General features: G+C 41.8%; 21 protein-coding genes and 1 pseudogene across 33 annotated transcripts; 13 read left to right on the forward strand and 9 right to left on the reverse strand.

The window, feature by feature from the left end:
- The first annotated feature begins 8,012 nt into the window (after positions 1-8,012).
- Positions 8,013-10,036, forward strand: LOC114437641 (carbohydrate sulfotransferase 1). Its single transcript, XM_028408454.1, has 2 exons — positions 8,013-8,178; positions 8,913-10,036. The coding sequence occupies exons 1-2, from the start codon at positions 8,040-8,042 to the stop codon at positions 10,034-10,036; spliced, it is 1,263 nt and encodes a 420-aa protein (XP_028264255.1). The 5' UTR covers positions 8,013-8,039.
- Positions 10,037-29,452: 19,416 nt separating this feature from the next.
- On the forward strand, positions 29,453-31,481 carry etfbkmt (electron transfer flavoprotein subunit beta lysine methyltransferase). Its single transcript, XM_028408382.1, has 3 exons — positions 29,453-29,951; positions 30,033-30,163; positions 30,477-31,481. The coding sequence occupies exons 1-3, from the start codon at positions 29,662-29,664 to the stop codon at positions 30,824-30,826; spliced, it is 771 nt and encodes a 256-aa protein (XP_028264183.1). The 5' UTR covers positions 29,453-29,661; the 3' UTR covers positions 30,827-31,481.
- A 525-nt stretch (positions 31,482-32,006) lies between these two features.
- On the reverse strand, positions 32,007-40,317 carry amn1 (antagonist of mitotic exit network 1 homolog (S. cerevisiae)). The gene is made up of 4 exons (XM_028408477.1): positions 40,145-40,317; positions 33,136-36,905; positions 32,723-32,785; positions 32,007-32,641 (listed from the first exon to the last, which is right to left on the reverse strand). The coding sequence occupies exons 2-4, from the start codon at positions 36,857-36,859 to the stop codon at positions 32,520-32,522; spliced, it is 3,909 nt and encodes a 1,302-aa protein (XP_028264278.1). The 5' UTR covers positions 36,860-36,905; positions 40,145-40,317; the 3' UTR covers positions 32,007-32,519.
- Positions 40,318-44,623: 4,306 nt separating this feature from the next.
- Positions 44,624-55,503, reverse strand: slc41a2a (solute carrier family 41 member 2a). The gene is made up of 12 exons (XM_028408754.1): positions 55,403-55,503; positions 54,839-54,961; positions 53,783-54,168; positions 53,442-53,549; positions 52,811-52,882; positions 52,531-52,675; positions 51,725-51,871; positions 51,369-51,516; positions 45,855-45,934; positions 45,101-45,232; positions 44,882-45,030; positions 44,624-44,806 (listed from the first exon to the last, which is right to left on the reverse strand). Exons 3-12 carry the CDS (start codon positions 54,119-54,121, stop codon positions 44,624-44,626), a joined length of 1,503 nt encoding a protein of 500 aa, XP_028264555.1. The 5' UTR covers positions 54,122-54,168; positions 54,839-54,961; positions 55,403-55,503.
- On the forward strand, positions 55,111-64,676 carry washc4 (WASH complex subunit 4). The gene is made up of 33 exons (XM_028407512.1): positions 55,111-55,252; positions 56,135-56,274; positions 56,375-56,428; positions 56,509-56,574; positions 56,840-56,885; positions 56,979-57,046; positions 57,117-57,199; positions 57,344-57,386; positions 57,923-58,026; positions 58,098-58,218; positions 58,327-58,450; positions 58,526-58,653; positions 58,762-58,922; positions 59,006-59,132; positions 59,252-59,377; positions 59,457-59,564; positions 59,651-59,797; positions 59,895-59,974; positions 60,150-60,255; positions 60,372-60,488; positions 60,586-60,754; positions 60,854-61,008; positions 61,271-61,345; positions 61,422-61,526; positions 61,621-61,755; positions 61,891-61,999; positions 62,079-62,145; positions 62,305-62,391; positions 62,640-62,787; positions 62,866-62,962; positions 63,048-63,244; positions 63,344-63,440; positions 63,797-64,676. The coding sequence occupies exons 1-33, from the start codon at positions 55,192-55,194 to the stop codon at positions 63,859-63,861; spliced, it is 3,516 nt and encodes a 1,171-aa protein (XP_028263313.1). The 5' UTR covers positions 55,111-55,191; the 3' UTR covers positions 63,862-64,676.
- Positions 64,677-65,882: 1,206 nt separating this feature from the next.
- cnot2 (CCR4-NOT transcription complex, subunit 2) lies at positions 65,883-71,276 on the reverse strand. 2 transcript variants are annotated; one of them, XM_028407514.1, is made up of 15 exons: positions 71,200-71,276; positions 70,128-70,256; positions 69,954-70,026; positions 69,710-69,857; positions 69,400-69,582; positions 69,227-69,306; positions 68,630-68,755; positions 68,291-68,415; positions 68,043-68,160; positions 67,560-67,716; positions 67,240-67,301; positions 67,087-67,136; positions 66,890-66,990; positions 66,515-66,659; positions 65,883-66,428 (listed from the first exon to the last, which is right to left on the reverse strand). In XM_028407514.1, exons 2-15 carry the CDS (start codon positions 70,242-70,244, stop codon positions 66,342-66,344), a joined length of 1,572 nt encoding a protein of 523 aa, XP_028263315.1. In that variant the 5' UTR covers positions 70,245-70,256; positions 71,200-71,276; the 3' UTR covers positions 65,883-66,341. The 2 variants fall into 2 exon arrangements, with proteins under 2 accessions (XP_028263315.1, XP_028263316.1); XM_028407515.1 differs by lacking the exon at positions 71,200-71,276 and adding an exon at positions 70,917-71,190.
- A 2,937-nt stretch (positions 71,277-74,213) lies between these two features.
- On the forward strand, positions 74,214-75,581 carry lrrc10 (leucine rich repeat containing 10). Its single transcript, XM_028408462.1, has 2 exons — positions 74,214-74,382; positions 74,548-75,581. Exon 2 carries the CDS (start codon positions 74,669-74,671, stop codon positions 75,491-75,493), a length of 825 nt encoding a protein of 274 aa, XP_028264263.1. The 5' UTR covers positions 74,214-74,382; positions 74,548-74,668; the 3' UTR covers positions 75,494-75,581.
- A 1,209-nt stretch (positions 75,582-76,790) lies between these two features.
- Positions 76,791-79,396, reverse strand: LOC114437232 (seipin-like). The gene has a single exon (XM_028407794.1). The coding sequence runs from the start codon at positions 79,095-79,097 to the stop codon at positions 77,826-77,828; it is 1,272 nt and encodes a 423-aa protein (XP_028263595.1). The 5' UTR covers positions 79,098-79,396; the 3' UTR covers positions 76,791-77,825.
- fnbp4 (formin binding protein 4) lies at positions 79,362-85,826 on the forward strand. Of its 3 annotated transcripts, none has more exons than XM_028407791.1 (17): positions 79,362-79,586; positions 79,978-80,049; positions 80,154-80,284; positions 80,581-80,752; positions 81,013-81,160; positions 81,317-81,413; positions 81,496-81,837; positions 81,950-82,142; positions 82,224-82,342; positions 82,416-82,520; positions 82,748-82,881; positions 83,858-84,027; positions 84,128-84,453; positions 84,554-84,668; positions 84,743-84,951; positions 85,072-85,229; positions 85,324-85,826. In XM_028407791.1, exons 1-17 carry the CDS (start codon positions 79,463-79,465, stop codon positions 85,406-85,408), a joined length of 2,700 nt encoding a protein of 899 aa, XP_028263592.1. In that variant the 5' UTR covers positions 79,362-79,462; the 3' UTR covers positions 85,409-85,826. The 3 variants fall into 3 exon arrangements, with proteins under 3 accessions (XP_028263592.1, XP_028263593.1, XP_028263594.1); XM_028407792.1 differs by having other exon boundaries at positions 82,422-82,520; XM_028407793.1 differs by having other exon boundaries at positions 79,363-79,586; positions 84,761-84,951.
- Positions 85,827-86,758: 932 nt separating this feature from the next.
- On the forward strand, positions 86,759-91,858 carry agbl2 (AGBL carboxypeptidase 2). 2 transcript variants are annotated; one of them, XM_028408260.1, is made up of 19 exons: positions 86,759-87,058; positions 87,315-87,447; positions 87,564-87,737; positions 87,815-87,922; positions 88,132-88,282; positions 88,390-88,645; positions 88,888-89,292; positions 89,401-89,543; positions 89,628-89,787; positions 89,871-89,997; positions 90,087-90,187; positions 90,279-90,391; positions 90,478-90,556; positions 90,669-90,791; positions 90,875-90,955; positions 91,186-91,284; positions 91,467-91,521; positions 91,600-91,743; positions 91,817-91,858. In XM_028408260.1, exons 1-19 carry the CDS (start codon positions 87,023-87,025, stop codon positions 91,849-91,851), a joined length of 2,523 nt encoding a protein of 840 aa, XP_028264061.1. In that variant the 5' UTR covers positions 86,759-87,022; the 3' UTR covers positions 91,852-91,858. The 2 variants fall into 2 exon arrangements, 1 of the variants encoding a protein (XP_028264061.1); XR_003670913.1 differs by lacking the exons at positions 91,600-91,743; positions 91,817-91,858 and having other exon boundaries at positions 90,875-90,963; positions 91,467-91,512.
- A 1,634-nt stretch (positions 91,859-93,492) lies between these two features.
- On the reverse strand, positions 93,493-94,827 carry tmem17 (transmembrane protein 17). The gene is made up of 5 exons (XM_028408411.1): positions 94,642-94,827; positions 94,391-94,494; positions 94,095-94,208; positions 93,863-94,006; positions 93,493-93,723 (listed from the first exon to the last, which is right to left on the reverse strand). The coding sequence occupies exons 1-5, from the start codon at positions 94,754-94,756 to the stop codon at positions 93,646-93,648; spliced, it is 555 nt and encodes a 184-aa protein (XP_028264212.1). The 5' UTR covers positions 94,757-94,827; the 3' UTR covers positions 93,493-93,645.
- A 272-nt stretch (positions 94,828-95,099) lies between these two features.
- Positions 95,100-97,823, forward strand: LOC114437393 (E3 ubiquitin/ISG15 ligase TRIM25-like; annotated as a pseudogene).
- A 630-nt stretch (positions 97,824-98,453) lies between these two features.
- slc15a5 (solute carrier family 15 member 5) lies at positions 98,454-101,080 on the reverse strand. Its single transcript, XM_028408755.1, is given in 10 exon segments — positions 98,454-98,583; positions 98,722-98,830; positions 98,916-99,047; positions 99,150-99,348; positions 99,351-99,382; positions 99,498-99,684; positions 99,769-99,989; positions 100,072-100,241; positions 100,426-100,648; positions 100,729-101,080. Coding segments are annotated over 10 exon segments (1,755 nt in total).
- A 1,230-nt stretch (positions 101,081-102,310) lies between these two features.
- Positions 102,311-104,507, forward strand: ccdc34 (coiled-coil domain containing 34). Its single transcript, XM_028408062.1, has 7 exons — positions 102,311-102,408; positions 102,719-102,991; positions 103,075-103,219; positions 103,322-103,429; positions 103,524-103,682; positions 103,826-103,955; positions 104,082-104,507. Exons 2-7 carry the CDS (start codon positions 102,732-102,734, stop codon positions 104,282-104,284), a joined length of 1,005 nt encoding a protein of 334 aa, XP_028263863.1. The 5' UTR covers positions 102,311-102,408; positions 102,719-102,731; the 3' UTR covers positions 104,285-104,507.
- Positions 104,508-104,932: 425 nt separating this feature from the next.
- rab19 (RAB19, member RAS oncogene family) lies at positions 104,933-107,492 on the forward strand. 4 transcript variants are annotated; one of them, XM_028408063.1, is made up of 5 exons: positions 104,933-104,979; positions 105,423-105,530; positions 106,076-106,264; positions 106,555-106,738; positions 107,073-107,492. In XM_028408063.1, the coding sequence occupies exons 2-5, from the start codon at positions 105,480-105,482 to the stop codon at positions 107,345-107,347; spliced, it is 699 nt and encodes a 232-aa protein (XP_028263864.1). In that variant the 5' UTR covers positions 104,933-104,979; positions 105,423-105,479; the 3' UTR covers positions 107,348-107,492. The 4 variants fall into 4 exon arrangements, with proteins under 4 accessions (XP_028263864.1, XP_028263867.1, XP_028263865.1 ...); XM_028408066.1 differs by having other exon boundaries at positions 106,555-106,722; XM_028408064.1 differs by having other exon boundaries at positions 106,561-106,738.
- A 152-nt stretch (positions 107,493-107,644) lies between these two features.
- Positions 107,645-111,287, reverse strand: hdhd5 (haloacid dehalogenase like hydrolase domain containing 5). The gene is made up of 8 exons (XM_028408061.1): positions 110,944-111,287; positions 110,427-110,642; positions 110,226-110,338; positions 109,801-109,894; positions 109,691-109,724; positions 109,429-109,603; positions 109,159-109,347; positions 107,645-108,869 (listed from the first exon to the last, which is right to left on the reverse strand). The coding sequence occupies exons 1-8, from the start codon at positions 111,055-111,057 to the stop codon at positions 108,452-108,454; spliced, it is 1,353 nt and encodes a 450-aa protein (XP_028263862.1). The 5' UTR covers positions 111,058-111,287; the 3' UTR covers positions 107,645-108,451.
- A 3,221-nt stretch (positions 111,288-114,508) lies between these two features.
- ccdc77 (coiled-coil domain containing 77) lies at positions 114,509-118,387 on the reverse strand. 3 transcript variants are annotated; one of them, XM_028408241.1, is made up of 13 exons: positions 118,303-118,346; positions 117,876-118,060; positions 117,653-117,701; positions 117,305-117,491; positions 117,083-117,225; positions 116,877-116,973; positions 116,409-116,499; positions 116,178-116,266; positions 115,922-116,070; positions 115,479-115,740; positions 115,214-115,339; positions 114,949-115,101; positions 114,509-114,769 (listed from the first exon to the last, which is right to left on the reverse strand). In XM_028408241.1, the coding sequence occupies exons 3-13, from the start codon at positions 117,685-117,687 to the stop codon at positions 114,623-114,625; spliced, it is 1,479 nt and encodes a 492-aa protein (XP_028264042.1). In that variant the 5' UTR covers positions 117,688-117,701; positions 117,876-118,060; positions 118,303-118,346; the 3' UTR covers positions 114,509-114,622. The 3 variants fall into 3 exon arrangements, with proteins under 3 accessions (XP_028264042.1, XP_028264040.1, XP_028264039.1); XM_028408239.1 differs by lacking the exon at positions 117,876-118,060 and having other exon boundaries at positions 118,310-118,387; XM_028408238.1 differs by lacking the exon at positions 117,876-118,060 and having other exon boundaries at positions 118,303-118,380.
- A 419-nt stretch (positions 118,388-118,806) lies between these two features.
- On the forward strand, positions 118,807-133,482 carry LOC114437666 (harmonin-like). The gene is made up of 20 exons (XM_028408494.1): positions 118,807-118,937; positions 120,699-120,766; positions 121,996-122,139; positions 122,239-122,377; positions 122,903-123,011; positions 123,110-123,134; positions 123,214-123,271; positions 123,363-123,551; positions 123,637-123,696; positions 124,105-124,161; positions 124,967-125,109; positions 125,839-125,904; positions 125,979-126,136; positions 126,316-126,347; positions 130,512-130,553; positions 130,944-130,997; positions 131,078-131,177; positions 131,685-131,794; positions 131,997-132,052; positions 132,977-133,482. Exons 1-20 carry the CDS (start codon positions 118,902-118,904, stop codon positions 132,987-132,989), a joined length of 1,659 nt encoding a protein of 552 aa, XP_028264295.1. The 5' UTR covers positions 118,807-118,901; the 3' UTR covers positions 132,990-133,482.
- Positions 126,737-130,498, forward strand: LOC114437667 (pollen-specific leucine-rich repeat extensin-like protein 3). The gene is made up of 5 exons (XM_028408495.1): positions 126,737-127,129; positions 127,283-127,399; positions 127,526-128,221; positions 128,643-128,696; positions 128,804-130,498. Exons 1-5 carry the CDS (start codon positions 126,995-126,997, stop codon positions 128,936-128,938), a joined length of 1,137 nt encoding a protein of 378 aa, XP_028264296.1. The 5' UTR covers positions 126,737-126,994; the 3' UTR covers positions 128,939-130,498.
- A 1,010-nt stretch (positions 133,483-134,492) lies between the features above and the next one.
- On the forward strand, positions 134,493-172,496 carry abcc8 (ATP-binding cassette, sub-family C (CFTR/MRP), member 8). Its single transcript, XM_028408080.1, has 39 exons — positions 134,493-134,636; positions 137,405-137,567; positions 140,379-140,520; positions 141,789-141,910; positions 143,035-143,201; positions 144,841-145,083; positions 147,127-147,315; positions 148,176-148,340; positions 148,439-148,594; positions 151,340-151,474; positions 152,033-152,195; positions 152,724-152,764; positions 153,198-153,343; positions 154,994-155,108; positions 155,333-155,452; positions 156,216-156,288; positions 156,374-156,479; positions 159,565-159,597; positions 160,484-160,522; positions 160,874-160,972; positions 161,662-161,746; positions 162,016-162,096; positions 162,402-162,539; positions 162,731-162,856; positions 162,967-163,063; positions 164,234-164,481; positions 166,082-166,248; positions 166,685-166,912; positions 167,045-167,137; positions 167,391-167,493; positions 167,865-167,978; positions 168,706-168,826; positions 169,182-169,312; positions 169,398-169,476; positions 169,592-169,700; positions 170,118-170,221; positions 171,306-171,439; positions 171,916-171,978; positions 172,202-172,496. The coding sequence occupies exons 1-39, from the start codon at positions 134,616-134,618 to the stop codon at positions 172,337-172,339; spliced, it is 4,797 nt and encodes a 1,598-aa protein (XP_028263881.1). The 5' UTR covers positions 134,493-134,615; the 3' UTR covers positions 172,340-172,496.
- Positions 172,497-172,984: 488 nt separating this feature from the next.
- Positions 172,985-175,783, forward strand: kcnj11 (potassium inwardly rectifying channel subfamily J member 11). Its single transcript, XM_028408075.1, has 2 exons — positions 172,985-173,052; positions 173,120-175,783. Exon 2 carries the CDS (start codon positions 173,516-173,518, stop codon positions 174,674-174,676), a length of 1,161 nt encoding a protein of 386 aa, XP_028263876.1. The 5' UTR covers positions 172,985-173,052; positions 173,120-173,515; the 3' UTR covers positions 174,677-175,783.
- A 484-nt stretch (positions 175,784-176,267) lies between these two features.
- Positions 176,268-224,069, reverse strand: mob2a (MOB kinase activator 2a). Of its 4 annotated transcripts, none has more exons than XM_028408079.1 (5): positions 223,563-224,069; positions 181,601-181,761; positions 179,616-179,709; positions 177,737-177,861; positions 176,268-177,267 (listed from the first exon to the last, which is right to left on the reverse strand). In XM_028408079.1, the coding sequence occupies exons 1-5, from the start codon at positions 223,577-223,579 to the stop codon at positions 176,948-176,950; spliced, it is 717 nt and encodes a 238-aa protein (XP_028263880.1). In that variant the 5' UTR covers positions 223,580-224,069; the 3' UTR covers positions 176,268-176,947. The 4 variants fall into 4 exon arrangements, with proteins under 4 accessions (XP_028263880.1, XP_028263878.1, XP_028263879.1 ...); XM_028408077.1 differs by lacking the exon at positions 223,563-224,069 and adding an exon at positions 205,094-205,314; XM_028408078.1 differs by lacking the exon at positions 223,563-224,069 and adding an exon at positions 202,085-202,406.
- Between the last annotated feature and the right edge of the window lie 8,530 nt (positions 224,070-232,599).

A 232,599-nucleotide genomic window follows, 5' to 3' on the forward strand; every position in this document is an offset into this window, starting at 1 on the left:
AGAGGAACAGCTGTTTGGTGCTCTCAGGTGTAATTAAGAAAAGACTCGGTCACACAGAAAGGCCTCGGGGAGCCAGACAGAGCGCAGAGGATTCAGCATGCCTCAGAGAACAGCAAGATCCCGCAGTAGGCAGCCTTCGGCTTGTTACAGTGAGAGACTTTAAATGGATCAGCCTAATTGCCGAGGCATCTCTCAGACCATCTGTGAGTGTGGGAGGGCGTGTTTGAGCTGCGAGTGCATGCCTCTCTCAGTCTGTGTGTTCAAGTTTAAGCAAACTGCACCATTCGCAGTGATGGAGCAGAACTAAAGTTAGAAAAATAATCAATGAAATCAGCCAGGAAATTGTGTTCAGACAAGTCGCTCGTGTTCACTTGGGCTAGTTCAGCTTCTGCAGAACACACCGAGATGTGTGACTAGACTTCCAATGTGAAGATTATCTAAAGTGTTCTCTCTCTCTGCACACACACACAAACACACAGGTCCATTATTCTCACCGATGCAACAATCAAAACCACAGCTGGCAGATGTTAGCATGATTCCTCTTTGGTTCCCTCCACCCGAACGCCTCTGACACACGCCACCATCCAAGGGCAGCTCTTTCTGCCTGATCAGGAGAGCATGTTCAGTAGAATCAGCACGTCTGCTCTGTGCTCCCTGGTGGTCACCCAGTGGAGCCTGCTGAGACCCGATCTGCTGTAATTTGCCAGGTCCATTACTCCCACAATGTGATGGCTGTGAGCCCTGTGAGTGTGAAACAGTTGGTGGGATAAAGAGAAACAGAGAGAGCAGGGTACTGAGTTTTGCTGCTGTCTATAGCCACATTGTGTGAGAGTGTTCTGTGCATCGTGGTAATGGCACCAATTATGCACCAGAGAGCTCTGCTGATGGGCTGGTTGTACAGTGGAAGTGCTTGCAGAGGGAGGCCTATGGGTCCAAAATGGGATGTTAGAGACAGGAGGGAGATGAGCCACTAGGGGGTTTTCTTCCCTAATAACAGTCTGTTTGCTACCCCGACATGTGGAGGTGTCTGGTTGGATCGCAGCCACACAGGAATTTATGCATGTTATTTTGAGAGGGGCAATTCTTGTGGGACTATAGAGCCAATCAAACTCTCAATAAAACTGTCTTCCTCCTGGAAGTCCCAAAAGCTTTCAGTAGATTTTATTTGAAGTCTATAACCTAGAAACTGATGGGTGTGCGGCTGAGTTGCTGCGATACATACTTTGTGTCGAATTGTAAAACTTTCAGCCATCTGTCTGATGAAACTGTTGGAGAGCAGAAGTTTCGCATACCCTGCAGTAATTGTGTGTTGACAAGCGAAATGTAAGTTTTATGTAAGGAGCAGCGATCAACTGGTTAGACTAGAAGTCTCTTAGTCATTTTATTGGCTCTTCTGGCATGTAGGAAGCTCCAGAGTTAAAAGTGAAAGTCTTGAAAGGCAGCTGGAGAAAACTTTTAATATTACTGACTAGAACTTGCATTCATACAGCAGATTATTACGAGTCTTAGCTCTGAAGCTCTGGTTTGCTTTTTGTTCCTCCTTTCCTTTTGCTCTGCAGGGTCTAACAACAAAAACAGCAAAGCAGACTTGTTCAGTCATGTGCAGATACTGTTAGATTAAAGCTGAAATAAAAAATAGGAGAAGTCACTCGACAGGAAAGTGAAAATGAGACCATCTATATTCAAGAGATCTCTCATTCAAAAACAATCACACAGACGTGTATCGTGAAGGCGAGCCAGCACAGCCACGCCTTTGATGCACAGATGGTGTGTGTAAACTTTTTCATTCCACCTTCTGCTCCTCCTCTCCGCTGTAATCTCTGTCTCCCGTTCTCTCTCTCTCTCTCTCTGTGTATCTTCCTCAACCTCTGTGTCCCACATTCTTCCTTCCTCTCATCATCCTAAAGTGTCACTCTGTGGATTTCTCACTCTGCCAGCAGCAACGCACCTCAGCTTGAATCCCGTCCCACCTAAATTTAAAAAATGAAGCCTTGCAAAATTGGCAAGCAGGGCGGGTGCACCATGGCTGTGTAAATGATAGCTGAAAGCTTCGGTTTATAAAGACAGCCTGCTCCGTCTGTAATTTTAGAGTCTTCATAGAAAACAGGCAGTGAGGGGGTTGTGTATTGGTAAGAGAAATTCGTGTCAGGTGATCCTCGTCACTCTGAATGGCTCAGTGAACAGGAGACAGGAGGGCAGGACACAGCTCTGAGATAACAAGCAATCAAACCAGCTACTGTAAATGTGACTGGAGTCAGAATGTTTCTATTCATAACCTCCCATTAGCAGCAAGAAATTCTACACATGCAATTACTTTTGTAATTTTTAGCTTTTAAAACTCAGTATTGTAGTTCTGGTGTTCAGCACCTGCAGAGCCTGACTCCACCTAACTCCCAGCTTATCCACAAACAGGCAAAAAGGTGGAGTGTGAGTGGGCAGAGGCAGGTGGTTAATATATGGGCCATAAATGTGTTGTGAATGAGTACATTGTCTATAGCGACAGAAAAGAAGATCTGCTGTAGACTTGGGCATTTTAACATGTGGGCTGACTCAATCCTGGTGCCAGCCTCAAGCAGGCCTTTAGAGGGCCCTCAGTTTTTGGCATTTCCATGTTGCCGTAATCGTTCAGTTCTTTTCTTCATGAGGAGCCAGGCTGACTGTTTCACCCTTTCCCATTTATGAAGTTGTCTGTTTTTACTCCAGGAAACAAAAAAAAACATTAAATGAACACTTTATTTCTCCAGTGGAATTGCAATCAGACACAGGCAAACCTCAAAACTGCAGCAGACAGATGCAGCACAAACCTTCATTTGTTAGACTCTAAGTTGACCAGGAAATCCAAATTACTTTAAGTAAATGCTGATGTGTCTCCCAATAGAATAAGTGCATTCACACGGCCCCTTTGTCCTTGTCACATCTTTATGATGAATAAAAATCAGCCTCTGAGCACTCTGGACTAAATTCTCCGAATGTGAAACAAACATGCTGTATGAGGTGAGCTCAACAGCCGAAGAGGTAAATTTTACACTAGACAGCTTCAAAGACAAAGACAGTAAATTTCTCTATGACATCAGAGAATGTCAGCCTGACATCTGGATTTCAGGTGGCACTCAGACACTTCTGCATTTTGGACTCTATAATGTGGTTTTCATAGGAATTGTGCTTCAATCATAGAATTTTGATTAATCTTATGACTGAGCCAAATGAATGAATTGTGAGCCTGCACAGTGTTTTTAAAAGGCAATAACTTGTTGGGAAGTTCTTCGTTGTTGCCAGTGCAATACTGTGGTGAAATAGAGACAGCCTGGTGTGCTGTGTGTTGGTTGTTTGCTGAATTAAATTTAGCTGTCTCTGCTGGCATACTTGTGGGTAAAATGAGATTTCTTTCCAACCTGCTTATTGCACTTACAGCGAGGAAGGCATAAAATAAAGGGACTGTTTTTTTTGTTTCAAATGAGATGGAGTGTACAGAAACACCAGCTTTCCTCCACAGGCAAACTTGGTGAAACATGCACTCCCTTGTGACAAGCTGACTGACAGATAACCTGACTGATGGATCCTGCTTTTTAAAGGCAGCGGAAGGTGTAGAAGCTGCCAAGCCCCAGATGGAGAAAAGTAGTCAGTGAGAGAAGGAGACAAGGTTATCCCTGAAAGTGGAGACATCCTCTTTATGATGAAATCCTTCTGTCATGTTAAAGATCAGATACAGGGGAGAATCATACAGATATGAAGAAAAAAGGAGTGCAGATTGGCGATGCTTTGTTAAGAGGTTTGGAAAAGGGGAAAATGAGAGGTACTGAATCTTTAATATAAGAGTCTGCATGTCTGATTCTGTGCTCTTTGCGTGTGCTGAAGAACAAGTGTGGGCATAGCTAAACGGGGAGGTCCCTGGAGGATTCAGTGTTTCACTTACAAAAAAAATTCAACTTTTTCTCATTGCCTGCTTCAGATCTCACTAAGAAGCTGTGGGGGCGTTCAGCAGCTCAGAGCCGGGGAATCGATGCTGTAGGCAGCCAGAGAGGAGCGGAGGAAGGGCCACTCTTGTATCACTCACAGGAGGTTCTTGGCAGCGGAAAAAAACCTTGTTGTTGTAGATCTGCATAGGTACTCCATGACATGATTTTTTTTTTTATTTTTTGCATTACCACTTGAACTGCTTAAAAGGATTTCAACATGCGGAAAACTTGGAGCAACTAATACAAAGTTTAAGGCTTCTGATGCTTTGTCAGACATCATAGGAGACAAGTGAGGATGGTTGCACAAACACATCATTTCACCAATATCTCTGTGAATCTCAGTGTAGACACAGTTTACACACAGCGGTGCCACAGAGGGAGATAAATCTGAGCCCACAAAGAGAATCCACCCCACCCACCACCCTCCCCCCATTCCCAGAAGTAATGGAGCTGTCACTGGGTAAATCTGACCCCACAGTCACCCCCAGTGGCAATGATACGGTACCCATCCGTCCATACCAGAGGGTCGGGTGCTGAGTGAGGGGGGGGGGGGGGGGCACATCTGATGATAACAGTCTTCCTCACTGAAATGAGGAAAAATAGAGGTCATTGTGTCAGTGTGATCCCACAGGGACAGTGTGTTTGTGTGTGTTCAGAGAGAATACCTGCAGAGAGAGTGAAGGAGAAGTGACACTCCTGTGGGATGCTGAAGTGATGCTCAGGAGGAGCTGATGAAGCCAGCAGCATCCAGTGAAATATGAGAAGTATCTGATCCTCACAGTTACATTTCAGATGCCAAAGGAAGCATTGCCACGTTTTAGTCATCTCTCTCCCTCTCTCTCTCTCTCTCTACTTCTATGTAGGTTAAGATCGCAAGCCTTTCCAAGACGTAATGAAACGTACCCTACGGCATCAAAGCGTAATGCATGGCAAGGCAATCTTGCACCCAATCTAGTGAGTGAGCTCCAGTAGGCTGTGTGGTCTCTGGAGGGGTGAGACATGCTTCCTCCTCGCTCAGCCTCTCTCCGCTCTCCATCCACGGCGCATCTCCCGCTCTGAAGACGCTTCGGCTGTGGACAGCGGCGGCAGCAGCGCTCGATCTCTCTGCCCCACAAATGTACACACGCACTTTTAGAGATGACACGTACAGCAAGACTGGACCGGCCGAAGAATTCCTAACAGACTGAGCACGTTGATGGTAAGGCAACATGCTTTATTTGTTTGTTTTTGTTTTTTGATCTGTTTACGCGCAGCGAGACAGCACGTTGAATGAGAACAAGAGATGAAATACGATTTGCAAACAGCTGCTGAAAGTGTGTCCCAGCTACTCATAGTGACTTTATAGTTTCTAACTGTACTCCGTTTATTTGATATTACTCAGTTGCAATTCTGCTATTTGGTTAAAAACACAGGTTTAATTCTAGCACTGTTTTCAGATGCAAATTAAATGTAGGGCTTTTAACCTATTTTACTGCTTCTTTAGCCTCAATCCACGTGTTTTATTATAGGCAAACTTTATTATAAATTATATATTGTTCATCAGATTACATGACAGCTTTTATCTTCCTTTTCTGCTCTCAGTCATGTGTGTGTGTGTGCTGAAGGAGTCATGTAGAACCAGATTCATCTTTTCTTCTATCACAGGAGCTCCTCTGTAGCCCGGGGTCAGTTGCATCTCCTCTGAGCTCTGCAGTGCTCTGCTCAGCTCTCTGCCTGTGGCTGGATGTGTGTGTGTGTGTGTTTGGTGTTTTTGTGTGTGTATATAAAAAAAAGAAAAAAATATGGATATATAGAACAGAGCGAAAAGGATCAACTGGAGGCTTGAAGCTCCTCCTGGTGTTGCTACTGTTGCTCAGTTCTCTGTGTTTTCCAGGTTTGCCAATAGACAGCCTCACTCCAAGGAGTGGTGAACACACTAAGGTGCCTTAATAGAAAAATCTTTGGCACTGTCACGTCCCTCAATCACTTGCATCCTAAATCCCTCGGTCCCATCCTCATCACTAACTTCTAACCTCATTTGTTCCCTTTATTTTCCACTGAGGCAATTACCTCTCTTGGATCATTCTACTAGCTATCTCAGCAGCAGCAGTAATGCCTGTGCTCACTGAATTTACAACTCAAACCTGCCAGAGGAACCTTGCACCAAACAGTGTAATCTTTGGTTGATCCTGTCCCTGAGGCTTTTATCCCTTGTAAGCACAGTTATTGTATGAAGGATAGAGAAGCTGAGACTATCTGAAGCCTGCAGTCCCCTTCCAGCTGTTGACAGAGTGTCTATTATTCCTGGTGTGAGTCCCTATGTGGGAGAAGTTATAAGCCGGAGAGAAAGGAAGACTTGCAAATCAAATTGCTTTAATCCATCTGTCTTCATTCTCCAGAGGGCAGCAGGGTGTGCAGCGGAGGAGCTCTGTGCCCTGATCATGACTGGAAAAGGAAAACAAAAGCATGATGTGCCTGCTTGGCCAGCTGTGCAGTAGCTATATGTGGTGGAGTGATGGCACGTTTTCTTTGTCATTATATTTTCTGTCTTTCAACGAGCAGAAGCTGCTTTAAAGTTGTTCTGAAAGAGAAAAAAACGTCAGCCTGAGAAACAAAGTTTCTCCCCCTGATGGGTTCATTGTGCAGTTTTAAGCCATATACTCGAACTGAACGGCTCATGATATCAGCTCGATTTCTTTTCCTCTCACCCACAGAGTAAATGTCTTTGGTTTGGTGCTGTTTGTGATTAATGGAACATCAAAAGCTCAGTGTGATACATTCCTGAGGAAATGAATCTGCCAGGGCCACGTAAACATCATTAATGAACAAGAGGCAGACCGGAGAGTGACAGAAAGATGGGGAGGAAGCAAACAGGAAGGGGTTATTTATGTTTGTCAGGGTAATATGATGTATATTTACCTGTGCTTTTGATGATGATTGCCTCTGTGCTGCCACTTTGAGTGATGAAGAGTCAGTTTGCACCCAGGGATATCATGTGATTACCTACCATCAGTTTGGTGCACATACAACGAATGGGAGACTGACCCTTTTTTCTAAATCCATTTGGAAAATCACATCTCCCCTTGCTCTTTCATGCCCAGTGGCAAAGAACACGGAAGTGTACAAAGGAAACTTCAACGCTCATCTTTGTGAAGACAGCTATATTTATCTGGGTATGTAGCTCTCTGTCAGGCTTAGAGGCTTAATTACCTGAAAAGGAGGAAAACAAAAATGACATGCAATTATGCAATAGTGGGCATATAACCCCGGATAGAGGGGCTGTAATAGATAGGAACATTACTGCTACATTTCAAGATCTGACCTTTGAGCTGAGAATCCTAAAGGAAACAAATCCTGAAGCTTTAAACTGTTTATTCAGAGAATTTAAGCTACTTATAGTAGACATGCTTTAAGGTGCTGTGAAGGTGGAATGGTCGCTGGATTTTATAGAACACACTGCATGTGTGTATTTGGTTTGACATTTTGTTGACACTTTAATCAGTTCGTTAGCTTGATAGCTTAGCTTTATGCTTTGAAGATGCAAGTGTTTCTTTTTAGTATTGAGGTCTTTTTGCTCAGGGTTGGACTGAAGACACGCATGCTTAAAAAAAGAACCAGCGTTCTCAGAGGACGAGGAAGAGTGCCAAAACTGTAGTTCCTCGCGTGGCCACTTGAAGTGGCTCTTTAACTGATGTGCCACTCGCTTGCTGTTTGCCCATATTTCTATTAGTTGCAAGTGAACAAGTGTTTAAAATTGACCACACAAATAAGATCAGTCCATCTTTGCAAAAAATTGAATAACCAAATTGTTCCTTTATTCACTGAATTCAGGTCTGAAATTAGACAAAACTGCTGCTGTTGAAGGACAAAGGTGTACATTCTGACCTAGCAGGGAAAATCTTTGATGGGAAAAGTTAATGACATGCCTTTTTTTTCTCAAGTGCCCTTGAGCAAGAGCTGCTCAGAAGGCCATCAGTAGAGACCTGTAGGCGTGGAAGCTGTACATGTATAAAGCTGGAAAAAAAACCTTAAAATTGAAATCTCATTGTCTACCTGTCTCCATGGCTTCAGCGTGAAGGATGTAGAGCCAGAGGTGGGGGCAGGATGGAGTGCTCCTGGAAGACGGTGCTGCTGCTGGTGTGTGCATCTCTGGGGGTCCAGTACACGGCCATCCGAACCCTGAGGGACTCGCTGTCGGGGCCCTGTCAGGGAGCCTATCGCTGCCAGACAAGACACTACAAAGGTACAACCTGACGGCAAACTCAGATTGCCCCACATACTGTAACCTACTAAATCTTGATGTGTGAATAGCAGTTAGCATGTGTTCAGGTATAGGCTCATATATAATGCAAAAAGAGCATAAATAACTTAAAATGCATGCGTATTGTTATAGTATTTGTTTGAACAGCACCTGCAGGCATACACAGATATGCTCTCAACACTTTAATGGTAATATATATTTTAGCATTTTGGAGCTTCATGCAAAGACATTCAGTGAAGAAAGAAACAGGCTGCAGCAAGAAAAAGGAAAGCAGATCATCAGACCAGGGAATTCCCTACAAGTGGAGAGAATCGAGAGATGAAATATGCGTGATTCGCTTTACAATTATCCTCCAATTTATCTCCATTAATCCCCTCTCAGAGCGCAGATGTAGCTTGCCGGCAATGAGCTCCTGTGTACAAAAGTAGCATCCCTTTGCAATCAGCTCCTCATCAGCAGTAATTACATGTTAGCTATTTGCGCTATATTTAGAGAGCCGCCATTTCATAAACCCCTTTGACAACCACTGGCAGACAAACAACTTATTCATGCATGTTTACGTCCTAAATTATTTACACTTTATTGGCTCAATTCAGTAGTTTACTTTCTCCTGAGAAAAAAACGCTGACTTTGGTTGACTGGTAGTACCTTAAAGTTAGTAACTAACATGTAACATGGTTTGTAACCAACTGACCATGTTTTCTGTCTTTTTTCAGACTCCAGGTGGAGAGCCTTGTGTGATGACAGTTGGGTGCCCATAGAGTCACCTCATAAGCACATCTTGCTGTTTGCCACTACACGCAGCGGCTCCTCCTTCACCGGGCAGCTCCTAAACCAGCATCCTGGGATCTTTTACGTGTTTGAACCCCTCTACCACGTCCAGCAGGCCTTCACCAACTCCAGCAGCAGGCTGCGTCGCACCTTGGACCGCCGGGCCCTACTGGGAGCTTACAGGGACCTCCTGCTCAATCTTTACACATGTGACCTTCATTTTATGGAGAATTACATCCGCCCCGAGCCCCAGGAACACATCACAAGCTCTTTCTTCCGCAGGAGCTCCAGCCATGCCCTCTGCTCTCCTCCTGTGTGCTTGGAAGGTGCAGATGCTGCAGCCTCTGATCTCCCAGATGAAACCTGGTGTCCTAAGAAGTGTGGGGCCCTGAACCTTACTTTAGCCTCTATGTCATGTCTGTCTAAAGGACATGTGGCCATAAAGACTGTGCGGGTTCCTGAGGTAGGGGACCTGCGCACTCTGACAGAAGATCCACGCTTAGACCTCAGGATCATCCACCTGGTGAGGGACCCTAGAGCCATCCTCGCCTCACGCATGATGGCGTTTTCCGATCAGTTCCGTGCTTGGAAAATATGGAATGCGACAGGACGGCAGCCTCGATATGTGGACCTGTCGCAGATCACTAGCACCTGTAAGGACATGATGGCCTCTGTGATCACAGGCCTGCAGAGACCAGCATGGCTGCATGGACGCTACCTGCTGGTGCGCTATGAGGATTTGGCATTCAACCCAAAGGATAAAGCCACTGAGATCTACAGGTTTGTGGGGCTGGAGATGGAGGACAGGGTGCAGATGTGGATTGCAAAGAACACCAATAGTAATGTGTCATCTGAGTGGAACTACAGATACTCCACCACCAGAGACTCCAGAGTGACGGCAGAGAGCTGGAGGCTTCGTCTCAGCTTTGACATTGTGAGAACGGTCCAGCATCTGTGTAACGACACTCTGGCTGTGCTTGGTTATAAGCAGGTTCACTCCGCAGCTGAACTGCGAAACCTGTCACATAGTTTAGTAGAACACAGAACATTGCAACCGGTCACATGGTAGATCTTAATGTATGATTAATATAATGTATTTACCGTATTTATTTATTTATTTATTTATTTATTTATTTATTTACTCACTCATTCATTCATTCATTTACTCAGAGTTTCTGGTCAGTTACACACTGATAAAATGAATGTAACTTAACATTTTCTTTCTTTTTAAATTAAACATGCTTAAAGTAATTTAAAGGAAACAATTTGGTCACTTTTACAAGCACAAACTTGTCATCATGGCTAGATAGATTTTGACAGTTCTAAGCTTGCTGCAAGTTTGTGTTACACGTAACACACACAGAATCTTTGGATTATCCTTTGTAACTGAGTCATGATTTTTTACGTGTACTGAAGTGAAGGAAGAAATCTCACATCAAAATAATGTAAATGGACAAACAGCATTGCAGGAATACAGGAAAAGTCCATCCATCCATTTTTGACCGCTTATCCGGGGCCGGGTCGCGGGGGCAGCAGTCTAAGCAGGGACGCCCAGACTTCCCTCTCACCAGACACTTCCTCCAGCTCTTCTGGGGAAATCCTGAGGCGTTCCCAGGCCAGCCGAGAGACATAGTCTCTCCACTGCGTCCTGGGTCTTCCCCGGGGTTTCCTCCCAGTGGGACATGCCCGGAACACCTCTCCAAGGGGGCGTCCAGGAGGCATCCGAGATGCCCGAGCCACCTCAGCTGACTCCTCTCGGGTGACCGAGCTCCTCACCCTATCTCTAAGGGAGTGCCCAGCCACCCTTTAAAGGAAACTGATTTCGGGCGCTGGTCATTATCCAGAGCTCATGACCATAGGTGACAGGAAAAATCAGTTAGGTTATTTATTTAGCCTATATTGTTATTGGGTTTGTTTGTTTATTTTACTTATTATTAAAGATGTTTTTAAAGTGCCATTTTTGAAGTGTGTGTGATGCATAAAGTCTGTACTGTAACATGTGTTGAATGCTCTTCTGGACTTGACTAAATAATATTCAGTTACTCTTTTTCAACATTTCATTGTATCATTTCAGTATTTAGAGTTAAATGTCATAAAATAATGCATCGGAGAAAAATTTTTTTTCAGGTCTAGTCTCTTTCTGTGTCTAATTTGGACAATGATTAAAATGTGACATATGGTAGGTATACGCACTAGCAGCTTTGTTTTCAGGATGTCAGGAATATGAATACATATTTGTTGCTTCTTCACTGCTTAACCCTGTAAATACTGTTGCAATGAAAGTGTGCAAATGCTGTTTGCTGGACTTTTTTTGTCAGTGTAACAATACTGTTTATATTTTTTAGACTTTTTAAAATAAATTATTCATAATGTAAAATCTGCCACACTGCTGAAATCTTCTTGCAACCACATTTGTTTGATGTGTTTTTATTTCTTTAATCCTGAGAGCAAAGTGGATAAGTGGCTGAGTTTTAGAGCTGAAAACTGAGAATTTGTTTTCTTTTTATCTGGTAATCCCTCTGTTTTTGGTTTGTCTTTGAGCCACGTTTTAATCCTGCTGATGTGTTTGTAGTTACAGATATATTTTTGACTCAAGAGAACACATAATGTACATGCTGTGTTTAGGTCTTTGAGCCTAATAAGAATAATACCAGAATCCTTCGGCTTAGTCTGCAGTGAAGCATAGTCAGAGAGAGACAGCTGCAGGTTTCCTGCTATTTGAAATTGGTCTTTGTGTCTAAACAGAAAAAGAAGGCACACAATCTCCAAACACCAGCCCATTTATTTCCATGTAGCACTGTTCTCTTGAGATAAATGCTGGGAGTCGTTTCTGAGGAAGAACTCATTGCATGAATCATAGACAAACCACTGATTGGCTGTGATTTTCCTGCCTTTTAACATCTTCCTATGGAGACTGCAATTATAGCCCACTGGGAGATACATGCTTTAATGCTCATGCTGCTGAAGAATCCACTCAAGAATGAAGGAAAATGCTGTTCAGTGACTGCTTTTAAGTATGAGGTAAAACGGTCCTTTTATTAATGTATTTTTAGACACTTCCATCCTTCCTGTAGCTGTCCTGTAGCTGCTGACACCAGGCATTTCTCAGCACTGCCCAAAGAATTGATCTACAGACCCAACTGAGAAGAAACAGGATTTAAGATGCATAGAGAAAAGAGAGGCTGCTTTTCTTTGAACTTAATCTGCAAGGCTACACAAACTGGCCATAAAGCAAAGCTTTATGACACCCGGGGAGCTGGGCTTCATTGGTTTTTCCATCCCCATCCTGACACACAAAGCTGGAAGTGGCCTGAGTCAGCCGCCAGCTAATTACCCATCTCTACTGCACTCGATACGGACAAGCCTTTACTTTCTGTCTCCTTAAGCGGACAAATTCGGGTCCTATCAATACTGAAAACAAATATGAGGTGTATACCAATAAGGGGGAGCCTCTCCGTTCCAGTGGTTTCAATGTCTGCTATTGACTGATTACAACATGATACTACAGACATCTGTATATTGAGTAGCTACACTGTTACAGTAGCATGACATACAAAACAAATCTGCAGAGGTCAGAGCAAATGCAAGAGCTTACACATTTAGGGAATAAAAAATGCTCCCAAGGTATAAAAAAGGCAGCAGAAGGATTTTTTATTCTGTAAATGGGTTGTGATCACGCAGAGAGAGACCACGCTGACATCTGTCACACCCACAGTGTCTCAGAATTATGCAGGGCAACACTTTGACTGCCCTCCTTCTGCTGTTTTCGGAAGCAGACAAGTTGTTTTCAGATGTTCATTTATTTTTTCCTTCAGTGGGTAAGAGCTGCTCTTACATCAGCCAGGCGACAATGGACTGTGTTATATATGAGACAAAGAGATAGACTTGAAAGTGTTGAGATATTTTTCATTAAGTCTTTTATTGCAGCGTAGTAGAACAAATTGTATAAACTAAAGCTTCTGTGAAGATGGTGGTTTGAGGTGGAAGCAGCCTCAAGTATGCGCTCTCATCTACACAGAAAGAAACAGCAGCAAGAAGACAAATTTTTCCCACAGGGATCAATAAAATATGGTGTCCAATATTGTGTTTAATAACTCAAAATCAACAGACTTGTGGTTTGCGCTAATTACAGCAATAGCAGCAACTGTTGTTCTGAGCTTAATCTACCATTAGAATTTAAGACAGATGAGTTTAACAGTGTCATTGCTCAGATTAAGGAGCTCGGGCACAGTGTGAACCACCATCCAACAATGTTTTGATAAGCACCCTCTTGACCTTCCTGCACCACTCTGGAGTCAGTGTCAGTTCTATCAGCTCTATCTTATAAATCCACCTCTGCTCGGTCCCTGTGCTCGTCTGTAATCAGCAGGCTTAACCATTTGTTGGTCATAATGAGATGAGGGAGCAGAGAAATGTTGTGAGACGTCCTTGGAGTTGCTCCTCCAGCTGCAGGTGTGTCATCCAGTATCATTATCCTATGGTTGATTTTTTTTATGGTCCTTATCTGGGCAAGCAGCCAGAAAGACTGCAAATTATGAGCTCTCTGGCTGTCACACTGACACATGACTGCTTGCAAAATCGACATTATCTTGTGCACGTGTGCATACATAAACACACATGCACCTCTGTGTTCAACACATAATATAGATGCACCAAAGGAGGCACCTAGAAGAGAGGCAGGGAGCAATTTCTGCCCTTGTGCGAGCTCCACAAATTGCTCTCCTTATAGCAAAGCATTGATTTGGGAAAGGTCAGATGCTGGTAAGAGCAGAAAACACAACATATTGACAATCCTGATAAAATTGTGAAAAGTACTGCTGGAGAAACATCACCAGGAAATAGTTTTTCCTATTTTGCATCAGGCCATCCGTACATAGGCAGTTAAGGATGACTTTCCACTGCGAACACTGCAAAGATTTCATTTCTCAGTCTCAAATGCTGAGAGATACTGTGGGCACCACTTTTTACACAAACTAAGCATATGCACTCTATCATATCTGAATGTTTAATATGAAAATCATAAGAAAATAAATACTCGTGGCATTTAGGCTGAGCATCATTTTCTCCACCGACATGACCATAAAGTCCCAGTTAACAGTTTGCATTCTTCACTCATCCTTAAAGGAACCAAATATGTCATTTATGGAGAGATTAAGGAGCATTTAAGACTGAATGAAACCACTTTCAGCCTCAGTATCTTTATTACTGGAGCCACACAGGCCCTGAGCAGACATCCGACTCTGTCATGCCCATCATTCAAATACTGTTATTTTCCCCCATGCACCCACAGCACAGACACACACAAGCATACACAAGCCTTATGTGCCCCTCCTCTTCATTGGTCATACTTACCTCTCTGTCTTTGCTGTTTACTTTAACATTTTTAGACAAAAAGTATCTTTAAGTCTGTGGAATATCTTTTGCTGCATTTTTAAGACTTTTACAGCTGTGTTTTCTGAAGGTCCTGATAAAGGGTTGTCATAGAAAACGTGAAATGGCCAGTTTGCAGAGCTGCATCTTGTGCAGAGCTCCTCATTGTCAGCAGTATCACCCTCCAGTTTAAAAAATCAGTGAATTATCTTTACCATTATTACCTGTCAACAAAATGTAAATTTGATGTTTAAAGATTTCCTATAAAGTAAGACTTAATTGTTGTCCATGAAGGCATGTGATGACTGCTAAACTGCTGATGTTGCAAATTAGGTATATTACAATCTCATTAAACAATTTAACTTTAAAGAAGCATCGAAGACATGCTGCCGTTATTTTCAGCTTTTTTCGTGATGCACAATGAAGCAGCGGGAGGAGCTCTAGCAAGAGACAGCGAACTCATCTAGAGTGAGAAAATGAGAAATAACACAGCATCAAGCATGAGGCAAGTAACAGCAGGCTCTTTCTGAGTGGGTAAATAACTGAATATTCACAGTCTGCCTGTTTGTAATGTAGTCATTCTTTGCTCGGTTCCAATAAGAATTTAAAAGATTCTTTGCAATGAGAAATGAAGTTAAACATAACATAATAAAATGGTCTCAGGTCCCGCATATAAAAATGCTTCTTACATAAAAGTAATGATTTTTAATATATACGCAGAAAACCACAGAAAATGTTTCTCATCACTGTATGCATATGGGGTCGTTTATGCACGTGAACTTCACACATTATCCCAAGCTAACCAAAACTTGACTTAAGCACATAAATGCTACCCAAATCCTACACATTCTATGTTTTTACCACAATAATGCAAATGAAAAAAAAAGTTTCTATAAAGCTGTTTTGAATTTAGAGTGGGAGGATCCGGTCATTCTCATGTTTGGTTTGACCAGAGTCCACCTGAACCCTGATTACTCCACATAAGGTGGGTCACAGCTTCCTAATTTTCCATTTTTGTAGATTTTTTTGTTGTTTTTTCAAACATTTTTTTCAAAAGTAACTTTCTGTGAAATCGCTCTCTTGCCCTGGTTTTTTATGTGCAACATTTATCTGAATGACATGTAACTCAAGCTGTCAAATATCTAATGATTCCTGTTAGAAATCCAGTAATTAGTAAATATATATTTAAAAATAAGATAGCAGAAATCACTGGTCGCTTTTAGCTCCAAGCAAAGCACCAGCTTTTATTCTCCTGGTCTGGGTGCATGAGACTATTGAGTCACTCTCAGCCATGACATCCCACACAAGCCAGAACCTGAGCTTTCCTAGATGATCGTACCCTGAGGAGAGTCTTTTTTTTTTTTTTGGAAACCCAGGTTAGAACCTTTTTGAAGTGACTAACACATGTTTAGATGTGCTCCTCTGCTGCCCTCTCACTCCTCCACTGCTTGGAATATCTTTCTTCCTTTCACTCCCAGCTCCACTTTCAGAGGACAGTAGGTGTGAAATGTCTGTGGGTTTTTTAAATATATATTATTTACTCTTCTCCTTTATGGAGGTCTTTTACACACTGAGGACTATAGAGAGACGTGGGCTGCAGTATCACTCAGGCAGTAGGAGGAAGGTGTGATCACAACGCTGTGGGCTCAGATCTGATCACACGTCATTGGTCTTTGTGTCTTCCCGGCCCACACAGCCATACTTTGCAGCAGGGAAGCAAGTTTAAACACAGACTTTCCTTTTCTTTGTCTGGCTTTTATCTAACATACTTTGAATTGACCCACCATCCCTCTCTGTTTCCCCCCTCAGTTCATACTGTCTAGATAAAGGTATACCAACAGAGTCAGCAGTTCCTCAGTGAATTCCCAACTAGCTTTAATTTTCAGACTCATCCATAATTCACCAACACTGGGCACCTAGCACAGCAGCATCTAGCAGGATTAAAGGCCCAAGAACTGTATCTTTTCCATTCAGTTTAATTTGAATAGATTTCATATTCATTGAAATTCAATGTGTTGAAAAAGGAACCGAAATAGACTGGATGGAGTCGGGGTGACGGGGAGATGGACCCTGACTACAAAAACATCAGTATGAGTGGCTGTGAGCTGAATTGAGGAAACTGAGGGATGTCAAGTTGTCTTTTGCAGATATTGTCTCCCAGAATTCGGTTGCACTTCAGAAGTGAATATTTGTGGTGTGGGGACTTTTACAGACAGATTAAAAAAAGAATACATATAAGATGCAATGGCTCAGTGGGCCGAATTGGACCAAAACCCTGTGCAAGCCTCCTGGATCCTCCTGCTCAGTTGAGGTCTGTATGACAGCAGGGCATTAGGTTAGGTTGTCTTTCTGTCAGTCTATGACATCACAGACTGTGTATGCCATACACTGTTTGATTTAAGTGTCAACTGTAACACACATCACCATCACTGCATGTCTCATGAACATAATAAAAAAAATGGCCCATTAGGTCGATAATACATCCCCCAGATATAAGTTGTTAAACATAAGATCGTATTACCCGCATTGTCTGAACATGGGACTGGTACAGCTGCATGCAACATGGCCGACTTTCAATCAGGTGTCTGAGGTTAGAGTTCCCCCCGACACCATGAGCTGTTTTTTTACCTACTGTTACGTCTTGTTCTCACCTTAGGTTCAGCATTAAAAACAGGGCTTAGGTAAAGATCATCATAAAATGCACTACTTTGTAACATAAACACATTTCACAATAAAATCTGTTCCCTTACTTGGTTGCTATTTTTGGCTAGTCCTCATCCTCATGCTAGAGACATACACACACATTTGTGTTCCCGGTGAGGCTTATTGTGTTTGTGTGTAGAACCAGTCAAGGAAGAGAACCAGGTTGTGTCTTCTTCTCTTGCATGTGAAGTGGATTGCTGACTCCACCTGCTTTCTATCTCTCAAATGGACATATATGCCTTTAAATGACTGCAGGCTCTTCAGGGCTACTGTATGCTGCCCTGCTTGTAAACCTCACTCAGCACTGCTCCTCCTCCCCTCAGTCTTTCTGTCTTACTCTTTCTTTTCCGCCCTTCTTTTGTTTCCAGTCACACAGCCTCAGTCCCATCAGTGCTTCAGGGCTGACATGTCTGCTGATGCTAACAAATGACGAGCGTCCCCACTGACAGCAAGTCCATCTGTCTGTGTCAGAGTAATTGAATTTCATAAATATAATCAGAGGGGTCTGTTATGAAGGGACCTGTAGTCTGGTCTCCTCTGCATCAGGGCTGGGTATTATTCCACACACCACCAACACTGTCTGTAGCCAGATTAACAAGAAGGAGCAAAGGCGCTAAACACAATTAGACGTGCATCTGACAATTAATGAACAGAGCCTGTGTTTCACCATTTCCCCTGGAATCTAATAGGAGGAGGAAGTGGCCACTTGCTTTCTGGCTTGATTGATTGAGTAATGGAAGGGCAATTGATGCTCCGCTACAACAACATCATGGTGATTCTCTGTGGTTTTAAAAGGAATTGTGCTTAGAAACTTTACTGGAGAATTTGACATTATTCAAATGAATTAATGTACTGCAGGCAGCCCGCCACTATTGATCAAACAAAAAGGAAAATCTGAACCCAGAGAAGGCGAATAGACTTGAAACCATAGATCCTCCTCATTATTAGCCAGAGCAGGTCCACGCTGTTCCCACTGACCAGCATGTGCAAATTCAGCATTAACTCTGTGTTCTGCTGAAACAGATGCTTCAAAAGAACCATATGTTCAATAGAATGCATCTAATTAGCTGTTAAATGGGCCCAGCTTTGACCTGAGAAGCTCCCTCAGAGGAGTAGTTAATCCCCGTCGATGCAGTTTGAGGAATTATTGATCCAACGGCCCATCAGGCTTTGCTTCATGAAGATGTTATCGACCAAATCACCCAGAGTCCCTCAACTCAAACTATAAACTTATAAAAAATAGACACTCCACATGTAGATGATTACAACAAAGTGTGACCTGACAGGGCCTTCAGGGGTTCTCGAAGACGGCAAACTAATTAGCAGCAATAAAGATCTCAAAAACTCCTCTGATGTCGGCTCTCTCAGCAGAGATTATCTCGCTCCCTGGCTGAAGAGCAGCAAGCCGAGATCAGGATTCTCCAGATGCCACTGTGAGGGGATTCTTGTGAGAAATCTGTTTGGAATAAATCCATCTGAAGCTATATTTGCTCCATCTGAAGCCAACATGGATTTAATTAATGACCAAAAGTAACAACCAGCTCTCACACAGCAGTAGTTTTATGAGATTTTTATTTTCAGCAGCATTGTTATGCAAAGATCAAAGCAAACTAAATGCAGGACAGATGACCACATGTTACCAGCTCCCTCTGGCTTGCCTTCAGACGGAGGATTCTGCCAAAAAGCTAAACCTGTCTGGAAAAGGCCAGGAGCATCGCCTGGCAGATTCTCTCACCCTCTCATGTTCAAGTCCTGATAGATTTCATTTTCAAAAACAATTGACAGTTTGTCACATCTGTTGTGCTGTGGGACACACAGCCTGGGATGTGAAGGGAGTGCTAACATATGGCAGATTTAATTAATGTGAATGTGTGCCTCCCACAGACAGTTTAGAAGACCCCACAGACCTCCTGTGCTGCTGGGATTCGCAGGCGTTTCCAGTCGCCCTGTTGGATTCATTTGACTGAATTATTTAGCGTGCTCTCTGCCCACCTGAGCCTGAGTTTCACACGCTGCGACACAAAGCTGCCAACTTGGACTAAAGTTGCGAAAAAATGAAAAAAACTGAATTTAGTTTGAAAGTTCCCTGTGTGATATTTATTCCATGACTTGCAGAAAAAACACAACTTGAAATTGGATTTGTCTGCTTGAGATTCAGTCACTGACTTTTGGGTGAGATGCAGAAGCTTATTTCTCAGATCCAACAGATCAATGAGCGTCTTTTGAGGCACTGCTTGTACTCAGTCCTTTTTTTTTCTCTTCTACTAAGGAGAGTGCTCCTTTAATGGATTTGAACGCTAAACTGATGAAGGAGCATTTATTGGCTTATCGGGACAAATCACATTTTTGAGCAGGCTCTGTGAATCAGAGCTCCTGCCTGTAATGGGATAAACAAAATGGCCCCGTCTCAAAAGAGAGAGTGTGTGTGTGTGTGTGTGTGTGTGTGTGTGTGTGTGTGACTCCACAGCTGCTAGTAGAAAAATATATATTTCAAAAGAGATAGTGAGAGATGTTGGCTCCTGCACATGGCTTTGTGAAAATGTGATTAAAATGATTGAGCTCTGTGCCTGCTGGCAACTTAAATCCCTCTCTGGTTGTTAACCCTTTATTTGCACACATCCAATAAATAAACTTTTAGGTTCAGTATTTTACTATTTACAAACAAAAAAAATATATTTGGGATGAATTAGGTAAAACTGAAAAATAATATATGACCAGATTCATAACCTGAGCCAACACATCCAACACTTCAAGCTGTCTGCTTTGTATAAGCCTGAACATACAAAGTACCTGGAAATAGAAATGCTATGAAATATTGAGATTTTATAGAAAAACGTTGATATCATTTTGCCGTCCCCTGTGGTGCTTCACTGTTTTATTCCTGCACTAATTCAGTCCACAAAGAGAGAGCTGACATAGAGCGGATAAAATAAAAAAAACAAACATCATCACTCACCATCTGACAGCATGACAGCTATATTTAACAGCACAATCTAATATGCAACATCTTTGAGCTATAAAAACAGCTCACCCTGAGGAAATGTAAGAAAGCAGCATTGATTGGAGGGCCAACACGGTGCTCTGTCATTATCGACTGACCCGGCTGTCAGCAAGCAACCTGACAATCTATTCACTGTGGAAACACAAAGAACAACAACTAGACAATCCAGCCATCACATGCTGGCGGGGTCAGATAATTTACAGGTAACTTTCTTCAAGTAGGCATAATTCATTCAAACCAATCCTTCAGTTTCATATTTTCAGTCCTGTATGACAAAGGAGGAGAATGAATATGAGCACGGTAGCCAATATATGCCATGTATATGTAGCTTTCTATTACTTTGATAAACACCAAAAACACCCACCAAAAACTGACTGAAAAGAAAGTGAGTGGAGCTCCACGTTTCACTGGCTTGGTGTGAAATCTTATATAAAATATTATCTTTCTCATGAATGGCTGAAACTGTGGAAAATGAACTGGAGCAGATTCTTATAAAGCCTTTTGAAATCAAGCAGGAGGGAAGAGAAGGAGACAGACACAACAAAGCACGCATGCCAAAATAAGAAGGTTTACACTATTACTGTGCTTGTGTAACCTATACAAGGCTAACATGTTAGCAAACAATTTCATATTTACACATCTAGGAGGTAAAGAGACACATCAGAATTTATTGGAATGAGTTTAGGTCCAATATTGGCTGTCCTGTGGGCTTTAGTGTCACAGCTTTTTACTGTTATGACTTCACTGTTGTATTGTTTAGTTGAGTGTTATTTGGTCAATTATGGCCAAGTAATAAATAGCACATTAGTGTGCAACCCACAACCAGAGAGGTTGTGACTTTTTCTGGAGGGGGATTCCTGCTGTTCTCTCAATTAAAGCCATCCAGTTGCTTCAGCCACCCACTGATCCACAGAGAAACCCCATGATTGCAACAGACACTGTACTCACGGCAGGCTGCATGAAGCATGGTCATGTTCCCTCTCCACCTCTAAAGTTTCCAAGCTGCTGACCTTGAATGTGTTCTAGAAAAATCTAACTCAGATGGTCTGCAGCAGACATTTGCAAATGAAGACTCATGAAGTCACCTTTCAGAGTTTTGTTTTGTTGCAACAACAGGCCAAACTGTGATACAGACCAGGCAGTCTGTAGGCGAAACACAACACCCTGCAAAGGCTTCTTATAAGGAGTGACTTTATAAACACTGGCATCTCCAAACGAGAAACTAATTATTTTTAAGGTCTATCACTTGAGAAGATGCCCAGAACAATGATAGACAATCATGAGCTGGGAAGTTAACAATAACAACAATATATCATAAGGTCATCCAAATTTCACCTAAACAACAACAGTCTTAGTCTAATGAAGCAGTTACACAGCAGGTAAAATAAAGTTTATATGTAAGTTTGTGATGAAAACAAAACATACACATACATATGGGTTGAATGGAGTTTTGCCAGTGGACACCAGAGAGACTTCAGGCACAAATTAGGTCCAAGAAACTCTGAAGATGTTTTCCATCTCCTTATTGAGATGTTGCTATGCTACCTAACTGGCTGCTGCTCTTTTCTCAGAGTGGAAAACTCTTCACATTCACAGTTTGCTGGCTGTAACAACATGGCTGATGGGATCTCTGGTTACTCAAGAGCTGAATGCCATTCACGAGCAGGAAGCATTAGTGATGCTTCAATCGTGAGAGCAGCACAGAGGCTCTTTCCAGGATAGAGCCATGTTACAGTTAAAAGACATGTCTGATATGAGCTGTGTATCTCATGTCTGCTGGATTCAACAGGAAGATTATACACAATAGATAAAAGACATTGATTCGTGTGATTATGATGATACATTTTCCAAAATGTTTCCTGCTTGTGTGATCAGTAAAATAGTGCATTGCATCTTCGTGTATGCATTAGAAAAAAAATGAACCCATCAAAACAGGTAGCTCAGACCTTAAAATGAGCTTATAGCTTGTTTAGATTGGGGAACATGGGTAAAGTGAAGTTTGGACTAAACTGTGACCTTAGCATGTCCAGTCTCCAGTGACTGGTTGTAAATGTGGCTGTCCTATTTGGAAGAAGGAAGGAATAATCCAGAATCAAGTAGTTGCGCCTCATTAACTGTATTTTTTTCAAGGGACCATACATTTTGGCACCTGAGCAACACTTGTTTAATTGTAAGAATCAACAGCAGCTGTCATGTCAGGCGACAGAAGCACTTTATGTCAGCTGGTGGCACAATTGGGAAATCCATTTAACAACTCTGGATTTGACTTTTGAGGCTGTTAGGGAAGACCTTCTGGACCCTGATGTTCATCTTCCCAGGTTCTTTGATTAAGAAGAAGTGGACAATATCTGGTCTCAAAATTACTATTTATTCTAACATCGAAGAAGCACAAACAGAAATCTCTGTGGTTGCCCAGCATCAAGGTAGGAGAACAACATGCTCCTCTTACAAACACCTTTTATCCTATCTTGAGATCCACATAGGTACCATAAAATGACACGTCCTCCACTAATCCTGCACCAATGGGGTCAGCTCACCTGCTTTTTAGTTTACTTTATTTAGTAATGGTTAAACCTAAGAGTCAGGAGAAAAACAGGAAGGGTCCCATTCAGGGGGTCCCATTCTGGGGGTCCCATTCTGTTGATAATAAGCTTATGTTGAACATAATTTCCCCCACAGGAATGATCACTTTCCCATAAGAGAGTGACTTTATGACGCACCAGAAAAGCTTCCCCCATGTAAGTTCACTTCAAGTCCTGAAATCTCATAAGCTGTGGGTCAGATCTGGAGGTGACCGGGAAGAGAAACTCACGGGAGGGGCGCGTCATAAAATGGGGTCTAGGAGATGAACACATTCTTTCGGTCAAGATCTCGATTTACAACCTTAGCTTGATATCAACCAGAGCTGTCTCCAAAGTGCAGAAAATAACTAACAGAGGGATTTAATTACAAAGTCTATGAGAAGAAGAAAATTCCACACTTCTCAATACTTCAGTGTACCTGGCTTATTTTGATTTTCTATAAAACTTACTAACACATAAACACTCATAAAAAAACATTACAGTATGTAGTATGTATAAAGTACGGTAATAAACACAAGAATGAAAACTTCATATATCTACTTCACATATCTACTTCTAGATATGTGGACCCACACTACATAATAACACCATACAGAATAAAACCTTTCACCCGACAAGGCCCATGAACTGAGACGCAGCAACAGTCTGTTGTTATTAAACTAAAACATTATTGCAGCTTCAGAGACACTAGGTGGGTTTTGTCACTTTTGGACAGAGTTAAGCTAGCAGTTTTCAAGTTTTTAAGCTAAGCTAAGATAAGTCTACTCATTTAACCCAGCAAAAATACAAATAGCCTATGTCAAAATATCCCTTAGGGCTCAGAAAGCTTCTTATATGTGTGTAGTCGCCTTACAGCACTAAGATTTGTGAAATGAAATGAAATGACTTAAACCTTTTGATGCTCAGGAATTCAGTCGAGTAGAGAGAGAGAGCATCAGTGTGCGTCTGTTTCTGAACCTTGGGCAGATGGTGCTTTCTTAAACCAGCTTACATGCACAGATGGGGGCCACAAACACCATTCAAAGTCAAGGGTAAAAAGATTCACACTGTGTAACATCATATTAGTTTGTGGTGTCACTTTTGAGTCAATTCATGACTGCAACAATGGTATACCCAAGGACTATATATCCTTCACATTTTAAATCCCCACCAACCTTGCTGTGAATATTTTAATTCAAGTTACCGTACTATTATGAAACATCTGTCCTACATATAGCTATATACTCAAACATATAGAGTGTCTAATTAATGCAGAATCTGAACACAAACTAAACGTAACAACACATTTAAACTGCAGTTATTTGTTGGTTAGAATGTCTAAAAACAATGTGTGAGTGATCTGACCTGAACAATGGCACATCTTTAATGTGCACAACTGGGTACAGGAGGTGGCTGTGAACAGTGAGTGCCAATACACACAACAATGATTTGCAATAATCAAGGCTGTGCTCATGGGATGGAAAACATGAATCAGCAAAAAAAAAGCATGAAATCACCAGTTTACAAAAAACATCAAGTCACTGTTAATGGACAGGGTCCTGGTTTATGCAGCAAAAGTATTGATGTATTAGGTGAAATGTCATAACAGGATGAACCACAGTTGCCTTATTGTTGTTATTGTTTTTTTGTTTCAGTTTTTTTTATATCCCACAATAAAAGCAGCTCTGCTTAGTTCAACCACATTGCATTGGTGAGTTCAACCTATTCTCCAACATAGACCCCTTCTAAATTTACACATCCACTCCAGGACTTACTGACATCATTTTCACTACACTACAGTAACACATGAGGTCTTGGTTCATGGTGGGAAAGAGTTAGTGTCCTGTGGATGGACTGGGATACTTTTCTATTTAGACTACCAGCAGTGCCCCCTTAGCATTTGAGAAAACACTCATCCCATTGCCTGCTTACATCACAGATTTGTCTCTCCTGGTAGCTGTTGACTGTGTGTTCTCTGTTCTGTATTTGGAAGTGTTTAAACCCAGTCTCATTACTCAGAAGTCTCTCAGGATCCATCTAAAAATAGTACTAAAGAAAGTCTCACCTGACTTGCTGTGCCTGGTCAACAGAGAAACACGCAGACACGTGATGAAAAGATGTCATTAATTATTCAGAGCTAATGAGCTGGAGATGCAAGAGGTCATGGTCATCATGGATGAGAGACATCTGCACATCCTCCAGTTCTGTAAGAAAGAGCACAAAGAATGGTGCTGGTAGATGTGTTGAATAGGCACTGATGAAGCTTGTTTTCTTAGTTTCAGATGAAAGGTTAAAGGTCAAATACATCCTGTTAACAGTGGATGCTTTATGTTCACAGGATGGTGTGCCTGGTGTGTTCATCTGCTTTGCTGTGAAGCTTCTGCTTCCCAAGACCCTTAAGTCAAACCCTTAGTCACAACATGTGTGCTGCTGCAGAGTTTTAAAATGTGTCACAGAAGATGACAAGAGCGAGGACGCTAACAGAGAGCTGCTCTCAGGTATAAACGATGAATGGTTTTTTGTTACTTCTTTGTTGTTTGCTACCGGATGGTTATGGTTCTTGTTTTCAGTTTGGGCCTAAACTCTAATTGCAGACAAGGAACTGTCCTTGTGTGTTTGTACTTACAATGTCAACACTTAGCTCTCTTAGCTGCTTCACAGAAACCCCTGTGTACTCACACCCCCGCATGCTGTCAGTGAGCTGAGAGTTCTGCTTTAACCTTGAACTACCTGGGAATCCTCCCCACCGTGATCCGTCTATTTTCTCTCTCAGTACAAATAATCTTTTGAGATCAAGCAGAGCACCGAGTGGTGACCCACTCCCCAAAAGCTCTCCTGGGATGTTAAACACGGCCCCCCGCCGGTGATTCAAACTGGTTGACACAGGGAGTATTCGGAGAGATGAGTCTACTGGCAGCAGGTGCTTTCTGTCTTCTGCCCCCACCATCTCTTTTTCTCTAAGTGTTATCAGAGCTACTGCCTCCTCCTGCTTCACATCTTACAGCACAAGCATTTGAGGGGAAATGGCCCATTTTGTTCTGTTTTGATGTGACATTTTTATGAGTGTGCAGCTCTCTGGGGAGCAGCAGCTTCAAGTCTATATTTTGTGCCAAAAACTTTCTAATAGAGGTTTGATAACCCCCCCCTCTCTCTCTCTCTCTGAGTGTAGCTCTTCATCTCCCCTCTTTTCCCTCCCTGTCTCTCTCCTGTCTGACCATCTATGTTTAGTGTCATTTGTCTCCTTTTCCTTGCTGCTACAAATCAAGCACACACATGCAATTCTCTGCTGGGCTCTGCCTCTATCTGACAGCAACTTGCTGCCATCTGGAGATAGGTTTAAAGTCAACCCAAAGCTCTGAACTAGAAACATAAAAAAGGCAAATCTATGAAAGAAAATAATTGATTCAGTTTGTGAGACACCAACTAAATCAAAACCTTTGACAGAAAGAGCGTAGCCAGTACAAGGACGACTAATTAAACAGATAATGGGTTTCATCAGTAACACTTTCTTCTTCCAGCTGGGCCTTTTTTATCTCCTGTTTTTTTTTTTCTGGGACTGTTTGTCTCGCAGTTGAAGACTTGTTTGGAAGCAGCTCAGTTATCAATTAGCACTAGTGTGACCTGATTTAATGAGATTTATGTGCTGTTCATGTAAGTGAGTCTGGTAAATGCATATGCAGCTGCACACTGGCTACAAACACATGAACTGCAGCTACACCTGCATCGATCATGTTGTGCTGTTCCCATGGTTCCCCTCTTTAAAACAGAAAATAATCCCTTCGTTCAAAAAAAGTGTTGACACTTGACACGGTCTTCATTTCCCTCTTTGTACATCTTGACTTTTGAAAATGTGCAGACTAAAACATGCAGCTGAACTGACTGATGGATGTTTAGAAATGTTTACTGCACACTGTGGGCTCACCATATGGCACTCAGCTTATATATTTTCACCTTATAGCAGATGGGACAGCTCATCAGCACATGTACCTCGCTGCAGATGGCCATTAATATGCTCCCAAACTGTCCACACTTTATTCCAACAAAAACATTTTCACATTTTTATTTGTATTTAATGATTTTTGTCAAGACAATTCAAGAAGGAAGCGATCGGCAGACCTCTGAAGTGATTGTTTCTTGTTACAAGAAGATTATTGTCAATAAAATTTTAAGCAAGAGGAAACAATGACTCATCTTCTTGACTCAACTGAGAACAGATTTCATTCTTCTGAGGATATTACTGAGGTAACACTTGCACAAAGCTTTATTCTCCTGAAGTATATTAATTGGGTTATTTGCATATATGGAGAAATGAGTTGTTAGTAATAGAAGAATAGCAAAAAGACACTAGTGTACATTTTTATCATCTCTCTCGACTCTAACATGAAACATATCTTTCAATCAGTGCTGCGGCAACAACTGTGAATACAACCTTTGGCATACTGTTTAATTATTTCACCGAGCCCCAAATCACATTCAGTAATAATTAAAAGGAGGAAAAAATCAATTTAGTGCAACTCATTGTTTTGATCTGTATTTATCAAAGAGTTGACTCTCTAAATAAATTATGCTCTCTGAATTTTCTGGCAAGAATTTTCTCTGGCACCCTACTGTGCACATTTGTCCACTGATTCAAACATGTTCAAAGACCAAAGCTACTTTCCACAAACCAAATGGGAAAAAGAATCAGCTATGACTTCATAAGTGGTTTGCATGATGCTTCATGAATGTATCTGTCACAACACATGGATCTATTGTTGATATCTGGATGGACTATAGGTGCATGGGTGGAGAAAAAAAAACTGCTGTTGGATGCTGGGTGCCAACATTAGATGTGCAAAAATATAGGTGTTTACTATATGCAAGATATAATAAAATACACTACAAATGAGGCAGATATGAGGTATGTGCAATGTACAGAGGAATTTAAGATGTGCAAATGCTACCACTGGTAGCTTACCACTGCCACTGTGTGAATGTGGTGTGAAAGAATAATGCATCTCAATGTAAGCGCTTTGAGTGTCTGCAGAGAAGAGAAGAAAAGCGCAATATAAGACCAATGCATTATTATTATTATACAAAATATACAGCATATCAAGAGCATATGTAAGAGGCTTAACACATGGCTCAGGTCCTGCTGACAGAGAGAAGTTGAAGAGTCGTACAGCCTGAGGGACAGATGACTTCCTCAGTCTGTCTGTGGAGCAGGCCAGGGACAACAGCCTGTCACTGAAGAAGCTCCTCTGCCTGATGATGGTCTGTCTGGACATTGTCCAGGATGGACAATATCTTGCTGAGTATCCTCTTCTCAGCTACAGATATTAAAGAGTCCAGCTCAGCACCTACTACTCATAATAATTATTACCTGAACAAGGTAAGTCAGTATCAGTGGAGCAGGGTTATGAAATGTTAACCTGCAGAATGGGAATGCCACATTGTAATCAGTATCAAATAAAAAGTAAAATAAAGGTTTTCTTAGTTCAGTGTGAATGTAAATCAGTGAGTGTTTATCTGGCATCCTGTCATGTGTGGGCGATGGCCTTGAGCCCCGCACATTCTTCAGCTCATTCATGACAGAATGGAGAGAAAGTGCACTTTGACCCTCGAAGCACACATACATACGTACACTGATGTTAAACCTTGATTCTCCAGTCACCCCTGTCTGAAACGATAATGAGCATTGTGAGAAAATGAGCAAATAAGGATGTGGGAGACTGTGTTCAGAGTACACGGGCAATGAACTGGCTGCAGGCCCTGATTAAGCAGCAAGGTTTGACCTCCATTATAATAACCATCATAATGAAGCAAGATGAACTAAGATGCACACATCACTTATCTTGCTTTGTCATGATTTACAAGAGGGAAGAGACAGTCTTTGTTACAGCAAACCATACAATTAAATTGAAGAGAGAAGAAATGACATTTTGAGCTATAGAAAGTAAAATATTAACATAATAATATGCATACAACAGCCAGACATTCTTCCTTCTTCCTGCTCATCAGTGCATGAAACAATACCACAATTAATTTCCTAGTATTAGTATGTGAATGCATCACACTTATTGAACCAATGTTTCTACTTCTGTCTCCAAAAAAATAGTTAAAATTAAGTTTTAAGTAAATTGTTATTCTACCCCATCCTGATTTTAATCACTTCTTCCCCGTTTCTGTTATCTCTAATTTCTGTGTCAAGCTAAAGCAGGAACTGTTACCAAAACTTCAACAAACATGAAAGTGTGAGTGGCCTCATCCAGGCTACGGGGTCAGCTTAGCTCCAGGTGGCTTCAATGACAAGAATAAAAAGTACCCATTAGGCCTATACCTTCTTCATCAAAAAGCAATACCTTTACACAAGATGAAATCATAACAGGTCCTGTGGTTACAGCTTCAGGCTCTAGTCCCCACTGCCACTGGATAAACTGCCAGGTGATTCTGTGAACAGCCTGCTCATACAAATGCTGCTGCATTTTGAACCCCTACAGCAATCGCTTTATCAAGTTTACCAGGGAAATCAGGGCTTATTAAATATTCTAAAATCCAGTATTTCTCTGTAGCTTTTTATAAAATCTGAAATATGTCATATGTTTATTAATTATGATATTGATGATTGCCTGTAGTGTAAGCCATACAGACATTTAAAGTTATTGATCAACTTGCTTTCATGCATATCATAGCAGTTAATAAAAGATTTACTGTCATTATTTTTTTTTCGTCGTTAATTTAATAAATCATGCATTCATACTCGACTGACTGGTAAAACGGAACGAATGAGGTATGGGAACCTTTATGATAGGAACCAAGATTGCATGGGTTGTTTCCTGTAGGTAGATGGAATCTTTGTCCGTCACTATTATGTGTTCGACTGAAAAATGGCACCTAGTTCTGAGCATATTCTTATTTTTGAGGTTTGGTTGCTTGAATAAGTTAGAGTTGTGTTGCAGAGTCAAGTATTAGTCGCTTTAATAAGGCACCAGTGTGGAGTACTTTACAAGCAGCACCCTTAGCTAGCTAAACGGCTAAAGAGCAAGAGTTTTATTAAAGTCTTCGAGTCACTTTAACAGTATGTCGGGGGTTTTAACTCGGACATGCACGCGCTATGTTAAAATATTTTCCACACTGTTTACACAAACAAACAGACATAGATATATGTCAAAAACCGCCCATTCTGGTGAGTACATCCGGAGATTTATTTCCGAGAACACCGAGATAGTTGGAGAGAAGAGTCTGACCCCTGAGGTCAAACTGAGATTATTTACACCAGGCTGCAGATTTTGGCGAGAAAGACCAGAGCTCTGGCCTTTTGATGACCCATACTGGGCCATATACTGGCCAGGAGGACAGGCTCTCTCACGGTAAGCCTCTCCATGACGAACTGACATTTAATATGTGAGGCTTCCTGCTCTTATATCACATTTAATACCATCTTCTTGAAGGTACGTCCTAGATAATCCCGAGGTGTGTCGGGGTAAAAAGGTCCTTGATCTGGGGAGCGGCTGTGGAGCCTCAGCAATCTCTGCAAAGCTTTGTGGAGCTGCTCATGTTGTGGCAAATGACATTGACATTGGTATGCATTTATTTTATATCATTGTTTTATATATTTATATATTACACAATATTAAATTATTTCTAGTCAGAAGTGTTAGTGTGTTAGTGGCATTAACAATAGAAACATATATATAATTACATTGCATTATGCAAAATAAACAGATTGAACACATCACATCTTTTAAATATAGAGTGGTCGTTTACTTACAGATCTTTTGCTGAAATCTCAGGTTTTGATTTTAAGGTCTTGGAAATTGAAACTGTAACATGACATTAAGTATTGTCTAGCTTAAAAAGTGTAATAGACTAAATAAGCTCCATTTGTCTTACAGTTGCAGCCGTTGCAACCCACATCAACTGTGAACTGAATAGCCTGGAGCCGCCTGTTTGTGTGACTGACAACATGATCGGTTCAGAGCCTCAGGGCTTCAACCTCATCCTCCTGGGAGACATGTTCTATGATGAGGCCCTTGCTGATAGCCTTTACATCTGGCTGGACCACTGCATTAAAATCCATGGCACTAAAGTCCTTATCGGAGATCCTGGGCGAGCCCAGTTTGAAAGTCATGACATCCGACGACGCCTTCAACAGCTGGCCCATTTTGAGCTGCCAGAGACTGTCAGAGAGGAGAACTATGGTCTGACTAGCAGCAGTGTTTGGTGCTACCAGGACTGGACATGACTGTGTGAACAGTGTTAAAATAAAGGAGAAAACACCCTTCATGCTAAGTGATGATGTTTGCATAGGCAATATGAAAGTGATCTACAGTTCACATAAATAATGCAACATGCAACATTTGTCTCTGTGTAGTTCACCTCAGGGCTGTCTGGAACAGAAATACTCTTACTGATAAGGTTGTATCTTTAACCGTCACTAGAGGTCACCATATTCTATCTCAAGATGAATAGCTCAGTCAAACTGTATACCTTACTGTACAGGGTCTAAGTCTAACCAAGAGAGTTAGACCACTGGGATCATTTTAATAATATGATAAAAGGAGGAGGTGGTAGGAGCTCTGAAGAGGACAAAAACAACCACAGCACCAGGTCCTGACAACATCAGCGGACATGTCTTATGGCACTGTCCAGAGCAGCTGGGAGGTGCGTTGCAGCTTTTGCTCTAGTTCCCTAGTTCCCCAGCTGTGGAAGCATCCTACAGTGGTCCCCATTCCAAAGAAGAGCTCTGTTAAGGCTCTAAAAGACCTCAGGACAGTGGCTCTCATATTGCCTTATTTGAGCTTATCTGACTGGAAATATGTAAATGACAGATAGAGAAGAACAGCACCTGCATCACACTCATAGAAGGTCATATTATGCCTGGTGTTATTTAGTAAAAGGTGAAGGACATTTTTAAGATATAAAAGATGCAACTGCCTCCCGCTTGGCAGAGAACCACAGCAAGAGCTGCGTCAGACCTGTTTATGTGCTTCTCTCCATGCAATTGCTTGTAATAAACTATAAATTTTCAGTGATCATTTCAGAGTCTTTTTAGAATCTTTATTTTTTTCCCTCGATATTCTTACTAACTTTCAAAGCCCTGCCCCACAATGAGTTAACTTTGTTTAACTAAGTTTGGCCGGAACAGAGGCGTGGAGAATAAAAACTTTTTATATCACTTCTAATCGATGGAAACATCCTTCTAAAAAGCCTAAAACAATTCATATGTAATGTTGACTTAACTTGTTGAACATCAGAAAGACTGCAGTTTTAGAACATAGAACAAGTGTTTAGCTTATAAGTGCTTTTCAAACTTGTTTGCTGTAACTTGAATTAAATGACATCCTTCTGTGGGCTCTCCACCACAACTTCACTGCAAAAAAAGTGTTTGGGGAAAAAAAAGGCAAAAATCACAGTGGGCAGGGTCAAGTGCAGTAGAAATTTAAACAAAGACAATGGAAAATAATAGTGTTCCCAATAATCTCATAAAAATAACCTGACATAGAAAGTTTCATAACCTTTAAAGTTTAATCTAAAAGGTTACAATCTAGTATTGACCATCCGAATACACTGTTTATATTCTACTGAAATACATCACACTTCACAACAGATTTATGCAGATCTTAAACAAATCCAGTGTGCATGTCCAACATTTACCATTTAAACCACAACACCTCCTTCCACAATCTGCACAAAATTGTTGTTGAATGTGAATGATACATACTTGCAGATAACCACACAGTGGTGTTGTTGATCAAAGAAGACATGTGACTATAAGCCTGTCCCAGCAGCGTTAACGTACAATGCAATTGGCCTGACAAACAATTGGCCTTGACAAAACTGACAATATAAAGAACAAAAAAGTACAAAAATATATATTTATCTGTAACAACAATCTCTGAGGTCAAAAAAAATATTTGTAAAAAAAGTCTGCAACATTATTCATCGGTGGATGCCTGTGTCTTCTCTTTATATCTCTTCTTAAACTCCTGGAAGGTGACGGTGGTCTTTGGAACAGGAGATGGAAGGTGACGCTTTCTCTCGTTTGGACACCATGTACCTGCACCGATGTGCATAAACGGTTACCAACACAGAGAAAGAAACCGAAAAACAATCATGTATATTTAGTGTTGTTTCTTACCCTTTGGCTTCATGACAGCTTTGTGGCGGCTCTGATTCTTTTCTTTAATAAGGGCTGGCTTGTCTGAAAGAAGGCACAAACCACATGGAAAAAGGTTTATCTCACCTCCAAGCTGGTCAGACATAATAAGCATGACTGCATATCGTATTTTGTCATTAATTAAGTAATTTCAGCAAAATTAATATTTTGCATCTACATATATAATACACAAAGTTCATTAGTAAAGTATTGGAAGTGGGTGTTGGGTGAAAGCCAAAAATAGGCCAAATGGCTGTCTGGATCCAAAACATCCAGGAGTGCACGTGAGGGCCCGGAGAGAACCATTACAATCAAAAATCAGAAAAAGGTGAGGTGAGAGGTGTGTGTGTCATCATAGGTTTTTAGGGAACATGCTGCAGTGTTGCCATATTTACCTGAAACAGGACAGGTGGTTTCCTTCTGCCTGTTGGTTCCCTCTTTAAAGTTGAATGTCTCAGATAACATGCTGAATCTCAACTGGGCGGGCATGGCATGGTCTTTAGTGTTGCTTCCCTTATCATCCTCGGGCTCTTCACGTGTGACATCCTTTTTTGTCTTCTTTTGACAAAGCCTCTGCTTATTCAGACTCTGGGATGTAACTTTTCCCTTGCCGACTCTCTTCTGAGGTGAAGCTGTCCACTTCTCTTTCTTGAGGCACACTCTGGATGAAGATGCATCAGGATGTGTCTTTGTTTTCAGTACGTTTCTGTGGCTGTGTTTAATTTGTAAAAAACTTCTCCTCCAGCTTTCATGAAGCCATTGTTTGACTGAATATCCCCCCCTGTGGAGTTGGTCACTTGACTTCTTCTTAAAGGAGCTCACATTCACAGACAAAACTTCTGGAGGTCTCTCTCTTGCACTGTGTAAAGATATAAATGGGAGCTTTTTCTCATTGCTTGAAATACCATAAGACCTTTTTGTGGAGCCAAACAGGGTCAGTTTTACAGTGTGGGCAACTGCCATCTTTCCACTTTTCTCCAGCTGTGTATTGTGATTAGCATGCAGCTTGCGTTTCTTTAATTCTTTTCTGAACGTAGTGTCATCTTCACTCCTCGGCCTCTTCTGCACTTGGCTGCGGCTAAAAGGTGTCTGCACCTGTGTTTGTTCTTTGGTTTGCTGTGGTGACTCTGCTGCACCTGCAGATTTCTGCTTTGCTTCTCCACAGCCTTCTTCTGTGTCTGACCTCTGCATGACAACTTCATTAGTGCTTTCAGTTTGTTTGTTTTCACTGATCAAAGCACCTGACTCCATAGTTACTGTACAATTTAATAGTTCTAGTAAATCATCCTCAAGTTGGCTGAAGACGTCACCATCACTGCTGGAGGAATTCCCATCTTCGGTTTTACTTTTGGGAATAATGCTTGACTGGCTTGTACTATTCTTCGTTTCCTCATCAGATGATGAGCATGGTTGGTCATTATCTTCGGTTAAGTCGATGATCTTGGTTTGTACTCCTTCATCTTCTTTCTCTAGGTTCCCGTCAGTCCCTTCTTTTTCACTTTGTTTTTCCTTGCAATCACAAACAATTGAAAAAGCAGAGTCTGATTCTAAAATTGATGCCACCCATTTTGTTACACAGCAAAACTGTTCAATTGGACAGACTGTCCTGTCCTTCGGATTTGCCTCGCTTAATGTGACATCTGTGTTCTCGGCTTTCACACACTCTACAGAAACACTCGAGACTTGAGACTCTAATTCTTCAACTGTGTCCGTAATTTGCGGCGTCTCACTTTGTGCTTGGTCAAAGAAAAGTCTGGCCTCTTCTGGAGACAAAACTTCAATTTTAAATGAATAGTGTGGGTCACTGGACATGTCACTTTCAGACATGTTGGGGGACACCGGTTGAGTTGAGGTATCTGCAGCAGTGGAGTTTTCTTCTTTACTTTCTTTTAAGTCAACAGATTCTGGCTCTGCTTGTGACAAGACGTTGGGCTCCTCATTCACAGCTGATTCAGGGGTACTATCAATTGTTGTTTCAGGGTGACTCTGGCTTTCACCGTCTTGCATGTCAGAGTGAAAGGTCATAGTCAAAGGGAAGCCAAATTCTTTGTCTATGTCATCCAACTTCTCATTAACATTTAACCATGAAGACTTGTAAGGTGGTTCTGAATACACTTCGTTGTCTTCGAGGACGTACATGTTTTTGAGATACTTCCGATGGGAGCGCTTTACTTGACGCAGTATAATAGAATCTGGGGTTAGATGTGTTTTGCAAAAATGTTCAGCCTCACTGACGACATCTGCATGGCAGCCTGTTTTGATCTTACTGATCAATGCTTTAATGCTGTTATTCCAATAAATCTCTATCATTTTTTGAAAAGCATCTGTAACAGCTGTGGATTGTTTCAACTTCTTCAGAGCCACAAGGCGTCCTAGTTGCGTGAGACATGTAGCTTGTGTTAATGTAATTTCATTTGTTGGGAGTGAGGAAAGCTGAAATGTTTCTGCCGGTGTTTCCATCGCACTGTTCTGTTCAGGTGAGTTTTGCCTTTCTGGTATTTGAGAATGAGCCTTTACTTGACCAGCTAGTGTAATATTAACATTCAGGTCAGAAGTTTGCATTGATTCTGGTGGCCCCAAATCTGAACTTGACAAAAGACTGCCATCGTTGGATGAACATCCGTCTACAGCCTGGCTGGACATCATTTGATCTTGGTTTTCTGGGTACAGACTGGATTCTTTATGTTCTGTCACAGGGGAACAAAGTACTTTCTCAGGGTTATATAAAAAGTCATCTTTTGTGGTGTTGGAGGTCTGCTGACAAGCAATCTGAGAACTTTCCTGTGACAATGGTTGTACAACAGCAACAACTCTGGTGCCAGTATGACCATGTGACATATGAATGGAGCCATCATTTACATTGACAGTTTCAAGCATGTCAGACCTTTCAGCGATCTTGCTGCTGCTTGCTAGAGATGACTGGGTGCCGTTTGTCTTTGATGGAATTTTCTCAAGCACTTGCCTTAGCAGAGATGAATCACTCAATAATTCAAGTACTTTTCCTTTTGATTTTAGACAAACTGGATTATCTGCCTGGATTTTGCCACTTTTATCTCCTGCACTAGGGAGGCAGGGGGCATTTGGTACAACATTTGGCTGCAGTGATGAGTTTGCAACAGGCTGTGTTCTTGACATAACCGTTCCAAAATTAAGGGCTAAGGACTGAATTATATTCAAGTTACGATGTTCCAAAACACCTGAAGTCACGGGCGGCGTATTCTGACCAGTCGCTTGGGCGTTGCTGACAAACTGCTGGACTCTACAAGCTGAAGCAGAGTAAGATGGATGACCGGAAGACTCGTAGGCACTGTCTGGAGGCATCTTGTGCCTAAGGGGTTGCTGTTGTGTTACAGGAAGATTTAAGGCATTCGTTTGGTTGAATTGAGGTAGGTTATAATGGGTTTTCTGACTCCTGTTGTAAGGAGGCAGTAGATTAGAGGGGATGTATTGATTCTGTGTGTTGTTTTGTCTAGGGATCTGGTACTGAGCGGATTCTCTGTGTATGGTGGCAGATGCTAATGTGTTGGTATACACCGCCTGTTCACATGGAAGTGACAAAGTTGTAGTTGGAATAGGCTGCATTAAGACACAATTTGCATTTTGATACCAGCCTTGAGGAGCTCTACCATTTGGGGGATTCTGTATATTTACCGTTTGTCTCTTGTTGACTAATAACTGTTGCTGACCATAAGCATTGTTAATGCTGTTGGACGAAGTCTGTGTTGTCAAATTCATGCTGGAACCCTGAAGTCCACTAATGCTGTAACATGAAAATGGTGACACATTATTGGATTGGTTTGGCTGATTGGCAGCTACAAGACAATGACTGTTCATCTTCCATTCCTCTGTCTGCTGGGAAGAAAGAACCTGATTAGGGCCTGCAGAAGTGTGCCAATTTGATGCCTGTCTATTAGTGTGGGCTCCATTGTGCAAGTTGAAATGAGTGGTCTGTGGTGGTTGGGCTCTATGGTGCAGTGTCCCATACTGATAAGAGTTATTTGCTGCCCCAGCTTGATGATTTGTTATTGTATTGCGAGTATGATGAGAAGTGGCTTGTGGGGTTTGTGAGGTAGGTCCAATGTGTTGTAGCTGTCCATTCATGAAAGCATAGGAATCCATTAATGTCCTCCTCCAAGTCTTGGGGTTTGTTTAGGACGTAATGCTCCTGAAAGCAAAAAAAAATTGAAACATCACATTGCAGCTTACATTACATTACACCTGCATGTTGTATAACTGACCGTCGGTTTCTTTAGAGTATTTCCATTCTGTCAAATTAGTGAATTTTCAAGTACAACATACTGAAAACAGAAAAGAATTTGATGCTAAAGCAGAAAATGTAAGCTCATGCATGCTGCTTACTGTCAATAAGATCCATATATTTATCCACAGCTTCTACAGCCACCACACCTAATCACCATTCCAACTACCTCTCCAATTTCACTCTGACAAGCATCTATTCCATGAGATCAGAAACAGCCACACAGTTTGCTGCAAAAAAGCTACAGCAACCATGTGGCATGTACTGAGTTTATACTGAGGAGGAGCTCAAGAAGAGGAGTGAAAAATGCAGATCGGTCTACTCACTCCTCATTCAGGATATCAGGAGAAGCATTAAAACTAGAAAAATGCAATTCCTGAAGAAAATGCAAGTTTGATTGCTGCAGCTGAAGCATTGCTTTGAATGCTGATGTGAAGGATTGCTCTAAATTGCTGAAGAATCAGAAATTCAGAGCTCTTGTATGCCTCTGTGTATTGTTGTGACCTGATCTGGTCACCCCGGATTCCCAGACTCCGTCCCCGAAGCACAGAACATTGAATGAAAACCAGTACTGATCAGTTTCAGTTTCGCCTTTATATAAAGGGAGAATGCACAGCTCAATACAGACCCCTCGATCTGCTCCTGCAGCTGACCATTTGCATTCTGTCTGTCCCATGCATTAGGCTCGTTTTATTAATCTCACAACAAGGTGTGGTTACATTTACATAGAAAGGCATAAAAGGTAATGTTTTTCAGTGAAACATGCATATTCAATAATCACAAGGTGGAGGGCGTATACGAAACTAAAAGACATTGAAGCTCTCCAGTCACATCTTTGATGTGAGGGTGTGTGTGTATTCACACAGATCCTCCTGTTACGGCCTTGAGTATATCTTGTCTTTTTGGCAAGCTTGTGTTTACATCTCTGGGTCAACTAGGGGTTTGCAGTTCGAATATCTAAACACACCATTAAACATCAGAATGCTTTATGACCTCAGCCAGAGGTCTGGATCTATGCACAACCATACACTTTTACCATATATGCAGACAAACATATATTTTGACCAAGTTTGACCATATATTTCCACAGTATGCCTCTGTGTGTCAGCCTGTCACCATGGTAACAGCAGAGGAGACCTCAAAAACCACTCCAACTTTGAGAGCCTGGCACGCAGAAATGATTGGGAATTAGAAAATTCTGAATACAAGTGTGACCGAGCAGCATCTAATGAGCATTTTAAGACTAAAATGGAGTCTGTAGCTTGAAATTTGTAGGAGGAGATACATTTGGCAGATGACCCTTGTTGAAGGGCTCTCTCATAGACTCCCATGTTAATGACACTGAAACTGCTTAATATTTGAAAAATTAAAATATATTTGATAGTTGAATGGCTGAAATCGGTCAATGTATGCTGAAGGTACGCTGCGCCAAAAAAACATACAGAAGAATAAAAAAGAAGAAGAAGAAGAAAGAGAGTGAAGAATAAGAGTTTGCTTGCCTAGCAACGGCAACTAATAAATCAATCGAAGCATCCTCACTGCAAACACTACAACAATCAATAGCTCTCAGACACTTAACAAGCCCAGAAGTCCCTGCTGATCAGGAGGAAGTGCTTGTTGATTAAACTACAAGGAACCCCAGTGGATGTAACACAACTGTGGTTTGACTTTCCATGTCTCTTGATAGAACTTAAAATGTCTGCTATCCCATTAGAGACCCAACTATAACCAAAATTGAACTAATGCAGTCCAAACAATGAACTCAAGCATGCCAACCATAAACATACAAACACTCTGAAACACAAAAACTCAAGCATCCACACCTTGCCTCAAAAGATTCACAAAGACCTTGAACCAAGTTGACCTTTGTAGTCCTAAATGTGTGTTGACACTAGGCATGGGACAGTTCAGGAAAAAAATCTGAACCGTTCAGTACACGTGTGTCGGTTCAGGACGTACGCGTGTTTTGTTCAGGACATGCACATCAAGTAATGCAGGTATGCATTTTTTTTACTGCTGCACAGGAGTGTTGACAACTTGGCATAGTTTCAGCTGCAGTCAGAACAGAGAGGAGACCCACACCACAAACTGTGACCTCAGAACCATGATACAAACCGAACCGTGGAGCGGTACCATAAAGTCACATGTCTTCCCCCAGTACTGGTCAGGCCTGAGAATCAGAAGAAAAGCAAGAAGGAAATGGTAGGGGGTCGTTCTGTCGACCATAAACCTGAGTTGAAAACACACTCCCCCACGAGAATGATTACCTTCCCATGGGAGAGTAATTTTATGACTTACACGAGGTTTTCACCTCATGTAAGTTACTTAAATTCCTTATAGTAATTATTGCACATGCTTCATGGTAATAAGTTGCCTGCTGAAAATTCTTTCACCCTTCACAAGACAATGCTGTCGCTTCACTAAAGACTTTAGCCACAAAAAAAACACCTGAACCAACAGAATACAACACCTCGAGCGCTTCAACAAAGCTAGTTTTCTAGGTAACTATAAAATACCCACAGACAGCCTAATCAACACAAAAGCAAAGTCACTTATTTGTGCAAGTTCTACAATTAAACACACACTATGGGCATATAAAAACGCATTAACTGGTATGTGTTGGATGCACATTGTCTTTTTAATGAAAAACAATGAAGGGGCATGCAATGCACTGCCGCAGGCCACAGTGCGGACCAGTGCGGTGTGTCAGCCTCAGGTCTTCACTGGCCTCACCTGGCCAGCCTTATCAAAGTGTTCTGTGGGCGCCACTGGGCAGAGCTTCTCCGGTTTTTGTTTTAAAGTGCGACTTTTACTTGCACGATCAAGATGATGCAGCAACACACCCCAAGCCAACAACTCCACACACACACACAGACGCTGTGGAAAGCGTGATTTAGTTGATGTAGTCAATTCATGTTCTCCATGACACTCCAGCTCCACTCACTGAGCAAACGACACACGACAAAAGCTACATGGGAACTCGGGTGTAGTTGAAGTTGAGGTCAAAATGGTAGCGGATCAACACAAACTGTCGATATCATTGAAGGAATGCACATCCGCTTCCAGCTTAAGTGAACAGCAGACACCGCCCCGCAAAAGCGCACAGCGTGTGTTTCTGGACACGAGTGGCTGTAGCCCAGACTTACCTTTTCACCAAGAGGTCCAAGTGAGCGGCAGTTCAGACATCAGCGCAGCTCCTGGTCTTGTCGTGAGGCTAGTCCTGTTTACGCACTTTCAGTCCCCTGTCCGCCCCCGCCTTCCTCTTATAATGAGCAACTTTCTTCTTCTCGCTCTTCTGAGTTCAGCGCACTGGGTGATGTCACGTCCAGCAGGAGGAGTGAAAGGGGAAAACTCAGGGGCGGAACTACACATGTATGCAAAGCGTAGTGAATTGCTATCATTGCTATCCTTCTATTACCCTGCCCCCCCTCTCCACTACTCGTGTTCTTCCCATAATGTCCATTATGGTGTATGGGGGAGGGGTTGGGGGAAGTTTTTCCTCTGCTCCCCATTCCACTCATGTTCTGTGTTGTCAGAGCTGTTGTCAGAGCCGGCTGCTTTTTAGGGGTTTGGCCTTGTGGAAATATATGGTCAAACCTGGTCAAAATATATGTTTGTTTGCACATATGGTAAAAGTGTATGGTTGCTCATAGATCGAGACCTCTGACTGAGGCCATAAAGCATTCTGATGTTTAATGGTTAGTCTAGAAATTCGAACTGCAAACCCCTTAGTTGACCCCAAAGATGAAAACACAAGCTTGCCAAAGAGACAAGATATACTCAAGGTCGTGTAGCAGGAGGACCTGTGAGAATACACACACACACTCACATCAAAGATGTGAGTGGAGAACTTCAATGTCTTTTAAGTTTCGTATACGCCCTCCACCTTGTGATTATTGAATATGCATGTTTCACTGAAAAACATTACCTTTTATGCCTTTCTATGTAAATGTAACCACACCTTGTTGTAAGATTAATAAAACGAGCCTAATGCATGGGACGGACAGAATGCAAATGGTCAGCTGCTGGAGCAGATCGAGGGGTCTGTATGGAGCTGTGCATTCTCCCTTTATAAAGGCGAAACTGAAACTGATCAGTACTGGTTTTCATTCAATGTTCTGTGCATCGGGGACGGAGTCTGGGAATCCGGGGTGACCAGATCAGGTCACAACACTCTGCTCCCCATTCCACTCATGTTCTCATATTTCCAGATTTTTCTTTCTCTTTCCCATGCAGGTCCGTAAGCAGTGTTTTATAAATACTACTGTCCAAAACTTCTCCACTACAGAAAATATAAACAGGTTGAAAAGTTTAAATATGTCAAATTAAATTCATCTTTGAAACCATAGCTATATTTCACTCAAAATGGTATTAAATGGCTATATAAGGCTTCAAGATGAATACACCTTTTTGTTCTCTTTGACTCTCTATATATTTTGTCTCTTTAGATGCTCATTGTCACAGCGACTCTCTCTCACTTCGACTGAGGTGTGCAGGGCTCTGAGGAGGCCAAACCCCTAAAAAGCAGCCGGCTCTGACAACATCCCCAGCCGTGCTTTGGAGTCGGCTCTTTGGAGCCAGCTGAGGTTTTTACAGACATTTTCAATGTGTCCCTCTCTCAGTCATCTGTGCCCACATGCTTCAAAGCCACCAAACTACCTATTTCCCCTTTGTATTGACTTCTATTGTAATGAAGTGTTTTTACATGCCCCACATCAAGGAGACCATCCCAGGTTCTTTAGACCCCCTGCAGTTTGGACATAGTCAGAACCGTTCCACTAACAATGCTGTAACTCACAAGGGTCCCTGATCGCGCCAACATTTGACATTTTTACCAAAAAACTACGCCATGTGTAGCACTGCTGATCACATCATTGGAAAGTGCAGATTCGAAACATTGCCCCAGTTTTTATTTGATGTTGATAGACCCAGTAAAAACGCATGGTAATTATTCCTATATATTTTTACCAAATTTCAATTTGACCTTTCTTTGTTCATATTTGCTACCTATGTTTACTTTTTCAAGTTCCAAAACAGTTCATTTTGCATTTTTGTAATTTTTTTATTGTCATAAATAGTTTTTTTTTTCCGCTTGGGTGCTTTTTGGGCCCAACATGTTAATAGAGTAAGTTAAAGTTAAAAAATAATGATCAGATCATATAGGTGAGGTTGTGCTGGGAAAAAAAGATACCAAACATACGTATGGTACATTTCTCTGCAGCCATCCACACAGCTCTTTTTTCTTCTTCTCTGCTCAGACCCACACTCTGTCATTGGAAGTCCACCGTATACTGGTATGCCATTAAAACAGTTCCAGTTCTTTGGATGAATAAAGTTAATTTAGCAAAATGCTCTCTGTGCAGTCTCCCATGGGGCTGTTATCAAGCCTGTAAGGTCATGCCAGGTCAGATGTGTTTATCTAATGTGAACATTTAGAATACACTACAGATGAGTCTAGGTGTTTCAGTAACAGATAGAAAAAACACTAATATAACATATTTTTGGATTTTTGTGTTATGCATGCAGCCTAAAAATGATTTGAAAGTGGGTTTTAAAGAATATTGTCTTTGCGTAAGCAGTCCTGTATTTCACATTGCATGTCAGTGCATTTAGGTGTGTTTGTGGGAATATTATCCAGACTTGGCAGAACAATATTTAAGTTCTAGGACTAGCCTATGCGACAACGCTGGGCAGGCCAAGACTAGAACCAATCAATGTAAAGGGCGTGTGCAGTATAAAGACTGACTGCACACCTCTCAACACAAATTGGCATAAAAACACCTTAACGTACAAAGGTTTGTTTAGCCTCACAAGGCAACAAGTAATGTAGTGTGATTACGCTTCGTATACAAGTTTGTCCTCTTTTAAAGGGGCACCACCCTGGAACAAACTTCCTGAATACCTGAGGTCTGCTCAAACACTCACTTTACTTAAGTCACACCTGAAAACACTTTTGTTTACTGCAGCATTCTCTTAAAATAATCTTAACTATTTATTGACTGCTGTCTTAACTTTCTCATTTTATTTTATTTTATTTTGTTTTAATGTATAATGTTTTAAAATGTTGCTTTTTATTCTGTGATTTTAATGTCCTCCGTAAAGCACTCTGAATTGCTCTGAATGTTCCAGTAAGTTTTATGTCTGCTCTGGTCAGTCTTTTATCTCCCAGCATGACATGGCTGTGAGGAGGAATAGTCGTAACTCTGGAGCCCTGTTGTCCTTGTTGGGTCAATCTGAGGTGATGAATACAAATCAATGATAGCTAGCTGTCCACAGTTCCTGTATGTTGATTGCAAAGTGTTTGCTTAGCTTAGTCTTTGAAGTATCACATTCAAGTGATCGCCAATGTAAATCTTATTGTCAGTTAGATGGTGGTCTGAGGAATGTTCATTCATTCGTGGAGTATCAGAGTTGACAGTTTATTGAGTTTTCTCACACCAAGATCGTCTCTTTAGAGGAAGCTAAAATGCAGCTATGGCCATATTGCTACACCCTCAGCAAACACTTTGAAGATGTGAGGTAATGGACCACTGCTGCATCTCTTCTTGACACCCACTTGAGCAGGGAAACAGATCCAGCAGGCTGATAAAACAAGCTCTGTGATCCACTTCACTGGAGGTAATGGTGGGTAACTGGTCATTGAAGTTATTTATTGACCATAACAAAATTTACAAATTGTAAAGCTCTGCCACACCATGTTTTCTTAGCTATTAGGTGTGAATGAAGAGAGGTAATGCTTATTAGTCTGAGTAGTGTACCCTGTACATGTGCAGGTATGCAGTATTTGTGGGTCTTTTTTTCTCTTCAGCTCATGTGAAAGGCAACAAACAGGCCATCTCTGGAAAAGTGTAAAAGCATTCTCTAAGTGCTTTATCAAGCCTACCAGAAAACACAAGCCTTTACGTGGTAGTAACATTAGTTTGTACCTGTCAGGTCAGTCAGAATAATTCTGAGATAACCCGGGAGTTGGCTCAGACAGCTCGGTTGTCTTAAGGACTGCTGCAAGGAATCTTTTCTGCCACATGGCATTGGACTCTATAATACCTCATCTGTCAATGCCATGGTTCTGGTTCAGATATCTTCTAAACTCAATGGTGTCTTTTGATGTTTTTCTTTGGTAAATGAGTAAACATTTACACTAAACAAAAATATTTTTATTCATCTGTTCTCCTGAAACTCTAGAAATCCAGTTGCCTTGAATGAAAATGACCTGGGTGACTAAGAATCTTCATCGACGGAAACAGGGTTGTATCAGATCACTTTCAAGAAGACAAATTGTAAAACACACAACTTGCCTTAATAGAGGAACAAAAAGTGGAGGGTGATGATGGACAAGTTTACATAGTGAAAAACAAAACTGCCATCAGAGCTCACACAGTTGTATGAAGCTGCTGATAATAATTCAATATTTGAATGTATTTAAATTAAAACAAAGTGACCAAGGCAGCTTATATCTGCAACCATCAGTGATTACTCTGTGAATATTGTTCAAGGTATAGATATAGAAAGGCACCACCTGCTGCACATTTCAGTCAGGAGACAAAAAAACACATTATAAACGTGCCACTGTCAGCTGGACACTTATGAAGTTGAAACAATTTCAATGTATGTTCTGTTGGAGATTTTTAAACAGGTCTTATGCCAGAGTCACCAATGTACCACAGTATGAGAAAAGCAAGAGAGAGAAGGGCAGTCCCTAGAAGGTCTCCAAGGGCTGTGAGGTAGGGTATTGAGTAACTGTCAGGGTCTTTATTCCTCCTCCACAGGCAGTGCACCATGCAGTCAGTAATACTGAGGAGGCAGAAGACCTGAGATATTCAAAAACATATTACAGTTACTGCAGGCCACACCAGTCATGGTATATCACTGCATGGTTGACTCACCTGAATCAGAGAAGCAGATAAGAAGAACACAGTGAAGAGGGGACTGGGCACAGTATGGCCTCCTTTCAAAAGGTGAATAGTATACAGGAAGATCAGCTGACCAGGAATGACCATGAGAAGCAGAACCTGGGCAGATCGATGGTTTGCTCCTGCTTTGACAAAACACAGAACATCAGTTTGTAGCCCCCTAATGTTTACAGTTTAAATAGTTGATCTTACCTGAACCAAAGAAACTGCGAAAAGGGTTGCAGCAGCCATTGTGACCCTCTGGAAGATTTCCAGGTGAGTAATACATATGCAGATTGGTTGAAATGCGGCTTGACTGTATGGACACAAGGTTCCCTCCAACTCCTGTTAAATACAAAAAAGGCAGAAGACATGTGTCTTCAATGAATTGAGGAGGATTGCCATGAGTTCTAATAAAAATATCAGTAAACAAAGAGATAATAGGTGCTGCTGCATAAATGGTGTGGTTATTTGGTTCAGTTAGGTCCTGCAATGCTGCAAAAATAGGCAGGCTGAAGTGAGATTTGGAGCCAGTCATAGTCTTTTCCATCTTAATGAAGACTTATGGTATCCTGTAGTGGAAAATATTGAATCACTCATCTCTGTATCCATTGCTGTCCATGTGTAACCCTGTTTAGGCTGATGAGCTGATGTGTACATGACAGGGAGGAAGAAGTGGCTACATAAAAGGACACCATGTAGCCAAAATATCTGGTACATTGTTGCGTGATGAAAGTTGAAGGTTTGCTAGCAGAGCCTCAAGATAAGAGTGCAAGGTTAAATTCCTCTTCTTTGACGCACACAAAGGTTTGAAAAGAAAAAAAAATGCTTCCTGCTCAGCGGAGAACCACAGAGAAATGTCAAACCTGTTCGATGTACTTCTGCATGTAATACAACATATCTTTTCAGTTATCATTTCAGAATCTTTATTTGCCACTAATATCCTCATGTAAAAAGGAGAACTCACCATTTATAACAGGAGCATAAATTATGATTCCTGCCAAGTTTGGATCTAACACAGTCATGTCCAGAATAAGTCCTCCAATACTGAAAGAAAGACATTGGAAAAACACAATGTTATTTTCATACTAGACAGATACAGTTAAAATAAGATCACATAATAACAGATATTGCACAGATGAGTGGTTTGTAGATGTATATAGTGCATCAAGAACTAAATAAATAAATAAATATTGTGCTTTACACAGCAAGAAGCTCCCTGTGCCTGCATGGGTTTTCTCCGGGTCTAAATTGCCCATAGGTGTGAGTGTAAGTGAGAATGGTTGTTTGTCTGTGTATGTTGTACCCTGTCTCTTTGGATAGCTGGGATAGGCTCCAGCTCCCCGTGACCCTGAAGAAGCGGGTTCAGATTATGGATGGATGGACAATGTGGTGTAGGAATATTGCTGTTGGGGGAAAAATGGTTCCCCCTAGTTCGGGCTGCAAACAGACTCGGAGACAGAGACAGGTTTACTTGGCCAAGGAGAAGTGCCTCACCGGAGTGCCGACAGTTCTGGCTTTTCCGGGGTTGCTTCCTTTATTTATACACAGTGTGAATATCATATGGGTGTAGACATCTGTAAGCATTCGTTTCCTGAGATAAGTATAGCAGAAAAAACGAAATTGCCAAATAGGGTAATAGATCATAAATGGGGAAGCATACATGGGGAGGGTCAGTACATTTATACTGAATCTAACATAGTTTTCTTCTAACAATTGCACATGATCAGGAAGGAAATTTATTTTTTATTGCAACTCTCGGCGCTCCGAGAAGATAATGTCACTGTTCTCTGACTGCTGGTTCAGCATTTCTCGCACCTTGTTTTTGAAACATCCTCTGGGCATAACTTGATAGTGTCCGAAAACTATTGCGTGATATTGTGATTGTAATTTCAGAGTGGCGTGACCAATGTAAAGTAGAAAAAGGCTTTTGATGTGCAGAATCCACACAGGTCAAACAATACTGTCTGCCATACCTATTGTTCAGTCTATTATCATGCTATGTACGTGTCTACCTCTCATAACTCGTTATTATCTCTCTTTCAGGTAAACAGATATTTGGGCAAACAAGTGAAATCCCAAATTGAAGCAACATCTTCCTCCTCCTCCGCTTTAAACATGTTCACCTAAACTCCTGTTCTGATCTGCCATTGTTCAGCAGCAAACAAGCCAATAGCACTGACCATATGAGGGTCATGGAGCGACTGGTGCTGTCACACCTCAGACCCCTGGTGAGCCCATTCCAAGACCCACTGCAGTTTGCATATCAGTACCTACATACATGCCGCAGAGGGCTTACTCCTCCCTGGACAGACTAAACACAACTGTGTAGGTCATGTTCTCTTCTGTCCTCAACACCATCCAATCGAGACAGTTGAGGGCTAAGTTGGAGAAGATCCAGGTGGATGCTCCCTTCTCGTGGACTGAAGCCTAACTGACAGGTCGACCACAGTTTGTGAGACTGCAGAGCTGTGTGTCTGACACCCTGACAAGCAACACTGAAGCTCCCCAAGAAGCCAGTCTGTGTTAGTGGGAAAGATGTGGAAATAGTCTCATCTTACATGTTTCTGAGTGTCCAACTGGACAATAAACTGGACAATCATGGACAATTCCACGCACCCTCTTCACAACACTGTGGACAAACTAAGAAGCAGCTTCAGCAACAGACTCCTGCTGCCCCGCTGCTCTAAGGAACGGTACAGGAAGTCATTCCTGCCGTCCGCCATCAGACTCTATAACTCATCTGTGCTCACAAACTTAAACTAAAGCATCATCTCAGGTGCACTTCAGCCTTCTAAGTTACATTAACTGTGTATTTATGTCCATTTGTCTGAAGAGATTTTCCTGTGTATATTGTAGTTATTGTTCTTCGATATATGTTGCTACTACAACTTAATTTCCCTACGGGGATTAATAAAGTAAATCTTAATCCTAATTTTCAACAATGTAATAGAGATTCTATTGAATGTGTATTCTAACCTATGATTCCTTGAGGTAATGTAACATAACAGGTAACAATTATGGCTGCTCATGTTGAGAATGATATTTTTAGCTTATGTGGGAGGATTTAACAGAAGCAGAGGTTGGAAGCTGCACAGAAGATGGAAACTTCTAGTAAGTGTCTTTAAGTTGAACTGAGTTGACCTGGTTGGAAGAACACCATAAAAGCATTTATGGCACTATGTTTGTTGACACTGAGCAGAGAGACCAGATGCTTTGTTTTAAGTGACTTAGGTATGTGCAATTGACCATAGGTGTGTGTGAATGTGTAAGTTGAGATGTATATTCAGGAGAGGGCTGTTTACAAGTATTTGGCAGGAAACCAAAATAGCAACCTCACCCCATAATGTGCAGCTGGCAACGCCTATTAATGATTGTGTTCTATAACTTGTTGAATAAGTTTGTGTATGAGTCATGTGACCAGCGTGAGAGGGGACTGCCCCTGAACGCTATAAAGAGTGTGTGATATTTCCTGATGCGCTGTGGCGAAGAACATCTGCTCATCTCCAGATATATCTGTATCACTATTCCTGCTTATGCATCTTATCCTGACCCTTGTTTGGATATGTTATACACACATTACAATGATTTCTATTTAATGCAAACTAATTATAACTACACATAAACACTGTCGTGACCTTCCCCGGTCACCCCGGATTGTCAGACTCCGTCTTCTGTATTCAGAACATTGAGTGAAAGACAATACCCTGGGTTTGTAGTTTTGCCTTTGCAAAGGGAGAACACTCAGTGAACACAGGCCTCTCAGTCTGCTTCACTCCCCTCCATAAGTGTTCTGCCCCTCCCTGGGCACAGGCTCGTTTTATTGAAAAGTGGAGGTACATTTGCATACTAGATAAACAGTTTTACCATATTGGGAAATGTTGCCCTTTTATTCCCACCTACTAATTATAATAATTGGTCTAACATATTTATGACTGTGAAACACTCTGCATCCTTCCTATGTTGGATGATTTATCTTATGTCCGATGCCTCCATAACTCTCTGTAAGGGTGTATGTGTGTGTGTGTGTGTAGAGAGTGAAAACCTCCCTTTTTCTCTGAGTGTAAGCATATATAATCGAGTACATATGTGCTCTATATCATGTCAGTGCGTAGGTAACCTTATATAATTCCACAACACACAATATTAACATGTTAATGTATTAACATTAACATATTAACATGTATCAACACATTCCAGAGGTCAAACACTACTGTACAGGCAGACCTATTGTTTAGTCCATTATTATGCTTATGCCCTTACAGGTCTACCTCTCTGAACAGTATCGCACCTTGTACTCATTCGCCATTCAGAAAACAGATGTTTGGGCAAACGAGCAAAAACCTGAAAAAGGATGATCTACACATATCACTTGTTACAGCAAAAAATATTTCTTAAGAATAAGAAATATTTTTTTTTTATCTGTTTAAACATTTGAAAGTGATTTAATACTGATTTTTCATTTCAAGCAGACTTTGAGGGGATCCACTCCCCCCAGTCTGATGTACTTATTTAAAACACACATTCTATTTTGTGTGTTTTCCATTATAATAAATCTGCTTACAGATTTTACGCAAGCTGTAGAGGAGTTGCAAGAGCTCAGACAGTTTTGCTGAAGTTCAGCCGTGTGTTTTACATCTCTCTGCTCCTGCTATGTGATGCCCTGCAGCTGTTTGTCCAGCTGTCTTTTTTAAATCAGTTGTGGGATGCAGGAGCATTCAGCACTGTGTTTAGGTGTACCACGGCCCATGGCTAATTGTCTCTGGCCGCCGTTGAAAAAAAAAACTTCGGGCCAAAAGAGACCTAGTAAAAAAAGCAAACCATGTACTGCAGCGCAACTTGGTGCTGATGCAGTATTATGTAGTAGGCAAGCCGGTTCTGTGGGTGACAAGCTTTTTCATACAACCCCCAACAAGGTCTGTTCACCCTCCTCCCCTCAGGCCGAAGGTACAGGAGTGCGAAGTGCAGGACCACCAGACCCAGGAACTCTTTCTTCCCCTCTGACATCAGACTTCTCAACAGCTGACAGGAGTCTGTAACAATGGACTGTACCCCGCACATACACACTGACTGTTTACATACTGACATGTTTACATACTGACTGTTTACATGCTGACATGTTTACATGCAGTAACAGTAACTGCAATACTGTTTATCTATTTATTTCTTTATGCACCTTAGTATCCAGTCCAATAACTGCTCATGTACAATTGTTTACCTCCTGTTTTTGCACTATGATTCATTCTCTGCTCAATTTGCACAACAGCTAATGTAGCACACATGCACATTTATGCACATTTCTATGTATTTAGCTTCATTTACTTCCATAGTTTATATTTTGTGTACTTATTTGCATCTTTTTGCTCTTCAAATTGCTCTTTTGCAAATTATTCTATTTTGACTTCTTAAACCTTTATGGCATTCAGTGTGAGCAGCAAAGTAAGAATTTAATTGTACTGGGAAACCAGTTACTTTACTGTGCACATGACAATAAATGCTTTGAATCTTGAATCTTTGAATCTAAATCTCTTTACAAAGTTGTCCTCCGTCAGCACATCTAATACGAATACTCTCTCTGGCTAGCATCATAGTGGTACAAGGGTGAGTGAACCTGTGTCGATGCATCCGAACTGGAGGAAAGACCAAAAGAACAGAAGAAAGCCATCAGGTCTGGTGACAGGGATGAGATGAGAAGAATGCTAAGAGACTCTCAACAAAAGCTGGAGAATAAACTCCAGCTGAGCAACATGAGGTATGGATAGGCATAAAGTAGTTAGGCTACAACATCAAAGCAGCCTGAAGAAAGCCAACTGGACCCCCTGCTGGCCCTCCCCCCACTGGACCAGTCTTCACACCCTCATGTCACCCTCATCACACTTTCAGTGTTTCCACCCCAAGCCCCCACTGTGTAATCTGATCACAACCCTCCTACTACAACCCCCTACTGCAGACTACTTTCTGAGGAATCTCAGATCCTTCAGTGGGTGAGGCAAGATGCTGGAGATCTCCTACCAGTCTGTGGTTGTGAGTGCCACTGTGCATCCACTGTGCATCCATCCATCCATCCATCCATCTATCCATCCATCCATCCATCCATCCATCCATCTATCATCTGAACCTGCTTTGTCCTGCAGCGCAGGGTCACAGGGGGCTGGAGCCTATGCCAGCTATGTCTGGGTGAGAGGCGGGGTACACCCTGGACAGGTGAATGTATTACCCATATATTAATTTACGCCATTGTCATCCTACCTAAATTCAAGGTGTTCAACTTTTTGATTAGGATACGCCCACTAAACAATAGAACAACAGATCTGTCAAAATTTGACAAGACATGTATAGATCTTCTCTCTTTTGCCAGTGTGTGGAGGCCATTGCCCAAACTTTAAATCTAACTAAATAGTACACATAAAGGTGCAAAATATCAAGTGATCTAAATATGTAAAGCTGTAGGCAGATCCAGCTACAAGTCCAAGGGCAGTACCTGCTGATGACCATTGCTGTAATGATTGGTTCCCAGCCTGTGCGAAGCAACAGTTGACTGGCTGGATGTTTGGAGGAGACGGCCATCCAGACAGGGATCAGGCATAAATATAACAGATCCACCAGGTACAACACATAGGGGTAAAGGTCTGTCAGAAGAAATAAAAAGGATCTATACTTTTATTTTCTGGTAGCACTGTCTAAAACAGCACCAAACGTTATGACTGAAAATGTTAGGAATGGTGCCCTCTGATGACTGAAAGTGGAAGATGCATGGCCTCTGGTTCAGATCGGATGTACTGTTTCAGTATGTGTCATGTAATTATTAAACCAAACAGAGGTGATTGTCACTCTCACCTATGAAGGAGTAGAACCACTGACTGAAGCTGGCCAACAATGCCAAAGTGATGAGATCTCCAAAGCTGGCTGCCATGGGTGTGGCCACATTGTCAGGATTTATCCCCATCCGCTTTGAACCAAGGATCACGCCCACTGTAAGAATACCTGAGGAAAGCAAAACATCCTTATGAATGAACTGTTTGAGAACTTTATTTTATAACTTTAAAATCACTTCAATTTCCATCCTGAATGAAAGGGATCAGAGAATACACAAGATTTTTAGCTTAATGAGAGTAATATGGAGGCAAAGGAAAAAGTAAGGCATGAATCAGATGTCCCGCTACATGCAGCCTATAATTCCCAGCTACCCCTCATGCCTCTGTGGCCCTGAATTATAAATAATAATTCTTTTATTCGATTTAAATTGTGATTTAAAGACAGTCAAAGAAGGGGCACAACTACCATGATGAACATATCTACATGTAAATGATGGAGTCCCTGCAGGGCATATTACTTTTCTAGGACAATTTTGATCATTTCAACATGACTTAGTTAAAAACGTTAAAAAAGTTAAAATATTTAGGAAAAGTGCATTATTTTTACTCTCTTTGTTTGGTCAAATGCAAACAAACATGCTGGAGACAGCAGGCTCCACAGAATCTATAGTGCAGAAATTAGTGAATGGATTTCACATCAATGCAGAGGCCAGGATGCCAACCTGCAGTGTTATCAACACAAAAACAGACTGGCAGCATTGTGTTTTCACCTATTTGAGCCTTTTACACTCTAATAAAGAAGTTTAAAGAAAAGACACAGTGTTTCACCTTGCAGCAGTGAAGCCACAAAGGCCGTGGACACACTGGTTGAACACAGGAGCACCATGTGATTTAAGGGCATCTTTCCCTCTCCTATCCAGCCCAGCACAGTCGCCATCAGGGAGGCTAATAAGCTGAGCACTGTAGCTTGTAACTGTGAAATGAAGGTAGCAGTAATAATATTCACAGTGATTGCAATGCACTTGCATTCCAGGTCAACAGGTGTTATTGGAGGATTATACCTAAACAATTAGTGCCAGTGTCTGTTACTCAAGTGAAGACAATGTACCTGTTTGAGCGCCAGATTCCCAACAATCATCATCCATTTTTCCTGTGCAGATTCCATTTTTCCTGCATTCACCTGAAACCATATAAAGTAATAAAAATAAACTAAAGAAGACAAGCACATGACTGAAATATTTAATCAATAGGCCTCTTTAACTTCACCTTTACTCAGTGTAATGGAATAAGCATTTGGTGAGGGCATCAGAATGGGACACTCAAAATATACTACATTCCTCATTGTAATAATCATGAGGGAACACATTTCTCACAGTTGTTATATTTCTTTTGTTCACTGTTATTATTATAACATTGGATGATCCTGTATATTTTCCAGGATGATGTAATGTCTGATGTGATCTCTTCAGCCTTGCAGGTTGTTGTAATGTAACATCATCTGCTGCCACAGTGGTCTTTACACATCAGTGAGGACTTTCACACCATTGATGTAAGAAGGCAAAAGTAATGCTACTTTCTCTGGTGTGTTATGTTTCTTGGAATACAGTGTGTCACTGATACTTTGGAATGTCAAGGTCAAGGTATTGCCTTCCTCACGAGATGTCAAAGTCAGTTTACTGTGTGTTTTTAATTAAGTGTTGTTTGTGTGTCTCTGTGTGCGTTTAGATGCACGTGCTCACTGCAGTCGAGAGTCTTGAGGCCAGAGTCATTTCCAGGTTCCCCTTCATGCCTAACACAGCAGGGACTAGGATGAAGATCTCTGTGATTTCCTGGAAGACCTCCCAGTTCTGTCATAAACACACATACACAGGAAGAAAAACAGAAGCCCTAACACTCACAACACATTGTATCAGCAGCATGACACACTACATCATATCCATGTCAACATTTTCCACTTAACTCCTTTTTCACTGAGGTTCTTTAATTTGCTCACTGAGGCATTTTTTCCCTTATTGTCATATTCTAACTTTAAAGACAGTTTAAAAGACGTGCAGATCATCTGCTTCCCCTGTCTCCTCACCTGAACCACGTCCAGCAGCATCCCTGCACAAACTGTGCCCAGCCCAGCCAGCAGAAATGGCACCAGGATCTGCAGCAAAATGGAGCGGACGGACTCGGCGGGCGCACCTGAGACGTCTGCATGCTTTGCTCTCAGAGATCTGGTGAGGCTAGACTCACCATAGAGTTTACAAGGGAGCAGATAGTCTGTTTCAGTGCACTCCTGGCGATCATCATGGAGACCTACATTAACAGATGATTCTCTATTTCCGTTTGAGACTGAATGTTGTGGACCTTGGTACAGATGGGATGAGTTTGTGTGTGTTCCCACTGAGCCATTTTGGAGCTCAGGAACAACCATGATAAAAAGTTGGGTTTGGAAGGATGTTAATCCTCCTGCTGTGACTCCTAAAAAGAAAATGAGGAGGACCTCCATCAATGTTCTGTTTTTTGTATGTTGTGTCACATTGAAAAGCTTAGCCTATCCCATGTAAAGACATCTAGAGTGCAGCTTTAGAAAGCGTGGCTGTTGCTGCTTCAGAATCATCTGATGGCACGGATTGCCTGCATTATCATTCTTCATGCTTGTTTCCCCTCAGCAACACAGGATGCGTTGTTTTACAGAGACAATGCACTTTATGTGAAATTCCTAAGAGATGAGCATGTAGTAAACAGTGTAGGTCATCAAGTCTCAGGGGCAGCATTTTACAAAACGTGTATTCACAAGCTGACAGTCAAAAAAATGAGTTTAGTGTACTTATATTTTCTTTACTTTTTTCTTAATTGTGTATATTATATAATACAACCGTTAAAAACTCAAACTTGATTGTGATTCTGATTCTGATTTAAAATGAGTGTAGGCCTACATGAAACAACTTCCAGTTTCTGTAGTTCAGTACAAAAATGTTTCAAGACCAATAACAAACTGATAAAGACAAAAATTAGAACTAATCAAAGTCTGATTCTTGTGGTTTGTCTTAATCACAATTAATCACAGTTTTCGGTCTTAAACATCTAGGTTTAAATATTTAAACAATGATCTTTATCTGTGATAAGTAAGATGGAAAAAGGACCTTACCTCTTTGTTACACCATCGGAGGAGAAAGGGCATCTATTCTGACACACTGCTGCTGACTGTGACACTTCCTCGTGGCCTCTGTCTTCTGAATGGTGTTGTCAGTCTGCACTGAGGCTTTCCTTACTGCACCATGCGCGTGCACACACACACATACACACAGAGAAAGAGAGAGAGAGAGAAAGAGAGGGAGGAAATTATTAATCTATTGATCTATCCTGATTGTCAACTCCTCTGGACTCCATTTCCCATGAGCACTAGCGGCCAGTCACAGAATCATAAGATCCATCATGGGATCGGGCAGCCCTGCTTTTTAACAGCACTGTGGGGCGTTTTGTTGCGTATATTCAGGCAGTATGGCGGTAGAAACGATCGCACCCGACTGGGAGTTTGACCGTTTTGACGATGGTTCTCAAAGTAAGTGTTCCCTTTTCTCCTGACATGCAGAGAAAGACAGCGCTAAAGTTCACTCATTAGCATCCAGTGCTAGCATACGCTGCTAGCACGGTATACTGCCACAGTGTTCACTGCAAGAAAACACTCTTTAATCTTTCTGTAAACACTTACTAAGTATCCGGTGTAATATACAGTTAAAGTGGACGCCCAGCATGTCTATACCAGCTACACTGCCCAGTGTACCTTTAGAAATAGCTATAGCTAAGTTAGCAAACATGTATCATCGCAGTTTGTCACGTACAGCTGATCGGTCTGTCTGTGACAGCGACAGCAATAAACAGAGCTCCTACATTCATATATTTTTGTTAAACAGGACCCCAACAAAGCCTAACGTGGGGATTTGGTTGCTTGCATTAGTTTGTGTATTTTGTGCATGTTTGTGTTGTTGCTTCCTCTTTCAGTCACAAAATACTTATTTACACGTAGCCGGTTATTAGCAAACTGTCAAGAGCAACTAAGCCATGGACCATAACCATGAAATCATTTGTTAAAGGAGCTCAGTAACCTCCATGTAAACCTTTTTAGTTTTTGTACATCAGGGTCAAATGAATACTTTCAGGCACATTTCCTTTCTTTCTCTTCAAAACTCTGTGTGCAGACTGGGGCCTGTTAATCCCTGCTGCACTATTATGAATATCTCATGTAAAATTTGGGATTTCTTTATATTTATGGTTTATTACATCTACACAATTCAGCATTTGGTGGCTTTATTTGGTAAAGGTGATGTTCAGTGCTTTTGTCTTTAAATTTTGTATAAAAATGGTGCATAGTAGATGCAAAAGCACTTGTTTAGAGTGTAAATATACTGTAAAATGTCACTGAGTCAGTCCTTTTACATGACAGAAATACACACAGAGGTTCAAATGAAGAACTACAGCAAGTTTCTGGAGGAGTACACTTCTCAGCTGAAGGGTATTGAAGAGGCTCTGGATGACTCGATTGGAGATGTGTGGGATTTCACTCTGGACCCCATCGCTCTGAAGGTTAAACACCTGTCGCTGTCCATCAAGCTGAGAATGCTTATGTCAATTTTACACTTAAACTTGTGCAGCATCCTTTCTAATACCCTCTGTTCTCTTACAGCTTCTTCCTTACGAGCAGTCATCCATATTAGAGTTAATAAAGACAGACAACAAGGTAAATCAGGACAAACTGAATATGTGCTTTTATAATTCTTCTTTTAATATTCTGGGTAATGACCACCAACTTGTGTGCAGGTTCTGAACAAAGTCATCACAGTTTATGCTGCTCTCTGTAGTGAGGTTAAAAAGCTCAAGTATGAGGTAAGCTTTAAACCATGTGTTATTATGTGGTTATTTTTCATTCCTCCTATCCTCCTAGTGTATTGAAAACAAGCTAAATGTTACAAAAGCAATGTGTGCAAGACCTCACAGACCCTTTTCAGTACTCTTCTTTTGGTTTATCTTGGTGTGTCACTATCACCCAATAATGTTTGTATCAGCGTGACACTGCCAGTGTCAGATGCTGATGTCCTTTTGTTTTGTTTAAAGAAAGACTCATCTGCTCTGGATTTATCTTTATCTGCAGGCAGAAACCAAGTTCTACAATGGCCTGTTATACTATGGAGAGGGAGGTAAGCTGTCAGCTATTACTGTTTATGTTCATTCCACTGTCTCCTAATCATCTAATGAAAAATAAAACATATATATGTGGATTTGTGTTGCAGTGTCTGACACCAGTGTTGTTGAAGGGGAGTCCCAGATTCAGATGGGTAGATTTATTTCATTCCTGCAGGTGCGTAGTTATTAATTTTAAACATTTATTAAAGTCTAGGAAACATCAGTAATTTCTCTTTCTGTCATAGGAACTGTCCTGCTTTGTATCAAGATGTTATGAAGTGGTGGTCAGCATCGTTCATCAGCTGGCTGCTCTCTACAACAGCAACAAGTAAGATCAAGTTACAGAACAAAAGTGACACAGTCAGTACTGCTCTCGTGGAAAGGACAGGCTGTGCACTTTATGCAGACAAAACACTGTTCGCTGGGATGTTTTATGATTCCTGGAACAAAAGCATCTTTCTTCTTGCTTCAGGGGTGCAACAAAGATCATTGAGTCATCAGGTGTCCATTTTCAGGTGGGTTATATAATTTAACAAGGGATTTTTGTTTATCAGATATTACTATATCAAATATATGTGTGTGTATGTGTGTATACGTGACATGTTTATGTATATGGAATGTTTTCTGTAGATGTCATCAATTGAATCGGACAAAAAGTCAAGAGCCAGGAGTCAGCCTTCAGTGGGAATTTATTAAGATCAATTGTTGACACGTATCAGCCAGCAATTTCAGATAAAAACCCCCAAACCTAAAACTGAAGATCTTTTATAGCCAAGCCTGCCTGTGTGTGTGTATGCGTGTGGGTGTGGGTGTAGGTTTGTGTCCAGATTTGGCAACTAATTCTGGCATTGTGTGTGCTTCCACATCTGGTTCCTATCAACTGCCTTGTTTTTAGGCACGCAGACAGGTCAGAGGAGGACAAGCCGAGTCATTCTGACCTAGCTCTTCAACTCTTGAACTCTTGAGCATTTCCTTAGTTCTGGGAAGTACCAAGAAAAAGTATTCTGAGAACCAAATCTAACAATAACATGAACATTTCTCTTCCACATAGATAGTGTATGAACACCTGGGAGAGTTGTTAGTTGTACTGCTCACGCTCGATGAGATTATGGAAAACCATGGCACGCTTAAAGACCACTGGAAAATGTATAAAAGGTACACACACACTAATTTATGTTCTTCTATTTTGTCTAAATCTTGTTAATAACTGCAGTATTTTGTTGTAGGTTATTGAAGTCTGTACACCACAACCCTGGAAAGTTTTCAATTCCTGAAGAGAAACTGAAACCATTTGAGAAGCTTCTGCTCACGCTGGAGGGGCAGCTGTTGGATGGCATGATACTGCAGGTGAATTCCTCTCATATCTCTGTCATTTTTTTGAAGTTGAGATGATGAAACTTAGTAAATTGAACAGAAATCTAGGCTGAACAGTGCTAACTTTGTGATGTTTGGTAGGCCTGTGTGGAGCAGAGATTTGATGATCCAGGGGAAGGGGTAGCTGTTGCCAAAAACAGTGCCTTCGCAGAGGAGTTCACCTTCAACATTCGAACCATATTCACAAATATTGAGTCTAAAATTGGTCAGTTTCTCCTCTCAGCAGACTTTTTTCATTCTTTCTTTCGAGCCTCGAACTGATTTATTTATTTTTTTTCAGGTGAACCTTCAGAAATCGACCAGAGAGATAAATATGCTGCCGTCTGTTGTCTCTTTGTGCTGCACTTTCACATCTTCAGGAGCGTTGACAAAAAGCTCTACAAGGCGCTGCTGGATGTTTGTAAAAAGGTGACTTTGTGTTCTTAGCCCTTATTCATACTTGTTCTACGACAGCGTTCATTTTGTCTTAATCTTGCAACATTGTGCTCATGTGTTTGCATCCACACCTTGAAACAGGTTCCAGCTGTCACTTTGACTGCAAATATCATCTGGTTTCCTGACACTTTCCTCACTGCGAAGGTTCCTGCTGCAGCTAAAATGATCGACAAGAAGAGTTTACAAGCCATCAAAGCACAGAGAGACGCCTACCTGCAGCAGAAAGCGCCGACATTAACAAAGTTTGTAGCACTAAAAATTTGACACATTCGTTCGCATCTGATTCTTAGATTGAGAATCTGATAATTTCTACCTTTGTACTCAGGGATGTTCAGTCCTACTACGTTTTTGTAACTTCCTGGATGATGAAGATGGAGTCCATCTTGTCAAAGGAAAATAAGAGTGACAAACTAGCAGAAGATCTTAACAGCAGGTGTAATGTGTTTGTGCAGGTAACAGCTGCCAGTAAGGCAAAAGCAGAACATGCCACAGAATACAAAATATTTTAAGTTGTTTTTTTTCATTTATCTAAAAGTATTTCCTGTTTGACTGTTTTCTGTGTCCCTCACAGGGCATCCTGTACGCATACAGCATCAGCACAATCATCAAGACCACTATGAACATGTACATGTCAATGCAGCGGCCCATGACTAAAACCTCTGTCAAAGCACTCTGTCGCCTGGTTGAGTTGCTCAAGGTGTGTGTGTGTTTCTCCATATTTCTACAGTGCATTTACTACCCATTTCAGTAATGTAAATATCTGTGATTCCCCTCAGGCTGTGGAGCACACATTTCACAGGAGGTCCATGGTTGTAGCTGACTCCGTTTCTCACATCACTCAGCAGCTGCAGTCACAGGCCCTCAACGCCATTGGCATGGCTAAGGTGACACATGTTATCTACATTTAAGGTTTTGACAAAATGTTGGAACACAGTCTCTGTTTTATATAACACTATAAATTTCCTGATAGAAAAGGGCGATCTCTGACAAGAAGTACAGCGAGCAGCGGCTGGATGTGCTGTCATCTTTGGTGCTGGCAGAAAATGCTCTGAGTGGGCCGAGCACAAAGGAGCGACGTCTCGTTGTGTCTCTGGCTCTGTGTGTTGGCACTCAGCTGGTATGTTGTGAGAAGTCAGTGAATAATGTTTTAGACAGATCTCTGTTTCCTCTGTGTTTCTTTTGATGTTTGTTTTTTTTTTGCAACTTTCTTCCAGAAAACCTTCAAAGATGAGGAGCTGCTTCCACTGCAGCTTGTACTGAAGAAGCTGGATCTAATAAGTGAGCTGAGTGAAAGGTGGGATGTTTTTCTCCTGTCACACTTTCTTCTGTCTGTTTTTGCTTGATTTCCCAGTAGTCAGGGAACTGATTAGCCAGGTAGTAACGGTGTGGTGTGGGATTTCTTTGATGTATACTTTAACCTACTTTTAGATTCTTCTTGCATACTTAGTCTGTTTTTCTTTGTCCCTCAGGGTCAGGCTGCAGTGCGACTGTAGTTTTCTTTACTGGCATCGAGCTGTGTTTCCCATCTACCTAGATGATGTCTATGAAAATGCTGTGGATGCGGCACGAATACATGTAAACTGACAAGCTCCTATTTTCCTAATTTCTATGAACAATTCCTTATTTTATTTGTTACCTCTTCTTTTCCTGATAATGCTTACCTGCATGGTGCTGGGGATTGGCCGGGGCAGTACATGTTCAGTGCACTAAGGGACAGCGTGCCATCCATGCTATATGCCAAACACATGGAGTCATGTGATCAGCTGCTGGAGAGCTATGACAAGGAGATCATGGGTGTGTTCAACGAGGTGAGAACATATGAAAAATAAGACAGCACAGAGGAGAAAGAAACTGCATATACAACATTTTCACTTTCCTTCCTTCCTTCCCCACCAAACCACGCAGCACCTGCTCGACAAGCTGTGCAAGGAAATTGAAAAGGATCTGCGTCTCTCTGTTCACACCCACCTGAAGCTTGATGACAGGAACCCTTTTAAAGTTGGCATGAAGGATCTGGCTCACTTCTTCTCCCTCAAACCTATTCGATTCTTTAACCGCTTCATTCATATCAAAGGTGCAGAAAAACATACACATAAATATTATTTCCAGGTCTATTCTTGTACATCTTTTCATTGTGAGGAGAATATCCAAAATAACTTTAATGTCTTTGCAGCATATGTGACCCACTACCTGGACAAAACTTTCTACAACCTGACCACTGTTGCTCTGCATGACTGGGCCACCTACAGTGAGATGAGAAACCTTGCTACACAGCGCTATGGACTCACAATGACGGAGGCGCATCTGCCGAGCCAGACCTTGGAGCAGGTCTGGATGTTTGGCATCTCACATATTAAACGGACAATACAACACACATTACTACAGCTTTAGTTAAGGTTTTGCACTCTTTGTAGGAACTGCTACATCACTACATTGTGTGTTTGCAAAGCTAGCTGGTTGAACAAAGCAGACACAGGAGCTCAGGCAGACTGGTTTCCAAGATCTTTACTTAAGCACACGTGTGCTTAAGTAAAGATCTTGGAAACCATTTATAATTAAGGATGAACTGTCTTCTGTGTTTTTCTATCAGGGTTTGGATGTATTGGAGATCATGAGGAACATTCACGTTTTTGTCTCACGCTACCTTTACAACCTCAACAACCAGGTAAGACTCCATACACACCATGTCACTCGGTGTTTTGTTTTTGGCAGTTTGTACTGAACTCATTGCTCTTCAACAGATTTTCATAGAGAAGGCCAGTAACAACAAGCACTTAAACACCATCAATATCCGTCACATTGCCAACTCAATCCGGACACACGGCACAGGCATTATGAACACCACTGTAAGTGTCCAGGAAAGAAATCTGTGAGTTTTTAGTGGGTCCTGTCCTCTCAAATGTGTCTCATTGTTGCTTGTCTCCTCTTTTCTTTGACCAGGTCAATTTTACGTACCAGTTCCTGCGGAAAAAGTTTTACATCTTCAGTCAGTTTATGTATGATGAACACATCAAATCAAGACTTATCAAGGACATACGATTCTTCAGAGAAACAAAGGATCAGTCTGATCAAAAGGTAACTTGATTGATTAAAGTGAATTTTGTTCATATGACACAAGCTGTCAGTAAATACTGGAGCTTTTGTAGACTGTAGATTTCTTGTACAGCTGCCTGTCTACCTTTAGATGTTTACAGTATCTTGTTGTTGTAGTACCCATTTGAGAGGGCAGAGAAGTTCAACCGTGGTATCAGGAAACTGGGCATCACTCCTGATGGACAGAGCTACTTGGACCAGTTCAGACAGCTCATCAGCCAGATCGGTAAGAATTTTTTTATTGGGTGTATATTCAACTACTAATGCTGGCAAGGACATTGTGAATTTATGCTGTTATATTGCAGGTAATGCCATGGGCTATGTGCGTATGATCCGATCTGGAGGTCTCCATTGTTGCAGCAGTGCGATCAGGTACATTTGTGCTCAATTTGATTGCAGTTTGTGCCAAAATATCCCCTTAATGGACTGTAGAATGATATGATGGTTTTGCCATATTCGTGTATTTCCGAGGTTAAATTTGACATGAAAATATCTCATCAGTAGGATTTTGTTTTTTTGTGTCATTTCCAGATTTGTCCCAGACCTGGAGGACATTGTCAACTTTGAGGAGCTGGTGAAGGAGGAGGGGCTGTCAGAGGATACTCAGAGAGCTGCTAGGTAACTGAAGTTTATAACACCCTGTCTCTACAGGTGTGACCTGCATGTGTTTGTCAAGCAGGCACTTATTGCACTGAATTGTATGGATGGTTAAATTTTTGATCGTGCAAACCAACATGTGTGCACCAATGTGTGTTTAAGTGTATTTCTGTGATTTTACCTGCAGGGGGTGCTACTGCTAAACAAATAAAAGCGGAAGCTTTACCTGATTTTTGCACACTCCTTCCTTAACATTGTGTCTTTCCCAGCGTCCTGGATTCAGTGTTGGGAGATTTGACCAGCAACTCTGCTGAAGGGACAGAGTACTTCAAGATGCTGGTGGCAGTATTTGCACCCGAGTTTCGCAGTGCAAAGAATATGCACCTGAGGAACTTCTACATGATTGTACCCCCACTGGTCAGTGCTAAAAGCCTTTTGTATTTTTTTCCCCCCAGTTTTTCCTTTTCACTTTCAATAATGAATTCTCTTGTGTAGACTGTGAATTTTGTGGAGCACTCCATCAGCTGCAAAGAGAAACTCAACAAAAAGAATAAAACTGGTGCTGCATTCACAGACGATGGCTTTGCAATGGGTGAGTGGGCTAAAGTGATACATCATGCGCAACTTAAAAAGCAGCCTCACTATTGACATTCTTTTTCTTTTCTTTTCTCTTTGAGGTGTGGCATACATTCTGAAGCTGCTGGACCAGTATCTGGAGTTTGATTCTCTGCACTGGTTCCAAGCTGTTAGAGATAAGTACAAGAAAGAGATGAATGCAGTGGTGAAGGAGCAGAATGTGCAGTCTACCAATCAGGATGAAAAGCTGCTGCAAACTATGAATCTCACGCAAAAGAGGCTAGACATCTACCTCCAGGTACGGTGGATCTCTTGAGTCTGTCCACTTGCAGGTCATTTCTGGGCTAGTTGTGGTTGTTGTGAGAGATGTTGGTGAACTCTTGTCCTTTCATTGCAGGAGTTCGAGCTTCTTTACTTCTCTTTAAGCAGCGCCCGGATCTTCTTCAGAGCTGACAAGACTGCAGCTGAGGAAACTCAGGAGAAGAAAGATAAAGGTTAGAGTGTGCTGCCTTGATTAATGGAGTCTTTTAATTATGCAAAACCATTAGCTCAGCCACACTGATGTGCAAGGTTTTGTAGATGATTTTTCATATGTAGGAAGAAGGATTGTATCCTGATTAACAAATCATGAAGTCCGTAGCCCCTTTCAGACTCTCTGTTCCATTAATCTGAACGTTAGCCTAATAGCTTTTGTGTAAATTTGCTATGGTCGGATATAGTCGTAAAGTTTACAATTTTATTTTTAAAATGGCCCACATTTGAGCGGCACGCAGTCCCATTAACAGATTTGCAACCAGGAGATTTTGGGTATTTAGGGTCACATATTAACATTGTAATTTTTTTTTTGCAGAAGAAGCAGACAAATCTGGAGGTTCTTCAGATGGCTCCACCCCCACTGAATCCACCTCAAAGTAACCCTTAGTGAGCAGAAGATTGTGACTCAGAGGGTTGCAGAGTGAAAGGTAGCATGCACCTGAACAGAAGAGCTTGAGCAGCAGACTGCACTGGTGTGTGTGTGTGTATAAATGAAAGACAAAAGACTGAAAACTGCATAGAACAAAAGATGGATCATGTTTCTGAGACTTTTTCTGTCCAGCAGAAACAGCCACTTTTCCACTTTGAGAAAGAATGTGGACTTTAAGTGCTAGAACAGGAAGTGTCTTTTTTGTTTCAGTTCCACAGGAACATCTGTGTAACATCCTTAACTGGCTTTGTAGCTTTTATTTGTAACTACAATTTAAAAAGAGTAGCTGGTGTTGAAAAAAAATAATTGTAAGGAGTAACTCCTTTGGATTTGATACAGGGATTCTCAGACTGCATTGTTTTTCTACAGTAGAAGCCTGTATGATCATCCTCTGCTGACCAGAGATGACTTTAGTCAAATCAGACTAATCTTTGTTTTAATTGACCTCCTTCGCTCCGGTTCGTTCCTGCTCATGTACTGATTGTGATTGAATGTCCACAGCATTTAAATGGAAGCTCTGTAATGAAGTTTTCTTATGTTTGTGTGCCATATTTTTTATCATCGCTTTTATACATTGTACTAATTAATTGGTGTAATGTGCCTTTATAAACTGTGGATACTTGTTTTGAGTAACCTAATTTGGAGATAATATGATAATGCATGTGATGCAGTACTGATTATTTTTCTGCTGTGTTGGAGCTCTGTCATTACAGTTTACTGTATTTATCAACATGTGGTACATTCCATAAATTAACTTTTGAGACAACTTCAGTTATTCTTTTGTGGACTAATGAAATTTGCACTTTGATGACAGAGTTTAGGTTGAAAGCTGTAAAGGTTTAGGAGACTGAACCTTCAAACATTTTTTTCCTCTGGCCTGTTGTGCTATGTATCCATCTAGATCATGGAGGGAAGGCAGACAGTCTTCAAAACACTGCAGCTTAAGTTAAAACAAAGCACACTGCACACCACATCAACATTTTCCTTCAGAATTTTGGGGGTTAACTGTCCTTTTAGGACACAAAAGATTTTAAAGCACAGGTTACATGTTTGCTATGGATGATTCCAGGTGTAAACAGTCAATTTGTGGCTGCAGGCTGCAGATGTGTACATTATAAATAAACCTCTAGGAAACGTGAGTTGAAGTTTTATAATAAACAACACACACAGCAGTTCAGGAAAGCCTTTTCTGCTTTAATACAAAGAAAAGCTTTTAACTTCAGAAAATACAAGATTGGTCTGAATTTTTTTTTTCTTCCTCCAATTTTCAGTTTTCCATTTGCTATGAAATGCTGCTGCTCACAGCTGTTCAAACAGCTTGAATTCAAACACATCCCTTCTTTTGTTTTGGACTTGAAACTCAAATGCTGATCATAATATTTATTTCCTTGTTTTATTTGGCTGAGAATCAGGCCTTTCCTTTAATATTTTATTTTTGTATTATTTTAATGTAAGTGCCCAGTGTCATGTGACACCCTGTCCAGCAGATCCAGAAAATTCCTGTTACGCCCACATATTGCATCCATGCTCACCTCATAAAAACGAGGCACAAGGCAGGGCAAAGTTTTTTCCAAAATAGATGTCATATATATAGCAATTATATATACACATTCGTACATACATTTACTAATTTATGTGATGCAAAGAAAAAAATGTACACATTTCTTACAAAATCGTAACAAAGACTGCAAAGTGTTTTCTTTGCTCTAAAGAAAGGTTGAGTAGTTGTCTAGCCTCTGTGGGGATTTCTCCACATGTGTAGAAACCAGAGTAGCCTCCAGGATTTGTGTCATCACAGAGAGATGTGCAGAGGAAAAACAGGCAGAAAAGTTTGGTGGTGCAAATACAGAGGTTGGAACATGAAAAAATTAGAGATGGAAAGTGATGCATGTGGAAAAGTTGCATGAATTCCCTGACTGAAACAAATGAAATGGAAAAAATATCAGGGAGTGTTCACATAAAAAAGCACAAACAAATTTTGTGTTCTTTTATTACTAAATATAGTGCAACAATAAACATTGCAATTCTTTCACTTGTGTCTGAGGATGTTTTTGCTTTGCTTTCCCCCCTTCTTAACGCTTGCTGTAACTGCAAGGTGTAACCTTTGTTCTGTCACTGTCCCTGCGCCACAAGGTCAATCCTCCTTTCTGGGAGAAAACAAGCTTCAGATTTAGAGACGTAAACATAACACAGACCCTGCTCAAAATGAGAGGGGGAAAAAATCAGGAGGAACATAAAGAATAAAAACAGAACAAGTGTTGGTGTTTTGGGCAGCATGTAAATTTGGAAAGGCAGGGCAATTTTAATGGTGGCGTTGACCCCCGCAGTCAAATAGCCAAATCCTTGAGGAATAAAAACCTAGCTGTGTGAACCACAGTTCCTCCTGGACAACAGTGTTGAGTGCAGGAACAGCTGCGGATTTGGTTGGGCCTCAGAAGGCCTGCTGAGCTGGGTTGTAGTTGAATGTTGTTGGCACGTGTGGCCTCTCTTCCAGCTTGTCATACTCCAGATGAAATTCCTAAGAAATGCAAACAGTCTTAACGGAAGGATTCACATCCAAAACAAATGCCTGTAAAACACATCACAGGTAACGATGACTCTTACCTTGGCTACTTTCCTCCAGTTAACACAATCAAAAAAGTAGTAGGTACCCCTCTCGTAGGTGTTGGTCTTCAGTGTAGGCTCCATGCCAGGCGCCCTAGTAATCCAAACCCGCTCCTCTTTGTGGTACCTCCAGTCCCGGTTAAAGCTGGAGAGCAATATGACGAATGAGAGAAAACCTCAATGGAGAAACTTAGAAACCACATAGAAAAGGTTCCTGCAGACAATTTGTCAAACAAACAAAGCTCAGCTGTGACTTTGGCTGAATTTCTGCATCAATAGAACCTTTGCAGCTCTGGAATCAGTTCAATATCTGTCTACCTTATTTAACTGATGCTTGAAGTCACCCCTCTGTAGGTCAACTCTCTAAATACTCACAGTTCTACTGCTGCCAGTAGCTGTAGCAGATCTCCACCATTCATGTAGTACAGGTAGAACAACAGGTCTTCGCCATATCGAGCCAGTTTTATTGCAGCCAGCTAGACACAACATAAGAAGAATTAGTTTTAAAAATAAGGGGAATTAGTTTTATAACACCTGAATCCTGGAAACACTACCCAGGATCTCATAATTACCTTGTCCCTTATGTGGATATTGGTTAAATACTCCGATGGAACATGGAAGTCTGCAAATGCAGATACAAGTTTTTATTTATTTGCACTACAACAGGTGTCCTAGAAGCTATTCTGATCCACCTCTAAATAATATTTTACATTAGTAGGTCTCACCGATGTCTTGAGGTCGACAAGGTGCTGAAGCCCAAGGAGAGGCAAACTTGGGGTACAGGTTTCTGTCAAAGAGAACATTTGAACCATACGCATTTTAGATAAAACTAAAAGTAACAAAAGTAATTGGAGTAAATTATTGGACATAGTCAAATCTGTCTGTACTTAAAACTTAAGTTTATATTTAAGGAATTAATTAATGTAAATTATTTCATTACTAATTTATCAATTCTAATTTGTTGTTTATGGCCAAGCCTAATTTGGCATTTACCTGCAGGCTACTGAAACCCTACAAGTAACCGTATTCAGGGTGTCTGTCTTACTCTGGTGAATTCAGATTGAGTCCCAAGGTTGTGAGGTCACTTCCTAGTGCCAGATGGACCATCCCCGGGTCAGTCTCTGCCGCTCGAATGAATGTTAGCAGACCGATCATGCCGAATTGGTCTGTCACCATTCCTGTGGGAATGTTCGTCACCCGACCTGCAACAGAAGGACAATCTGGAGTTCAACACACTGCAGAAACTGAGATGTACAGAACATATTTACTGTCAAACATCACCTTATTTCTAAAGCTCACTTTGTGTACACCAATTACTCCTTTCCAATGAGTGTCACAGACAAGCTAATGGAAAGATGGCGCATGATCTGTATTACACTGAAATTATTCTTTTGGTTTTCTTACTGCAATCTGTCAGATTATTTTCTAAATGCACGGCAGAGAAGCCAACTGCCTCATTCAAGCTGTACGATTTAAAGGGGGATGTCTCAGTAGAAATGGAGGAATATCATTAGCTGTGAGGTCTCACCATCAGGCAACACCTGGATCCCTTTCTTCTGGTTGTTGTTCTGTGCTGAGGCTGTCTTGTCTCCAGGGAACTTGGGCCCATCTGCATTGGATGTGCTCTTGCCTGTGGAGTTCAAGTTCTAAGAGGAAAACAAAAAAAACCCCACAAACTTAAAAAAACAGAAAAAATATTTTTTTAATCTGACACAAATAAAATCAAATGACATCCTGCCTGCGTGTGCTCCCTAACCATCAATGGCTTAAACTTACTGTTTTGCTGTCTTCATTGTTCAACGTGGGGTCCTTGTAGTTGGGGCCTGGCAGTGCGGGAAAGTCCTCGTTATGGATGGAGAAATCTTGTGTCTGTTCAGTTGATGGCTTGGTCACCATGCCAACTTGATTAAGAACATAATGAGATAAAGAAAAAGCATATGGGGGTTGTTATTATAAGCCAATAGTAAGTATAGTATAGTATAGTCATTAGATATGCACTGAAACAAATCCTTAGCTACCCCGAAGATGAAAGCCATTTGTTGTACCAGGGGAATATCCTGCCTGTAGATTACTATGTGTAGAAATGAGACATTTCTCTCCAGCCTAATGGCCTACCATAAGGAGCCCGTCCAGCCAGTGGATTGAGCACCGGTGTTGGATTTCCAGTCCCTTCTCGTCGACTCCTGTCTGCTAATGCAGGAAAGTCTGACAGATCCAGTCCTGTTACATTTTCACTTCCATCTGCATCAAGAGGACAGTTGCCATGTAAATACATACATCTGTTTATGTAAATAGTGAATAGTAAATAAAACCTGATTGCACATTAATGCCTTAGTTATTCTTTGTGCTTCAGTAATCAAAGGTAATTTTACACAAATGTGTTTCCTTCTTACATTTTTTAAGAGTGAGATCAGTTCCAACTATTATTACTACATCGAAGGTTTGTTGTGTTTTTTTTGATGAGGACACTGAAATTCAACTTGTGCATAAGTCAGTTACAGAATATCCATCCATCCATCTTTTGTCCTGCAGTGCAGGGGGACGGGGGGCTGGAGCCTATCCCAGCTAGCTACGGGTGAGAGGCGGGGCACACCCTGAACAGGTCAGTTACAGAATATACCACAAAAAAAATCTATATTGCAGAATGCTTAAAAACTATACATACGTATATAAAACCATATGTAGAATACTGTAATGATTAAATACACTAACCCGTGCCATTGAAAATGTTGCTTGATAATGAGTTGTTCATCCCGAACGCCTGATTGCGGTTCATGCCGAATCCTGACATGCTGCAGGTGCAGAAGAAAACCAAGAAAAGCACATCTTTAAATTAAAATAAGGCACACTGGTGAAATAGTCAAGTCATTATAAATCTGTGTTACCTGTTAATGGTAAAGGGCTGACGTGCTGGCTGTTGTTTGGGCATACAAATGATACTGGGTGAGCTGCGGTTAGGGCTTCCCAGCCCCGAGCTGCCCATACTATTGGTCCTGCCGCTCATCCCAATGCCTTGGCCAACCTGAGAGTGGTTCAGCATGTTCCTTGAACTTATCGGTAATGCCCCTCTGTTTAAAGAAAAAAAAACACAGGCAAACTTTTCAAAGTCATTAACTATCAACTGCCATTTTCCACAGTACACGTGTGTCCTTTGTAACTGTGTGTGAAGCCTCACTAAAAAGAAATCACACAAACCTGCTTGGTGATGGAGGGGTATGAAGGGACATGGTAGGGACCCCTGTTGAAGGGGTGATATGACTTGGTAGCTGCGTGCCTTGTGTTAAATTTCTGTTTAACTGCGGCGTACTGTTCCCCATGCCCCTTACCGAGAAACCGAGTGCACCTGTGGAAAGACACAGAATAAACACATGGAGAAAACTACTAGTGCCAGATAACTATGAGAGGATTCTTCTGCTAATGCAAATGAGAAAACACTCACTTTGTGGACCGTACAAGCTCGCACCAAGCTGTGAAAGCTGACCTGATGACGATGGTGAGGGGGAGGACAGCATCTACAGGATGATTGGAGAGAGTAAGACAACTGGAAAAAAACATCTGGCATACCAGCCCAAAAAATAGCAATGAAGTCTGCAGATATGGGTACAAAACTCACATCTTTGTCCGTTCGATGTGGGAACATCGACGGTTGGTTGTAATACATGCTTTCATCAGTGAAGTCGTTATCGACTACCTCAACGAAATCTGGAAATTTCTTCCTAGCACCAAACATGCCTTTCGTCACCTGAAGAAAGAGAGCAAGTGCTATTAAAGAGGAGTGAGGAAAAGTAAACAGAACTTTTATTGTGACCTACATATTGAATTTTAATACTTCTTTTTCCTTTGACACTACTGTTGGATTTTAACAGTTATTGTCATTACACTGGCTGCTCTACAGTGTATTTACTTTCTCTGTAAGAGCACATGAGACACTACATAACCCTACTTCAGTTTCCACAGTGACTGCATCTTCACATTAAACAACTTAATGCAATTGTATCATTTATTCGTCTTTAAACGCCAACACGACATATCCTGATCTTGTTAAAATGAAGTTCTTGACAAACTTAAGTTTGCGCATATGGGATAGAGATGTTGAACTATCATCACAAAATACACAGATTCATAATATCTAAAGTGTGTACTAAACAATACAATGGACAGCAGAATTGATCGATATGTTTACAGTGTTAAACGGGCTATAAGCAAATCTTTAACTTTATAAAAAAAGTTGCCTCACATTCTTTAGAGAATTACCAGCATCAATGCTAATAAAGCTAGTTAGCCAACACTAAGTAGCTAACGTTAGCAGGCTATGTGATTGATGGGCTAGGTGTCTCTAAGCTAGCTTAGCTAGCTTAACGCCAGTTACGGACTATCCTGATGAGTAAACATGACATTTTACCTCTTAAACGCTGTAATTTAGCTAGAAAGAGGCAGTCACTATCGGACAGCAATATGGTCCCTCTCTGTCTCCATATATCCTCAATCAGCTGTCGGTTTTCTCGGCTCAGTTTACGCTCCGTTTGCAGGCAGCAGCAGCAGCAACACAGGCAGCTATCCGCTGGTGCTAAAGGCTAACGACCCGCTTCATATCGACACGGAAGATAATGAGGCTAACAGCACAAGTTCACCGGATTACATCAAACCTTTCTGATATGACGAAAAAACAACTAAAATACTCTCACCGCATTAATTTCCTTCACTTCGTTAGATCCAAGATGGCTGTGTGTATTCTCAATCGAAAGAGGTATAGCCTTTACCCTCTGACCTTACAACCTGCTGACCACTTCCGTACACAAAACTCAAAATCTGCTCCACCTCTCCTGCAGGATGCTGGCAGACAGGAACGAAACAAGACAACAGTTTTTACAATTAATAATAATAATAATAATAATAATAATAAAAATAAACACACCTGCCAAGCCCCTGTCTCCCCCGTGTTTAGCATCATTAGTGCAGACTAATCAAACTTTAGTTCTTCTACTTTTATATTTTTATTATTTTTATTATTATATTTTCTTCCGTACACTTTTTGGCTCAGCGTATCTTGGGCATACTTTGTGCTATTGAAACCGTTCAAATGTCAAAATATTCAGCTTATTGAGGACATGATGGGTCAACTTATTTATTTATTTATTTTATTTTTTCAGCTATTTATAGTTTTTAAAATATTAATTTTTCTTTCTTAAATTAATTTAACATTAAAGTCTATGAGAGATTTTTCAACTTTTAAGCTTTCAGCGTTGGCATACTTTCAGCTACAGAAACCATTCAAAGATCAAAATGTTTAGCTTTTTCAGGTCTTTTCAGCTGTTACTTTTCAGAGTTCAGCTATTTATAGTTTTTAAAATATTAAGCGTTTTATAAAATTAATTTAACATTAAAGTCTATGAGAGAGTTCTTCAGAGTCTTCAACTTTTAAAAGTTTTCAGCGCCTGCATACTTTCAGCTACAGAAACCGTTTATATATCAAAATGTCCAGCTTCTTCTGCTCTTTTCAGCTATTACTTTTCAGTTCTGCAGTTTATAGTTTTCAAATGGTTAACAGTTTTATACCAAGTGGTTTTGAAGTCTCCTCTGAGTTTAACATTAGTGTGTATTGCGTTTTAACTTCAAAGGCAGAGTGGGTGGTGTCATCGCTCAGAGTCCGGGAGGGAAAAAAATTAAACCAGTTTCTGTGTTTCTATCCTGCTGCCACGTCTGCACCTTTTATCTGACAGGGATAATTTGGCCACCAGTTCGAAGGAAAAATGGGTTCTGATGGTGTCGGTCTTAAAACTCAACACCAAACCGTTTTGCCTGTAGAGCCAGCTGTTCTGGGAGAGTGCCGGTCATTCCTCCATTAAGACATAATGTAAAACCAAAAACAGAGAAGCAGAGCTGCCATATTTTCTAACTCACCGCCATCTCCACATCTTTAATGTCACAGCCATAAAAATTATACTGTGTGTACAGCAACTTCTTGGGATTCTGACGGTGTTCTTATTTTTTGTCTGAAGGCTTCGGTTTGGACAGAAAGAGACATTGTTCGGAGGGTGGTTTTACATAGGAAATGCATTAGGAGGGGGAAAGAAAGAGCTGCAGTTAGGGGCAGCTGATAAACATTCAGGTTGCCATGGATGCAGGCAGGCAGGGCCGTTACCATGGTGACAGACTGACACACTAGAAGCATACAAAGCAGCCATATTTGTAGTCTTTATCAGACTTTAAGCATTATATCTGTCATATTGATCATCCTTCAGCTGTATACTACTTTTCCACATTCAAATCACACAGCCTGGGCTTCTTATAGTCTTATGGTATTATTCCACCCTCAGACCTTTCATATGGTATATTCACAGGCTATTCTTTAAGGTCATGACTTCATACTGTTCTTTTCTTCAGCTGTTTCTCTTTCATATCTTCATAATATTAAAACATTTTCTACTTTTCCAAATAAGAGCTTCATCTTTCTAAATTCTTAACTGTGTTTCAGCAAATTAAGTTCAGATTGCAGATTCTCCAGCAATTCAGAGCAATCCTTCACATCAGCGTTCAAAGCAATGCTTCAGCTGCGGCAATCAAACTTGCATTTTCTTCAGGAAATGCTTTTCTAGTTATAATAACTGCTGTGTTGGTACCATTGATGCCACTTGAACAGAAGGAAAATGTATAAGCATTTATTGTGTTAAACAAATTCAACTTTGACCTGTCTTTAAGAGAAGTCTAAGTTTAGGTCACAATCCTTTTTTAATCACCAGAATTATTTTAATTGCCTGTTAGTAATAGAAAAATAATACATCTTATTTACTGAGCTCAGGAACAGCAGCCTATACAACATGTGGCTTTCCAGTTTTCATAGACATGGTTTAGAGATAGTTTCAGACTTTTATTTTAAACTAAACTTTCTCAGTCTAATGTGTCTGCTGAAGAATACCACTAGGTGTGGCTGAAAGCTTTGAAAAACAACTTTCTCTATGTGTAAAAATAGACCAGAACCCGCCACTTCTTTCTGTGCGCCTGGTTAACACACACACACACACACACACTGTAAGTGGAACCAATGTGTTAGTGAGTGAGACCAGATGAGGCTCCTTATGATAAAGAAAATGAAATCTCTTTCCATGTTATCTTCGCCCCAATGAAGGTATGCAAGATAGCTCCCACACCTCAGGCGGGCTGCTGGGAGAGCTGTGCTGACATGCAGCCTCTCTGCAGACTCTTTCTAAAACTTATACTGTGTTATATTATATTAGACTTTGGATTGATGGGACTTGTAGAGTGACTCCACACTGCCCCTGCGATTATTATCTAAGCAGGCTTTTAGAATGTGGCACTGACAGCCACCACACACAGTAAAGCCACCAAACTTGCCTCTTATTGAACCTGCAGCTGTGTTTTGCTGTGGAATGAGCAAAACACTCAACACATGGAAGTAAATAAACACCCTATTTGGTATCCCTGACAAATTCCTGAGGCCCACCGTTTGGCCCAGTGGCCCAAACCCAGACATGTATCCTGGCTGATCAGAACAGAATGTAAATGACCTGCCCTGCTTTTACATCACAAAGTACTTCTTCTGCTTGTCCATGGCACCCTGCCCCCCCCTCCCTCTCTCTCTCTCTCTCTCTCTTTCTCCCACCTCTGTCATCTCAGAGAAGATGAGGGGGAAAGTCATTAGGCACAAATGGGGAGGAGAGAAGCAGCGGTTGCTATAGCTGTGAGAGTCGGGGCAGAGCTGAGAGTCACTGAGAGATAGCGAGAGGTCTGCTTTGGGAAATATCTGCTTAGGGAATACGATACGTTTTCAGCTCATTAAGTTGGATAAACAAATGGCTTACTGTAGGAGATGCTGGGAGTCGTGGATGTCAGCAGGAAGAAACTAGAAAGTAGGTGTTTCGACTTCTTAGTATTACTGTCTTGATACTTTGTTTTCTTGTTGGACACTGGTGGTAACTATTTATCACAAAGAAAAGATGCACTTCAATATCATTACCATGAAACCGCACCCCATGCTCATTATTATAAAGACACGTTGCAATTTTGTTTTTCAGCATCACTCAGATCAATAAATCCAGATGGGCGGTGGAGAAGTGTTAATGGGACACCATGAAATTCACTTCAAGACGCCAACAGTCAGTTTGTCAGTAAACTGATGTGGAGGACCAGTGGAAAATGGGCAATGCGATGCGAGGTGTCATCGCCTTCATTCCCTCTGAGCGATGTCAACACTTCTTAGTAGGGGATCTGAAAGAGATGCCACTGGATCGGACCCTGGACCTGAGCAGCCGGCAGCTGCGTCGGATGCCTATTGCTGTCTGTGTCTTTGATGAGCTGGTGAAGCTCTATCTGAGTGACAACAACCTCAGCAGTTTACCAGCCGAAGTGCAGCGTCTGAAGAAGCTGCAGCTCCTGGCCCTGGACTTTAACTGCTTTGAGGAGCTCCCTCCAGCTGTTTGCAGATTGCCCCAACTTAACATCCTTTACCTGGGTAACAATAGGCTTTATTACCTCCCCAGAGAACTAAGCGAGCTCAAGGAACTTACTACTCTGTGGCTGGAGACTAATTGCTTCACTGTTTTCCCTAAGGTGGTTTGTGAGCTCCCAAACCTTAAGACCCTGCACCTTGGCTATAACCAGATACGTAGTTTACCCAAAGAACTTCAACGGCTGGAGGAGCTTCGAAGTATCTGGCTTGCTGGGAACCAGCTGGGAGATTTTCCGCCAGTGTTGCTGGAAATGCACTTCCTGGCAGTCATTGACGTGGATCGGAACAGAATACGCCACTTCCCAAGCCTCGCTCATATGCAAGGGTTAAAGCTCGTCATCTACGACCACAATCCCTGCGTTAACGCTCCAGTGGTGAGTGAGGGAGTCAGAAGGGTGGGGCGCTGGGCAGACAGCTCAGATGATGAGCAGGATGACGATGGGTCAAAAGCAGCAAATGAGACTACGGCTGAGGCAGTGGAGGTCCACCCTGAGATACCACACAGCGTTTGAGGTTCACAAGGGACCTGGTGACCTTCAGCTGTGGTGAAACATGACTGGCAGGCCTCACACTTGGGTGGCGTCCTGGAGCACTTAAAGCAGAGTGGCATGTTATTAGGGTGATGTTCATATTTGGTAAACTTTATTATAGCTTTAACAAACAAGGAAGTCAAAATGTGTCCTGTACAAAAAGTGTCAATGACGTTGTACGAGTCTGAACTTTGCATGTCTTAAAATAATTATATTACAACAATTGTCATTCAGTTTGAGTTTTTAATGACTAAAATTTTACACAATGTTAGTGCATGGACAATTCTGTATTTTTCCTTATATATGTATTTACAGAACAGAAATACTTTTCATTAAATTGACTATACGCAATTGTTATGGCTGTGCCTTATTTATTTAACCATATCCAAAACTGCTAATGTGTGCAGAGAGTTACAAGAGAAGAGAACTCAGCTAAAACTCCTGTTCCAGCAGCAGTTATAAGATAATATCTGCACCTGCTGAGGCTAAAAACAGGTTTTTAATACGTGATGAATGGTCAATTATTCAATTAGTGCACTCCTCATCCAGACCAATGCATAATTCATCTGACAGATTGGGCCTGTGGCTTTAAAAAAAAGGGACTTCTAATGGGCTTGATATCACTAGAAGGTTGTGGTTTGAAAGAGATCATAAAATCTGCTGCTCAACCCCGCAATGTACCAGGAAATTATTCAATAAATGAGAAAATAATACATCAACATTCCAAGAATCTATATAAATATTATGATTTCTATTTACCTCTCTATTTCCAGCCATTGTTTGAAACAATGTATTGGGTGTGTCTAGGTAATTCAAAGGTTCTTTGTGTTGTTTTTTCTTATACTTTAACAATCCCAGAAGGGAAGTTGCTTACGGCTACCAGCAAGTAGCGCCACACACCAGTGAGTGCACTGGAGTCAATGCAGGTAAAGTGCCTTGCCCAAGGACACACAACAATGACTAGGGAGGAGTTGGGATTGAACCACCAACCTTCTGGTTATTGGACAACCCTGCTCTACCACTGACCCACTGCTGCCATATTTTTTAGTTTTTCCATTTAAACACCAGGTATGTCAAAGATTAACTCCTTATTGCCACTAAAAGCACAATTTGTAATCCTCTAAGATTCTGTACGCATTGTATTTTATAATCTTTAAGTTTTTACAGGAAGTTACACATTTAGTTATTGTAGGACTCAATTCAAATATATACATAAATGTTCCAGATTATTTCTGGTTTATTATGTGATAGCAGGGCAATGAACAAGGAGAAGTGCACATATATTTGTGAATATATTTATTGAATTTGTTCAATGCATAAATCACACCTATTCTTTTCTGTATATCTTCAGAGGATCGAAGATGACAGATTATGAACACATCATCATCTTTGGTAGAAAGTCCTACATAAACACAACTTGCTCCTCGTTACATAAACTGCCGTAAACCACAGCTAGCCTGACTTAACACATGGGGGCTATGCCAAACACCAACAAATCCTACATCACCTTCAATTCCAACAGCAATAACTTCACTTCCTTCTTATGCTGAAGACACATGTTGAAAAAGCTTACATCACCTAAAAGACCCATCTAAAAGTCGTGGTGTACAATGAAAACAGAATAAATACAAATTTCACAGCAAACTGCACTTATCTTAAATACAGAGATCTTATGGAATGAACATTGTCAAGTAAACGTGCAACAGCAGTTAAGCCACCCATCACACTGAGAAGTATCTATTTGCATGAAGAGAAAATAATTAAGGGAACAGATTGCTTATGTCCTTCAGGCTGGATTCATAAGAAATTTTTCTAAGAAGTCATGTAAAAACAAAGAGTCTTTTGGGGCACATTTTCTATATCCAATTGCTCTGAAAGAGCTTCTAAGAAAGAAAATAATCACGAGAACTTAACCCGCAGAGCCAAGAGAGCCACTGTGACACATTAGTGTGCCTCATTCACTGAGGCTTGGACCTGATACATGGAAATACCATTTTTATAGGCATCAATATTTAAAAGGCTGTGGCAAACACTGAATAAGGAACAATACTGGTAAACAGGCCAGACCTGATTGGACACCAACAAAACTCAAATGACACAAACATGAGACTTGTAACAGAGTTGTGTTCATATGAAGGAGATCAGCAAAGGTCAACAAGGGATCAAGACATTAAGCTATATTGTGCCAGCTACAACACACAGATAACTAATTCTCATGCATATCACATTTATTTAACTAAGCTTGCATTAATCTGCTATTATCTGCCAAAGTACATTCACATGGGGCACATAACCATAAATGAGTTGACGTGTTTCACAGGCTCATCCAGGGACCAGGTCTCTGCCGGAGGGCTGTCTCACCAGGTGGAGGTGCTAGGCATCCATCCGGCATGTCTGAGCTGTCGTTCTCCTCGGGTCCATCAGAGTCATGAGACTCCTCTTCCTTGCTCTCTGCCACATCAGCCCCAGAGGAATCTGTGATTACAGTGCTGTTCTTTGATGACTGCTCTGCGGCACTGTGATTTCCCTGAAAATCAGATGCATCAGTCACAGAACCAATCACCTTAGGAGCAGTGAGGTCCTTCAGTGAATTCTCCTTCTCCATGCGCTTCTTGGCCTCCTCTTTCCTCTGCTGGATGCGGGTGTTGTCTCCCATCATAACCCTGACTCTTACTTGATCAGGAGGCCAGATCCCACCCCATACAAACTGCAGGTAGCTGAACAGCACAATGACACTGAGGAAGGCAAAGTTGGTGGCCACACCTATCACTGCAGATGTCAGGGGGAAATTGTACAGAACATATCGTATACCAGTGAAGTAGGCATGGATACGGAGCTGAGATGAGTAGATCTGGACTCGTCTGGACTGGATCTCAACGACTGCACCGACAGTTGGTTGATAAGCGTTCGTCTTGTAGTCGGAGAAGAGCTCCACTTCTATGAGCTGCTTCTGCTCAGTTATCCCGGTCAGCAGGAGAGGAGAGAACAGTAAAGTGCTCATGCTCTGGAGAAGGTTGGAGCGGAAATGCAGCATTGTAGATCGCCCCACAGATGAGACAGTCTTCCCTCCCTTGGTGTAAAATGACATCTTAACCATGAACATTCCTAGGTGTTCATTCACTGGAGACTCGGGCATCTCTAACTCCAAAGATATTCGGTAGGGTTGACCATTTGCCATCACCTGGTCTCTTTCATTCTTCATAAAAGAGATGTTGGCTGTGGGAAAGGAGCAGAGTGGGGCTGACTCTGAGGCGTCACAATCAGAAGTGTAGTAGAAGTGCACAGGGGTGGAAAAGCTCACAGTGGGCATGTAGGAGTAATAGAAGCTCCCATAGAGAAAGATGGACACCCAGAGCAGCAGCACTAGGACACAAAAAAGGATGGCAGCCTGAAATAATGTCCGCCGAGCTTTCAGGAGAGTCACAGCTGCCACATCTTGCAGCCAGTGAAGTACTGGTCCCGTCGTACCCCCCATCGTGTCGGATCCAGAGCTAGCTGACCTTCTTCTGGTCCTGGTTTGGGCAGTTGTTCCTTCTCCGAGTCCTGTGGACTGCTGCCTCTGCGGTGGATCCTTATTTTCATACATCAGTGGGTGGCAACTCTACAAAACTGTATAATCGATTATCTTTACCCACCCATAACAAGCTTCTCTCGTCAACCGGCTGCACACTCGTAGCCAGAGTTAGCTTATTAACTTCGATAGATACCAAACTTCTCGATGAACATTAAATATATTCTGAGATAGTAAAAACGGAATGATGATGTTTTCTTGTAACTTAGTCGAAGGCTGTTTACGCTCGTTAGCAACTAAGCTTGCATTCATAGCTACACACAAACATGACCCCGCGACCCGGAAGTTGATACATTCTTTTGTGTCAGATCGACTCAGCAGCGCTGAACTGCCACAACGACGCCAGAGACGGGAGAAGGCCCACAGAAAGACACTTAGAAATGGGGAAGAAAAGCCGTCTCACAGGAGGAGCAGTCGGTCGGAGAACAATCCTACAGCTGTCTCCTCCCGGGATCCGTGGAGGAAATGCTGGAGAGAGGGAAGAAGCGGCTTCGGGATCCGATGGTAATACGTTCTTTCAGTAGCACGTTAGCGACAGGCTAGCTTAATGCTAAATGCTAGAGGTTCGGAGGATGGGCCCATCTGGTTGAAAGCAACACTAAAGACGATATTTATATTCTTTGCATATAGTTAGCACAGTGTTTAACAAAAACGCTAATGGGTAGCTATACGTTACGGCACCTCAAGTTAAAAGGGACTAAATTCTACGAGTTAGCATGGTTAGACATCGGCTAGCAGATTAATAGCATTTGTAGATTGGCCTGCCGAAATAGCCTAATGTCAAATGAGTAGTGCTCAGTCTAACACAAACCTCATTTACAAAGCACAGCAGCTATGCATGTCTAAGTTCAGCTTTTATTAATTTACATTATTATTTTTTGTATTGTTTTGGCAGATGAACAGGATGGCGACGCTCCCAAATTCCTGAGACGTACAAACACAAAGACACCAGCTGTAAAAGCCACAGGTGAAGCGTCTCTCTCTCTCTCTCTGTGAATCTTTCATGACTTATTGAAAAAAAGGACAAATGATTACATTGATTGATTAATTTTGTTTTGCCTTCATGTATAGAGGGGTTGACCTTGCTTGGAGCCTATGAGGATAGTGATGAAGAGGATGCTGGGGACTCTCACCGTTCAGCTGCAAATTCTCAACACAATCAGTCAGCTGACATTGACAGTACATTGGCTAATTTTATGGCTGTGAGTAAAGTAATATTCTAGAAATTCTAAAGTGATTGTGCTAAGTTATGTTCCTTTAGAGAGCAAAAGTCAATGTGAATCCTGCTCTTATATGTAAATTACTGTATGTTTGCTTTTGTTAGGTACAGACATCTATAATTGGAGTGCCTATTCATCTCTGAGTGATCAGCACAAATCACAGAGTTAAATAGATTATTTGTTTAATTGCTATTGCTTCATATACTAAGCTTTATTCTTGTCTGTGTACCTCAATTTAGTAAAAAAAAAAATTATTGTTGCCATTTTTCTCATTTTAGGAAATTGATGCAATCACAACTCAACCAGCTTCAGAAGATGGCTCTCACCCCTCTGTTCCAAATCCCACCTCACCCAAACCTGCGGTTAACTCTCAGCAGCCAGCTGCTGGTGAACGACAGAATCAACAAAGCACAGACTTTGAGTACAATACTCAGTACTCACTAGCTGGCGGTAACTATGTTTGCTGTATTAAATATTGAATGTGCTGTGCATGCTGTTAGTGGACTCTGTCTCAAGTCCTTGTCATAGTTTTTGAACAAAAGCATCATTACTTGTTGTATTATTAACATGTGTAGAAGAGTGTGTCATTTTAGCTGTTTAGGACCAAGCACAAATGGGTTAATTTGATAATGAAGTCCACCAGCCATGTTTTAGTATAGAAGACTTTTGATCGCTGCCTTTTGTTTATGCACCATTTCATGTGTATGCAGTGGGTGTAGAAATGGGAGACTGGCAGGAGGTATGGGACGAGAACTCTGGCTGCTATTACTACTGGAACACTCTGACCAATGAGGTGTCCTGGGAACTGCCACACTATCTAGCTGATCAAGTTCAAAGCCTGGGACAGTATGCAAACAGGTAGAGAAAATGACAATCAGCATCTTTATCTTTTAAACCTGATAAATTACTTTAATAACAGGGTCTAAAGAGCCCAGTTCAGTTTCCTGATGGTCTGTCCTAATACAGAATTTCAGTTGTTAATTTAGAGTTTTGTTTTTTTTTTGGTACGTCTAGTGTCAATGGCAATGGCACAGTCCACGCAGCTTATTACACAGAGGAAAATGCAGCCTCTGCTGCAGCCTCAGAATCAGTGAAAGAGACCAAAGTAAAGGCAAGTGTAACTTAAATCCATCTCAAACATTTTGTTAAAAAAACACTGCTATATTTTGAAATGTACGTCTTTGTCTCAAAAGGAGGTAATTGAGAGTGTTGTAGGCCTTACGAGTGAAGAGGAGGAGCATCGTGGAGTAGCTGCATCACTCCTTGGTCCTCTGATCCCCTCTGATGTGAAAGAAACTGAGGAAAAATGGAGAAAAAGACTGCTTAAAGGTCTGGATGAAACTGAGAATAGTATGGATTCTGATGAAGGTGTTCATGCTGTTGCATCCCCTGCCACACCTCTTCGGGACTCGGACTCCTCCCCTGCTGTCCAGAAGGATATTTGCACTAAGAAGCAGTCGGTAGACAACTCAGATGCTGAGGAAGAGCCTGAGGAGGACACAGTGGAGCTGGAGCTGGCTCTGGAGAGAAAAAAGGTGGGGATTTAATACAGTGTTGAAACCTGGCAGGAATCACAAATGCACAGTAGAAATGTGGAAAATAGTCTACGACTCAGCTGCACACTCAGCCCAGTATCTTTTCTTTTAGGCTGAGCTGCGGGCACTGGAGGAGGGAGATGTGAGTGCTGGTGGCTCCAGTCCTTGTTCTGAGACAAGCCAAGAAGCCTCCAGTTCTCGTAGTCTTCTGCTGAAGAAGAATCGTTGGAAGACTGTCTTCCCCTGCGCTGCCAGCCCTGACTCTAACAGTAGAAGCTCAGACGTACAGGAGAACACAGAGACAGGTAAGTCCCAATCTTGGTGTTGGTGACACTGCATTAAAATGTCCATGATTCTGACCTGCATGGTCCTCTTGTGTCTTTTAGCACTCCCCAAAGTATTGGAAAATGTTGTGGAAGCAGAAGATAAGGAAATTGATAGTGCTGATGACAAAATGGGTTCAAAACCTCCTGTGAAAGAGGAGGGGGAGCCGGCCGAGCTCAAGGTAAAAACAATGTTACTTGTACTTACTCATAATTGTTACCATCACTTTGAAATTTTAAGACTTTAAAATGTAGTTTCAGATAGGAGAACTGGCTAACACCTTAACCAGCAAGATGGAGTTCCTGGGAATAAACAAAAAAGCCATCTCAAACTTTCAGCTGCTTCTGCTTCAAACTGAGGTAAGAGGTTTACAAGAAGTTATAATAGCTTGCAGTTGTAGTCACTGTTGTGTGATATGTAAAATATTCAACTCTTAATTTTTTTTACATATGGTTTTTACAGACATATGGTCGTACTTAATTTTTAATATTCTTAAAATAATTCATCACAGGGTGTACCTGGGAACTTAGCTTTTCTGTCTTTTAGCCCTCAACATTCACGGCTCTTTTTTGCTATGTTTTCCTAGACACGTATTGCTGACTGGAGGGAAGGTGCTCTGAATGGGGTTTATCTCCGCCGAAGGCTGCAGGAAGCTGCTGAACACATAAAATATTACGAACTTAACGCCACCCCTAAAGGCTGGTCCTGCCACTGGGACAGGTACGCGCTCCTTACCTTTCACATCTCTAAACTCCCTCGTCCCACAAAAGTCTTTCCGTGTGACTACACCCCTCTCAGTGCCGAGGTTGCAGACTTTGTAACATGACTTGGGGAGAAGTTTAACCAGTCCAAGTGGATCAAAATACTTATCAGAACCAGACTTTTGAGGTTTCTTTGACGCAGACCTTGCACGTACTGATAAGGAAGCATCCACTCTGGGCCCGACTGCTTCCTGTTAAATTTACCTGCCAGAGATGACTCCCTGTCACTATAACAGACTCTTAAGCCCTCTGTTGTAAAGGCTTTTGATTATGGGTACAGTCAGTGGAAAATTCTGGAGGGGGTGTATGGTAGGAAGGTTGGTTGCGCGGGAGAGCTTTGCACTTTACAGGACTACAACCCCAGAATGCAATGCAGACAGACCGGTGCCCTGGAAACTACGAGTGTCACGCATCAAATAAAAGGTGAAGATGGAACAATGACGGGAATCCAGCAGGTCAGACCAACTCTATTTCATATGTCTTCCTGTTTTTTATTTTCTTCTTCCTGATGTTAAATGAGTTGACTGTGCACTTGTTATTTCTGACCTATGGTTGTTGTTGATGATGATGATGGTGCTTCCTCCCTGGCGTTTTCGTGTGTCTGGGAGGAAATGGTTGTCTAAAACAGAACAAATAAGACAACCATGAGGTGTGAGCTGCTACTTTCAGGACCTATAGATGATTTATTTTATTTTATTTATTCTTGACAGCAAGGATAAATAAGATGAGGTGGGTTCCCTATCCAGATCCATAACCAATTAGACCTTTGTTTTGGATGGCTAAAATCGCTGTCCATGCCAACATTGGCACCCCATACACTGTGGCCACTTTATCTACTTCCTTGCGCCACTGCTCCAGGGTATCTTGCCATTCCGCTAGTTTTAAGACCAGTGGTTGAGACTCTTGCTTTCTATCTCTGTTGTCCCACTTTTTAGAGAGCACAGGCGGTATTTCTATGTGAGGGACCGGACCGGAGAATCTCAGTGGGATTTCCCAACAGAGGAGGACAAGGAGGAGGACCTGAAAGGCAGCCAAAGTACCCAATCGCAGACTTCTAGCCAAGGGGATACTAAAACATCATCTGCATCAGCTGGTGGAGTCACAGGTCAGTATTGCATGATGGTCCTCTTTTTAGTGACTTAAGAAATTGCCACACTATTGTGACACCTATTGTGTGTGTGTCTTTTTTTTTGTTTTTTTTGCAGCTGCTGCACCAACTCTACCACCACCACCACCACCAGTACCACCACCACCACCACCACCTCAGCCCAGTGCATCATCCTTCTGGTCTGCATCTCAGCCTCCTCTTCCTGACAACCCTCCTCCTCCTCCTCCACCATCCAGCTATCCCCCACCTCCACCTCTCCCTGAGGGCTCTCCTCCTCCCCCTCCCCCTCCTCCTGATAGTGATGGAGAGATCATGGAGGTGGAGATGGAAATGGATGATGATAATGACGAGGAGCCTCCAGCTCCTGGAACTGAGGAAGATGGCAGCGGGAGGCCGTTACCCCCTGGCAGCGCTAGCATGAAGGTAAGGAAGTAATAAAGCTTCTGCTTTAAATTTCCTCCATTTGCATTGCAAGTGCAGCATAGCACAGCAACTTTTATTGTCTATCATGTTATTCATACAGATAGAGTCATCGGCCACCGCAGGGAAAGGTCAAAAACGTAAAGCCGGTCAGCTGAGTAAAACCGTCACTATTGGCAGCAGTCCCATTATCTACACCCAGACAGCCGTCAGCACAGGTAAAAACAGACTCATTTTCACTGTCATCCTAAGGTCTATATTGAGATGCAGATAATCAGTAACATTTAAAAAGGTTTCTCTTTTTTTGCAGCTCCTCTAATGTCGGCAGCTGCCTACTGGGGTGTGCCGGCTGTCGCCACCCCTTTGGTTCCTTGTGAACCTCCAGCCCCACCTGTTCAAGCCCTTCCTCCTCAACCACCACTGCCACCATCACAGCCACCTTTTGAACCTCCAGCCAAAGCTTTGCCTGTTGACAAGTCCAAGAAAGCAAAAAAGGATAAGGTCAGAATTAAGTTTAATATTATCTATTTATTGTCTCTGCAAAATCCAGTCCTTTTAAACTGTTCCTTAAATGTCACAGGAAAACAACATCCAGCTCAGTTTATCCTTATCTCTTTGTAGGTAAAGAAGAGTAAGACCAAAATGCCTTCACTGGTGAAGAAGTGGCAGAGTATCCAGAAGGAGTTGGATGAGGAAGAGAAGAGCAGTTCCAGTGATGAAGACAGAGAACAACTCAATAAGAAGAGCATAGAGGAGTGGAAGCAACAGCAGCTCATGACGTAGGTTTTGCTGTAGTTTCATAGAATTGAGCTTTTCTGTGCTTATTGGCATATCTGACTTTATACTCATATTTTACTGTTTTTAATTCTACAGAGGAAAGGCTTCAAAGAATGCCAACTTTGAGGCACTTCCAGAGGACTGGAGGGAGCGCCTGAAGAAACGGAAGATGAATACGTAACATCTGGCCTGTGGTCAAACATTGCCCAGTGTCAGTGTTTCTAAATTTGCTACAGCCATTACTATGAGGTTGTCTTTCCTTGATTTTTGTTTAATGACCAGTGGACTATGTTTATTCGTGACGGAGACATTTAGATGCCCTTACATGCAGGCCATTCACACAGAGGGGTTTGAATGTCATTTTCCTGGTTTTTGTAACCACAACTGTAAATGTGCCAAATGTCTTGATTTAATGAGTTTATCAATATTTTGTGGCTTACTTGTATAGACACCATGTACGTGCCTACCACAGTTTGTTTGGTAGGATTGTCTGTTGTTAAGCATTTTTACAACTTTGTATATAAAATGTTTGGAAGTGGAGGGAGCGTTATTGAACTTGTGTATTTTGTAAAAAGCTTATTAAAACCTTTTTTTCTAGAGCTAATTTGTTATACCTTTTTAACCCTGAGGCAAGGTAATCTGTCTCAGGGTTGAAATTTAATGTGTCTGCAATGACAAGGGCAGTTACAATCTGAAGGAGAAGAGGGAAAGATTGGGGTTTTTTAGCCCTGAATTGTGAGCTACTTGTCCCTCTGTCCAATGCAGGGTCTACATGCATTTGCCAGGAGCACACCACTCCACAACACCTCCAAGGATATTTGACCAGAGATAAACACAAATGAAATTAAGCTTCAATCCCTCCATCAATGTGTATTTTCTTGTATGAGCTAACAATAACATAATCCACCTCTACATCTGCTGATCAGACTTACGAAAGGGAATTAAATTCATCTAGAAACAGCCTGTCTCTGTAACATGTGCCTAGCATGTCTTCACTGGCTGTCCTGGTGGCATCCAGCAAATATCACGGTGTTCATAGATCATTGACTTTTGGGAAAAATGTGCAGCTCTCATTTCTAACAGCTGTGATTTTATACCACCGCCTAAAACTATAATCATAAACATAAGAAGAAAACAGTGCTGGTTCCCTGCCAGTTTAGTAATTGACCATCAGATTGATATTATATTGTCTTACAGAGAAGTGGTTGAAGGAGGAAGAGTGTGTCAGGCTGAATGAATTAACTACTCTAGTAATAATAATTCTCATTCCTGGAGGACACAGGTGGAGGAGGAGGAGTGGCTATTATCTACCACTCCCGTTTTAAGTTCTCCTCCAAACAGCTTAGCTCGTCAGTGAATTTTGTTCACCGACGTCACCGTCTATTTTGTGAAAGAAAATCTCGATTTCTGAAGAGGAGTCAACTGCACCCTGCCGGTGTATGTATTGCAGTTAAAGGATCTTCCACATTGGCATCATTTTTCCATAGATAAACCCAATGGATATACAATGCCCACTTCCGCTTCCGGCCGACAATATCGCCATGGCAACTACCGTGTTGTTAAAGCGATTCCGTGGCCTGGGAACGACGGACAATGGGATAAAGTTGTTTTTTTCCACGCAGGTTCGCTCTTAAGCTTATAAATGAAAGTTTATTGAAAGATAAACGAAGTGAGCAGCTGTGAGTCTGATGTGGTGGTAGCAGTCATAAAGCGAGGAAATAACCACAGGAACGAGCTTGTAAAGATTCACGAGTGTTTAGCTAATTAGATAATTAGCGCAGAAAATTGATGCAAGATGCATACAGAAGATTCCAACATTAGCTCTTCTCATGTAAGTTCTAGCACTGAATACAATTCATTTTTTCTTGTTAGTTAGCAACAAACTAAACCAATTCCTGTATTAAGTTTTTGTACAGTTAAACTCTTGGAAATGACTATGACCTGGATGAATGAGAGCATCCACAGACAAATTGGCTGTATATATCATTTTTATTCCACATTACAAGCTTAGATTTGTACAGTGGCTAACTAAATACAATTCGGACAGGTAATTAGGAAGCAGCACTGATAACGTATATTGTCCTCAGCAGGCAGAGAAGACAGCGGAAGACATGGCTGTCTCTGTCATCAGGAGCTGGTGGAGCACCTACCAGCTGGACAAATCACGCATCAATGACAACACAGAGGAAGATAAGGATGAGTTAGCACGGAGAAGGCAGTGTAAGTAGACTGCATTTGGAGGATTCTCTGTAGAGTAAACTGTAAATGTAATGTAATAGAGAACTAAACCTCCTATAAAATCTGTCAAGTGAAGGTGTGATTTATGTTCCACCCAGTATCTATAGACCTGAGTCAGACACTGAGGACCCGGCAGCTGCTTATAAACTTTGATGGTGACCGGCCAACTCTGAGTCTCAGGGCTCCGCTGGACCTGGTTAACTTCCCGCCTGTCTCCCGTCCCCTTTGGCCCATAGAGTGTGAGGTTATTAGTGACATTATCCAACACATAGGTAAGCTTTCACAATTTAAATGTAAATGTTTGCCTGCTGTTTCAGTGGTAATGGGACAGGGAGTATGTGTTTTACAGAGTGGGACCCACCAGTGCCAGAGCCTTTCTATCAGCCTACAGGGCAGGAGAAGACATCCATGTCAGTTGGAGATGAGAGGGGGAAGGTAGTCTACTGCATTGACCCTGGTAACATGCATTATAATCATGATTTGATTATAATTGTTTTAGGTTTTTGTTTGAACATGGAAGCATGTTGAGAGGAACCTTTTGCTAACAGCCTTCAAATATGGATTTCACATGTATTTTAAATGATACCAAGGACTACATTTAGGTAATTAAAATAAAAAAGGTAATGTCACAATGTTAATGTTTCATGTTGTTTCTCTTCTTTGAAGCCACTAAGCATCCCTATTTCACCTGCTCCCGTGTTGGAGGAAGCAGGGGGCCTATTAAGAGCGCTACTCCTTTTGATGTCAAACAGACAGACTTGACACTTGAGTTTGAGTCCCGCTTTGAGAGTGGAAACCTTCTGAAGGCTGTCCAAGTGTAAGTCTGTGCAGGCTAATCTTTCAATTTATTAGCTATTTTATTATCCTCCCCTTGTTAGGTTTTCTGCTCTAATTCTCTGCTCGTGTGTTTTTTGGAATGGTTAGGGGTGTCTACGAATATGAGCTCACCCTGCGTACAGACATGTACACGGAAAAGCACACACAGTGGTTTTACTTCAGGGTTCGTAACATGAAAGCTGGAGCCACGTACCGCTTCACCATCATCAACTTGATGAAGAGCAGCAGTCTTTATTCTCAGGGTATGAGACCACTCCTCTACTCAGAGAGGGCTGCTAAGGAGAATGGGGTTGGATGGCAACGCACAGGCTCCAATATAAGATACTATCGAAACAGCAGTCAGGTAAATTGCATTTGAATCACTCTAATAAAGCAGCCAGTTCCCTAAGTGTACAGTAGCTTTTGTTTTCAATTAGCATGGAAAATTCAACATATACACATATGGAGTTTTGTCTTCCCTTCATGGTACGGGGGTGTAGAAAAAACACATTTGTTAAGTTTAACACATTGTGCTTAAGAAAAATATTAATTAAAATAGGGTTTTTATAATGCTGACATCTTCTAACAGCCATTGTCTCTCTATAGAACCCAAAGGAAAACAATAACAGTGATGTTGCCACCTTGTACTCACTCACCTGGACCCTCCAGTTCCCCTATGACTCAGACATCTGCTACCTGGCCCACTGCTACCCTTACACTTATTCACACCTGCAGCACTACCTTAGGTGCATTTCCTCTAACCCAGCCGTTGCTTCATACTGCAAAGTGCGGGTTCTGTGCCACAGCCTTGCTGGGAATGCTGTGTATGTAATGACGATAACATCCAGGGTGGTCTGCAGGCTGGAGGGCAGGACCAAAAAGGCTGTGGTGGTGACAGCCCGAGTGCACCCTGGTGAAACCAACAGCTCCTGGATGATGGAGGGATTCCTGGACTTTCTGCTTGGGGACTCAGATGATGCTCGACTTCTCAGAGACACCTTTATTTTTAAGGTGCTTATTGCTTGCTTTTTGTGTAGGTAGTATTGTGCTTAATTAGCAAAGGAAATATGTGACATAAATATTTAACTTTGATATGGTTTTTCTCTGTGGGTGCTTTAGGTGGTGCCGATGCTGAACCCAGATGGTGTTGTTGTGGGCAACTATCGCTGCTCTCTAGCAGGCAGGGACCTCAACAGAAACTACAAGACATTGCTCAGGGACTCCTTTCCCTGTGTGTGGCACACCCAAAACATGGTGGAAAGGTAAGAGCCTGTACTTGCATGAACAGTGAGTGTTTGTCACCAGCTTACTATACAGTTGTGCTTTTTATGCTATTTGTTCCTCAGACTAATGGCTGAGGTGGATGTTGTCCTTTACTGTGACTTTCATGGCCATAGCCGTAAAAACAACGTCTTCATGTATGGCTGTAACAACCGAGGTGATGCATCACCCAAACTTCAAGAGAGAGTCTTTCCACTGATGATGAGCAAGAATGCCAGTAACAAGGTAAAGTAACCTTTTGTCTGAAAAATGTACTTCCAGACAGTGTTATTGTTTTGCCCTCAACATCTCAGCTGTCTCTTCTTTAGTTCTCCTTTAAGAGCTGCAGATTCCGAGTGCAGAAGAGCAAAGAGGGCACAGGACGAATCGCCATGTGGAGACTTGGCATCAAAAACAGCTACACCATGGAGGCCACCTTTGGAGGTTCCACTCTGGGTGAGTGCAGACTCTCTGAATGTGTGTACAAAGTGTGTGTGTGTGTTTGTGTGTGTGTGCACATTTGATGACGATTTGATTAATATCAGGTGACAGAAAAGGAACACATTTCACTACTCGAGACCTAAAGTCCCTTGGCTTTTACCTTTGTGACACCCTTCTGGACTACTGTGACCCTGATCCAACAAAGGTTAGAGTCAAGGCAATGTGTCATGCTTCCATTTAAGGTATACTTGTTGTAAAAACCATTGTCAGTATTTCTTTTTTGGTTTTTATTTCAGACCAAATACTGTTTGACAGAGCTGGCAGCGTTGTTGAGGAAAGAGGTCAAAGAAAGACTGGGCAAAGATTTAGGCACTGACTGTAACATCTCTGTGTCTGAGCTGGAAACAAGGTCTCAATATTAATCCCAGAACTCATGCACAAACCAGACCTGGGCATTATGGGTTAGAATATTTATATTTCCCCCTCCCTTTACAGCACCAGTGGATCAAATAGTTCCGATACAGATGGACTGCCAGTTCATTTACTGAGGCAACCACAAACAGCCCTACAACAGGTGTGCTGAAATCTAATATTGTTTTACACCTTAATGCATTATTGTTTGTATAAGGAGGTCAAACATTTGCCTCTATCTTATGAAATTCTGTAGACTATGCTTTCTTCCACAGCAAACTACAGTGAAGAAGAAAAAGAAACGCCTGAGAAGTCGTAAGGAAAGAAACAGGCTGCAATCAGACAGAGTGAAGAATAATGTGCAGCCAAAAGTGCTGCTAAGCAGCATCAAGTATTGTGTAAGAATATATTACACAGTGTTTATCCTCACTTAACAGGTAAATGTACTTCAAAAGACACTGATGAGTAATTGTTTTTTCAGGAGTCCAACCTGACCCCTGACAGTGCAGAGAAAGAGAGAATCCAAGAGCGGCCTGTTGGAAGACACAGACAGAAATGGCAGGTGGGACAGTGAGTGTGAATACATTTTCTAAACAGAGCCACACAGGTACCTAGCAAGGTTCCTTAGATCATGTTACAGTCCATCTTGCAGGTTATGTTACCTGTGATGAAGGTTTATTATGATGACAGACAGCAAAAACGAAATCTGATGGTTTTACTTAGACAGTGACAGGTGGATAGGTTATCCATTCCAGATGGGTCTGTGTAACTAATATTGTCTTGTCTATAAAGGTCAATGGCTTGATAAGAAAAGATGCAATACCTCCTTCCACCACCGACTCCAGCGATGTCAGCCAGACGACGCTATGGCAGGGCTGCAAGCCTGTCAGGGTAAGAACATCTCAGATATAGAGAAAATCTATTACTCTCTTTTGTCTTGTTTGGCCACCTATATCAATACACTATTGGTTATCCATAAGGTTTTTTATTTGATAATAATACAATTTGTAAATGTCACAATTCTTGTGATACTTGTCAATAGAATATATTATAACTTAAAATATGTGTTTTAGGACATCTGTCTAGAAAACCTGCATCATGGGACAAAAGCATCTTTACATCATACAGGTAAAGTGTGTATTGGCCATCACAGCATCAGAAAATGTCCTCTGTCGCAGAGAACGATATGTTTGCCCTTCTTCACAGGTGACCCAGAGATGAATACAAGGCAGTGGAGATGCCCCTCTCAGCTGCTGCACCTTAGTGCTCTGCTCCCACCTGTGCCAAAATCTACACATTCTAGCCACCAACAGCATTGCATCCCTAAGCAATCCTTAAAGCTCTACAAAGGTTTGTCTACACACATGCAACTTTGCCTCAAATTGTCACTTCTGGGTAGTAAAAATGTTCTTTCATTATTCAGAGAGAGCATCTTTCCTTACAGCATCCCACAGGTAGTCATCAGTATGAAATGATATCATAATCAATACCTACACACATCGGTCCCATTCATAATTCATGTTTTTTCTCCATGGCAGACCTCCCACATCCATCCATATGACATTGGTTCCAACTAAGAGCTTGATCTCAAATTTCAAAATCAACAGCAGCCGACAAGGTTTCGGAGACAGAAAGTCTCTCTGTGTCTCAAGACAGGGAGATTCTTTCACCTCACACACCAAACAGCACGATGAGGAACTGGAAGAGTTCTCAGGTTAACATGCATGCATAGTATGTGTGTTTGTTTGACAATTAGGTTTCATAAAAACCTGTTAGCTAACTTAACATATGCCTCTTTATTGTTTATGGTGAATGTGTCACTGTTGATAGGTGTGGCATGTGGAGAACACAACCAAGCAGAAATCCCCACTGCATCATGCAGCAGTTTATTTGTGCCTGTGCTTAGGGACCAAAAAGTACAAAAAGAAATGTTAATGCAGTGATAATAAGGAAGCAATTTTAATTTCTCTCAGACCTTGCAGAGACAAAGCCTTCTGCTCCCATGAAGATGGAACCTCCACGTCCACAGAGTGACAGCCACAGTCGACTTAAGGCTAAAGACATCAGCCATTGTCTCTTTGGAACAGAAAGCCAACCACGTAATGCTATACACAAAGCAACTGTCACAAGACCATCACAGTCAGCCCCATTGTAGGGCATCAGGTTCTGAACACTCATGTTATCAACATATTACTTTTTACATATAGAGGTTAAACCCTCTCAGACTCTGTTATACATTCCAATACTTGGGCAAGATTTACTAATGGACAACCTTGATGTTTAGATAATAAATGATGATGAACAAACAGAATGTTATATTCATGTTTTTAATGCAAAACCACAAGAACAATCCAATGGGAATGTGAATAAAATACAAAAATACATATGTACAAACATGTTTTTTTAATATTCAAACTCATATTTAATCTGTGGAGCTACATAATATACATGTACACAATATATATGTGAGGCATGAATGAGAACTAGAAAAGCATTTCCTGAAGAAAATGCAAGTTTGATTGCTGCAGCTGAATCATTGCTTTGAATGCTGATGTGAAGGATTGCTCTGAATTGAGTATCTGCAATCTAAATTAATTTGCTTATTTTGAAAAGTAGAAAATCTTTGAATATTGGGAAGATATGAAAAAGAAACAGCTGAAGACAAGAACAGTATGAAGTCCCTGACCTTAAAGAATAGCCTGTGAATATACCATAAGAAAGGTCTGAGGCTGGAATAATACCATAAGCTTATAAGAAGCTCAGGCTGTGTGATTTGAATGTGGAAAAGTAGTATAAAGCTGAAGGATGATCAATATGACAGATATATTGCTTAGTCTGATAAAGACTACAAATATGGCTGCTTTGTATGCCTCTGTGTGTCAGCCTGTCAGCTTTCAGCTACGGTTTCTGTAGCTGAAAGCATGTGGAACTAGTTACATGTCAAATTTGAAGGTGGTTGTGAAGGCTCCTCCATAGACTCCCATGTTAAAAATGATGCAGAAATTGCTTAATATTTTAAAAAATTATATATTTTTAAAAAAAAAAAAAAACTTGAAGTTGACCCGGAATGTCCTCTATGAGATGAACATTTTGATAGTTGAATGGCTGAAATCGGTCTATGTATGCTGAAGATGCACTGCTCCAAAAAACGTACGGAAGAATAAAAAAGACGAAAGAGGGTGAAGAACAATTGCCTTGCAGCAATCAAACTAATAAGTCCTTGTTGTGATGCCACAGATACCCCTTCACCACTCAGTCAAACTGTCTGAGGTGAAATTGGCTTTCGGTGTGTCTGACCATGTCCCGGAGTGCCACAAAACCAAAGAGGGCCTGGATCATTCAGGACACACACACACAAAAAAACATGTGTTAAACAAATGACAATACCAACATGAGAAATATAGCTATACATTAAGTTTAAGATGAAACAGTACAACTATATTGGTTTTGAAAAACAATAGGATCATACCTGCGTTAGTATGAAAATGGCGAGAACTATGTGAACACCCCTCTCTAAAGGCTGAATGAGAATGGCCTCATTAAAAAGCTGAAACAGGATCAGTGGGAACTGCAGCAGGATGCTCAGCAGCCAAAATCCAGCCAACTCCGGAACCTTCCACAAACACAGACATGAAGTTTTCATTTCTCTGCTTCTATCCCCAGGGTTCCTATATTTCAAGTAAACTGTCTGAAGGATGTACCTTTTCTTGTAGGTTCCCGGTGTAACCAAGATAGAGTCTAATGGCCTCAATGAGAGTCATCAGCATGAGAATAGTCACAAGGATGAACTTGTAGTAGTCTGGCAGGGCAGGATACTGAGGAACAGTTTAAACAAAGAAGCATAGGTGGTGCTGTCTCCATAAGCGAGTCAATCCCGTGTTAAATACACAACTTTACAGCAGAAATAAACATATCTCAGCATCGGCAGCATGCAAATTCAAATATGAAATGTTTAGTCTGGGCCCTCTCCTGTTTACTATCTCTCCGTTTGTCTTACCTTGAGGTGCAGCATAACCGTTTCACTGATCCACCACCAGGGGATGAACCACATGTTAAAGTACAGAGACATCTGGAGCGGGAGACTGGACTGCACCCGTTTGTCTGAATACAACAGAACACATATAGATCAGAACAAATACACAGATTTCAGCCTGCAAATCTCGGCATGGCGCGGTGCACACAATGAAACTATTCACACTGCTGCTCGCTGCTAACATCCATGCTAGTTAACGTTAGCTGTAGTTTTACCGTGTGACAAAAACGTGTCCTGCTCTTTTGAGAAAGGCTCAGTTCGACTCGGGTCGAATAAAACATTGCGAGAAAAGTCTTCTAAACGTTTCCTAATGGTTTCCGGGAGTTCCATTATATAAAATCCTCTCTGGTTGACCCAAACAGGACCAAAGGAGAAACACACCGCCTCTTCCTCATTGCAAGACACTGAACGCTTGCGACTTGTTTCCATGGAAACTGAAGAAATCTCGCGTAACGCGAGATCTGGGCACAACTTGTGCCCAGATCGCACTCTTGTTCTTCAAAGTGTTTCTGTTTTTCCACATACTAGTGCCGAACAATGTACACAGTGGATAAATCATTATCATTATTTAACGTGATTAAAAACAAAGAATCCTTGTCATATATTTGTGGCTTTGCACAGTTGAACAGTTCAACATCAGTTTCACTTTCAGTGAAAGGGAAAGTTACAGGGGGTTCTAAGGCTATAAGGAAGATGGCAGAGAGCACACAAGCGTCCGATGCTATCTCCTGCTCCATATGTTTGGATGTACTGAAGAGCCCTGTTACACTTCACTGTGGCCATAGCTACTGCATGGATTGTGTCAATGGCTACTGGGACCAGGAGGATCAGAATGGTGTTTACAGCTGTCCTCAGTGCAGACACACCTTCAGCCCAAGACCCGTGCTAAACAAGAACACAGTGCTGGCTGACTTGATGGTAAAAATGTCTGTTGCAGCCATGTGGAGTGTGATTTCTGCACTGAGAGGAAGCTGAGAGCTGTCAAAACTTGCCTGGTGTGTCTGGCCTCTTACTGTGCCACTCATGTGCAGCCTCACTACAAGTCAGCTGCTTTCAAAAGGCACAACCTGGTGGATGTGTCAACCTCCATACAAGAGAAGATCTGCTCCAAGCATGACAAGCTCCTTGAAGTCTACTGTCGCAGTGATGACCAGTGCATTTGTCTGCTTTGTGTGATGGATGACCACAAAGGTCACAATACTGTCTCAGCCGCAGCAGAGAGGGGAGAAAAACAAGTAAGGACAGCTTTTTTTTTCAGCAACTCATGTTGTGAAGATGTTTTTCAGAAGCTGTTTTTTCTCATCTTTTTACTCAGAATTCTCATTTTGATGTCAGATTTGGCCTTTTTTCTTTTTTCTTTTTTTAAAATATTTCATGTTTTTTCATCACTTGGTCATGGTCTATATTTGTTTTGTTTTTAGAAACAATTTGGAAAGAAGAAACAAAGATATCAGCAAAGAATACAAGAAAAAGAGAAGCAGCTGCGACAGCTGAAAATGAACATGAAATCACTGCAGGTAACATGATGCACATGTTTCTCTTATGTCTCTTGCTTTCAAAGTACACCACATTGCTTCTTTTTTTACTTTCAGAGTTCTAGAGATGCAGCAATTGATCAAAATGAGAAGGCCTATGCTGAAATTGTCCTGATGGCAGAGAAAAGGCGTGCTGATGTAAAGGAGATGATTAAAACTCAGGAGAAGGCTGCAGTGAGCCGGGTGGAAGCGCTCGTGGATCAACTGGAGAAGGAGATCAGTGAGCTGAAGAAGAGACAGGATGAATTGAAGCAGCTGTCTCAAACGGAGGATCACATTCATTTCCTGCTGGTACATAAAACATTTAAATACAGAGTTGTTTTGTGTGAGGCTGTTATAAGCATGTTGTGTTTCTTTTTTGTAGCACTGCCAGCCCATATTTCACTGCAGAGAGCCTGATGCATCCTCTGATGTCAACATCCATCTGCATACCCCCTTTGACTTTGTAACAAAGGCTGTTTCAGACTTGAGGGACAAACTAGACACCATGGCAAAAGCTATTACAGAGATATCTGAGACAAGTGAGCCGATAACATTGTTTAAATAAGTGTCTCTGTGTATGTCAAATTATATTAAAAAAGGAATACCTGGTGTTTTCTGTTTTTTAGTTCAAGCTGATCCAGATCCTAAAACAAGAGAGGAGATGGCCATATGTAAGTCTTGGTTTACACAAGTAATGCATAGGTTCAAATATGAATCAATAAGATTGTGAAACTGTAACTATTTAGCTCCTACACTTCTGAGAGACCTTTAAGAGCCATTTACTTAATAGATGTAGGCTGTATACTACTGTAATAGCTGTCATTAGAGGCAGCTATCAATTCTAATTAGGCCTACACCCATCCATATGGATACCATGATTTTATCTGTTTTTCTTTAAATGCTTGACTCATGCTGACTAATGTTTTCTAACATTTCAGATTCATGCATTCTTAGTTTGGATCCCAACACTGCATTCGAAAACCTGTTGCTCTCTCAAGAGAACAGTAAGGCAACCTGGATCAAAAAGGCCCAGGAGTACCCAGACCACCCAGAGAGATTCACCAAATATGATCAAGTGTTGTGCGCCGAGGGTTTATCTGGAGTTTGCTACTGGGAGGTTGAGTGGAGGGGGCCCAGGGTGGAGGTTGCTGTGTGCTATAAAGGGGAAGAGCTAGAAGAGAGTGGCTTTGGATACACTGATCAGTCATGGTGCATTTCCATTTCAAATTCTGGTTGCACCTTTTGGCATGATGCAATTAAAACTAAAATATCTGTCCCCTGTTCCTCTACAGTGGGAGTGTATCTGAACCATAATGCAGGGAGCCTGTCTTTCTACAGTGTGTCTGATTCTGGTGAAATGATGCTTCTTCATAGGGTTCAGTCCAAATTCTCCCAGTCTCTGTACCCTGGCTTCATGGTCTCCAGAGGATCCTCTGTTAAGATAATCACACCGAAGTAAAAAAGCATTGTGTTCAATCATTACAGTTTGACTGAGAGTAAAAATGTGGTCCTTTCTCCTGTTGTCAATACATCTGTTGAACTGTATTGAATAAAACTGACCACATATGTGAATGAAGAATTTGACATCATATCTGTTAAAACTGGCACATATTTGGTGTGCATTTAACCATACTGACATAACACAAAACTAAGAAGAGATACTTAAGTGACTGCTAGATACTGCACATACATACAGTATTTATGTAGAGGCAACATGTAACTGTAAACAAATCATTTTATGTTGTTGTGTTAACGAGCTGTGTTGTTATGGCATCTATGTATAATAGATATGTATAAATATGTTAAAAAAATAATAGACATCAGACACATGTGTTTACTAATGATAAGACTGAATACCAGTTTCTGGTATGCTGCTGTATAAGATATGCCTCCCAGTGCTTCTTGTGTTGACAAATTAAACCAAATCCATTTGGCAAAAATCTCTGAAAGTGTGTGTTTCTGTCTTTAACTTTTCTCAACAACCATTTGTCCAATCTGCTTCACACTGGAATGACTATGGGAACATTAGGGGCACAGCTGTAAACTGCATCATGAAATCCTGAATAAAAATAAGGCTCCTATTACACTCCATAACACACAAAATACATAACAACACAGATAAAATAGACAATTTCACAGAATAGAATAGAAATACTTTATTCATCACCAGCTGGGAAATGTGGCTCTCACAGTGGTGTATATTATAGCCCTATATATGTACAATTACTCTACAGGTAGCCAAAAGGGATTTTACTTTAATTGGTTCCACTACTTGTCCAAGGAAAGAATTGTACTTTCAATTCTACAAAATTTATTTAACAGCTATTTTAGGATGCTGATTTGACATACAGAATAATGTTACCATCTTTTACAATAAAACTCATTGTTTACAATTAACAACATGCACATAATATTTAAATATTTAACACATCATTTCTCAAGATACATACTCGGACATTGTAAAAATGCAGCGCCAGCGCCACTGATAGGAGGAACGCCAATGACGGCAGTCATAAAATACAATCAATGGAGGAGTGATCAACAGTATCATAGAAACGCAGCCTGGTCTTGTAATGCAGCAGCTTCTCAGTCAGTAGGCTGGTGGTCAGTGCTTTCCCCTGCACACTCAGGTCTATGTACCTGCACAATATGCAAATAGGAAAATACAATTAGAATAAGCCACTTCAGAACACACAATGTGAATCTGTTTTTTAAATTTGGATCTAATTGCAACCTTGATTCCATCTTATCATTAAGTACTAAGAGAAAATTGCATACCTCTTTGATACGCCCCAAAACACTACAGTATTTATAGCCATCAGTGCAGCCAGAAGGAAGAAGAATCTCTCCAGATGGCCATCATGTAGTACATTTGGGTAGAAGGTACCTGTAGTAATAGAGTATTGCTGGTGTTCATAACAGCATCAATTTGAAACTGTACCACGTTGTTATATTGTCTACATTTATTCTACCTCCAGAGAAAAAGTACACCAGCTGAATGATGAGGGCTCCTAGAAAACAGCCCCCTCCGTAGGATAGTGTGAGGAAGTGCAGGGAGATCCCTCTGATGTGGCTTGGGGTCAGCTGAAAAGATATCAGGGAGCCTGCCACAAAGGAGGAGGAAATGTTTGGCCAACTTTGGAAAGATGAACCAAAGAAAAGACAGCTATTTATTGTAACCACAGACACCTGTATTTCCCACTCACATGCAGGGGTAACCAGAGCCTCTGCCACACCGAGGAGGATGTACTGAGGAGCCAAATGGAAACAGGGCATGGACGACACTTGCAGAACCTTCCCGGATAGAGTCTGCTCGACCAGGGGGTAGGCCTTCCTGTGCACTTCAGACAAACCTGCTACAAGCACCGACAGAGTGGCACACACATGGCCCAGAGCTGGAAGGGGAGGATGGACAGGGTGGGGTGATGAGAGAGGAGGGCTGCAGAATGGGGGTTGTGATTGTGGGAGGAGAGAGGGAGTGAGAGAGACATATAGGGTGTATTTAGGCGAAGACCTTAAAATCATACATGAACATCATGTGTGAAAATACTCACTGATGAGCTTTGCAGGTGCCAGAGGAGTTTTTTCCATGGAGAGGTAGCAGGTCATCACACACGCTATGAGAGGAGCTAACAGCAGCAGAGGGAGGATGCTAATCACATTCATGACACCAATGGGCAACAGGAGGTCGTTCAGGTGAAGGTTAGAGTTCATCGTCTGTATGTAGTACCCCGAGGGAATCTGTTGACAAAATATTCTTAACCTGGCTGCATATGAAAAATGTAAAATTATACTGTTTTGTGTTTTTCAGTGAGGATGCATTGCCTGTGTAATGCAGGCTCTGTACAGCAGCTGAAGCCCGTAAAGAGGGAAGAGCTTGGCCAGGACTTTGACATTTTCTACATGTGTCTCGCTGTACCGGCCACCATTGTTCTCTTTCGCCCGGTCCAGCCAAGATGTCACGTCTCCACTCAGGTGGCGATAATGAAGGCAACACATCTTAACTGAGTTACAAAAAACTCCAAGTGTGGTCAGTAATGATCCACCTAAGACCCATCATAAGAAAAACACATGTCAAGTCTGCTTTTATGTGATTTAGGATGTACCAGATGACTTTCTGTTGGTTACCTTTCTTAGGTTTGTAGGTCAGTTTGTTGCACATCATGTGAATAGCAATGAGTGCCAGCAGCACAGAAGTGAAGGGGATCAGGAAGCCCAGGCTTTTGGCCACAGATTGCTGGATGTAAGCAATGCCCAGAAAGACAACAGTGGAATTCAGGTTCACCAACCAGTAGAACCTAAATACAAAGGAAATCATTCACTGCAACAAACACAACTTATTTCATGGTTACATAATGAAAACACAACCAAAGCTAAATAATGATATTTGCACATTCTTTGTGGCAGGGTCTATCTACTGGGGGGCTAAGGTAAAAAATCAACCGTAGTTTTTCCACTAACCAAGAATGCAACATCACTCACCAGTTGAAGAAGCACAAGAGCTGATGCTGGTTGTTGCCCTGTAGACTATAGGCTCCCATGGGACAGAGGATAGCCCGGATGCCACCAATGCCCAGTGCAGCAGCCAGGAGGCCGAGATAGAACAAGATCTGCTGCTCCCGAGGCTCCAGCTGGTGGGTCATGTGATGGGTGTCAATATAAAAATCTTCGAAGGGAAATGCAACCACAGGCAGCATGGCCGTGCCTAGTGTACAATCACAAGGAGAGGTTAGACCAGGAGAGGTTAGGTCATGTTTCAACTTTTTAAACTGCACCGTTTCTTACCAACGAAATGAAGAAATGCACACAAATAGAGCACCTTAGTCCTTCCTAAGCAGGTTTCTGCGAACCAACCCACCAAAACAGGAGTGAGTGTGCTGGCTCCTACAAAGCATAGGTTGACTGTCGCAGCTAGGTAGCTGTCATAGCCCAGCTTCACAGTGCAAAAAAGAATCATGTTGCATACAATCCCAAAGAAAGTGAATCTTTCACACAGCTCCACCAGCAGCACACAGATGATGACCTGGAGCTTCTTGTGTGACTTCCTCTGTGGTCCTCGGTCTCGACAGGGGGTCAGGGAGACTTGGCGGCGCGGGCGTTTGCCCTCTGGAAGTCTTTGAAAGTCTCCTGCTCCCATACAGGCTTGGTCAGTGGGCTGGCTGTTGGGCTGCTTGGATAGATGAATGCTGGTGAGCAGTGAACCAGGCACAGCTCTGAATGAGCAGTCCTGCCTTTTAGGATAGCATTTTAAGTTGGAATCCCACAGCCAGGTGTGACTCTGGACCAAGACACACCCACCTGCATTCTGCACGTGCTGGTGTCATGGTGGAGTCATCAGCTTTCTCAGAACTATAAATGTCTTATAGGGATCTGACACATTATGAAAAATTGTATCAAGGAGGAGTGATGGATGGAAGCTGTTTAGAGACCATCTCTAAAGTATTTCTATAATTATCAACAACAGCAGACATATTGTTGTGTTGTGATTTATGCATGCACTGTGGAGTCTGCATCGCCAGTTGGGCAAAACAGAGAAATTTGTTGGAAATCTGTACACCAGCTCCTCCAAGAGCAGGGTTTTGTATTATTAAGTTCAATATAACATGACCAATAGCAGCGGGTGATTACAAACGGTCACAGAATGTCACATCTCTTTGTGACAGCAGTCCTTTTCTGTACGAGCTCATTTGGGTTCACCTACTGGTAATTAGACTCACAGTGTTAAGTGGGAGGGAGACAGAGGGCAGGTGACCTTCAAGTGGGTCAGAGCTGTGGGATAAACAAGCACCTTTTATCATAGAAGGCAACTGACTTCTAAAATACACTGCCCATGGGCCATACCAGCACTGAACAGCTTCCTGTAAAGTGAAAAATAAAATGAAAACATGTCCTAAACAGTGAAACTGGATCAGTTATTGGGGTCTGAATAACAGTCGGCTGATTATGTTACGTATTACACACAACAAAGGGAAACAAGGCCTTATGCGTTGTATCCAAACAATCTTCTAGGCCTACACGTTGCTCTCAGATGGTTAGGGATGAGTTGCAGTTGTAACAGACACGGTATATGTGTAAGGGGTACTCAAGCATCTATAAAGTGGGAGATATTCAGACGTAAAGAAATATGGTATATGCAATATAGATATGTATGATACAATTGAGGTGTAGGCCTATGTGTAAATTAAAATAAGAATACACAATGAAATCAGTTGTTGTCAAATCATATAATGCAGTCAAGTACTAATATTGTAAACACAACGTTAGACGCAAGATTGCAACAAGCGTGGAGTGGACGGCGTCAAGCGTCACCGTGGTTACCGAGACAGCGCGTCTAGTTGAGCGTTGTGGGCGTGGTGTATTTTGGGAAAACAAAAGTTGTCTGTGGTAAATCACTTCCAGCTCTCCTCGTTACACTCAGCTCTGGGAAAGTGCACGCAGCAAGACATTCTGAATTGTAACATTAAGGTAACGAGAGCATATTGCGATTGTTTTGAAAGTTGGGGATAGCACTATGCACACATAAACTAGGAGTTAGCATGTAAGGTTCTGTAGCGTTACTACGTTAGCTATCTGCTAGCTGTTACCTTTCCTTGCTAGCGTTAGCTTAACAAGGCTAACAGCTAAACAACTCTGTTGATAACTGGTCGCGTCAGGCATATAGTTACCGTATTAATGTGTGTGTTTATAAAAAGGTTGCTGACGCAATATGTGCAAAAGTAAGGAAATAACTAAACATCTTATTCACTTAAATTGAACTTGTCGTGATTCGCCACAGACAGCGGTGAGTAATGCCTGGAGGGAGGATGCTTAGCTCTGCGTCTAATGGCTTCAGCTCGACCCCGGTCAAAAGCAGCCAGGGAAAATACCTCCACTCATCCAAGGGCTTCGACGGCGACGTCCTGTCTGACGACGAAGACACATTTTCGCTGCTCTCTCCAATCTATCATGACAGTTTTGACAGTGACGAAGAAGACGTGGAATCAATCTCTGCTCAACAGAATTCCTCGAGACAGCGCGATGACTCCAGGCTCAGCATGTCACCAGTCAGGTACTGCAGGTTAAAAAAACGTATGAAACTTTGACTATGAGTCTTTTGTGAAGTGAGAACTTGTATGTTTGTGCTTTTTTTAGATGTGAGTTACCACAAACGCCCTCTGATCAGATGTTAGGACCTGCTGTGCAGCCTGCAGCTTCACCTGCTCTCAGTGCATGGGAGATGTGGCTGGTGAACAAAGCTAAAGAGGATCGTCTTAAGATGGAAAAGAAAGCAGACGAGGCAAGCTGCCCTTATTTTGAATTCTAAGTAAAAAAAAGTTTTTACCTTTCTATCTACGTACTTATATATCACTGACAAAAATGTGTATATCCCATGACTTAGGAGCGCTTTCTCAAAGAAAAGAAAGAGCAAGAAGAAAGGCAGCGGGAACAGAAGAATATCATCACAGAAGAGAAGATCCAAGGATGGCTAAAGATAAAAAATGACCAGGTGAACAGCAGCTTCTGTAACTAAGTAAAGTGTACATAAGCAGAGTTACACTATGCTACAGTCATTTTAAGTTGATGTGAATGTGCAATCCTAGGAGAGGAACAAGCAACTTGAAAAACAGAGAAAAGATGAGGAGGAGATGCAGAAACAACTGGAGAAACAGAGGGAGATTCATCTGAAAGCTGAGCAAAAATACAAAGACTGGCTACAGAAAAAGAACCAAGAGAAGAAAGAAAAGGAGCAGAGGGAGAGGGTAATGTGTTTTTTTTTTCACAAATCGACTTTTCTGAAGTGATTCAGCTACAGAAAGGTGTTTTAATGCATTTCCTGACAGCTGTTACTATGTAATATATTTACTTTGTGTAAATGTTGATTTTGGTGGTGGTGTTTAAATAGAATGAGGCAGCCCTGAAAGAGCAGCAGGAGAAGGAGCGCCGTGGGAGGGCAGAAGAGAAGTTTAAGGACTGGCTGGTAAAGGCCAATGAAAAGAGCAGAGCTACTCCAAAATCACCTCGCTGCACTACAAGTAAGGTCATTTAAGTAATCTGGGAATGATTAACTTTGTATTTGTCCATCTAGTAACAGTAGCAATAAACCTGTTATGTATTTTCCTAGTTATGTATCACTGTTGTTATGGTTTGTTTTTCTGCAGGTCCCTATGACAAATCATATACATCACCCAGCTTCTACAATCCAATCCCATGGAAACCAATTCACAACCCTCCTCCTGAAACATCACTGAATAAAACACCTGGCAAGAAAAGTCAAAAACAGAAGAAAAGCCAACAGAGCACAAAAACTGCGTTTAGACCGAGCAACACTCTGAGTGCAGCGTATTTGCTGCAGAGGAGATGACACAGAACGTCTGTGACTGACACATGGTAGCTTAGTTACCGATGAAACATGATTTCACCATGACAGCTCTACAGCAGCACAGATCACTGAGACTCTGCTGAGTCACCAATGGATTTCTGTCCTTTAAAGCAGGTTGTGGTGGTGATGACATGCTACCAGATTGACACTTTGCTTTGCTATTTTTAGTACAATGACCAGTTTGAATGTCAAGATGTCTGAATGACTGGGGATGTTCTAGATTTCAGATGATTTTACAGAGATGTTTATAATTTGTTTTGTTGATACTATAATCTGAATTTAAAATGTACATGCTTGATTTAACATTGTAATGTAAATGTTATTCATTTTCTGTTTGGAAAAAGAGGTACAATCAAAGCTCCTTTTTATTTGTGTCTTGTTTGTTCCATCCCTCAGTGGTCAACAAAACCACATTACACTCACACTCACAACGTGGCACCAACCACACAACACAAAGAAGGTGGTTGGTGGTCACAACCAAAGATAGACCCGGCTGGCTTGGTCAAGTGCCCCTCACACTTCACGCATTGTTCTGTGTCCAACAGGGCCTTGTTCTTCTGTGGGCTGAGATGACGACAGTAACTAGTGAGGGGGTGGAGAGAGAGAGAGAGAGTGTTTGTGTGTGTTTCAGCAGTATGCTCATTCTGTTAGCATCTCACTGATGTGTGAAGCCTGAGGTAAAATCATTTCATTGACACTTTAAAATAACCTTCTGTCGTATTCTTCTCTGTTGTCTTTTTACCCTTTGTGTCTCTCAGCTGCTGATTGCTCTGGTTTGTGTTATTTGACAGCAGTCAATAAGAGGGCTGATAACGGACGTATTTAAATGAGTATGGTGGTTCAGCAGATAGCCGCTGAGAAAAAAACTGTTTACTTTTTGTCACGAGAAGTAGCATTTTAGGACTTATTAAGCTGTTTTCTTAGGGGTATTTGCACACCGAGTCTTGTAAGTAGAGCTTGTCCCCATACAGAGAGGAATGTGTTTGCAGTTAGCCTGCAGCCATTTGGCTCTCTGTGGCAATATGAGTTTTAACCAGTTAATCATAAACAACACACACACACACACACGTAACTATATATATGATGTTTCAGGTCACTGAGTTTTATACCTCCTTTCCAGGACGTGTGTCCTATTGTGTCCTTTTACACCACCTGAATAGGAAATCCATATCCCAAGATGCAGTGGTGTAGGTGGGCTGGCAGTTGGAGACCACACCTACAAAGACAGGTATGAGGCGTGTCCTAAATAGTCCCAGAATGAAAGTGTGTGAGGTGTAGCGTGCAAGAGTGACGGTCTAAAGGGCAGAAGTACAGACTGCACTTGTGTTTTGACTTGAAGAATGTAGCTGATAGTGTTACGTAGATATGGAAAGAGGAAAAACGGCCTTTTGGATTCTGACTACAAAATGGAGTTTGAATTCTTCACTATGGGATAATTATTATTACCTGAGTAGAGCCAGTGAATAGAGTTAAATGACAGGGGAAACAAACAGCTGGGAGTGAATGAGAGTATTCCTGATTATTTTTTTTTAAACTTTAAATGGAACTAAATCATCTGGAATGACATTGCCTGCTCTGCAACAACTGGTATAAACCTGATTTCCCCCTTTTTTTCTGACAAGGATGTGACTGCTGTTTCTGTAAATACTCTCAGGTATTATTGACACAACTTGTGAGGAACCAGTTCAGTTGTACATATATAGGCACAGAGGTCTTGGATCTAACATTTCAACACCAGTGTTTTTTTCCTTTATTCCTCCTGCCACCATGCAGTCTGCAGGGTCGGAGATAGAGGACTCTTTTGACTTTCTTTTTAAAATCATCCTGGTTGGAGACTCGGATGTGGGGAAGACTTGTGTGGTGCAGAGCTTCAAGTCTGGCATATTCATTGAAAAGCAGCAAAACACCATCGGGGTTGACTTCACTGTCAGAACACTGGACATTGATGGCAAGAAGGTGAAGGTAGATGACTCAGTTTGCATCAAACTTTTTGTTGTGCCTCATGGGGTTAGTTTAGTCTTTAAGTAAACACTCCTTTTGTTTGTTTCAGTTTATTAATGTTTTCCTTCAGAGAAAGAGGAGTGGCAGACTGCATCTTTCTGGATTACATCATCAGTGTGTTAGCTTTTTAGGTGTGTTGACCTCATGAGTATCTTGTTATACTTATTAGTTTGAGGCATTACATTTTAGACATTGTTAACACACAGTATGTAACTGGTTAACCCATATTTGTGTTTTGTTCTTTGTGTCAGATGCAGGTGTGGGACACGGCAGGACAGGAGCGTTTCAGGACCATCACTCAGAGCTACTACCGCAGTGCCCACGGGGCGATGGTGGCCTATGACATCAGCCGCCGCAGCACTTTTGAATCTGTTCCCCACTGGATCAGAGAAGTGGAGCAGTATGGAGCTGCCAGCGTGGTACTGATACTTATTGGTGTGTGCAACAAGGATACAGATTCTTTATGTTGGCCTGTCCACATCCAAACATACTGTTCTCACAAATACTTTTTTTAAAGCAAATAGATGTGCATTTAAAGCTGTCCTCTACTTTTAGTACTTATCATACCAGATAGGATATTTTTATTTTTCAAGACATTGTGGTCATTTTTAATAATGCTTGGGATTTAAGAAAGTAATTATTAGTTACATCCCTGAAGTATTTTTGCTACAATATAATTCAACAATCAGTCTTGCCCCGAGGTTTATTATTGGTAATGTCATATTTAACAGTATCTCCACTTCACCACTTCCTTTTTGTTGCACTGCAGGTAACAAATCTGACCTCCACACTCAGAGACAGGTGCTGTTTGAGGATGCGTGCACTCTGGCAGAAAATAACAATGTGCTTGCTGCTTTGGAAACCTCAGCCAAGGAGGCGCAGAATGTGGAGGCTGCCTTCATCCTCATGGCCCGGGAGCTACTTGCACGCAATGGCATGACCATCACAGATGAGCCCTCTCAAGACTCGTCTCAGTTTATGTTGAATAACAGCTCTCACCCAGTTTCCGGCACTCTGACATCAGATAAAAAATGTGGGTGCTGAGCAGTTTTTAAAGCACAGATATGTTGATGACAAAATAGAGGTGGAAGCCTAAATATTCAATTCATGTGTTTGTTTTTCTGTAAAGTTATTTAAAGGTAAGCTGTGGGGTGTATTGTGAGTGTGTGAATAAAGATTGTATATGTTATAACTTTCTCTGATCATCAATCAGTAACATAGGTTTTAAATTGCTTGCTGGTCAAACAAACTTTGTAATAGTCTGAGGGAAACTGCAGTTAAACGTGACAAACCACCCCCTGCTGGTGAATTCCATAGTGAGCCTAGACCACAGTAAACATGTTTTCACTGGATGTTCAACAACCTTTGATCCTTTTTAATCCTTCTTTGACACATTCATTTTCACACAGTTTTCTGTCAGTTACAAATACAACAAACTAGCATTTTAACATGTTGTCGCTAATGCGGCAAATGCCATTACATTCACAAAACACGTAATATTCCAACAGCTATAACCTCAATCATGTATGCTTAGACTGTTACTGTAAAATCTGACAACTGATCAGTTACACTAGATTGTTTAAAAAACAAACTCTTAACACACTCCTGATTGACACTACATTAAAAGACTACTGAGGTACAACTATGAAATCTCATCTGCATTAGTGGTTAGCTTATTAATAAATCCAGCTGCAACATGACAGCTGTAAAAACTAACTAATGAAGACCTGAGAGGCAAGTTGACCAATTTTGTTGGATCTGAACAATAGGTAGCTCCTGTTGAATGACATGTAGCTGTCTTTGAACTCTAATGTCTCAACTCTCATTCATGAACTTACACGTAAAAACATGTAGTAAAAGGTGTGTAACTCAGCAACTAGTCTTAGGTGTGCTGTTAAAGACAGGAAGCTGATTTGATTGTACAAAGGCAAGAAAGGGCAGCTACTGAACATGCACTGCACCACCAGAAACAGTGATGTGTGTTATTAAGAACATAAAAATTTGCAGTCTGACGAGCCTGCATATCTTATATATAGTGTTATCTAGTGTTAAAACTGCATATTTGTTGCTTTTTCAGCTGTTTCTATGGCACTTAAAACTACCGCATAACATATTACCAGCAACATAAAAAAACACACGCAGCAACTCTTACTCCAGAGAGCAGCCTTCTTGCTTGAACACCAGCTCCACTGCTTCTTTCACATCGTGCACCACAAAGGACGGCTGGGTGAGGCTGGGGTCAAAGCGGAAGTCCCTGTGACCATGGAAGATGCGTTGTTCAGTGACGGTTTGGGCAGGGTCTGAAGGAAGCTCCTGCTGGTCCCTGCTGTACACTCCTGTGCAGACCAGGATGGAGCTACACCCCTCAGGGAGGTCGTTTGCTGTGCCATACGAACTTAATGCCCCACCCAGTTCTGCTGATGTCATTTTAGGGGTGTCATCAACATGCAAAGGATCGACACCTCCTCCGCCACTCTTAGCCTGCATCTGGGCCTTAGTGTGGTGGGACATCTGGAGGTAGCGGTTATAGAGGTTGGCACCATAAATATCAGCCATGGGGTTATCACTATAAAAAGAGATGATATGCCAAGGAGAGAATTTAAAGATCTGTGTGAATTAATTATAACAATCCTTTTTCTGTTCAATTTCAGTGATGCTAGCTTTTCTGCTAATACAAAAAGAGCAACCTGTATAGTTAACAAGTGGATAATGTCTTCATAAAATTCAATGCAACAACTATAAACTACTGTTCTGTGATTCTTGGATTTTGTCTCAGTGGTAGTGTCTGATGAAAACATGTTCATGAATCATCTTGCACTTGGAGACATAGATTGAGTGCAAACTGGGTCACTCACCCTATAGCATAGAGCCTCTTAACAGGTGTGGCCCAGCCAAGTCTCTCAGCCTGCTGTCTGATCAGCAGCTCGGCATAGTTGTAAGTTACCACACTGGGTTTACCAATCAGAGCCTCGTACTTCAGCTCATAGCCTGTGACCTTCTTGTACAGATTCTCCAAGCACACCAGAAACATACCGTGACCAAACCTACAATGCAAGGGGGGTTATTAAGTGTAACAACACTACTGTCACATTCAAATAAAATAAAAAAAACCTTACACAGTATACCTAGGATTCTTTGCCTCTGCCATCCACAGCAGGTCCATGTTACAGGCCAGGACCGGGATGTGAGGGTACTGCACTGAATTCCAGTTGTTGTCTGGCCTTCCACTAGTCAGGAGCACATCAATGATAAGCTGGAGGTTGGTCTCCCATCTAATTGGCTCACCAAATAAGATAACAGCTGTAGGGCCACAGCAATGAAAAGAAACATATAAACCAGACACAAACATTTTCAGGAATTATGTGCAACATGTATGTGAACACATACCATCTATTGACTGTAAGCCCTTAGTGGGTGGAATCTGTAAGACACAGCACACCATTAGTAAAAACTTAACATAGGTGAGTGCCCATGGCTTCAATATCAATACAACTTACACTGTCCTTTGGCCTTCGGTTGTGATCTACAACATCCAGGACTGGATATGCCTCTCTGACCATATCTATGGTAACAACATTCTCAAAGCCGAGACTGGTGTTTGGTGGGTTAAAGTCAAACACAGATGAACAGAAACTACAAAACGCTCAACAACAACAATATTTGCAAATACTACTTGCTCACAATCTTGAAAGTGTGTTGATAATTTGTCTTGTCTTGGCAATTTCAATCCATTTTACCTGGACACCATACTTGAAATAAAAATGACCACAAGGAAGGGTTCACTGAGACAGAAATACAGCAAAGGGAACAAAGGGTACAAACATTAAATACTGATAACAGTGGAACAAAAAATACACTGAATAAACAGAACATGCAGTTTTAAAGGTCAACATCCAGAAGGACCACAGTGCAGTTAGGATACTTGTATGCGACTTCCTCAACTGGACCCTGTCCTGAGACGAGCACACACATTTTATGGAACTGAGTAAACATTCGCAGAGGGCTGTGGGACAGCATCACCTGGTCAGGAGACACCTGCGATAAAGAGAACACAGGAGAGATTAAAAAAATGTACACACAACACAAAGCAAGCTGATAGTGCTTTCAAAAGTGCTCAGTTTACCTCCACTTCCAGCATATGTGACAGATGTTCGGCTTTGGTCTGCCTCATGCAGTTCCCGGCGTTGGTGACAAACACCACAGGAACCTTGTATTTGCCATTGCTGTCCACCAGGTTCCTGAAGCACTGCTTGGCTGCAGGGATTGGCGTCCTGCCTCGTACCAGCACCCCATCGATGTCGAAAAGGAGCCCAAAGGAGCAGGGGCCCTGAGGAGGCAGCTGGGTCAGACAGCAGTGACATGAATAGAGTGCTGAGTCAAGGTTGTTCATTAACTTGTATTGATACACAATGAGAGTTGTGTGATCTTGTCACATCAGACATGTTGCACTGGGTGGGACTTTGTTCCCTGAGTAGTCTACAGTATATAAAGTACATGGTGGAGTTTTATATATTTTTAGATAACTTCTCCTGATTTTCTTTTCAATATAATATTAAACTAAAAGAGAAACTAAGAAAAGAAAGAGCACCACCGTCACTACAGGTCAATTGTAATAAAGTTTGAACAAAACATTCACTTACATGGCTATAATTTCTCGAGGTCGAAGAAGACGAGGTGTTTACTAGCTTTGTTGCGCCCTCACAGCTGGACTTCAGTAACTGCCAGCCACTTTTAAAACACCGTATTCTTTGCATGTCTCCAGGCACTTGGAAAAGCCGGAGCAGGTAAACAAATAGCAGCCACTCGGTAGAGCTAACTTTAGATAGAGCTAACGGTCACAGACTCAGCAGATGTAGCGACTAAGAAAATGGCTCATGATATCTCCAGGAGTGACAGTCAATACTGAACTGCGCGCTATCTACTCATGATGTCAGTATAGCTGCCACCATTCAGTACAGCGCTACAACCGCAAATGACAACAGAGGCGCATGCGCAAGAGCAACAAATGTACAACTTCCTCATTCTCTTAACGTCATATATGACAGCCGGAAACACATGCCAGTGTTTTCATTTCTAGAGAAATGAGACTCAAAGTCATTTGATCTAGGTTTCATGTATTTAACCCTCATGTGTTGTTCGGGACATTTTTGTCCTCTGAGAGAAATTTTTCTGTTTATTTTGGCCATAACTTTGTCAATATGTGGACAAATTGAATCATTTTTCCTCAATAAGCTTAATTTAACATAAATTTTGTTAATATGATTTTAAAATTTTTCATAGGTCAACGGTACACTGTGGGCAAATTTTACCCCCTAATGTGTTGTTCGGGGACAAAAACGTCCCCTAACTTTAACGGTTTTAAAAATATATTAGATAAATATTTTTTTGAAATTTTTTTGCATAGACCTTTTAATTAACTTCAGTTCTAATCAACAGTAGTGAAAAAATCATTTTCCCCCAAGATTTTAACCCTTTAATCACCAATTTTATAAGGGGTGGTGCTGAAAATTGAAAAAAAAAAACACAAAATGGCTCATTTTTAATAGAAAAGGTGAATGTGGACTGGATTCTTTTGAACCTTTATTACAGTCTTGGTCATGTCAAACATCAGTAAAAAAATTGACTTTATTGCATTATTAGTTTTTGCACAGCACTGGATTTTCTTTTTTTCTCCCATTTTGTCCCATAGACTTACATTATAAACACACTTTTTTTGACTGCACAGCCATGGCACTAAATAATCATGCATTCTTGATTGTTGGTGGTTTACCCTGTTGGTAGGAGGTAACATTTGTGATTTTTACAGTTAACAACTTAATTACCATATTAACCCTTTACCTGCAGGCCTGTGCTCATGTAGTGTAGTTTCTGGCTTGTATATGGAGTTATAGGGAGTATTTTAGCACATAATTGTGTGTCTACACACTGTGTGTGTATGTTAGAGAGGAAGAGAGCCATTTGCACACTGTCAGGGAAGGAAAGTCAGGAAAATAAAGTTACTAAGTAAGTGAAGTGTACCTAATTCAGACGTACAACGGCGATGCATAAGCATGTAAAATGAAAACATCCAGGAGTTCTGGCGTCTGAAGTTGTGGATGGGTAAAATAGCTGTTTTTTTTTTTTTAGCTTTCGGAAAACACGTCCTCCAGTAGAGTGACTTTACTTTTAGGTTAGTGTCTCAGTTGAGATCACTGAATTAGTCTAAGTGAAGTCTAAGTGCCCCTTTTCCATGGTGTGTTGCGCTCCACATGACCATACGTACATGTGCATGTTACTAAATAGACACCATAGATAGATAACTTGATAACATAATAAATAATCATTGACTAACCAAATCTAATCTACAGTTTAGTCCCCTACTAAAATTAGTATTAAAAGTAGTTTAGTAAAGTAAAGTAAAGTAAATTTGTTGCAGCCCTAAAAGTAAGTGCCGGGCCCTTTGATGCTGAGAGGTTCAGACTAAACAAAACAAAAACACTAGTGGACTTGCATGCATCCTCCTGGTCATTTAATGGTGACAAGAGCAGCAAGCAGCATGAAGAGAGGATTCACCTGTGCATGAGTGAAGGATTCACTTGTGAACGAATGAAGGATTCACTTGTGAACGAATGAAGGATTCGCTTGTGAACAAGTGACGGATCTACTTGTGCAGCCTTCACAGCTTCACAGCCTGGCCCTTCATAGAGCCAGGCTGCACAATCATTTCCAGAGATTGTGCACAAGTGAATCCTCTCTTCACGTTGCTTTCTGCTCTTCTCACCATCAAATGACCACAAGGTCACATGTAAGACCACTTGCCTTTTTGTTTTGTTTAGTCTTTGCACTTGTAGACATCAAAGGGCCACACATGCATAGCAACACTTTCTTTGTTTTTGTTTACTATGAAGACTCTGTGGTTGTGTGTACTCACAGACAACAAGGTCAGTGTGCAAATGGCTCTCTTCCTCTCTAACATACACACACAGTGTGTAGACACACAATTATGTGCTAAAATACTCCCTATAACTCCATATACAAGCCAGAAACTACAGTACATGAGCACAGGCCTGCAGGTAAAGGGTTAATATGGTAATTAAGTTGTTAACTGTAAAAATCACAAATGTTACCTCCTACCAACAGGGTAAACCACCAACAATCAAGAATGCATGATTATGTAGTGCCATGGCTGTGCAGTCAAAAAAAGTGTGTTTATAATGTAAGTCTATGGGACAAAATGGGAGAAAAAAAGAAAATCCAGTGCTGTGCAAAAACTAATAATGCAATAAAGTCAATTTTTTTACTGATGTTTGACATGACCAAGACTGTAATAAAGGTTCAAAAGAATCCAGTCCACATTCACCTTTTCTATTAAAAATGAGCCATATTGTGTGTTTTTTTTTTCAATTTTCAGCACCACCCCTTATAAAATTGGTGATTAAAGGGTTAAAATCCTTGGGGAAAATGCTTTTTTCACTACTGTTGATTAGAACTGAAGTTAATTAAAAGGTCTATGCAAAAAAAATTCAAAAAAATATTTATCTAATATATTTTTAAAACTGTTAAAGTTAGGGGACGTTTTTGTCCCCGAACAACACATTAGGGAGAAAAAAAGAAAATCCAGTGCTGTGCAAAAACTAATAATGCAATAAAGTCATTTTTTTTACTGATGTTTGACATGACCAAGACTGTAATAAAGGTTAAAAAGAATCCAGTCCACATTCACCTTTTCTATTAAAAATGAGACATTTTGTGTGTTTTTTTTTCAATCTTCAGCACCACCCCTTATAAAATTGGTGATTAAAGGGTTAAAATCCTGGGGGAAAATGTTTTTTTCACTACTGTTGATTAGAACTGAAGTTAATTAAAAGGTCTATGCAAAAAAATTTCAAAAAAATATTTATCTAATATATTTTTAAAACCGTTAAAGTTAGGGGACGTTTTTGTCCCCGAACAACACATTAGGGTAGTGTTTGTGAACAATGCATGAGGGTTAATTGCATTTTTGTATTATTATTTATGTATTTGCTAAGAGAAAACTCAAGGTAACATTATGAAACACTATAGGTTTGAAAGATGAATTCAAATTGATTTATGTATCAACTATTCTGTTTATTTCATCCTATGTTATGGTTGTATGCATGTAGATTACACTGCATGATAAGAATGAAGGAATAGTATGTTCACTGATTTTCAAGTTTTTATTAGTTCAAATCACAAAATGTCAACAATCAGTCATCAATTCAATTCTGTCTTTGATAATAAACACAGAAGAACAAGTGTTTATAACAAATAGAATAATAAACACACGAGGGCATTGCGCAGAGAATTTGCCTGTATTCTTCAGCTAATTCTCAGCTCATTTTCCAGTCCATAGATTTTGGCCTTCAGTGCCATCAACTCGCCTTGAACCTTTTTTGTCCTAGTGTTGGTCTGACGCACTTCATGCAGAATGGCTAAGTCCTGGTTGGGCCCAATATTTAAGGTAACCTAAAAAATAAATTGCATTTCTCAGTTAATTTGAGCAGTAAGAAGAACGCTGTGGGAAAAAAATAAAAGTCTGAATTTTGTTTCTCATAAAAATAAAACAGTATTTATAATCTTGACAAAACATGTCTGGTCCATATGTTGAGATCCAAAATAATTCTTCATGACATCTTTTTTTTTACCTTTAGTAGCTGTTTTTCTACGTCTTTGAGTTTCTGTCTAAGGTGTTTGAGGTCTGTCTTGAAGCCCTCCACCTCCATGACCCTCCTCTTCTCCAGTGCCTCATAACGCTGAGTCATCAGTTGAAGACGCTTGGCCATTTTGTCTGAGCGCTCCTGCACACACAAGTAAGAACCAATGGTAAATCTGGGAACCATCAATATTATTATAAACTAAAAAATGTTTATGAAGATTTTACAGACATGAGCATTGCCCAAACTAGTGTACCTTGAATATTTCTCTGCCTACGTCCCCTTCTTCTCTGATTTGAGACAGGTCAGTCTCCAGAGTAATGCACTGCTCTCTGTACATCTCTGCGAGACGGTGGGCTTGCTTTAGATCCTCCTGCATTGCCTGGTAATATACCACAAGGAAAAAAATAACCATATCCTGTCCAAGAAAGCCACTAACATTCCTAATTAAAGGCAAAACATATTGAAACTATTATGGAATACTGAATCTATAATTAACATAACGGGGTAGTTATAGTTACCTTTAGCTCCTCCTTGTAGGGATGCTGTGACTCTGGCTGTGACTGAGGGAGGAGGAGAGCTGTGCTGCTGCTGGGCTGCCACGTTCGTCCAGGCTCAGTGCCAGCAGACCCGGCCTTTCTCAGACGGTTGTGGCAGGAATCCAATTCCCTCAGCAGCCGGTCCTTTTCTGCCATCCAGTGCTTTTCATGAGCCCGTGTATCAAACTTTAGTTGTAAGAAATCTCTGGTGCTCTCATGCAAAAGGTTCTGGGTCCGCTGGAGCCTGACATGTCAAAAAAATGTAATGTTAGGCTGGAGGCCTATTGTCGGCCGCAGTGTTATCAGTTGATAAAGAAAAAGAAATCCGATCTTTTAAATATGATTAAAGTGTAGTGACTGTGTTTGACTGCTGACCACAGTATTTAGCAAAACAAAACAAAAAAAAACAAAATGATGTAACTCACTTGTCAGTCAGAGCACTGAGGCGTTCCTGGTCCCTCAGCCTCTGCACTTGTGCCTCCTCTGTTTTGATCTTTCGATCTTCCAGCAGAGCATCTACCTGCTCTTTGGCCAAACGGGTTTGTTCTTCCATCTGAGCCTGTAGTGCCTCCACCTGGAAGCATGAGCCACAATGTATACCTTGGTTATAATACATTTAATTTAGCTTCAAGAGATGAGCCCCTGAATTCTACCACAGTTATTTATATTGTAGAGCCATACCTGTAGTAACAGTGTCTGGTTGTCATTCTTGTAATGCTCCAAGCTCTCTCCATTTACTCCTTCAGCTGATTTTGTTCTCCTGCTACTCTCTACCCAAATATGAAATCCTAGTTAGTATTCATTACAAAAGACCTTAGTGCAGAAGTAGCACTGAAGCTAATAAAGATCCTAAATCAGCTACAAAAACTTCAGTTATATCTAGAAAATATTAAGAAGAAATTGTCTTTATACCTTTCCGGGTTGCAGCAGGTTTTAACTTTGTTGGCCGGAGATTAAGATGTTCCTCCAGTCTGGACTCTGAATTCCTTTGTGTGATGGTGACCTGAAACAAAGTTACTGCATACTGTATCTGTGTGTTGTTGTCACAGACTAAATAAATGCTGTAGACAAATATTGATGTATTATTTAAACAAATCTGTTGTATAAAAAAATGGACAAATGTCTAACTGAAGACTTAACCTATATTATAAGTACTTCTAAGAGCACTAAGTAATTTAACAGTGAGCAAGCTTTTAAACCTGTGAGAATAAATTCTGGAAATGTTATTTTTAGAAATAAAAAGCACACCTTCACCAATTCACTGGCAGCTATAGTTAAAAATGCACAGGTGTAAAAAAAATAACAACGCTTGTTTTCTACTTAGCCGTTTACTGAATCCAACTTATTCTACACCTCTTCCTCGATGAATTAAACACACACCTTGTGAGGAGGTTCCCGGTGAAAATATGTGATCTCTCCTTCATCAGGACCCACAAGTGCAAGAAGATGCTGAATTTTTTTTCTGTCCTCTAACTCTCTGTAAAACAGTGATTAGACAGAATAGCAATACATTATTAAGATACATCCCAAAAGGCCCTGCACACAGACTAGTGTCAAGATAGCAGACAATTTGTTTATAAACCTACCTGATCTTAAGACGGTCGTTTTCTGCATAAAGTCGCAGCGACTGCTCTCTCTCTTGGAAAAGGTAGACCTGCATGTCACTTAGAGCATTCTGAAGTTCCGCAATCTCTCCCTCGCGCTGTCGGACCTCCCATTGTAGCTTATGCTGGAAAGAAGATCATCATGGAAGGATTATAAGGAGGGTTAAAAAAATATTATTACATACAGTCACTCCAAACTCTCACCTGGTCCTCTGTGATGCCTCTATACTTCTCCAGCATTTGCAGAAGCTCCTCATGTTCACTATCAAACTGGGCAATCTTCTGCCTGTAAAACTCCAGAAGCTCTCGGGATGGACGCAGATAGGCCAGACGCTCATGAATCGGGGGGAGTGGGGAGTCAGATTCCTGCCCCATAGTGCGGCTGATGCCTCTGTAAATATAGATATATATATATATATATAAATCATATTTAAGTATTAAACACACTGCTGACCCTGTTTTTTGTTTGGTCACTTGCAGCTGAAAACCATTTATATGATCTTTCTCTTGTATAAAGAAAACAAAAACAATTGTCCTCCTTAAAGTTCCTACCTGTTTGGTGTCGCATGTTTCGTTGGAGATCCCATTCAGATACAGAATACTGAAAACAAGAATATATATATTATTATGTTATATAGGAAAACTCTAGCTGTCATTTTTAGATGCCAGTAGCACAGAGATATTCTCGAAGGCTCGACATTCACAAACTTTACTTTCAGACAGAAGTGGTGGAATTGGTGACAAAAAAAATTGTAAATCAAAATATATTACTTACTAGATAAGTAACGTGCAATGTAACTCATTCAACGTAACATAATCATCTCGAAAAATGATGTTGTTTATTTTATTCTCCATATAGGAGTAACAGGGTAACACCACTCGCTACAGAAGATGCCATGTTGCCATGGTTTGGGCGGCAGGCAGAGCGGGACGTTTGAAAGCTGACCACGATTCTCATAACTGCAGACACATTTTCAATCGTTTTAAACAAATATTAGTACTGTGTGTACAGTACTTTGTTTGTTCCCTTACATGGGAACGCCATTGTTCATGAGGAAAAACAAGGCTGGTTACTAAGCAAGTTTAGGTTGCATTTAATAATTATTTTAGCAAAATAAAGTCACTGTATAAACGTTTAACTAAACATATAAAGTAGATTTATCTTTTGGACATTTAGCATAATATTACTACATTTAACATACCACTCACTGTCTCGCAGATACTTTAAACTCTCGGTCAGGCAGCGCAGCGGTGTTATTTTAAAACCCGGAAGTTCACGCCTCCTCGTCTTCTTTGTGGAAAACTTGAGTGACCGCCACCTTTTCCGCCACCTAACGGTGGTATTCTCTTCTGATGGCGGGGCATTGTAAACGATGACACAAAATGCTTTTGAATGTTTAATACTTATTACGACAACTCGTTATGTTTACTACTTTACAATAAGCGCCATAGTGTCAGAGTACTGCACACCGTGAGAGACCAGACAGGTTTTTATGCTGACCACGAGATAAAAGCCCAACCCTTCAAAATAAGGGTACTAATGTAAAAATGTAAAATGTGTGAAGACAATAAACCACAATAAAATAATATTTATGATTGTTGACGTGTATCTTACAATCTAACTTTGATTACAAGTCACATTTATACTACCAACAGATGCCTTAATATAAAGTATCTAAACCGGAAGTGTTAATTTTTACCAGCTTGACAGGCCTGACTCACTGACCCCGGCCGGGTGAAGTCCTGTCAAACTTAACCGACAACAGGATATCAGCGATCCGTTTTCTTCAGTGTCTTAGCGATGGAGCGGAAGGTTGCACGCGAATTCAGACATAAGGTAACATGAAATACTTTTTTTTTTTTTATCTCGATTAGCTAAGAAGTGGCTGTTAAAAGCTCTCCTTTATCTACCTGGTTGGTTGTCTCTTCACTGGCTCAGGTGTCTGCCGATGGGATGTCGCGCAGACAGAGGCCTGCTCTACAAACAAAAGCTTGATCAACCGATACGTAATTAAGAAAAAAAAACAGGAGAAGGCTGTGGAAGTTCATATTTAAAAATGAAAAACGTTAAAATGTGAAAATTTGAGGTTGTTTTGGAGTCGAGGTTTAAAGCAGCATTAGTAGGCTATTTCCCAAACTATTCAAACATGTCAAATATTTATTTTATTTTTTTTAGTTTGGGTTGAATTCAAATAGTTTTCGTGTATTAGTTAGGTTAATTATTTCTTGCTTTAAAGGAACTGTAAGGATTGAAAGCTAGTTGAGATCCATGAACTAATTGAAGCCTGCATTATACTGTGATTATTGTGTTGGCATATTACAGCATTGAGTCAGCCCTGTACATATAACTGAGCCAAAGGTAACAGAGGGAAGGAACATGATATGTTTAGGGTATATGAAGAGATCACCACACAGCCATCTGTGCTGCAGGCAGGGAGGCAGGGTCCTATGTTGTTGGCTGTTCACAAAGGGCAACTTAGCATTAGCTAATGTGTCAGATATGAGCAGCTGAGCGGAAGGGATGGGTGCAATTTATGGGTTTAATTAGAGACTGAGGGGACAGCACCACACAGTCAGGCATTGTTTCATTTCATAGAGGTTGTACTCATGTTACGTCGGTCTTACTGTTCTGATTCACTCAGAAGAATTGGATTATTGTGTTTTATTGGTGCCAAAGGATTAAAGGCAGATTTTTCTAAATATTTATGCATTATGTGTACACTGACGATAATCCTGATCTCTACAGTGGACATTGCTCTTTAATTTAACTGATGACTGACATCCAGCCCTATTGGTTTATGGTGCCAAAGTCTGCATGTAGTTCAGCCTGGCTAAAGTCTCACTGGCCTGAGCAAGACAAATTTATGACAGTCATAAAGGCTACATGTCACACACACCCTCTGTCGCTTAGTTGATCTCCAGTCGTGTGTCTTATATGGGTAGCAGGTGATTTCCAATTCTTTACAAATGCATTTTTATACCTGCTACCATGATGGAGGCTGAGTAAATCACACATCACTACACAATCTCATCTGCACTTAGATAGCAGTGAGTGCTGTTTTCCAGTGGTGGTATTGTCCCTAATACTAGTTTTTAGAGGCTTGTAGTCAGGCTGGCCAAGATATGGCGTGTGTGAGTGAGTGTGTGATTGTTCACCTCTATTTATGTCTCTATTTAAGATGTAAGGTGACACTGCTGACCTTCCTCCCGCAGCCTCTCCTCAGCTGCCATTATTACCTCCTGTTGGTTTGATGGTTAGACAAGAGCAGCGTTTACACCTGCCTCAGTCCAAGAAGCTTCCTTATTCCAAAGCTTACTGTAGCTTTAACCTGAACTTACCACAAAGTCTCAGCATAGTTTGGGACAGATTTAGTTTGGATGAAATGTGTTATGTCAGTGACTGGCCGAAGCGTTTCCTTAAAACTGTCCTGCTACATCTGAGCCAGCATCAGGTCTGTATGACTCCTGCACACACACAGACACACACAGATGGCTAACCCTCTGTGGTGCCAGACCCTACCAAACAGGAACAGTGTGTGTCAGTGGGCTGACTGAGGAAGTATGGTACCAGATGTTTGTGTTTTCTTGTTTTTTGCAGGTGGAGTTGCTGATAGAAAATGAAGCAGAAAAGGATTACCTGTATGATGTCCTCCGCATGTATCACCAGTGAGTATCATCTGCCACTGCTCAGTGTTGTGGTTTGTATATTTAAAGACTTTAATAAAAGTATTAATAAACTGTTAATTTAATGACTAGATTATGTGCTTAAATATGAATAAATTGTAGAGAAGCCAGTGTGTTAACATGGACTATTTATTATTGTCTAACCTCTCAACATTTTCTCGATAAATGTTGATATTTCAGCCAGGTTTAATGCAGTGCTCCGGTTTAAACTGTGGTCTCTGTCATGGTTTCTAATAACAGCATGGTCTGGGAGGAGAGGTGGAGTTGGGTCGATTAGAGGCAGGTGTGGGGGGGCTTAAAGGTCTAGGTTTCAATTAATCTTTGTACAGAGGCAGAGCCCTGTGGCCTTATTGGTTAAGCCTCTGATCAGTTTCCACTGTGCTCCGACAAGCCTGGCCAGTTGTCAACAAAAGCTCTTTTAATGTTCATTCTCCAAACGGGACTAAAATGGCATGTGTTAATAATTCAACAAGTAGGCCACATGTTTGGATTTTATACAGCAGTGTGTGTGTGTGTTTTTTTTTAATTCAGGAATATTTAGTTTTAGACATGGTTTCAGTTTTTGATTTTGAAAAACGATGAACGCTTTATCAAACCTCTTATGGCTCTAGAGGGTGTGAATAAATTCTATTAGTTGAACTATGAAAAAAAAAAACCATCGCTGTGGTTAGAGAGAATTAAGCTTCCCACACCTGAGTGGCCTCTGTGTGTTTGTGCTACATGTGTGAATGTGTGAAAAATGATACTGCAGATTCCTCTGCATTAAGGTTCATTGTGGGTCTGGTATAGTCTTGTAGTAGGAAATATCCTGCGTTGGGCATTTTCAAAAATTTACAACTCTAGTACAGCTTCTGTATTATTGTAAATGATGTTTTTAAGTCTCTGAAACAGTACAGGGCTTACTGTTTGACCCTTAGGTGGATTAATAGTTAGATAATAATCAACAAATTCATGAAAGCCATTTACAGAGGGGTTTGACAAATCCATGATAAGAATAATTTCCAGTGTTGCTATGTCAGATTTTATTATGTTGTCAGATGTTGATGCTTAATTGATTTTCAGTTTTGTTTTAATGCAGCTGATACTGATACTTCCACACATGCCTCTACAACCACTATGCAAAACAACCTCACCCAAACTCAATTTGTTAGATTTCAAAGGGCCTTGTCTAAAGAAAAGTAACCCTCCTGTTACCCTCCTGTTTCTCTCAGGTCGATGGATCTGCCAGTGCTGGTTGGAGATTTGAAGCTCGTCATCAATGAACCAAAGCGCCTCCCCCTGTTTGATGCCATCCGACCCCTCATCCCACTCAAACACCAGGTGGAGTATGACCTGCTCACACCCAAGAGGTCACGGTGAGTACAACAAGGCATTTCATAATGACTTTTTTCATATACATTTTCTGAGGCTCAGCCATCATGTTTTGGATTTTCCTGTCTGTTGTGATGGTGCAGGAAGCTGAAGGAGGTGCGTTTGGATCGGACGCATCGCGATGGCCTGGGTCTGAGTGTACGAGGCGGGCTGGAGTTTGGCTGTGGTCTCTACATATCACAGATTGTCAAAGATGGACAGGCTGATAATGTCGGCCTTCAGGTATGAACCTATAAGTTCCGTTTAAGGTTTATTAATTGGTTTTGCATTGTATTGTCATAAATGTATTTATTAAATACAAGTACTCATTTTAGCATGTTATTCCACACACTTTTTTGCATGCATCTTAATTTTATTGCATTTTATTTTTGTGTAGACCCTGCTTGTTACCCATAGTGGGGATGTCTACAATCTGTGAAATTGCAATGTTTTGTCTTGTGGCCTGTGTATGGGTGTCATAATATCAGAATCCACAAGGTGGAGTAAAGCACCATTGTTTTTTATACTCACAATGCCTTAATGGTTATTGCCAAAAGGTTTTAAGCACAGATAAAATAATAGTCTTCTGTCAGCCAGTTTCCTCTTTAAAACTTGTTCTGAAAGATGTATAGACTTTAATATATAAACAGGTCACACAGCCTAATCAATCATTACATTCAGCACGCTCATCATATTAGCAGGATGCTGGATTGATATTTCGAAATTGAATGTGTCATCTATAACATCCCCTCCTGGGCTGATTTATAGGTTGGTGATGAGATTGTGCGCATCAATGGATACTCCATCTCCTCCTGTATACACGAGGAGGTCATCAGTCTCATCAAAACAAAGAAGATTGTGTCACTCAAAGTCCGCCGTATGTCAAACTTATTTTCTAATGACAGCAGCATGACTGACGTATCAGTTGTTATTTATATTGCATTAATGGTTTTTGTTTTTTGTGCTTATTTGCAGATGTGGGAATGATTCCAGTTAAAAGGTAAGACATGAACTGATTTGAATATGAAGTGTTCAGTGAAAACTTTCTTTACTGTTGTTTTTTTTCCTTGATTCTGCAGCTCATCGGATGAACCTCTTAAGTGGCAGTTTGTTGACCAGTTTGTGTCTGAGTCGGGGGTAAGACAGGGATTCTGTTCGCTCCTCCTGGCTTATGTTCAGTATCCAGTTTCATGTCTTTCATTCATTTCACTTTTTTTTTCTGCCCCAGGAGAAAAAAAGCAGCGTGGCAGGCCTGGCTTCTATCGGAGGAAAGGAGATCAAAGAGAAGAAGGTCTTCCTCAGTCTGGTGGGTACTAAGGGCATGGGCATCAGCATCTCTAGTGGTCCTACCCAGAAACCTGGAATCTACATCAGTAATGTGAAACCAGGCTCCCTTTCTGCAGAAGTTGGACTTGAGGTGATTTCTAAAAACAAACCACAACAGATGTATAAATGTTGACTCTCATTAACCGACCTACTGTGAACTGCACCTGCGTGTGTAGGTTGGAGACCAGATTGTGGAGGTGAATGGAGTGGATTTCACCAACGTGGATCATAAAGAGGTACATTTCACTAGGAATGCTATTTCATGTATTGTATCTTTCATTTTTCTTACCACATGTTTTCTATTTGTCCTTTTAGCCAAAGCACCAGTAGCACCACAAGGGAATCTGATTTTAATTATGGTCCTAATGTCAATTAAGCTCCCTATTACAGCCAGTGTTCTCTTCTTAACTCACTGAGCTGCACAATCACAGCCAAATCTGTTTAACCAGCCAAAACTCCTCTCTGTGGCTTATGGCAAAACCAAAGCCTGCAGTATTTGCCAGTACTTCATAGGAGCTAGAGATTAATCACAGCCTGATAAATACACATATCACACCATGTAGTGCAGTCTTTGTGAGTGATGTATTAATTTTGAGTTCCTTCAATAAAAATACAATAAAATGTTTTTATGATCAAATTTTCAGGCAGTGAGAGTCCTGAAGAGCAGCAGGAGTTTGACTATCACAGTTCTGACAGGAGCTGTAAGTACACTCACACTGCACTGTGTACAATAATGTGTTTACATTACTTTGTTTTGCCAGGCCCCCTGTAGCTGGGCCCCCAAAGGGTACCCTTGTTAGGGTTTTTCTATGGTTTTCTATGGGTGGCTGAGTGAAGCCTCGCATAAGCTACCTGTGTGGAAGGTGTACCTGCAGCAGTAAAACACTGATGGAAAACTAACTTTTGATACTCAAAGTGTCTAAAATGTCTCCCATGTGCTCACAGTCTGATCCTTGTGCGGTGATGGTGAAACAACAGTGTGTACAAAATAGGAGAATTGTGGTCATACATAGAGAAAGAGAGAGCAGGAATTTAGATACAATCTCTTTAATGAGATTGTGTTCATAAGTGAAACAGTTTAAGTATTATCTACCACAGAACACAGACACCTCCACCAGATAGACCATTTGTTTTGGAGACATCACATTACCTCGCCTGTGGCTCCGCCCGTCTGTCTGCAGGAGCAGCGTTTATCATCACTCAAGTTACTTGGCAGGTTGTTTACTCTGGGATGAGGACTGCATGACTCAGACAAGCAGTCCCATCATATTTACTGTGTTGCCTGCTACCAGTCTGATGTACGAGTATTTAATTGAACATGCATAAATAGAGAACCCTGCAAAAAATATATAGGGAGGGATTTTAATTGTGTTTTGTGCTTGTGTGTAGTCACAAGTCTGCCCTTGGTTATGATTTGCCACTCTCTAGAGCCAAAAAGTTTGAGGCCTGCTGCTGCTCTTGATGTATTTCCCTGATTATGGTCTCTGGCTGTTGTCGCCCTCTCAGGGCAGCGAGCTGTTTATGACAGACGAGGAGCGTCTGGCAGTGGAGGCCCGCAGGGAGCTGGAGAGGCAGGAGCTGATGCATCAGAAGAGGGTGGCATTGGAGACCAACAAAATCATTAAAGAGCAGCAGGAGAAGGAGAGACAGTGAGTGAACAGCACAAAACTTGTAATTAACCATGTCTTGACATGAGACACATCTGCGGTACCACATGTGGGAGTTAGTCTGTTATGGAAGATGCTGACTCCATGCTTGTAAGCAAGATTGATGTTGTCTCTTTAACTTAATGTGTACCACTGTGATCTGACTCAGTTGAAAATGACATTGTTGGATAATTAGTATATCACAAGAAGAAAAGTCCGACAGAGATTAAGACTTCCTGGTCTAAAACAAATCCAGAAAAACATACTTTACTGGATTGCTGTTTTGTTGCTGTCAAATGCAGCTACCCATCAAGAAAATGTACAAAGTATGCAGCTGAAAGTCATCACTAAAGAAAAGGTGTTACCTGACACTGAATGCATGTTGTTTGTGAAGCAGCCTTTTCTGCATCCTGCCAGTGTCTCAGTTGTCCATCAAACCTGTCCTGTCAGAGAGATTAATTTTCTCATGTGCATTTAGATCAGTGCAGGACTTGAATTGCTGTGTAGATACATCACATGTAGATTTATGTTTATTTCAATTAATTGCAGTTTTTTCAGGCAGTAAATTCAGAAGACATCCTCAATATTATGACAGCAGTATATTTGGATGAATAATATTAGAGGATGGTTACATTCAATAGCAGCCATAAATTTTGTTAAACCACGTATTTATATAGCTCTGTACACCAGCGGGTTGTTTTTAATCCTTTTTATTTATGATGTGTATAACAGGAGAAAGATGGAGATCTCTCAGAAAACTGCAGAAGAAGAGGACCGCTATAAGAAGGAGATGGAAAAGTACAGGACATTTTTTTATAGTTGCTAGGTGCAAATTCAAGCTTGTTTTAATGCAATATTTCACTCTCTTTTAGGATTGAAGCTATCGAGAAGAAACACAGCAAAGAGTGGGAGGAGGACTGGGGCACGAAAGACAGGTCAAAAAGCCCTAAAAGTCCCCGCACTCCACAGAGCCCATCACCTGCCCCCCCTGAGATGAAATCCTCCGACACACCAAAGGCCAAGAGCTCACGTAAGGCCACGTGGCACAATCTTCTGCATGAAACCTTTTGTTTGCTTTTTTTCTTGAGACCATATAGTCACTTGTGTGTTTTACCTCATTTACCTTTTTTCTCTCTGCATGCACGCTGTCTTTCTGTCACTGCTGTGTGCTGTGCTGCTTTTTATGGCCTCTCCTCTAAACCGTTGAAGCCTTCACAGCAGAAGATGAGGATGATGAGCAAGTGAGTCTGTACCCTTAGTCTGCATTGTTACAGCTGTTGGAGGATGTCTGTGCAAAGCATATAGCATGCACAAAGAAGTGTGAGATTTCCTTTGACAACCAAAATATAACCATGGGAGACAAATTGTTCAGTTATTATTTCACCAATTTGTTATTAATAGCTGCTGAAGGATAAGTGACAAATAATTCCAGCTCTTGTATGTTTTTTTTTCAGATGCAGTTTGCATCCTTAGCCTTAACTAAGTTGCTGTAGCTGTTTTGGCTTCAGTGCTGTGTTATGGGCCTTTTTTCATGTAAAAAAAAAACAAGATACACTGCATGTAGATTGCTGTGGCTGTGTATACATTTTGAGTGAGAGTGACTTGTGTTCATCTCCATCCATAGCATTTGGCTGGTTTTATCGATATGAAGGAAAACTGCCGTCCATTCGTAAGGTATGGTCACCTGTGTGTGCAGTTTGCTGTGAGAGTGGCTACAGAGGGAAGGTGGTTTTTACATCAGTCATTACATCAGCCTGATGAAGTAGCGGAGAATGATTAACAAAGTGTTATCCGTTTGAAAGCATATAATGTAGCAGAGTGGTGGTGGTTTTATTCTGACTAACTGGTTACACCTCAGAAAGGGGAAAAGAAGAAGAAAAAGAAGAAAATGTCCAACACAGACACACTGCAGGAGCAGAGAAAAAACAAGAAGGAGATGGAGTTTGAGCTGAAACTTGCCAAGGAGAAAGAAGAGATGTACGAAAAAGAGAAGCAGCTTAAGATCAACCGGCTGGTTCAGGAGGTATGAAAGTAGGGAGTTGTTGGAAAAAGACACTAGATTTAAGTTGCAGTTTTTCCTGTGCAGTCCTGACGTGTGCCTTTGGATATGTAATAGCTGAGTGTGTGTGAAGGACCAACTTGTGTTGTCTGTTGCTGCCCGGCTCTACTGCACCAGGTTTCAGAAACAGAGAGGGAAGACCTGGAAGAGTCGGAAAAAGTGCAACACTGGGTGGAGCGTCTTTGTCAGACGCGGTTGGAGCAGATCTCATGTGTGGAGAATGATTCTCCAGAGGTATAGATTGAGACATCTTAGATCTTTGACACAGATGTGTTGTTCCTGTAATGTTCTGACATTTTTTGCAAGGACAAAAATAGGAGAATTAACACTGAAGGTGAAACATTTCCTGTTTGACTGTAGCTCTCCCCACCACGCTCCCCTGCCTCTGAGCCAAAGGTGAAGCGCTTTCCTGGCGGCCTCCATCTGGCCACCACAGATCTGGATGACATTAACCTGGACGAGGTGGATCAGAGCCTGAGGGGGCCTTTAAAAAGGCTAGCACCTACCCAGCCCAGCACTAGCCAGCCTCCCCCTCCTTTGCCTCTCCCTCCACCTTCACCCAAGCTGAACCCAACCATCCCTAGCTTCTCTGCACCTGCCTCTCAAGCACCTCCACAGCGCCGCCCAGCCTCTCCACCCAGCACTAGAAAACCTCCCTCTTCCACATCAACTTTAACCAACAAGGGACGCAGGCCTCACCCACAGCCTCATCCCTCCCAACCCCCTCGCATGTCTTCCTCTCACTACCCTCCCCCCTCTCATTCATCATTGTCTCCATCCTCTCCTCAACCTGCCCCACGACCTCCTCCGCCGCCACCTCCTCCTCCCCCTCCTCCGCCGCCACCACCACCTCCCCCTCCACCACCCCCGCCACAGCACTCGGAAGAACGTGTGGGCACCCTCAGTGGGTACCGCCAGCATCACCATCACCATCACCACCAACATACTCCCAGTCCTCCAGAACACAGGAGCGAGTGGGAGACGGGCGGGTATCTCCCCAGAGGAGGGATTTATTCCTCTAACAACAGTGAAATGTCCTACCCTCCTAGTCCAAAGGTGCGAGGATCATGTGATGAGTCTGGCTTGATTTTCCGCTATTTCTGTTTTTCACTTTAGATATGCACATTTTCTGTAGCGGGACTTGGTTTCTCTTGCATGCAGGTGTTTCATGTATTTGCATGTTTTATGCACGAAGAAAGAGAAATGCAGTTGTTGATGTTGTTATCCTGAGCTGGGTGGTGCATGGTGTGCTAAGGAGATATTACAGTTCATGAGAGAAGTAGTTCTTTAAAAAAAAAACGCCTGTGTGCTTGCAGCCTCTCTGTTTCCATGGGTTCTTGATTCCTTTGAAGTCTCAGCCTTGCTCTGATATCTCATGAAATGAGAGTGAGTCTTGGTATGTGTTGCCGTCATACTCCTGCAGCGCTCTGTATGTGCTTGAGGGCTGAAAGGTTTTCTGTATTTCACCGCGGTGCAGGTGATGAGAAATACTTCCCACGCCAGTCGTATTTCCAATTCGAGCAGTCCTTTGGTGAGTCACTTCCTGTTGTTTTCTTGTGTTTTTTGGGGGAGGGCAAAATAATGATGTTGGGAAGAATTTGTACATTTGTACAGTACATTCCTTGCTTTCACCAATAGCAACTAGCTCCCAGTCCCCCCAATCAAAGACGTCAGATGGCTCCTGTAATGTCGAAGCCTGTCATGCTCCCCCAGTCACAGGCCCACAGACCAGAACCACTCAGACCTGCAGCCCGTTCTGATGGCCTGGTATGACACACACCACACTGCAATCATGTCCTTCCTGCACAAAACCTGGTTCCGGCTTAATAGACTCATAATACATTTGACAACTGTGTGCCACCAGCTGGCACCAATATTAATCTCTGCCTCATTCTGGGGTCCTGGTGAGTTTCCAGCTGAAGCACCATCTGAGTTTTAAATTAGGAAGGTAATCAATTCTCCTTGCTGTCAGAAATCTAAATTAACCTGGGAACTTTGTTATTTATTTTTGTTTTAGTATGTATTTATCTCTGAGCAACCTCACACCTGATAACCAAGCACAGTACCACTTCCTCTGCTCACTGTGGTAACCGTAGCAGGAGATTCAATAAATCACTTACTTTGAATGAGTATGTGAGCTGGTGAACAAAGCAGTAAATTGCAGTTGCACTCAACATTACTATTGATGTTTGTGATATACCCATCTTGGCTGGATTTTATCAATTAAATTAGAAATGTTAGCATCAAAGATAAAACACTACAGAGGAAAGATATATACTAGTATACTAACTAGATAGTATCTTGTTTTAGTCCTGTATGTGCTCGTTGTGAAGACATATCACATCCTTTTTACCCTTTTTGTCATTTCCTAACCATTATTGTCACTAACACTAACTAACATGAACATTGTAATTCAGTTTTTCTTAGATTATATCGGGACAAGTGAAGACAAGCTTAGAGAAACATATTCACTCATAGAAGCTGTAACCCTCTCCTGTGTTTCAGCCTCCAGAAATGCTAAAGAGGATGGTGCCTTTTAACTCATCTTTTAAAGCAAACCACAAACAAGTAATCCTTACCTTTCTGTCATCTATTATTACTCCGGAGTGCTTTTTTTCTGTGCTTTCTGATGTTCACACATCAGATTAACGCATGGCTGAGTGGATCGCTCTCCTGTATTTTTTTTTAATTCTTTCTCTGTGGGCTGCAACAGTCTCCTGATCCAGTTGTGCAGCTTATGCATGACTGCATTGTTATTGATCAGGACAGGCCACAATGTAAACATGCTGCGAGGGAATGCATGTCTGTCTGGTTGTAATTTTAGCGCAGTGTGCAACATCTCTTTGCTCAGAGCCAGATTACATTTATTTAAATAACATTTTTTTAACATCCATCTGCATAGCCGCAGGAAATGAACTGTTAGATTAATGCATGTTTACTTTGCAGGGAGAAAAATGGTTCTGAGAATAAATGTGACGTTCTTCCTTTGAGAGCTTTGTACTGGTTCCTTCCCATAAAATTAAATAGCTGCCGCCTCTGATTAGGGAGGATTTTTTCTGTGTGAGTGTGTGCGTGCATGAATGAACATGCTGCTGTGAATTATTCTTCTCATTATTGAATTAAGGTGTGCGGCTTTAAAAGCCTCTGCGCTTTTTGAAATAATGACTGAGTGTCTCCTTGGTTTCCATTTACTCAGGCTTGTATTAAACCTTTTAAGAGAGGACAGATTGTCAAAGGAAATCTGAGCACCACTTCACTCCTCACACCTCCTGTTCACAGAGATGCTGTGTTTTACATGCTGACTTATTGATCTGTTTTAATGATCTGCATGTTGATTCTTTTTCAGGGATTTCAGAAATATGTGGAAGACTTCGACCCCTTCTCTATGGTATTGAATATCTGATCTTCTAATGCTGCAGCACTGCAGAACGAGCTGCAAATGCTGTGTGGTTGTTTAACTTATTACTATGAGCTCTTCTCTTAATTATATTATACAAGATTTATCAAAACTTTCAATTCTTAAACATGATACAGTAAATTCCAACTTCATGAACTGCCAGGGTTTACCAGGTAAGTTACCAGTGTCTCAAGTATAAAACATTATGCAGTTCTCTGCAGCAGCAACTGGTCATGATTTATAAAACCTCTATTGCCATTTTTCTGCTGACACTAGGAAGCCATTCTTTATGTTGCCACCTCTGTTTATTATATTACTACTCACCATGCAATCTCATCTAATTTGTGCTTTTTTCACCCTCAATCTTTTCTCATCCATTAGTTCTCTGCGGACCAGATAGCTGGTCGAGATGTGAGACTGCTGAGAATTAAAAAGGTACTCACAGCCTTCACTTTAGATAAGTACTATTCAGCTTATTGCTTTTAAAGACTAACGTTGTCCTTATCTGTCTTAAGACCGGACAGCTCGACCTGGCTTTGGAGGGGGGCGCAGACTCTCCTCTGGGAAAGCTGGTGGTGTCTTCAGTGTACGAAGGTGGCGCTGCCGACAAGCATGGTCAGATCCTTTTTTTGTGCTTTGCTGTAACTCAAAATCAGAGTTTACATAGTAGGTAGTTTACATAAAGGAATACATAGTAGTGCAATACAATACTTACAGCAGCTGATATTTCTAGTTTTATTTTATTATGTCTTGTTTGTGTATACACCAAACTAGGTCATTAACGATTTCACACAAAACTGTCATGTATCTTTCTTAAAGTCTTATTTACTCTCCAGTTGTACACACAGGAAGACCTATTTATTCAGCTCATAGGTCTTCCTGTGTGTACAGCTGGAGAGTAAATACGATTTTAAGAAAGATATAGGACAGTTTTGTTTTGACTCTGCTGTCAATACTGTGTATATGACAAACCTCTTTGAATCTTTGAATCTTCCTCATAGTCATATGCCACCTTCGGACCAAAAGTCATTATATTTATCTGTGCGTGTGTAATCTGACTTATTATTGCACCACTGTTTCTGCCTCAGTGTTTGGCAGTTAAGCGTCTGTGTGTGTGTGCAGGTGGGATCGTCCCCGGGGATGAACTCATGGCTGTGAATGGAAAGATCCTGATCGATGCCACGCTGGCTGAGGGACAAAACTCTCTGGCCCGAGCCTGGAACAGTGGAGGGGTATGGGTCAAGTTTTGAATAAGAGGGCATGCTCATTTTTAAATGGACATTATTCACCTTTGCACAGCAACTGGTAGTTTTATTGATTATAGGTAAACACTTTCTACCCTGAATGATTATTTGTGTGTAGTAGATTTAACCAGGTTGCAGGAGCTCATATTGTTTATTGATTTGGCCAAAATGAAAGTGTTTTTACTTTCAGGACTGGATCGATGTTGTGATTGCTGTGTCCCCTCCAAAAGAGTATGAAGATGAAGTGTAAGTGTTCCTATTGATACTAATAATTATGCACATTCAGCATTTCTGGTGCAATTTACATGACAAGCTAGTAATTTAAAGAACCATTTAGTGTAGTAGTTTACAGTTTGTGGCTTGTGTGTCTGTGTGTGCATGTGTATGCAGCCCTATGTCAGCATCAGTCAGTCCCACTGTGAACAGAAAGGTGTTTGAAGGCAGTGCAACACTGTACAGACATGGCTACCTGCTTCAGCACTAGCCATCCCTCTGCTCCTACCTCACCTTCGTCCTGGTAATCGGATTGGTCTTTAAATCTCCTCCTCTTCACTGCACGTCAGAGGGGATGTTTGGTGTGCTTCTGCTTGGCCCCATCTTTGTTCTTGAGGACATGTGACAGTCTCCCTGCCAATCAGAGGAGTGTTTGTTTCTTTGTCAGATTTATGTCTCGGCTAGTTCAATGAAAAGCCAGCATATGAGGGAGCATACACGCTGTAAAGTTAAAATAAATGTGCCTCCAGGCAACACTCTGCAGTGTTACAGCAGTGCTATTTGAGTGAAGACATTTAGACCTAATGTGATCAGCAACCCATCCCATCATATATCTGCCAAAGGCTTTCCCCAGGGGGCCATATATAACCTCGCATACAGTATGTACATGTGTGGCCTTGTATTATTGCCCTGTGTTGTCAGGTCATGGACGCCCGCCAGCCTTCAGCAGTTGTTCTGATTGATGTTGTTCCCTGGGACTGTTACATGTTCTGAGATATGTTCTCTAACTTGATTCAGGATTGTGTTTGATACTCGAATCAACATCTTTAATGTTCCTCTTGTGTTTCTGTAACTCACCTGAATGTTTGGTGTGTTCAGTGTGCAGCAGCTTTTGTTTGGTACAGTTTACTTACAAAATGACGTCCTATTCATTCTTTTCCTTCTTTTCTCCTGTAGGACATTCTTCTAGTTTCAACAACAGTTTGCCAAGAAATTCAGGCTGGTTAAGAAGCATTTCTGATTCTTCCACACAATCACCCGTGAAAAGAACATCATGAGATGTTGATGAAGACTCTCATTCATTCACACCCTCTCAGTCATCCAGGTCATTTTCATTCAAAAGTTCGAAGCCAGGCGTCTGGACTTTCAAGTTTTCTTGAAGATGTTTGGCTGCTCCTCCAAGCAGCTTCATCAGTCCTTCAGTTTCATCATTTTGAGATAATTCTTTCTTTTTTGTTGCTATGTGAGCCTCATGTCATGTATTCCTAAATTGACACTATGCAATCAATATTCATTCTCTCTGCCTTAAAGGATGTTTCAGTCAATATTTTGCTGTCTCCAGTAATCTTCTTAACCTCTAGGAAGCCTAGAAATGGTCACACATGATCTTTCTTTACATCTGTCAGTATAGAGAAAGGAAAACTATAATCAATAGCAGCTCTCTATTCTGCCTTCTAATAAAGGACTGCTCAGAACAAAAACAAGGTCGTTACACTGATTTTCTGCTTCTCAGGTGAAATGCTTTTCACAGGTTAATGGTTAACAGGTTAACAAATACAAACCACATCCAGGTTGTGCCCTAAAATGGTATGTATAATTTCTTTATTGATGATATGATATAGTTCTTAATGTTCCCTTTTTTCAATTTCCTGATAAGTTTCAGGGATTGGCAGTTTAATAAAACTGTAGTCTCATAAAATCTCAGGGACCACCACTTGATAATAGTAATGGCATTTTATTCTTCCAAGGGAGGACCCCAAATAACAAAATAAAAAAAGGAAAGTGGATAAAGGGATTTTCAAACATGGTGTTTATATCCTGTTTGTTGCTTCTCACAGTGGCTGAGGTTTTGAATTGCTGTGTTTATTGTAAAAATTCCTGCTAAAACTGCTATGAGGAGCTCTACTGTTTTGTTAAAAAAAATGTCCACAGGGGGCAATAGTGCTCCTTGTCGAATATGACGCTACCCCGTTAATGTGAGTCTGGACAGTGTCTATAATTCTGTTTCTGGTCGACCTCGCCGTCATTAAGCAGGGCACGTTTTATTTGTAGGGGGGTATTTGTGGTAGATGTAGCTTAAACATAAACTACAACCCGTGTGTAACACACCATGTAATGTTACATGTGTGTTGCATCCCTCTTCTTATATAACAGCTCTGTGCTGTCATCCGTTCCCGCTTCATTGTGGCATACGTGACTTCTGTCCGGTGCTAGTTTCAGCGTCCTGTCGACCCCCTCTGGTGTGTGTTTGTGGGACTGAGGAACCTCCTGCTGCTGCTGTGACTCCGGGTACAAAGGTGGCCTCGAAAGATCTGCCTCTTCCTTCCTCCTCCTCCTCCTCCTCCTCCCCCTTCTCCTCCAACTCCTTTTGCGCGGTACTCGGGTTCAGCACCGTGGACAGTTCCCAGCCTCCTCCTCCACCCTTGAACCGCCGCCTGCGGTCTGGTGCTCAAACACAAGGAGGACGGCAGGAACTGGGATGAACACATGAGAGACTGCAGCTTGGATTTGACCTCTTTGCTGTTTTTCTTTGTTCCGTTCAAGCGGCGGATGTGACAGCAGCCACAGAAGCAGTCAGAGAAACGAGGCTGAAACCATGATCTCACGATATAAACCGGTAAGTTCTGCTAAAGGTATCACCTGGTCACTTTGATTGACACTTTCCTTTTGATCAGAAGGCTGCTGCTGTGTGAGTATTTCCTAATCACACACATGGGCATGGTAGACATGAATGTTACATCATTTACAGGCTGAGCATTAAATCCTCTCTAAATGATGCTGTAAGTCATTTTAGGTCATGTTTAGTCAGTGGATCTATGCTATAATGGGAGGGTGCATCATGAGCTAGTGTTAAACAGTGGATGTGCAGTGGATACAGTGGATGTGCTGGTTTTGCAGCAGGGCTGTTACACTGTGGTGACACATTTTCACAGCCAGAATGAGAACATTTTTACAAAAAATAAAACCCTCTCTAGGAATGAGTGAGACCTGCAGGACAGCTGCCACACATGATTCATCTTTCACCTCTTACCCCCACTTTACTCCCACTGACTAAATCATCACATCAGCTCAGACTCTCTTTCCCTAGCTATGCCAGTTACATTTAGTTGGCATCTGTCTGTATCTAAGGCTTTATGGGTACATAACAGCTCAGTGAGTCATTGATTTTGAAAAGCACTGCTCTGCGTATTGCTACGTGCAGGGCTTTCTGCTGTTTTTCTTTATTTCTGCACTCTCTCTCCCCAGGCCATCCATTGAGAGCTAATCTGTAATGTAGGACAGCCACAGAACTATAATCTGCCCAGTTATCCCAGCTGGAGTGTAACTGGTGTTCTGTTTAAGGAGATAATTAATGCGTAGGCTACAGGAAGTGAGTTAACAGCTGCAAACCTCATTTTGTGTTGAAATAAAAAGACCACCTGGAATTTCTGTACTACTTATTGGGTATTTCAGTCATTCTAATGCAACAGCTGACCTTCACTGGAGATCCTATCTGTTTATGTTCTCTGCAAAGAGCACCGTTTATGAATACCGCTGTGCAGAGTTGCATTGTCTCCATGAACTAACATGACTCCCATTGTTTCAAGTTCCTTTCTGAACCACTTGTTAACACATACAGTGTAAAAGTTCACTGTGTGGCAAACATGATGTCATCAGTTGCAATAACTAAAAAGGAACATTGCATTCTTTTACTACTATGCAATTCAATTACCAATCTTAATATATTTATTTTCACTACAGGAGACACTTGATGTAAACATGAAACTTTTCATGTTATAATGTGATATTTTGTTGTTATAACGTGATAGTGATTCTACTTTGGTAGTTTACAGCTTCTGTAGTTATTTAATGGAGTAAGTGCTGGCAAATTCTAAGAGACTGCTATGGAGTTAAATCCATGGTGTGCTGCCTGCCTGTCCTGTACGGTCTGTCTCGCTATAATAAATACATCATTAGACCAAAATGTAACAACTGCTCATCCATTTCACACTTGGCTGCGTTTAAGTGGAACACCAGCAATACACCCGCTAAGTGTGAAGTTGTCACTAACACACACACTTACACCCACACACACACAGATGTCGGCTTTATGCCTACTTTTTCTAGACATAATGGTACTTAACACTGTGCTCTGTTGTACTCTTGAACAGGAGTGACAGGAGCTGTCACTGAACTGCAGTTGAACTACACTCTAAGTTATATTCTTTTACATGTTGCATTATTGTTGTTATGTCATGTAGGTGTGTGTGTAAACACTCCTGTAAACTGTTCATTGCATTTGAGCTTATCTCCTGTTATAATGTGAAGGTCAGCGTGGCATGGATGACATTAACTGTAAATCATTTTACCCACTCCCATGACTCTGGTGCTGATGGATTATTGAAATCTGTTACCCATGTGGGTCCTCGCTGATCCCTCTGTACCCGTCAGCTGCCATTGGCTGCAGCATGATCTCTCTCTGCATACCGGACGCACAATGCTCTTTCCCAGGGTTTCATAAATATTAAATGGGACTATTTTTTCTTGCGTGCAGCCTAGTTATTGTGTGTGTACTGTGCAGGTTCAATTTGAATAAATGAATGGGGGGGTTGAGTTATGTAATTCCTGAAAATGTAGTGTTTGGATTTAGATTATGAGCGCTTGCTCATGCTTCACACGTACCTCTGTTTGACGTTTATCCAGCTGCCATGCCCCCATCGCTCGTCTTTCCCTCTCTCTCTCTCTCTTCATCACTCTTCCCTCCTGCCCTTGCCTTCCTACCTTTCTGTTGCTTATTCCTCCAGCTCGCTTGCTCACTCTGCCCCCCTCTGCTGCTCCAAGGTCAATTTTGAGCTCTTGTTTGCTAAGAGACAGGAATAGCAGGTGCACTGCAGAATGCCGCCGCTGCTCTAGCTGTGTGTGTTTGTGCATGTGTGTGTGTTAGATGAAGGATGTGAGCATATCTGTAGGCATTCTTGTTGAGCTGTGCAGCGCTGCCTCAGCCTTTAGACGATGTCTGCAGACTGCAGGCAGAGGGGATGCAGATGTTTCTCTTCAGCATGGCCGGGAAAGCTGCTTAGACTATTAGAGAGGAGAGGGAGCCGCTGCTGCTACTGCACTGCACTGTGACTGCCTCTGACCCTTTTTCCTCCCTCCCTCTCTGCCTCCTCTCTTTCACTGGATATTTGGGAGCTGGATTAAAGAGCGAACAGGAAGGAGTTCACTTTGGGAATTACTGGGATCTTCTAAAGACGCAGTCAGTGTTCCCTGTAAAAAAAAACAAAAAAACGGAAGACGACATGCTCTGAGAAGCTTCTCTTTTAAAGCTCTCTCTCCCCCCTCTCTGTCCTCCTTCTCCCTCCTCCATCTCCTCCTCCTCTTGTTCCTCTGGCCGGTTCCCTGCAGAGTCCTGGTTCCACCATGTCCTTGGCGTTCTGTGGGAATGAGAATAACTCGGTGGCCTACAATGTGGATGGAGGGGTTCTCAACAACGGCTGCTTCTTGGATGCGCTCAATGTGGTCCCACATGTTTTCCTCCTCTTCATCACCTTTCCCATCCTCTTCATCGGTGAGTGTCTCTGAGAGGTGAGATTCTCAACCTCTACACTCTGCACCGTCCTGCACAGACCACACACACTCAGGTGATGTGTCAGCATGTAGATTAATGGACTTCAGTGTGTTCTCTATCTGCCCTTCTCTGTTTTCTCTTTATCAGCATGTTTACCTTTGCACAGGATTAATGAGCTAGGATCAGTGATTTCTATGCTCTAATATACACACATTTTAGGTAGCTTTCTGACTAAAACAAATATCTGTATGTTAGGAGAAATTTTTAAGATTCAAACATGTGTGCATGTAAATGCATACTCTGGCATTAGGTCACACCTTATTTGCTCTCCTTTCTGGCTGTTGGACTATCAGTCATCACCTGCATGTAACAGACAAACTCGGAGGTCTGCATACACTTTGTTGCTACAGTCACATGTGGTCTGGTCACATCATCTGTTATGTGTATGTGTGTATTTGTGCATCTATTTAATGCCTTTACACAAAACAACACTTATTCAGTGCAGCAGTTGGGTTGACACCGGCTCTGTGTTTCTGTTGCCCATTGTGTTTGAGAAAGTGGAAGAATACCGAAATCATTTATTACCATGCAGACACACAGAGGCCATTGCACTGACTTACATTCACTTCTTGGAAGCTAAAAAAAATACCCACTAATCGGCTGACCTTAAAACATTCTTCAGCAGTGTAATGATTTAAGAGGACTTCTTACAACACACCTCTGTGTGTGTGGCCTCCTATTCATCAGCGTTTCTCACATTCTCACCTCCATATATACATTTCTGTCTCTCCTTTCTTTTTTAAAAAATCAATTCACAAGTCCAGTGTTAATTTTGTTGACGAATCATTTTCGTCATAGTTTTCGTTAACGACCTTTTTTTGCTGATAAAAACGAGACGATAACTAAATAAAAACTAACGCACGGTGCCAAAAACGAAGACGAAATGTATTGACACTTTCGTCAACGAATAAAAACGAGACGAAATTATTGATGGAGACGAGATCCAATCAGAGCAAATTTTGTTTGTGGAAAGGGAGGGACGAATCAGGAGACGGCGGCAGAGAGCCAATCAGAAGTGCTCTCTCTGTGTAAGGACGTTGCGCCGCGATGCTGGAAGAAGGCGTCCTCATGCATGGTCACACAAAACAGGAGAACAGACACACGGACACGTTTAATTTCAAGACAATCAAGACGGTTTACAAACCGTGCGGAGCGACTATCAGCGGTAAAAACAATAAACCTGAAGCGACATTTGCAGACGAGTCGTCTTAACTTCCGTTCAAAGATACACGTGACAAAATCTATAAATGAAGACACCGCTGCTGATGGTTTTACAGCATGCGACCTGTTTCTAAGTTGTCACTGAAGTGTTTTGCTGTAGTTATGGAGGATTCATGAAGAAGGTCATGACTGAACAGTGTATTCAGGGAGAGCAGCTCACTGTTCACTGGTTCTTTTGTGAAAAGGTAATAGCAATTAAATAAAGAGATGTTTGTTTCAAATAACACAAGTTAAAGCTGTGCCTGTTTTTATTGCACAATCAAACCTTAAATATTTCATGAAAAATATATATCATAGAATTTTAGTCGACTAAATCCACGGCAGATTTAGTCGACTAAAATTATTTGATATTTAGTCGACTAAAACTAGACTAAAACTTTAAAAATGTTGATGACTAAAATGTGACTAAAATCAAATGACATTTTAGTCACAAGACTAAAATAAAAACTAAATCCGAAATTGCTGCCAAAATTAACACTGTTCACAACACTTACCAACTTTCAGCTAAAGAGCAGGTTTAAAGTGACAACTACTAAAGGGCAGTGTGAGTCTGTTGTTGGATGCTAACCCAGCTGTAAACTGTAGGGATTCCTCTCTCTCCTCTGTCACACAGAACTCAGGCCCTTTCACTAACAACTTCAGACAAACCTCAGAGGTGTGAAAGCTTTTCTGTTCACCTCAACTCACTTGACAAAAGCTATTGTTCTGCACCTTTTGTTCCCTGCAGTTATGTGATGTGTTGCTCTTTAAAGTGCTGCCTCATAATTTTACCTATAGTCACATGAAGGTCTGCTGATATAAGATACACACAGTACAACACCTACCACAGCCTTCTGTTGCACAAACCGAGTCCTGATCATCTGCAGCTGGCTGAAGGATACTGTGATGGTGATTTTAATCACATGGAGCAGTATGTGGGCAGAGTGAATTTAAGAGGAAGAGGCAGAGGCGCAGTACTGTGTATGCCCTTCCTGTGGCAACACTTCTCTGTGAGATAAACTGCTTTGGTGCCAAAAACAGACAGGTATTGGCATCATTTAAAACAGAGAGGTGTTAACTCACTCAATATCAAACTGCATTTGGTGTCAGTCTTTGTCCTCTGGTTGTATTATATTATAGTGTGGGCTGAGACATCTGTCTTATTAATGGGACAAAGGACAAAGAAGCTACAACAATTGACTGATTAGTGTCAGGCCAGCAGCCACTGAGTCACTCTTACCGCTATGAAGTGATGTAAATAAAGTGATGACAGTTCCTCCTTTACTCCTGGAAGTCAACTCTGGTTTGCTGCCATCTAGTAGTACACTGCCAGCAGGCTGAATAACGTACAGAGACTGTAAGTTATTCAGCTGGCGTGTATGAGGGTACTTTGTCATGTAGCACGATGAATTTAAGGCTGCCAACAGGTTTATTTTTTGTCTATCATCTCAGTCTCTGTTGACCATGTCTGTATGTATGTGTGTGTGTGTGGTGTGTGTGTAAAACACTTCTGAGATTTATAAAGGTTTCTTTTCTTTTTCCTGTGTTGAGGTTGGGGCAGCCAAAGCTCAAAGGTCCACATCCACCACAGCACCTGGCTGCATTTTCCTGGTCACAACCTGCGATGGTTACTCACCTTTGTCCTGCTTTTCATCCTCGTCTGTGAGATCGCTGAGGGTATTGTCTCAGATGGGTATGTTAAAAATGCAAAAAAACTTTGGCATGAGTTTAACAACAAATCCATTTCTTTGTTACAATAAAATATAAAAAGAGCACACAGTGGAAAAAGAGAGGCTTTATAATGTGTGTCCTTATTATGTGGTTTTTTAACTCCACTGCTTATACAAAGACGTGCTACAGTACCATCGGCCAGAAATAGACACAAACAGAGCAGTCAGAAGCCAAGTGTTTGTGTTCTGCTCCATTTCTCATCACTGCCAACTGAAAACAAGTCGATGAGCTGCACTGAGTCAACCCTGCATGGACAACGGCACCAGAGCACATATGACACATATCCATCAGGAGCCAACACAAATAGAGCTGCTGCTTTTTCTCTGGTTGCTGAATGGATGTGTTAGTTCTGCAGAAAATATAGGTAACGAACATATGCTCCAATATTATTATAAAAAACATTATAATCATGTCTGCTCATGAAACAGCTCAGGAGGCTGAGCTCCTCAGACTATAGTCAATGAATAGTCTCTGTGAGGCACAGCTGGAAGACTCTCTGCACTCATTTTCTCCTTTCTCTCTGACTGGAGACTGTGTGTCCGTCCATAACCTGATTGAGCAAATGGTCCAGTAAACATTCAGCCTTTTCAGCAGATTGTGCTTTTACTAAAGTGAAGAGGAGAGTTCTCCACCGTTTTGCCACTTCATAGGCCCTTTTTTATTCTGACATCAGAGCTGAAGAGCCTGTGATGGTTGGTTACATCTGTCTGTATCAGAAGGTCAGCACATCTTAATGTATGAGTTAGATTTGGTTGATGTTTCCAAAAACAACACATGGCCAGATTTGGCCACATTGCTAGAACAATAAATCTTTACTTGGACTGGCCTTCAAACAGAAGTGGAGGACCAGATGGTGGCTATGACATTACTCCAAACATTTATCGTTTATGCCCTGTGTTTACATTTCACTTTGATTTTGTTTTTAGTCACTGTCTAGGGTCAAGCACATGACTTTGTGAGTTTAGAAAAAGATCATGATGTTAAAAAGAATACCTTTTAACAACATTTTTGAGGTGAAATTCTCTGATCTGCAAGAAGCTTCTCTGCCATCTTTTTGGCTGCAATTGGGCTGCTTTATTAGCCTTAAAAATTCAAACACTATTGTCATTACCCTGCTCATGGCCTAAATATGTGTCTATCCAAGCCAAAAACTGCCTTTCTGACTATGATGTCCCTGGTCCCCTTACCATGTGTGCTCATTTTAACCTGATCATGTTCTTTCTTTTGCAGGTTCAGCCAATCCCTCCATCTTCACCTGTACATGCCTGCAGCTCTGGCCTTCATGGCTGCCATCACCTCTATTGTCTACTATCATAACATCGAGACCTCCAACTTCCCCAAACTACTATTAGGTGCAGTATTACCTTCATCTCTGCTCCATAGCAGCTCTCAGCTTTATAAATGATGTAATTTAAAACTTGTCAACCCTTTCATTCAGAACAACAGCTGATTTTTTTCAGACGTAATTGGGATGATATAATGATAGAAAAAGGGAAGCAGGGTCAGTGTTCATACATTCACACTTTAATGGCTCAGGTAAGACTGCAAAATAATTGAAGGCAATATCATCAGCAACATCCTGTTCTCCTCTGAGTGGGTATTAATTACGGTAGTTTTAAAAGAAAGAAACCTGCATATATTTAGTGTAGTGTTATAATCTTTCTTCACCCCCAATTTCTTGTCCATATTCTTCTTTGTTCATTAGTTCTTATTATATAACACCCACGTTTGCTTGTGGAGTGGTTAGACCTCTGCTCTGCTTCTCATGCATCATTAGCTCCTCCGTGTGCTGCCCTTGATTCACTCCTCTCTACTCCCATCAAGTCATCAAACTCCCTTTGACTGTAGGTCTCCATATCACATGCAGACAGAGTTTCATCTTGTAAACAGGGATCCGGCTGTACATGATTGCACAGCAGGATCTGTCTGGACATGACTGATTGTCACGCTATGCTATGTTCATCAGGCACTGTATATGATTAATTGCAGAGTGGGACTGGATGACTAGCCACTCTGCTCTAAGTGTAGACTTATTCTGAAAACACGTTATCAGTGTTTTTACAATCAATCTTTCAATATTTACAATAAACCTGTTGAACTGGCATGGCTCTATCAAAACATCTGTATGAAAGAAAGGCAATTGACCTACCGTACCTTATATTTGCTGGATTGTAGGTGTTGATCTTGACAGCAGTCACACACAGCATCAGGAGGAAGAAACACACAGCATATAGGACACATCAGAACTGAGCTAAATGATAAATGCTGCCTGCCTGCATATAGAATGATCAGTTGGTTGACACATATAAATGTGCCTAAGATTGTAACAAAACACAATTGAACAAAATTGAACAAATCCAGTTTGAGTTACAGTGATCTAATATTGGTGACACACCTTCGATTCAGACTGTAATGTAAGTCTGCATTATTTATCTTCTGGCCTGAAATTTATTGTGTTTATGTTCTCTGCTCCCAGCCCTGCTGATCTACTGGGTCCTGGCCTTCACCATGAAGACCATCAAGTTTGCCAAGTACACTGAGCATGGCATCGGCCTGAGGCAGCTACGCTACTGCATCACTGGACTGCTGGTGCTGCTCTATGGGCTCCTACTCGCTGTTGAGATCAATGTTATCCTGGGCAGGGTGAGTGTGTGTTTGTGTGTGTTTGGTCTCGTGTGTGGAGGCGTGTGTGGCTGAATATAGCCTGCTTCTAGCTTCAGTTATCTCTGCTTGTTTGAATTCAAATGGCTCAAGTGATGAGTGATCAGAGAAGCCTCACAAAGTGTTAAAAATAGGTCAGATGCAGAGATTTATCTTTGGTTACATGTGATGGTGACAGCTTTCACACAGCTGTCATTGCTGTCAATAAATTGGTAGCATACTGTTAGCTGACACATTATCGAAGCGCCAATACCGCTTATCTCACTATCACTATGTGAGATGATAGAAAAGCATGTGCCTTAACTTGAATGTTAGCATCAGCATGCTAACATTACATTGCTGCCAGTTTTTCCAGCTGGTAAAATGAGCTTATCATTTTAGTATAGTTTTGCATGTTTTAGGTTGAAGCATTGGTCAAATATTGAGTCTAGAGGCTGCTAAATGTGGCTAAAACTGGATTAACATGGTCTGCAGAACTGATTGACTAAAATCTTCTAACACACACTTGGTGATCTGTTGTTGGGTTTGTATAGTTGTATTTTGTTGGTCACACTGTTTGTGCTTGTATTTGTACTAGGCTTTTGATTTTTTAGCTTTTGACATTTTCAGCCATCTGACTCTTTTTGAACAGGAAAGAAAATGTCAGAACACTTTCCCCTCATTTTCCCTCTCACAGTTTAGAGGGTGTTTGTCATTGTTAACCTCTGCATTGAGCACACACCTCTAACTGTGTCTGACTCTGTCTGAAAATGATTTCCCACCATGCCCTGCAGTTAGCATTGTAAAGGTCTGCACAGAGCACAGTTATCCACTATATCATAAACATTAGTATTATGAAAGCATATATATGATAAGTAATTACATTGTTAAAATTAATTATTACTGATGTGATTGAATACTCAGTAATCCACCCATGACTTGCTTTGATTGGCTGCCATCATTTAAATTAGCTGGTCCTTATTTATGCAAATTTGACTGATATACTGCATTAATGGATACATAATAAATACAATTGTTGAATATTCTTCACATGCCAATTTTTTTCCCTAATGTATTTTAATTAGACTTTTAATCACAAAAATAAACAGACACTACAGACGAAACCACCATAATAATATTATAGATAACAGCATATTGACAGAAATGTAAACATAGAAACAAGATAAACAGAAATATTAAAAGGGAAACTAAACACAAAAAAAAGTGACTCCCATGACAATTTTGAAACAAAATCCTAAAACCCAAAGGACCTGGTCCTTTATGTGTTTAAAGAAAACACACTGTGCTCTTCCTCTTCATTACAGAACATCACAAAGCTAAAATTAACTGTGGCACATCTTTATGGTGGCTTTTTCCATTCAGCTGACATTTGCAGGGATGGAGGAATATCCATATGAAGCTTTGCAAGTGTTGAAAATTGCCATGGCGATATCAAGCAACTAGTAATTATTGCACAGTAAAGACAATCTATCTTTCAGTGCTCTAATTTAACCCAGTAATAAGAGTGTCTTCTGCTGACATAACCAGTATGTGGTAGCTCCCATACACACTGTGTGTGCAAAATTATAAATGCTACTTTCCCCTCAACTATAACAATAAATCCTGCTTCTTTCTGTCACAGCGCTACATGTGTTTTGCCAATCCGACAGAGGTGAAGCCCCCTGAAGACCTTCAGGACCTCGGCGTTCGTTTCCTGCAGCCCTTCGTCAACCTGCTGTCCAAAGCCACCTACTGGTGGATGAACACCTTCATTACCTCCGCCCACAGACGGCCCATCGACCTCAAGGTCATAGGAAAATTGCCCATTGCGATGAGAGCGCTCACCAACTATATCAAGCTCCGCAAAGCGTTTGAAGACCAGAAGGTCGGTTCACACTACTGAGCATGCAAAAACTGTACAAGTACATTTTGTTATAGCAGAGATATTAAGAGCTCAGCTTATCTTACTCTGATGTCCCCACTACACTTTATTTAAGCCCATTTGTTGGTCAGTTATCCTAATAAAGCTGTTTAAGGTCAGGCAGACATGTGCATTAAGTGATCTAGAAAACCCACAATGTTTTCCTTCTGAAGTTTTCTTAAAAACAGAGTTTAATCTGATGACTCAGTCATGGCTGATCTGGGACCACTAAACTTCATTCAGACGTCATAGATTTGATTACTGCGTGGTGTAAACACTTTAATGGAACACTGCCACAACCGGCATGCACATCCTCTTTTTAGAAAACCGCATCACTTTGTGGTGGTTGCAAATTTGCACACACTGGCTGCTGTTCTGTTTTACCAGGTTGCTTTGCTGATCACTGTAGGGTGTTTGTTGTCTCACCTCCAACATGAAGGTGGCACAGTCATTGTCAGCACTGGTCACTTCACATCAGTTTCTTCCAGTATTGGCTTTGCATGTTGATCTTTGTGGGTTTTTGGAACAAGAGTTCATCTAAGAATTAGGAATTTACACCTTTTAAATCCTCCTCCTCCTCTTCCACTGACACTTGTAGTAGTAGTTCTTTAAAATCACATTTGAAAAATGAATGATTCAATGATATATTATTAAGGACACGGTGCTGACACTGCTTTTGCCTGGTTTTCAGTCTCTCTGTATGTCTAAGTCCAGGATGTTTCCTGGTAACATTTGCCTTTGCCGTTCTTTCTGCTCACTTTTGGAGCGTGTGTCAGAGGTCAGCGGTGAAGGGGCCTCCTCTGCAGGGTCATTGTTTTCCAGTGTTTGGAAGGTCACAGAGATTCGTCACTGCTGCCGTCCGGTGTGAATGCAACCCCACTTCCTTCCGGCAGGAGCGAGGGATGAGAGAGACTGAGAGATCCCAGTGGAGCAGTGGGGAAGGGTGGTGGCGCATTTAGAGGAGGGCCCGGAGGCGCCGGGTCATTCCCATTCTACTGTGAACGAGGTGACATCTCGACCCCTGCGGGGGTGAAAGCACTGCGCTTCATGGGAAGCTTGTTTCACTCAGAGTGTGAGAATGAAGCATCCCCCTTCTTTAGCTGTTTGAAGCCTAGGTGGAATGAACGAAGATGTGTGTGTGTGTGATGTGCACAGTGAGAGTACGGCTGCTGAGGTTTAGTTTGTGCTCAAATGGAAACATAGACAGACGTGATAATGGTCACGTCGGTTCTCACAGTGCTGAGAATGACTCAGTCATGTTCGAGCACACGCAGTGAAATTGTTGTGGGACTGTTTACAGCACCGCGATGGTCCAGATGTTCCTCTGATCATCACTAACTGACTCATGGAACTGAGCTGTTGCGTTGTTTGTGACGTTAATGTATTGAACGTTATTAATAATTACAAACCTTCCTTGGAGATTTGTTTGACCCTGTGATTTAATAAGACAGGCTTCTGTCTCGTTAAATTGCCGGTTTGATCCTCTGCATCACTGATGTGGTTTTTCAGCATCAGTACTTACAGAGCAATTCTGCTGTATGTATGAGGTGGACTGAGCTGCAGGGAGGGAAGCCTTGAACTTGACCTGATTTTGCAGCTTTCTGTAGCAGCGGTGGACCAACTCTTGAGTTAATGGTGTTGATTCAGCTTTTATGTTCAAGCAATTATTTCCCCTTGCTTACTCAGTAGCTATTTTTCATCTAACCTCATTTCTTTTCATTCTTTTCTGCTGCCAGTGCAGCTCCTCAGAGAAGAGCCACTCCAGCCTAGTTACTCTGCCATGCAGTTTGCTCATTTCTGCATTGATGGCTGTGTGTCACTAGATGCTTGTGATTCATTTTTGTAATTTAGATCTTAATTACCCAAGTCATTTGAGGAAGCAAACATTGTATTTAACCCTAACCTGTACTGATTCAGTATCAGAACATGTCATTTCTCCTCAGGATATTCACTCATCCTTCTCATGTTTCTCTCCCTTTGACCCTTTTTCTTTGTATCGTCCTCTAGAGACCTCAGGGCACAGCACCACTGGGTCCAAAATGGATCTGGCAGGCCTTGAGAAAAGCCTTCGGCAGACCTCTCATCCTCAGCATCACATTTCGTTTCATGGCTGACCTGCTGGGCTTCGCTGGCCCTCTCTGCATCTCTGGCATTGTACACCACATCAGCAAAGACAATCGCACCATTCAGCAACCGGTGAGGGATCCACACCATAACAGAGGGAATAAAGTCTCTGCCTTTGTGCTACATCATGCTGCTGACTTTTATGAAAAAAAAACTGTCACATGGCCTGTTGCTTCTCAAAGGTTAAAGTTGCAGTTTGGTAGGACTCTTACTGTGCCATCCTCTCCCCTGTACACCTGCCCGATGGTGCACTAATTTAAGCCTTATCAAATATTTAGATACTTATTGCTGCCGGAGCTGTCTCGGTTTCTTAGATTCCACTCAGGGCAGTCCTTTAAGAATAACTCTTCAATTATTTGTTTGAAAGTCACTTCTAAGCATTGCAATGGAATAGAGTTGCTCTGAGAGTGATAAAAAGAAACCTACAGCACTCACAGTGAATGTTCTAGACAGTGAATCCGTTTAGAGATAAGGAGCTATTTTGAGTCTGTATCTCAGAGAAAGGCAAAACTTTTGGTTGCTTAATTTGTGCTGCCAGCTTCAAGGAGGGGTTTGTATGTGCTGAAGCACTTTACTAATTAATAGTCTGTAATTTCCCCCTGGGGAATTAATTCATCTCTGGGACAGATACAGAGTCTGAACATTGTTCTTGAGTTTCCAGCTCATGCCCACTTATCAGCTGTGTTCACTTCAGTTTAATAGAGTTTCACACATATATTTAAAGGCCTGCTGTGGAATGAAATTGATATTTTAATTTAATGTAAATTAGAAGGAATAATGTGGTTAAATTCTTTTCTGAACTGAAATGATTTCAATCCTGAAATCCAATCCTGCAGGGTCCAGCCCGTATTATTGACCTTGGTTTCTGCCTGACATACAATTATAAATTGGTCAATACCTCTCTCCCTTCTTCTCCCTGCCTCCCCCTCCAGATGAGACTGCTTGGTATCTATTTCATTTCCTCCAAGGAGTTCCTTGAGAATGCATATGTGCTGGCAGTGCTGCTGTTCTTTGCCCTGCTCCTGCAGAGGACTTTTCTCCAGGCCTCCTACTACGTGGCTATTGAGACTGGCATCAACCTGCGAGGAGCCATACAGGTATGAGAGAAGATGTGATGTGTTTGCCATCACAATGAAGAAAATCATCTTTTGTTTGCAGGTGTGCTGTGTGTGAACATTTTGTGTCCTCTCCTCAGACAAAAATCTACAACAAGATCATGCGTCTGTGCACCTCTAACATGTCCATGGGCGAGCTAACTGTTGGTCAGATCTGCAACCTGGTTGCCATAGATACCAACCAGCTCATGTGGTTCTTCTTCCTGTGTCCCAACCTGTGCGCCATGCCAGTACAGGTGAGAAACATGTTTTTCTTTCTAGCTCACTGACAGCGAGATGCAGTGCACCACGTACAGTAGATGTTGGTTTGGATGTATTACAGCTTCACATTGTTTCACTGGGGAGAGCAGATGTTGGTATGAGCGGTATAAGCAGCATCTTCTTTAAAGCTGATTTTTTCTTTACTTAATGCTGTGTTGTTTACATCAATAATTTCAGACCTCTGTAAAATGAGATGTGAGGAACTGCACCTCTATGTCTGCTCAGCTCTCACCCTGAGGTTAAACAGCTGTCCAAAAACAACTCAACTTTAAATGTGTTTTCTATCAACAATTTATTGATTTATTGAAGCACACTATGACAGGTCACAGGTGTCACACTGTTCTCTTAACCCTGTTATGCATGAAAACTCCTTTACTAAACTGTAATTATTAAGCACAGACATATTAGGTTGTGTATAATTTGATGGTTCTGTTGTGTTTTCCTCATTAAGCTGTTTTAAAGGTGAAGCTGTCTTTACAATCATGTAGAATTAAGGGTCGTACACAAAGCGCTGATAAGTGAGCGTCAGGTGTTAAAACCCCTCAATAAGTCAATAATAGTTTAACAGTAAATATGTGTGGTCAGTTGCAGGCCTGTAACCTTCATGCTTTGAAACACTGTCCTAAGTAGATTGTGTGTTATTGTTATGATCATTCATGTAGCGTTACATGCAAGCCTTGTGCTGCATAATGAAAATATAATGTCACCCCCTCTGGATGTCATGTGGCTTCTCAGAATCACAGAAAATCTGCTGAAATATTTACACATATCATCACTTGTCTACAGATAGTTTCCCTCTAGCCTTTTATTTAATCTGTGTGAAACAGATTCCACCTGCTGTGGCTTTAAATGTGTTTACACACACAGTGCTGGCAGACGGTTGGATGGCACACTATACCATTCTGTAATTGTCTGTTAGATGCTTTTCTATAATATTTTGTATGACTTCGCACATGATTTGCATTCCCTCCTTCACTCCCGTCAGCCTGCTGGTATCTCCTAGATTTCAGCTACATTAGTATTCACTGTCTGTACCCACCTCTCTGTTACAGACTGTAAATGAATCCATTGTACCTGCAGCCTGGGGAGATGTGTTGCTGGGCTTTTGATGCTGGCCAGTGATCACAGAGGTGTTTTATTGTGTTGCACTCCAGTCTTTAAATTCCAATGTTTTTTGTTCTTTTTTGGTGATTAGCCTATTTGTAGTCTCACCAGACACATAATAACATTGGTGTTTGCAAAAGCACATGTCCTTTAACCAGCTCTGTGCTGTGCTCTGTGAGCCAGTGATTTGACATTGACACAAAAATAGCAGGAAACATACTGCAGGTGCCCGAAGCAGCGGGACAAATGCATCCTCATAAGCAACAGGCATCAGTATCATGGCCATCCATGTCAAAACACACCGGTACTTTTACTGGTACTTAGAGTGTGTATCAGAAATTTGATACTGGTACACAACTGTACTTTTACGTCACAAACAATATCTATACCTCTGAATAAAATATAATGGCTGCTGCAAGGAATTAAATATCAGCATGTCTAAACCAATACCAGTCCTTGTACCGACACTGGTACAGAAATTGATACCAGTATCCAACAGTCACATTTTTGCGTTCACATTTGTTGATCTGATGCCTGTGTCAGTGACTGTTTGGAGAAAATAAATGACACAAAAGTCCTAACAGAGTTTTGAGGAAATGTAGATTGATAATACGTAGGTGGTCAAAGGTCAAAGGTCAAAGGTCATTGGTTAAAGGTGTGAAAATATATCAGCCTGGACAGACATGAATATAAGTGCAGACTGACAGTTTGGTGGGGGTGAACTCATTAATTTTTAAAGAGCTTATCCTGTTATGATCAGTCAACACATCTTTTATAGACTACATGAAAGCATTTGTGTGTCAGTATGACTGTGATGTATATTGTGTGACCATATGTCAACACAAAAATCCTTTATTCGTCAGGGACATTTGACATTTAGGATCTGACATCCAGTTTTATCACCAATGATGTTGATCCATCAAGAGTGGAGTAAGCTGTGACGAGTCAGCATGATAACAGTATAGCCAGCTAAGCTGAGTGGAATTCAGGTGTTTACCATCTTTGTTGTTTCTGTGCAGATTTCAGAAATACCAAAAAATACTTGCCTTGTCTTGTTTCTTCCGCCTTTTCGTCTCCCTCTGTTGTGTTTCTCACCTTGTCTCCCGCAGTTCGCATTTTCCTGTGACAGATGAAGGAGGGTGTGAGAGTGTGAAATGTCACATCCATCTCCATCTGGTTTAGTGCGTCCTGGAGATTTCTGAATGCTGTAGCAAGGGCAATGACTGGAAGGGAGCCAATAACAGGAGGAAGCATGCATGGCTTGTCTCCTTGTCTCTGTTGTAGGCCATTAATTACTGAGATGCTTAACAATCAGAGCACTGGAGGATGCAGAAATCCTCATTTTAATCAAAAGCCTTTAATTCAATTTAATTTCATCAAAAAATACAATGTTGAGTATTGGCCCCAGACCTAGTAAAAATGTTTGAATCTATTGAATGACATTTTTTCTGTGTCCTGCTGCATTGACAATGCCCAGGGTCACCTTGACTCACAGAGAGGTGCAGTGACTTTGGTTTTTAAGAAGGTCAGAGCGAGCATTGTGTAACTGAAAACTGCTTTTGTTTTCCCACTACACAGTTAATATTTTCTGCTTTGTGTGCATCTTCCCCTCACAGATTGTCGTGGGAGTGATCCTGCTCTACTACCTCTTGGGAATCAGTGCCTTGATTGGAGCGACCGTCATCACTGTGTTAGCTCCTGTTCAATACTTTGTGGCCACAAAGCTTTCACATACACAGAAGAGCACTCTGGTGAGTTTTTTTCTGAATCATTTTATACAGTGATGTGGTACTATTTTCATTTATTTTTAGTGATGCTATATTCACTGTGGGAGGTATAGACACTAGCTATTTTCCCCTGTTGGATAAAGCATCATGAACCACTGTTTTTTTCAAGGTCTGTCAGACAGCTTGCACATAATATAAGCTCATCTTGCTCGTCTCCTGCTTCCCACTGATAAACTGAACTCAATAGGGAAAATGTAATAAGGTTTTCCACAAACCGCATGAAATCAAATTTGAGGTTTGTGTTTTTTATAATATGCCTTGCACTTTATTTCACCTTATAATAGGTATTCTGACATGTTGGTGACTCTAATTTTGCATCCAATAATTTATTTGCATCTCTTCTTCATTGACCAAGATATGAATAACCATAAACAAATATCACTCCACTGCTTATTTTACAGAAACTTTAAAACACTTTGGTGTCTTAGATGTTTAGTTAAGAGGTGATTACTTGTGATGGGGGGTGGTTAGTGTCCTCGATGTGTCGGGCTGCCGTTTAAGTAATCAAAGTCCATCTTTCAGGAGTACTCAAGTGAGCGTCTAAAGAAGACCAACGAGCTGCTTCGGGGCATCAAACTGCTGAAGCTGTATGCCTGGGAGAACATCTTCTGTGACAGTGTGGAGGAGACCAGGGGAAAGGAGCTCACCAGCCTGCAGGCCTTCGCTCTTTACACATCCATATCCAGTAAGACACTGACCTCCATACAGAGCAAAGGGTGCAATTATAATATCTTTGTAGAATAAATGCCATTCTGTTCAACGAGTAAACCAGTGATAGATGTGGCAGTAACTAATGTTTGATCTTGTTTACATGTATCTGTGTACAGTCTGTCCTCTGTGTTTTCTTCCACCCTCTTGATAAAGAGCAGCTGCAGTCTGCATGGCTCCAGTCCTGTGACCATCTAATCTAAAATCAATAAGTGCAGATTTAATCATTAATTTCCCTGAATTCAGAGTAATGAAGCAATAATAATTTTTTCACCACCATCTCAGCACAGCGGTTGCTTCATTTTTATCTTTACATCCATGCAGTTTCTTTTACATATAGTTTTAATTTGCCACATAAACGTAAAGGAAAACAGCAGAAAAGCCACGAGCAACAGATATCAATGAGGATTCATATCCAGGATGTTAGGAAACATTGAAGAAATTATATTTATTAAATCCTGAAAAAGGCTTCTCAGTTCTCTATGGTTTTGTGTTCTTCTTTCAGTTTTCATGAATGCAGCCATTCCTATCGCAGCTGTGTTGACGGTGAGTGTGAAGTCTTTAATAAATTCATTCATTCATTCATTCATTCATTTTCATTCAAAACCTATGCTTATGATGGCTGTGTCTGCTTATGATATTGACTAGAGTGCATCCTAATGTCTGTCTCTCACTGTAAAGGACAGAGCAGAGACAGTCTGACTGGTAGATGTCTGGTGACATTTGCCAGGGACTGAGAGGACTTTCTGACAGCACTACAGCCTGTCTGTATTTATAAAAGTCCTTCACGGCTGCAGACCTAAATGGTGACAAATTAGAAAAGTCAGACAGGTACCAAGGAGCAGGGTGACTCGAGGACAAACCCAGAAAGATGTTTGATCTTTGATTTTAATTTAATCCTCAAACTCCTGACAAGACAACACATTGTTGAAGGATTTGTGCTTCTGAGACTCTCTTTATCTTCACTTTGATCCTGCAGACGTTTGTGGTTCACGTGCACATCTCCGAGGACGCTGATCTGTCTCCAGCTGTGGCCTTTGCCTCTCTGTCCCTCTTTCACATCCTGGTCACGCCCCTCTTCCTCCTCTCCAGTGTGGTACGCTCCACGGTCAAAGCTCTCGTTAGGTGAGAAACCAAATTCATGCAGATTTTTATGTAAATTATTAAATTATAGGGTGAGCGGATTCTTAACAGTTTTAGGAGCGTGTAGTAGCGTGTTTAGTAGAGTGAGCAGAGTAGTGATACAAACAGGAAGCCCTTGAGCTTTTTTTCCTGCTGTAGAACACATGCCTTCTCTCCTCTTTATTTTGTACATTGACATTTATTTATTTCAGTTCAATAGGTCTGCAGTTAGTGAACCACAACATTGGTCGATTCAGCACAACCAATTCTTTGTTATCTGACATCCTTCTGGTGGCTTTGCTTATTAAATAAAGTGATCATTATCAATGAAGACGTATCTTCCATTTTCTCTACTTCAGATGTAGAAGTAGATTTCTTAACTGTTTATAGCCCTGTGCTGTGCTAGTTATGTATATTTGTGTTTACTGATTCAAAGTATAAATGGGAAATCGTCTGTAAAAAAAAAGCACTGTACACTGTTTCACAAATACAAATACACACACACATTCACACACCAATAGAGCAACTTGAGTTAAGTGTTTTGCCCAAGGAAACATCAGCATGCATGCAGTCAGGGCGGGGGAGGGAAGTGGAAAACTCTAATCTAGCTCTATACCGCACCAGCCACAGCCATATTTATGTACAGTATGTAACATACCATATATAAATAACCTGTGGAGGTAATCCATTATTCCACCTCAGATGTGAGGCTGTACAGAGGGTTGACCCATTTACTGTCCAGCTCGGCACAGACTGGTGGCCTCTTGGCCTTCTATAATGAAAGGAAGTCTGGTGTGTGCTGTTAGTCAAGTAGTTTTATACAGTTTTATTGTTGCAGGATTTCTAGGTCTTCTGTAGACCTGAAGGCAGATAGATGCTACATTGACTTGTAGCTGTATAAGCTATACACCCTGGTCATTCGAAAAAAATCAACTATGAATGAATTTACCGTGAAAGGGATTGATGCCCTCTAAGGACACCTCATAAAATCAATGAAGCAGAGCCCTTTAGGGCAAGTCTCTCTAAATCCTGTCATCTCTGTCATGTTGTAATGATCACAGCTCTGTGGTTAGTGGCGATTAAAATGGTTACAGGAATGGCTTCATAGATCATATGATGTATGTTAATGAGGCTGTGTTGGTAGTTTAGCTATAGGAGGGATGTGGAAGCAGCCTCTGATCCTTTGAAGTGTGTATTTCAGAACAGCATGATCTGACACACTTTATAAGTCTCCAAGCGTGGACTCACTCAGCATGAAAACATTTCTGTAATGATGGTAACAATATGAAGAACCAATGCTGCAAAATCTCTCTCCAATTTAACATGTTCACTTGTACACCTCTGGGCTGAAGATGTTGATGCTTCATAGCTCATAATTCTCTCAGTACAGGGATGTGGATGACCTAACTCTAAATTCATTGTAGCAAGATACTGCAGTTGTGTCTCTTCAATGAAGGAAATATGAGCCAATGGAGATCAGTTACAGTAATCAATAATTTACCACAGATATACGTAATTAGCTTTAAGTGGTATATTTCAGCTGAGTGGAGTATTTTTTTTTTCAAATATTAGGGGGTATAAATATAAACTACAAGTGACTTGATGCAGGGATGTGAGTTTTAATTTCCATTATCAATGACTGTTCTCTTTCAGTGTTCAGAAGCTCAGCGAGTTTTTCTCCAGCGATGAGATCGGAGATGAGCAAGAGCCCAAAGCAATGCTGACCTGTGGCTCCAGCAATCACAACCAGAATAAGTACCAGGCAGTGGTGAGTACAAGGGTGGATAGCATCTGTTTCACATTAACCCTTTTGCTGGTGTGTACAGGCTGTCTCACTCTGCTTTAAATGGTGTCCCTCACCTCACCTGTCATCTGGTTACCATTACCTCTTTGTCCTTTGTGCCGGATGTGACACTTTCCCTCCTCCACTAGTCATCCTCTAAAACTTTCCCTGTGTCCTCCTCCTCTTCCTCCTTGTCCCGATACCTTCAGCCACTGAAGGTTGTGAACCGCAAGCGACCCCTGAGGGACGACTGGAACAACTACAGCTCGCAGGGGGACCAAGAGGGTGACGGACCCTCACAGGACATGGACCAAGACATCTGTATCAGGGTGAGAGAGATAACTTTCAGACTGATGTGTCATCCTCTATACTGAGTATCAACTATTTGAGTAAAAAGATAATGGAAGAGATTATTTTTCCAACTTTTATGATAGTCAACAGCTTTAGGATGCCCATCAAATTTAGAATATTTTACAAACCGTTTGATCTCTCAGTGTGGACCTGGCCTTCAGTCAGAGTGTTGCTGGTAACAAGAGATCCAATATTAACCGAGCAAACAGGAGCAAAACAGGATTAACATCCAGATGTTGTCATAGCCCTTTATTGGATAACGTACCAGATGGGAACTTGAATGACCTTTGCAGTGTGTTGTGTTGTGTATGGCAGTGCTGTGGTGTATTTGGTCCTGGTACTGTTTGGGGCTTTTTGGGGTACAGCTGTATTTTCTCCTCTCTCATATGCACACTATGGCTCGAGGTGTCAACATCACAGCTCAGTTTGCACATCACATAAAGTACTTTGACTGAACAGCATTTCTTTAATCGGCTCTGTGGGTCATAAATTTGCACTAGTTTGAGCTGCTGTTTTACATTTGTTATTGCAAACTGTGAGATGGAATTAGTTAAACATCTCTCCCCATGCTGTGGTTTTACTCACCTGCTCTATTAATCCCTCTTTATGTCCCTTAAAAACGCAACCACCAAATACCCTTCTTCCCCTTCATGCAATTTCCCCATTGTGGGATAAATAAAGGTTTTTAAAATGACAGTAGGATGATACGTTATTTTTGACCAGTCGCTCATGTGTTTCCAGATAACAAGCGCTTACTTTACCTGGACTGATGGACCACCAACACTTTCTAATGTGGACATCAAAGTTCCTTTTGGTGAGCATCAGGCAGTGTGCTGTGCAGCCTTCTGTTTGTGTATATGTCTCTCTGCACTTAGTTACTTCTTCCTTTTATCTCTCAGGTAAGCTGACTATGATTGTGGGTCAGGTGGGTTGTGGGAAGTCATCTCTGCTGCTGGCAGCGCTGGGAGAGATGCAGAGAGTGTCAGGAACCGTCATTTGGAACAGGTCAGTGGTACTTCTGTGCTCATTTCTATGCTCATTACTTACAAAGAAATTACAGCTATGTGATGTTTTAATGATTAGGTGGCTCCTTCAGTATATCACCACCTTTCTCATCCAATCAGTTACAAAGCAATATGACCTGCCCTCAGGCCCTACATGTTACTGTTCACTCTAGAAACCTAACCCAGAGGTTAAAGGTAAAATTGAATTGCTCCCCACAGAAATCCTGGCAACCCTGTTTAATGGTTCCTCTTCCACTTCCTCTTTCTTCCTATTTTATTCACGCTTTTCCAAACATCCCTGGTAATTGGTCTGACAGCAGCGGCTGTGTGATTTTATTTACTTCGTTTTTTTGTGCAGTGAATAATTGTGCATCTCTGATGTAATGTATGTACAATGTAATATGCCACTAAATCAGACCTGCAAATGCCTTCTTGCCATGACACAGCAATATAACATTATCGGATTTGTAGGTCAGTAAAATGCAGCTGAGGCTGCAGCTTTTATTTTTATTTTTAACAGTGTGGGGATCCTTTCATGCACCACTGACCCAAAATGAGTCAGGTGCATTTGGGATAAACATAAATTCCACTTGTGTTACTATATAGTAGCTGCAGGCCTTGGACACATCACTGCAGATCTGTGTAATCCCTTATAAATTTCAGCAAACTACATAGCATACATTGGAAATAAACACTCAAGCAAATATCTTGTCACCTGCCCAGGATAGCACTGCTATCACTCTCCATTTGTCAACAAAGTTCAGGCCAGCCCCCACTTGATTATCCCTGGTAACAAGAAACACACACACAAGCGCTCCTTCTATGCCAAGGTTGTGCTGGCACTCCTGCTAATATTAGGTTAGATTCACCACCCCACTGAATACCAAAGGCTCTAACCTATCCTGAAGTCTGTGGAGCTGTCATTCAGAAGGGTTTGGGCACACATTCTGTGGACAGGTCTGTGTTTCCACCATGTTTGTTGATGTTATTGTTGTGTTGTCTTTCAGCCTGGAAAATTTATAGCTGCAGGGATAAGCAGTTGTATCTGGGAGGTGGCTGCACAGCTGCTGACTGATTCAGCAAAGCAAACAGATGAGATAAGAAGCACACAAGTTTCCTGGCTGTAGGATGTGTCTGGCTGGAATAGAAAGGACGACCTATTGGAAAAGTGGGAGTCTCGTTGGCTTATTAGACGATAATTGGTGATAATCGGTGACTCTGAGTGTGCCGTTTCTGATCAGTTGATGATGTTCCTGTTCTGAGCCCAGCATACTCCATGTGTTTGTTTCATCAAGCCCTATTTTTGTCTTGTGACAAAACCCTCACCACAAGGGTCATTCAGCAGCTGCTGTGGAGCTTTCAGCAATATCACATGATCTTACCATACAAGGCAAGTTGACATTAAATGTTTATGAGTGACCTCACAGATTAGCAGGAGGTATAAACTACAAGTTATTTCCAAGATGAAAAACTTTAAGTGTCATTGCTGCTTTGTTAAATTAGACATTATTGACCTGCCCACCTGCTCTGTATGATCCCTGTTGTCTGTCTGTCTCCTGGCACTGAGCCGGGCGAAGTGCCTGAGATTTCTTTGTACTTACTGTGCAGTTCTGTGCTGCAGGTCAGATATCGCAGAGAAGCACACAGCACAGCCAGCTGGAAAATAAGGCTATGACACCACAACATACCTGCAGAAGCAATAATAAATGACAGCCAGTTGACCCTCTGTATTGAATCCTGTGTAGAGAAGAGAACTTTGTTGGAGAGGATCAATGGCAGATAATTGAAGTGTGATGTGTGGCTTCAGTTATTGATCTTAGGAGAAGCTCCAAACATCTCTACGAAAAAAGATCACCTTGAACGTCCTCTATATCTTTAATTGAAGATATATTTATTGAAGAAGGTCAGAGGTTTAGAGTCTGGCACAGGTCCTTCACAAGCTGTTCTGTCCTCTATTGTGACCTTAAGTCCTTGAAGGCAGTGATGGATATGATTCCTTTGTAATTGAATCAGCTCAAGTCATCAGCTCCAACATGATTAGCTTGTTGTTTCAATGGCTGCAGGACAAAGACAATCAGACTTTCATTTACACTTCAAAACACAGAGTGCCTCACTTTAAGTGTCATTAGGTGATGAGGTTATCTGTTGAAGAGGTTTTTACTCTGCGTTGTCAGAAAATTGATCAGTTCAGGTCTTAGGATGGAGAGAAGTCTGTAGTTAAGCAACATACAGTCTTTAGATACATATTGTTTATGTCAAAGACACAAAAATATCATAGTGCCCTATTAGAACAGTTTCTAATATTTATTTGTTTGTTTCTGAATAATTGGATTGGATAATTGAATAATTGGCTTCTTTTAGTAATGTTTTAAAGTATTATATTTATAGTACAGGGTTTGTTTCATTAAGCATTAATATTTATTTGTGTCACCATCTCACTACACGGGTCACTCAGCAGCTGTTCTGCAGCTTTCAGTAAGTCACATGATGTTCCTTGGCAGATTTAGTTGCCCTGCTTTGCTTGAATTTCCATTTTTCTGAGCATTTTCTGAGCACAGACCTTAATAACAACGTTAAAGGATTGTACCCCTCACACATCTTTCAGGATTAACACATCCTGGGTAGATCTGTTGACCTTGTTTGCCTCCATTTCTTCCCGTAGTCGCCGTGTTTACATGTACTCATGTAACATGTCTGAGCTTCTTAGATGTCAGTCACCACTTCCCTTCCTAACAGCTGTGGTCTCTGGAGGTGTAATGGCTGCTGTTTTAAAGCTGCTGCAGTGGACTGGTGTAAATCAGGCCTTGCCCTCTCTGGTTATACTCAGACATGATTGGAGTCACCTTCCCAGGATGACTTCAAGAGGTGTCAACGTAGCAAAGTTAAAAATACACTGAAGCTTCTACTGAGCATGTGCAAAGCCACAAACATCGTGTCCTATCTATCCTATCAGATCCTAATGAATTGTATGCGCTCTTAAAAAGACACAGGCTTAGGAGTTCAAATTACAGTAAATAGCCAGAATTGCTCTAAAGGGGGTGAGAGAGAGACACTTTTATTAAAATATCTATATCTGTGTGTTACAGCCTGCCAATCCTGGAGTCTGAAGGAGATGAAAGGTGAGTGCTGCAAATATAGCTTCAACAACATAAAACACGTAAACGCACACTGTCATGGACAACATTTTCAAAATAAATCTCTCAGACAGACTCATACACTAAACATATTTGCAGCCTGGATCACTGTTTAACACACTGTTCTGGGTGAGAGGAAACACATTTGACTCAACAGAAACAATGATATACATTATAAATCATTATTCTACATAAAGCTCTGATGGCACTTAGCACTGTGGATTATTGTTTCTATTTATTTATTCTTGTTTTTTACATGTACTAACACAATATGGGAGCCACATCGCTCTTTACTGTACATTAAACCATTTATATGTGTTATATCCATTTATTTGAACAGATCAATATAGAAAAATGGGGTTAGATGACCTTAGTACTTCCTTTAGTTATTTACACAAAAAATTAGTCAGATCTGAATGTGTTTTAGTAATAGTAATTTAGTAATATGTTCCCCCCACATTCATATTCACCCTAAATGGTGCCAGACAGTCTGTCACCAGCTAAAATATTAAATATCCCAACAACCAGCAAGAAAAACATCCCAACAGCTGTTGTCTCAGTGGTGATGTACTTCTCACAACTTGAGGAATCAGATTCCTCAGAGAACTGTGTGCGTCACAGTCCAAACGGGTTGATGCTGATTTCCAGATCAGCAAATTATCGGAAGAAAAACTGGGAGGAGAGAGATGTGGTTGTTATTTATAGACAGGATAAGATCACTGGTAACGATAGACGTGTTCATGTGGGGCGGTAGTCAGTCTGTTGATTGCTGTAATGAGGGAAGTGAATGGGTCAGTGTGTGTTTTGTTAATCATTACAGGATAACACTTGTTTTGGGTGGGTCTCTGATGTTTCTGATGTTTCTCTGCAGTCCCACAGACAGAGATGCAGCAGGTGATGGAGAAATCAGGTGAGCCTAGACACAACAAGTGGTCTCTGTGGAGACACATTACCAATAACAGCAAAGCCCTTACTGTGCTTTTCTGGAAATACACTTAGTATAATAAGGAATGAGCTACGTCCTGTGTTCACATACTTGCCCCTGACCCCTGGCCGCATGATAACTGCACAAACACACTGCCTGATCTGAGCCTATACATTAATGCAGCACCAGCCGCTGAGTCCCTGTGGTCTGGACGCTAAACAGCATTTTAACCTTAACCCATGTGTGTCACCCATGTCATTAAAAAGTCACATTTAAACATAGGAAGCTTGTGTTTGTTTGAGACCTCTGCATGTGAATGTTGTGAATGTCCGGCAGGAAGAGAGGCGCCGTGGCCTACGCTTCCCAGAAGCCCTGGCTGTTGAACGCCACTCTGGTAGAGAACATCACCTTTGAGATGCCCATGATAAAATCCAGGTAGGATACCTTATCTACTGTACCTTAAGCAGGATTACTGTTTATTTTAGTATGGCATTTATTGATGAGGGATGGCAGGAGATTATTCCCAGCTCCCGCTGCATGGATACACAGTTCAGTTCTCTTTTATTTGTAACTTGTGTGATAAGCGAGTGATGTCCACCAGACACATTGAAGAGGCTTGTTTACACTGACAGGCAGAGTTGTTAATTATAACAAAGTAATCTATTTTCTGTCGAACCAACATCCTTTCTACTCCCTGAGGCCGGTGTAGTAAATTGGAAGTGTCAATCTCAGATTAAGTCAATACTTGGAGTACTGAAGCAAAATAACAGCTGGACAATCTGCAAATTGACTCTCCTGACACATCTTGAGCCAGAAGCTTGCCAACATACATTGTGTGTATAGATGTCAGCTGGGCAGTGCAGTCTTTAAACATCTCTTGCTAGTTTTCCCTAACCCTAAACCTAAGCAGTTTACAGAGTCTCCACTTTGTTTAAGGCATGAAGTTCTCAAGAGTGAGTGTGGCATGTCTACATGGATGTCCTCAATGGTTGTTAGTATCCAGCATATGTCTCATTCATATAATTATTAGCCAATAAAATACGAATGATTGGATCCATATTTTTCCTTTGTCTGTATTATCAGCTGCTCTCTATCCTCATCTGTATTCTGTCTGCGTTTGCCAGATACAAAGCAGTCATAGAGGCCTGCTCTCTCCAGCCTGATATCGACATCCTTCCACAGGGGGACCAGACAGTGATCGGGGAGCGGGTCAGTATGATTTTCTGGCTCCCGCTGTATCTCACTATTCTGCGGAATCATCTGTCATTATTACTGTGCAGCCAGAATACGATGTGTGTGTGTGTGTACAGGGAGCTGGCCTGACCTTCTTCAGCCAGAGTGCTGTCATGTTGGATTTCCTCAAGCACCACTAATGCCTGGAAACACACCGTGGTCTCCTTTGTTTCTCAGGCTGTTCTCTGAGTGCCTCACATTATTTCGGTCATTCATTCTTATATGCGTCTCTGTCCTCTGTGCAGGGGATCATCCTATCAGGCGGACAGAAACAGAGGATCAGTGTGGCCAGAGCCTTGTACCAGCAGACCAATGTGGTCTTCCTGGTGAGTCTGCACATGGACAGTCAAAAGATTTGATCAAAAGAAATGCTGTTTGATGACTCTGAATTCATCAGTATTCACTCTAAAACTGTATTTCTGAAACTGTCTTAAGACTCAGATGTGATTCTATTTTTACTGTCCTCATACGTGATAAAAATAGCAATGTGCTTTCTATAGCCCAGAGCAGAGGACTTTGAGATTGCTGGTTCCTGATGGATGTTACTGCCTATCTTACATTACATTTGTATCAAATGGTTGAAAGCAACACTGCTGCAGACTCATTGTAACATCTGCCTCTGTGCTTTTAGGACGACCCATTTTCTGCCTTAGACATCCACCTGAGTGACCATCTGATGCAGGACGGCATCCTGAAGCTCCTGAGAGAAGAGAAGAGGACGGTGGTGCTGGTCACACACAAACTGCAGTATCTACCACATGCAGACTGGGTAGGAGTGTGTATGTGTGCTACACAGCTGCATAAACTGTGGACTTACAGAGCCTTTAACCATTTAACAGTCAAAGTAATTGCTGCTGATGTATTATGCATGATGCAGACAGTTTATCTCAAAGCACATAAAGATTGATTGTCTGTCTTGGATAACTACAAGCTGCATTTCTTTTATGTGGGTATAATCAGATTATCGCCATGAAAGATGGCACCATCCAGACTGAAGGGACTCTGAAGGACATCCAGAACTCTGAGCCTGAACTGTTTGAACAGTGGAAAATTCTGATGCACAGACAGGACCAGGAGTTTGAGAAGGTGATTTATATCTCTAGTGACCTCCATTAAGTGTCTAATAATCCCCAGTCAATTTGAAAATTGAAGTTAAATTGCTGATATGAAAAAGTCAATATTTCTCTCTCATTCAGGAGACAGAGGCAGCGAGCATGACAGATATGGAAAGGAAAAACCTGCGCAGAGCAATGTACTCCAGAGAGGCAGCCAGGACAGAAGAGGATGAGGAAGGTGAGAAGTTACAAGAAATGACAATTAATCACTGATTTAAATGCTAATCTGGTAATTGTCACTATGCTCCTCCTGTTGTGTCAGGACCTTATTTTTACTGTTTAAACCTTCTGTAACATCAGCACAACTTTTAAATACTGTAGACCTTCCTGTTTTCACGGTTTGGTGTTTCGTCTCCTTTGACTTCTTCAGTAACCAGATACGTCACTGCCACCTTCTCAGCAGCTTCCTGCTGTGGTCTGAACACTGAATGTGATCCTGTATGTGTGTGCATGTGTGTGCTGTTGAAGGTGTTATTGTAGTGGAGGGTGCTAAGGTGCAGTGGCTGTACTCTTTACCTGTGTTCTGTGTTGTCTCCCGTGTGCTGGTGGCACCCCAGGCTGGACTGGTGTGATGTCTTCAGCACTAGGTGCTGCCAACGTGTTCGATCGAGCAGGTGTGGCCAGAAAGCATGATGGTTTGAAAAAAGACTACAGCAAAAAAAACATATTTGTGGCATTGTGACACTGCTAGCAAATCGCAGATGTATCAGCTTCCCTAGCCATTTTAGAAATTCATTTTCTTTTCTCTTCTCTCGTTTCTTCTTCTCGCTTCTCACATTTGCTAGTGTCGTTCCTGAAAGCCTGCTTAACACTGCATGCATGTAGAATGCAGTTCGGCCCCGCCAGTCATTCGTTCCCTTCTGTTTCCTGCTTCCATTGTGCCCTCAGCATGTCTAAGCCTCCCAGCCTCCCTGCTGCATGATGTGATGTATATATTTATATACATATTGGGGGTGGGGAGAAGGCAGGAGGTCGGACACATTGGCTCCTCACCCCCCTCATCAGTGTGTTGTGGCTGCCTCGTTTCCCCTGAAAAACACGAGGTTCATGGGAATGAGCATCTGCTTGGTGTTGCAGTATAAAGCAGCCTGCAGCGTGCTTTCTCTGGGGATTCTCCTCTCCTTTAGACTTTGGATGACACAAAGACACAGGAAGAGAAAAAAATGAATGTGTCCTGGAAGAAGGGAAAGAGGAAAACATCAGAAATGTTAGCGAGCGGTTGAGCAGTGAGTCACAGCAGAGGAGAGCTCAGTTAAACACTGAAATACATTTACAAAATAAAAAAGGTGCGACAGCAAAGGTAGAATGGCTAAGTCAAAGGTTTAACTCATATCTGTCTTGACCCTAGAAGAATCTGTGGAGAGTGACGAGGATGACAACCTGTCACAGGTGATGCGACAGCGAGCCACCATCCCTTGGCGGTCCTGCGGCACCTACCTGTCCTCTGCTGGGTTCCTCCTGCTTACCCTGCTGCTCCTGTCACAGCTCCTCAAACACTCCCTCATGGTTGCCATTGACTACTGGCTGGCGTACTGGACGTCACATGTCATCAAAGCCAAGATTAAAGCCACAGCTGGCAACTGTACAGTTGTTCAGGTAAGAGGTGAATCTAGTTAGAGGTTGAGGCCTTTTGTTTTCAGCTCAGAAGCACAAAGGTCATTCAGAGATGAGATCTTTCCAGTGACGTTGACAGATTCATAAGAAAAGAAATCTGAATTCTTGTATAAAACACCAATATATATATGGTACACAAACAAAAATGGTGGTGAATAATAAAGTCTAATGTTCTCAGGTACAGTGGAGTGCAAAATGAAATGAAATGATGTAACAGCTACCTCCTGTGAATCCCAGTAAACTGGAGCTGACCTAAAACACAAACACACACGCTGCCAACTCGAGGTGGAGCGTTCACTAATTCATGTTAGTCATTTACTCTGTAGTAGCAGTGCATAAAAATCAGTGCCTAACATTCAAAGCATTTGAACTTAAGTTCACATAATGCTGATTAAGCCTACCAGCACCATGTAAACGTCTTTTGCATTTATTCAGATTCATCTGCCGGACAGCAGAGACGATAGTATTGCACTGCAGCTTTAAAGTTCATTTTGCTTTCAGCTCTACTTTTTCTGTCCTCCCCAATACAGCCTCTGACATTCAGAGAAAACACACACACATTCAGAGAAAGCAGAGTCACTCATGAATATAAATATAAATGTAAGGAAGGTTAAGCTGTGTCTGTCACATTCAGAGGTCACAGCAGCTGTTGGCAGGTCATGTTCCAGAATCAGTGAAGCTGCACTGCTATCCGTGGTGTGTGTGTGTGTCCTGTGAACCAGGATGTCAGGTCACAATTAGCACATTTTTTCTGGACTACAGAGTCAGTTGTCTGAAAAGCTAAATACAACCAACATCTATCTGACACACACTGCAGCAGCCATGTTCAGATGAGTTGTTGCTTGTGTTCTGGGCACATCTTATTGGCTGAGCCTCAGTGTCTCTTGAAGGTTTATCTAATCTGCTCTGTACTGTTGACTAATCCATGTGGGGACACTTAGAAGTCCTGTTCTGCTATCAAACACTACTCTGCTACTCAACATTACTGGTGTCTGATAGCACAGGCTGCAATTAAAACTGCATGTTCACATTACTATAAAGAGTCTTAGTCCTTCAGGACACCGGAAATAAAGGATAAACATGACGGCACGCCTACATATTCAGCGTGGAGATTTGACTGATATCACCAATACTTTTTAGTTTTTTCTCAGATTATTGAAGCAGAGAAATAAAAGGCATTGAGTGAGATGGAGAAACATAAACAAGCATTTGAGTAATGATCCACGTATTTAAAGAAGAGCTGTAAATGTATGTGTCAGGCCTGCATACATGGTTGAACACTAATCACAGATTTTAAACTAATGACGCATGCTGTGTTAGCATTAGCTGTGACTGCTCATTCAGGCTTCACAATCATGGGGCTCATTCTGGTAAGTGAGCTGCTAATTAGTGAGAACCCATTAGATCCAAACTGAAAGTGTCCTTTAGGGCGTAGAAGGTTTTTCCATCATTTATACATTTATATTATTTCCATTAAATGTATTTGGTTTCCCACCTTTTTTGCATCAAAGGTTTATTTTTTTTGTATGTTATCATTTTTATTTTCATTTTGTCTCTGTGTATGTGTGTTTGTGTATTGTAGGACTGTGGCTTCAGTCATTCATGGTATCTGACAGTGTTCAGCATACTCTGCTGCCTGGGCATCATCCTCTGTCTGGCTACCTCTGTGGCTGTGGAGTGGACCGGGCTCAAAGTGGCCAAGGAGCTCCACCACAACCTGCTCAACAAGATCATACTGGCACCCATGAGGTATGACGCTCAGTGTGTGTGTGTAGGTGTGTGTGTTTGCAGCTCTGCCTCCTGATGTGTGAAAAGGCCGGGAAATGTGTGTTTGTGTGTGTGCAACCGATCATTTATAAGAGAAGACACAGTTAAAAGCATCTACTTTCACCTCATTACTCAGAGTGCCATCTGCTTCCCTCACATAAAACCCAGGAGACCTCGCTCACCTGAGCATGCTCTGCTTTAATGCACATTTACATGGGCTGCATACAGCATTACATAAGCAGCTGAATAAACAGCTAGATCTGAACCAGCAGACTGCACAGTACAAAGTATGTTATTTTCTGTAATCCTATATATTTCTGACATTTATAAAGACCCAGATGATGATAAATATTTTGTGAAATGTGAAAGTAAATAATCTGCTAAATTAAAAGAAATTATTTTTTCTTCATCCCCGCAGGCTTTTTGAGACGACTCCACTCGGCAGCATCCTCAACAGGTTTTCCACCGACACCAACACAATCGACCAGCACATACCCACCACACTGGAGTGTCTCTCCCGCTCCACCCTGCTGTGTGTGTCCGCCCTGGGTGTCATCTCCTACGTGACACCCGTCTTCCTCTTTGCCCTGCTGCCGCTGGCCGTCGCCTGCTACTTCATTCAGAAATACTTCAGGGTGGCCTCCAGGTGAGTCTGACAGAAGGTCAGGAGTCAGCATTATTAGTTTGTTTGTTTGTTTGAGATTTTCATGTCATTATCTCTTTACATTTTATGAAGCTTGCTTCATTCCTCTCTCTGTTTCCTCTGTCTTGTGCTCAGAGACCTGCAGCAGCTTGAGGACAGCACTCAGCTCCCTTTACTCTCCCACTTCTCCGAGACAGTCGAGGGTCTCACCACGATAAGAGCCCTCAGGTAATCGTACATCAGTCTCAGTAGGAGATTCCTGACTCAGACAGTGAGAAAAACCTCAGCCATTAAATCCAAGATGGCTGCTTCATTCATTTTGACAGTACTGACAGCTGTTTATTAGCAGATGTGCTGAAGACATTGGACTGTCCACCTTCTATCTGAGGACATGTTATGTTATAGTTGTTGCTTAAAGAGTATCAGGCAGGCGGGCATTTAATGTGATATGATACAATAATATATGGATTTTCATTGGCAGGTACGAGCCCAGGTTCAGACAGAGGTTACTACAGTTCACTGATGCCAACAACATCGCCTCTCTCTTCCTCACAGCTGCCAACCGTTGGCTGGAAGTCCGCATGGTAATGATCCGCCATTAGTTCTGCTTTTCTGTCTGTCACACAGCTGCTGCACCTTTGTGCTGATGCTGCCGTGTAACTGCTCCCTCTGTTGGGACGCTGAAACACTGAATTTTTCCGTCTCATATTAACAAGCGGTCTTCATGTCATGTTTTATGCATCAACTGTATGCGCGCTGCTCGAGTTTCACAGCAACAGAAAAGATGACCTTGAGGTGTTTATTGATGTACGTGATGCAAAAGCAGGTGCAGAGGCTCCTCGCTGTCGTGTGTGTTGATAATAAAACCATCTAAAATAATGGATCTCTTTATGTGTCATTTACTTTTTTCTCCATTATTCAGTGGGGCGTTAATGTTGACATTGTGTCTCTGCAGGAGTACATCGGAGCCTGTGTGGTGCTGGTGGCAGCTGTGGCCTCCATCACGAACTGTCTCTATAATCATCTGTCCACTGGCCTGGTGGGACTCGGCCTGACGTACGCACTCATGGTGAGTGTTTATTCCATCTGTACTGTAGCTGTGTACTGTCTCTTCTTTAAAAAAGTTTTTAAGGATTAATACAATTCAACTGAATTTCAACAAATAATTTTCAAGATAAAAGACTCTTGATAAGATTCTTGTATTATACTCAAGTTGTTGAATTTTCCTGCACTTTTTCAGTATGTTTATAAAACGTTCTGATTTTACACGTCTTAGAAATAATACATAATTATTCATACTGCAGATTAATATAGACCAAAACCAGAAATAATGTTCTTTATTAGACTTTAAACCAATTGACACACTATAGACCTAAAATATGTTATGATTACACATGATCAAATATATTATCATACAAATATGAGATCATTAACTCATAGTCAAATCAAAAATAAAATACAGACAGACCAACAGTGAGACAACATGCAGCAATTAAATGTGAGCCTTTCTTAGATTAGGGGACACTACAGAAATGTTTATAAAAAACATTTAATTCTCCTGACAGCAAAAATATGGTGAATCAGACACTTGTTCATTTGTCATGTGATCATTTCTCTGCTATAATCATTTTATTTTATGGTGATATTTTGCGGATAGATTTGTTCTTTTTGAGCTAAAACCTGCAAACAGGCCTTATTGCACTTAGACTCCACATGAGTGTTCAGACTGAAAGCACTGCGTGTCTCTGAGATGACATTTGCTTGACTCAGCTCTCCTCCTTTCCCTCATGTATCAGGTGTCCAACTACATGAACTGGATGGTGCGCAACTTGGCAGACATGGAGGTGCAGCTTGGCTCGGTCAAGAGGATTAACGGCCTGCTCAAAACTGAACCAGAGAATTACGAAGGACTGCTCAGTGAGTGCTGCAAAGCAGTCTCACTAACATCTATAATCAAACTGTCTTTCACTAATACAGCAGATGCACAAAGTCAAAATCAAGTCTTTATGATCTCTTTTTTACTCTACTCACATCATCTTGAAGTCATCTCTGTCAGCTCGAATCACTGTGCTCCTGAGAGCACCCTCTGATGATTTTTATCCCTTCATAATCTGGCTTACACGCATAAACTGGAAGGAATTTTACCATGTGTCTGTGAAATCATCTGTGAGCTAACGAGAAAGTCTAACATTTCATTTCAAATATAAATGGAGAGATCAGTTATATTTTGGATTAAGGAAGGTGAAAGCTAAATCCCTGTGGCATGTCTCAGCTGTGTCTCAGGTTCCTGACGGCTGGCCTCAGCACGGAGAGATCAAGATCCAGAATCTGAGTGTCCGATATGATGCCACGCTAAAGGCTGTGCTCAAGAACGTCAATGCACACGTCAACCCTGGACAGAAGGTAGCAACAAACAAAAAAGGAAACAGAAGAAGGAAAAATATGTCATGTAACAGAGTGTTGATGATGGAACTGTGTTTGTGTTCAGGTGGGCATCTGTGGCAGGACGGGCAGCGGCAAATCCTCCTTCTCCTTGGCCTTCTTCCGCATGGTGGATATGTTTGAGGGTAAAATATCAGCAGAGAAAAACACGATAAATAAAAATTGAGCAAGAAAAGCTTCATTTAGAATAAAAAGAAAATTCACAGCTTCTAATGTAAATCTTTTGTCGTCCACCCACAGGGAGGATTGTGATTGACAACATTGACATCGCCAAGCTGCCTCTGCAGACCCTCAGGTCTCGCCTGTCCATTATCCTCCAAGACCCTTTCCTGTTCAGTGGCACCATCCGGTACAGTACGCTCCTCTATCATAACAGTGGGCTTGATGCAGCAGTGTAGATTGCTGACACTGATAATAAGTGTAATATATGCAGGGAAACGCAAAAGGTTTCAAGTAAGGTGAGCTCTTAGCAAACTGCGACACACTTCAGTGATGCATCTCAAACATGAGGACTTTAGATAAGAGGACTTTTGAAAATTCCAGTGGGCGTGTTAATTTTTAGACTCCAGCCACAAAAGACAGTCAGTTGTTTGTACATCACAGCACTTAAACATTCATAAGAAAAGAGTATCAGTGTTTATTTGTGTGTATTTTTATATTGGAATACATCACACTGAGCTCTGGGATATGTTTTACTGACTCAATGAATGAGTGTAGATTACAATTTTTTAGTGCCTAATGTAGTTTTGTGTGTGTGTGTGTGTAGGTTCAACCTGGACCCAGAGATGAAGGCGACAGACGAGATGCTGTGGGAAGCACTGGAGATCGCTCAGCTGAAGCCTGTTGTGAAAACACTTCCAGGAGGCCTGGGTGAGATAGAGAACATCCGTGTTTGTTTTCCTGTGTGTGTTGATGTTATCAAATGTGCAAACATGTACAAATGTGCATATTTATTTTAAAAAGGCAGACTGAGAGTAGACTGTGTGTGCACTGATCTGTACAGTAGATACAGATTTTTCCTCCTCGGCGGTCACATGCGTGCCGAGATCATCGCGGCTGCTCGAGTGTCTCCATGCTAAGATGAAGCTGCTGTATCAGATTACACAAGTATCCATTTTTAACTCCATGTGATAACTGTTTAATGTGTGCTGCTGCTGAGTTTTTTTTATTCACAGCTCACGTCAGGCTCTGACACAGGAGACCTGACTGTTACAGCAGACTCACACACAGGCCTAACCTACATACATGATGAATGCTTGCTATGCCGTGGCACCAGGTCCTCCTCTCTGCACTGAGGCTTTTTTTAGCTCCTCCTCGGCCCCAATTTATCACTCAGTCCTTTTTGGCTCAGCGACCATCTGCATGTTGAGAAACCATTTGCTGCTCTTGTTGACAACAGCTCAGCTCACCTCACGTATTTCTGCATCACTTGTACTGTTTGACAGTGACAAATGTGTGTGTCATGGTGTGACGTGTTCAAGTTAAGCGACTCAGTTTATCTTTACTGGCGCCTCATGTTCAATAGGATATTGATTGATTGATTGATTAAGGTTAATGGATGGTTCAGTTACACTTTAACATAATGAAAATATTGTTGACCTTGCATATAAAACAGTCTGTAAATATCTAAGGTCAAGAAAGCTCATTTTAAAGAAAGCTTGTTTTAAAAATAAAAAGTCAGAGCTTGCAATATGTCATTAATCATATTTTAAGCTAGCTAACAAACAAAAAACAAATTATACTAATAAATCTCTAGAAAGCAGTTTGAACTGATTTCTATGACAGGAAAATACATGAGAAATCAAAAACTTGATCTGTAACCCAAAACCTAATGGCCAATTATCTGTGCCTTCTCGTAGTTTAAAATTTTTAGTTAGCTGTACATTGTTAGTGTGTATAAATGTGTGGTTCCTTTACTATTAAAACTATTAACAACATATCTTTATGTTTTCAGACGCCATGGTGACGGAGGGGGGAGAAAATTTCAGCCAAGGCCAAAGACAGTTGTTCTGTCTGGCCAGAGCCTTTGTCAGGAAGAGCAGCATCCTCATCATGGATGAAGCCACAGCTTCCATCGACATGGCAACGGTCAGTGAGAGAATGTGTCTTTAGGCTGTGAAGAAAGAGAGAGCAGATGATAAAAGGTGTAACAAAGCTTACATGGACATTTTAATCTGTTGGCATGGAAACAATTATAGACATCAGATGAAGGCAGGTGTGTGTGGGTGTGTGACCACTCAGCTAATGGCCACATCTTAATTGATCTTAAATACAAATGCTGAGAAGGAAAGAAGGAGATGGGGGGGGAAGGCAGAAAAATTGAAGTAGGAGTATAATAGTGAGCACAGTTAGAGCCTGAGGGGAGTGTGAGCAAATGGCTGCTTCTTACTTAAGAGCCTCTTGTGAATGGTTGGCCACAAAGTGCCGGTTGTAGCTTACAATAATGCAGTAGTACTGCCCTTAAGCGAAAACCAAATGGAGCTTTTCATCAGGGACATGATGAGGAACAGGAGAGGTGACAGTTTGAAAAATAAACTTTTTTTTCTTTTTGTCTGTTCCCACAGGAGAGCATCCTGCAGAAAGTGGTGATGACTGCCTTTGCTGACCGAACAGTAGTTACTATAGCAGTGAGTATTTCCCCTATAGTATGGTGCTGCAGCAATTAACAGCAATGCAGCTCTGCATCCCCGCCCCGAGAGTCCTGACTTTCCCTTTGTCATGCACTGTTAGTAAACTGGTGCAAAGCTGCACATCAATACAGGACAGTGCTGCACAATAAAGAGTTAAAAATAGAAAGCTGAAAAAAAAGCCCCAGTAACACGCAGTGTGATGTGATGTCTGCTCTTTCAGCATCGCGTCCACACCATCCTGAATGCCGACCTGGTGATTGTGATGAAGCGTGGGATCATCCTGGAGTATGACAGACCCCAGGCCCTGCTGGACAAGGAGGACAGCGTCTTTGCCTCCTTTGTACGAGCAGACAAGTAGCACAAGAAGAGGAAAAGCCTTGGAAGCGTTGAAGGAACACATTCAAAGTGCAATTGTCCCATGGAAATATATTCCTTTTATTTTTTAAATCATGGTGTATTATATTTGTACATAAAATATGAATTCTTTGTTAATAAAACATAAATTATCATTAAAATGTGTGTTGAAAGATGTCTGAGGTTAGGACTACAGTGTGCATGCTTCATGACAGGACTGCAGGTTTGAAATGACTGGGTCAATAAACACATGCAGTCCAAATATCTCCTTGTACTCATGGTTGGATGAGAGGCTGCCATCTGAATTAAAAACGTTACATGGCTGCCAGAGGGGCACACTGGCATTTTAAATGAAGCCGTCCATTGGTGGGAAACAGATTTTAAAATCAGGGCCGCAGGTTAATAAAACCCTAAATCTGGTCCCTGTGATCTCACTGACCCTTCCTTCATGCGTAAAGCCTGAAGGCGAGTTACTGTAGAGCTAACCTTTATTTAATGTGTAAACATATGCCGTTTATGTGAGGTGTCTTTGGCGTTAAAGCTGCACAACCGGACGGCTTTAAAGCGCATGGGCCCCGTCTCCACAGAAAGGGAACCAAACGCATGGTAGAGGGAGGGACTGCCTCCCCACCTCACAACTTCTCCCATCTCACGTTACCCAGCTATAATGAACCATCAGCCAGACTGCGCTGCATGAACCTGCCTCCTCATCCAAACGTAAAAAAAATACCCTCAGCTCCTTACGCTCAACATTTTTACATTTCACTGACTTTTTATTACGCAGGAGGCCCCGGCTAAAGCGTGTCAATACACGGGAGGGTCCATACACGGTGGGACGGCGGCGAAACCGAACTGTGACCGGTAGGTCAGTGCTGTGAGTGACGGCGGCAGCTGCGGAGCTGGAAGAAGAATCTTCTCATGGGACTTAGCGGTTGTGAAGCGCCTGCTCTGGAGGCAACGTGAGGAGCAAGCATTCCTCCAGAAATCGTGGTGACAAGAAGACTCTCTCCTGCGCCCGACAGCTGCCGAGGAGCTGACGCTGGTAAGTGCCGACTGGTAGAATAAACAAAAAAAGAAAAGAAAAAAAAACACCAGAAGAGACGAGGAAACCATCCTCCAGTCGGGCACGAGCAGTACCCTCAAAGGCAGAAAGGCTGTGGGTACATAGTATGGGAGCGCTATGTTGTCCAGGAAAGGACTCATTCCTGAGGATTACCTGCTAACACGTTTGGCTGAGGATGTCCTGCAGCCTAAGTTCAAGGCGAAGCAGGGGAAAGCTCGTTTCGTCGCCAAGAACGGCGCCTGCAATGTGGCGCACACCAACATCCGAGAACAGGGCCGATTCTTACAGGACGTGTTCACAACTCTCGTGGATTTAAAATGGCTTCACACGATCATCATTTTTACCATGTCCTTCCTGTGCAGCTGGCTCCTTTTCGGGATGATCTGGTGGCTTGTTGCCTTTGCGCACGGCGACTTGGACCAAAGAGGAGACGACTTTGTCCCGTGCGTAACGGACATTCACTCCTTCTCCTCCGCTTTCCTCTTCTCCATAGAGGTCCAGGTGACCATCGGCTTCGGAGGCCGGATGATTACGGAGGAATGCGTCTCAGCCATCATCATCCTGATTGTGCAGAACATCGTCGGACTGGTCATCAACGCCATCATGCTGGGCTGCATCTTTATGAAAACTGCACAGGCCAACCGACGCGCAGAGACGCTCATTTTCAGCAAGCACGCCGTCATCTCCGTCAGAAACAACAAGCTGTGCTTCATGATACGTATCGGGGACCTGCGGAAAAGCATGATCATCAGCGCCACCGTGCGGATGCAGGTGGTCAGGAGAACTACAACTGAGGAGGGAGAAGTGGTGCCACTGGACCAAATCGACATCCACATGGATAACCCGGTGGGGACTAACGGCGTCTTCCTGGTTTCCCCCCTCATCATCTCCCACGTGATCGACAAGGACAGCCCTCTGTACGAACTGTCAGCGCCTGACCTGCTACACGAGGACATCGAGGTGATCGTGGTGTTGGAGGGGGTGGTGGAGACCACCGGCATCACCACGCAGGCCAGGACCTCCTACGTGTCAGAGGAGATCCTGTGGGGACAGCGCTTCGTGCCCACAGTCTCGGAGGAAGACGGAATGTATGCGGTGGATTACTCAAAGTTCGGCAACACCATAAAAGTCCCGACGCCGTGCTGCAGCGCCAAGCAACTGGACGAAGTAGGCGGCATCGCTCAGTTTAAACTAAAGGAGGGTGTCACCTTGCGGGCGTCTGTGAGAAGGCGGCGCGGCACCATGGCGGTGCGCAGGTCCAGGATAGAGAGCCAGTAAACCGATGGCGTGTGTCAGCACTTTGTATGACTTACCTGATTAAGCTTGAGGATCATAAAATGACACAAGTATTTTATAATAAGTAGTACATGTTGTGGCTTACCAGTAATGAATAATCCACATCACGTCTCTATATGCAGTTTAATGTATGCTTTAACTCAGGGTCAAAAAGCACAGGCAGAATGCACTGGGGATTAACAGAGGTGGCTGCTATGCAGATAGAATCTTTTTTGTTCAGTTTTAGTTAAGATTGACTGCATGTATCTAAATCAACTAAAGGTGAATGCTTCATGTAAAGTGTGTTGTGGATTAAAGGTCTAAACATATGGTTTAAAGAAACACTTCAACGGCTGAGTTTGGATTTGATGTCATCACATCTGAGAGACATTTAAACACCTCAGACATCCACACTGGAAGTTTGGACTGCATAATTCACACAAAAATATATTTGGAAAAAATAAAGCTTATGAATCAGTGTGCCTCTATAGCAGATCACAGAGCCCTGCAGATCTCTTTAACTTAAACACACTGTAAGAAGCCCAAACAATAATGGCAAAGTTGTGACCAGCCAGGTTGAAGGCTGATCTGAAAGGCAAATTTGTTGGATGCAACAGCAACTTTAGAGCTACTTAATTTGGATGATTCTTGTACCTCCAATAATGAAGCCATATTTGTGCCATCATCAAAGCCTTATAAAGCCATTTCACCCACTGAGCAGAGCTCCGTTCTTACAGTGACTTTTCTTCCAAGTTGATGGAGTAACAGACATTTATGTTACAAATGACACTGAAACCAGGTGGCATTTCTCTCTTTTATTAGATTATAATCCGCAGAGCTTAAAATATTAAATTGCTTTTAACTTAGTTAATAATTAAAATACATAAAAACGAGAGCCAGAACTGAAGAACCCTGCAAAAGAAAAAAAAAAACTTAAAATAAATAAAAAAGGAGAATTATAAATCCAATCCTCCTCCATACAGAGGCTATGTCTGACAGGACCCGCTTGTGATTCTTTGTACAGTAAAGTCCAAGCAGACTGTGCATTTTCTATACATGTGTAATGATATCTCTAATTGTCATCTGATAATAAAAGCAAATTTAAAGGGACTGGTAGAAATAAAAATGTTTAGTTTTGTACTGTGAGTAACAGCAGAGCAGCTTCACACCTCTCTCCCCCTCTCCCTCTCTGTTTCCCTCTCTGGGCCTGCAGACATTACCTCATGTCTTTGTCCTCCTGTGCTGCTGGAGTGGGTGGAGGTGCTGTTGGTGTTTTGAGGGGCTGCCGCTGTGCTGAACAACAGCTCTGATGCAGCTGAAATGGCCACCAGTCTGTCTCCTCCAATCTCTGATCAGATTAAATATCTAGCATACAATCTTTATATTTTCTTCTCGGTCTCCTTGTTACTGCGGCTTTGTCTACATGTTTGTTGCCCTCTACAGGCAGGCTCCGGAACATGTTTGTTAGGGGTTCACCAGGTGATTACTGTACTGTAGTTAAACATGATCAACATCTGTCAGTCTGGTGAACAAAGGGACAGAGAATGAAAAAGAGAGTTATTTCCTCTCTGCAGCAGTGACATATTCTCTCAGATCCTGAGTAAGAAGCGCTTTAATCATCCCCTACATAAACAACCCAAACAGTGATTTGCTAGCATCACCCCATTCGGCAGTAACGTGGCTCCTTACAGGCCAGCATAGTGGCCGTGTGCCTGCGGGCTGCCTCCCACTGCTGGAGATGGGAAAGACAAGCCCACAGGTGAGCAGAGAGGCCTCCTCTCTAGGCATCAACAACACTGTACAATAGTAGGTTGAAGCAAAGCAGAGCCCCCTTCCTGTACTGTATGATAGGTAGAGGACAGAGGGAGGCTGATGGACACACTGCACCCCCAGCCTCAATCAACAAAAAATAAAACTGAGTAAAACTTCAACAAAAATAAAAGAAATAAAATAAAAACCAAAAGTAAAACATACACATACTTTTTTTGTTCCTAGTTTAAATTGCAGAGAAGATGGGAGGGATTTGCCCCTGGGAGGAACGCTCACGCCAATTCCTGCTGGCGTGACAAACCCCTCCCCGTCAACCCAACCCTACCAAAACACCTTCTCCCCCTTTCTTTCCGGCTGGTTGATTGGTGTTGTAGCGAAATATAAGGGTTGTGGAAGGTCTCTTAAGTCCTGCTTGCACCAAGAAAGGGGGCCAGGCTGTGTTTCCTTCTCTCCACTATCTGATCTTCTATCACCCCCAGGGCTACCGTGTGCTGACACCCCTGCTCATCTCTCCGTCACGTGATTTTGTGAAGAGGGAGAGGGTGCCGAGGCAGGGGTGGAGGGTGCCGGGGTCGGTGCAGGCGGCGGGGCGGGGGTGCAGAGGATTTCGGACAGGTCGTCCATGATACAGGTCTCCTTGGGGTCGACCAGGTTGAATTCCCTTACGAAAACGATGAAATGTGCATACAGAGTGTTCAAGTGGCCCTGCAGATCCAGAGCCACCGTCTCTTTAAAGTGCGCCCAGTAGAGGTGAGCCAGCACGTGGAACAGGTACCGGCAGATCTTCTTTACCAAGGACTCGAAGGAGTTGGGAAACTCTTTGCCTGAAGGGAGGAAAAAGGCAAAGAAAGACAGGAGAGAATGCTTTACAAATGGAAATCATCACAAGGAAGGAAAACATTTTAACAACTTTATTACAGACAGTTTGGGATGTTAAGCTCTAACAAACATAACATGATTTGTGCTGCTTTTACAAGTCAGAATTCAAGAGCTAAAAGAGTTTGTTGATGAGAAGAATATTTGTTCCTATCTCTAATGACTTTCTATTGAAGAATTTCATGTATTTCCTCACATTTTAATGCTTATTAATGCAAAAGAGTGTAAGATATAAACAGTGTCCCTGTTTTTAATAATGATAAAGCTCAATGTTTTTAGTAGTGGAAGAAATATGTCTGCATCTTTCTAGTCTTGTCCCTTAATAAGATCAAAGTCTGGCCACTCATTTGAGGCAGCAGGGGGCAGCACAACATCGGTTACTTCTGACAGCTCTCAATGGTAAACAGGAATACTCACCATATTTTGTGGGAAAGATTTCCTCATCTGTGACCAGTTTCTGACAAAGACTCATTACGAAGTCGACATATTGTGGAGCAGTGCACTTTGTCTTCTTCCCTTTCTCGTCATACCAGTAGTATATTCTAGAAAGAAAAGAAAAAGAACTTTAGTCAGTCCCTGCTGTAACCTACGTGTTTCATAGTAACATGGAAACATACTATTGAAGAACCAGATCTGATTACACAACTGTCAGTTCAGCTTGATTAATCATAATGAACGTTTGTGGCAGCATGTGAGATGTAAACAGGAGTGTTTCCTGGAACAACAACAAACCACAGGTGACCCATGACACACAACTGTCCTATGAAACATCAGCTGCTGTCCTCATTTTGGGAAAACATGAAATGAAATCTCAATTACACTACAAGTACTGTATGTCCCACACTATCATGTTAGCATTTTAGCTGCACTTGACCCTGATCTTTTTTCCTGTTTGGATCAAATTCTTTGCTGTTGAGGCCCCCCTCTGTCCCCCTGCTGGTCAACAACTCCCCTGGAGCTGACCCAGATATGTGAATTGCAAGTAGTTGGCTTGGAATCAGAAAGTTGACTAAAGGAAAGTTGACTAAAGGTAAAGTTGGCAGCACCAAGCTAGTCACGCAATCAGGTCAGCAGACCCCTAACAGATAACAAATATGGTACTCAGGCAATCACAATTAATGAGCAGCTAAACAAATGAAAAGAATTTGAGTGCAGGTGAAGCTGTTTGCAATGTAGGTCTCAGACATTACAAATCCTGAGGAATGTCAAGTGTTCATGTAACTGACCCTGTAGGAGGAGACCCACTGACCACAGCACCAGGAACCCACTGACAATATATTTACTCCTACAGCATTAGGAGTAAATGAAGGAGGCCTCAGAGATAAAAGACAACACAAAGACTCTTTGCTTTTAAATGTCTTAATACTTAAAGAATCTGCTTATGTTAACCAACTAAATCCAAAAAGGAAGCAGCTATTACGCACACTAATGAACACAGCAAGCACATTTCTCCACCCAACCATACAAAATGGGTCTAAATAGCTACCAAATGGTTCTGTTCCCTCATAGGTCATGGAAACATTTCCTTCCAAAAATAGTGTTGAGTTCTGCCCTTAGGCAGGGGCACTGACGCTGCTCTGACTGTGGCTCAGTCAGTTTTCACCACAGAGGGGGTGTGGGTGCCAGGTCTGCATGGGCAGGAAAAGGGTGGGGTGCTAGGCAGCAGGCGGTGGAAGGAGGTATGATCAGTGTTGCAAGCTTTGGTGTTGCAGTTAAAACAAACTAATATATGTAAGTTACAGTCTATGTTTTTTCTCTTAATTAAGATATTGTTGTTTCCATAGCCCTGTTAATCTGCTGCCTCCTCTGCTCACATACCGCAGGCAAGGCACGTTTGTTTACTCCATTTCTCAGGGTGTGGGTTAGAAGCAGTAGCTTAAGGTGACACCGGTGGAAAAATCCACTGTTGACGGAGAGGTTAACTCGTGACATATTGCTCTCTGGCAGCAAATCTGTCATATTACTGTCATCTGTCAACAGCTGTTTGTCATTGTCATAGTTCTCGTGAAGTGAGTGTGTGGGTGAGCATGTGCATTTTTGTGGCTTTTCAAGGTGTTTGTAGTCCAGTTTTTCCAGCCTTGAGTAGACGCGCGGGAATAAAGGCCTCTCATACATAAAGATGGCACCCCACCCTGACAGGGCAAAGTAGGTAGATAAATACTTATCTATTCCTGGTGAGCTGACCCCAGCTGACCAGGGAAACATGGCCTTAATAAATAAAGCAATGGGACACCAGATTCCAATGGGGCTCGGCAGGTGCACAATGAATAAACCAAACATGTGGCAGATAACTTACGTGTTGCAGGCTGTCATGGCTTGACAGGTGTCCCCAGTGCAGAACTCTGAGATGGTGCTGTACTGCAGGTTGATAAGATTAAAGAATGTTGTCGCTGCGGAAACATCAAAAGAGGAGGTAATACGTTACACACTACACGTGATCTGCTTACAAGGATATATCACAGGTGGTAAAACAGTTTTATGTCATAGCATATTTTTTGTCACATTATCTTCCATCTGGTAAAGACACACCTGTGAGTTTACGGTCGCATACATAAAAGCACAAACACACAGACTAATCTATCATGTCAACACATCCTTCACTAGTGTGTGAGCCTCAGAAACAAAGATGGAAGAATGGGAGGTGGCTGCAGCTTTGACATGTATTCCGGTTGTTGAAACAGGTATTTGTGTGTTGTGAGGGAAACTCCCTCACTCCCAAGTACACTGCAAAAACAGCAGGGTCTGTATGTTAAGACGTAATCTTCTGGACTGGTGAGATTCTTTAAATTGTATGACTTCCTTGACTGCAAACAGTTTACCTAAACCTTTCAGCTACAAGGGAAAAAAGCATTCTTAGACCCATTCGGACTTGTGTAATTAGATTGATTTTTTTCTCCATCTGAACAGCGGAACTCCGGTTAAAGTCGGATTTCCACTTGATTTCAGTTTGACTGAGGTCTGAATGCAAACACGGCTAGTGAATCCTACTTGACATCATACATCTGGGTTCATGGGGAAAGTATCCAGGTCATCCAGGTATGTGAGTAAGCATCCGAGGAAAGCTTAGCCAGGAGTTTATTTTCGACATGGCTACAAAGACATCAACTGCACTTTGGAATGAAAACAAACAACAACAAAAAAAAAAAGAACTAACGAAGCAAAAGAAACCATGCATGTGTGCACCCTGTCCTACCGCGGTCTAAATTGTACAATGCGACACCTAGCATGTGTGCAAGAGCCGAACTTCAAAATAGGTCTTAACATATTCATAAAGCAATACGGATTCGATCCCACTCTGGCTGGATTGACCTTCCCCTGTCTGAATGGTATCTTTAATCGTATAATTATCTCAAACTAGCTAAGGAACTCAGTAAATCTGTGCAATGAACAGTTTGAGTGTCCAACACTGAATATTATTTTCCATTACAATTACTTGCAAGGCAGTGTTTTTTTTAACCTGCTATTTATGTTAAAATATGGTGAGTAACTTTTGTGTTAATTGAACCTGTGTGTGTTCACAGTAAGTGATGGCTGCAACAAATTACATCACTTTCAATGTTACTCCTCCAAAAAAGAAGTATTGGCTTTCTCTTATGAATTGCACCATATGACACTCATACCATACCACTTTACTTGCTTGACAAAGTAATCACTATGTCAATTTTAAATTTGGATGATTTAAACATGTCTATAATTGTGGTTGCTCAGCACCTTTTTCTTGCCACAAAACAGCTCATTTAGTGATGGCCACAAGTTGATACAAGCTGGCTTAAATAACTTTCAAATTTATGTTGAAAAACACATCAACATGTGAAAACCTGCAAGTATTTTATCAGCCTAAAATGAAAGGAAGATTGCTTGCTTTTCTTCTTCCCTCAGCCAGCACCTGGCAAGTTTGGACATGTAACCAAAACAAAGTCAAGGAGACAGACAAAATAAAGAGCCTCCTGAGATCGATCAACCAGCCAGGCTGTGGAGAGGTTTACTAAACTTCAGAAAACAATTCTCCTAATGACACAGAGAGCAGCAGTAAACAACAAGTGTTTACAGAAAGTACAATAAGGAAGACTCAATATAGTGCCAGGCCTGGACTGTGTTAAGGTCTTGGCTGGTCCGCATCGCTAGAACATCTTGTTATCTCCAGATGACAAGTGCATACAGACCTAAATAACATTTCCAAACGAAAGTTTCACAAGTTGCAGCCTTAACAAATTTCATATAGTTAAGATACTAAACTGTAACTCAGCATGATCAATACAATCTACCCTCCCAGACACTTACTGTTGCTGGCTAGCCATTCATTGAGGTCTATCTCTCTGGGCAGCACCACCAGTTCCTTGAGGTCAAAGTCAACCACACGGATTTTTGTGAACTCTGGTTCCAAGTACTGCTTCTTCTCTTCTGCCGGAGGCTTCTTTCCATTTGGCTTCGTCTTTGACTTCCTGCAACACAGAGGAGGACAGGTTAAGAAAGAGTAATATAAGAATTAATATATAAGAGTAAATAAGAATTATGCAAATGTAACAAAATGGTCTGAAAAGTACTTAAAAGTTTTACAACATTCTCCATGTAGAGCCAAACAAATACAATTCCACTGAGGAACAGGAACACCAGCACAAATTATTTAGAATGCTTAAAATGCAAATCCAAGAATCTACTTGCAGACAGAAAGATCTCAGATCCACAACATAAGGGGCCGAATATAAAATATTCAGACTTAAAAAATATAAACATCATGTGACTTTTCCTAACACTGGATGAGTTCTCACCAGCTGAAACAGACAAAACAGAGGTTTTTGTTGCCATACCTGACCTCTAACTCTGACCTCTGACATAATGTTGAGTCTATAGCTTCCCACAGACAGCCATCCCTAGTGCCTTGTACTTCCACTGCTAGTTTTAGCACAGGGATGTCATATCACACTCTTCCTGCACTTCCAGGGCTCTAACCTCCCTCCCCCCAGCTACTGCTCTGTCTGTGTCAGTAGAGGCAGTGCAACCTAGGGTCAAAGGTTGGAAGGTTTGATAGAAAATCATACATACAAACATACTAACGCAATTGACTGCCCCACAGTCTGCATATACATGACTTCCTGACTCAATTCAAGTTCTCAATGTCCCCCTACATCTCTATTTCGTTCCACTTGGCTCTGTTACTTCTATTTGGGTTTGCTTAAGGACAAGGGAGTTTCAGTTTGCTCCCTGAATTTATTGTGCTTTTGTTGACCCTCATTTCCGGCCTTGTTGCGCTCACCCACTCTATCCCTACTTCTCATCCTCCTCTCTCCGCACCCTATGTCCAAACACAATGATCCTGCACATGTGTTCTTGGCTCTCGCTTATCCCCTTTCCTTCCTATTTGCACTCCCATATCCCTAACTGTTGTCGAAAGATTGCAACTCTAGCTCCATTTCTGAGGAAAGCTGTTCTCACAGCACTAATGACATGGGATCACAAACATGAATTCCCTTCTCACTTTCACTAGGGCTGACAGTGGAGTGTGGGGAAAGGGGTATTACACAGTCATGCAGCCAGAAAAAATTGAGAGACCAGAAGGGCTTAAAAGAAGGAAGAGAAAAGGCAGATCAACACAGACCCAAATGACAACCATGGGAACTAATAAACACTTTCAAAACATCTCTGGACTATGAGGCACAAGTCAGCTTGGACAGGAGCACTCAAACACCCTCTGCAGTTGCATTCTCTTCCCCAGCAAAGGCCACACAGTTTTCCACCTCAGCAAACAAGGGAAGGCATGTCAACATCACGCATACAGAGCCTGCAGCCTTTTACTTTGTAATTGTTTAAATTTGCCCTCTCTTCACATGTTGGCCGTTGTTTCTAATTAACATGTCAAACTGCCTTTAGGATTCTTGTGGAAAACTATTAAGATCTAAAGGACAGACAGTTGCACAAACATACTGCATTGCTCAGGTTCTCATTTGCTTGGTAATGATTCACCAAGCTGCTCAGTTCTTCCTATCAGACAGCACCTGAGCTTGTTTTGGCCTCATTTAAAACCAAGGACACAGCAGATTACACTGCTGGGTAATTATTAATGACTGACTACTTTCTGTTTTACCCCATCTCTCTTTCTCCGTCTCTCTCTTAAACAGATATCTTGTCTTCCTTTGAGCTTATAGGCGTTTCTTTCTGTTCCGTCTGTCTTTGGGCTGCTGGCTCACCTGTCTAATCATCCTATTGTTCAGGGTCAAAAGCCTCAGGCCTCTGCCCCGTCCTTACCCTCTCTTTTCATCCCTTCGTGCTCTTTTCCCTTCATCTTTCTGTCCCCACCTATTATCCTGCCCGACTAACTCCCCATTTAACTCATGACCTGTACTGACTCACATTTTAATTACTGTTCATTCCCATGCTTGTTTTATAATGTCTTTCATTTTTCCTTATCTCTGTATGCTTCCTTGCCCAAAACAGGAAAAAAAAATCTTCCGGCTCACGAGGACACAGAGATAATCATGTGGTCTGTGTGGTTTTGTGCTGTGAGTTACATGTTCTGTCATGTGAAAGAGCTTTAGCCAAGGAACAAGCTTCATCTTCAGATACTGTCAAGCCTTCACAACTTTTCAAAGGCTTTGCTAAGCCTCTCAGAAACACTGGTCGGTTCCTATGAAAGGATCCTTTTGAAAACATTCTGTTTCATTGAGCTATTTCCTGCCTCTGTAATTTCATCATTTTCTGTACAAATGCCTCCTCCACTTCTTGTGAACATTTGTGTGGTAATGGGAGGTGAAATTCTGGGGCCATTAGTTTATTTTAGGATAAAGAAAACTTCCTCTGTGCCAGCACTCCTCCCCTCACATGTACATAGTCTCTCCAACACACACACACTTTGTCTGTTCTTGGTAAAGTTCTCCAAGGCAAGTCTTTGCCATAAAAGGCAGCCGATGCCTCTTTCTCCTTACCAGATCAGGGACAGATCAGGGCAGGGGTAGAGGGGAACTGAAGCCAAGGCCAGGCACATGTCTCCAGGATGGGTGGGGGGAGCAATAGCCTGCCTGGCACCAATAGGACCAAGACTATGACATAGGATCACATGGGATCAGAAAAACCTGGTCAGCCATAAGTCAAATGTGTAAAACTGCTGATTCTTTTGGAGCACTTAAAAGTGGGGGACGAGAGGATGGGAAAATACCTGCTTATGTTTATCTGCCACAAAAACAGTGAGGAAATAGGGTTGTATAGTTGGGTGACAGGGAGGTCAGCCCTGCAGAGTGACTGACTCAACAGCTGTTCAGTTCAGTCTGTTAGAGACTCTCACCCTTTCACTTTTCCCAGTAATTCCACCTCCCCCATCATCAAGCCCTCCACTCATTACCTTTCCCCTTGTACAATGCCACAGATACTCAGCACACCTGTGACTCTAAGTACACACTGACGTACACACATACTCAGACTAGGCTTTGGCTGTACTCCCCTTTCACTGTTCATGGTCAATCCAGCTGGTCACAACAGCTGCGTCATGGGCCTGATCCCACCAGAGACCCCGAGAAAATCTAGAAGAAGCAGGTTCTGTCTGGTCTGAGAGGCTGTGTTTGTACAAGCATGTGTATGCCCACCAAAACTGTTCAGTCAAGCACACATCCCTCTGGCCTCCAACTGGCGCAAATACTTGCTGCTGTATATTAGCTGACGGTGTGCCAGATGAATACTGTATACATTTAGTTCTACAATAAGCTTTGTGTGAAGAGGGGAAGCCCACTAGCAGGTACGCAACAAACATGTTCTATTAGAGAGAACCTGGTTCCAATTAATCTGGGACTAATATGAGGTCATATTACAGAACTATGCTAGAATTAATTGCGTATTAAATTCCTTCTCTAAAATACATTTGCTACTTAATAGCTTTCCCCTTCCCTCCTCCATGCTTGTTCTTTACTAATTTATCACCTAAACACCACATCAGAAATAAATTCCATCAATACTCATGCTCTTGTAAAGCCGCCAAGGCCTGGGATTTTGTGTATTTACTGGTTCCACTGACATGTTGTAAACACAACTAAATTCTGGAACCTGTTTGACAAAATGCATGTAATGACTTTCCCCTTAGGTCTGCGGCTCCTGCCAAGCCAGATATTGCGCAAACATTGCATGAACTGGCCTCCTGGAGCACAGGGAAATCTAACTATGGGCATATGGATGCAGTTAATGCAATCTCCTAGGGTGAGTAGCACGAGCAACACTGACGACAAAGAGCAGCATTCATACCTACTATCTAGTCTCAGATGGCTGATTCTTACAGCGATTGAAAAGATGTGATTTGAGTAATAACAGCAGGCAAAGAGTTTCCTCCTTTAAAATAAAATAAACAAGCACAGAAAGTGTAGGTCTTTTTGTCACCTCTAAAGGAAGAGGATGAGCTCTAAGGTGTGAACATATGCTCTTTTTTGTTTAAGAGGAGATAAAGTCACAGAGTTATACAAAAGACCATTGTACCACAGAACACAATTAGAGGTTTTTGATTGATATCAATTCCAAAGGAAAAAACCCACACCTGAGAGTAGTAGGTAGTAAGTAGCAAGGACTGAAAAACTGCAATAAAACAGCAACAGGATATCACTCCGATCTTAGAAGATAAGAAGTGAGAAATGAGTGAATGTAAAAAGAGCTTTTGTTGGTTGACTTTTCTCCAGGGCTGCTGATCTATTTCAGAATTCAAATTGAATGGACTCTGTGGCTCTTTTCCCTGAAAAACCACAGACAGAGGAAAAGCAGGCAAACCACAGGCTAAAAAGAGGCAGGCTTAAGGACAAACCTAAGATTTAACACTCTGTCAGAGTTGTTCCTGAAGTTTGAAGTTTGACGCACAGATAATCAGCTCCAGTTTTAGTTCTGGAGTAAAGAGATAAGAAGGAAACAAAGATAATGAAGGTGCAGCTGCCTCCAATTAATCGGTAGCATTACTTTACAGCAAAAGCAGTGCTGTAAATTATTAGGAACTGTAGCCAGGGTGCAGGCTTAAACATGTGTGCATACACACAAACACACAGAAAAAAAATTCTGGCTGCCTCCTCTTCCCCTTGTCATCCTGTGCTAAATCCTATTCAGGTCCTCAATCCTGCAGAGTGTGTAAGGACCCCCTGCCAGTTCCACAATGGACCCTCATCAACATCACAACACACATCTGTGAGAGGAAGGGGGTTTGGGACAAGATAAGACCAGGCCAGTAGTTAAGCACTTGGCAACTGTAACCTTACAGGAACATGACTAGCCCTGACATTGACTTGGCATGACAGAAAGCAACACAGATAAACTCTGATCAATCTAATCAGTCTATCTGATTTGTTCTGATGTTTACTGAATCAAGTGGTAAAACAAAAACCACTGATGGGAGAGTACAGATTTGATCCAAACTATTCAATTAATCTATATAACAAAAGAAAGCAGTAGAGATCATACAAGGCAGCATGTTTACCCTCAGGGGAATACACTGTTAAAAGCTTTGACACTTCGGTAGTATAGCATTCATACCTGCTTCCAAGCCAAGGGCATTCAATTATTCACTAGAAGTGGAAACAGGTTAAAACTGGAGCTATAAACAGCTCTACATGCCCCCCACCCCTAATAAAATTCCAAACTATGCATCCTTGTTAACTTTGATGATGTGATTTGTGCTCAGTATTTCCCCATGACAGAAAATCTGTGAAACCTCACACCCCTCTTTTCCTCCCACACACATAACAATGTGTATTTCCAGCTGATTTCTTAAGCATCATCAGGCTGACTTTCCAGTAAAACAAAAGCAGCGAAACTTGTCTCTACCTGTCACATGTCTTTCAAAATTGTACTAAAACATTCCCTGCTCTGCCCAACACATCATGGTCTAACAATCTATTTAGGGATCTTAAAACGGTGGATATTCTTCTCACTATCGCTCATCACATCTTCTCAAAACATAACAGGTTTTCACCCACATGCCCCTTGGCTGCTGCCTGGAAAAACACACCTGTCCCCAGATTTGAAAGGTAAAGAGGAAACCAGCATTAACAGACAGAATGGTGTGTCCCCTGGAGGAGCACACTCACAGGCACTGCATGCCTTCTTCACATGACTCAGACAGGGCAAATACACAAATGTAAACTAGGTTAGGGTTTGTCTTGAACTGCACTAATTCTCCACACCATCTTGACTGCATAGTTGTTTGTGACACTCTGTATGTATGACAAACACAAAAAGAATCCTACTGGGTCATGCATGTTTTAAGTATTGGTCTACTTACTCACATTAGAACTTTTTTTGTGACAGCACCTTAAAATTCTTCACATTTACAGACAACTTTGGCCCGTTTCAAAGACAGCAAAAAGAACTTGTGCTTGCAGATCCAGAAATTAAAAATAATATTTCCTCCATTTTTGTGTTTACAATGTAGTGACAGTCTAAATGGGTCACTGTGAGAAAAGATTAGAAGGTAGCTTCAATTATATTTTCAGACACGCTGCACTTAGTTTGTTTCTGTCATTCTGTCATTTAAAATAATTTCTCCTCTAGTTGCCCACATTAAACCATTACATGTGTCGTAAATAATTGGACGAAATGAGGAGTCACGTTTCTTGTTGAGGCTTGTTAGGAAGAGGGATTAGGCTTCCAATTTACACGGCTGGAAATTGTTGTGACTCTTCTCCGCGTTGTTTAAAGAGGACGAGACATTTACGCAACGTAACCCCATGGCTCAACTAAAAGTCTGTAAGACTGTAATACAAGGTAGTACTAAAGGTGAAAACCGACGTCAGAAAAAATAACACACTGAACATACAGGCGACGAAGGTTTAGCGGAAAAAAGAAAAATGCGACAATTTAAATTAGTTACACATTGTTGACGTTGTAGTTACAACTTAATACCATTTTGTAAGCGCTTTACAGTACAAACTCGACTCAAATGTCATAATGTCACCAACTGATACAATATAGTTTTTTTTACCTGAGTACTTTTCCGACTGCCTGAAGCACCATTTTGCAACTTAGTCCGTTTTTTGAGTTTTTCTGAGGGTGCATGTCCGTCTTATCTCCAGAAAAGGAGCAATAATCTCCGACCATAGTTTAAAACATGAAGAAAAGTTTGCAGAACGTCTCCCTTTCAGGTCGTTCAGCTGTAATATGTCCTGCGTGAAACTGACTCACTGTACAGCAGAGAAGAAACTCTTGGTAGTTACATTTCAGAGGGAGCCCTTCCTCCTCCTGACGCTGTCGCCCAATCAGAGAAGGAGAAAGAGGACCAGGTGGGCGGTGCGTCATGACGCCAGAGTCTGCCCATATGGACGTCCTTTTCCCTGAAGTGTAGTTACAATGTAGCAACAGGTGGCCAGCTAGTAACTGTGTGCTATAAGGAAATAAAAAAGAAAGGTGCCGCTACGGTTTATATGTCTGCTGTAAGATAACAGGTGACACAAGATTAACTTTTGCAACAACAGCAAAATTACTCATACAGCAGATTTTAAACTCTTGCATTATTAAAACAAGTGGGGTGCTCTTTGGTGGAGGGTAGTAAATGAATGTGTTTGTCTTCCCTTATCCATGTTTCATGAATTGACTTTCCTACTAATTAAGAGTCCGCAGAGCATCACTTCTATTTTGCAGGGTGAGAACTAGCGGCAGGCCTGCAGAGACTGCTAGGCCACATTCCTCTGTTGATTTTGAACTTCATCAGGAGGTCCAGTTATGACAAGCTGGCAGCAGTCAGACGTGTTCAAACACGTCTTGAAGTTGAAGAACCAGTACAGAGAATCAAACAAAGCCAGTTTGAGAGCCAAAAAAGGTGGATCTGTAAAAATGTTGAGAAGTTTCTTTTTGCACTTCTGAATAATCAGAACAAGAACTTGACATAATAACTTCAGACAGACATTATTCGAAGCATGAGGATGATATAAATTCTAATTAAATTGTCAACAAAAAGCAGAGCCGACAACAGCAGAGAACACAATGAACAAAAGGAAGTAAACATCGACAATTGAAAGACGTTCCACTCATGAGAAGATTACAGCTGGCGTTACCAAACTATCATTCCGTTGCTGTTGTTCCCTCTAATTAGTGCTTCTCAACAGACTTCCCCCTCTTATTCTCCCTCTTCTACTGCTCTCTTCACACATTCTCCTCCCTTCTTTAGGGTTTGTTGTCGTCACCTCTTCCCTTCATTGTCTTCTGCTCTACAAAAAGCCTGTTTTACATTTTTTGTCTCCTCAAAAGACAAAACTTGCTGGGCTACAGATGTGACATGTACAGGAGCAACAGCATGGATGCACACAAACCCACACAAATCTGTTGAATCTGTGGAGCTATGTCCACTCCTTTTATGTGGGTACAAAGATAAAAGAGATGAGGGAGTTGTGTGAGGACTCTGTACTATATGTAAGTTGGTGTGTGTAGCATCTGCTGACATTCCAGTGCAGCTTGTTTTCAGGTGGACTGTTGGACCTATGAGCTTGTTTGTGTTCAGAAATGAAAGGAAATGCTCTGAAGGGCTACAGGGTCTGCAGTACTGAATGTTTCCCAAATGCCATACTGAACCTGAGTTCTGTGGAGGAGATAGGTAATCTAGAGGCCCACTGAGGCTCCAGCTGTGGTACTTACAGTGAGGAGTCTGGTGTGATATTGCTGTTGTAGTGGCTAAATGTAATCACAAAAAAGCCATGTTGCTATAATGGAAATCCTGTGCTCAAGAAACTTTCCATTAATTTGCTTCTAACTATTGGATCCATGCAATCACAGTCAAGACATCCATTTATGATAGCTGGGCCTTGCCACTATGCAGTTACTAGTGTGTGTATTAGTGAAATAAGCATGGACATTGTAAGAGCATGTGGCATTTATCCTAAAGTTTTTTTTTTTACTAGGCTGGTAGTATATGGTCGCACCTTAACTGTAGTTTGTCTTGTTATGTGAGCAGGTGGAGACAGAGATGCCACATGTCTGACCCTTCTTATGCAACGCCTGACGTGGATGGAAACCAATGGTCACATTCCATTGTCTGGCAGACAGAGGTTTACTTTCTTCTTTGCTAACGTCATAGTCACCTTTGTTTCCACTATACAGACATGACATGGAATAAGTCATCTGCTTGTTGTAAACCAGGTGTTGCTGTAAAGACAGATGTTGGTGCTACATTTACTGTATATATACAGTATATATACACTGTGTAAATATGTGTTCTGTAATGACCAGATAAAAATATATATAAAAAATACATAATACTAATAATAATTACTATAATTTTGTTAAGCCTTAATCTGATGAGCAAAAGAAATAATAAGCATGATAACTATGAGAAAAACTGATTACACAACAGATAGCAGAGGTGAAAATGAAGACAAAGAGAAAAAATGTTTTTCTTACTCCACTATTGACGTCATAATGCAACAGTAACGGGCGTTCCTGTGTGGAATGAAATCCCACACTGGTATGTTGAAGTGTGCTACATAGAACAGAAAATGATGCGATAAAAAGTGTTTTAATGGACAAAGCATGATGACCAGCAGCAGTCTCCTCACTGATGAAAAAGGATGGCTGGCCCAACAGGTTGGGTCTGAAAGTCAGCGGACATTCCACCTATTTGAGACAAAGAAAACACTGATTCCAGGCCAACAGTACATGAGTCACAACCACAGCAGTTGCGCCTTGGGGCCTGGCAGCAGCCCAGTCCCAGCTTTACCAAAGTGAATCTCCAACCACAGCTGGGATCAAAATGACAGACAAGTCAAGTGCCCAATCGTATTAAAACTGGATGAAAATGGATGAGTTTAAATTAAAAACAAGAAAAAAGAAAGAGCAGTTTTAAGTTTCTCTGTAAGACCTGTTGGTGTTGCGTTCTGGGTGTGTGGGAGTGTGTTTAGGTAAGGTCTTAGGCAGTGAAAACAGAGCTGACTGAAAGTCTTTAGTGCCTGGGGGTTTTCTATAGGCCCGAATAAAAGGTCAGCAGGGCCAGGAGACACTCTGCACACTGAACTCGGCGACCTGCCATACAATGCCAAATTTTTCAATTAGACAGAGAAGGGTTTTGCTTGCTGCCACAACTAGAAAAAACATAAAATGCATATCTACTACCACCTAGTACAGAGATGATTAAAGGAACGGCATAGTCAGTCAAGAATTAGAACCATTTAAATTCTTGAACTTTTGCTTCTGCAGCACTGTACAGATAGATGGACTCAGTGGCAGGAGTACACAACGACCTTATGAATCTTTTTGTATCTATTAAAAGTACCAACAGGTACCACTTTCAGCATATACACCAATGCATTCATACTGTTGATAACATAGCACACTACATTAATGCATGGGACCCATTAACAGTGATTAGTATCTAACTAGTTACCCTCTCCTCTACAGCTTCATGTATGATTCTCTCCTTTTCCTTGGCTTCATCTTACTCTGCATTCCTGTAGGGGAAGGGCTGCATGCAAAGACATGCCAATGCTCTCTGCACACACTGCCTGGCTAAACAAAGGACTGAAGAGGAGAGCTGAAGAGCAAAAGCAACATAAAGGGTGAACTAAAGGAGAGACACGTCAGCTCAGTTTTTCTTGTTTGGGATAGCTGTTTGCACTTCATGAGCAAACATTACAGAGTTGAGCTTCACGCTCCATTTGGCTGCGCCGATGCATGAAGTAAAATACCTGTCTAAATGCTGCTGCATTCCTAATCCAATTAAAAGTCAGGTTAGGTTAGATTTTTGCAAAAAAGAAGAGTAAACAAAGCTGGATTTAGCAAGAAGAAGGCAAGACATGAAAAATAACAGACTCATGTCCAGACATAAATCACCATCACCATGGAGACTTCATGGATCGTGTCAGCTGGAATGAACCAGAATGGAATACAAAGAGTAGAAATGGATGAAATGGGAGATGGAAAGGTATGAGGCAAGAAGTTTATTAATTAAAATATTTAATTAGGGAAGTGAAAAACAGAACCGAAAAGAGTGTGAATTAAATAACATTGGACAAAATGAGAAGAGTGAAAAAGTTCAAATCAGAGTAGGAGGTTGTCACAGCATGCCCTGGCTACCCACTGCACTCCTCCTCCCTACATTCCTTAAGAAGGGTGAGTCTTTGTCCATCCATTACTATCCCTATTTGGGCAGTCTAACACCTGTCTGTCAAGTGTAAGTGCAGACGAACACACAGAGTGACCTGTTGGGTCCCAAAGGCTCAAGCGAAAGACCGGTTTTCAGCTAAATGACTGATAGATGAGAACATGAAGGTGAAGTAGCTGACCTGTGGAGTCACCTGTGATGTGCACAGGTGTTCACAGCAAGGTCGGAATGTGACTTTGTCCTCAAGCTTGTAAAAGTAAAAGTGATACACTTATGAAGCTTTGTTTGGTAAGGGCTACAGGTCTATGATGAGGTTACGCCATCAGTGTCATGAGATTAATCACATGACAGAAGAACAAAAGAGCACAGAGACAGAGATGTGGCTGCACATATTAAATATGACACAGGAGTGAGGGCCATTTGCAGCTCCAGGGATATACGAGCTGTGACACTAGCACTTGTTCAAAGCGCAGGTATGTGTGGATGTTATTGCCCTTGCATTGCTGGAGGAAACAGAAAAGCCTCCCCAAGTCTACCCAGATCTCTAATAAACCTCAAAAAAGGAAAAGAATGTCTCTTCCTGGGAAGCGTACATTAACCTTGCACTAAAACCAAATGTACTGATTACACAACTGCAGATAAAATTCTGAACATTTCTGAAGCAAACCAAAACATCACCTTCAGATTACAGCTACAGAGTGCAGAGTGGTTTGACATTAGTGCCCAACATTCCTTGTTTTATACACACACAGATGGGACTGGTGTGGGGCTAACACTGCCATCTACTGGAAATACAATGCAGGTGTGAACAGTCTGATATAAGGTAAATCAAATACAAAATGTTTCAATGGAAAAAAAATGGATTTTATTTCTTTGAGTAGTGTGTAGCCTACCTATTCCTGACAACTGATAACTTACACAAAACTTACAGCTAGACTGAGACTCCCTCTTTTTCTTTCCAGGTTTTATAATAAGGGTGTGGATGCTCAGACGTGTGTGCGCGCTTTTTGTGACACTTGAAACTGAACCAGGATTGTGCTTACGTTGCAGACGTCAGCATCCTCTGCAGACTGTAAAACTTGATGAGTTACTTTCCACTGCTGGTGATGCTAAGTGTGAAAAAGACCCACAGAGTCTTGGTACAACAACTCTTTAGTAAAACCACTAAACAAGGTTAGGTGACAGGGGGGAGTTTGTGACGTCAAGGCGAGGTGCAAGCAAAAAAGGGGGGAGTGCTGTGGTCAGACATAGGCAACTGTTTGCTCAGGAGTACAAGAGGCAGTCTGTGTGTGCATATGCATAAGAGTGTGTGTGAGAGCAATAGAGAAAAGGTGGAGGGGACTGGAAGGGGAAGAAAGATCGTCACGGAAAGGTAAGGTGGTGGGAAAGGGGTATGGGGTAGCGCCTATGTTTGCACAGGATGTATGTGTGCAGGGTGGAGTATGATGGGGTAGACCATGGCTGGACAGAGCTCTTTTCATGATCCAAAGAAGATTACATATACATATATATATATTATAAAAAACACAACACCAGAGGCCTCTGCCAGCATGGCCCTTTTACTCTGGGTATAGCACCATTCAGTAGATATCTCTGCAACAGATGTTTGACATTACATGGATTTCTTCTCATTCTAGTGATGACTGTATTGTGATTTTTGTATTGTGTGTTTAAAGCAACAATCTCACAAATTGCTCCTACAAAGAGAGTAGAGAATCACACTTGCACAAGTCCTGCAAAATAGATATATCTCAAAGATACTAATGGGCTTAAAGAGATGAAACAAAAATGAGGCACACAAATCACAAAAAGGGATGTCGGTAAGTCTGAAAGCAAACGATGCAGAGATAAACAGAAGGGTGTGGGGTTCCTGCAGAGTTTGGTTAGTTTTTGGCTGTGCATGCCTGGCCTGATCCAGCTCATTAACTCCTAAGCGAGGGCATTTATTCACAGATTCCTTATCGTAGATGCGTGTAACCCATACGCTTCCAAGAAGAGACTCAAACCACCACACACAACACACTAAAAGGCACAGAATGTTCCTTAAACGTGGACATTTAATTGGTGCACTAGAGTTGAACTACATGTCAGCTGGGAATAAGTGACTGATTCATGTCAAGTAGCTTGTTCAACTCCACCCGAGTGACTATGCAGACATATTATACATATCTCTGACTCTAATGGCCTGTGTATAAATTCAGTGTGACAACTGAAAAATGTTTATAAGCTGCACGACATGAAGTAAAGCTCACATCGGCCTGCAATCGCAGTGACAGAAAATAATGAGTTAAAAACATGCTGCATTAAGACCACGTACCAAATTACAGCAGACCACTACAGACTCACACACCAATATGTTTCTAGCATATTACATAACTCTGCATCCTCTAAACTTGGGAGACAAGAACAACAAATGGAAATGAGCAATGAGAGGTTCAACTCTTTTCCCAGAGGAAAAGGTCTTCATTTCAGTAAGCACTAAGTTCAACTCCATCAGACTGTGTGGCATGTTTGATTTGTCATTTGTTATGGTAAAGCTGAACTGAGACTACTGACAAATGAAAACGAGTATGCTTCTTAAGGAATGGCAAAAAGACTGATAAGGAAATATATATATATATATATATATATATATATATATATTTTGTCTCAATTACAATAAATAAAATACAGAAGCATGAAACTTAAGTGAATCGGCTTCTACATATCCCAGTACTCAGTTCTGGTTCTAACGCTGTTGCCCACAGATGTGAGAAAGTTACATATGTCAGCTCAAGTGTGTTTTGTACAGTAGCGGTTATCTCCAAAGAGCATTGCTTGTGCTGCCACAGCAGCCCCTGAGACTCTACTTGGCTTTAAAAACAGCCAACTCACATCTGCGGCTCTGCTTATCACCACAACCACACGGTCAAACAGAGAGACCAAGGACGTTTTTCAGAGAACAGTACAGCCAGTGCCTCTCCGTCACACACATCCTCTGAGTGGTGCAGTTCATTAGTGTTGTCAAGTGAACACCTCAGTTCAGAAGGAGCTTGATTAAAAACTAAAATCAAACACTCTTAGATATGTTATTGTTCATCCAAAAACCTATACAAACACAAACTTCCTTTGAGTTCAGGAGGGTCACAAACAAATTCTACCTCCCAGATGACTAGACGAGATCTTCCCACCATCTGATAGCAGAGGAAATTCTGGTCTATTGTGTGAGTCTGATTAACACTGGGAGTGATGAAGGCGTAGGAAGTGGTCACACCCTGGAGCTTGCAAATAGGTGACGAGCACCCCGTGACTGACGGAAACCAATAGATTAACAAAGCAAAAACTGAAGCTGGTGGAAAATATGAGTGAGTAAGTCCTCCTTGTAGAACCTTCTGGCACGTGTGTGTGTGCATTTTGACCTCTAATTGGCTTAGAGGTGTACAGATTCAGTTAATGTAAGTCTGTGTTTGTGCAACAGCTCTCCTGCACAGAGAGGAAGTCGGATCTCTCCAAGGAAGCAACATGGAAGGAAGGCAGGCATGTGCCAACCAGCAGCACTCCATCCTCTTGTGGACATCCACCCTTAACGACAACAATAGCACTAAACAGTAGCAGCATAGCAGCAGCTTTACATATAACAGGCTTTCCACCCAAAGACTTACTTTCCTGTAATTAGCAACAACAAAGTTCATGCCAGTACATATCAGTCTCTAGAGAGTAATCAGAAGGCAAAACACAGCACATGTTTGTCAGAGGTGTTGCTAGGTATAACGTGCAGATGGAATTCATGTGTTTCTGTGTGGCGACCACACCAGAGGAGGGTAATGGGTGCATTGGAGAGGCGAGGGATGCTTGGAGACAAAGAGAAGAACAAGAAAATGTGGAAATTCTGGAACGAAGCCATGTTTTGTCCCTTGCTGAGATGACAGTAAAAGCTACACTGAAGCTTTGGCCTTTGTTACAGTCAGGGAGGAAATAGTACAGTGTGTCCCTTGTTAGCCTGCTGAGGGGGAAAATATGCACAGCAGACATGTAAACAAACACTAATCTAAGAAAAACAACTAAAGACTCTTTTTGTCAACAAGACATATGGTATCAAACAAAAATGGCTGTCATTCACAGATGGTACATCAATGAGCGAAGAAGTGGGCACAGGCAGCTGTTGCTGGTGTAAGAATGGGAAAAGAAGAGATGGATAGAAAGGAAACACAAGAGAGGTCAAGTCAATAGATGTCCTTGGAGCAGTGAGAACAGGGACGTGTGCACCAAACACTGACGAGTGCTGACGTTCATCTTGCCCTACACAGGCCCTACGTTAAAGGATGAGCTGTGGTGAGGCTGACATAATCTGATCCTTTTATGAGAAGATGAGATCAGCAGCTGTTAAGACATACAACTTCATAGTGTGTCTCCACACCAGGGGATTCAGGTGTAAACAAGCCTCTGATTGGCTGTAAGCAGAGGAGTATCTGGCTCCCACCTGGGAAGATGGGCTTAGGCAGTGACATCATCTGTCTGGGGGAAGGAAGGACTGGTGCACATCTGTCTGCGACACAAAAGTCTTCAACAATAGTAACAACAATGCTCTGCACCTATGACCAATAACATCCATTGCTACAAAAGGGTATTTAAGGTTAGTCTGGCCCGGAGCATTGGAATAAACATTAGGTTCCTGAGAACATGCTGGAGTCAGCACTCTGCAGCAATCCCTGTTTGCTCCGCAGTCACAGCTACACTCTGATTAAATATAGTTTCACAAGGTGGGAGATGCTTGTGTGTGAGCCTGAAAGTGACGCAAACAAGCTTTTAAAGTGTGAATTATGGTAAGATGTGCTTACCAACACTGCCTTTCTGGAGGCTACTTATAACTTTGCCTGTCTGTTTTGTCTCTCAGGCTATCCTTGGTAACAGCACCAAGTCAGATGGTAGATAATTGAAACAAATGAGGGAGTACTGCTTCCAGAGGCACTGCAGCACAGAGGCAATTACACATCTTTGCAGTCAAGTGTGTATGTTTTAGTTTGAGACAGAAAGCGAATAAGGAAGTCTTACCTACTCACTACCATGTTCTCCATTCAATTAGGCTGTACCAGACCACCCCTCCCTTTCACCCTTGCCTGGGACAAACTTGATAAACAGGAAGTGAAACGCCCAGGGACTTCCTGTCTCCCTTCAAATGGGCCTCTTGTTCCCAGAGGCAGAACGGAGAAGCCACGGGCTGCTGCAACAACTGCTACAACCAATTTTACCAGCCCATACAAAGCCTGCAGGCGTGTTGTTTTGGTAGTGAATTCTGTCTAACCCCTTTCCTGCCACCTGACCAACCTCCAAACTGAGCCAAACACAATGAAGCCATTATCCACTTGCCAATTGGGCCACCATGCAGCTGTAACACGTCTTTCCATGCCTACAGGGCACCTGCTGCCACACAGAGACAACTTTTACTCAGCCATGCAGTACAGCTCAGTGTGTTACAGTGTGTGCTCTGATTCCATTACAGAGTAATGTTACTTTTGTTTCACTTCTTAAAATTCCTAGCTAATGAAAAAACTGAATTAAGTTGTTTTGGTAACAAAAGCCTTGCAATGAGGTCTGGTGGTTTTTATTTAAGCCTGTGTGTGCCTGGGTGTGTGCTGACTGTGATGATCTAAATGTGGAGGTGAGGTTAGTGCAAGGCCATCTCTTTCTCCTCCGCCTGAGCCAGCAGATCTAGGCTGCTCCTGAAACACACACATACACACAATGTTATGCAACTGGCCTTGTGTGTGAGGTCTGCCCTCTGCAGTGACTAGAGATCAGGTGAAAGTAGAGAAAGCACATGTAAGAAGACGTCTGTCAAGACTGACAGACGTCTTCTTACATGTGCTCAGAACAACCTGTGTGTCTCTCCATCAGAGACTAATGTAGTACATGTCCTGACTCTCAGGAGTTTCTCTTCCATTATCTGCAGATGAAATTCAGTCAAGCTTAAACAACAGACGAAAAGGCAGATCTAATTTCCGGGGGTCCCCTAAAGTCTGAAACCCGGAAGAAATGCAAAAACGTAAACCAGGTCTGCTCATTGAGACTCTGTCTACTAGCCAGTTAAAATTTAAAAACAGCTTGATTTTAAAATAATTAAAATTACAAACAACAAGTACCCACAGAACACTTTGTTACCTCTTTTACATGCAGACATATGTTTTCTCCTACTGTGCAGGTGTAGAAGGAACCACAGAAGAAACATTATACCACTTATATTTGTGTGTAGGCCTCGACAATATACCGTAATGCACTGTTAATTGCAAGTTTAAAAAAACTAAAAATTCAGCAAGAGAAAATTTAGAATTATGGTTTTATTGCTGAAGAATCAGTTGGTATAAAGTTGGCAAAGAATGATTGATCTTGGTAAAACTCAGTTTGTAGGGGTGTGACCAGGCATTTAGTTGGACAGAAAAATGGACAGAAAAAGATGGATTAACAAATCTACCATGCATAATGTGGAATGAACTGTCCCTTATCAAGATGTAATTGTAAACTTTGAAGTCCAGGGCTGAGATAAAAATCCTGTTACACATGCAGTTTAACTCTTTGGGTCATTACGAAGAAAGTTTAGTAACGTGAGTGGCATTTTAGTTTTGGGTAATTTAAAATTGCAAGTCAGCACTATCTGAAAGTCCTCTGTGTTTATGGCTGCAATCCCGGAATGCCATCAAGATTTAAACTCATTCAGCTCTGATTTGGCACCCTCAGACATCTACCTCTTTTTAAGATGAGGCAGCTCAGGGGTCACCATTTTGACCATAATGTTAATATACATTATTAGTTTAGGTTAATAAACAATGGTTAGGTTGTAGGGTCCACAGAAAAAAAAGTTATTATTCAAATTTCAATATCTAGAAAATATTTTTGGAAAAAATTTCCTAGACGTCCTTCCTAGAAGCAGATCTTCAACAGACCATCACGCTTTCATTTTAAAATTAAAGAGCTGATTTTGCTCTTTAGTTTCATGTCCTCCAGCCAGAATGACAGAGCAGCTCTACTGTAAAGTACAAAAGCCACAGGAAATAATGTCATCCAACTCCTCTGGGCAAAGCTTTTAATAGATAATGATTTCATCAGCTTTCTATGCACTAATCACAGCTTTTATTTTGACCAAACTTTCCTGAAAGCCTTCTACATTTCAGCCTGATTCAAATGAGCCCATCTGAGTGACAAGCTGCCACGGGAGCAAGGAGTTTGCAGGACATAGGGGAAGAAGTGCAGGGTTTGTTGGTGAAGAATAGTGTTCTTGTTGAGCTGCACGTCTCAGCTCTCTGGAAGCAGCCAAGCCTGCCAAAGATAGTCTAATGAGAGACACATGGCAACCAATATGGTCTGCTATGCTAATACAACACACAGTATGCTGATATACTCAGACCTATTGTCCCACACAATGCATTATAAAATTTACCAACTGATCTGCTGCATGTGATGAAGCCTCCAAGCCTCCAACACATCAACAACAATATGTCTAATGGGTACAGAAACATTACAGCACAGATTGAGGAAAATGGAATTTTCTTTCGTTTCATGCTGCAGTTGGGTGATGGGCAATGATGACCATATCAATCTGATGTTTATAGACAAATGCTAAATGAACACCTGACCCAACATTTAATATTAGTACTTGCCTCAGGACTGGTGTGTTGAAAGAGGCCATTGAAAATCAGTTAGTTTTATAGTCACACACACAAACCTATGTTAACATGTGACAATGTACATATGTAAAGAAGCAATAAAGAGGCAATTGGTATCATAGGTCTCTACAAAGATTGACGACTTTGTTTCATCTACTCGTGGAATAGTTACCCTGAGAACAATATGTGTGATATTTTTCAGGCTCTATGTTAGACCACTGATTCTTAAATCCCAGCCAGACTAGCTAATCTGTCAGCAGACAACGAACACATGGAGCACACATTAGATTAAAACACAGTGGCACAACCTTGAACACAAGTTAAACCTTATTATACACATTACCATTGCTTAAGAGGCTTGAAGGTCAACAATGCGAATACATAGAGTGATTTTCATTTAACTGCCAGGCTGACAAAATGTTTCTAATAATCTTATCAGATATTTCATAATACCTAATACTCTTAAGTCTTACTTGCTAATATGTGATTTTAGCAAAAAATGGCAGCTTAAACTTACAATGTTGTTGACTCATGGTCTTAGCAGAATGAATCAGGCTTCTCTCAATAGCATCACTGCCTGCATAAAACAGTCACTGTAAAAATCAACGTTTATGTCAAACAACGATAACATGCTATTCAATTGCTCTGTTCTAAACAGGATGATCAACATTAGAGTTGACAGGGTTTGACGGAGTGCTGGCAGCCTGTTTCTATCCCAAACAATGCTACTGTTGAAAGCTGAAACACCAGACCCCAGGGGACGAAGGGTTGGCTTGAGCCGAGGTCAATGAGGACCCATTTTGATGGGTGTGCCTCCAAAAACACACATCAGTCAAGGAGTATAACATCACCACTAAGACATCCGATTGGCTGATGGAGACGACAAGGGAGGAGGAATGCTAAAAATAGACACAAAAGCCCATTTTGGCTTAATGAGCCTGTGAGACATCAGTGCGTTGTCCAGGTCCCACCCCTGCCTTGAGAAAAGCACATAAGTATCTCTGGCACAAGCTCGCCTTCACAAGGCTTCTGTATGTGTTTCACTGAGTCCTGCAGTGCTTAACACATGTGGAGCCTCAGATTTACATGACACGCACATAAACGGCTGGCTGTTATTCATTTTAAGTGTAGCACTGAAGTGTAAACAAAGTTCTGAATCACAGCAAGGCCTAATCTTAACCAGCTGTGCAGTGTGTGTCTGTGTTAAAGCTACAATTTTACTCTCACCATCAAAACCCTCCTTTGGACCTAGAAAGTTATATTTAGACTTTATATTATACTTTATACAGCAGTTAAGGCACGCTCAGACTGGCTAACCCCTAACCACAAAAGAGGAGAACCAGATCCTTTCTGCTCCAGCTGCCAGAGAACCTAACCAAAATCATTTTAGCCTTTTTCTCAAGCAAAATAAACAGTTACATGGAAGCCAGTCAGATTTCAAGACTGACACAAACTCTGCAGCATAGGATAGCTACTGCCAGGGAACCAAATGGAAAGCAAAGGTTAAAAAAAAGAGCCAAGTCTGTTGAGTCCAATGCTCTGCAAATAATAACACAAAAAAGGGAAAAAGCATATCCCTATCCCCTTATAAGGGAACACTGTGTCCAAACAAACACAGTTGCCCGGCCATAGGGGCACACATCAGGAGCAGGAGAAAACTTGGACAAGCTTGAATGACTAGCTGCCTTTTTGCAGGATTCCATTTCATTCCAAAGTCCTAACCTACCCTCCAAACAAACCCTGTAACCAGCAAGGTCCCACACTCCTCCTTTTCAGTCAGCTATAGGAGACTGGCTGTTTGCCATTGCTGTCCCTGTGTCCGCAGCTCCCTCCCTCTTTCCCTCCCACAATTCAAGATACCCTGTGTGTCTGACTACAGCAGAATCTCTGCCTGCTACAGCAGCACTGTCCTCAAATGTCTCCTCCAACTGCAGCACAATAACAGAGACAGCAAGAAGAGTCGGGGGACAGAGCAAGTCAGACAACAGAAGTTAAGTCAGAAAATTTAAAGGATGCTGCAAAGCCAAGTACATATGTCGCACAATAACAGTACAATGAAGGAAAGGTCAAGAGAGGAGACAAGACAACTACCTATAGAAGAAGCAGTCGCAGCACACCAGAACCCCCATCCAGTAGGTGATGAAGAAAAGCAGAGGTGACAACCCGCAGCACCCTTTCTCTCGTTCACCTCTGCGTCTCTGCAAACTTGGCTACAGGTGCACCTGGATAATGGGTCCCAGCTCCAGCATAGCACGTTGTGCAAACATTTGGTGTCTGAAACAGTCTTCAACTTCGACACAGGTCACCAAGGTGGATGCTGACGCAGTAAGGCCGAGAAAAGACTTCGAAGCCAAAAAAATCATTCACAAAAATCAGACACACTTCTCAAGCATGTTCTTTTCTCCCTTCTACTACTGCAACTGCGTAGCTCACTTTCACACTCTTGCACTGTCTCCCTGTCTCCCTTCCTCCCTCTCCCTCCCTCTCTCTCGCTGGCTCCCACTTGAAAGGCGGGAAGATTAGCTTGGCAAACAGAGTCCCATAAACAAACTGCTGACTGCTGGGCAGTACAGAGTGGACTGCAGGGGAGAGAGAAAGAGATGGAGAAGAGTGAGAGTGAACGAGAGCGAGCTAGAGAAAGACAAGGGGAGGGAGGGGGGGAGAGAGAGAGAGAGAGAGAGAGAGAAGGAGAGAGTAGGAGGAAATAATCCCTGGGACGCAGAGATATCATCTGTATACATCCTAAACAAAGGCTAAACATCCTATCTCCACCCATCAAAAACCAAAAAACACTGTTTGCTAAATCTGAGTCTGACTTAAATCCTGTCAAAACAAAGTTAATCAGTGTTTCAAGGCAACAACGTCTCCAGCCTTTTGCACCTCCAGTAATAAGCAACTTAAAAATATAAAAGCAGATGGCTTATTATTAACTCTTTTGTCAACACTGGGCAGGGGCTAAACACGTGACTGTACACAGGTTCATGAATGCAAACAATAATTGTGACTTCATTCACACAATTGATGCAGAGGTACAGGATAGGAGGGGCTACTGTGGAGACAAGCCCCCAGGATGCGAGCCAATCACTGCAGAGGACTGTAGCTATGGTATGGGCAAATAAGGTGAAGGACACAGAGTGAATTATGGCCCTTGTTACATTGCCTTCTCTCCTCCCCACATCCTTAAACTAAAGCAATCACTTTTGCTTTCCAATATTGACTTGCTGCCTCCTTACAATTAAACACACATACACACACCTTTAAGAGGCTGCAACACACAGCTCAAAGTGTGCTGCTGTAATTGAAGGCTGCAGACACTGCTGGACTCAAACACACACAGGATTAACCGACCATGACGAGGGCAGCCGGTGCCACTGAATACTGACGCTCAATGTCAGATAGGCCAAATGCACTCTGCTGCACAACAAAACAAATCACTGCAGTCTGACGAGAAAAAGACAGCGAGATTACAGAGGTAGAGGCAACAGTCACCTTCAGGAGACGGCGGTTATGTAACAACCATGTGGAGGAGGTGGTGGTGGTGGGTCGGTGGGTGGTAGATGTGTCAGCTGTTGCTGACTTAAAGAATTTGAGATAGATTTAAAAGTAACCAGAGCTCATACATATTCTCACAAAAACATCAAACAGCACTGAAGACTCTACTTCTTTACTTCTGCTCGTATTCAGTCTGAGATACTGGATGACAAAGAACTGCTGCATCCCAGCACAGCTCTTTTACATCCAATGACGTCACCCCCCCCCTCCTCCAACATCACCACCACCTTCTCTTCCTCCTCCTCCTGCTCCCTGGAAGACAGTCGCTAGGAGCTCCAGCTCACACGCATCCTCTTTCACTGCTTAATTACCTCATCTCTCTCTCTCTCACCTGCACACACATATACAGTACACAATCCTCACTGTCATTAACACACTTCTTATGTGAAAACAGAGGAGGGAGGTGGGAAGGCACAGGGTGATATCATTATTTGTGTGATGAAGTGACGGTTTGAGCTTGGCTCTTGTTATGCTTTCTTTGTGTTTCACTACCTGAGAATCAGGATGTGAGTTGTGAGTGTGTTGAGTACAGCGGAAAGCCATGTGCCCTGCACTGATGAAAAGTGGAAAGGGCGTGCCAGAGGAAATAAAACTGCCTATATCAACTGTCACTTTCAACAACATATAAGTTCTCCATCTTGTGTGTATTCGTCTGTACTTCCTCATCATAAAATCCAGAGACGCAATAATAGCAAGACATCTGGAGTAATACATTTTAAGAAAGCTGTGTGAGTGAGCTGTTTGGACAGCATAAGGACAAAGACAGTATTCATTTGTATAAACTTGTGACTTGGAATAATAACACAACGTTAAAAAAGAACTGAAAGAACTGAACCAATGAACTGGGGAAAGACCCTACTCGTGACCGGGTTTAAAAACACTGTGATGTGAATAGAGGCCGTTACAATCATGTCAACTGAAAGTGGGTTAAAGGGGGTAAAAGAGGCAGAGGCACATCATTCTTACTGCCACACACACACACACACACACACACACAAAGTTGCTAGGTGATGAAACCTCACGAAGGGCTATTTGTGGAGGGAAAGGAGAGAGGGAGACAAAGAAAGGAAAGAGGAGAGGGGGAAGAAAAGGAGAGGAAAGAAAGATTTCCAAAGTGGAAGAGGGAACACAAAAGGGAGAGCCCAACCTTTTATAGAGCGGGACAGACAGGTTTCTCCTGATCCAGCCTCCCACGCTGGATTACACGTGGGTACCATGTTGGTGAAAGAGCACCCATGACAGAAATGTATGAGCCACAATCAATGGTCTGACCATACTGAGTGGTTATCAAAACTAAGACATGTAGTGTAAATAGTTGTACTCACTAATGATATTAATGAGAATCAGCATTCACATGTGCCATTGCAACTTGTATGAGAATAATAGTGAAAAATGCCATAAAGGCTGTATGAGCAGCACTGTAAGACTCTGTGGAAATATCACACAGAAAAGCAGTGATTTATGATCTGAGGATATGACAGAACCTACTGCCTCCCTCCTCCTCCTCACACAGACACACACACACACATTACAGCATTCTCTGCTTACCTATTCAACGTATAGGAGCCGTTCCTTTTAAACCTCATCCTGGACGACAGGAAGCGGATAAAGAAATCCAGAATTGACGACGTTTCAGTTGTTTGTCGCACCTCGAAAGAAACAAACCCCACCGACCGTGTCTTTCTGTGTCTGTGCCTCTGCAGAACAAACAAACGCGGAACAATACGGAGTTGCTTTTTTGCAGACCTCTCTCACTCCTCCGACACCGTTCTCTCCTTTTCCCAGACCTCCACCCTCTCCTCCTTCTCCTCCTCCTCCTCTTCTAGTCCTCCCCCTCCCCTTGATTTAGTTTCCGTGGGCAGGGTTAACGAGTATTCTTGCTGCAGGCGTTTCGATTAAAACAAAAAAACAGAACTCACACCGGTGACATGTGCGCGCACCGCAGAGATGCAACTTGGAAACAAAATCTGCTGACATCCACACGGAGTCTGGTTGAGGCTGCTCGGCTTTGTGTGCAGGCTCGCTGACGTAAACCACCGCGTTTTTCTACAAAAAAAAAAAATATTAAAAAAATAAAAACACAGATGAAACTTTCGGTATGTTCATATCTACACCCACGTCTCCGGCTCCATGCGTCGATATAAAACCGACATAAAGTTAAAACGTAGGCTATATATAAAAAAAAGTAAATTACAAGCCGGCGGTCCCTTTATGAGAAATTGCCATCGATGCGAGCCAGCTCCCCTCATTCACTCCAGAGGAGGCTCTCATGTTTCAACCGCGTTTCCTATCACAGGAGCTATATATACGCATTTCTATTCTTCCATAGGCTGAACACTAACCAGACTCCGCCGCCCAAACGCAGCGACTGTCAGCGCCTGAAGGGTGAGACAGATTTGAGGCTAAGAATAGGGATGAAGATCTATTAATGCCATTTAAATCCAAAGTATCCTTCCAAGTGTATGTGTCTTTCTTCCTCACACAAATACTTAATTAACTTCACATTTGAAGCAGTTCTTAAACGTGCCTGAGCTCTAAATGCAGATTAGGGCGCTTATTTTGATATAAATTAAGGGATTAACTCAATCATAGATGATTCTGTTTTAATAAAACCACCATTGTGAAAATTAATCTTAATTATGGACTGCATCAAAGAACTCTTGACCTCACATTAGGTGCATTTCAGACGTGTTATAGTAATATCCACACTGTGCAGCAGTGTCAGCATTCTCTCTGACAACAAAATGACCCACAGGAATGTTAAAGTGTGGAGACATGACAGGCAGTATACCTCAAAGTGACTGTGAGCAGACAGAGAAGTGACACTGGAATGGCTTTTACAACGATAACATGTGATGTTTATCACTGTGACCAGCACTCTCCTTGAAGCTATAGCCTCAGGTGTGCATGCATGTCCCCTGGGGAAGAAGGCTCAGAGGACACCTTTATCTGTAGTCTGTGTACACATACTGCAGATAAAGGTGATTTAAAGCTCTTGTTTTGTCAAGTATGGATTTGTGTAATGCTGGAGAAGTGCAAAGAAGGATGCACTGAGAGAATATATATATATATATATATATATATATATATATATATATATATATATATATATATATATATATATATATATATATATATATGCAGCAGGCCAGACCACAAAGGCTGAATAATGGAGAGATCAGATGTGCTTTTCCTATTCAAGAGGCTTTAGGACAGGGACGAAGACATCCACTCCAGAATGATGTTATATCTTGAGGTTGTCAAGACATATTACACTTACTTTTGGATTTTTTTTTGTTACAAAGAATTAGGAAAAATGCAAGTGCAGCTCTTCTGGGAGTCCAAAAATTCAAGCGAAAATAAAGGATTGTTTTTTTTTTCCTTGGAAGATGTTTCGCCATTCTCTGAGTGGCTTCTTCAGTTCTGCTCAACTGAAGAAGCCACTTGGGAGAGTGGCAAAAACCCTTGAGTCCTGTTGCTTTGTGTCGATTCTAACTCTTGGACACAAGCACTAAATGGTGAATCCAGGAAAGTGGTTCAGTTTAGTTATTCAGCATTACATCATAGAAGTGCAATGTAGCATCAATGTGTGTGTGCTTCCTCCGCTCCCACAAAATGCTCAGGGTTGGTTTCACGGCTTCAAGCTCGTTTATTACAATAAGAGCAGCCTGGCACTAAAACTGCTGATCAATTGCTCTGCTGCTGCTCTGTTAGTCACTGCAGAGTTACACAACAGTCACTGGAGGAAGAAGATGAGGAGGAAGATGATGATGATGAGAGGCAGGAATATGAGAGGGAAGAAGCTTTTTAGAAAATTCAGAGTTGTACAGATGGACGAGGCTGGTGGAGGGTGAATACTGCAGACCACAGACGCACAATCAGCTTGTGCTTTATTGTTCCAGTTCAAAACAGCCCCCTTTCTTTTCTCCTTCCTCAACCCATTCCTTCCACTCTATCCTGCACTGATTAATTGCCTGCACCTTAACTGCCCTTGATTTTAGTGCTCCTTTTGCAGTCCCTTCATTAAGCTAATCTGAGCTCTTTTTTCTTCACTTCATTCCTATTTGTGATGTGTGTTGTGTGAAAACGATGTGAACTTTTAAGTGCGTGTCCATGCATACTAACAGAATTAAAGATATCTGTCAGTGCATAATGCCCTCACTTTTATCTAAAGATGAAGCTGCAGATTTTCTGTGAGGTTAAAACAAAATACCCATAAACCCTCTTTTCTGCCTCATTCCCAATGACAGGAAAGCTTCCAGAAAGTAGTCATCATCGCTGGCTGCGGCATGGCTGTGAAATAGCCCTGGCCCCTCCACTCCTACTCAGGCTTTCCAGGAATACATTGCAAGTCTAACACTGGACCGCAGTGCACAAACACACACAAATAGACCCACAAACCCACTGTACTGGAAGCCAGCATTGGAGGGACTATATTACTGCATTGGCGAGCACAGACAGAGGTGATACTGACAGAAAGCACACACACACACCACTCCCTGCTGTAAAGCCAAAAAAAGATTGATCTTATGAAACCACTAACATGTGTGTATTATGCAATTTAATATACACAAGTATACTGTTTTTCTGTCTCTCACACAAGTAGGCACACTCTAAATATGTTTCAGCACACACAAACAAACACACAGAGCACAGCTAGAGGTATACGTGAGCTGGGGCCCAGCCAAAAGGTGCAGTATGAAAGGGTCTATATATATAGTCAGGCATGGTGACGCCTGAAGGTAGTCAGTTTGTCTGTGTCCATCTTTCACATACTGCAGAGAGACGACACCACTATAATGCAACCTTTATTGAAAGCCACATGTAAAAAATATGTATATAAAATGACTTGTTGTATTTTCTGCAATCACTCCTGACATGTGCAGCATCTCAGGAGCAGCTCAGAGCTGACATGTGCAGCAGTGTATGTGAAGATGATGTACGTTATGGATGTCCGCAAAAGGTAAATGTTGGATGCTTTCTGGGCTCTGCACCCAATCAGCATCATCTTTCTAAATCAGAGTTGGTTTGAATTCAAATTCTATCTGATGTGGGAAATAAATTGGAACCTTGTCCAATCATTTATTACTTCTCAAGCAGTTTGATAATGAAAAAAGTCAACTTCTATAGATAATTTGCTGTTAAAACAGTACAATGAACATGTATTATGAGTGTTACAATGCACTGGAGTGTGTCTTTAATATTTATGTCTGAAAATATGCCTAAATGTAGCCATATTCCTGTAATTCTGAATCTGTTAACAGTATACTGCTTTGTTTAGGACCTCACATTCCAAAGAGGAGGTGAAGCGCCAATGCTGGAGTGGTGGGATTATAATGCCACCTACTGTTGTATAGACATAATGCACCTAAGGAAAGAGCATCTCTCATTTGTTTCTGTGTTGTGCTGAGGAGCAGTGATGAGAGAAAGGCAGCAGGCAGGCAGGACAGGAAACCTACAAGCTGAGGTGTGTGCCGTCAGTGATGTCCTGTTGACTGGTATGCAGTCTAGTATTGTTGGCATGTGAATAAAGGTTTTGCACTGGTGATGAAAGGGAGGAGGCAATGACAGATTAGAAAAAGATAAGGTAAGTGTAAAGCAGCGCTGATGCTCACAATGACATTTGGTATTGTAGGTATGTGAATGAAAGCAGGCAGCAAGGCCTCTAGCGTTAACTAAACTACTGCAATGAGTTTTGGCTTTCTTCAGGGCCCACTACGTGTACAAACCGTAAAAACAAGAACACATATCCACTATCAATTCTATTTTTTCTTTCATTAAATAAAATAGAGCATGCCTCAGTGCAGAGAACTGCACTATTGATCACTATGTGCATCTGGCTGGTGGTGGACTTGTATTGCTGGTTTAATACTGCAGCAGCCTGATACAATCATGTGATACTGGAAAGAGCCCGGTGCATACTGGGAAGGCCTGCAAGCCATGATTATGCAACAAGATCTGATTTCATGCCCACTGGATCTCTCTCTCTTTCATTACTATATCTACTTTTAGCTACATTTCACTAGCAACAAAGAGTGTTTAAAACATCTCCATTGTTCTTCAATCCTTCCTCTGATTAGTCACTCACAGGGGGACAAGTACACCAAAATAATGATCTCATATGACCTTAACTCTATCAATGCGACTGACTAAATAAAGTTACCTTACTGCTGACAGGTAATCATTTTTATTTATCCAAAATCATGGGAATTGGATATGTCCTACCCTCGTGTGGCCCAAAGAAACATTAAAATCTGTCTACAATACGTATCAATAATTCCTGCAGAGGAGCGGGGGTTATGGAGTTGCAATACTCATGAGACTGAGGAGTACTCGGGCTGGGGTAAAGTTGGTAGACAGAAAAGAATGCTAAATAGAGCTGGGCAAGCTCGTCGAACCAGAACAGCTTGGGAGTATCCAGATAATGAAAGGTGGAGAGCGTAAAAACAACAAGTAAATCAAAGTTCAAGGGATTTTAATAACAAGCTAATGTTCGTCTAAAGATAAACTATTTTTTATGCTATCCAGTCCCTCATTAAAACTTTCAAGGCCTTACTGGGTTTTATTGAGAACAAAACGTCCATAATGTCGTCCTATAAAAAGGACGTCAACTGTGCAGCGACCCATCCTGATCCAGAATCACCTAAACGTGGTGAAGTCCACACCAGCCAATGGTTATGTAAGAGCTGACATGTGCAGCAGTGTATGTGAAGATGATGTACGTTATCCAGGTATCAGCTTCTGTGTAGTCTAGTTCTCTGTGCAGACCAATGACCTTCAACCACCTCTGACCACAGCCTATCAGCTCTCCAGACAGATGGCTCCAATAAACCAACTTCAGTGAAGACTGCAATGTAATATAAGGCAATAGGAGCTAATATAGCAAGGTGCACTGCCCCAAGCAACACAAAGAATGGGCACAATTAACAATTTATGTCTGTCATTCAAGTTTCTAGGAGAGCTAATGGAAAGAAAACGATTTCAAGAAAGCTTCCACTGTCATCATGTAAAAAGAAATACAGATGCTCTGTTTATCTCTTATGTGAAAGCATTCAGGGATGGAGTATGGCTGCACAGCTAGAGTGTTTTCACTAACAGTAGACTAAGTAAGATGGGGGAGATAGAAAGACGTGAAAAGACACATGTGGTTAAAGCCAGAGCTCACGTTGCCGCTTTCTGATAACTGGAGCAGTGACAGGCGCCCAGCCGGAGCCTGTGTGAGGAAAGCAGCACTTCCTGTGTTTGTGCATCTCACCGTTTGCTTTTCCTTTAGCACAACAGCTGACAAGGCTTCCTGCAAGCTGCTGTTCCAAACTCCTTGCCCTGGCAGAGAAGCAGAACAATGAAGAGGAAAAAGAAAAGCACATTATGAAGCAGGGGGTACACAGGCGAACATGAGGCCAGATGCAAACACAGGCACAGACACAGGTGCACATGAGGACACACACCCTGGTCAAACAAGCACTCATGCCAGCAGAGCGCAGATAACAATAACGCCAAATTATAAATAAATAATGTGAAAAAGGAGAAGCAAAAGGACCATAAAAGAGATGTATGTCTAAATCTGTCCCGAGCAGCCCCCGGCAGTCAGCTTGTCAAAACCAAGATTTAAGAGCTGCAAAATGTTTCCTTCCATCATTTAAACTGCGACAGCCTCATTTAAAATATCTACCAAGCAGCAGGATACAATACACTAATATTTTCTTAAACTTAATTCAGCACAAGTGGCTGCCACCTCATATAGGTTTCTTGGACTCCTTAGTGATTATAATAAACATCCCATCTGTGTACCCTCCCTCCCTCGTCCCTGGCCCTGAGTGACACATGAACTCACCAGAGCGAACCAAACCCCTGACCTACTGTTCCTCTATGAGAGGAAACGGATGTGGGGAATGTCTCTTACTCTTTTCTTTTTCATGTTGCACATGCAAAATAAACGTGCAAACTGACACATCATCCAAAGTACCGGCTTACAGAGCGGATATCCACCATAGAAGACTTCCTACACACACAGCCCTGTTCAGAATCCAGAGCCATAGATAGACCTTTTCTATTTGTATCTGTTACTGAAAATCATAGCTTTTGAAGTGGAGTCAGAGAAGGTCAGATTGACACAGTATTGAATGTTTTAGAAAGAATTTGATGATTAGGGGGACCTTTCATCTGTTTTGGTTTTAGCTTTGTACATGTGGTATATACTTTTTGTAAGACAGGGAGAGTGGAGGCCTAAAAATAGTGAAATTTAGTCTCATTGTAGAAAACTAACTAAAAGAGATTGTTTGTAAATGTCAGATTTTCAACGTGAAAAAGCAAGAAAGACAAAATAAATGTAGACATAAAACAAACAAAATGTGCTGTCAGAATACGCTGACATGTTGACATTTTAAGCACTTCCTCACTGCCCAATTGCAGAAGAACATTATTATACAGAGCAGCACGTTTAAAAATAGAGGTGCATATACATGTGGTACATTACATACGCTATGCGAATGTGACCGAGATAAGCTCAGGCTGTGGTTCCGCACACAGCATAATAATCTCTGTCAGTGACAGTCACAAGTGCTGGGAGTTGTAGCATATTAATTAGGATACTGTACATACAGTTAAACATAGGCAGCAATGCTTTGCAGAGACAAAATAACAAACTTTGCTGTAATTTTAAATCCTATATTAGGATAGGATATATGAGGAAGACAAAGAAGAGCAGAAGAGGAGATAGGAACAAGACAGGAGGTCAGGAGTCACTGGCTTTTTTTCTTTTTTTTTTTTACAGATCCTCTGCCTTTGTTGTTCTTTATGTAGGCTAATCTCCTCCATCTCACCTCCCTAAACTGACTGGCTCACTTAGCCTCATGTAACTAGCTATGAGCTGGTAATAAATCAGCAGCACACTCCTCTCACCTCTAATCTTTAGTAGCTTGTTCTGCTCTGCATGCTTCCCCTGATATATGACTCAGTCCACTCTGGCTTCCACTGTGAGGCAGTTACTGTAGGTAGAAAACCACTGTTGGGAGTATGAATTAGACAGCAAGGACAAAAAATGTAGACTGGAAACTAAAGGAAAGCAGATCAGACCTTCTAGTTATAAAGATATGTATTTTTTTTTATTTAGTTGTCTTATCATTCACCAAATATTTATGATTTGATTTTAATTAGAACAACAAATATGACTGATGAGATCTAGTTAAATAAAACTAGCAATAATGGAAGAGTTTTGAATTATGTTTTAAACTTTCATCATTTTTTGCCATATCTGCATAAATACTTGGACTAAGTACCTAATACTAGCCAGCACTTGTTTACCAGCTACGTCTTGGTATTTAGTTACCGGTAATCAAAACAATAAAATGACCCGCTCTCTGTTATTACTTCGCATACGCCATAACCAACGTACAGCAGTGTGCTTGATTGCTCACTAATATTATCACTTGCAAGATGATATCTAAATGGCCAGTTGACAAGCTTACCAAATTACTTCAACAGTTATTGTGGACAGCGAGACACATCTTTAGCAAGAATTTTGCAGGCTACATGGCTAGAAAGCGGGTTTACTTCACTTGATGACCACCTATAACCACAAGTAAGGAATAAAAAGTGACAATTTAAGATGTAGAAAAATACACATAGGGATACCGCATTTGCTTTGCACAGCCTCCTGGATTAAAGTGTGGCAAACTGAGCTGCTGGTCGGTCAACCCCCCCCACACACAGACTCCACATAATACCCTGTGTTCTCAGTCATTCTTTAGCACAGTAAGCTTGTAACTTAGCTTCCTGTGCTAGCATTTATCAGAAGCCATCCAGCTCAGAGACCACTGATGATTAGAAAGTATTTTACAAAAGGTCATGCTTAGCAGGTCTATGACTAGGAAATACCAACAGAGAAGAGACTAGTGTTGTGACACCATGTCAGACAGCTGTGCATGCAGGGCCTTGACTGTGTTATAATTAAATACAGTGTATGTATAAGGGCGACACATGGACAGTGCATGTTCCCCAATGTGGTCCTCTGCAAGCCCTCAGTTGATCAGACTTATCTGTGTTTACACATACACACTTCGTCAAGGGATATCTGAGGCCTTATAGGGGTCAAACACTCTGTTGTGTGTCTTGCATTTTTGTGCTGTGTCCAACCTTTAGCTTTCCAGTTCCACTTTTGGGAGGCCCTGTCAGCAGTTCCCATACAGTGACCCTAACCCAGCAGCGGAAATCTGACAACCCTGAACACCAGCTCCCTCTCCGTTCTCTCCCTTTTGCTTTCATTACAAGTCAAACTCTTCCCTCAAAAACATCTCCCTCCTCCTCCTCCTCCTCCTCCATATCCATTTTTAGATGTGAAGCACCTCATAGAGCTGTTTTGCTGCAGACTCACAATCTCACACATTCACGTTAAGAATGTTGCAGCAAGCAAGGCACACAAGGTGACGTTGCATCCTACAAAACTAATGTAATAGCTGTGGAGATAAATCTCTAATACCTATTACCGGTACATCTGGAGGTCTGCTGCTCACCCCCTGCTGGGTTTTTTTTTGTTGATGATACAGTATATGGGTGCAGGTTCAAATGGATGACATCAGCTGGGCGTGGACTTGGGTGTTTGCATCAATTACAGTGCATCCTTGCTTTAAGATTATCCCACATTAGAGCAACACCCTCCTCTCTATCTCTGTCCACAGGCTGTCCGATCACTCCCTCACATGTTGAAGAGATATACAGAACATATGGAAGGATCAGAGCCATACGGCAGGGCTGTCAGCAGACACATATGAAACATATGGCTGCTGGTGCTGGCCTGTCAGCCATTAAGCCTGTTCTATCACTGTCTCCCTCTAATCTTACATACTGCCTCTCTGCTGTTTAATGTCTTGCCTCGACCACATCCACATGTGCTGGATGATTGTTAACGCACATACACACACAAAAAAAAATTAAACCACAGAGTACCATGAAACTGTTTTTTTCCCCTCATAGTACTTTTAGTAAGTTGATCTCTTAAACCTGGACAGCATTATATGGATGGGGATAGTTAGATAAGCGTCTATGGTCACCTCCACCTAACCCCTTGGTAATGAAATGTATTTAAATGTTATGAATGAGTGGCTGATGACGAAAAAGGAAAGAAGTCACTTTACAGAAAATGGAGAGCTGCAGGACTGTGTGCAAGCAAAGTCAAGGCCCTGATTCAAAAGTGACAATTTCACGATATATAAATCACATGACTGAGCCACAAAGTGAGACAGACACATTTATATAATAAGAGACGTTGGTCCAGGTTCATCTAACTCAGTTTAGATAAATTAGAACAATTTAACATGAGCCTTTTTCTCCTTTGTTAAGTGAAGAAACTCCTAGCAGATAAAGCCTCAGCACACCAATATAGAGGCAATCAGGATGCACACCACCCATGACATCACCTTCTACTTCCTGTCCAATGCTGCCAAACAGGAAATTCTCTTAAGTAGAACAGCTTCATTTTCACATAGATCATGTTCAGTTTGAGGACTTGCATCATTATGTACATTTAATTACTTCTCTCTTTCTTTTTTCTGTCCTTTATTCTGACACATGATCTCAGCATAAGCTCAACTGCAACTCCTGTAATCTCATTTAGAGAGTGTCTAGGCACAGAGATGATCCATAAATATTGCACACTAACATGCTCATACACAAAAATACATACACCTACACATGTTTATAAGAGTCGTAGAGAAGGGGTGGCTTACGGATTAAAAAGGGGATAAAGAAAATAATGGAATGCTGATGGAAGAAAAAAATAAGGTGAGAAAAGACAACAGCTTTGAGTACTGAGATGAACTTGGCTCCCCGAGGAGCCAAGCTGATGTCAGTTTGTGTTTTTGCATGTGTATGCTCAGCTTGCCTTGCCTGGTGCAACAAAGAGATCTCTAATCTAATTATAGTTCAGAATAGTTCAGCCTAGTGGCCTAGCCTCAGCAACCAAGGACAAACCTAGCTAGCTTACACCAACGCCAGAAGCCCACCAGCTTTGCACAGAATTAGCAGCTCACCGCCCAGCTGGAACCTCACCCGGAGGTGCCGACCACATCTTGGTAAAAAGTAAATAAATGTCCTAGAATTACAGGCTTCCTTCTCCAAGACAAATTAAGGTACATTGGTTTAATTAGGATCCACTCTTCTACAAGAGAAACACTCAAACCTTTATGGTTTAAAATCAATAAGTGCATAATCCTGAGCTATTCACTGCACTTTTATTTCTCAATCCCTCTGTTGGATCCAACTCTATTTCTGACCTGCACACAGCTCCAAACTACATTTCTCCCTCTGTCACTGGCAGCTTGGGCCCCTGCTGTTAAATCTTCCTCTCTGTCCTCTGTTGCAGGCCTCTGCTGTTTCTAATCTAGCTTTCTGACCCACGTCACCGCTCCCCATTTATCTCAATATCTCACCTATTGCCTCTGCACCACTATCGTTTCCCTCCTTCCCTTCGCTCTTTCTATATTCTCATGCTGCTCTCCTTCTTATCAGGTGCCCTCTCTTCCTCTGTCCCCGCTTTCCTTTTTTCCTTGATGTTTTCAATTTGCTCCAATACTCCCAATTTCACATCCTAACTCTTCATCGAGATAGCAAAGTGTTGGGCAATTTTCTTTAACTGACGGCAGCACAAGGCTATGTTAATGACTAATTAAGTTACTACTATAGTCCAGTTCTTCATCAAATCTAAACGATGAGGTTTATCAATACATTAGACACCCTGATGTGACTCTGCAGGATACTGACACAAATGATGTGTGCGACCTTACTAAATACACATATGCAGAGTATGCCAACATGAATAATACATGCATATAAAGAAGAATGGTATCATTTAATGTAATTTATAGCAGGACATTAATTTAAAAAACTACCACCAGTCTTAAAAAATAATGCATCTAACTTTTGTGAAGATGGCAACGACAACCCTACATCCTACTGCAGGGGGTTCAACTTATTTTAGCTGATCTTAAGACAGCTCTAGCCGGCAGCGGTCCATGACTATGATACACTCTGACAGAACAGTAACTCCTCCAAGGGCTCTAGCAGCCAGTCCTTTCACCAGAGTAGCCAAAGAGACCTGAGAGATCTTTGTGGTGAAGTTGGCTTTTGTTTAAAATAACATTTTTTGAGAGAAAATGTCTTGTTTTGACCAACAACATGAGAGATAAGCAGCTGATTAGTCACGTCTGCCCCTGCCCTCTGTCAGGCTTTTCTCTTCCTCTTGTCTGGCCCTCTCCCTCCATTCGTTGGCAGTGCCAGCTGTGTTTGCCGGGCAGGGCTGCACTGAGCGTTACGAAAGAGTAAACACAGTCACAGCATGGTGCCACTCTCCTGCCAAGTGAAATAGAGGCAACACACACACACACGAGCTAGGCCATGCCAGGAACTGAACTCAACCCAACTGAGCAGGCCATCTTTAAAGTGAGAACAGTGACTCTCTGTATCATCTAGTTCGATTTTAGCACTAAAATAACTGCATGTATGTTTTTTTTTTTTAACATGACATTACAGTAGAGGAATTTGCATATATTTTTGCTGGTGTATCATGTTTAACATCAATGGAGATGTCCTGGAGACATAAGCAAGTCCACGCAGATGTCAGGTTAATGAGCTGATCAGAGCCGGAGCTCACATAGTACCAGTGAGCATGGTGTGAGTTTTCTAACCAGTGTGTGAATTCTAACTCGACAAATGTTTTTTTGTCCAGTGGAAAGCTGTGTGAATATATATAAAATCACAAACATAGGAACTTTCATATTAAAGGATCTCTGCCCCAGTCTGCTGGTTATATGTCTACATGCCTTTGACATTGTGAAAAGTAGTTGATTCAAGCTTCTGAACAGGTCAGGACCCATTGGAGTGGGCAGAAGAAGCATCACAAGGGCAGCCAATTCCAGGTGTTGAGCTGGGTTTCATTTGCAGCCTCTTAATCATCACAGTATTCAGTTGCACTGTACTTACACAGCACATTCTGTCCCAAGGCTTTTGAAACCTTATCTTGACTAAAACATATTAGCAAAAATAACTTGAAAAAATAAAAGACACACCTAGCAAGAGCTTCCATCTCAAGTGCTTCCCAAAGTGCTTAAACAAGCCTGTGCATGCATTTGGATTCTCTAGTTATCCACTTATGCATATTCAGTAAAAGGCAAACTGCAGAGTCATTCTGGTATCACGTTTATTTCTGGGCCTCTCCCTGTGCCTGCCCCAGAGAATAGGAAGAGGAGTCAGGGAAGTAGAGCGGCATCTTGAGAGACAAGCCAGAGAAGAGAGCACACCAGTATTTACTCAGGAGTGCGCATGTGTGTGTTCTCGTACCCAGGCTATTTGCCTCCTCAAAAGGCGTTCAATAGAGCCTTTATGTGTCCCTCAATGTTGAACACTGATGTCCTAAAAACAGTCTATGATATAGTATTGTGTCTTCAAGCCTGGGAAAAGCTCACTTAAGAGTCACTCAGACCTTTTATTTGGATTTTAGCTGCTTCAAGAGAAAACTGCATCATGATGTAGTATGACTACCAACCTTTCTTAGAAGTGTTTTACACAATAAGACTGTTCCCTTGTGACTGTGCTAATCGTGGTTGTTACTAGGTTGACTACTTGCTCTAGGTGTCACCTTTCTGTGAAACCTGAAGTCACCACCTTTGATCTATGACAGTTGAGCTTTTATGGTGCAGCTTTTATTTCTAGGAAGACAAAAACTGAAATTTGAAAATACGGCAGCATTGATGACAAGTCAAAGATGTTACTGGGGGAGATGAGTACTTTTTTAGACTATGCAGCCCCTCTGTATTCCTTCCCGTCTCTCTTAGCCAAAGACACACGAAGCAAACAAATACAGCAGGACAGAGCTTGTTAAATATTTCTCAGCATATAAGTTTTCCTCTTTAAAGCTCTGTTACAAATGCAGCTAAGATCCAGCTAGCTTCTGTTGTTAAATATCTTTCAGAGAGGGCCGAGGCTTGCCCTGGGCCTGTTCAATGTTGTCGTGCTCGCTCCGGCTGAACAGTCCAGGCAGCAGCCAAGCACGCAAATGTCTCTGCACATCAGCATCCCAGGAGACAAGAGAATTAAAAAGAAGGGCAGCCAGAGAGAGAGACAAACAGAAGCAGGGTGTGAAATACAAAGTGTGTTGTACACACTTTGTATTTCAAGATGCTGTACCACAGCATCTTGTCTTTCAGGAGGAAATAAACCTTCATGGTGGAATGGATTTAGATGATCCTAGCTTGAACTGGATAGAAATCAATGTGTAAAACAACACTACATTATTGTTGGCTGTGTTATATGGTCTTAAACCTTGGCCTGAGCTGTGTGGATGAAGCTGTACAGCCAATTTAGTACTGGACACAATAAATTGATCCTTAATAGAATGGGATACTTCCACCCTCCAATTCACAGGAAGCCAACAGAAACTCTGTTTGCTATAAGAGTAAGACCTTAAGCTGGCTGTTTTTCCAGCCATCAGGTGGTGCACAATAAGCAAATAGAGTACCAGAGAAACATGCAGGTGAGCGTAAAGTCAGACAGCAGACTAGTCAACAATATACCACACTGATGCACTGACGCCACTGGTTAGTTTTGATTCCTGGGCAGGCGACTGCTTTAAGATAATGTCTGCTAATCTGTCACAGACTAGTTATCAGAGTTGCATCTGCATTGCGAGCAGCAGAAACAGCCACCTGGGCTGAGACTGTGGGCATGTGTTTTCACGTGTGTGTGCTTGAATAGTGTAGATGGAAATAAGGTGCTGGGGTTGCATGAGGACAGGAGGTGGTGGTGGGGGAGGAGGAGAGGTAACGATAAAGAAAAGAAAAGAACATGTGACATCAATGAGTGTCAGACACCGGAAAACACTTCTTTTTTGAAGCCACAGTGGTGAGTCAGATCATTACAAAGTGATAGGCGTTTGCCACTGTAGAGACATTCAGCCTGTAAGTTCATGTCCTCTTTCACCTGACAGAATGTTCACACCTCTCATCCTATCAAACATTTTAACACTTGTTTTCTCTAAATAATCATTATTATCAAGATTCATGGAAGGCAGAACCCCAAAGACAAGTGATAACATGTATAATGTGATCCTAACCTTGAAAAGGGTCCCACAGCATTTGTAACGCACTGTGTATTATTCTGCCCTGTGTATTTTTATATAAATATTAACAAAGTAAAAATAATACCTCTGTAAAATGCCCCAAAAAACTGGAAAAACCAACATGTTTAAGATTTGATGCCCACGCACTAAAAGCATACAATAAGAAGGTCCCTCACTTCTAGAATTATTCATGTTATTCCTCAAATTCACTGATCAGTTAAAGTCAGTGATGATGTGCAGTGCGAGCTAGGCGTGAATTAAACACCCCCCCTTGTTCAGGTCAGGCAGACTAAAGCAGTGCTCCACTTCAGCTGCTGTAGCTTCCATTCTCTCGCTCCTCGTTCAGCATTACCAAGCCATCACTCAAAAGCAAGGGGATTAAACATCTGTCAAAGCCTACCCATTTCACCCAGCAGGAAAAGACGCATTTAGGCGCTGCACATCTCCAGAGTGATTTAAGGTCCTGTCTGACACCGAATCTGGACACACAAGGTCAATCAGCTCTACAATAATGCTCTCTGTTGTCCGAAATAACTAGGGTTGGGCGATATTGGCAAAATAATTAATCACGATTAATTGTGGCATTTAGCCGATAACGATTCATTTGACGATTAATTGATGACAATTACACTTGCATGTTTTTGACTCTAAATCACCACATTGTTCTAAAATGATACTGACAAATCATCAGTCAAGTCAACTACTTCATTCTAACAGGTTAAGCTGGTAAGTAGTGATTAGGCACAAACCAGCCATGTTTGAAATATGTATTGATAAGATGCATTACACAAACTGCATCAAAATGATAATGAAGCAAATATTTAAAGTAACTTTGTCCTTCACATGTTCTTATCTTAAGAACAGTGCATATCAACATTAAAATTAAACAGGACAAACAAGTTCAGAAAAGTCACATCAATGATTATTTCAAGTTAAAAAAATGTCTGTGCAAATTAACCTGTGACTGGAATGTCGCACACTAGTGCACGTTTTCACTCATACTGTAGATCAGCAGCAGAAAAAACAAACAAACCGGACAATTTCATATTTAATTTTATATTGTGTGCAAATCAACCTGCCTTATGTTCTTCCAGCGCTTAGTTTGGTCATAAAGAGCACAATGACTAAACGTACCGCAGATTCTCGGCTCAGTGGAATTCTTTCCAATATCTGCTGGAGGAGACTTCGCTGTTGTAATGTTTTTCTATCTTGCTGTGGAGTCAATAAATAAAGATTGGGAGGCAGCTTCTCCAGTCGGAGTTCATTCTTTTGATATGAGCAAATATTCGGTTACTATGGCAACAACCAACGCTCCACGCTTCACACCTAATGCATGTCGCGTACGCATGCGCGGCACTATATACTACAGCTGTAGCCGGCGTTGTGGCCTCATTATGCTTTCTTCGGCTTTCTTCATACTCCTTCTTATGGTAACAGACGTTGAACCTCTGTTAGGAGCGTGCTGCTCCGCATCACTTAACTGAATACCACTGCCTTCAGCCATTATTGTTATTGTGGGCTCACATGTACGCGCTTGTGGGTGACGGTGAGTACGTCACACACAAAAATGTGTCATCATGGCGAGGCACTAATCGCCGTACTCGATAAGTGGCAAATATTAATCGGTGACAGTTTTTCTGACGATTAATTGCACACGATACGATTTTGCACAAGCCTAGAAATAACACAGCACACCTTAGCAAACACATAGGCGATATGCACACCCATACTTGGATGTTAGCTCATAGTACAGATAAAATTAGGTTCTTGTGATGGGTCACTTCCTTTAGTCTTTTTATACACCATTTGCAGGCCGTCAGAGGCTTGCTGGGCTATTGTAAACCTGCATTTAAATCCCTTCGGAGCATCATCTTTCCCTCCTTCCCTTCCCATTTTTCTCCCTAATCAACCAATTCTATCAAAAGCATCCCCACCCCCTTCCTCCATACTATCGCATCCGTGTCATCTCCAATTTCTCCATCACCCAGCCCTTCCATTGTCATACCATCTCTTCATCTACACAAGCTCCACTCTTTCTTCCATCATCCTTCAACTCACTCATTTTCTACCTCCATGGGACTTGGCTGTGGCGTCCTTCACCCGGGGTCTGTATTCAGAGTGATTGCACGCTTGGTTAACTCATTCATGGACTCCACTCTGTTGGTGACGCATGTTGGATGTGTTCCTACTCTCTGCTTTCCAATGCATTCACCTCATATACACACCTGGCCTGCATACATAATATACTATACCAAACTGCTCCTTTAACCAACTGTAATCATGAACAAATGCCATCAATCACTTGAGACATAACTTGAGACAGGTTGCTGCAAAGACAACCAGTTAGCTCAAATACACAATAACTAATTTAAAAACTAAAAACACATCCAAAATGTGACTGTGTAATGAAGGAAAATGTGTGTGGGCACAAATGAGTAAGACAGAGATAAATGTGTTAAAGCAGGCAGTGGAACATTTTTATAAGTGAGAACAGCTTAATAAAATTACAATAAGGTGGTGCTCCATGAACAATTTTTTGATGCTTGTCTTATGTGTCTGCTGAATTTCATTGAAGTCTGCACATTACTTTCTCAGATATCCTGATAAATAGCAGCCAAAAACACTCACTGGCAGCAACAGTCAGACAACGTGAATTATCTCTCCGCCAAACGGTCGAGATGTGAAGGAACACCCCGGACAACAAGGCTCCACCCTTCCTTGTCTGCTTTTTAAAGTGAAGCAGCCAGCCATCCAAATAACCAGTCAATAACCTCACAGACGACAAAATGTACTCTTTAAGTAAAACCCGTATGTGGCTACCATTAGACCTCATGATCTCCTGATATCAGAAGATATTCAATTCCACAGACGCAAGCAAAGATGAAATTAAAGCTGCAGACACACCTTCAGACAGGAGTCCCTCTTTTGCTTACAGACAAGACAATCTAGTGCCTTGAAATTTGCATAGCAAATACATGATTTAAAACAATTTAACATATCTGACTTCTATGACAGGTGATTAGGCTGTTAAGATGTGAGAAGTTACTCTTGCACTGATGCCACGAGTTAACCCTAAATACAATGACGATGGCTTTGACCTTTGGCGTATAGCAGGTGTCACACAGGTGTCTCATTACTGATCACACGCTCTCATTGAGACTCATGAGGTGGACACCTCTGAGCTAAAAATAAAGTGTCACAGTGTCTCATCAATATCTGCCAGGTGTCTACATCAAGAAAAAAAAATACACAAACTGCTGCATTAGTCAGAGGTCCCCTATATTATTATACCTGCAGCCTGGTAGCTGTGGTAGCTCTCCTGCAGCATGCTCTGTTTAGACCCACAGGTTGCACATTAAGACAAGTTAGCATGCCTGCTAACAGTACTTCCCGATAAAGCGTCCGGCGCACCTTGCACGGGAAATAAACCCAAAGCGGTCATAGCTGCGTGACAGGCTGCTAACGTTAGCCCATTACCGTGTTAATCATTCCTCTAAATGAGCCCTCTGTACAGTAAACTAGTCTCGACATAGACATTATCGAATAAGTGTGCTGCCATCGTCGGGTAGTTATGTGAAGGCCATTAAAATGCCGAAAAAGCCCTCCTTCTCCGGGTAACGTTATCATGAGGCTGGTTAACCATTGCAGGATGAGACGGTTGCCAGCTTTGCTACAAAGCTAGCCTCTCGGAGCGAAGCTATGCTAAGCAACATGCTACCCGCTTACAGACAATATGTATGCGTTAAAGTGGAAATTCAACAGTATTCAGCACGACAGTGCACCTGTCTAATGCTGGCTCCCGTGGTGTCAGCCACCCAAAAGTGAATTTGCAGCCAGCATCAGAAAGACTGCGCAGTTGACCTGTCACAGGAGAGTGAGCTAGCTGGGCAGTTAGCGGTCTGTACTCACCCCATTAACCAATCCATGGTGCTGTTGGAGGCTAGCTTAGCTAACGTTAGCTGGCAGGGGATAAATCCACCAGAAGCTGGAGGCAACCCCCGGGTTTATGTAGCCACCACACTCGCTACCCGGGCTGCCTGGTCCCCGAGTCCTGTCGCTCTCTCCGGGACCCTTGTCTCTCCCAGCTGCTGGATCCTGGCCGGTGAGGCACAGACGCCGCTTAAACTTTGAGCGATTGTCCTTGTTTTGATCCCCAGCTAGCTCGGATCATGAAGTGGCAGGAACACAGTCAGATCAGTCAGTTAGCTGGTAGCAGGAGCGCAGCATTGAGTGACTTTGAGCGCGCAGGAGAGCAGGGCAGCGGTGTGAATCCGCCTGGAGTCGCGGTGGTCCAGTGTGCACTGGCGCCTTGACTGGTGGGATGCCGCTGGTCAACCCGGTAACCTCTGTCATGAAGCCTTGTATGGCTACCAAGCTAGCTGCCAGCCTAAACCTCCACTGGAGCTGCTGCTTTCTGAGCGAAGTCTAAATCGGAGTCCGGAAGTAAACACTGACCCGACCCACTGTCTGTCTGTGCGTAAAATGCGTAAAATGAGCAGAGATGCAATGGGATATGTAGTTGACAGATATAAAAAGAAAGCAAAGTCTGTACGCTATAAATAAACATCCACAGCCAGATATGCCACACTTTAAAGGAAATTATTATTACATGATATAAAAATAGCTAAGGAACTTGTCTAATAGTAGTTCCCAACTCAGTGTCCCTTCAAATAAATAGGGGGCCTCCTTAAAAAAATGATGATGACTAAAAACATTTGCATAACATAAATGTCACCATCACCATTCATCTTCGGTATTTTTAGAGCATAGAGGGTGCTAATGTTTATTCACAGTGAAAATAAACTGATGCACTGTACAAAATGTTGACATCTCATTTTGGTAAGTAAGACTTCCTTAATTTAATTACACAATTTATGTAGTCCTTACTAAAAAAACAGATTGGGTCAGTATCAGAGATGTGGTGGATATCAGTGTAAAAATAATGTGTTTGCCTTGCCCTTCAGTTTTGATCACTATAACACACAGACCAGAAGTGACTCTTCAAACAAAACCATATGAAACATCACAGGAGCCTATAAGTCTCAACAGGAAGGCACTCATGCACGCTGACCCCTCACTCTGAACCTGTGAAGGCAGGGCCACAAAGTACCACTGGCTAAATTATGATATATATACACTCTTGACTGCACTGCTCCAGTGGTTCTCAGAGGCAGACTGTCCCCACAGAGAGGAAACTGATACTGCTACATGCATTTCCTCCACCTGAAAGTTGATACTGATCAACAATTGCTAAACATAGGCTCATTTAGCTCAGAGATTTATTGTGCTGTTTTCTGATATCTTGGTAAATTTATGTTTAATATTTTAATTTGTATTTTTAGAATATGTTATGTTGTTATTTTTCATGAGGTTGCTTGTATTTAATCATCATTCATCATACGTTTACTCCAGCCCCTTCACTATATGCAGTATTTAACTTTTAATACCACTCCCCTGTCTGTTATTGCCTCTTTCTCCTTCCTCCCAGTTTCCCTCTTTAAGAGAAGCATCGATCAGACAGATGCAGTCTGAAAGGATGGGATCAATATGTGCTCTGCCCTGTGAAGATGACTGGTCTGCTCTGCTGCTGCCTATCTATCTCTGAGCGATCATTAGAGCAAGACGTATGGCCGTCACCCCCCCACCCCTCTGTCTGCATCCCCCTCCCTCTGCACTTCCTCCACCGTGCTCCACCGTGCATCTATAAATAACAGAATCTACACAGGCGACAGAGAGGGCATTTAGAGCACGAGCCCTGTTAACAGGAGGAAGAGCCACGTGATTGGCCCGTGGAAGGCTCTAGCGCTGTGCTGTCCACCAATCTATACAGCGTAAGGCGGAGTTAGTGTCATGATTGACAGGAAGCTGGTGGTACGTGCCAGACATGGTGTTAATGCCGGTAATGACCACGCGGGGGCAGTGTGGGATGTTTGTTGAAGCCACAGTCAGCGTCAGCGGTGTAACTGCAGAATCAGCTGGTACCAATCACAATCAAACACTCAATGGATGGTTATAGATACAATCACAACACAATCTGAAGAAGCTAAAACACAATTATGAGATATATTATTATGGCTACAAAATCTACAAACTCAGTTAACACAAAAAAATAGGATAAATTCTGTAAAATAATCTTTTGGCCGTTGTGAACTCTTTCAGACACCAACAGTTTATGATCTATTCCAATTACCAAGTTTATGACATTTCAGCATGACCACAGTGACCAAAATCTGCCATGACCTCAGGTCAGTCTGGTGAAGCATGTTTACTTCTCACAAGGATATGACCCACAGTGTGATTTCATGGAGGTGGAGCTGGTGCCAGAGATGTGCTCAGTGGGAAAACGAGCCGGGGCTTTGGTCAGGTGCTCGTCTGAGTTAGCCAAGGTCACTTCCTGAAATCCATCCGCTTGTCGATACAGAGCCGTCCAGGGGTCGATATGTTCCCATTCCACACCATCCCAGCCAAGCACAGTGCACAACAGAGATCCGCATCAGTTCACCAAGCTTAATCTGAGAGATACAGTCTGTAAAAACAACTGCACGATGTCATGCAATCCAACAATCCTCAATTACAGGCATATATATATATATATATATATATATCACTATGCAGTTTGTTCAGTTAGGTGAGATGGATGGAAATGTTGATTAACCTTGACTCTGTTTGTGGTGGATTTGTAAACAATACTCCCTTTTCACGTCATACAAAATAATGATCTATAATGATCCAGCTTTTCCTGCTGTGACACATCAACATATCAGCCTACAGTCTGTGATTCAGTCTACAGGATCATACGTCTTTAAATGCATCACAAAGGGAGTACTGTTGTCTAGCTTTCATAGCTGCACTGCATTACTGAAGGCCTTCCTCTGTTGTGTGGACCTGCTTGAAGTGGATGTTATTTAAAATATCAGACCTGATCGCAGCAGCATTTATTTAGACCTCAGGCCTTTTCTTTCTCTAAATATTTTTAAAGGGAACACACACACACACACACCGCATACCTATAGATCATCTCAGTGCCGCAGGCTGAGTGAGGCACTGGCTGCGCCATGACTGATATGATTTATTCATAGCTAGCAGTGGTAACTCAAAAAGCCATTAGAAGGCATTAAAACGGAGACACCTCACATTACTCTTGCATGAATAATAAATGTTTAATAGATGCCATGAGGAGTGTGGTAAGATGTGTGCAGATTTGTGTTTATATAAATTACACACTAATGAGGTGAAACATTTTCATAAAATAATAAAGAAGAAAAAGAAAAAAAAAACAATGACCTGTTCTCTAAACCTCCTGATTATGGCGTCCTGCTCTCCTCGCTGTCATTTCACAAAGAAAAACATGGTTGAATTTCATCTAAATTACTGCTCATGGTCTCTTCCTCCTCTTCTTCCTCCTCCTTGCAGCTCACACTCTGCCTCTCAGCCAATCACTGTTGACCTTTGATGTCACATTTTAACCCAGCTGTGCACTCTGGACTGGCTCATTGGTTTAATCACGTCATTAGCAACAAGTGCTTCCAGCTTGCAGTGGTTGTGTCTAAGCTGACACCTGTGCTGTAATTGTGTTTAAATTCAGCCATCTGCTGTAATCACTACACTTAAAAATGCATGCAGTGCAGAACGTGTTTTAGTCAGAATGAGGTTACAATTTTGCAAAAGAAAGTGGTATTGTTTAAGGCATGACGTCTTTATATTAGCATGTACAAATAAAGCTCTGTGCTTTGTGTTCCTGCCCACTGTACACACACAACACAAGTCATAGTGTCATGACCGTGCATGTTTGTGCAGATGGACCTTGGATAACAGTGTCCCATGCTTGGCTCATTGTAAAAACTATATTTTATTTGGTTTTTGGCTTCAGGAGAATTGGAGCTTTGAGTAAATGTTCAGTCAATTGATGGTGTTTCACATGCAGCTGTGTCACATGTTCACATGCAGCAGTGTGTGTGTGTGCCAAAGTCATATTTACTGTTAACAGTCTGACCTCATCACTTATGGATTAATTTTCAATAATGATCACATAATATGAGGTGATGATAATGGCTGCTTGCATGACTGGGTTTCAAATAGTTGGCACCACCATGTCTGCCTGCCTCTGTCGATCCAGTAAATGATGTGTGTGTGTGTGTGTGCGTGTGTTGTGCTTGTGTCACTGCTGGCTCCACACCGACGGCTGATGTCTTAGTGTATGAGTCAGCCTTAGCCACATTACTCATGTCTGCAGGCCTATACCTGGCTCCACAGCTCCCATCCTTTATAGAAGGACAGAGGATGGAGGAGAGCAGAGGGTGAAGGAGAACTGGGTGGAGGAGAGCAGAGGGTGGAGGAGAACTGGGTGGAGGAGAGCAGAGCATGGAGGAGAACACAGTGTGGAGGAGAGCACAGGGTGGAGGAGAGCAGAGTGTGGAGGAGAGCAGAGGGTGGAGGAGAACAGGGTGGAGGAGAGCAGAGCATGGAGGAGAACACAGGGTGGAGGAGAGCAGAGGATGGAGGAGAACAGAGGGTGGAGGAGAGCAGAGGATGGAGGAGAACTGAGGGCGGAGGAGAGCACAGGGTGGAGGAGAGCAGAGGGTGGATGAGAACAGAGGGTGGAGGAAGGCAGAGGATGGATGTGAATCGTCTGTTGTGAAGCTGAAAGTGTTTGAGCAAATATTGAAATCCATTGGAGATTTTTGTTAAAGATTTGGAGAAAAGGTCTTTCCTCTGGTGCATCAAACCTAACTATTCATGTCAACGCACACTTTTTTTTCAGTGCAATCACCCCCCCCCCCTTCTTTTTCAAGCAAATCAGACATGAAGTCATTTTCAGCCAGAAGCAACTCCACAGAAATAACTTGCATGTGGCTCTGAGGTCATGGGCAGAGAGAGGAGAAATGATAACAGAGCAGCAGCCACAAACACTGTGTGTCAGCAGCAAGCTGTCTGCTGTGTGAGACACTTTGTCTTAGCAACACACAAGTCATCATGTCTCTGTGATTCCTGAACTAGTTCTCTAAACAACAGGCCAAATTGTGGACACGTGTTTACAGTGGACTGATGGATGAACAAAACAAAACAAAACAAACACACAATGACATCATTTTTATATTTGGACTCAAATATTTGTGTTTATGCTGGGTAGAGCATAATTATTGTTTATAGAACAATGTTTAAAAATAGTTCTGTAGATACTGCAAGCTGCTTTCTAACACATTGCAGGTGAAGACTAAAATCAACTGTAACTGCCCAAACAAGGACATTTCCCAAGATAGAAAGTCATCATGTCATCTTCAAACCTTTTAAAGACGGTCTTCTCTTACTTCATCATGGCCAGCCTTACTGTGATTTTTACCAAATCTGTAACCATTTTCTCCTTTCTTTGAATCCAAGGTCAAATGTGGCAAGGTGACGGCCATGTGAGGCAAGAGATCACAGCAGACTTCACACAAAACTACATGATACACATTGTGTACTGTACTGTAGTGATCTTTACAGCTATGCTGTGTTTTTTTTTTTTTTTTTTTTCGAGAGAGATGCGATGACTTCTTCTCCGGTGGTCCAGGATGTGGTTTTCTGAAGGGGCAGAGTGCAGATGCTGACATATGGGATATGGGCCTCTGCATGCTATGTGTTGCTGACTTCAGTAGCAGGATCTGTGTGTGTGTGTGTGTGTTGACATGCTGATGGGGTTTGGACCTGGGCAGAGATTGCTGATGGAGCTGATGCAGTGAAAGAGAGAGAGAGAGAGAGAGAGAGAGAGAGAGAGTTGCAGTTTGTTCCACCATTAGAAAGACAGAGACAGATGTCAGCACCGGCAGCTGCTTTAGTCAGCATTTTGAACACACACACACACACACACACACACACACACACTCATTGACAGTGATGAGAGGTTTCCGTTCATACGGTGTATGGGGGGGAAATGAAGACACACTTTCTCTCTCATTCTCATTTTATCCCTGAAAACAGAAGCTAAGTGAAACCTGATAACTGAGCGAGGCTGATGTACATTCAATCTGCTGCCGCCTTCACTCTTGGAACAAAAGTATTGATCGTCTCTCACCTTCCTGTCAGGGGACAAACTGGAGATGCTGATTTTGACTGGAGGCCAGCAGTAGGTGGCAGCAGTCAGTTACACAACACCTGCCTGAGTAATCAGAACTGGAGTGTGTGTGTGTCTGCTCTCTGCTGCTGCTCTGCGCACAAATCGAACGCCTCCATCATCCAGACGCTCTCCAGCTACTCAACAGATTTATTTAATCTTATGAAAATGAACTGAGTAGATGATTGCTTTTATGACCCATTTCTATGAGCACTTTAGTTCACGTCAGACGCTGCAGACTGCACAGTGTGCCCCTCTCACAGCTTTTCTTTGTTTTCCAGTGATTTGCTAGTCTAGACACCCACTCTTGTCTTTTGCAGGTGGCCATGACAACACTAAATGCATTAAGCTGGATTACCTGAGGCCTGCTGAGCCTCAGAGCCAGCCAGGGATTCCTCCTCACCGCAGGCCTCACACACACAAACATGCCTGTTGCTTCAGAAAATGCACTAATGATCTCCCTGCATTCGTTTATTTAGCTCATTCCATTGCGGTGAGGCGTAATTCATGTAGAAATGAATGTGCTTATGGCTGCACAAGGGCAGCTGCAGGAAGAGAATATTGAACACATGTGTTCATACCAAGATTCTCCTTTACGTTGGCCTGGCATAGAGGGAAGGGGAACTACCAGAGTCTGTATGGACTTCCAGGACCTTTCATCCGCTTGCGTGAGACATGGATAGGGATGAGAGAGAGTTTAGAGAGAGGGAGTCAGACAGAGAGGAATAGTAGGACGAGCAGGCTGCCAGACTGCAGGGTTATATAAGGACAAGAGTTTTCCATGGGAAAAAAAGGGCAAGAAATGCTGTTTGGAGTCAGTCATCCTTAGTGACGCGTGGAAAAGTAGGGAATGCTGTGCTGACGCAACTTTCGAGCAGTGAACGTGTGTAATTAGTGTGTGTTTGAGATTAAAGAAGCAGCACACATAGAAGAAAGCCAAGGAGCGAAAGTGGGCATGTTCTGTGAGAATGTGTGTGTAGGTTTGCGTGTGTGTGAGTTCTGCTGTGGATGTGTGCGAGTGGAAAAGCAGAGAAAAGAGTGCCGTAGCTTGCTGACGTAACGGTTCCTAACTGTTTCCATATAGAAGGCCTGAGACCAGGCGCCAGGCAGCCCCTCAGTGGACGTCTGGTACCCATCAGCCACTGGGAGAGGGAGGAAACACACTCACACGCACACTAACACACATGTAACACACACATGCATTTAGTTCACTTTCACCACTTTACGGTAATGTTGCTATACGTGCATTCTTTCTTGCCGACTGATTTTTCCATACATCTATTCTCACTAAAAACAAACAAAAAACAACAGCTACTATATAACTAAGATATATACAGTTATTTCAGGCTGCTGAGCAGTGGCAATAGGAGGCCTGCATAGAAGTGCAGACTACAGCACAACAGAGGAGAGAGACTGTAGACACGGCAGGTTACCCGAGATACAGATCCATAATACAAGCTGAGGGCACCTTGACACACACACACACACACACACATACACACACATATATATATGTATTTACAGGAAGCTTATTGTGAAAGGATTAACTGTTCTGATCTAGGTGATAATCAAGGCACCTGGAGAGAGTGGGATTTGCTTTGTGTGTTATAGTGGTAGTGGTCTTGTCAGGGGGGAATTCCCAGGATTGCCGTAACACATGCACACACACAAAAAAGCAGAAGCACTCTGTCAGGGGTGCTGGTAATGCCACTATTCTTGTTTGACTCCTATTGACTCATAATACTCACCAAAAAAGGCAACACGCAGGTTGTTTGGGCTACATCAAAACCCAGTGGGGAGGCTTTGTTTGCGAAGAAATGTTGTCTGATAGTGCATAGTGAAACTCCTCCGTGACATCATGACACCAAAACTGCTTTTGTATACGACCCCCCCCCCCCCCCCCCCCCCCCACAAGAGGACATGATGAACTTGCCCCCTGCTAGATTTGGACAGTTTCTCTGTAACACTGATGTACACTATCCTCTGAGGGCAAATACCTCTCTTTGTCTTTGCCTGTTTTTTCCACGCACACACACACACACACACACCAATACCTCATCTCATTCTGTCATTCCCTGTAGGTAAGCACTGTTCAAACACATCACATCATTGGCAAACATCACACCCTGACCAGCCGGCCTCCCACTCCTGTGCCCGCACTCGGATAAGGAAGAGGTGAGGGCAAAGACCTGAAACCTTTGTGTGTGTGTGTGTTAACAGAGGGAAGAGGAAGCAGAGGGATAATAACAGACAATGAGTCAACCTGGGAGAAAAACCGGGAACAACAGGGTGACGTTCTTTACAGGCGTGGCAACCAGGTCTCTCTGTTCTCACATGGATCTACACACCAAGTGCTTTGCCCGTTCTTAATTCTACTTTCCACAGATTATTGATGAAAAAATGTTATGAAGCTTTTATGATTATTTTATATCTAATTTGAAGCCAAACTGACTTAGCTTAGCATCTGGAAATACATTTAATCAGTACTCTTCTTTGCAGTGCACTGTGTACATTATTCTGTACTGTGTGAATTTTTCATATCAACAAAAAAACACAGCTAACCTAATCTAATATTTGTGAAGCTCATGTTCCTACTGCAACAGCTGCAGCTTCTCTGGTCTTCCTCGGACCACAGCCAAGACGGAGTCCATTTAGTGTCCTTCATCTCACACTTAAGTGCATTGTGCGTGTGCAGAGTAAGTATGGAGAAACGCATGTTAATTCATGGCAAAATAACTGGACTGGCTCCTCCCAGCCTCCAAAATGTCTTACACTTTCTTTTGTTACACGTTTTGTACTTGTATTATTGCACTAGTTCCTACTAAAGGATTATGCTAAGCTAACCCACCTTCTCCT

This window comes from Parambassis ranga, chromosome 6 (genome assembly GCF_900634625.1).
Source record: "Parambassis ranga chromosome 6, fParRan2.1, whole genome shotgun sequence".
NCBI lineage: Eukaryota > Metazoa > Chordata > Actinopteri > Ambassidae > Parambassis > Parambassis ranga.

Excerpts from the sequence above, each read along its gene's own strand:
- LOC114437641 (XM_028408454.1), top strand. The coding sequence starts at position 8,040 with ATGGAGTGCTCCTGGAAGACGGTGCTGCTGCTGGTGTGTGCATCTCTG. Across the intron at positions 8,179-8,912 it reads CCAGACAAGACACTACAAAG|ACTCCAGGTGGAGAGCCTTG; the intron begins GTACAACCTGAC and ends GTCTTTTTTCAG.
- etfbkmt (XM_028408382.1), top strand. The coding sequence starts at position 29,662 with ATGTCGGGGGTTTTAACTCGGACATGCACGCGCTATGTTAAAATATTT. Across the intron at positions 29,952-30,032 it reads GGAGGACAGGCTCTCTCACG|GTACGTCCTAGATAATCCCG; the intron begins GTAAGCCTCTCC and ends ATCTTCTTGAAG. Across the intron at positions 30,164-30,476 it reads GGCAAATGACATTGACATTG|TTGCAGCCGTTGCAACCCAC; the intron begins GTATGCATTTAT and ends TTTGTCTTACAG.
- amn1 (XM_028408477.1), bottom strand. The coding sequence starts at position 36,859 with ATGGATTCCTATGCTTTCATGAATGGACAGCTACAACACATTGGACCT. Across the intron at positions 32,786-33,135 it reads AACCACCTGTCCTGTTTCAG|ACAAGCCAGCCCTTATTAAA; the intron begins GTAAATATGGCA and ends GCCTTCTTTCAG. Across the intron at positions 32,642-32,722 it reads AGCTGTCATGAAGCCAAAGG|GTACATGGTGTCCAAACGAG; the intron begins GTAAGAAACAAC and ends ACATCGGTGCAG.
- slc41a2a (XM_028408754.1), bottom strand. The coding sequence starts at position 54,121 with ATGGTTGTTCCTGAGCTCCAAAATGGCTCAGTGGGAACACACACAAAC. Across the intron at positions 53,550-53,782 it reads TGCTGCTGGACGTGGTTCAG|AACTGGGAGGTCTTCCAGGA; the intron begins GTGAGGAGACAG and ends TGTTTATGACAG. Across the intron at positions 52,676-52,810 it reads GGAATCTGGCGCTCAAACAG|TTACAAGCTACAGTGCTCAG; the intron begins GTACATTGTCTT and ends TTCATTTCACAG.
- washc4 (XM_028407512.1), top strand. The coding sequence starts at position 55,192 with ATGGCGGTAGAAACGATCGCACCCGACTGGGAGTTTGACCGTTTTGAC. Across the intron at positions 58,923-59,005 it reads AAAGCGCCGACATTAACAAA|GGATGTTCAGTCCTACTACG; the intron begins GTTTGTAGCACT and ends CTTTGTACTCAG. Across the intron at positions 59,133-59,251 it reads GGTGTAATGTGTTTGTGCAG|GGCATCCTGTACGCATACAG; the intron begins GTAACAGCTGCC and ends TGTCCCTCACAG.
- cnot2 (XM_028407514.1), bottom strand. The coding sequence starts at position 70,244 with ATGTTTGGTGCTAGGAAGAAATTTCCAGATTTCGTTGAGGTAGTCGAT. Across the intron at positions 69,583-69,709 it reads ACCCCTCCATCACCAAGCAG|AGGGGCATTACCGATAAGTT; the intron begins GTTTGTGTGATT and ends TTCTTTAAACAG. Across the intron at positions 68,416-68,629 it reads GGCTGGACGGGCTCCTTATG|TTGGCATGGTGACCAAGCCA; the intron begins GTAGGCCATTAG and ends TTCTTAATCAAG.
- lrrc10 (XM_028408462.1), top strand. The coding sequence starts at position 74,669 with ATGGGCAATGCGATGCGAGGTGTCATCGCCTTCATTCCCTCTGAGCGA.
- LOC114437232 (XM_028407794.1), bottom strand. The coding sequence starts at position 79,097 with ATGTATGAAAATAAGGATCCACCGCAGAGGCAGCAGTCCACAGGACTC.
- fnbp4 (XM_028407791.1), top strand. The coding sequence starts at position 79,463 with ATGGGGAAGAAAAGCCGTCTCACAGGAGGAGCAGTCGGTCGGAGAACA. Across the intron at positions 82,343-82,415 it reads GGGAGCCGGCCGAGCTCAAG|TTTCAGATAGGAGAACTGGC; the intron begins GTAAAAACAATG and ends TTTAAAATGTAG. Across the intron at positions 84,028-84,127 it reads ATCAGCTGGTGGAGTCACAG|CTGCTGCACCAACTCTACCA; the intron begins GTCAGTATTGCA and ends TTTTTTTTGCAG.
- agbl2 (XM_028408260.1), top strand. The coding sequence starts at position 87,023 with ATGCATACAGAAGATTCCAACATTAGCTCTTCTCAT. Across the intron at positions 88,283-88,389 it reads CTTCTGAAGGCTGTCCAAGT|GGGTGTCTACGAATATGAGC; the intron begins GTAAGTCTGTGC and ends TGGAATGGTTAG. Across the intron at positions 89,998-90,086 it reads CTTTGGAGGTTCCACTCTGG|GTGACAGAAAAGGAACACAT; the intron begins GTGAGTGCAGAC and ends GATTAATATCAG.
- tmem17 (XM_028408411.1), bottom strand. The coding sequence starts at position 94,756 with ATGGAACTCCCGGAAACCATTAGGAAACGTTTAGAAGACTTTTCTCGC. Across the intron at positions 94,007-94,094 it reads CCGGGAACCTACAAGAAAAG|GTTCCGGAGTTGGCTGGATT; the intron begins GTACATCCTTCA and ends TGTTTGTGGAAG. Across the intron at positions 93,724-93,862 it reads CCATTTTCATACTAACGCAG|GCCCTCTTTGGTTTTGTGGC; the intron begins GTATGATCCTAT and ends TGAATGATCCAG.
- ccdc34 (XM_028408062.1), top strand. The coding sequence starts at position 102,732 with ATGCCTGGAGGGAGGATGCTTAGCTCTGCGTCTAATGGCTTCAGCTCG. Across the intron at positions 103,430-103,523 it reads TAAAGATAAAAAATGACCAG|GAGAGGAACAAGCAACTTGA; the intron begins GTGAACAGCAGC and ends GTGCAATCCTAG. Across the intron at positions 103,956-104,081 it reads ATCACCTCGCTGCACTACAA|GTCCCTATGACAAATCATAT; the intron begins GTAAGGTCATTT and ends GTTTTTCTGCAG.
- rab19 (XM_028408063.1), top strand. The coding sequence starts at position 105,480 with ATGCAGTGGTGTAGGTGGGCTGGCAGTTGGAGACCACACCTACAAAGA. Across the intron at positions 105,531-106,075 it reads GACCACACCTACAAAGACAG|TCTGCAGGGTCGGAGATAGA; the intron begins GTATGAGGCGTG and ends GCCACCATGCAG. Across the intron at positions 106,265-106,554 it reads TTGATGGCAAGAAGGTGAAG|ATGCAGGTGTGGGACACGGC; the intron begins GTAGATGACTCA and ends TCTTTGTGTCAG.
- hdhd5 (XM_028408061.1), bottom strand. The coding sequence starts at position 111,057 with ATGCAAAGAATACGGTGTTTTAAAAGTGGCTGGCAGTTACTGAAGTCC. Across the intron at positions 110,643-110,943 it reads CCTCGAGAAATTATAGCCAT|CTGCCTCCTCAGGGCCCCTG; the intron begins GTAAGTGAATGT and ends TGTCTGACCCAG. Across the intron at positions 109,895-110,225 it reads GTTGAGGAAGTCGCATACAA|TCTCGGCTTTGAGAATGTTG; the intron begins GTATCCTAACTG and ends ACCAAACACCAG.
- ccdc77 (XM_028408239.1), bottom strand. The coding sequence starts at position 117,687 with ATGGGATCTCCAACGAAACATGCGACACCAAACAG. Across the intron at positions 115,741-115,921 it reads CTCAGTGCTCTGACTGACAA|GCTCCAGCGGACCCAGAACC; the intron begins GTGAGTTACATC and ends TTGACATGTCAG. Across the intron at positions 115,102-115,213 it reads TAGGCAGAGAAATATTCAAG|GAGCGCTCAGACAAAATGGC; the intron begins GTACACTAGTTT and ends TTGTGTGTGCAG.
- LOC114437666 (XM_028408494.1), top strand. The coding sequence starts at position 118,902 with ATGGAGCGGAAGGTTGCACGCGAATTCAGACATAAG. Across the intron at positions 123,272-123,362 it reads AGTTTGTGTCTGAGTCGGGG|GAGAAAAAAAGCAGCGTGGC; the intron begins GTAAGACAGGGA and ends TTTCTGCCCCAG. Across the intron at positions 130,998-131,077 it reads GACTGCTGAGAATTAAAAAG|ACCGGACAGCTCGACCTGGC; the intron begins GTACTCACAGCC and ends ATCTGTCTTAAG.
- LOC114437667 (XM_028408495.1), top strand. The coding sequence starts at position 126,995 with ATGTCCAACACAGACACACTGCAGGAGCAGAGAAAAAACAAGAAGGAG. Across the intron at positions 127,400-127,525 it reads TGGAGAATGATTCTCCAGAG|CTCTCCCCACCACGCTCCCC; the intron begins GTATAGATTGAG and ends GTTTGACTGTAG. Across the intron at positions 128,222-128,642 it reads CCTACCCTCCTAGTCCAAAG|GTGATGAGAAATACTTCCCA; the intron begins GTGCGAGGATCA and ends ACCGCGGTGCAG.
- abcc8 (XM_028408080.1), top strand. The coding sequence starts at position 134,616 with ATGATCTCACGATATAAACCG. Across the intron at positions 152,196-152,723 it reads TCTTTACACATCCATATCCA|TTTTCATGAATGCAGCCATT; the intron begins GTAAGACACTGA and ends TTCTTCTTTCAG. Across the intron at positions 163,064-164,233 it reads GACAGAAGAGGATGAGGAAG|AAGAATCTGTGGAGAGTGAC; the intron begins GTGAGAAGTTAC and ends TCTTGACCCTAG.
- kcnj11 (XM_028408075.1), top strand. The coding sequence starts at position 173,516 with ATGTTGTCCAGGAAAGGACTCATTCCTGAGGATTACCTGCTAACACGT.
- mob2a (XM_028408076.1), bottom strand. The coding sequence starts at position 188,368 with ATGGTCGGAGATTATTGCTCCTTTTCTGGAGATAAGACGGACATGCAC. Across the intron at positions 179,710-181,600 it reads TGAATGGCTAGCCAGCAACA|CGACAACATTCTTTAATCTT; the intron begins GTAAGTGTCTGG and ends ATGTTTCCGCAG. Across the intron at positions 177,862-179,615 it reads GCCATGACAGCCTGCAACAC|AATATACTACTGGTATGACG; the intron begins GTAAGTTATCTG and ends TTTTCTTTCTAG.